Source organism: Caretta caretta, chromosome 1 (genome assembly GCF_965140235.1).
Source record: "Caretta caretta isolate rCarCar2 chromosome 1, rCarCar1.hap1, whole genome shotgun sequence".
In the NCBI taxonomy this organism is placed as follows: domain Eukaryota; kingdom Metazoa; phylum Chordata; order Testudines; family Cheloniidae; genus Caretta; species Caretta caretta.
In genome coordinates, this window is record NC_134206.1 from 269,809,584 (window position 1) to 270,097,941 (window position 288,358).

Genomic DNA, 288,358 nt, shown 5'->3' on the forward strand with positions numbered 1-288,358 from the left:
ACAACTACAAATAGTTTCCCTTGTCTACATTTGGGCATGAGTGCAAATATACCAGTGGTTAATCATCAGTTGCTGAAGTCTGGGCAAATTACTAGTGGAGATAAGACCCCTGTCATGACTGGGTCTTAGGCAATCAGAGTTGCTGATCAGAGGAGTGGTGCCAGAGGTCAGAGCCAGAGTCAGCTGTCAAGCCAAGGGTCAGAAATCAGGGGCAGGGATCAGGAGCAAAGTAGGAAGGCAAGAACCAGAAAAGCAGGAGTCAGGTAAGAAGGCAGAATCCAATAAAGCAGCCACCCAAAAATTCACCTTGCTGCACAATTTCCTGTGCCTCCTTCTGGCTTAAAGAGCCCAGCCAGACCAATAGACCTGGGTGCTCCTCCAGTCAGGACTCCTATAAGCCGTGCCTCTGATGGAGCTAAGGTAGCATTAGCCATTCAGCCCACCAGTTACTAACCAGCTACTAGATCACGGGTGGGCAAACTTTTTGGCTCAAGGGCCACATCTGGGTGGGGAAATTGTATGCAGGGCCATAAATGTAGGGCTGGGGCAGAGGGTTGGGGTGCAGGAGGGAGTGCGGGGTGTGGGAGGGAGTGTGGTGTGCAGGAAGGAGCTCAGGCAAGGATTGGGGTGCAGGAGGGGTGTGGAGTGCGGGAGGGGTGCAGCAGGGGGCTCAAGGGAGGGGGCTAAGGGGCTCCGGGCAGGGGCGCGGGGTGCAGGAGGGGTTCGGGATGCAGGCTCCAGCCCAGTGCCGCTTACCTCCCTGCCTGCCCTGGCTCCGCGCTGCTCCGGGAAGTGGCCAGCATGTCCAGCAGTGGCTCCTGGGGGTGGGGTGGGGTGGGGCAGGCAGGTCCACCATGCGCTGCCCTCGCCTGTGGGTACCACCTCCAAAGCTCCCATTGGCCGCGGTTCCCCATTTCCGGCCAATGGGAGCTGCGGGGGGGGGGGGTGCCTGCAGCGAGGGCAGTGCATGGAGCCCTCTGCCCTCCCCTCCTCTCCAGGGGCCACAGGGACATGGTGCTGGCCACTTCTGGGAGTAGTGTGGGGTCAGGGCAGCGGAGCCTGCCTTAGCTCCGCTGCGCCATGGACTGACAATCCTGCGGGCCAGATTGAAAGCCCTGATGGGCTGGATCCTGTGGGCGGTAGTTTGCCTTCCACTGTACTAGATGGTGGCTAGGATGTGAAGACTCCGTGGGGAACTCTAAACTAAAATTCAAGATCTGTGGAGTCACTTGTAGAATCTACCAGAGAGAAAAAAAACATTTAGCTTGTTTCTTAAAAGGACAATCTTCCTCATATTGCTATTTCCTGCTATCATTCATTCAAAGATGAAGGTGGTCCTAGTTTCTCAATGAGGTAAAAGAATCCTTTTTACACATGAGGTCTGCAAATCAAACTTTGAATTGAGCCCAAGAAACCTAAAAAAAAATACTTTATGTGAATAAAGGCATGCAATGAGAAAGTAAGACATTAACTACATTTGAGTATTTTAAATTGATTACATTTTTTGCATAGGTGGAAGATTATCCTAATAGAAAAGTGTATTCTACAGAACAGTACATAAATAGCTCTTACTGAGAGCAGAACAATAGCTGTTTTTTCTATCACAAAGCAGAAAAACAATTAGTTAGAGTATATTGCATTCTTTAAACATTTTTGGTATCCAGGAAAAAGAACACGTAATATTGTATTTAGCTATCACTTCCCTTTTACTTACCTGCCAAGACTTTCAGTTTTTCCCCTGCAATTGGGCACATCACTTACACTAAAGCGCAATGCTTTCCTACATTGTTAGATGTTTGTGAGGTCATCGGTTCCTGCTGTTGAAACACAGAATCCTGAACTTGACAGGAAAGTAACTGCTTTTCACATACTGTATATTGTTTTAAAATATATATGTATTTGTAATGTTTAAATCCACTTATATATTTATTTTACTGATTTGAGATCCATCCATGAGGTCTGTTATTTTTATTGACAAACACTAATAATATCCTACTGCTGTATAAATGCTGAGGAAAAGCCAAGACATTTATATTCAAAGCAGGAAACATTGGTCCCATGACTGCTCTTGTCCTATTCCTGTATGTATATTATACCTAATGGCTGATGTAGATTTCATCATTTTTTCCAGAGGCAGTAGTTCATTCTACCAGCATCTATGTACTGCATTCTGTTTGTTTTAGAGAACAGACCAATTGTGTGCATCAAACACTCAGAGAACACTGTGTCTGTAAAACTAGTGTTTTTTTTAAATTAATGGTCAACTGTACAGAAATATGATTGATGGTCACATATTCCATTTAACTGAATAATAAAGCAAATCAACTAATATAGTTACACTAAAAAGAAAACAAGTCTCCTGACATGAATTAATCAAAATCTGATCCTGACTTCTTTCCTTTTTTCAGTGTCTTGCTTTCTTTCCTCTGTCTTTTGCATAGGTGTCAAATGCTTAATAATAACTACTCAGGAATTTTGTCAAGAGGCATTTCTGATTATCTCCTATACTCACAACAGACCAGGGTGCTGGAACAATTTGTATAATGGAGGTCCTGAGAGCCATTGAACCAAATTGTAAACCCCACATATGATGGAAACCACCTCAAGCCAAGGGGTGTGGCAGCACCCCTAGTTCCAGCACATATGCAAGAGACCATAAAAAACAATTCACAGGAATAATAAGTTTAAATGATTATTCAGAAGCTGTTAAAGTCCTGTTAAAATCACAGCCTTAATTCAATGTGAGGAAAGGTTGGAGTTTCAAAGTTAAGGCTGCACAATTAGAAACGGTATCTGCTTTAATTATACATATCTTGCCTTTTGACAGTTTGTGTTGCAATCTTGTAATTATTTTTATTTGTCTTGCTGATTTCAGATAAACTTACATTTTAATTTAAGAAAGCAAGTGTCCCAGGGTAGCTGGTCCCTGTAACTGAAGTGGGTCCAGCTCTCCTATGCCAGGACAGGTGTGCCCATTTGGCCAATTAAGAGAGCCAGGCAGCACTTCGGGGGTAAAACACAAGTGAGTTCTAAGAAGACTGACAAAAAGTCTTCAGACAATTGAGAGGAGAAATTGTCCTTCTTCCATGGGACTTCTGTGGTACCAAAGAAGAAGTTACTCACCTTGTGCAGTAACAATGGTTCTTTGAGATGTGTGTCCCTATGGGTGCTCTACTATAGGTATGTCTGTGCCCTTGCACTGCTGATTGAAGAACTTTGGTAGCAGTGTCCGTTGGGCCTGCACATGTGCTGTCTCTCCTTGTTCTGTGCCACGAGGCTAGCCAGCGCATGTGGGCTAACCATCTTCAGTTCCTTCTCTACCACAGAGTCATAAGTGAGAACTCCAAAGTAGAGGGAGGAGGGCGGATAGTGAAGCATCCATAGGCACACACATCTCGAAAAACCATAGTTACTGCAGAAGGTAACTTCTTCTTTGACTAGTGCCCCATGGATGCTCTGCTGTAGGTGACTTCCAAGCAGTACTCCTTGGGACTTCGGAGTTAGGTTAGTTACAGGTGATAGTACTGTGGCGCCAAAAATGGCATCAAAGACAGAGTCACATAATGTTCTGCGAAGGTGTTGATGCCCATGTCACCGCTCTTCAGATTTCTTAAAGAAGGCGGCAGATGAGAAGGTCGATCTCATGAAATATATACTGACCGAATCTGGAGGGGTCATGTTTCGAATTTGGTAGCACTGTCTGATGCAAGTCAAGACCCACTTGGAGAGTCTTTGGTCTGATATCACTGAGCCCTTAGACCTTTTTGCCATAGAGAGGAATAGCCTAGGGAACTTCCTGAAGGCTTTTGTCCTATCGAGCTAGAATGCAAGGACTTTTCTAACGTCTAAGGTATGTAGTATGGTCTCCCTATTGTCTTGGTGAGGCTTTGGGGTAGAAGGCGGGAAGAGGTATAGACTGATTCATGTAAAATGAGTAGGTCACTTTAGGGATGGACCTTGGATGCAGTCTGAAAGTAATCTTATCTGGGAAGAACTGCTATTTTTCGTATTCTTCGAGCCGAGGTAATTGCTATCAGAAAAACTGTTTCCATCTACAGGTATGCTAGTGAACATGTGGCCATAGGGTCAAAGGAGGGCCTGGTCAGCCCCTTCAGCACTAGGGGGTAGGAAGCCGAGGTTGAGGGAAGAGGTTTGTTATTCCCTTAAGGAACTTTTTAGTGATTGGGTGCAAGAGTACTAAGTACCCCTCTACAGGTTAGTGAAATGCCATGATAGCTGCTAGGTGGGCCCTGAGAGAGCTCAGGGATAATCCCGATTTTTTTAAGGGTTAGAGCATATTCCAGAGTATGTGGAAGAGTTGCTGACACTGGAGAGATTTGTGGGACATGCACCAAATCTGGAACCTGGACCATTTCTGCAGGTAAGTGTGTTGTGTGGAGGACTTTCTACTGTGCAGTAGAACCTCCTGTGCTTCCTTTGAGCAGGAGCTCTCTAGGTGCTGGAACCACGTAAGATCCATGCTTTGAGGCGGAGGATCCCCAGGTTGGGATGCATGGTACACTCTTTGTCCTGAGAGAGACGGTGTGGAGTGGCTGGAATGGAGATCCGTGGGCACGTCGTGAGCTGCATCAGGTAAGTGTACCAGGTCTGTCTTGGCCACGTGGGAGCAATCAAAATTACATAAGCTCCATCCCTCTTTATCTTTAGTAGGACCTTCAGCAGAAGAAGAAACGGAGGGAAGGCATAAAGAAGGCCCTTGTCCCATGGGAGGAGGAAAGCATTGCCCAGATAGTGCTGTCTGATCCACACCCTGGGACAGTATCATGGACACTTTTTGTTCTGGTAAGTGGTGAACAGATCTGTGGACAATGTTCCCCACTGTGTGAACAAGTTGTGAAGTACTGATGGGTGCATCTCCCACTCATGATTGTGTGGGAATGTGTGACTGAGCTTGTCCGCAATCAAGTTTTGCATGCCCAGGGGGTAAGCTGCAGGCAAGGTGAGGTTGTGAGAGATGCACCAATTCCATAGTCTCATCACTTGCATGTATAGGGAGGGCGATCTGGCCCTTCCGTTGACAGCTGATATAATACATGCAGGCTATGTTGTCTGTTAGGATTTTGGTATGTGATCCTGTTATCAGAGGGAGGAAATGGGTGCAGGCATTCCTGACTGCTCTGAATTCGAGGAGACTGATGTGCAGGGATATCTCTTCAGTTGACTATTTGCCTTGCATTATGAGACTAAATGCACACCCCATCCTATGAGGGATGCGTCGGTGGTAAGGAGTGACAAAGATGACTCCTGTGAAAGGGGGATCCCTTTGCATGCATTGGTTGGGTTCTTCCACCAGTCCAGGGAGTTCTTGATCCTGGTGGGTAGTGTCAGGAGTTTGCACAGACTGTCTCTGTTCAGTCTGTAAACTGAACTGAACCACATCTGTAGGCATCGTATGTGGAGTCTGGCATGCGGAATCACCACTGTGCTTACTGCCATATGTCCCAGGAGTTGGAGGCAGTTTCCAGCTGGCACTTGAGGGATGCATTGAGCTGTGTCTATAAGAGAGACCAGGGATAGAAACCTGTCTTGAGGTAGGAAGGCTTTGGCCTGTAGCGCATCTAGGTCAGCCCGTATGAATTCCAGACATTGCCCTGGTGTGAGGGTTGACTTCTGGGAATAGATCTGTAGGCCACGTTCCGTGAACAAGCATATCGTCGCCTTGGTGGCTCGACGAGCCTCTTGAAGCAATTGGAGTCTGAGGAAACAATCATCCAGGTAAGTGTAGATCATTATCCCTTATGATCGTAGATGAGTGGTCACCACTGAGAGAACTTTGGAAAATACTCTCAAGGTCACTGAAAGTCTGAAGAGGGGGACTCTGTAGTGGTCGTGCCCCAGAGTGATCCTGAGAAAATGTCTGAGAGTCGGTAGTATTGAAATGTGAAAGTAGGCGTCTTGTAGGTCAAGGGCCAAAAACCTGTCTCCGTATTCCAATGATGGAATGATCGTTGATAAGGTGACCATATTGAACTTCTGAGTTTTGATGAACTCGTTGAGAGCTCTGAGGTCCAGAATGGGTCTCCAACCTCCCTTTCTTTTGGGTGTTAGGAAGTAACAAGAGTAAAATCCCTCACCTTGTAGATGTTGAGGAATTGGTTCTAGTGTTCCTAACTTCAGGAGTCGATCTATCTCCTGGCATAGTAGACTCTCGTGAGACGGGTCTCTGAAGAGGGATGGGGAAAGGTGTTGTGGAGGGGATAAGGAGGTCAAGTGGATGGAGTAACCGGATCTGACAATTTCTAGGACCCATCTGTCCAACATTATATGCTCCCAGGCATTGTAGCATGCTGCCAAACGGTGGCCAAATGGGTGCATGGGCACAGGTAGTAGTGGGGAGAGGACTCGTGGCACCTTGACCTGCCCACCAAAAGTGGTGCTTAGGAGCAGGTGATTGGGTCGATGATTGGGAGACGGAAGACTTCCATTGTCCTTTTTTCTTTGGGACTCATAGTGTTGTCATTACAGGAATTGGGACACATAAGGCCATTGCTTGTATTGAGGGCTAAAACATCTCTTTTGCTTTGGTGTGGTGCAGGGTGGCCTTGAGGGTGGCCTTGAAATCCTTCAAGAAGGCACCTTCTCAACAAAGAGCTTTACACCTTCAAAGGGAAGGTCCTCCACTATGGTCTGCATGTTCTTTGGGAATCCCAAGCCATGAAGCCTGTCTCATCACCACAGCCATGGAGATGGTCCTGGCAGTCCTGTTGGCAGTGTTGAGGGCCGACTGCAGTGATATTTTTGCCACCAGTTGCCCCTTCTGGATGATGGCCTTGAAGGAGTCCCAGGAGCTCTCTGGCAGTTTATCAATAAAGTCATTTACATTATTATAATTTGTGTAGTTCTATTTAGCCATGAGCACCTCGTAGTTGGCAATATGAAACTGTAAGGTGACTGAAGAGTACACTTTTCTACCAAAGAGATCAAGGTGCTTCCAGTCTCTGTCATAGGGTGTTGCTCTGGAGAGATGTTGTTGGCCATGAGAGTTCAGAGCATCCACCACGATAGAACTGGGTGGCAGGTGGGTGAATAGGAATTCTGATTGCCTCATGGGGACATAATATTTTTTTGTCTGCCCGCTTGCACATCAGGGCCACTGAAGCCGGGTGTGCCACACCATCTTAGCTGGGTGTAGGATAGCCTCATTGATTGGGAGGGTGATTTTTGAAGTGGATGAAACATGAAGGACGTCAATGAGCTGGTGGCATGGGTCTTTAAACTTTGTCCAGTGAAGAGGTGGATGTGGCCTAAGGTGTTATCTCCTCTTCTGTGTCCCCTTCCTGTTCCTCCATTTCTTGAGGTTCTGAGGCCCTCGATGTTGTGGCCAAGAGCATGCCTGGAGGGATCTCGGGCAATGATTGGTGCCCTGGAGACAGGCTGTTGCTGCGCCGCACTGGGGTCCCAGTATGGCCACTCTGGTGGCATAAGGCCTGGTGGGGGTGCCCATGGGTGGCCGTACCAAGATGGTGGGGGTGCCATTTGGTGGCACATTCCTGGACCTTGTTGGTAGTGGGTTCCCTATGGGAGGAGTACTGTGAAACGCCCTCTGTCTCACTATCGTATCCCTTGCTTGACAGTGGAGGGGCATGGCATGATTGTTGGGAGATATCCCATGATCTCGATACCAAGGGGCAGAGAGTTGGATGCCTCCAATATGCCTAGGTCACCAGTTTGATGGAATTCCGCCAGTACTGAGCATTCTGGCATCAGTGGTGGTATCGGGGGAGATGGAGACCTTGCTTGTACTTGTCTCTCCTGTGTCAGGTGGGCCAATATCACTGCCAGTACCGATGTTGACTCGTGTATCGGGAGCACTTTAGGGTGTTTGCCCTTCTCTGTACCGAAAATTCAGTGCCTGTGCCCAAAGGGTGTGTGGGCTTAGCAAAGGTGCCAGATACCGATGGTTGCCATGAAGCATGGGTGCCGAATGATCTTGGTGCCAAGGACACAGAGCAAAATGGTGATTTGCTTTCCTGGGTTCGCTAAGGAGACTTCTTGCTCTCTTTTTTCAATTAATGAGAGGAGTCTTTTGACCCACTATCCTTCAAAGTCAAAGGTTGAGGGGAAGACTTATACTCACTAGAGGGCTAGAGTTGGAGAGCTGCATCCATAAAGATGATTTTCTGGCAGAACTCTCTGTCCTTGCGGGATCTTGGTCAGAGCTGCTGGCAGAGGGAACACTTGTGTTGGATGTGGCCTTCAGTGAGGCAATGGATGCACTGTGGGTACTTGTCCATGACTGGATCACTTCACTGCAAGTGAGACACTTCTTGAAGCCAGGAGAGCCAGGCATACCCTTGTCCGGGCGGGGAGGAAGGGGCCTTTTTTTTTTCTTTCTTTCTTTTTAGGCATGGCCAAATAGAAAGTCAGAAGAAAGCAAAAAGGTTTTCAAAGAAGCTAAAATTTAACAAACGAAAGAGTTAACAATCCGCTAACAGACAGCTAAAGGCTCTGTCTCTAGGGGTGGTAGAGAAAGCACCTAGGACGGTTAGCCTGCATGCACTGGCTAGCCTCGTGGCGCAGCACAAGGCGAGACAGCGCATGTGTGGGCCCCACGGCCACTGCTACCGAAGTTCTCTGGTCAGCTGCGCAGGGGCGCAGACACACCTACAGTCCATAGGGACGCTAATCAAAGAAAAATCTTGTCTTCAGTTCCTGACAGGTAATATAAGTACTTCAGCAGGTGATATAAGTACTTCAGCTGCTAAAAGTCTATCATGGTGAAATCTTAGCCCCACTAAAGTCAAAGGCAAAACTACCATTGACTTCAATGGAGTCACAATTTCACACTCTGGCTCTAGCACCTGGTGGTTCCCAGGCCCCTTCTGCCCAGCTGTCTTCAAATGCCCTACTCCTCTCAGGCTCCCAGACGCCCAGGCTCTGTAACCCACCCCTCCCAACTGCCTTAATTGCCACAGAATTTCTCCTCCTGGCCACCTATCACTCTCCAAGGCAGGAGGGAAATAGCACCAGGAAATTCACTTCACTGGCCTCCGCTGACCCATCACACTTGCTCATTTTTCAGCTTCTTTTCTCTCTCTTATACCATAATTTCCCTACTTTTCCCATCACAATATACTTCAAGGGTTGACAAAAATGTGTATAAAACAGAACAGGACCCTCCTCCCTCAGAATGTTTTAAAATATTTGCAGCCTTTAAATAAATAGCACAGCTCTCTGCTCACACACACCCCTTTGTGAAACACCGTTTAGTTTAATACTATTTATTCAATCTGTTTATAGTTGGGTAGTCCAACAGAAAAGATTTCTTATAAAACATTTATACAGCGCTGTACACTTACATGATAATTTACAACCATAACATTCCCTGCCCAGAAGAGTTTACAAATTGAACAAGATAAAGTAAACACTGGTCACCGTGCTACTATTCAGAGTTTAGGAGATCCAGTAAGAACAGTTTCAGGACACTTCCGGTGGTTCCTGACCCTTGAAAGAGTCTGATGAAAGAAGTGCCAAGAAGTGTCAAAGCTTCACTGTCTGCTCTCTGAGTTATTAAAAATCCCACTAGTTTTGTAACAGTAAAAGTGTTATCCTGGTGTCTTGGATAAATATCAAATTGGCAGTCACATTTTGCCTCCATCAATTCCCTCTGCCCTTCCAAATTGGATGGTATTCTTCTTTGTGCCCTAAGCTACTGGGCATTCCACCTCAGATTACGGTACTGCATTAATGAGCAAAGTGAATCCTATGTGTCCTGTAAGAGCTGGTTCAACTCCTGCACTCCTTATTTAGGCAAATGCAACTTATTTCCCTTTGTTGGGGTCCAGATTCTCTACTCTGTTCTGGCTCCTTTGTGGTGCCTAAAAGGTGCGAAGAGAATGGAAAGCAGCCAGGTCTGGACACCTGAGAATTTCCCTGGAGTAGGGGAGCTCTCAGTTGGCACACAGCCTTGGTACTCAGCTTCTATGCTACCCCACCATTCACTTGGCCCTTTTGGGTAGAGGGACTGTCCAGAGCTGCATTCTGTGGCTCTTCTCAGCTGTCATATGGTCCCTCAGGAACTGCAGCCAGCTAGTGTAAGTTAGAACAAATCCTAGCCTACTCCAATCTCTACCAGGGCACAGAGTAGCACAGATCCATCATAAGAATCAAGGAACCATAAACAGTTTCCCTGCTTTTTCTCCATCTACACCTACACTGAGCTGAAGCTCAATGAAGCAAAGAATCTGGGCCTATGTTTTGCCTCAGTAAGGAGTATAGGATTTGGCCTAGTACAATCATTTACTAAAGTTTGTAAAATGCAAGTGGATCCATTTTGATGAAAGGTGCTGTTATTTGCACTGAACTTTGGCCAATTAATAAGGGAAAACACACAAACGGACAACAAAAATCAATACTCCTCCCCCTTCCCCCCCCCCCCCCCAAAAAAAAAAAAAAAAAGGCAATGAGCCCTGAGTTACATCAGTGCAGTGGGTACATTTCCTGGTACTTGCATTTCAAATACTTTTTTATTTGTACTTCACTGACATTTTCAGACCATCAAGAAATCACTAAAATGAAGTGAGATCTGGTCTTTTCATGATACTTCACTTCCTGTATATTAGAAATGTAAAAAATATGAATCAGTGGGGAAGAATACAGAGCCTGCAGTGCTACTTCCTGGCCCTTACTAACCTCCAGGGGGTAGGAGCAGAAGGGTTACAAAGAAATTCAGGGACACAATGGACTGACTGCGAGAAGTAGGGAACTGGAAACAGCCACTGAAAAGAAGAAATGGAGAAGAAATTGTGAGTGAGAGAAAGGGAAAAGAAGCATTGCAGGTACAAATATGGGAAGGATGGTTTTGTGACAAATGCACAAGACAAGGGCTCATGATTCATTGTATAATGCTGCAAAAGTCACAGCACTTCCATGTGCCTCAGTTTACCAACCTGCCAAATGGGTGGAATTTCCACCACCACACAGGCAGGTGAAGGGACCTTACCATCTTCAGATAAAAGTTTTTCCAGTAGCAAACATTAATTATTATTAGATGCTGGTAAACAGGCTGAATTAGAAAATGCTCACACTGTTCACACACTTACATGCTGTTAAAATGTCACTTAAGGAACTACTTAGACCTTCAGGACTTGTGTATTACTCAGCATGGTGGCCAGTGTAAACTGCACATCACCTGTGCAGTGTATCTGGAGGTAGAACCATGTGGCTGGGAAAACCTCGGTAGCCTGATGCAGCTCTATCTCCTGAGTATAATCTGTGTTTGGGGGGAAGCTCCTTCTTCTACGAAGGACGTGTGGAGGGACCTTTTGGAGAGGGGGATGCTCCCTTTTGCAGGAAGGGTGTATCTCCTTGGGGGGAAGCTCTCTCAGGTGGCATGTGTGTAAAGGGGATGTTCTGAAGGGGGAGGTCAGCATCCTAACCTGGTTGTGTGTGAGTGAGAAATATTTTGGAAAAACGGTGGAGACCACTCTTCCATGTTTTTGGAGGGAGCAGCACTTCTCCTGGGTAGGATGGGATAGGGGAAGGGTTGCTTTTTGGGGGACAGCCCTCTCCACATCGGATGGGATGTGTGTAGGGGAAATATTTTGGGGGAGCAGTTCTTTACCTGCTGAAAGATGTGTATGCTTTTGGAAGCAGGGGCAGACCCTCTCTCCTCTGTGTGTGTGTGTGTGGGGAGGGTGTTTAGGAGTGGTGTGGGGGGGGAAGCACTTTTCCAGGGGGTGGGGGGATGTTTGGAGGGGAAACCCCGTTCCAGTAGGGGTGTGCGTGTAGGGAAGCCCCTATCTGTGGGGGATGCGTGCGTGGGGGGATGATGTGAGGGGAGGAAGCCCCTTTCTAGGGTGTGTATGTTGGGGGGGAGCCCCTTTCCGGGGACGGGTGTGGGGAGAAGCCCTGGGCGGGTTACACTTGCTGGCTTACAGCAATAGCTGGAGCTGGCTGCCTGGCGCTCCCTGGGCCGGACGGGCTCTGCAGTGGCCGCCGCAGACACTAGGTGTCGCCCTGGCCCCGCTCTCCCACTGCCCCTCCTGGGCTCCGGCTGCGCCGTCCCCGAGCGAGCCGCTGGAAGAGGCAGAAGCGCCGCCGCCGAGTCCCTGGCCGCCAGCCTCGCCCCGCAGCCGCGCGCCCCCGCTCGCGGCTCCCATCGGCGGCGAGCGACTCCCTGCCGAGGGCCGGGCTCCGGGGGTGCTCGGGGGGCGGCGGCCGGAGCGGGGTCGGGAGCCGCGGAGGCGGCTCGGGAAGCAGCCATGTTGGCGGGGGGAGTAAAGTGACTCTCGGCGGGGAGGGGGAAGCGGCCGGGGCGCCGCAGCGCCTGGGCGGAGGAAGCGGCTCTCGGGGCGGCGGAGCGAGCGGGGCTCGGCGCCCGGAGGCGGCTGCGTCCGGCTGCGGCTGCCGCGCTTAGGAGGGGGAGGAACCGCCCCCTCCCCCACTCCGGACCAGCGGAGACCCGGCGCGGCTGGTGAGTCGGGGCTGCCCGTTGTCTCCTCTCCCCGGGGTGGGGGTCCCGCTCCCGGGGCTGAGCCGGGCCCGGCCCGAGGAAGGGGGCAGCCTTGGCCCTGGGAGGGGTAAAACTAGGCCCAGAGGGAGGGCAGGGGGCTGGGCCCGGGGCTGTCAGAGCAGCGCGGGGGTGACCGGGTGCCTACGTGGCTCTGCCCCCCGGCAGTGACCCCGTGGGGCGGGGGGCGCTGTCCGGGCCGCTCCGGGGGCTGGGACGGGACCGGGTCGGGGTTACCGCCGCGGAGCCCCCGGCCCCTCCTGCGTTTCCGGGATGTGACTGCAGCAGGCAGGCGGCAGCCCGCAGGGTAACACAAATAGGTCCCGGGGGCGGCCCCGCGGCTCCCTGAGGGCGATGCGGAGACACTGACTAGCGCAGGAAGGACGCGGCGGGATCCTACCCTGTTGTGTGCGGGGGCTGGGGAGGGCAGGGTGCGTGCTGGTGCTGCTGTTGACCATTTTGAAAAATTTGAAGGCACAAGTAAGTTAGGCCTGAAGGAAAAGTTGATTGTCGCCGTGAATGCCTCGTTCCGTGTCTCTGATCTGAATGTTATGTATAAGCTCTCTCTCCTTCCCCCCCATGAAAGATGTTTCTCTCCCTGACAGCTCCTCTCCTCCAGCCCCCACATGTATGACACATGTACTTACATTGCAGGGTTTTTTCTTCTTCTCATTTTTTCCTTGACTAAACAGTGTTTTTGCCCTAAGCTTTGGGAAATGATTTCCAAATGATAGGATATATGAACACTTATTGACTCTGAACGGCTGTGAACGCCCGCTCTCCCTCCCCTTCCTCTCTGGGGTTTGTAATATCCTAGATGCAGCCTGAGCAAAATAGATCTTCTCCCACAAGAAAGGGGGAAACTACTTGGCATGAATCACATTATATTTTGTGGAAAGTCATCACACTTTTTATAATAGAATTCATAGAAATGGATTAGCTACTTCTCAGACAGTATTTTGCTGGCCTTGATTCCTTTTATCTCTCTTCTCTGCAACAATTTTGGTTGCTGGAGAGAATTTAAAAGTTGCTCTGAATTTGGTACTGTCCTTGGCACCTTGTTTATGACAGTTAACAATATTGCCAGTGTTGTGAGGAAAATCAGGCAGAGGCATATCATAGCCCAGGCCAAAGAATTCCTTTCAGAAACTCTGCATGCTTTCCTCTCCCCCACCCCCCCCATACTTTATTCAAGGGTACAAAGTAAAACAACAAACACCCCTGCCCCAGACACTTACCTTGTAGTCACTCAGATTTGGATGTGTGTTGGGATGATAAATGTTCATGTAGCTTTTTAAATGTATTTATTTTTACTTGCATTCATTTGAGTTGGAGAGCTACTTGCCCTGAAATGTGAGGTTAAGAGCTTGGATGCTTTTGGCCAGATTAAAGCATTTATGGAAACTGGGACTTGGTACTAAATTTGGGTTTATTTTTAAATAAATATAATTCAGAAAGTAAAGTAGATGATCTGGCATTGTATGCATTTAAGATATTAGATAAAATGAGATGTGCTTTATTGAAATCCCATGTTCTGATTTTGTGACACATCTGCATACTTTTGTTAATGACTGGAGACAAACTGTGTTTTGCCTAATTAACATTAAAATACCAAGTATAACTAGATATTGAACTAAGTCTCTAAAAATAGTTTTGTATTTTTACTTGAAAGGACAATGTAATATATAGAAATAGTTATCACATTAAGCTGGTAAAAGGTCATTAAACTTTCAGATCCCAAAACATACTTTTTATTTTGGTGTAACTATTTAAATAACAATTGTCTTTGCAGTACAGACTGTGGATTATGAGAGCTTCAATAAGGAGAACATGATAGTTAGGTCCCTGTCCTGTAAGCTGTTTTCCACACATGAGTCAGTGGGGCTCTACTTGGGTACAGAGGCACCTCCACATGGAGCAGCTTGCAGAACGGGACAAAATCATGAAGAAAGTGGAGGGTTGTTTCATCTCTTCTATGGGTTGAGGACGTAGTGTCTTCACTGACCTTTTATTATGTAAAACACTAGAGAGAGTCTCTTTGCTAGTAATAAGCAAATATCTTCAAAATATTCTGGATAATTCCATTTATAGCTCATAATCTAGTTGGGATTGATAACAGCTGAGAACAAAATTGATCTGTTTTCTCAACCATCCTTGCTTTAATTTTGCCATAAATCTTATGAGTCTGAAAAAACATGATTACTGGTTAGTCTGAATATTAAGAGTTAATATTCTGTGTGATTATATTGATGAACGGTGTTACTTTTAGAGTAGAATTGTGCAGAATTTTTTAAAACTTATTATCAAAATTTAAATCCTGCTCATTTCTTAAATTACTGTCTGCTGCTGAAAGGAAAAACTAGGCTTTTAGTGTAGTTTTTTAATTTATTCACATCTGTTTCAACTAGTCTTAATAAAACTAGCTTCTGTATAGTGTATTTAAACAGTCCAATCTGAAAAGTGCACCTTTCTTTTCAAGATGGAAAAAATAAAATATTTATTCAGAGAAGGGTAACCTGGAGAAGAATTCAATGAATTCACTATATTAATCTCTGTTATACAAATACTTTTTTTTTCTTGTTTTCCCTTTTTGGGGGGAACATCGGAAACCATGGGAATGTCACATACTTTTCAGCTTTTACTCAAGAATGGCTAAACAACTCTTTTAAAAAGCACTTAGCTAATACCTTCGGCACTGAATTTTTAGTTCGAATGCATTTTTGAAATGCACAATATAAATGTCCAAACCCCAGGATTTATCATGGAAATACTGTTCCTAGCTTAAATGTTGAGTTGCTGAATCATGGTAAACATTGTGTTTGTACTATAAATCATTAAAAATGTTTACTTTCATTTGTCCTAACTATAATTCTCTGTCCTCTTCTCCGCATCAGATAACTTTCTTGACATGTGTTAATGGAGGGTGAGATGCCCTTAATATAGAATCTTAAGTGCTTGGTTGTATGCCTTTTACGCACACACCAACCAAACTCTTCATATGTAATTACGAACAATTGGGCATCACTGTATTCCGTGACACTTAAGTGTTTCTGTTAAAAGCCCTAGGATTTATAAATATATTGTAAAAACATTGGTCTACTTAAAAACATGGTATAAAATGCATTTGGCCAAGAAGTTCCAGGAACTTAATGAAATATGTCTGTGCTTCCTAGCTGCTGCTTGCCTGTGGGGTGAGCTTTGATACCCCATTGGCCAAAACTTCACATTTACACTTGAAACTAAATAATCCTCTGTACTTAAATCAATACACATCTGTTGTCATGGCTAAACTGCCTGAATAATAGCTCTAGCAGATGTTAGTTTCCTCCTCTCTTGTTAAGGGAGGTGTTAACTTCAAAGCTGAGTTGAAACCACTTAAAAGACAAAAATTCTAAACAACAATTTAAGCCCAAAATATTCTTGGGTTGTGATATTTAACGATTGATGTTGACTCTTGCAATGTTCGGGAAAAAGGCCATAATTAGACTCAGCCTGTCGATTCAGTGCACAAGAATCCAAAAAAATAAAAATAAGAACTTCAGCTTCTTTTTAATCTGGTTGTAACAGGAATGTGTATTTAATCAAAGTACAGTATAGTCAGCTTGCCTCAAAATAACCTCGATTAGTGGTTCAATTTGTAGTTTTTGAAAAGTGTAGTTTCCTTGGCAGATTCCAAGTGACTGCTGGAAGAACTGATAAATATTAAAAAGAAAAGGAGTACTTGTGGCACCTTAGAGACTAACCAATTTATTTGAGCATGAGCTTTCGTGAGCTACAGCTCACTTCATCAGATGTATACCGTGGAAACTGCAGCAGACTTTATATACACACAGAGAATATGAAACAATACCTCCTCCCACCCCACTGTCCTGCTGGTAATAGCTTATCTAAAGTGATCAACAGGTGGGCCATTTCCAGCACAAATCCAGGTTTTCTCACCCTCCACCCCCCCCACACAAATTCACTCTCCTGCTGGTGCTAGCCCATCCAAAGTGACAACTCTTTACATAATCAAGTCGGGCTATTTCCTGCATAGATCCAGGTTTTCTCACATCCCCCCCACCCCCATACACACACAAACTCACTCTCCTGCTGGTAATAGCTCATCTAAACTGACCACTCTCCAAGTTTAAATCCAAGTTAAACCAGAACATCTTGGGGGGGGGGGTAGGAAAAAACAAGAGGAAACAGGCTACCTTGCATGCCTGGTATTGTTTCATATTCTCTGTGTGTATATAAAGTCTGCTGCAGTTTCCACGGTATACATCTGATGAAGTGAGCTGTAGCTCACGAAAGCTCATGCTCAGATAAATTGGTTAGTCTCTAAGGTGCCACAAGTACTCCTTTTCTTTTTGCGAATACAGACTAACACGGCTGTTCCTCTGAAACCTGATAAATATTAGTTGCTGAATGGAAGTGGCCTTTTAATAAAGTAGGAGCAGAACTGTATTTGGTAGACTTGGGTTGGAAATGTGGGGCAGGCTGAAGAAAGGAGATGCCTTATGAAGGTGATTTTGAATACAGATTGCCCTGCACTTGCCTTTTTTCCCCCTGTATATCTGTACTTCCACTTAACTTTATTGGAAAACGTTGCTATTATTGGAGCAAAGTGTGAAGTCATACAAGAATACAGTTGCATTTTTAGAATTAGGACCAGACCCAGAGTAATAGATATTTATAGAGTTTAAGGCCAGAAGAGTCCACTAGATCATCTGTTCTGACCTGCTGTATGTCACAGGCCATCAATGCCACCCGGCGTCTGCACGCTAAATCCAACAACCAACATTAGACCAAAGTATTACAGCTCACAGGAGACTAAGCTGTTATGTGCCACAGGCAGCGAATAGGTGCACTGACGCTCTTAGTCAGTCTGGAAGCATATCTATGTTGTTTATCTGGAATTATGGAAACTAGAGATGGAAAAGACCAATTAAGTCATTTAATCATCCACCTACCAATGTAGGATTCTTTTCCTTGGAGATGATTTAGTACTTAGATCTTGTCAGTATTGGAGAACGAACCATACCAACACAAAGTTCTCTGCCACATTTAGAGGTTTGAGTTCTAACACAATTTTTTTTAATTGATTTGAAAACTTGGTTCAGTATGGAATAGTGTATTAACATAGATCTTGACAAATGACAAAGAAGCTTGGAGGAACTGATCTGAGGAAAGTTTAGAAACTCTGTGGATGGCTTGGTCAGGTGACACCTGGGCATGAGGCAGGGAAAGAAAAGGAGAGATGATTGTCTACCTACCATAATTTGAAAAGTAAAAATACCAATTATGAATGGGAGTATAATTAGGCATAATGGAAAGAAATTTTGCAAGAGAAAACTTGATGAACATTAGGAAAGTTTCTAAACAAAAATATTTTGGGGGTTTTCTAAAAAACATAACTATGCCTCAGCATGGGTCTTTGAGTTTTCTTTTCTGCCAGTGTGGATTAAAAAAATCATTGTACTATAATCACGTTTGGGGAACAGGCTGGTCTTGAAGAAGGTCTTAATCTGTTCTTTTTTAGAAAGATGTTTGGTGTTATCAGTTAGGAAACCATTTTTTGGTTTTGTTTTACAAGAGATATACAAAAGCTAATGCAATGAACAGAACAGTTAAATACAATTATGTTGATGATAAAGAAATGCTAGCATACAAGCCCTACTGCTTTATGCTTTTAGTTTTTCCTTTTTCTACTGTAAAGAGGCCTTAATGGATGTTGCAGTTAGGAATTTTTCTTATGTTCTCCCTTTCTTTGTTTCACTTTTAGTCCACTGCTTGCAATTATACTCCTGCGCACACTCCCTGTTGGTGTTTTCAAATATTGGTAGAACAGTTACCATCTCTCATCACCTTCCCCTCACACAGCTGACGTATGGTTGTTATAACCACGTGTAGGCCCTGATCCTGGATTTACATATGTTCTTAAAGTCAATGAGAATACTTATATGCTTAAAGTTAAGTATGTGCATAACTGTTTGCAAGATCATGACCATTGCTTCTCTGAAGTATTATAGATTAGGGAAATTTTCAGTGTGTCATTACACTGAAGTCGTTACAACACTGCACATTTCCATAATCTAAACAGTGTTTCTTCAGAAAGTAATTTCTCCAAGCATTTTGTTGCTCTTCTCTGAATTCTGTTTGATTTTTCTGATATTGGGGTACCCTCATCTCTTTATGTATTTTATTTAGCTTTAAACCCCAAACATGTCTATACAATAATCTTTAGGAACCTTAACAACTAATCATAGAATCACACTGGAAGGGACTTCGAGAGGTCCAGTCCCCTGCACTCAAGGCAGGACTAAGTATTATCTAGACCATCCCTGACAGGTGTTTGTCCAACCTGCTCTTAAAAATCCCCAATGATGGAGATTCCACAACCTCCCTAGGCAATTTATTCCAGTGCTTAACCACCATGACAGTTAGGAAGTTTTTCCTAATGTCCAACCTAAACCACCCTTGCTGCAATTTAAGCCCATTGCTTCTTGTCCTATCCTCAGAGGTTAAGAACAATTTTTCTCTCTCCTCCTTGTAACAACCTTGTATGTACTTGAAAACTGTTATCATGTCCCCTCTCAGTCCTCTCTTCTCCAGACTAAACAAACCCAGTTTTTTTCAATCTTCTCTCATAGGTCATGTTTTCTAGACCTTTAATCATTTTTATTTCTCTTTTCTGGACTTTCTCCAATTTGTTCACATCTTTCCTAAAATGTGGTGCCCAGAAATGGACACAATGCTCCAGTTGAGGCCTAATCAGCGCAGAGTAGAGCGGAAGAATTTCTTCTCGTGTCTTGTTTATAATACTCCTGCTAATACATTTCTCCAGTTTGTCCAGATGATTTTAAATTTTAATCCTATCCTCCAAAGCACTTGCGACCCCTCCCAGCTTGGTATCACCTGCAAACTTTATAAGTGTACTCTCTATGCCATTATCTAAATCACTGATGAAGATATTGAACAGAACAGAACCCAGAACCGATCCCTGTGGGACCCCACTCGTTATGCCCTTCCAGCATGACTGTGAACCACTGAAACTACTTTTTGGGAATGATTTTCCAACCAGTTATGCACCCACCTTATAGTAGCTCCATCTAGGTTGTATTTCTATAGTTTGTTAATGAGAAGGTCATGGGAGACAGTATCAAAAGCCTTACCAAAGTCAAGCTATACCACATCTACCACTTCCCCCCATCCACAAGACTTGTTAACCTGGTAGCTTTCTTTGACAGGATGTTTGACATGATTTGGTCTTGACAAATCTATGCTGACTGTTATTTATCACCGTATTATCTTCTAGGTGTTAGCAAATTGATTGCTTAATTATTTGCTCCATTATCTTTCCGGGTACAGAGGTTAAGCTGACTGGTCTGTAATTCCCCGGGTTGTCCTTATTTCCCTTTTTATAGGTGGGCACTATGTTTGTCCTTTTCCAGTCTTCTGGAATGTCTCCTGTCTTCCATGACTTTTCAAAGATAATTGCTGATGGCTCAGAAATCTCCTCAGTCAGCTCCTTGAGTATTCTAGGATGCATTTCATCAGGCCCTGGTGATTTGGAGACATCTGACTTGTCTAAGTAATTTTTGACTTGTTTTTTCCTTATTTTAGACTCTGATCCTACCTCATTTTCACGGGCATTCACTATGTTAGATGTCCAGTCTCCACCAACCTTCTTAGTGAAAACTGAAACAAAGAAGTCATTAAACAACTCTGCCATTTCCACATTTTCTGTTATTGTCTTTTCCCCCTCATTGAGCAATGGGCCTACTCTGTCCTGAAGTATGCTGTAATGAAATGTATGATAATGGGTTGCCAGGTTGGTGTCTGCTACAGACTACCAAATCACGCTAAGGAACAGGATGACCATCTCTATGTGTAATGTGGGGGGGTGGAAGTTGGCATATCATGGGGGATTTCAATCTGAATGACATATGTTGAAGGTCTCCTCATATTGCCAGTACTAAATCATCCTTGGAATTTCTAAAAGGTATAGATGACAATTTTGCAACTTAAAAAATGTTGTATCCAACACAGTGGAATTGTATGTTAGACCTAATTCAGACTGTTAAAGAAGAATTGATCGCAGAGCTAAAGGTCAGTGGTTGCTTAGGTGCAAGTGATCATGATTTGATTACTTTTGTTATATATAACCACAATCAAGTCCAAACCAGTATATATACTTAGTGCTTTAAAGATTCTAATATCACAAAGCTGAAAACAACTATGAATCAAATCAAGTGGGAGAAAGAACTTAAACAGAAAAATGTGAATGATAATTGGGCACTGTTTAAGAACATTTTACCAGAGGCCCAAAAAGCCACAATTGAGAGAGAAGGCTACACTAGTTAAAAAAACAGCCTGGCTTAGAGGAGAAATGAAGGCAGCTGTACAAAAGCAAATATAAATAAAGGAACATTGATAGCAGTGAATATTAATTAGGGGATAGGAACTGAAGAAAATTTATTAGGGAAGCAAAAATACACAAGGACCTGGAAGAAAATAAAACCTCATTACTGACTAAATTTGCAGATAACACAGAGATTGGGGAAGTTGTAAATAATGAAGAGGACATGTCACCAATACTAAATGATCCAGATTGCTTTGTAATCTGGGCACAAACAAACTATGTTTTTCATTATGGCCAAAATGTAAAGTAATACATCTAGATCCAGAAATTGGAGGACATACTTGAAGGATGTGATCCTTGGATATATACACAGGAATACTGTTTAATAGTACAGAGGTTAAATTACATATGTATTTGGCAGTGATATGACTGCTACTGGAATTCTGTAGCTGGTTCTGGAGTCCACAATTCAAAAAGACCATTGAAAACTTGTAGATGCTTCAGAGAAAAGCCAAGAGAATGATTAAAGGATTGGAAAAATGCCTGATAATGAAAGATCTAATGAGCTCAGGCTATTTATTTTATCAAAAAGAAGGTTAAGGCGTAACTTATCTCTGTAAGTACCAAAATGGGAAATAGTAATTTGGATCTTCAGTTTAGCAGAAAAAGATATGACATGTCTGGAAATGGAAGCTAGACAAATTTAAATTAAAAATAAGGTGCAACTTTTTAACAGTGAGGGTAATTAACCATTGGAACAGTTTACTAAGGGTTATGGGTAGATTCTCAATCACTGGAAATTTTTTAATGAAGATTGGATTTTTTTTTAAAGATATGGTCTAGTTCAAACAGCAATTAAACGAGGGAAATCCTATGGCCTATGTTATGCAGAAGGTCAGATTAGATTTTGGTCCCTTCTGATCTTCATAATCTATGGAAAAATAACATAACTACCAAGAAGCATAAAATACTTGTATTCTGGCCTCACATCAACTCAGCAGCCAGTAAATCAAAGCAACAGTAAAACCCCTTTCACCCTCACCTTTGGCAACATACCTTCATCCTCCCCTCCCCCAGCCTGTTCCCTCCCCTCAACCCTCACCCCAAACCCTGTTATATGGCTTTTACAGCATGCCTGGAAAGTTAACACATTTGTGTTATTTTGGATGAAAGGAGAGAATAAGTTCTAGGGTGGGCTCTTACAAAGAATACCCACCTATCTTAACTGCTGTTTTGCTATGCCTTAGAGAGGCCTATTCTCTCTCTGGTCTGTGATGGGATATTGCTTCTGCTGTCAAAATTGTATTGGCTTTTTTTGTATGACATCACATTGCAAGATCACATCTAAATTGCTGTCCACTGTTACTATAATTAATTTCCAATTAATTCCCTTTCATGATTCTTTTTTCCACTCTTATATGTTAAATAGCACTTTTTCATGTTGAGTTTTATTTTATTTCCTTTTCAAATTTCTAACCTCTGGAAGTCCTTTTACATACTTTTTGTGTCCACACTTGTGTTCAACAACTCTTAATTCATTGTTATGTTAATTTACATCAACGTTTTTGTAAGCAGGAGGGATTCCAGCCCAGCTTCAAAACAAATCCATATAAGCTAAATAGAGTCAGAATTTACCCGCTAAGGAATAACCTCTAACCTTAGTGGGAGAGTGCAGAAAATGACCTCCCCCCTTCCTAAGACAGGCACATGATATGGGCTGGGGACAAAGAACCCTTCTCCCCAAAAAGGTGCCTGCACTGCTGTTGGGTAAGAATGGAGGAAAGTTAGTGAAGTGGGGACAGAAGGGGACTTCTGCAGCCTGTAGAATCCAAGGGGTAGAATCCTTGGTATAAATTTGTCATGGTTTCTTTAAAGTCAGTTGAAGATTGCCACAGTTCAGCACAACTGCATCTGTATTTCCCTTCAGTGGTTTAGCAAGGGCACCCAATCTCATCTTCCAGCTTTCTAGCCATTGCCTTTCTGAGTGGAGACCTGTGTGTGTCTCCCTTCAGACTGTGGTATTTCCAGGCCGCGCAGTTCTTTCACTGTTTAATCCCCAGCACAGTCAGATTGCTCAAGAACTTCTGATTGTTTTCTCTTCAGAGATGACAGGTTTCAGAGTAACAGCCGTGTTAGTCTGTATTCGCAAAAAGAAAAGGAGTACTTGTGGCACCTTAGAGACTAACCAATTTATTTGAGCATGAGCTTTCGTGAGCTACAGCTCACTTCATCAGATGCATACCGTGGTTAACAGGTGTAATTGCTACAGTTATAAGGTACTGTACACCACTTTCTGCTCAAGCCTACTTAATCATTGCAGATAAAACATATTAAAAATAACCTACACACATGCTAATAAGTTTACCAGAATTAACCCCAACCCTTACATGAGTTGTGTCAGGAGCAGTCTTTCAACTCCCCACCCAAGAGAATTCCTTTGTGGTCATAAGTTCATCATTGCTTTAACTCAGAACAAGCACTCAGTCCTTCCAGCCCGACGCTAAGGATTGGGGGCCCTTAGTGGACCAGGGATCCTGTTAGTTTGCTGGATCAGGAAAAAGGCCATGAGCCAGTTTAAAACCAGACTATTTAGCCAAAAACACTTTCTTTGTCTTTTGATCTCTGGAGAATTCAGTTTGATCTACTATATGCATACCTCTCCGTGTGTGTGTGTGTGTGTGTGTGACTTCGACTTCAAAGGATTGATAATTTAGGGAGTATGTTAGCATCCCCACTCCCTACTAGAGAAGGAACATAAAAGGCCACAACTCATACACAATTACATTTTTAATACAATGTAACCCAAAGGTGTTAACCCTAGGTCAGTAAGGTTTGACTTAATTCAGTAAAGTTCATTCAGGATATTGCAGGAAATTGTAAGTCTGTGACAATTTACACCAGCTGAAGGCTGGCCCCCAACTGTTCGTGCTGATGATGTTTCTCTGTCGCACAGCTGCTTCTCTCTTCAGCGGTTGTCCTTTCTGCTCCTGCTTTTTACAGGAGTACTATATATGCTATGATGTTTGGGAGGGAGTCTTCAGAGGCTCCCTCATAGCAGCTGCAGGACTCCTGTTAATGCAATATATCCTGCCTCCAAAGTTTTCGAAACATATAATTGAGACTTATTCACTTAAAAAAACAAAGTATGAGACATAGCAATCTTTCAAGGCTCAGGATATCTTTAGTAGGTTTTGAACTTAGATAACTGCACTAAAACATAACTGCGTGAGTGTCTGTGCATTTCCTGTGGTTGTATGTGAATGGGGTTTACAAAATGAGTTTGGGAAAAACAGTAGGATGAAAATACCTTGTAAGGCCAGTTATTAAAATAAAAGGACAATTTCCTGAATAGTTGTTGATGTAAAATTTAATATGCAACTCTAAAGAGTTGAAGGTATTTTAATAATCTAAAATATTATATTAGTACAGTTACAGGGGCATCATGATATAATGTAATTAAAACATTCAAAATATCCAGGAACTAAAAAGTACTTGTTTGTTTGTTCTCAGTTTCATTTAGTAAAGCTCTGGAGTAGAACTCATGTCTAACGTACAACACAAATCTTTTAACAAATATTTTGATCTGCTTTGGTTGTGCAGTCTGGCTATGCCTAGTGTGACATTACCTAGGCTACAGTTTGGACCGTTGAACAGCTGTGTCCCCTCAATTCTTCAACCTCAGGTGTCTTTTATACTATTTGGGCTATGAGAGCTACCACTCTTGGTCTGCTCACACACAGCTTCCAGCATGTATGTTACTCCGTTATATTGTACAGTAGAACCGCAGCGTTAACGAACACCAGAGTTACGAATGGACCAGTCAATCACACACCTCATTGGAACCGAATGTAAGCAGTCTGGCAGCAGAGACACCCCCCCCCCACCTGCCCCCGCCCCTCCCCCCCAATGGGGCAAGCGAATACTGGAGAGTACAATATTGTGTTAAACATAAACCATTAAAAAATAAAGGGAAAATTTAATAAAAGATTTGATAGGTAAGGGAACTGTTTCTGTGCTTGTTTCATTTCAATTAAGATGGTTAAAAGCAGCTTTTGTCTTCTGCATAGGAAAGTTTTAAAGCTGCATTAAGTCAATATTCAGTTGTAAACTTTTGAAAGAACAACCACAACGTTTTGTTCAGGGTTACGAATGTTTCAGAGTTACGAACAACCTCCATTCCCAAGGTGTTTGTAACTCTGAGGTTCTACTGTGTGAGTGCTATAGCCAGCCACTCTTGAATTATACTGCAGAGCAATGCCAGCAGATTCCCACTCCCGAACTTCCCCAGAAATGTTCATCTTGTACCGCCCAGCTCTCTCCTGGACAATACAAGGTCATACAAAATCCGTCATTATATTAATAGAAAATGATATGCACAAGTCCTTTTATCCCAGATACTTCAATCGAAACACAGTGATTTAAATTAAAACAAATGTATTAACTACAGAAAGATAGATTTTAAGTAGCTACGAGTAATGAGGCATAAAAGTCAAAATTGGTTACAAGAAAATAAAAGTAAAATGCAATTAAGGCCTAACTTAACAAGCTAAATGGAGTCAATGCAAAGGTCTCTCTCACTGCATGTTTCAGCAGTCTTACTGGCTAAATTTCTTTCAGTCAGCATTCCTCCCCCAGTCCAGTACTTCTTCTTTTGTTCTTCAGGTGTTGGGGAAGTCATGGGTAGAGGGAAAGGGAGAAGGCATCTGCTTTCCCTTCTGATAATTCTTTTCTTTGAGAATCATCTCCAGCTGAGATTCAGGAGACAGAAAGTCTGTGTAGATGGGAACTATGGGCTTTGTCAAGATATAGATTTTTCGCTCACACTCTCTTTCTGCCGAAGAATGGCCACTTAACCAGGTGATGATCCATTTGATTTTATTGACGCCTGGCTGAGGTGTCAGCCTTTTGTCTCTGGGGAACTGGTATGTGACTGCTCTTTAGACTGTGAACATGTCTTAGTAATATCATACAGTAGAATCTTATAACTTTACATACAATGTTGCCACACACATTTTACCAGGTCAATAATGCTCAGCAAATTATGAGTTTTCAAATGATACCTCACAAGGCATACTTTGTACATAATTTATCATAGTCCTATAAAAGGGATAAAGATAGGGGTACAGACTGTTACAGTCTACTCAGCCCATGGCAGTGAACCTCCCATCCCAGATCAATAGTCTGGGGTTTGTGGGGCTCATGCTACTGCTCTAAAAATAGCTGTGTGGACAGTGCTTTGAAGCTGCATCTCAGGCTCTGAAGCCAGCCCCTCCTCCATAGGCTTGAGAGCTCAAGCTCCAGGCCGCATCGTGATTTCAAAGCACTGTCTACTCACCTATTTTTAGAGCACTAGCGTGAGCCCTGCAAACCCAAATCTGTCGACCCAGGCTGGGAGGTTGCGAGCTGCACAGATGTATCTTATGACATAACTTTTAGTAGTTAATAGAGCTTTCATTGGTTAGTAGTTCCTTGCATATAATTGTGTGTATATCTATATATGTATAGTGTGTATAAATATATGGGAGGTAAATACATTTTGAAATTATAAAGTCCACTTGATTGTTAATGTATCATTATCAGACTCTGAAATTTAATTTTCTTATATACCAAAGTGAAGCTGAATCCTTAATTTAAAATTCAGAAATAAAAATAATAAACATGCTGCCTTACAGTAAAGGTGGTGGTCATACATCTTAAACTGGAAGAAAAAAGTAATCGACCAAATCCTCCTCTGTCCATAAGTTTATGGCATTGTAAGAATAAATTGGTCATGGCTTCCATCCGTATCAGGCTCTAGTTGCAGCAAACAGTAATGGAATTTAACTAATTGAATGGGAGGGAAGTCTCTTTCTCAAATACTATACACAAATTAAAGATTAATATAATTATTTAAGGATTTATGATCAAACTGTGAAATAATTTATTTTTAATAAAGTTTTAGTGTTTTCAGAGTAAATGCACAACGGATTAGCTGGTATTATGTTGTCCTCCCTCCCCCTCCATCTTACTCCAGGAGGTGGGAACCCAAGCACAGGCCTATAGTGCCTATCCCCTATTCCATCCCTGATAAAGTTTCAGTTCTGTACCTGTGTGGATGGGCCCAAACTATATTATAACTGGGTTTTTAAACAATTAGACGTTTACTCATCTTTGTTTAAACAACCATTCTTAGAAAGTGTTTTAAGTGTGGTTCCATTGCTTGAGTAGAAGCCCAGTGTAGATAGTACTCCAGTCACAGGATTTGGCTCTGGGTTCTGAAGTGAGCCAAGCTAGAAACAAGGTTTTAAGGTACCTGAATTACTCTGACAAACAAGAATTTCCATTCTTGAAATAAATTTTGTATAAATTTATGTTGCACTTTTAAAAATATTTTTATTGGGTTTTGCTATATTTGTAAATAGACAAATTCCAGTCAATCTTTCTCTAGTAAAATCAGTGGCAGAGTAAACAACCCACAGTTACATTTGTTTAATTATAAATCTCATGGAAAGATGGAAGGGGAAGTAGACTATGTAGTTGTATTAATTATGAAGAACAAAGGTGTTCACTGTGTGCTAAATATATTCAAAATACCTTTGCTGTTTTAAAGTCTATTAAAGATGACCAGTAATATGGCAGTTTAGGTTCTTGTTTTGATCCCAAGTGAGAGAGAATATAGAAAGTACTTGTTGATAATTTGAATTATGATAAGTAAATTGATCCATGTATAACTTTCTTTTTTAACTTAAATCAGTTTACATGAAGTGAACTGAGATTTAAAAATTGTTGGCAAACGGCATCATGTAATTATTTAAGTGCGTTAATATAGAACTTATGAAAAAATATTAGAGTGAAATTCTTTGTCTAAAAACAGGTGCCGTATGTACATACACAATAGTAGAGCTAGGCTCCTTTCCCCCATATGTTGTCTATCAAATGTGACTTAACCCAGTCCTTCTGCAGCCATCTTCTGGTGGTAGTAGTAGTTAATGTTCAGCTTGATTCTTTGGTGTCCTTGTTGATATTTCCAGTTGTGATGATTCTTCTGAGGTCAACAGATTCTTTACCAGCTATGAACTAAAATGAAACTATTAGTTTATTTTCACATAGGCCTCTTAGCAGTTGTCAGATGGCAACAGTTTTGGCCATGCGCCTGAAATATTAGCCTCTTATAATAGTTTGTTTCCATATTTTAAAAGTAAATCTAGTGTTGTGAAAGCTTAACTTTTTAAATATACTGCACATTATTTTGTGGTTTATTTGGAGGATTTAGTTACTTTGGCTTTATTGCTGAAACTAATAAATGTAAACATTAAGACCTTGGTATGTAATGGCAGATACTAGTTTTGTCATGTCATCAGTCCTTAATCACTCTTCTGCCATGAAATCCTGCAAAAGATTTAGCCAGAATAATTTAGTTATTTAAGAAAGGTGGAGAAATAAATGATAAAATGATTCTGGATAGAAGATAAACCTGTATTACATATGTGTAGATTAAAATGAGAATATTATAGATGCATTTTTTCTTGTTGCACCTTTTTTTACTAAAATGCTTTCTGTCTCATTTAAACCTGATCATATAAAAAATTGCTATAAAAAGCCATAAGTATCATGCATGTACACATGCATGTGCATACAGAGAAAACTCATTAGCTAAGAAACCAGTTTGGCAGGTTAGGCAGCTTTCAAGAAACTGAATAACTTAAAATGTAGGTCTTGAGATTTGTATCTGGAAGCTTTATTTTTATTTGAGCCTTCTAATTTTTACCAATTTTCTGGTAAGTTAATTATAGATATTGTGATGGTGTGGAGGTTTTGGCCCATAGTTATTAGGAAAGAGGAGATTAAGGCCCCAATTCTGCTAGGATTTATGCACATGCTTAATTTTAAGCACATAGATAAATATTTGTAGTACTGGAGCATAAGAAGGAATATTATTGAGGTGTGTAAAACTCTGTAGATGACTAAGGAAGCTGAATGTCACAAAGCTGTCTTTGAAAATTAATAATATCTAAAAGCTACAGCACATGAGCTGAAACTGAGAAGACCAGGTAGAAAGAGGTCAAAAGAAATTTCTTGATGCAAAACCTTAATAGAATACAATAGAAAGTAAACAACCTTAATTTCCACTGTGACCATACACCAAAGGAGTACCATGGACAGCTTATACTATGTAATATTCCTTTCTTCTAAATAAAAGATCAGAACTAAAGGAGGATGTAGGAAATTTTTCAGTGTTGGATTCATCCAAAGCTCAGATGAGACATAAATTATAATGCTTTCAGTTATCCAGTTTCTGAAAATTATTTCCTCTTAGGTCTATGGTACAATAAACATAATGTGCAGTTAAAAGTAAAAGTTCAGTGACACAGTACTAAAAGTTTAGGATTCTTCATGGTATTTTGTTACCTTTGTCTACCAGCTGGATTTACTATGGCTGTGAAGCCAAATATTTAAAAGCTTATGCTATTTACCTTCAAGATTAAACAAGATAAACAGCTTATCAGGTGCTCCCATTTGCACTACTCTCAGTATTTTTGAAACTGCAGCTTGTAATGCTGGATTGTTTATCAGGGAATGCAGTTAGTCCTTTTAAGAAAGGGGCTAAATTAAATGCTGTTTATTTATAGAAAACTTAACACATTGTCTAAAATCTCATCTGAAAGAAAAATGTCTGATCCATAAGCCAAAAAAAAAAAAAAAAAGGATCTAGGTACTGAGAAAGGGCATTGAGTGTGAAACCTTATTTTTCTTCTTTGTGCTAAGCAGGGGCAAAGCAGCATAATTATAGATTTTTTTTTTTTTTTTTTGCCCATTAAGATTATGCCTTCCTTTTTAAATTATGGAGTTAGAATTGCAACAGCAAGTAGATTATAGTTTTTATTACACTTTAATCACCACATTTTAATCCTTTGAACAGTGTGGTATATTTATTTTTAGAGTGATTGTCTTAAGACCTCTTAAAATTTATGTTCTGCTTCGGCTGATATCAATGGGAGTTTTGCAGTGTGCTTAAATAATAACAAATTTGGGCCCTCAGTCTATAGGAATATTTTGGTTAATCCAGAAGGTGAATTCACTAGTAAAACTATTTGTAGTCATAATTTACAGTCATAGATGGTTAAAAGTTCTTATTTTTGGACCTTTTACACCTTTTGAAATTATTAAATTATTCTTAAATTTGACAGGGACCACATATTTATTACTTTTTTTCAGCTGTAGCAACAAATACTGAAGGGCTCTATTTTGTTATCATTCAAAAATGTGAAATGCCACTCACCTTTAAAAATCCATATTTAATGAGGTAAAACAATAACAAAATATGCATTTTGTTTATTGAAGCAGCTAATTAAAAATGATCATTTTAGGCCTGCTCCTGCAAGTGCTTTCCACCATTAATAATCCCCTTGATTTTAATAGGACTAATCTTGTCAGTAAGCCCTACTATATCTCGTAAATATTTGTAGGGTTGGATCCTTAATAAGTAGGCAGTAGGGCTTCCCTCTTTCTTCTTCATTCCAGTTTACTGGTTTTGCTGGGAGTGAAAGTTCCAATCAATAGAGTAATATTGTATCAATTTTAATGTAAAACTTTTATTAGTTGAGCAGTTCGTTGTCAGTCCATTTTCTAATCTGCAGTTTTTAATGAGTTTTATTGTTGCACAGTAATTTCAAATTAAGTTTGCAGAATGCAACACAAATTATCCATTTGTTTTTAGGAAACCAGGTCTTACATCTTGACTTACTCTCCCTGGTTAGAAACTTTAGAAAATATGGGCCCTATTCCTATGAAAACTTAAGTGCGTGCTTAATTTTAGGTTGATATTTATCACTAACATTTAATTGGACTATTCAGTATGCATAGAGTTAAATATGTACATGACTCTTTGCAGCATTGGGGGCCATAGTGTTGACAGCTCGACAGTTCTTTCAAATGTCATGCCCCTTTTTTTGTAATCTAAATGCAAATAGTGATTATCTTTTATTTTATTTGGTTGGGTGGTGGAAAGGGACTTGAGAGTTAATTTGCCTTACATGGTCCATATAACTTCTTACTTTAATTACTTCAGTAGTTTTCTTCTTATTATTATTTTGGGACACAACAAAGTTCCTTCTTTTTATTCATCAGTCAGTTTTCATGTTTAACAATTTTGTTTAAGATATTCAGAAGTAACTAGTAATTTTGTGTGCCTCAGTTTTTGTTTGCCCAACTTCAAAATCCTTGAGGGTATTTGATTTTAAGGGGTTGTTGAGTGCTGAGCACTTTCTGAAAATTGGGCCTCTTTACATGATGTTACCTTTCGAACAACTAGAAAAGAAGATAATAATCAGTAATTGCTTTTGATAGTCTTGCTGTAAGAGGGTTAAAAAAGTCAGTTGTACTCTGAGAAATGATTGGAAATATCATGGTATTCCATGTTTGTGTCATAATGTCTCTGGATCAAATATGTACAAGTAAAAAGATGTTTTTTCTAAATGCCAGTTCTGGAAGCTGACTGACTCTGGAAGCCCATCTGAGTTCTTATTGCGCATCATCGTCAGTAAAAGAAATTGTGCAATCCAGATTTGGCCCTTAGGTTTTGTCTACCCTAGAAGGTTTTATAGTTAAAGCGGTACTACCTCCCTAAGGTAGATGCAGATACTTATTCCTGTAGGGATGGGGAATAACTGTATTGATATGTCACCTTTATACTGACATAACTGTCCGTGCTAAGGCTTTTACTGCTGTAACTACTTTAGTTTAAAATAAAAATCACACCTTAGCCAAAATAGTTATACTGGTAACACTTTGAAGTGTAGACCAGGCCTAAGTGATACCTGTGCAACCTTAATGTCATCAAAATGGTTGCACAGATGTAACTGGCCCTACTTCAAAAAACTTTGAAAAATAAACAGAATAATTAGTTCTGTTGATAAAGAATGGAATCAAATGTATTCTCTCTGTGCTATGTTGGCTTTGCAGGGCTGCGGGATACAGGGTTAGAAACCTTTGTCACTAACAAAGCACATATGACTGTAACTAGGCACAGGAAGGAAAACTGTTAACTAAGAAAATTCCATTGTTACATAGTCACATTTGTGAGTAGAACCACACTTTAAGGTAGTGTATGTAGTATAAATTTTTTTTCTTCAAAGATTTGAAGTGAATACAAGATTGTGGAATTTTTTAAAGTGTCCTTGAAGTTAATTTATTACGATTGCCAGGTTATCTGCCTTATCAGTTTATTAGGGTTTTTTAAAGTAAGTTTCTCATATTTTAATTTTCTCTCCTTTCCTCTTTCCAGTATAGAGGGCTTTTTAATATTTTTGCCAGGAAACTATATAAGTGAGTGTTTCATTTTGTTTCTGAAGGTGGTGCGGTTTGTGATCATTCTGATATCATCTTAGTCCTGGTCTACACTACAGGGTTAGGTTGAACTTAGCTGAGTTAGGTCAATTTTATAATGAATGTGTCTATGCAAGCAACCCCATTCCTAAAGGGCTCTTAAACTCAACTTCTGTACTCCTCCCCAGTGACGGAATAGCACTAAAATCGACCTTCCTGGGTCAAATTTGGGGTAGTGCGGACGCAAATCAACTTAATTGGCCTCCGGGAGCTATCCCAGAGTGCGCCAATGTGACTGCTCTGGACAGCACTTTCAACTCCAATTCACTAGCCAGGTACACAGGAAAAGCCCCGGGAACTTTTAAATTTCATTTCCTGTTTGGTCAGCGTGGTGAGCTCAGCAGCACAGGTGACGATGCAGTCCCCCCAGAATCGCAAATGAGTTCCAGCATGGAGCGAATGGGAGACACTGGATCTGATTGCTGTATGGGGAGAAGAATCTGTGCAGGCAGAACTCCTCTGATCAAAAAGAAGAAATGCTAATATATATGCCAAAATCGCACTGGGCATGATGGACAACAGGGACATACAGCAGTCCTGCATGAAAGTCAAGGAGTTGAGGCAAGCCTACCAAAAGACAAAGGAGACAAAAGTTTGCTTTGGTTCAGAGCCCCATACATGCCACTTCTATGATCAGCTGCATGGCATTCTAGGGGGGGCCCCCACCACTACCCCACCACTGTCCGTGGACACCTGCAAGGGAGGAGTCTCACACAACAGGGAGGAGGATTTTGTGGATGAGGAAGAGGAGGAGGAGGAGAATGCGCAGCAGGCAAGCAGTGAATCCGTGCTCCCCAGCATCCAGGACCTTTTCATCACCCTGGAGCCAAGGCGGGATCCCCCACCGTGAAGCTGGAGAAGGCACCTCTGGTGAGTGCACATTTGTAACTACTGTAGGGTTTAAAAGCAATAGTGTTTAATGTTTGATTTGCCCTGAAGAATTGGGATGCATTCGCAGCCAGTACGGCTACTGGAAAAGTCTGTTAATGTGTCTGGGGATGGAACGGGAATCCTCCAGGGACATCTCCATGAAGCTCTCCTGGAGGTACTCTGAAAGCCTTTGTAGAAGGTTTCTGGGGAGGGCTGCCTTATTTCATCCTCCACGGTAGGACACTTTACCACGCCAAGCCAGTAGCAAGTAGTCTGGAATCATTGCAGCACAAAGTATGGCAGTGAATCGTCCTGGGTTTTGGTCACATTCAAGCAACGTTCAGTCTTTATCTTTCTGTGTTAGCCTCAGGAGAGCGATATCATTCATGGTCACCTGGTTGAAATACGGGAATTTTTGTAAGGGAACAGTAAAAGGATCCCGTACATGCCGGGCTGTTTGCGCTTAGCCACGCAGCGGTGGGAGGGGTGAAGGGATCATCCTAAATAGCCATGCAGAGGGGTAGGGAGAGGTGTGTGCTGCACATCCACTCAAAAACTGCAGCCCCTCCTTTTAAATGGCAAACCCAACTGGCATTGCTTGCTATGGGAAAGGAGAGTGCTGCAGTTTGAAAACATTCCCACATGTTATAAAGGCGTTAGAAGCCAAACCTGCGTATTCTTTGGCTTACCGTGGCTGCCTGGAAACCGAATTCTGTTGCTCAGCTGTGTGTGATGTGTCACCATACAGGCAAGTGCTCCATATAAAAGGCAAAATGCGACCTTGTACCTAAAGCACATGTGCTGTCTGCTGTGAATTGCTTGGTTAGCTGTGAATTGCTTGATTCACTGTGAAAGAGTCTCTCTTTTGTTCTGAGAAATGTATCATCTTAAATTTTACTCTCCCTTTTTATCCCCCTGCAGGTGCAAATGTTTCTATGTTCCCCCTATCATCTCCGTCCCTGAGGTTATCGCAGATTAGAAGGCAAAAAATATGCACTTGCGATGACATGTTTTCTAGCTCATGTAGTCCTTCCGCACTGATAGGGCACAGCTGAATGCATGGAGGCATTCAGTGGCAGAGTCCAGGAAAGCATTAAGTGAGTGCGATGAGAAGAGGCAGGATGCAATGCTGAGGCTAATCCGGGAGCAAATGGACGTGCTCAGGTGTCTGGAGGAGCTGCAGGAAAGCCAACAAGAGCACAGACTGCTGTTGCATCAACTGTACAACCGCCTGCCCTCCTCCCCAACTTCCATATTCTCCTCACCCAGACGCCCAAGAAATGCGGGGCGGGAGGCACTGACCACCCAGCCACTCCACTCCAGAGGATGGCGCAAGCAACAGAAGGCTGTCATTCAAACGATCGGATTTGTAGTGTGGCTACAATAAGTAATGTGACCTTGTCCTTTCCTCCTCCCGCACCCCACCCGGGCTACCTTATCGGTTATCTCCCTTTTTTTTTAATTAATAAAGAAGGAATGCATGGTTTCAAAACAATAGTGACTTTATTTCCTTTGCCAGCTGTGATCAAAGGGGGGAGAGTGGTTGGCTTACAGGGAATTAAAATCAACAAAGGGGGCAGGTTTGCAGCAAGGAGAAACACACACCACTGTCACACTGTAGCCGGGTTTTCAAAGCCTCTCTGATGCCCAGTGCACCTACCTGTGCTCTTCTAATCGCCCTGATGTCTGGCTGTTCAAAATTGGGAGCCAGGCGATTTGCCTCAACCTTCCACCCTGCCATAAACATCTCCCCCTTACTCTCACAGATATTGTGGAGCACACAGCAAGCAGTAATAACAGTGGGAATACTACTACTAATACTAATACTAATACCCTACTCTACTTGCGCTATATTGATGACATCTTCATCATCTGGACCCATGGAAAAGAAGCCCTTGAGGAATTCCACCATGATTTCAACAATTTCCATCCCACCACCAACCTCAGCCTGGTCCAGTCCACACAAGAGATCCACTTCCTGGACACTACAGTGCTAATACACAATGGTCACATAAACACCACCCTATACCGGAAACCTACTGACCGCTATTCCTACCTGCATGCCTCCAGCTTTCACCCTGACCACACCACACGATCCATCGTCTACAGCCAAGCTCTGTGATGCAACCGCATTTGCTCCAACCCCTCAGACAGAGACAAACACCTACAAGATCTCTGTCAAGCTTTCTTACAACTACAATACCCACCTGCAGAAGTAAAGAAACAGATTGATAGAGCCAGAAGAGTTCCCAGAAGTTACGTACTACAGGACAGGCCTAACAAAGAAAATAACAGAATGCCACTAGCGGTCACCTTCAGCCCCCAACTAAAACCCCTCCAACGCATTATTAAGGATCTACAACCTATCCTAAAGGATGACCCAACACTCTCACAAGTCTTGGGAGACAGGCCAGTCCTTGCCTACAGACAGCCCCGCAACCTGAAGCAAATACTCACCAACAACCACATACCACACAACAGAACCACTAACCCAGGAACTTATCCTTGCAACAAAGCCCGTTGCCAATTGTGCCCACATATCTATTCAGGGGACACCATCACAGGGCCTAATAACATCAGCCACACTATCAGAGGCTCGTTCACCTGCACATCCACCAATGTGATATATGCCATCATGTGCCAGCAATGCCCCTCTGCCATGTACATTGGTCAAACTGGACAGTCTCTACGTAAAAGAATAAATGGACACAAATCAGATGTCAAGAATTATAACATTCATAAACCAGTCGGAGAACACTTCAATCTCTCTGGTCACGTGATTACAGACATGAAAGTTGCGATATTACAACAAAAAAACTTCAAAACCAGACTCCAGCGAGAGACTGTTGAATTGGAATTCATTTGCAAATTGGATACAATTAACTTAGGCTTGAATAGAGACTGGGAGTGGCTAAGTCATTATGCAAGGTAGCCTGTTTCCTCTTGTTTTTTTCCTACCCCCCCCCCCCCCAGATGTTCTGGTTTAACTTGGATTTAAACTTGGAGAGTGGTCAGTTTGGATGAGCTATTACCAGCAGGAGAGTGAGTTTGTGTGTGTATGGGGGTGGGGGGAGATGTGAGAAAACCTGGATTTGTGCAGGAAATAGCCCGACTTGATTATGTAAAGAGTTGTCACTTTGGATGGGCTAGCACCAGCAGGAGAGTGAATTTGTGTGGGGGGGTGGAGGGTGAGAAAACCTGGATTTGTGCTGGAAATGGCCCACCTGATGATCACTTTAGATAAGCTATTACCAGCAGGACAGTGGGGTGGGAGGAGGTATTGTTTCATATTCTCTGTGTATATATAAAGTCTGCTGCAGTTTCCATGGTATGCATCCGATGAAGTGAGCTGTAGCTCACGAAAGCTCATGCTCAAATAAATTGGTTAGTCTCTAAGGTGCCACAAGTACTCCTTTTCTTTTTGCGAATACAGACTAACACGGCTGTTACTCTGAAACCAGTGGGAATACTGGTTGCGCTGAGGTCTAACCTAATCAGCAAAAAGCGCCAGCGAGCTTTTAAATGTCCAAAGGCACATTCTATCACCATTCTGCAGTTGCTCAGCCTATAGTTGAACTGCTTCTTACTACTTTCCAGACTGCCTGTATATGGCTTCATGAGCCATGGGAGCAAGGGGTAGGCTGGGTCTCCAAGGATAACTATTGGCATTTCAACATCCCCTACAGTAATTTTCTGGTCTGGGAAGTAAGTCCCTTCTTCCAGCTGCTCAAACAGCCTGGAGTTCCTAAAGATGCGAGTGTCATGCACCTTTCCCAGCCATCCCACGTTGATGTCAGTGAAATGTCCCTTGTGATCCACCAGTGCTTGCAGCACCATTGAGAAGTACCCCTTGTGGTTTATGTATTGGTTGGCAAGGTGGTCCGGTGCCAAGATAGGGATATGCGTTCCATTTATCGCCCCACCACAGTTAGGGAAACCCATTGCAGCAAAGCCATCCACTATGACCTGCATGTTTCCCAGAGTCACTACCCTTGATAGCAGTAGCTCAGTAATTGCATTGGTTACTTGCATCACAGCAGCCCCCACAGTAGATTTGCCCACCCCAAATTGATTCCCGACTGACCGGTAGCAGTCAGGCCTTGCAGGCTACTACAGGGCTATCGCCACTTGCTTCTCAACTGTCAGGGCAACTCTCATCTTGGTATTCCTGCGCTTCAGGGCAGGGGAAAGCAACTCACAGGAGTTCCAGGAAAGTGGCCTTACGCATTCGAAAGTTTCGCAGCCACTGGGAATCATCCCATTCCCGCAAGACTATGCGGTCCCACCAGTCTTTGCTTGTTTGATACCGAATCGGCTTCCATTGTATCAGCCAGCCTCACTACCGCCATGATGTCCCAATTGCCACATCCTGTGGTTTCAGGAACATCTGTCCATGTCTTCCTCACAATCGTTCTCGTGCTGGTGTCTCTTAGCCAGTTCTGCACATACTGCAGTATAATGCGTTAGGTGTTTACAATGCTCACAACAGCAGCAGTGAGCTGAGCGGGCTCCATGCTTGCTGTGCTATGGTGTCTGCACGGGTAACCCAGGAAAAAAAAAAAGATTGTCTGCAGTTGCTTTCATGGAGGGAGGGGAGACTGATGACGTGTACCCAAAACCACCCGCGACAATGTTTTTGCCCCATCAGTAATTGGGAGCTTAACCCAGAATCCCGCGGAGATTGCGGGAACTGTGGGATAGCTCCCCACAGTGCACCACTCCGTGAGTCGATGCTAGCCACGGTAGTGAGGACGCACTCCGCCGACTTAATGCGCTTAGTGGGGACATACACAATCGACTGTATAAAATGGATTTCTAAAAACTGGCTTCCATAAAATCAACCTAATTTCGTAGTGTAGACCTACTCTTAGCTTCCTAGCTGTTCCCTGTATGTACAAGTCTCACTTCTTGTGGTTGATGCTTGTATTGAGTGGAACATAGCTGTCATAGATATTCATGACAACTTAGGCGGAGGTGGTTCCTCAATTAACCCATCCAAATACATAGAGAGGTTTTATTACTGGGAACAAAAACTTGAATTTGCGTAGTATTTTCTGGGGAGTTGATACAGAGAGAAGAGCGTACCGGTGAAGTGTTTTTTGGCAGCTTGTTACTGAATAGGTGTGCTGCTGCATTCTGAACCAACTGGGTCTTTTTGGCATCTTGGCAGCTTCATTCCCATGTATTATGAATTGAAGTAATCAAATTTAGATTTCATAAATATATGCATTACTATGACCTAATCACAGTCTGTTAGGGTAGATAGAACGTGGCATTTTGGCCAGCTGTATATGTAGCATGGCACGTTTTAGAAGCTGTATCTTACTTAAGCTCCCAAGTGTGGGATGCAGTAGAACGATTATATAGAGCCCAGTCCAGTTCCTGTTGAAGTTGGTGGTGTCCTTTACTATGTTAAGTGAATTTAGGAATGGGCCTGCAGCTCACATAGGTCCTGATTCTGCAGTTGATTGTGTGTGGGAGCACCCTTGTGCTTTTGCAATCAGTTGCAAGACTGGGGCCAATGTGATTTTCTTATGGTTCTGGTACATATTTTGTATCACTGATTAGGAGTTTGAATATCTAATCAGTCTTCCTGACAGTAATGCAAAATCTGTTTCCTTGAAACTGGGATTTCCCCTCCTCTATTTCAACAAATGCTGTGAAGAGGGTTCCCCACCATGCAAAAATTAAATGAAACCTCTGATATTTGTTATAATATTGTGTTTAAATCGTGTGTGTGTAATTTGGACTTTTATGTTGGGATATTACTCATTGTGAAATGCATTATTGTTTAATTTTTTTTAGAAGATATCAATCCAACTTTTGCTAGAAGGAATCAAGAATTTGAAATATAGTCAGTAAAAAAATGAGTTTAAAATAATTTTAGGTAGTGTACTTGGCCCTTCAATCTATCTGCCATTTTAAAAATGGTTTTATTATCACATTTTCCTATTTAAAAAAAATTTATCTCCGTTCATGCTGTGTCATAGTTTGCCGTTTTGCACTGCAAAGAATTTGGTGGTATTGACGTCCAAAGCAGGTACATCTAGGGGGAACATACAGTAGAAAAAAACCACAAGAATGTCTGTCATTTTTTTTAAACTGATTTTTATAATCTTGGATTTACAACATCAAAATCCACGTTATAAAACACTTAATGAAACAAACTCTTTGAAATCATCAAATAAAATAAAGGAATTAGGAGAGTTTTTATTTTAAATACACCTTTTATTTTCTATCGTATCAGTAAAAGTAGAAATACTTGTTTTAGTGTGGGTGTAAACAAAAATTGAAACAAAAACCAACAAGTGATGGTATTATGTAGGTGATTCTGTTTCAATAAATTCTCTTAGCACAGTGATACTCAGACTGAGACTCACGAGCTGCAAGTGCTTCTTGAATGTCTCTCTTGTGGCTCTTTGCAGCACATGATATTAAAATACTGTGTGATTGAATGTTGATTGCTTATTTGGCTCCTGAACCACTGAGGTCTGCTCTAGCACTACATTGTGCTGAACCACATAAAACGTTTTTTTCCTAAGTAAAAAGAAATAGATTTAACAGGATGTTTGTTGCCTGTTATACTCTGAAGGGACTACATAGCACACTTTCTTGCATTGCAACTACATATTTGTATACCAGAATTATGAGACAGTTGACAATATTTAATTAAATAATCTTATAGAAAAGTGATTTCCTTTGTTTTATTCCATTGTATATGACATTTGTAATAATGGAAGGAGATAACCAAAAGTATTATAGACAAGTTTCATGAGCATAAAGTAAATTAACAGCTATATCAAGTAATATGACAAAAATGGTATTTAATATAGAGAACCTCAGAAAAAGAAAACGAGAGAATATTGTGTGTAAATCCTTTGACGTTTTCTGATTGAACTGTACGTATTATGGTTCTTCATATCTTTAATACTTAGTGTTATAACCTTTGACATGTCAAGTCTACGAAAATTAAATTCAGTTGAGAGCCAAGTTAATTGTCCTGCTTTTTTGTTTCATCAGTGGCTTTTCATAATCAAGCATTTATTCATAGTATGTGGCCATAATGCATTTCACAAAGAGTGCACAATGTACTTCAGTTCAGTGGACAAAAGTGATTATTTCAGTGATACACATAATAAATGAATTGAAGTTGTGCAATACTATAGGATTCTAAAGATTTAATAAGGTTAGAAACATTTGATACCAGGTGCTGCTATTCAACTTTCTCATACCAAATTTTGTATCCTCAGAAATAATGTAATTATGGAAACTGAATTGAAGCTAAACTGTCGGTTTGTCAAATGCCATAAACCACTGTGCTGTAGTGTTGTTTTCAAAAGTTGTTGGCTTATTTACTGTTATACATTTATATTTTTTCTCCTGTTCTGACTTGAGCTAGTTTGCTAAAAATTGCAGAGAGAACATGGTGGCATGGTGACAGTGCAGGCTGGACAAGAGAGTGCATACTGAAATGATTCCGGTGTTCTCGTGCAGCCCACCCTGAAGCCCACACCATCGCGTACTCACTGCAATTTTTAGTGAGCTAGCTAGAGTACAGCTAGCATGGGTATGTCTGCACAAACTGCAAATCGCTGGCTGCAGTTTACATTTACACTCTGGCTGCAGTATAGATGTACCCTAAGATCCAACCTTTACAGCTCATACTGTATTGTGTACAGAACACAAGTAGAAGAAGTCTTCAGAATTGGTAATTTATCTGTTTGGGGTTACTTTAGATACATATAAACTTAAATACTATATTTAAATGTATTTAAATGTATATTTTAATGTATCTAACATCCATAAGATGTCATCCTTTTCTAGAGTACAACTTAAGGTATAACAATAAGTCTGTCAAGGTTCCTCCCCCACTCTGAACTCTAGGGTGCAGATGTGGGGACCTGCATGAAAACCTCCTAAGCTTACTTTTACCAGCTTAGGTTAAAACTTCCCCAAGGTACAAACTATTTTACCCTTTGCCCTTAGACTTCCACTGCCACTATCAAACGTTTACCTGGGTTTATTTTTATTAGGAAAGCGTTGTTTGGAAACGTCTTTCCCCCCAAAATTCTCCCAACCCTTGCACCCCACTTCCTGGGGAAGTTTTGGTAAAAATCCTCACCAATTTGCATAGGTGACCACAGACCCAAACCCTTGGATCTTAAGAACAATGAAAAAGCATTCAGTTTCTGAAAAGAAGGATTTTAATAGAAGTAAAAAGTAAAAAAGAATCACCTCTGTAAAATCAGGATGGTAAATACCTTACATGGTAATTAGATTCAAAACATAGAGAATCCCTCTAGGCAAAACCTTAAGTTACAAAAAGACACAAAAACAGGAATATACATTCTATTCAGCACAGCTTAATTTCTCAGCCATTTAAAGAAGTCAGAATCTAATGCATATCTAGCTAAATTACTTACTAAGTTCTAAGACTCCATTCCTGTTCTGTCCCCGGCAAAAGCCTCACACAGACAGACACAGACCTTTTGTTTTTCTCCCTCCTCCTAGCTTTTGAAAGTATCTTGTCTCCTCATTGGTCATTTTGGTCAGGTGCCAGCGAGGTTATCTTAGCTTCTTAACCCTTTACAGGTGAAAGGATTTTTCCTCTGGCCAGGAGGGATTTTAAAGGTGTTTACCCTTCCCTTTATATTTATGACAGTCTGTTTTCTCTTTTTGGTGGTGACGCTTGGAATTCCACCTATGTGTGTTTTTAACAGCATTGAAAAATAAGCAATTTAAAAAGGAAACATTTGTCATTTGAACCACATTTTTTAAAATAAAACAGGAAGGTGAACTTTTTAAACATTTCCTTCATCTACATCATTTTTCTTGTCAGCCAGGGAGGTATTTTTGAAAATGTAGGAAACTCGCCCTCAGAGAATAACTAATTAAATGTCTGCCAGACATACATTTCAGAAAGAACTTGTCATTGGGACAACAAACACATTTTTAACCTTTGTTACAATTGTTTATTAGCCAGTCTAACCCTAAATTAGACCAAAAATATGAGACTGATCTATATTTAATAGAATGCATTTAGTATTAAATAGAAAGACAATTAAGGGCCTTTAAAATACTTAAAATGAATGAATGGATGGATAGATGGTGTTTGACTTTAGGGGAAAATTGGAGGTATTTAGAAAGCATGTTATTTATCAATATAATCCCATGTTTAGACTTTTTAATTTCAGTTTTTTTAAACAGCTAAACATAAATACATAAACATTACTTTTAATAAATGTGCAGTCTTTTTTCAATTTTTGACTAACCTTCTGTGTTGAAATAAAGTTTCAGAGTGTGATTTACTCTGAAGATGTATAAAAACTTTCAGATGCTTATTTCCTTAGAGTAATATTCAGATATATTGAAAGAAGAAGATTATAATAGCAATTTTATAGCACAGCAAAGCTTATATACAACAAATAAAAGCTAAAGAAATGTAATTTTTCATTTTTTTCCACATGCAAGAGCTCATTCTCTAAGCTATTTCTGCAATTATTTTCATGGCACGCTTCTTCGTCCTTAGTTAATGCACAGTGGGCATGTTATGAGTGCATGTCCAGAATATCAGCATGTGATTTATGCTGTGTAAATCATAAATACTTTATTCAGTATTTTCACTGCTCATTACACAGAATCTTCTGGCAGCACTTGAGAGGAGAAGTCAATCCCCTAAAGACCTAACTGCTGTCGTCAGCAGTGTCTCCTCATTAATGCTGTCTGAACCAAAGGCTGCATTTGGACTGCTTGTCTTTTGAAATAATAAATCTGCTGTGTGAATAAAGAATCTTCTGATTTTAGTAATTTCCAATCCAAAGGTTTTGTTAGAATTAAACCAGAAGCGTAATATAAATATTTAAATTGGTGTAGTATTACTTGTGTAATCCAGATATTTAAAATGTATGTAACAAATCTAGCCATTTTCTCTCAAAATATTCACAGTGTTAATATTGTAGTAGAATTTTTTTAAATGACTGTCTTGCACAATATTTGAAATTGTGTTTTAATTTATGCAGAGAGGAAAATATATTTGTGCTTTTATTCGAATATCAAATTTGCACATTTAAAATTCATCAGGTCTAGTCTGTAACATGTTGCAGTGTTTTGATGCAGTAAGCTTCTAATATCTGGGATGGGTTAGTGAAATAACAAAATAGCTTGGGGATATTGAAAGTACTTTCATATATGTAAGTAAATCAGTGTAGGCAGCATGTCTGGATTTAAAAACATCTGTTGGGTTTTCAGAAACAACCTTTATTTTTTGTTAAAAATCTGCAAGTGAGGAGTCATCAGACTAAGAGTATAGTGTTGTTGTTGCTTATATTAAATATTTCTATATAGTCTATTTTCCTTTTTTGGTTTTGTTTGATGCTACTTGAGATGTGCTTCTAAATCTAGAAAGTCTGCAAAGTGTTCTTTAGAAGTGATTATTGTGCTGTTGAAGTGCATTATTGTCCAATTTCCCCAATAGTATGGATTAGCCTCTCTTTTTAGTAAAAGACAAACTTCCTAGGACTTGGGAGATCTGAGTTAACACCTATGTGAGGAAGTTCCCCTAGCCAAGTCACTTAATTTATGCCTCAGTTTCTTTTCCCCATCTGTAAAATGAATATAAAACTTCCATATTTCACAAGAGTTGCTATGAGAATAAATTCATTAATGGTAGTGAGGTGCTCAGATGCTATGAGGGTGAGTGCCAAAGATTACTTTGGAAGCGGAATACACAGGACTTCTTGGTTAACTTTGATTAATTTATTTTATGTTCATTATTTTCTGTTGGGTTTATGGCTTGACTGTGGCCTGGAAAATGCTGCATTAACCGAGTGGAAACTTGTGCTTAGGAAAAAAATAAGCCAATTTGGCCCCTTCTCCTCCTCCCCCCCTCCCCAAGTGTGTGCTTGAAAATGGAAAGTGTGGGATCTGAGTTACACCTCCAATTTCTTGTACCTCTAATCTGGTCACAGTACACTTCAGTTGTGTAGAAGTAGGAAAAATCACACAGTATGTTTTCATTGTTCCACATCACAATACACTAAGGGTATGTCTACACTGCAGTTAACCACCCTCAGCTGCCCGTGCCGGTTAACTCACGCTTGCAGGGCTCCGAGAGAATGGGCTCTAGCTTGAGCCCGATCATCTACACTGTAATTAAACAGACCATTAGCCTGAGCCCAACTCAGCAGGCACAGGCCAGCTGCGAGTTTTTAATTGCAGTGGAGACATACCCTTAGAGTCTAAAATAGAATGACGTTTTATGGGGACCTGGGAGGAGAAGGGAAGAAACTGAATGAAAGGTAGCAAGTTATTTAGAAGTTAAAAGTCCTTTAAGTATTTCAGAAGTTGTAGGGTGGAATGGACATGGAGATGCAGCTACCTCTCATTTCTATGGGTGCTGATTGGGGTGTGCTGGGAGGGTGTTCAGGGCAAGTTTATATTTCTGTTGTCTGTTCTGTATCTGTTTTGTGGATAAAGGTCTCTCAATTTAAGAACGTAAGAATAGACCATTGGTCTGACCAGTGCAGCAGTCTAGTCTAGTATGCTGTCTTCTCACAGTGACAGGTGCCAGATGCTTCAGAAGGAATGAACAGAACAGGGCAATTGTTGAGTGATCCATCCCCTGTTGTCCAGTCCCATCTACTGGCAGTCAGATGTATAGGGACAACTGGAGCATGGGATTGTGCCCCTGACCATCTTGACTTAATAGCCATTGATAGACCCATCCTCCATGAACTTATCTAATTCTTTTTTAACCCAATTATATTTTTGGCCTTCACAAAATCCCCAGGCAATGCGTTTCACAGGTTGTTGTGTTGTGTGAAGAAGTATTTCCTTTTGTTTGTTTTAAACTTGCTGCCTATTAATTTCATTGAGTGACCCCAGTTCTTGTGTTATGTGCAGGGGTAAATAGCACTTCTCTGTTTTCAAACCATTTGTGATTTTTGTAGACCTTTATCATATCCCTTCTTAATTCTGACTTTTCTAATATGAACAGTCTCACTCTTTTTTTAATGTCTCCTCATATTGAAGCTGTTCCATAACCCTAATAATTTTTGCTGCCCTTCTCCATACTTTTTTCAATTTGAATATATCTTTTTTAAGATGGGGTGATCAAAACTATACTCAGTATTCAAGGTGTGGATGTATAATGACATTATGATATTTACTGTCTTGTTATCTATCTGTTTCCTAATGGTTCCTAACATTAGGTTAGCTTTTTTGACTGCCGCTGCACACTGAGCAGATATTGTCAGAGAACTATCCATGATTATTTCACGATCTTTCTTGAGTGATAACAGCTAATTTACACCCCATTATTTTGTAGTTGTAGTTGCGATTATGTTTTCAGATGTGCATACTTTGCACTTATCAGCGTTGAATTTCATCTGACATTTTGTTGCCCATTTGCCCAGTTTAGTGAGGTCCCTTTTGTAACTTTTGTAGTCAGCTTTGGACTTAACTATCTCAAGTAATCATCTGCAAACTCTGTATCATCCGCAAACTTTGCCACCTCACTGTTTACCCCTTTTTTCAGATCATTTATGAATATGCTCATCAGCACTGGTCCCAGTACAGACCCTCTGGGGATCTCACTATTTCCCTCTCTCCATTCTGAAAACTGACCACTTAATCCCTTTGTTTCTTGTCTTTTAAGTACTTACTGATCCGTGACAGGACTTCCCTCTTGTCCCATGACTGCTTAGTTTGCTTAAGAGCCTTTGGTGAGGGACCTTGTCAGAGGTTTTCTGAAAGTCCAAGGATACTATTTCCACTGGATCATCTTTGTCAACATGCTAGTTGACCCTCTCAAAGAATTCTAATAGATTGGTGAGGCATGATTTCCATTTTCAAAAGCTGTGTTGACTCTTCCCCAACATATAATATTAATCTATGGTCTCATAATTCGGTTCTTTACTGTTGTTTCAACCAGTTTGTCTAATACTGTGTACGTACCACAGTTAGTAGTTTTGCAATTTCATATTTGAGTTCCTTCAGGACTCTTGGGTGAATACCTTGGTACTTGTGACTTATTGCTGTTTAATTGATCAGTTTGTTCCAAACCACCTATAGTGACACCTCAGTCTGGGACAGTTCCTCAAATTTGTTGCCAAAAAGAATGGCTCAGGTGTGGGAATCTCCCTCACATCCTCTGCAGTGAAGACCAATGCAAAGAATTCATTTAGCTACTTCCCCAGGGCCTTGTCGTCTTTAAGTGCACCTTTAGCTCCTCCATTGTCCAGTGGCCCCACACTGATTGTTTGGCAGGCTTCCTGCTTCTGATGTACTTTAAAAAAAAATTGCGGTTAGTTTTTCTGTCTTTTGATTGTTGCTTTTCAAATTCCTTTTTGGCCTGGGTAATTATACTTTCATACTTGACTTGCCAGAGTTTATGCTCCTTTCTATTTTCCTCAGTAGTATTTTGGCTTCCAATTTTTAAAGGATTTTTTTTTGTCTCTAACTGCCTCTTTTACTCTGTTTAGCCATGGTGGCATTTTTGGGTCCTTATTATTTATTATTATTATTATTTGGGGTGTATATATATGGTTTTACAGTGTTTTTTAAAAAAGTTTCCATGCAGCTTACGGGTATTTCATTCTCGTGACTATTCCTTTTTATTTTCATTTAGCTAGTTTCCTCATTTTTGTGTAGTTTCATAAAGATATTTTTTAAGTGTTAAGAGTTTAGATGAGTATTTCAGTGATGATAGTACTGTTGCCTCAGAAAACAAAGCCTTATACATAACTGCTGTATTGCAACCCATATTTCACATGCTGTATTTACAGTTGCGATCTGTTGAACTCTTATTTCAAAACAGGAGGAAGCTTATACTGTTTTAATGTCGTAGTGGTTTCAGACTGTAGTTTAAACATTTTTAGTAGATTAACTGATTCTTTGTTTTTATGGTTTAACTGATGAATTAGGGCCTGTTGTCAAAGGTTTAGAAACTGATAGTATGAAACTTCTGGAAACTGTCATTATGAAAAAATATTGTATGTTAACAAAATGAGCAGAATAGTGGAAAGAGTAAACAAATATTAAGTGAATATTCCGCACAATAATCAGTAAACTATCCAAGAAAAGGACTATAAAGTGGAGTAGGTAAAAAAGTAAGAACTGATTTTTTTAATTTTGCTAACGTAATATGTTGTGCGTCCATTTTTCATTAACTTCTTTATCTGTGATGCATTTAATTCTGCCAATAACTTAATCCAAAAAATGTTAGAAACTCAAAAATATACTCTTATAATTTTTTCTTTAGTTATAGAGCATAATTTGATTATTTTTGTTTCATGTGCAAAAATATTTGAGAAATAACTGACCTTCTACATAACAATAGGGGTATAAAATACCTTTTTAGGGTATGAGATAAATATTTCCTTAATTAAATGTAGATGTCTGCTATTGAAATGAGGTTTAGAAATTTAAATATTCTCTCACTGACTTTGTACATATGAAGGCACAGAGAGAGACGGTGCATGAAGAAAATTAATTTGCTGTGGTATGGTAGCTTTTGGCCTCACTTTAGACATTAAAGATGTCTAGCGTGTCCATCTGTGAAATTAAAATAATCACATCTGATCACTTTAGTAAATGAGATTGAAATAATTCCTTGTTTCTTTAAAAAATCAGTGTTCTTATACTGGACTGCACAGGCTGAAGACCCATAACAATGTGTCCCCTTTATATACATTGTTTATATATATACATACTTTATATACATTGTTCTGTAGATGATAGTTTTAATCCAGCAGAGTGTAATATTTTTCAGTTCACTGCTTAGTATGCAATATGATTTGCATCATGATTACTGAAAATTGAAAGGGTTGATTTAACTTGTTTAGTCAAGGCTCTGTCTTTTAGAGCAAGTCTGCTAAACAGCGTTCTTGGACTGAAGATTTGTGCCTGGCAGTGTGGTTCCCCTCCCTCCCCGCTCCTTTCCTTTTTCTACAAGTCAATGGGAAAACTCATTTATAAGCCAGCCCTGGTGGCCCTGGCAAATCTTTTTTGTACCAAGTCAGAATAGATTTGTGTTTCTCAGTCCCACACTGATTTTGGAGCTGAATCAACTTCAGAAACTATTAGTTTTTTTGAAGTAAGGAGTACCCAATTTGAACATTTCTTGGCTCTATTGGCAAGAAAATTATATTGGCTATAGCAAAAGGAATGCATTTTGCTCTGTTTTGCCATCCAGGAAAAACTGTCTGAAAGTGCCATTGTACATGAAATTTACAATAAATAAAAAGAAAGGTGCAGAGAAGTAAATTAGCAAGTGGCCATATTGTGACGTTCCCCTGGTGTTATCCGGACCAGTGATCTGCTAGGTCGCTCCAATCCTTGATTCTGGGAGCCAGCCTTACCCTGCTCTGCTGTGAGAACTCCCACTCCTGGGCTGTTCATGCACAGCCTCTGGCATGTAAGCAGCTCCTTGGATTGTGCAACCGAATGAGACTAGCCAATAACTGCGGTCCCAGACACAACCCTAGGAACCTCTGTCTTGCAGTGTACAGTTATGCCTGCTGGACGTTGCAAGCTTATATTAGTTAGTCAATTTAACAAAGAAATTGATATGTATCAGGCTTGTTATCCCAAGGGGAGTCTGTGACAGCTTCAAACCAAATGCACTGCTTCAGGTAGAATAAACAAAGAAATTTGTTAACTATGAAAGATAGATTTTAAGTAATTATAAGTCAAAGCACAATAAGTTGGATGTGGTCAAATGAAATAAAAGTAAAACGCATTCTAAGCTGATCTTAACACTTCCAGTGCCCTCACAAACTTAGATGCTTCTCACCATAGGCTGGTTGGTTGCTCTTGAGCCAGGCTCTCTCCTTTGATCAGCACTTCAGTTGCTTGGTGGTGATGTCTGTAGATGGAGGTGGAAGAGAGAGGAAGAGCATGGCAAATGTCTCTCTCTTTTATCATGTTATTTCTTCCCTTTTGGCTTTGCCCCCTTCCCCTTGCAGAGTTAGGTGAGCATTACCTCATTGCAGTCCCAAACTGACCAAAGGAAGGGGGGTTGACTCACTCGAGAGTCCAACAGATCCTTGTTGTTGACTAGGCCTGTGTCCTTTGTTCCTGTGAGGCTGGCCTGGGTTTGTCCCATACATGCCCTGATGAGGTGTGAACTGCCCTTCTGCTCTTGGAGAGTTTTTGCCTGGGCTTGCTTTAAGCAATGAGGACACATTCTCAGCCTCATAACTATATACATGAAATTACAACCTGTAACATTACTATAACATCGATTACTATAACAACAATGCTCAGTGCATCATGACCCTTCCAAAGACACCCAACATGACTAACTTAGCATTGGATACCACACAATCGTATTATAAGGATGAACATGGGGGTGCAGAGTGTTCCCCTGAGGTACAGAATGTCACACATAAATAATGCTGTTTTCCACCCCTCATTCCCCAAAACACTGGTCATAAGAATAGAGTGGAGAAAGAGTTGTTCCAGGGAGCACCTACCTCATTAAAAGGGATTCATGCTGTAGAACTGCAACATGAGGGTAAAATTCCCCTCCCCTTTCTTAGAGTACTTGTCCCCTTCCCAGTTGTAGCTTGTGCAGTGTAATTATTTCAGCACTATGGCTTAGGTAATGTTCATGATAGCAGTACATGGAAGGCCGAACACTTTTTTTTTTTTTATAAGTTGTCTGGTGGTCTCCTCCCCACTGTTACCTCTACAGGTCTCTACCATAGGCAGCTGACTGACATCCCTCTTAATAGGTTGCCCTGCTATTCATAGAACATATGTGCTCCAGAAGGCACACATTTTCAGCTGGACAGATCCCTTAAGTGAAGTGCTCTCAGCAATATTTTGCAAAATCTGTGCTGTATTTAGATGGGAGGGACAGCTCTTATTTTACTTGATGATTAAAATTAGATTATTCACATAAAATAATTTTCCACATGTGGTGAAATAATTTTCCTGGAGACAAATGATATTAATATAATATATTAAATTATCAGGTAAAACTGTTTTGCCAAGAGTCTAATTTATAACAGTCTTTATCTTAAATTTTGTCCTTTAGTACCATGATTTGGACTTAGTGAGAATTAGGGCAGTGCAGCATTAAAACATCTTGACTTTTGAAATGACTACTCTAATAATCAAATCATAAAATGAACATCTTATTCTATAAAAGTTGTGGAACAAATAGTATTGCTGAATATTAGGAAATACTGGACTGTTTTTTAGTAATGCTGACAAATCATAGTCTGCTTTTTAAAAAATAAATTTCAGTTATATTAAAGTTTCATAAATATTGAACTGTTTAGTGTAATTATATAAATACATTATTTAGTTCTTTATTCCTTGTGGGGAACATTGGATCACAGGAATTTACAATTGGGTGACCAGGTGTCCGGTTTTTGACCGGAACACCCTGTCAAAAAGGAATCCTGGCGGCTCCAGTCAGCACCGCTGACCAGGTAGTTGACTATCCAGTTGGCGGTGTCGTGCAGGGGGGCTGGCAGGCTCCTTGCTAGCATCCATGCTGTGTGGCTCCCAAGAAGCAGCTGGCATCTCCTCCCTCTGGCTCCTGCATGTAGCAGCAGGCAGGGGGCTCCGCACGCTGCCCCTGCCCCAAGCGCCGCCCCCATAGCTCCCACTGGCCAGGAACCCTGCGGACAGGGTAGCGCACAGGGCTGCCTGGCCCCGCCTCCACGTAGGAGCTGGAGGCGGGACATTCCGGGTCTTTTGGGAGCTGCTTGAAGTAAGCACTGCCCAGAGCCTGCACCTCTGAACTCCCCCCTGCGCCCCAACCCCCTGCCCCAGCTCTGATCCCCCTCCTGCACCCCAAACCCCTCATCCCCAGCCCCACCCCAGAGCCCACACCCCCAGCCAGAGCCCTCACCCCCTCTCGTATTCCAACCCACTGCCTCAGCCTGGAGCCCCCTCCCGCACTCTGAACTCCTCCTTTCTGGCCCCACCACAGAGCTGGCACCCCCAGCTGGAGCCATCACCCCCTTCTGCACCCCAGCCCTCTGAGCCAGCCCGGTGAAAATGAGTAAGTGAGTGAGGGTGGGGAAAGCGAGCAATGTGGGGCGGGAGGATGGAGTGAGCGGGGTCTTGGAGGAGGGGTGGGGCGGGGCAGGGCAGGGCAGGGAGCGGGGCAAGGGTGTTTGGTTTTGTGCAAGTAGAAAGTTGGCAACCCTAATTTACAATCTCATTTGCTGACACTTTCACTGATGATGAAACTAGACAAGAAAAACTTAAACCTCTCTCAAGAGGAGAGCAACATAATATTTTAAATGTGGACCCCTTTCTTCCTTGAGACAGAAAAATTCGTAAGTCTTGGTGATGTGAAACCCAGGATTTCTCTTCCACACTTATTTTTAGTTCTCATAATTTTCTATTTGCTCTCTGCTGCAGTGAAAATGTTTAACCTTATATATCTTGACTATGTAAATCCAAGAAGAGGCAGTATTGTCAATCCCAGCTGTTCAGAACCCATGAATCAGACTTTTACAAATAAATTTTGGGTGGTTATTATTTGTCTTCTGGTTTTTGAGCCTTTGGGACTCAAACCTAAGTAAACCATAATTAAAGGCTTCAAGAACTGGGGCTTTAAGAAAAGCTCCAAATATTTAAAGATTGATAATAAAATTGAGGGAGTTGACAATATTATAACCCCCACCCCTCCCTTGTCAAATTGTAGAGTTACAGAACCTGTCCAATTATCCTGTGTCCCACAATATAAAAAATCTAACCAATAAAAGGGAGAGATGGGGCTGCTAACTTGGGAAGGTGTTGCTCCTCCTTGTTGGTTGTTCTCTTGATTGGGTTACAGGGATGTGGATGCGTTCCTTGCCTTCTTGCTGTTGCCCTGCTTATGTTTATCTTGTTGAAGGGGAGAATGGAAGTGGTGATACTCAAAGAGCAAATTTGTTTCCTATAACTTCCAGATTATTTTAAGTTGCTGCTTTTGGAAGCAAGGGCCTGTTTTACACTCTCATCACTAATTGCTGCCTTCTGCTACCTCTTCTGTCAGCAGGGAATGGGATTTCCTCCTCCATCTAGGAAGAAAAGAAGTGAATTAGATGGTAGCCCAAAACAAATAAAAATAATATATGCCAGGGTTGGTCTCTACTCAACAGGACCCTCACTTGTTTTTCCAAAATAGAGTCTGATACCAACAATCTTCAGAGCCATTCTCCAAAGATAGTATCTTAAGGTGGCTGGATGATAGAGATGACTGGTGATATGGACATATTCCTGCCTGTAGGATATTTGCATGAATTTGGACCAAGTTGACAATGACCAGTAGTTTTTTTTTTCCATTTGATAGCCTACGTGAAATAAAGCAGTTATAAGTAGGCAAGTGTCTACATTTCAGAAACCACAGCGTCAGTTGCCACCTTTGTTCGCAGTCTTATTAGAGAGGTGAAGGATTGATCAAACTTGGAATATAAATTAACCTCTAAAAGTTAAGAGAGTTCTTCCTGCTCTTTGCAAAGACACATTACTGGGGCAGTGTTGGGAAATCTTCAATGTGGCTACCCATGTCTTATCTGTCTTGGATAACAAGTCAATTACACTTGAATGCAATGTCTTCTTACATACCTTAGTCACCTTCTCTACTTTCTTCGTCATGTTTGCTTGGCGTGACGGTTCTTCACCTACCCGGACTTGTCATCTCACTACCCCTTGCCACCAATGTGTCAGGGAGTCCTCCTTGTGCTTAGCTGAGTGTCAGCTTCCTCATACCACCAGCCTGTTTAGATACTTAAGCACTCTCCTCTGGGTTATGCCAGCCCTTACTTTGACTTGTAGGTTAGCAATAGATGCAGTTCAGTCCCTGAGTCCCTTTGAAGTGTTCTCCTGTGATATCCGGCTCTTGACACTGACTACTCACAGAAATGCTGGTGTGCTGTCCACAGAGGAACAGTATACATACCAGTTTGTAACATTCAGCTCAGGACCAGCACTTCACTTAATACCACAGCACTGAGATATATTTATAGTGAAATCAAGAATAAGTTTATTATCAAAGTCTTAGAGATTTAGGAGATAATGAGTAAGAATACTAGAAAAAATGGTTATATGTAAACAAAATCATAACATACCTTCTAGAGACTAAATTTAACTATCAGGTTAAGTATCTTTAACCTCCTGTCTAAAGAAGTTTCTCATTCAGTCTTTTGCAGTGTTTTCAACTGAGCTTATCTGAGATCCCATTTTCATTAATGTAAATATATTGTCCATTTCCTTCCTAGGTGCAGGACATACCTCCTACATACGCCCCTAAGATCATTGTCTGTACTCAGAGACAGGATAACTACCCCGGGTTGTTTTTCCAGTGTACTGCTTCCCTGTTGACTTCACATCTCTTTGTTAACATTTGACTTTGTGTATGAATGGGCATTCACTGAGTTACTTTGAAATGCTTAATTTGCATGCCCACAGAGAGAGACATTTCTTATTGCCAGTCTGGAGGAAAACCTGCTTTTCTTGTCTGTTGGTGACTAATGCCTTGACACATTCTTTATTTTCTGTATATACACAGGAGGTTTAGCTCAGTGGTTTGAGCATTGGCCTGTTAAACCCAGGGTTGTGAGTTCAATCCTTGAGGGGGCCATTTAGGGGTCTGGGGCAAAAATTGGGGATTGGTCCTGCTTTGAGCAAGGAGTTGGACTAGATGACCTCCTGAGGTCCCTTCCAACCCTGATATTCTATGATTCTATTCTATAACTCCTTACATAGTATCTGTACATACATTTCACAATGATATTGATGACGCCAGCTTTCATTTAAGACCTCACATGACATTCTTTGGTGAGCCCCAAATATACATACCACTATCGAGATATTCCTGTATCCCTCTTGTTAGTAGGTATTAAAAGGTTCCTAAGTAACATTTGTTAACACAAATATTCAGTTTGCACTGCTTGTTGGAGTTAGTCACAGGTATATTACAAAGTATATATGAAGTTTTATGGAAAAAAGAAAGTCCTGCAAAACACAGCTTATTTATTTGATGACATATTCAAAATAACTATCATCCTTACTATTCAAGGGTTACAGTAAATGTCTTGGTCAGGTTAATTACAGGAGTTTTATAATCTTGTAGCTTTTTTTTTTTTTTTAATAAAAGACTACAAAGAGTATTCCACATATAATACTAAGCTCCTCACAGACAGGCTGCTACCTTAATTATATTAAGTAGAAACACTACACTTGCCACTGTAGTTCAGACTCTTGGCTGGTATGTAGTTTCTTCATGCCACTTTGCTGAGGTCATTTATATTTAAACCATTTGTTCTAGGTATATGTGATATTTGGTTTTGCAGAACAGTTTTCTTTTATCACAATGATATGTTAGGCTTAAGAATTAACATAGACTTCTTTTTTTTTTTTTAATAGTTACAAAGGAAATACATAAACTGTTCTCGTTTTTTCTGTTAACCTAGAATATTTGATTGGGAAGAATGTAATGTTTGAAGACCTTTTTGTTCTTCCCCATTTCCTACAGCATATTATACTAATAGCTTTATTCCTCATGTGGGTAGAAGGCCTGTATCTTCCCTGTGAGCTAAGAGAAGAATGTAAACCTATATGGTCAGAATCTCATCAGGGGACTTTTGTCATAAAACAGCCAGCGTGGCATCACTGACAGATGGTATATACAACTGAACAATCAAATAGTTAAAAACTTTCTTACCTGTAACCTGAGGTAGCTTTCTCTTTATGAGGGATTTACAGGTTTCTAACAAGTCATTTGAGCTTAAATGTTGTTACCTCACTTCTGTTCAATGGCTGTGTGTAATAAATTGATGCTTTCTGTCCTTTTGCTAGAGAAATGGGTGTCCACATCACCAAAAAAGGCTGTTATAGTTGACACTCATTGACCCTCTGTTTGCAGTCTCAGTGGCAAGACAAAGGATTAAATGGTCGTGAAGCTGAAAATTAATATTACCCTTCAAGTTGATGCTTCCATGTTCGGGGTCTAATGGGGTGCGAGACAATATGGGGAAATTTGTTCTCCCCATGTCTGTACTGTAATTGAGTAGATAAATAGAAAGTATCCAAATGGAAAACTTTAACCACAAGAAGAATTGTGAGAACACCTTTCAGAAGCATTAAATTCACTGGGGAGAAGCAGGGTAATACACAGCGGTATGGACGATAGTTTGTGCAGTCTGATCCTAAATTAACCAATATTTTTAGATACAAGTTTAACTCAGCTTCACAGATATTTGTATTTGACTGCATAAACTGAATTAGTTCTGTTGTGACTTCAGGGTGTGTGGTTGGGGGGTGGGGGTAGGACTAGGGTTGAGCATACCCATTAATAAATTGAGGATTGTTACAATAGTTCAGATTATTTTTTTGATACTCAAGTAACACAAATTATCAGGAAACTCCAAAGAAAATGAGAACTTTACTTTTAAAGGATTTGATTGTAAATATTTTTACTTTGATCCTTATGCATCCCTTCAGTTTTGCTTCAAACTGTTTGACTTGACTTAAGCCTGGGAACTTCATAAAATTAACAGCTTTCTTATGCACTTCACAATGCAGCAGTCGAAGTTAAAAATAGACTTTCATAAAGATCAGTCCCTTTTTTGTCAGTTTTCGCCTCTTATTATAAACTGTTCTTTTTGAATGTTGGTTTAGTTTCTAAATAAATCCAAAGCTGATGTTTCAACAAACCTTTAGTATAGTTTACAACGAGATTTGAATCATAGCTAGAAGTGGAGAAAATCAAAAATATGTTTGGACTCCTAAAATTGTACAGCAAATAACTTTTCATATGCTTTTTAGCGGGATTCTCAATAAATTACTGTGTTTTAGATTTAATTTTTAAATGTTTATTGTCATCCTGCTCACTGTCTTCATAGTTAGACATTGTATATTTTTTACTCCTATCCTGAGTGAAGGTAACATGCTTTTACCTTTTACCTTACCGTAGGTACCTACTACGGTGACCAGACAGCAAGTGTGAAAAATCAGGACAGGGGATGGGTGCAATAGGAGCCTATATAAGAAAAAGACCCAAAAATTACATCTGTCCCTATAAAATCGGGACATCTGATCACTGTAGTGCAGGGGTGGTCAAACTTTTTGGCTTGAGGGCCACATCGGACTGCAAAACTGTATGGAGGGTTGGGTAGGGAAGGCTGTGCCCCCCAAACAGCCTGGCCCCTGCACCCTCCCATTTCCTGCCCCCTGACTGTCCCACTCGGAAGCCCCGACCCATCCAAATCCCCCTGCTCCCTGTCCCCTCCTGGGACCCCCCGCCCCAAACCGCCCCGCCCGGGATCTCACCCCCTATCCAACCCCCCTGCTCCCTGTCCCCTGACTGCCCCGACCTGTCCACACCCCCACCCCCTGACAGATCTCCTGGGACTCCCATGCCCTATCCAACCTCTCCCACCCCTTCCCCGACCGCTGACCACCCCAGAATCTCCGCCCCATCCAACTGCCTCCTGTCCCCTCACTGCCCCCTTGGATCCCCTGCCCCTAACTGCCCCCTGGGACCCTCTATCTAATCCGCTGCACCGCTGCCTATGTGCATGCCGCCACAGCCACTGCCCCCTTACCATGCTGCTCAGAGCGGCAGGAGCTCGCAGCCCTGCTGCCCGTGTGGCAGCATGGCTGCATGGGAGAGGGAACAGCGGGGGAGGGGCCAGGGCGAGCCTCCCGGGCCAGGAGCTCAGGGGCTGGGCGGGATGGTCCCGTGGGCTGTAGTTTGCCCACCTCTGCCCTAGTGCCTGCACACTTTTCACTTGGGATATGTTAGTAAAAGTATTTATTTAAATACAATGTGATGTATGTGTATGATAACTGTATTAAGTTCTGTGCTGGATTATGACTGCTTGATTTGATCTGAAAATTAGCAAGTTTATAGTAGCTTAGACTTTTTGATATGAAGATTGTTTTTTCTAAGAATTTGTATCTTGTTGGAAGAAGCAGATGAATTCTAGTTTATAATTTTGTAAAAAAAAAATCTGGAAAACATCAAATATGTAACACTTGACTTGCGGAAAATAGATTCTTTCTTTCTGAGAATCTTTTCTGTGTATGGTACCTTTCCATGGTAGTATAATATCATTAAATAATCTCTTCATAAACCATGTGCCCTCAAACCTAAGTGATATGCAATACATAAGGACACTTTTATGGTGCTGTGGACCCAAGCTATTTATCGTGCTACATAGAATGGCTGTCATACTGATCTCGCCATGCAGTGGTGGATTAGCTGCTGGGCCAATGGAGCTCTTGCCCGTGGCCCTGGCCAATTGGAGGCCCCCCAAAAAATGGGCGCCCCTGCATCCCGACCCACTCTGCCAGGTGCTCATGCCGGGGAGCAGAGATTGGGCAAAGCCCCCACACCCTGAACCCGCTCCCCGGCAGGAGCAGTGGGCAGAACGGGGCAAGCCCTCTTGTTCCTACCCACTCCCCGACAGGAGCACTGGGCGGGTGGAGCAGGGCCCGGCCCCGCTCTCCAGCAGCACACTGGGTGGGGTGAAAGGGAGAGACTGCAGGCAGAAGGGATGGGGAGGGGCCCCCACTTGCTCTGGCCCAGAGCCCCCCAAAAGTGTAATCCTCCTCTGTTGCCATGTGCCTGAGAAACTCAACTCTTTCTCAAAAAGAAAAGGAGTACTTGTGGCACCTTAGAGACTAACCAATTTATTTGAGCATGAGCTTTCGTGAGCTACAGCATCCGATGAAGTGAGCTGTAGCTCACGAAAGCTCATGCTCAAATAAATTGGTTAGTCTCTAAGGTGCCACAAGTACTCCTTTTCTTTTTGCAAATACAGACTAACACGGCTGTTACTCTGAAATCAACTCTTTCTGTGATCTCTTAAATAAATAAATAAAATAAAGATAGATTAAATGAGTCTATTGGAGCCACTAATAGGTTACTATTTTATTTTTAAGCATTTTGGACTTTTTTATGTTTCTTTATGGAACCAAGATTCAAATAGTTTGCAGCTTGATGAGAGAATTTGCAGATTGTCACTGCCTATACTGCGTTGGGCTACTCTAATTCTTTGTATAGAGAGGTGTGGCTTTTTATGGCAGGCTCCAGACCCTGATTCAGCAATTCACTTAAGTACCTGCTTAAATCAATCTCTGTTCAGCAAAACACTTAAATGCATGCTTCTCTGCCTCAGGGTTCTTAATCCATTGAAGTCAATTGAAAGATTCCCATTGACTTGAAGTGGGCTTTGGATCAGGCCACATGTTAATGACTTTTAAAGTGCTTTTCGTCATTTGTCATAATAGCAAGATGTAAACCACCTGGGCATTAGTTTAATCTTTAAAAATCTTCTGTTAACTTCTAAAATTGTTAGAAAAATAAATCATAATAGATTTGATGATGGGAATGGGGCAAGAAAAGGGATGTTGGAAGCACTTCTCTCTCTTGATACCAGTGTTTTTGCTGAAATTAGAGCCAGACAAACTATATAGAGCAAATGATTTATTCAGTTAATACATTTCTCTATTCTTGAATTATTGACACACTCAGATTTAATTTATTCATTATTTGAAATTATTTGCCAAATAGTTTGTGAACAGATTTCATGTTTCGATTGTGTGAAAAGTCTTCATCCCAACTATTATTCCTAATGTGTGTGCTGTGTGATTGGTCACCTACACCAAATTAGTCATTTTGTTCCGTGATTGGATGGCTTCTAAATTTATAAAGCTTGCAAGATAATCATGCAAATAGGGGAAGTGGTAGACATGGTATATCTTGACTTTTAGTACAACTTTTAATACTGTTTCGCATGACCTTCTCATGGGTCAAACTAGGTAATGCAACTGAGATGGAGCTACTATAAGGTGGATGCAAAATTGGTTGGAAAACTGTTCCCAGAGAGTAGTTATCAGTGGTTCACAGTCATGCTGGAAGGGCATAACGAGTGGGGTCCCTCAGGTATTAGTTCTGGGTGCAGTTCTGTACATTATCTTCATCAATGATTTAGATAATGGCATAGAGAGTACACTTACAAAGTTTGTGGACGATACCAAGCTGGGAGGAGTCGCAAGTGCTTTGGAGGATTGGATTAAAATTCAAAATGATCTGGACAAACTAGAGAAATGGTCTGAAGTAAATAGGATGAACTTCAATAAGGACAAATGCAAAGTACTCCACTTATGAAGGAACAGTCAGTTGCACACACATAAAATGGTAAATGACAGCCTAGGAAGGAGTACTGTGGAAAGGGATCTGGGGGATCATAGTGGACCACAGGCTAAATATGAGTCAACAGTATAACAGTGTTGCAAAAAAAGTGAACATCATTCTGGGATGTATTAGCAGGAGTGTTGTAAGCAAGCCACGAGAAGTAATTATTCCACTCTACTCCACGGTGATTAGGCTGAGGAGTATTGTGTCCAGTTCTGGGTGCCACATTTTAGGGAAGATGTGGACAAATTGGAGAAAGTCCAGAGGAGAGCTTCCCCGCCATAGCTACTGCTTCCCATGGAGGTGGTTTTATTATGCTGATGGGAGAGGTCTCTCTAGTCGGCATTGAGTGTCTTCACCAGACGCGTTAGAGTGGCACAGCTGCACCAATGTAGCACTTCCAGTGGAGACTAGCCCTGAGATCGCTTTAAAATTTTTAAAAAGTATAACTGGATTAAAAAAAGAATTAGATAAATTCATGGAGGATAGTTCCATCCGTGGCTATAAGCCAAGATGGTCAGGGATGCAACCCCATGCTTTGGGTGTCCCTAAGGCTATGACTGCCAGATGCTGGGACTGGATGACAGGGGATAGTTCATTCAGTAATTGCCTTATTCTGTTCATTCCCTCTGAAGCATCTGGCATTGGCTGCTTTCAGAGGACAGTATGCTGAGCTAGAAGGACCATTGGTTTCACCCAGTATGGCTGTTCTTATGTTCTTATCATGGGTTAAACATTGAGAAAATGACCCAAAGATAAACTGTATACCTTTTAACTGCAAATCACAATGTATACATAACAAACAAAAAAATCCTTCCTGTTTCCTAAAATTCTACCACCAGTTCTTAAAAGGTTAAGTACCAATATTGTGCAACTGTTACCATATTTCTCTTCTAAACTTTTCTGAAGCCTGATAATACTAACATTGTAACAGATTTTTATTAATTTTTTAAAATGTATTTGAACTGTTAGATGTGATTGCTTTGTAAACAAAAATGAGTGTGCGTGATCAGTGCTCTGAATGATGGAAGTCTGACATTTTAACATATCTTATAAGCCTGCCTGAGTCATTTTGTTTTGCTCAACTTTTTTCCCCACAAAACTATTCTTTACTTAAAGAAACTGTTAGGCAGAATACAAAATAATTGGAAATAACACCAGGCCTGTCTATTTTAGCTTGAATAATATAAGCTGTATGAATTTTAAATTGGCCATTTCAGACTAAGGGGCTGAAAATAGATGACAGATAATGGCTACCAAATAGCTTAAGGGACCACCCACATGTTGTGGATGAGGGAAACAAATAATTTAAAAATATATAGTCTGATACATGATTCAGATTTCCCTTAAGTTTTCCTAAGCAGGCAGAACTGAATTGCTAATTTAAAAAGCATTTGACTTGTCTTTGAGGGTAATTTCAGCTGATAAAATACAGATTGATCAAGTAAAGGAGTATTTTTTCAGTGAAGTGCAGACCCAAGTTTGGAAATGGTACAATCACATTACATCAGTAAACAGCATGCATGGAATTGACATTCATTCTGTGCAAGTGTTTTTCATTTGTTTTGTGATAACCACGCGCACATGAATCATTGCATTTGGCTTTCTTACAGCTGCTGAAAACTGTAGAAATGAAGTTGATGACTTGCCCACTGGGAATGAGCAAATCAGTTAGTTCAAGAGCTGCACTAAACTTGAGCTCATCACTGAGTTAAACCAGATTTTATTTTCAGGTTCAGATGGTTCTAGAAAAACCTCTCCCCATCCCCTAGTTCCTTACCATCTGGTCCCAGTGCCTGCCCTGTCCACCTTCTACCTTCTTGAAGATTGGGTAACTGTGAGCACATCAGTGTTCTGAGATGGAGAGCTGGTGGGCCAGGCATGTGTCTGGGAGGAAGCAAATCAGCCTTAGTGCCTTCGATGGGCACTGTTCCTCTGGACAAATGTCTGGGTGTCAAGGCACACTCTTTGCTGTGTTCTGTGGAATCCTTTTCAGACCACAAGTTATGCCGATTTTTGGCTTCATTGTAAGTGGTTCACCAAAAGACAACACCAATCTCTGAGCCATCAAAGTTTTGTGCCTTCTGGGGGCTAGCATTCCAGGGCTTGCTAATTGGGGAGCCAAAGAGCAATGCCATATTTAATGATAGAGCAGAGAAGGTACAAAATCTCATGATTCAATTAGTTGCTGTTGCCTGGGTTGAAAAGGAGTGGGGGAATTAGGAGGCTCTCATCTCCCTCTGAAGACACTTACTGTGGTTGTATGTCTTCCCCATGAAGATCTTCTTCTCATTACGTGCATGAGAAAGTTGTAGGGAACAAGTGAGCTCTAGGCCTTCCGCTGGAAGAAGTTCCTGTCTCAGAGAGAGGAGAGTGGGACTCCTACTGATGAAGATCTTTGTGGGAAGAGTAGTGGAAGACCTTTATAACTACAAACTAGATCAGTTAGTGCTGTTTCCTTTACTGTCACATGCTCATCTCCTTAGGGATCTTTTCAAGAAGAATGCTCTCGTTTGAAGACTGGACACTTTGCAGATATCTCTAATATTGTCAGAGACAAGACTTAGTTAAGAAAGAACATAGTACAGAATGTTGACATTGAAGTGAAAGGAGAGAATGGGATCTTAGGTTTTTGGTGACAGGAGGGACAAAGTTGTAACTCAAAAATGGTCCAAGTGGGTAAAAGGTGCTATAAAAATACCTTTTGTGGTTGGTGACCTGGAAAGTTTAGGGCTTGGATACTGGAAAATACCTCTTAATTGTTTTGCTGCGGAGCTTCTTGAGTTTGGGCTACAGTCTAGTAAACTTCACTAGAAAAGAAAGGAAATAAAACATGGTCTTATAGCTGAAACCACAAGCTTCAGAGTCACAACAACTAGATTCTGTTCCCAGTCCAGCCACAAACTTTTGGGTAACTTTGGAAAAGTGATTTTCACCTCTTTGTATATTAGTTTCCTCATTTGTAAACGTGGGGTTATAATACTTTATCTTTGCAAGGTTAAGGTGATTCTGTAACATAGTAGGACAAAAAAAAACAAAAAACATTTGCATGGATAACGAGCATTGAGTTACATTAGATAGAATTTAAAAAAATTAGAAGAGATACAAAACCTAATGTTTCAAAGCATAAGCCAATTCCTAAATTATAGCGGTCAGGAAGAAACTTGCCATGTGGGCATGATTGTCCACTTATAAGGGTCTTACATTTTTCCATAAACCGTCTAGTATTGGCCACTGTTGGATACTTGAAACCAGTTTAGATGGACCACTGGTCTAAACTGGTATGTTGGGTCCGATGATTGTTTGTAATGTTATTTGAGATTCTCAGATGGGATGTGTGATAGAAGTGTAAAACATTTTTTATTATTTTTGTGGCAGTGATCTAATAAAAACATCTATTGCCAAATCACCCTTTCATAGGGAGTCATCAAAGTCAACATTTCAAAGTAAAAATATTCCCTGGTTATATGTTTATAATCTGATTAATAATAACAATTTGTTTCTTTCACCATAGTTTAAATATAAAGTATACAGCAGTTTACCTTGCCAGATTAGAGTTGGCATGGCCAAACTTTCCTCTGGTTTTTAATTCATCATTATGATGCTGGCTCAGAAGCTCAGTAACAAAGCAACATTTCACATTATGTGGATTTATAAATGGGCTGTTTGGCAAGGAGGATACTAAACTAGGATTTTCATAGCTCTGGATGCTGTAATGCATGGGTTGTATTTTCCTATGTAATGAAGCAGTTTTTATTAATATAACACTGTTGTACCTTTTGGTTCATAATGAAGTCTTTTTCCTGTCTAGGGATATAAGATTTCCCATTTCCCACTTTTTGTGTGGATAACTTCTTAAATTTAAATGGAATCTTAACTGCAGAGCTTTTCTCTTTTGTTTAATTTGCTCAGAACTACACCACATGTGCTTTATAGAAATACCATATTTTAATTGACTCTAACTTCACCTAAATCACTGTGTACGAAGCAGCAGAAATTCTATCAAAAACATATTTTGCATGTTCAGTGTTAAATCTGGAGCCTGAAAGGAAGAGAGAGAAGCATAGAAAGATTTTCAAATAGTGCTACTTGTATTAACATAACTTGGCTAATTAATTTAATATTAAAAACATTAAAGTTTCTATACCATTTTTCTCAGACAATTCATAAGATAAATCATTTAAAGCAACAATTCAAGTATATACAGATGTATAATTTGTTTTGATCATGCAGTATTTTAATTTATGTATTTAATTTAATTTAGTTTTAATTTGGTAAATGAAGAGTCGCAATGGTGGGATTTTCAAAAGCTCCTAATGTTGGCCAAACTCTGCTCTCATTGAAGTCAATGGGAGTTTCATTGGTGACTTCAAGGAGATGATAGATCAACACTAGGTGCTTTTGAAAATTGCACCTTAAAATATATTTTTTAATTTTTTTAATTACTAAATTTAGAAATGGGGAAAGGGACTTCTCTGAACACATTTTTTTAAGAAAATGTATTTACCTGTAATTCTGCTTCTTTGAAGATATTCTTTCATTCTTGGGTATTGTGTGTAAGGTTTTTGGGAACTGCAGCTTTTAGGCTTTGGCTAGGAGAATGGCAGTTGAGCACCAGCTAGTCCTGACCCTCTCCCATTCCAACTGCCTACAGTACCTCAATCTCTATTGGGACACCCACTCCCCCCATCAATTCCTTTCTGCTTTTCCTTATAGGTAGTTGTGCTGTGATACTCATTTTTCTTGACATGGTTTGGATTTCTAAATAGCTATTTCTAATAGAAGCAGGTTCTCATATATTGCTTCTAAAATATAGTCATGTTAACTGCTATAATTATAAACGACTGTGTTTTTATAGGGACTGAAATATTAACATACAGATTATTTAATAGCTAATACAGTATGTTTTTCTCTAGTTCATTATTACACCAGAACTGTGCTGATTTGAAATTCCCTAGTACTTCTGTGTAAGGCTACGTTTTAGTAAAAGTCACTTACAGTAAACAAAATTCACGGCCTGTGACCTGTCTATGGGGGGGGAGGGGGTTGAGGGAGGACAGCCCGGGTGCTGGCGGGGAGGGGGAGGGTAGCGGTTCACATCCTAGGACCCCCACTGGTGCTGGGGTGGGGCCAGCAGGCTCCCTGCCTGGTTCCGCATCTTTCCCTCACAGTAGCAGCGGAGTTTGGGGTTGGGGCATGTGATGGGGTGAGGCGGGCTCTGGACAGCGCTTACCTGGAGGGCTCCCAGGAGGCAGTGACATCCCCCCTCGCCAATGGGAGCTACGAAGCCAATGCTCTGGGCAGAGGCAGTGTGCAGACCTGCGTGGCCACCCTGCCGCCTAGCAGCTGAGCGAAGGGGATGTTGCCGCTTACGGGGAGCCCCCTAGGTAAGTACCACTCAGAGCACCTCTCACCCCGTCCCGTGCCCCAACCTCCTGCCCCCTCCCGCAGCCAAACCCTGCTGCTGCTGGGGTGGGGGGGGTGTGGTGGCTCGAGACTGCCCCAGCTGCGGCTGATGACTTCTGTGACCTCTGTGACAAACCCACAGCCTTACTTATGCGTTATGAGCTGCATAATTTATCGGTCTCTCAAATACAATAAAACTTGGAGATTTATTGCATGAATTATGACATATATGGATCAATGAGTGCAGATTAGGACAGTTTCTAACTAGTTAAACTGACCTGTAATTGTCAGAATAAAATTGACAGTGTACATTTTGCTTATGAATAATCTGTGTAGTTTTGTTCACTTGAAAACTGCAAGCAACCATTAATTTGCATTGGAATTCCCTAATGTAAATTATCAAGTCTCTTTTATACTTGGTAAGGCTTCAATAACAACTGATCAGGGTACTTTGTGTTGTGACTGGCTCTCTCTGTGGAGATTAAAATGGGTTTAATAATTGCCTAACTGATTAATTTAGAGAATTCATTTATAGTTTGTTATAGTTTATGCTGGAGATATTTTGAGATGTTATAGTGAAAATAACACATTTTTACTCTAATTTTAGTTGGAGAGAAGACACTTTATGCTTATCAGATGCACTAACAGTCATTGAATTTTCACATGCTTATATACTTAAGAAAATGGATGAACCAATAAGAGAGATCTTTTCCTGTTCAAACAATGTTTTGCATCTCATCCTAGTGAACCCCCTAGTTTTACTTCCTGTTCATTAGTTGCACTGATTCATCACCCTTGTTTTCTGGGTCCTGACTCCACCAGTTCAGGATAGATGAACTACTTCTCTTCCAAATGTAGATTAGGCAGGATAGTCCCCAGTGAGAAGCTCTCATATTGGTGCTCTTCAATTCTCTGAGCACTGTTACCATGCACTGCCTTTCCTAAGTCTTTCATATGCCTTCCTGGGAGGAAGCATTCTACTCTTTATTTTGAGTAGTGATCTCCTATGTATGTATGTATGTGTGTGTGTGTATTTCTACTGGCCTTGCATTGTGGTGTTGTCCGTTGGTTTGGGGGTATTTTTTTGGCCAGAGCTCTCACTTTCAGCATATCTTCAGAGAAAAAAAAATAAAGGAAGGGCAGAAAGTGAGCTGTTTGTGGTAACATTATTTAATCCCCATGGGCAGGCCTCTATTTCTCTTCTTGCAATGTAGCCTTAGGTCCATTACTTAGGCAGTTCCTGGTAGCATAGTCTGCCAAGTAACTGTCTTTGGAGAGGAAAGTCAGCTTTATGAGTGACTAACTTCTAATAGGCTCCTCCTCTGTAGATAAGGAATACCACCCCAAGACCTAAAGGTGGGCTCCAGTCCCTCATTGCTGCTATACACGTAGCCTTGGGGTAAATAGTCCTAGTCCCATGGCATGACTGCTTAGTTGAACAAGGCCTTGTACAGATCACAGGCTCAATTTGAGGAGACATCTTTCGTCTCCTTTCCAGGAAGCCCTCTGACATGAAACCCTAAGAATGGACTCTCTTGCACTGCTTGCCTTCCAAAAGATTGCTCATTTTCTCTGAGCAGGTGTGATGTTGCACTCCATATGTATTATGAAAATATGCTTATGAATGTGAATATAATGTAACTAGAATATGCTTTATGCAAAAGGTCTCTTTCAAGGTATCATTACAAAGCTTAGAATCTACTGAGTGTGTTCATGTATCATTATTGTATCTGAAGCCAGAAATATGAAGTATAAATTTGAGGTCCTATTGTAATTATGCAAAATGTGGGCCATAATGGTGGTTTAGAATCTTGATGGCTCCCATTGACTGGGACGATTGTTTGTAAATGGTTTATTTACCTGCAAGCCTTACTGTGTACATGAGGGCGAGCCCGTGGGTAATGAAGAACAAGGTCTTACAGTAACATGTGACCATATCACCTGGTAATGAAAACCATCTTAAATCTGGTACTATTCCATTTAGAAGGAGGAATAGGGACCCAGAGAGACAAAAGATTCCCGACTTGTACCAAAGCTATAGAAAGGGGCGTAGCAGAACAAAGGGGGCAAGTCATGAGAAAGCTCCTGTTTTCCACCTAAGATGTCTGCTGGAACCAACAAGGACTGTACCAGGGGAAAGGATTGGGCCCAGACTAGGAAGGCGTCTAGTCTGTGAACGAAGCTTATTGGAACATCTCTGAGGGTGAGATATTACCTGTAATCAGTTTCTTAATGTATTAGGCTTAGACTTGCTTGTTTTTGCTTTATTTTGCTTGGTGACTTACTTTGTTCTGTCTGTTAGAACTTAAACCACTTAAATCCTACTTTTTATACTTAATAAAATCACTTTTGTTTATTAATAAACCCAGAGTAAGTGATTAATATCTGGGGGAGCAAACAGCTATGCATATCTCTTTCTCAGTGTTATAGAGGGTGGACAATTTATGAATTTACCCTGTATAAGCTTTATACAGAGTAAAATGGATTTATTTGGAGTTTGGATCCCATTCGGAAGTGGGTGTTAGGGTGCTGAGACAGGTAACCTGCTGAACTGTGTTCAGTTAAGTCTGCCACTTTGGGGTGTGGAACAGACCCTGAGTCTGTGTTGCATCAGGCTAGCATGTCTGGCTTAACAAGACACGGTTCTGGAAGTCCCAAGCTGGCAGGGAAAATGGGCTCAGAGGTAATTTCAGCACATCAGGTGACAGTCCCAAGGGAGTCTCTGTGACCGAACCTGTCACACTCGCACTATATGAAGTACTGCATTCTCTTGGACTGAGAGAGGTAACATTACAATAGGGAAATTGTTCGGGGCTGCTATATGACACTTCCTGCACAGGTTGACCAGATGTTAGAGTGAAGATTTTTTTGAAGCAGTCTTTCTTTCTGTGCAGTCATTAGCTTGATCTTCCCTAATCCAGCAATCCTCAATTTGGTTATCTGTTTGGAACTCCAGCAGTTTCTCATGATTTGTTAGTTTCCTGTTCAATTTTGATGGGGAAAGTGTTTGCTTTAGGCTACTGGATGATAGCTAAGGCAACTCTTGTCTTCCTTGATCTGAGGAATGCTAAATAGATTTCATCTATTCTTTGTTGGTGGAATTGGGACCGAAAAAGGAATATTTCTTTAGAGCTACTGCCCTTTAGTGGCCAAGTTTTCAGTGATAGATCCCACTCTGTTGGCTGTTATTTTTCATAGTTGTGCAGGGGCCTTTAGGTTTCTTTTTTATATTGGTTAATTATCAAAGCAAAATTTTTCAACTTGGGAAGTACTCTGAGTATATTTTCACTGCCAAAAAATGGTGGGTCTTTACATCAATATAATTAGTGCACATTAGCTATCTCACTGTAAAATCCTAGTGGAGCTGAGGCACTTTAGTTTTTACTGTGATGATGTAGCTAGGCGACGTCTACATCTTGTTTTCACTAGGGTTTTGCAGTGAGATAACTAAGGCATGTTAGTTACCTCACTGTAAACAAACAAACAAAAAAGGCTCCAACCTTTTTTGGCAGTGAAGACGTAATCTGACTGAGGAAAGAGCAGTGAAAGTGAGTGGTGCTTAGGTACATGAGGGTCACCAAAATAAGAATTTCTAATCCTGCTTAATCTATGTAGGAAGAACAGCTCATCTGGTCTATGCTCATAGAAAACTGGGAGGGACCCACAAAGGAATTAACCTTTGGTTCCTATAATTCTGTTCTGGAATCAGTCTTTCAGGATGAAGTTGTATGTTGTAAGAGCTAGGTTAGCAGGGCATAAGAATTCAAAATTAGTATGTGAGTTTATCAGCACTACCTGTCATATAGCAGCTCTTTTGAAAGGGAATGTTCTTTGAGCTTCTTTGTTACTACCTGGAGCTTTGTTTCTTTGCTTCCTATTTCTGAAAATCTTGCTCTGGTATGTTGAATTTCAACCTTGGAGATAAAGAAAAGAGTTACAAAGGCAAATAGATGCTATCTGTAATTTTAGAGGGTAAAGGGTCAGGGCTTGACTAAGACGCACTAAGTGGGCATTTTTCTTAGGAGCGCTAGGATATACTGTTTGTTTTTCAACACAGCTGTTGTTTCAGTTACTTTTCAAATACTTTTGGCTGTTCCAAAAATCACTAATTCAACATGTAAATGGTGAAAATATTCTGGAAAAGTCATACCCCGCCACCAGGATATTTTAAAGCAAGGTGGATCAGTGGCCTAATGAAGGCCACACCTGGCTTTTTGCCTTCTATGAAGCAGTTGGTTTTGTGTATGATATGCTTTAAAAACTTTCTAAAATGATACACTCCCTTGTATAGTAATTTATATTTATATAGACACTTCATAACAAAAGGTTTCAGAGTAGCAGCCGTGGTAGTCTGTATTCGCAAAAAGAAAAGGAGTCCTTGTGGCACCTTAGGGACTGACCAATTTATAAGCTTTCGTGAGCTACAGCTGACTTCATTGAATGCACCTGATGAAGTGAGCTGTAGCTCACGAAAGCTCATGCTCAAATCAATTGGTTAGTCTCTAAGGTGCCACAAGTACTCCTTTTCTTTTTTCATAACGAAAGGATTACATCATATTTCACAGTTGACTTAAATGTATCCCGCCATTGAAACGTAACCAAAAGACGCTGCCAGTAGTGCAGAGCTGCTTGTGCAACACACATGCAATAGCACCCGTGACTCAAGGATCTAAGGCCACGCCTACACTACCCGCTGGATCGGCGGGTAGTGATAGATCAGGGATCGATTTATCATGTCTAGTGTAGACACGATAAATCGATCCCGAATCGCTCTGCTGTTGACTCTGGAACTCCACCAGGGCAAGAGGCAGAAGCAGAGCTGACGGGGGAGCGGCGGCCGTCGATCCCACGCCGCGAGGACGCAAAGTAAGTGATTTTAAGTCAATCTAAGATACGTCTACTTCAGCTCGTAGCTGAAGTTGCGTTTCTTAGATCGATCCCTCCCCCCAGTGTAGACCAGGCCTTAAAGTATTCTGTCTTTCCTTGAATCCAAGATGGAATTCAGTTTTCCCACTGAAATGTAGTACACTTGAAACATGTTTGAATAAGATGGACAATTGAGTGAAGGAATTAGAATGCAAATTAAAGCAACTGCAGGCTATTGTTCATTTCACATTTCATTTTGTTTTGTCCTCAAACGAAAAGGGAAATGTGATGACAGAATTGATTACTAATCTCCATCTGGAGCACCTGGAGAACTGCGCTCAGACTTTTTGGGGAAATGCCACTGGATGATGGAAAATCATTCCCTCCTTTGGTACCGAGGACCCACAAGCCTGACATTAAACACCAAAAGTAACTTAGATGGAGCAGTTTTCCCATCAGGGATCATATTATACCTTACATCTTTAAGCATTACTTCCCATTGAAATCAGTGTGAATTTCTGCTTAATAATAGATATTTTATTACTCAGGAAAACTTTGTAAGCCACAAGATGGTTATTACAATCAACATCTCTTTGGCAATTAATCAGGACAGACTCCTCAGGCATTATAGTTAACACTGTTGTAATTTACTCATGAGCAGTTAGGAGACATTTTATGTGCAGCGTTTAATAACTGGATCCAGCTGGATGAAGTAGTCTAATGTGCTGGTTTTCGTCTGAATGCTGTGTTTTACTGTTTTTAAAAGCTATCGTTATGGAGTAACTTAGTATTTAAAATTGGAATTCTCAAATTTTTTCTTACAGGGTTCCCCCATTTCTTCAGTCTATGAAAACATTAGAATAAACACAAATCTTCTACATTCTTGCTGTCAAGACAACTTCACTAACCTTTTTCCTTCAGGAACAATCCTAATAAGCATATTGCCTATATTTAATGATCTTGAGAACAGTGAAACATCTCTGCCTGTTTCTTAATTTGAAACTGCTTAATGGTTGCATGGTAAACCAGCATGGGAGTGGCTTCAGCTATGAAACTACAAGACTATTAAATACACAAGCAAGTAGTTTACATTCACAATTAGATTTCTTTATATTTCTGTGTACAATGAGGACATACCAGTACTATTTGCTACTGATTAACTTGCCATAGTTTTAACAAAGAGCTGCTTATTGTGAAAGGAGTCCCTAGGGTGACCAGACGTCTCGATAAAATCAGGACTGTCATGATATTTAGTTGTTTGTCCTGTGTCCTGACCGATGTAGGGTCGGGAGGCCATTTGTCCTAATATTTTGCTTTGGCGCCACTCCGGCTTTTTTTTTTTTTTTTTTTTGCTTGGGGTGGCAAAAAACCTAGAGCTGGCCCTGGTGGAGGGGTGAACCTGTGGCTGCCCCCCCATGTGTCCCGATATTTTGTTCTTGTCATCTGGTCACCCGAGGAGACCCCTAACAAACTAATGTAAAGGTTGGTTATTTCTACCTTATGTTTCTTTCTTGTAATAGGGTGGTCTGGCCCCTTTAAGGAGTAGTGGGGCTCAAAGCCTGCCAGCCCTGTTCCATGACATGGCCACATTAAGGACATAGGTGTTTAAGGGAGTAGCAGACTAGCTGGGGAATGGGGGTCAGGTGTTAATCTGGTATCAAAAGGAATCTCTTCCCCTCAGGGAAGCATTGCACAGGTCCATGAAGCAGTGCTAAGGAATCCCTTAATCAGGAAAGGGGTTTGGGCTCGAAGCCAAAGTCGAGTGTATTTTTATAGACTTAATAAATTGGATCCCAGGAAAGGGAATATTACTATAAATACTTCAGGCTGCAAACATGTTATTTAGGAGAAGCAAGAAGAACTGAGGTCATTGTGCCTGGTGGACCACAGAGGGGTGTGCCACCGGGCTGTGTGCTTCAGGATGGAGCTGTTCAGTGTTCTCACTCCTGTCTTTATGGTTTGAAGTCATGTTGGAGAAAAGCTTCTCTACTGCAATTCAGTTACTGTCTTGACTGGTAGTATTTTCTAATTTGGACTGGTGCATTGTTGTGTCTCAGGTGGGGATCGTTACAACTGCAGATATAAGTAGCAGCTCTCTGGCATAGTAGGTCAATCCCTAAAACAACAGCATTGCATCCTGCATCAAGCTTAGTCTGTGGGCCATGCTACAGTCATATCCTTTGCTTAATAAATTACGAATGTTGAGAGGAAATGGGAGCCTACATTTCCAGCTTCTTTGATCTGTAAAACTCTCAAATGGAGAAGCTTCTCATTAAGGGAATACTTCTGTCAGAAATCAGTTAATGGGACTAAACTATTACTCTGGTGATGGTGATGTATAGCAGCATCTTAAAAAGGTTAGAGCTATCTCAGGCTTGGAAATACTGGCTTTTTCTGCATTTTCCAAGTGTTGGAGGCAAGCAAGAAGTTCCTCTTAATTTTTTTTCTTCCTTCCTTTCAGACCAATGTACAAGTCTGCACCGTCTACACATGTGTTAGGTGAACTGCATCAATGTTACTTCACAGTCTTCTGCCTCTGTGTTCTGATACGGATTTAATGTAGTGCTCTCTGAGGACTCCTTTTCCAATAATTTTTTGCTATCTTCTACCTCTCCTTCCTGCTTGGTCTCTGTCTGATAGGGAGCAGGGCTTCGGGGAAGCACTTTGAAGAAGGCTGGGACTCCCCTTGCCCTTCCAGTAGATCTCAGCAGTCCAGCAGGGTCCAGCTGACAACATTAAAATGCTCCCTTACCTGTATTCAGCTCTGTGTGCTAGCAACCCACACCCCTCAGCCTCCACGACATCATTTTAGGGGCTTCTTCTCAGTAGCTATCCAATTGTCATTTTCCTGTGTTTAGGTCTTGCTGAGTTTGTTCCTTCTACTCCAGCAGTGGTTTTCAACCTTTTTTCATTTGCAGATCCCTAAAAAATTTCAAATGGAGGTATGGACCCTTTTGGAAATCTTAGACATAGCCTGTAGACCCCCAGAGATCCGCAGCCCACAGTTTGCAAACCACTGCACTATGCTGATCAGGGAGCCGTAGATTAGTCAATGGAGGCTGAAATGTGGTTGTGTGGGACCTCTCTCGCCCCCCACTCCCTTCCCCACAGATAGCTCCTATTGCACACAGTGTCCCGTGGAAGGCCTAGCATCAATGCCTTTTCACTGCCTCGCTCCTCTGCAGTTTGAGCTCTGCTCTGTCCAAGAAAAATTATGTAAAGACTTCTCCAGGATTGTTCAACCTTAGAATAGTTCCCCTCCAGCATTCAAGCCACAAGTGAGCTACTATTTCAACAGCTTGTTTACATCTGAGGAAGTGTTACAAGTACTTCTGTAATGAAATATAGTAGTGCTTGAGACAATCCCGTTAAAACCTTCCTTTCCACTTTTGTGAGTGTTTTCCTATTGGAATGTATTTCTCTAGTAAAACGAGGAGAGGGAGACACTGTGAATTTGATTCAAGCTTAAGTTTTGAGATGAGACACAAGGGAGACGACACAGGTTTTTAGCCATGGAATGTAGTAGGAAACCATTGTCCTCTGATTTATTAACATACCCTTCCACTCAAAATTTCAAGGTCTTCCAATCCATACTATTAGGCTTACCAGATGATATTATTTTTTCCTGCCATTTATGGTCTTACAAAATTTCAATTCCAATTTTTTTTTTAAAAGTCAACTGTGGCTACCAGTGCCTGGGTTGGACCACTCTGAGAGTGTCACGCTCAGGGCAGACTGCAAGAAATTGGTCAGACAATCCCCCAAAACTGGTGGCTTATTCTATAATTAGATTCACCAAGTCAGTAACAAAAAGAGCCTCTGCAGTACCACACTGATTAACCAGAAGCCAAACACAGTCACTCTTAGGCATCCCAGTCTTTGGTTCCCATCCAGACAAACAGGTCTAATATAGTGATAGGTTACTGAAAACCCAATTCACCATATGTGAGGTTCTTACTAATCCCAAAGGATCAGACATTTACCCCCAGATCAATATGCATCTCATAGCTTACTCAAATATCAGACCGTCAGCCAATCATTAGTAAACTAACTGAAGATGTATTAATAAAAGGAAAGAAGAGAGTTATAAATGGTTAATAGATCATATATACACAAATGATTGCAAAGTCTTTATATCAAGTTTGTAGCAGTGATGGAATAGACTGCTGGCTTGCAAAAGCATCTCTGGTAGCTTCCAAAAGATTGGAAGGTCCTCAGTTCATAGGTTCACGATACTCCTTTTAGTTGTAAATCCACAGTCCAGAGAATTTGGAGCAGGAAAGAAGCAAAAAGGAGTTGTCACAAGTGTCTTTTATATCCTTTTCCATATGCGTGAAAATTTACTGTCCTAAACAAAGCCCACAGCCCAGGTGCATGGCAAGTTACTGGCCAAAAATGAAGTCCAGGATCACATGTCCTTATCACATGTCTTTACATGCTTTGCTGACTCACAGGGGCAGCCATTGCCCATATTCTTTCTGAGATGTCTACAGGAAAGGCTTACTGGGTGGGATGTATTTTTTCAGTGGTCCATTGTGAGAGCTGCGTGTCCTTAATGGGACATCAACTCATAGCAGTCTAACCCTAAACTAAATTTATCAGGAGGAGGGGGGTATTTCACCCAGGAATACAACACATGTTTAATATACAAGTACATAGCCAATATTCATAACTTCAGATACAAAGATGGTACATGTATATAAACAGGATAATAATATTTAGCAATTCATAACTTTTCTAATGCTACCTTATGACATACTTTGTACAAGATTTATGCAAATTGTGTAACCGTGGTAACAACAGATATATAAATGGTCACTTTTCTTATGCACTACACAACCCCATTGTTTTAGTTTAAATGTATAGTAAAAATTGAATTTACTTCTGAAGTTAGGAACAATCAGCCTGAAAAGTAACTTGAATTAAAATGTACGAGTCATCTAAAAATAGATTTTAAGACTGGAAACTTTACCTCTTTCTTAACTGTAGTGATGCTTTAATGCAATAACAATAGATTGCTACCCTGTGTGGATTGCACTTGTTTGCTTTGAGTGAGCAGTTAATATTTGTAGAATTGTTTGAAAAATGAAGTGTTCTATTAATTCGTAACTTATTTTTAATTACAGAAGCAACCAAAGTTCTTAATCAGGATTACGGTCTTACTGTGCTAGGTATTCCTTTCATGCACAGAAGGAATGGTCCCTGACTAGATAACTTTGCAGTCTAAGGCCTTGATTCTTCAGTGTACAGTGTTCAAGTGAAAAATGGGGCTCCATGTGGACCCAGCCGTCCAGCCACCTGGATTAGCATGCAGGATTCGGGCCTAAGAAGCAAACTGATTAAGGGTGGGAGAAAGGGATGTGCAACACAAGTTATCGGAGTAATGGTTGACAAATTTCATGTTAGATACACTTTGCATAAAACAAAAACAAAACTGACCTCACAATGTTGAAAGTTGTCAGACACATAGAAGAACATAAATTGTTGCACAAAAGTCAGCATGGTTTCTGTAAATGAAAATCATGTCTTACTAATCTATTAGACTTAATTGAAGGGGTAAACAAACATGTGGACAAGGGGGATCCAGTGGACATAGTGTACTTAGATTTCCAGAAACCCTTTGACAAGGTCCCTCACCAAAGGCTCTTATGTAAATTAAATTGTCATGGGATAAGAGGGAAGATCCTTTCATGGACTGAGAACTGGTTAAAAGACAGGGAACAAAGGGTGGGAATAAATGGTAAATTTTCTGAATGGAGAGGGGTAACTAGTGGTGTTTCCCAAGGGTCAGTCCTGGGACCAATCTTATGCAACTTATTCATAAATGATCTGGAGAAAGGGTAAACAGTGAGGTGGCAAAGTTTGTAGATGATATTAAACTGCTCAAGATAGTTAAGACCAAAGCAGACTGTGAAGAACTTCAAAAAGATCTCACAAAACTAAGTGATTGGGCAACAAAATGGCAAATGAAATTTAATGTAGATAAATGTAAAGTAATGCACATTGGAAAAAATAACCGCAACTACACATACAATATGATGGGGGCTAATTGAGCTACAACTAATCGGGAATGAGATCTTGGAGTCATCTTGGATAGTTCTCTAAAGACGTCCACGCAGTGTGCAGCAGTCAAAAAATCAAACAGGATGTTAGGAATCATTAAAAAAGGGATAGGGAGTAAGACGGAGAGTATCTTATTGCTCTTATATAAATCCATGGTATGCCCACATCTTGAATACTGTGTACAGATATGGTCTCCTCATCTCAAAAAAGATATACTGGCATTAGAAAAGGTTCAGAGAAGGGCAGCTAAAATGATTAGGGGTTTGGAACGAGTCCCATATGAGGAGAGATTAAAGAGGCTAGGACTTTTCAGCTTGGAAAAGAGGAGACTAAGGGGGGGGGATATGATAGAGGTGTATAAAATCATGAGTGGTATGGAGAAAGTGAATAAGGAAAAGTTATTTACTTGTTCCCATTATATAAGAACGAGGGGCCACCAAATGAAATTAATGGGCAGCAGGTTTAAAACAAATAAAAGGAAGTTCTTCTTCACTCAGCTCACAGTCAACCTCTGTGGAACTCCTTGCCTGAGGAGGTTGTGAAGGCTAGGACTGTAACAGGGTTTGAAAGAGAACTAGATAAATTCATGGAGGTTAAGTCCGTTAATGGCTATTAGCCAGGATGGGTAAGGAATGGTGTCCCTAGCCTCCATTTGTGAGAGGGTGGAGATGGATGGCAGGAGAAAGATCACTTGATCATTATCTGTTAGGTTCACTTCCTCTGGGGCACCTTGCATTGGCCACTGTTGACAGTATAATCAGAATAAATAATATTGTGATAGAGCAAATTAATTTTTCCCCTTAGATTAGGGAAAGGATTAAGTAAACTCCTTGAAATATTACACACTATTAAAACTGTCTTTGTAGGTCTATGATTTCTCAATATTTTTTATCAGACCATCTCCCTGACTATGTCTAAATCTTTCCTGAGGTCTTGTGAGATTCTAATGGCTGTTGTTTCAAAGCTACAGGTCACAGTTCAGAAAGACTAATCACTCTAAAATTGTTAATTTTCACATTTTCAGAATGGTCTAATTTCTCAGTAGTAACACATGGGACATAACCACAAAATTTATAAGAATAACTTTGTCCTAAATCTCAGTTGCTTTTGGGAAGTATTTTCCCATTCTTGATCTATGGAAAGAATCCATTTTCAATTTGCTCTCAATTTTTCCCTTAGTAGTAATGTCCAGTATTTCTTATAATTATATCACTTCTTAGTAGGAGGGCGCAGGGGGAGGATGATGTGAAATTCAAAGCTTATATAGGGTTTTCCATAGCAGATACATTTATATGCGTTTCTGCATTTGAAGAAAGTGTATTCCTGTTTCATAGTTCTAGATGTATTTTTGGTATTTTAAAAATACCTTTCTCCTCCTTTCATAGGTGCTGGAACTAGGGGGTTGGGAGAGAGGGGGGCTGAAGCACCCCCTGACTGAAGGTGGTTTCCATTATACATAGGGTTTACAGTTAAGTTTAATAGCTCTCAGAACCCCCACTATACAAATTGTTCCAGTATCCCTGCCTCCTTTTGTTTAAAGAACAGTAACAGAATAACTTCACTACAGCCAACTACTGACGATAATTTTAGCAGGAGAAGAAGCCAACAATAAAAACAGATACAGAACTCTTGTGTTCCTCCTAACTGAAAAATATGCCTGCTTCCTGTTAATTGAGAACTCAGATTCCACCAGTCATGGCTACACATTTTAATTGTTTTGTTTTACGCAAGGGTATATGCCACTTATTGATGTGACCATCATTGATTTTGAATGCTATCATTACTTTACAGTTTTTCAGGATTAAATATTTAAATCCATAATAATGTTTTACATTATTGTAACACTCAAATTGAAGGATCTTGAGAGATTTAGTAAGGTAGGTTGTAGTATTGCTCTGTATGCAGATGCAGCAGATAAGGCATCAAGATTTTAAGTGACTTGCTCATAACCTTGCAGGGAATTAGTAGGAGAGTTGGAGATTGTCTCTTCATTGGAATCAACCACAAAATGCCCATTGACTTCTTCATTAGCACCAGAATTTCACCCCAACACTTCAACGTGGTCCAAAATACTTGCTTCTTTTCTGATAACACTAAACAGGGTTATGGAGTCAAATATTTGCAAGGTGTATTGATATGAAAGAATATTTGCTTTTTAGATTTTGAAAGATATTTGCATAATCCATTCAGTATTTGCAATATACCTCACCTCGTTCAGACAAATGTAATCCAGCAAAGTTCATTTCAATAAATCAAAATGTTAATTAGTGAATGAAATATAGTTGGTCACAATTCATGAGAACAAATATTTGTTATAATTTAAAATAATAGTTAACCAAAAAATGATAAATGCACACACAAAGCTCTGAGACTTAAGATTTTTTTAAATGAAACTGTAACTTACTTTTAAAAGTTAAATAGTTGTATTTAGTTTCTTGGAAATACAGTAATAAAGATCATTCCCAATTTGTTGCGTGTAGTTAGAAATTAGAGAAAGAGAAGTGCAATAATCACTGATTTATTGTTCTCCATTACTTTAAAAGAAATCTATCCAGTGTCTTTCAGATAATATGGGTAGGGTTTGTCTGCTAGATTGCTGTAGACCAGGGTTCGGCAACCTATGGCACGCGTGCCAATTTTTAATGGCACACTGCTGTCTGCCAGACCCAGGCAGACAGCAGCGTGCCACTAAAAATCCTGCCCGGCCCACTATTTTCCGCCCACCGCAGGGCAGGCAACCTCCCCTCTCCCGCCGCCGTGCTGGGTTCCTGCCCCTCCTTCTCTCCCTCCCTGTGGCTGATCAGCTGACAGCCCTTGCTACGGAGGGGGAGTGGTAAAAGCGGAGCCGCAGCATGCTCTCTGCTCCGGGGACCTTGAGGAAGGGGGTGGAATCAGGGCATATCTCCTTCAGCCCCTTGCCGTGAGCCGCTCAGGGCAAGGGGGTGGAATCAGGGCATATCTCCTCCAGCCCCTTGCCGTGAGCCGCTCAGGGCAGGGGGCTGGGAGCACCCCCACAACCCCAGCCCACACTCCCAGCCCCGTGCCCTGACCCCTGCACCCCCCCACAACCTCAGCCCGGACTCCGGCACCCCCCCTCCACCTACCCAGCACCCCCCCCACACCCCATGCCCTGACTCTTGCACCCCCCACATTCCCACTCCCGCCCCTCGCACCAAATGGGAGCTCCTGCACTCCTCGCACCAAATGGGAGCTGCCCAGGTAAGCGCTCCACACCCAAACCTCCTGCCCCAACCCTGAGCCCCCTCCCTCATTCTAGCTCCTGGCCAGACCCTGCACCCCAACCCCCAGCCTGCTCCTTCGCCTCCAGCCCTATTCTCAGCCCACTCCCACCCTCATCTCAGTGCAGAGAGAGGAAGAGAATGGCTAGAATCAGGGAGAAGGTAGGTACCTACTCTCTGTGGACAGGGCCGGGACTCCAGACCGGCAGTGGGCTGAGCGGTGCTGGCAGCCGGGACCCTGGCTGGCAGGAGCCGGCGGACGGAACCCCAGACCGACAACGGGCTGAGTGGCAGCGGGCTGAGCCGCTCAGCCCACTGCCAGTTTGGGGTCCCAGCCACCGGCCCCGCTCAGCCCACTGCCGGTCTGGGGTCCTGGCTGCCAACCCCTTGCCAGCCGGGGTCCCGGCCGCAGGCCCCACTCAGCCCGCTGCCGGCCTAGGTGAACGGAACCCCAGGCTGGCAACAGGCTGAGCAGGCTGGCGGCATAAGATCAGCATTTTAATTTAATTTTAAATGAAGCTTCTTAAACATTTTGAAAACCTGTTTACATATGACAATAGTTTAATTATATAATATATACACTTAGAGAGAGACCTTCTAAAAAACGTTAAAATGTATTATTGGCACGTGAAACTTTAAATTAAAGTGAATAAATGAAGTCTCGGCAAACCACTTCTAAAAGGTTGCCGACCCCTTTGTTTCCTCTCCAGAGTGATTTAACTGACATGCTAAACACTTATTTTTTTATAATGTGAAAAAGAAAATTCAAAGTGATATCCTTGTAAAATCTTAGCAAGCCAGGTCTTAGTTTGGTACTAGTATCTAGGTCACTGACAACAGCAGCAAACATCAAACTCTGAAATAAATTATGATTCAGAAAGGTAATTACTTTGTAGTGGAAGATATTGCGCTCCCTGCTTGCTCTTGGCAGAATGAGATGGTATAAAGAACAAGTTCTAGTAATATAAGAAAGAGAGCATTATTAATTCAAAAGAAGTAACTTTGGAGACCACAAGGAAATAGAATTTCATTTCTTGACTCTGCTGGGGAAATGGGAGAACACTAGCCCTGCCCGCATTGAACCAGTTGTCAGCTGCTTGGGGACACTGCTCCCCAATGACTACACACCATGTGAGCCCAACACTGCTGCCTCATCTCCCTTCCAGAAGTGGCGGATAAAAATACCTAGATACCCCAGAAGAGCCGTTGTTTGCCACCAGGGAAACCGTTCTAGGCTTGCCTCCCTTAGAGCAATTTAGGGACATTAGGTCCAAGCAGTCTTCTCCATATCCCACTGTACAGTCCCAGAATGGCTCGCGTCCTTTGGCCTTTGGCAGTGGCCTGTAAAAAGGATCCCAGAAGAATCATCACTCTCCTTTGTAACTGCTTTGTGTTCAGAAGTTCTGGAGCCTATCTACATCATCACTAATCTCTGCCTACTGTTAGGCACCATAATCTTATCTGTGTCCTATTACTGGTTTTAAGTATTCCTACTAATAAATTTTAGAGACATTTATTGCCTTTCAGTTACTATTTACTAACTACTGATGCCCTGGTTTATTGCCACTGATTGACACTAATTGCCATTATTTTACTGTTTTTGCAATCTACCCATTCTACGTTATTGATCTGACTGACATTTATTTACTGACCAGTATTTTTCCACTGCTGCCATTTATTTTCTCTATTGATTTTAGCTGACATTTTGTCACTGTTTGAATTCTGTATGCTATCCTCCACTGCCCTTATCATGTTCAGGGTGTGAAAACCTTACAAGAAACGTTTGGCTATGTAAACCTATGAGCAGAAGGTAAATATGAAACATAATTGGTGTACTGTGACATGCTTCACTACCTGCCCCATCTCCGAAGACTCCACCTCTTGCAAGACTGCTTAGCCGGGTTCTCCCAAGAATCGTATGACTGAGGGCTTGTTCTGAGCTGAAGCTGTGATGTACTTGTAACCACAGGACATCACCCTTGGGCGGGGGTTTAAAAAGCTGCTCCTCCCAGAATTACAGGTTACGTGGGGTTAACTCTGGTAAGCTGACTAGCATGCATGTACGTTCTTTTATTGTTTTTAATATTTTCTCTATAATGATTTTTACATTAAGCATAAAGTAGGCTTGGATAGGAAGTGCTTGTGGTACTGTGAAACTGTAGCAATTACACTGTCTCTGAAGAGAAAGCAGTCAGCTGTCTTTGGGTAGCCTGTGTTGGAATAACACAGTGAAGGCAGGGAACTGTGCAGCCTGGAAATACACCTGTCAGAAGGGAGTGAGACATAGGTCATAACCTAAAAAAGATAATGGCTGTGGACCTGGATGCCTGAGACCTCTGTGGGGAAATGCAGGTGTAGTTGCCTTGAACTAACAGATGGTGCTTAGGATTTGTGTATGTTAGTTTTTGGTACTAACAACACTTTTTAAAACCCTTCGTTAACTTTGTAAAGAAAAATGGAAGTGAATATCCTCATGTCCAATCTTAATATTAACATTTCTTGGAAACTTTTATTTGTTTGAAAATTATAAGATATGAACCCAAGTCATGCCTCAGATAACAAGAGCAGTGTTGAAGGGTGGTTGTTAGATTAATATCTGAGAGCAAATTTATTACACTCGCTAATATATGATGCAAGAAGGATTATCACGTCTCTTTTTGATCAATGCCCTGTGTTTTCCAATAGTATTGTTGCTGATTTTGTTGACCTCCCCCCCCCCCCCCCAATTTCAACCCAACAGTCTCAGTATTGCTTCAAGCCTTGTCTATATGAACATTTAGTTTGAGGCAAGATTGGGTGTGACTCTACCCCACAGTGCACTAACTATTTTTTAGTATGCTTTGATCTACACCACTTGGAAATGGTGGGAAGTAGAGGGTAGATCAGAGTGCACTAAGGAAGTGTTAATGCACATCAGCAGGGTCCATCCAGACAATTAGTGCACAGCAGGCTAGTGTGGGGTAGACTCACGTGCTATTTTGGTGCAAACTAAATGTTCATGTAGAAAACGCCTCATAACATGTCCCCCTCATGGGGTGGGATCTGAAGTTACTTTGCCATTGAATTCCAACTCCAGTCTTGTTTGACCTGAGATAAAATGTTGTTTTCAGTGTTTGTTGTAGCCATGTTGGTCCCAGGATATTAAAGAGACAAGGTGGATGAGGTAATATCTTGTATTGGACCAACTGCTGTTGGTGAGAGAGACAAGATTTCAAGCTTACACAGAGCACTTCTTCAGGTCTGAGAAAGGTACTCAAGCTTGGTCTACGCTACCCACATATGCCAGTATAACTACGTTGCTCAGGGGCGTGGAAAATGCACACCTCTGAGTAACGTAGTTATACCAACCTAACCCCCAGTGTAGACAGCAGTATGTTGATGTGAGGGCTTCTTCCATCAACATAGCTACTGCCTCTCGGGGAGGTGGAATACCTACGCTGACGGGAGACTCTCTCCTATTACAGTAGGTAGTGTTTTCACTACTGGTGCAGCTGCAGAGCTGTAAGCACAGAAAAGCCTTCACAGTGTCAGAGCTCAATACAATTGTGGAACAGATAAGGAGTTAACACGTTACAAGAGACTATTCAAGATGAAGTAGGCAGTTAATACATTTACAGTCATAGGACAAAGGTCAGTTAGTGCGTTGCAGATTGTTGTAATGAGCCATAAATCCAGTGTCATCGGTTGTGTCTATACTACGCACCTAGAACATAAGAATGGCCATACTGGGTCAGACCAAATGTCCATCCAGCTCAGTATCCTGTCTACCGACAGTGGCCAATGCCAGGTGCCCCAGTGGGAGTGAACCTAACAGGTAATGATCAGTGATCTCTCTCCTGCCATCCGTCTCCACCCTCTGACAAACAGAGGCTAGGGACACCATTCCTTACCCATCCTGGCTAATAGCCATTAATGGACTTAACCTCCATGAATTTATCCAGTTCTCTTTTAAACCCTGTTATAGTCCTAGCCTTCAGAACCTCCTCAGGCAAGGTGTTCCACAGGTTGACTGTGCACTGAGTGAAGAAGAACTTCCTTTTATTTGTTTTAAACCTGCTGTCCATTAATTTCATTTGGTGGCCCCTCGTTCTTATATAATGGGAACAAGTAAATAACTTTCTCCACACCACTCATGATTTTATATACCTCTATCATATCCCCCCCCCTTAGTCTCCTCTTTTCCAAGCTGAAAAGTCCTAGCCTCTTTAATCTCTCCTCATATGGGACTCGTTCCAAACCCCTAATCATTTTAGCTGCCCTTCTCTGAACCTTTTCTAATGCCAGTATATCTTTTTTGAGATGAGGAGACCATATCTGTACACAGTATTCAAGATGTGGGCATACCATGGATTTATATAAGAGCAATAAGATACTCTCCGTCTTACTCCCTATCCCTTTTTTAATGATTCCTAACATCCTGTTTGATTTTTTGACTGCTGCACACTGCGTGGACGTCTTTAGAGAACTATCCAAGATGACTCCAAGATCTCATTCCCGATTAGTTGTAGCTCAATTAGCCCCCATCATATTGTATGTGTAGTTGCGGTTATTTTTTCCAATGTGCATTACTTTACATTTATCTACATTAAATTTCATTTGCCATTTTGTTGCCCAATCACTTAGTTTTGTGAGATCTTTTTGAAGTTCTTCACAGTCTGCTTTGGTCTTAACTATCTTGAGCAGTTTAATATCATCTACAAACTTTGCCACCTCACTGTTTACCCTTTCTCCAGATCATTTATGAATAAGTTGCATAAGATTGGTCCCAGGACTGACCCTTGGGAAACACCACTAGTTACCCCTCTCCATTCAGAAAATTTACCATTTATTCCTACCCTTTGTTCCCTGTCTTTTAACCAGTTCTCAGTCCATGAAAGGATCTTCCCTTTTATCCCATGAGAACTTAATTTCCGTAAGAGCCTTTGGTGAGGGACCTTGTCAAAGGCTTTCTCGATATCTAAGTACACTATGTCCACTGGATCCCCCATGTCCGCTGCAACTGCACTGCTGTAAGGTCTCCTATGCTGTAAGACCTCTCCTGCTGGCATAATTAACCCCACCCTCCCATCCGCCGTCATGAGCAACAGTAGCGATGTTGGCAGGAGAGTGTCTTCTTCTGACATAGTGCTGTCTGCACCGGCGCTTTTGTTGGTGAAACTTATGTGTCAGAGAGGTGTTTTTTTCACACCCTTGGCCGACAGAAGTTTTGCCAACAAAAGTGCTAGTGTAGACAAAGGCTCTATAAAGTCCATGCTTTTTGATATCTAGCAGAGTTATGAATTTTAGTTGCCAAGCTTGTCTTTTAAAGGTGTTGTGCAGATTTGTTTGAATTCACATGGCCTGTCTAAAACATTTAGGTTGCGTTGGAAGCAAGTCAGACATAGTTGTTATTTTTAAATGAAAGGTTATCTTCAGTAATCATGCAAGTATCCTGTAGCTTTTTAAAAGCTTCTAAAATGCACCCTATTGTGATATATAAATATCACAATGTTTAAGTTAAGTTCACCCAGAATACATCAGATAATAGTTGTATGTACTTTTAGAATAAATTAATTTAAACTTTTGCTAATAGTAAGAACAGTTCAGGTTTCCTGTCCCGATTCCCCCGTATAGCTTGATCAGTATGTTTTTAATATAGTATAGGTTATCTATCTGTATTAAAGTCATTCAAAGCACTGTCTGCTTGCAATTTTACAGTATGTGAGTGTTTTGCTAGTGAAGGGAATGATAGTTTGTGTAGGGGGAAAGCAGCCAATTTTGCATTAATATGTGACTGAGCATTCTAAGCTGTAGTGGTATTTTTTCCTTTGGGAAAAATGAATGACACATGTTTACAGCTATATAGAAATGTAGCTAAATAAATTTTAGTCAGCAGTTGACAATTTACATTTGAATGTATTTTACAGAGAAATTCCATAATGAACGTGTGCAGTTAATTTTCGGAAAAAAAAAATTCTACTATAACCTCATTCACTCTATAATATAATTTTAAATGGCTTCCTGTGTAGCTTTTGATTCTTATGTTACGCTACCAAAAAGCAAGCAAACAAAAAAGGCCTCTAAATATTACCTATTACAACAAGTATGACACTGGAGATAATGGGCTAGTTATCTTGTTCATTTTGAATCATTGCAGCTATTGGAATAAATAAAATCAGTATAAAGGATGTTCATTAATTCAACCAGACATTCAGAATATTGAATTAAAAGGAATCTTTAGTTGCCACTAATGTCTGCAGTCTTATTGAGAATTCTTTTAAGAAATACCTTTGGAACATACATAAAAGAAGATCCCCTAAACAAGTATCTTGTAATCAGACAAAACTTTTCACTCAGTAGTAGCTTTGCTCATCAAGTGGTGGAGTATTTTAGCTGTATTAGTTCAGTTAATTTCTGTAGCACTTTATAATTGTCCTATTTCCCTAGAAAACACCTAGCAAATGATTAGTCTGTTTAAATATATATCTTAATTATCTGTATTTTGGAGAAATCTCTAGTGGGGTTTAGCATATTGTTTTTCTTAAATGTCTGGTCTTACCACATTTCAACATGTGTTTTGTAGAATAGCGTTTGTTTGTTTAAATCAGTGTCTCATAGCCGGATCATAGTTATGTTCTGGCATGTAGTCTTATTGGTAGCAAACATGTAGTTTGGGCTGTCTTCTGTTGTATGTCCACAGGTAGAATTTAACCTTGATTTAATCTACTCTCTCTTTTTTTTTTAAAACGCCCCTGTCAGTTGCTTTAACTTGATATAGTGTGCTTCCATCTTCTTTCAAATACCTTCTCTAAACACAGTCAGAATTATTGTTGAAGAGATTTGTTCTAGTTATAATTACCTTTTGATGTGTGTGTCTTCTGTGTGCCTAATAAAGATATATAGGACTAAACATTTCTACTATGCAGCCTGTTTTAATCCACCCCTTAGTTTTTAGTATTACTCAGGTATATTATTTAAATAATTATAATATATGTGGAAGTGTTTGGTCTCTCTCTCTCTCTCTCTCTCTAGGTTGTAAGTTCAGTGTAAGGACCTGTTCTCTTTTATATTCTGTTACATCTGTGCTCTGCAGAACATGCAGCAAATGCTCAAGAATAATAAATAATGATTACTGTGAACTACAGGCAGAACTAACATGTCTGTAAGAAAAGGATATATACATTATAAATTACTCTTACTATGTTATGTGACCAATGAAAACCCATCTGCAGTCTCTGACCTTCTTTATCTTGGCTTTGTCTCTCACTCCAATATTTTCAGAGTTACTTACCTGGAATGAATGCTGTCTCTTTAGCTCTTGATTGACTATGGAAAATACTTCATTAATATGGTGAGGTGAAAGGCAGGCCCTACTAAAGCTTCCCCAACAGCTCTTCCAGTGCACCTGAATTCTGACCTAAACAACATCCTTGGTACTCCAGTTTCATGCTTCTCCGTTCTAATCAAAATGAGACCAAATTGTGTGCCGTTACATTTGTGATGCAACCAAATTAGGGGAACCATAGTTATTGTATTTTAATTTTTTTAATTAATACATGGTACCTGTCACAGTGTCCCTTAAAGCCTAATCCAAAACCTATTGAAGTCAGGATGTAGCTTTCCATTGTAAAGCATCAGCTCAATGTTTTGAGAAGATATTTGAAAAAGAAGGTGTAAGCACCCTACATCAGCAGGTGTGACTACATCAGACATGTCCAATCCCTGTTTGACATACTACAGATGCAGACAAAAGAGAAGCTGTCTCTACCTATGAGCCAGGTTGAGACAGCCAGAGTGAAGGTTATCTGTTGTTCTTCCTTTTCATTCTCACCTGTATGCAAGAGAACAGAGACAATGTTATCCTGTGCCAGTTGAGGGACATCAGTCTTTACTACAACATCCTGTGGTAAATTCTTTGGTGCTGTCTGCAGCACAGGAGGGGGTGAGGGGATGGGAAGTCACCTTCTTCTGCCAGGAGAGAAGAATGTAAGCTGTGTGCTTTTGGCAGGGGAGCCTATTCCTATGGCTCACTAGGCCTTCCGGTGGCTGACTATCAAGTCATTGTGTTCTGCTACAGTTACGCTCTGTGGGATGCCATGAGCCCTATGCTGGACTCCTTTCCTGAGGAAGAGAAGGAAGTGGTTAAGACTCTGGTCACTGAGGATTGTACACTCATGCAGCGCTATGAGCAGCACACAATGACTTAGATGTCAATGCAAGAACAGTGACCACAGGAGCGGCTCTTAGGAGGTACTCCTGGCTGAGATCCTTTTGGTCTTACAGCTGGATCCCGAGGAAAATAGAAAACCTCCCTTTTTGAGAGTACGGGCCTTTTTAGTGATGAAATCAGTGAAGCCCTGGAAAAGGTTATGGCTGCTGCACCTTTCCTGGGACTAACAGAGTCCTCTTCCTAAGCACAGAAGAGGTTTTACTACCTAACATTCCACTTCCAAAAGACAGGCTTCTTCACAATACCAAGGGATACACTTCCAGAGGTGAAACTAGCCACTCCTTTAACCTACTAATGGAAAACAACCTCAGCATTATTGAAGCAGGATTCCTAATCTCATGCCTCACAGCCCTCAACATCAGCCTCCAAAAAACAGTTTTGAAGATGCAGTCAAGCGCTATGCACTGACTTGCACCAGTTCTCCATGCCTTCTTCCCATCCCAGGGTGGATTTGATTTAAATCAAATTGATTTAAATCACTAGTCAGGAAGACTCTATTTAATCATGGATTTCTACATAAAAGTGCATTCTTGTTGGTTGTTATAACCTTAATAAATACTCTTCACAATTCAGAGATAGATGTAGGTTTCATTTTTAGAAGGTACCCACTATACATTTTTAAAGTGATTTATTTTGAAAACTTTTCAGATTAGTTTTACATCTATATCAGAAAATGAATGATTGGTTATTTCATTTACCAAAGGTAATTGAAGCAGATATTTATAAGTTATTGGAGGTAAACTGTCTCCAATTCAACAGGTTAATCATTAATATTTGGAGGATTTTCTTGCCATGCTGTATTAGGATGAGAACATCACCAAACAGACATTTTAATTGTTTTATTTAACTAAAACAGCAATGTTATGTATTCTGGATTTTTTTCTTCAACAGCAAACACATAATATTTTAACAAAACAAGCATATGAATTTTTAAATTTAGTTAAACATTTGCATTTTTTAAAATCGGGTTTGTTTTTGTTAAAATTGTTAACTAAAATAGTTAAATGGATAAAAAAAAATTAAATAGACTATGTCAGCCAGGTCAGCATGAGAAACGTAAAATATTGGCTTCTGCAGCTAACTCAGTCGTCTCTTCACCTTCATTTTCCTGTTTGTTCATAATTTGGAAAAGAAAAACAAGCTTTCGTGCTTTTTTCAGCTCCCAAACGATTTCTCAATTTGGAATGAATTAGTCCACAGGAAGAAGATATTCTTTCTACTCTGACAGAAGAAGCTACTGCTGTTAAAAGTGAGATTATCACTTCAACAGTCTCTAAATCCAAGTGCTTAAGTGACTTCCACCAGTTCACTGGTGTGACTTTCTTTAAGACATCATCAGCAAAAATATATTTCTTGAATGGTTCTTATTCCCAAACTGGGTCTCTTTTACAGCCTGCTGCCATTTTAGGTTTTCCCTTCTAGTGAGAATGGTATGTTAGATCTCAAATCAATGAAGGCTACACTCAGAAAGACCTCAAGACTTCTGGAATATGCTGCTCAAACAGTTTCACTTTTGTTTCTACTGCCTGTCCCTCCCTTCTCACATTCATCTCCAGACTTCTTCTCCTTGTCCAGATCTATTCCTCCCCCAACAATCTTCTATTCACTGAACTTTTTGAAACTTTGCACTTTTAGAGAGAGGTAAGGGATTGACTCTGTGTACACAAATTTGCAGAGAGACAATAGGGTTGAGGTCTGTTATTTCTCACCTCTATATATTATTTATTTATTTATTTAAAACATTTTTGCTGTTAACAAGCATGTTATCTCTGGAGACACAAATCCACAGTTTGAGAACTGCAAAACTAAGCATCTCTGATGGTATCTTCTAGACTGAGCACTGAGTCCCATTGGGAAGATAGAAAGATTAACTTAAATAATCTATAGAGAAGCCCCTGGAACTCCATAAAATTGGGTCCCTAATCCATGAACTTTTGGAACTCATTTACAAAATGTATCTTAAACATGACATGAATATATTGTTTCATACTATAGAATTAGAATTTATAATCCCTATTGCATGATGAGATATCTTTGAACTATAATGTATCTTAATTAAAACTATCTTTAGATAGGTTTTTTTCCTCAAAAAGCATTTTATAAAAAAAAAATCCGATTTAAATAAAAAATATCTGATTTTTTAAATTATTTTTTTTTAAATAATTAATTTTTATCCAACCTGTCCCATCCCCACTCTTTGGACCTTGTTTCTCTTCCTCTTACAGAGCTTGATGCACAATTATCTCTGATCACTTATTGCTGGACACAGCCTGTGACATATTCCATCTGGTTCTGCACCAGACTACATCACTATCCTGTCTCCTTCCGTCTTCAAGGACCCATCTCTTGAGAACATCTTGTTGGAAGAAGTGGATTCCCTTTTCTGGAAGGGAGCTTGTGGTGAGGCGGTGCCCAACCCCCAGGCAAGATTGGGCTGAACCAGACCTGAGAGGCTGCGCAGACCTGCAGCCAATCAGAGCAGGGAAAGAGTCAGCCAATCAGGGCCAGGCTAGGCCCTATATAAAGGCTGCCCAGGAGAGAAGCAGACAGTCTCTCCAAGACCTTCAAAGGAGAAGTTTGAGCGAGGAGACCAGCACCTGGGACAGCACAGCGCAGTGCAGTGCTGGGCAGGGTCAGGGTCAGGGGAGCAGAGGGGAACTCCAGCCCAGTACCTTCCGGGCTGCAGGCTACAAGGTGTGAAGGGGCCAAAGGGGAAGCGGCCCAGGGAGGAGAGGCAGACAAGGGGAGTGAAGGAGGGCAGGGAGGCTGCCGCCAGAGAGTCTCTGGGCCGGAGCTCAGAGTAGAGGGCAGGCCTGGGTCGCCCCCTTCCCCATTGTATTACACCTGGCCGTTAGAAGTGGCCATAGCGGACTGCACCCGACCCCTGACAGAAGGGGTAAGACTTTGGGGTGTGGTTGGCCATGGCGGCTGGGGCGAAGCGGAAAGACTGCTGTTATACACACACACACACCCCCGGAAGGGAGTGAGCGTGGACTAGGAGGCAGCGTCCTGAAGAGGACGCCGCGAGAAGGGAGCAACACAGGTCCAGACACCAACCAAGGGCGAGAGACGGACAGGACACCACCAGCGGAGGGCGCTCCACATGGACTGAGCTAATTCCTGGAGGTACCAACAGGAGGCGCTGCGGTGGTGAGTCCCAACCCTATCACAGAGCTATAAAGTTGGTTCTAGGAGAACACTGAGAAAAAAGTTTTTGTTCCTGCTATTCCTGATGTCAAGCAGAGGAAAGATCTGAGACTCATTCGGGACCTCAGAAATCTCAACGGGTGCATAAGAATATTGAAGCTCAAGATGCTTGCTCTAGAGGACATTGTCCCTTCCTTGTTCTGGGGAGTTTGGTATTCGATTCTTTACTTAAGCATGTCTACTTTCATTTGGCAACCAAACATACATTGAGTACTTGAAGTTCAATATGGGTACAAGACACCTACCAATTTAGAATCTTTCATTTTGGCTTGTCCGCAGCACTGTGCGTCTTCATCAAGTGTCGCATGGTGGTTGCTGTTCACTTCAGATGCTAAGGAATATCTGGACTGCTGGCTTGAGGGCAAGCTCTCAACAGCATCTCTCTTCAGCAGACTTGTTACAAATTTTGGGTCTGGTACTAATCAATATTTTCATTAATGGCGTGGATAATGGAGTGGAGAGTATGCTTATAACATTTGTGAATGACACCACGCTGAAAGGGGTTTGGAGGATGGGATTAGAATTCAAAAGGACCTTGATAAATTGGAGAATTGATCTGAAATAAACAAGATTCAATTCAATAAAGAAAAGTACAAAATACTGTAGTTAGGAAGGAAAAATCAAATGCACGACAACAAATTGGGGAATAACTGGGTAGGGGCTAGTGCTGCTGAAAAGGATCTGGTGGTTGTAATGGATCATAATTTGAAAGTGAGCCAACAGTGTGATGCTGTTGTGAAAAAGGCCAGTAGCCTTTTAGTACGCCCTATGGGGTGTATTAAAAGGAGGGTCATATGTAAGACACAGGAAGTAATTGTCCCACTGTATTCCGCACTGGTGAGGCCTGGGGTGGAGTATTGTGTCCAGTTCAGGGTGTCACACTTTAGGAAGGGTGCGGACAAACTGGAGAGATTCTAGAAGACAGCAACAAAAATGATAAAAGCTTTAGAAAACCTGACTCTTGAGGGGAAAACTGAGCATGTTTAGTCATGAGAAAAGCTGACTGAGAAGGGATCTGATAAGTCTTCAACTACATTAAGGGCTGTTATAAAGAGGACAGTGTTTAATTGTTCTCCATGTCTATGGAAGGTAGTACAAGAAGTAATGGGCTTAATCTGCAGCAAGGGAGATTTAGGTTAGATATTAGGAAAAACTTTCTAATTAATCACAGGAACAGGTTACCTAAGGAGGTTGTGGAATCCCTGTCCTTGGATGTTTTTAAGAATATATTAAACAAACATCTGTCATGGATGGTCTAGGTGGTCCTGCCTCAGCTCAGGGAATAGACTGGGTGACCATGTGTCCGTTTTAGCCCTACATTTCTATGATTCTATGTGTAGCCTCCTCCGATAACCGGGACTGTTGATTACCTGGGAGAAATTCTTTGTGCAGATTGAAGTGAGGATCACTTTTTTGGAGCAATCCTGGACTCCACTCAGGGCCTTTCTTCCAGAAAAGAGATTTTTCAAGATTTGGGACTCTAACTACTTCAGGGAACAGCCAGTACAAGACTGTCACAATTTAGGGCAACTATACTGTGTTCTCCCTCTGTGGTTCAGCAAGGGCACCTTTTCTTAGGTTTTGGCTCCCCAGACATTGTCTCTTGGATGTAGACACTCGCTCTCTCCTTCCTGACCACGGTATTTCCAGGCTGCAGAGCACCCTGTCTACACTATGAATTCCCCAGCAAAGTCAAACTGTCTAAGCAGGCCTGCTTTACTTTTTTCTTCAGAGATGGTAAACCGTGTAATTGCCACAGTTAAGTTACCACACAGCTCTTTCTGAAGAGGGACATTTATTCTTAAGGTAAAAGCATTACAGAGAAAATATTTAAAACAATAAAAGAACCTCCAAGCATCCTAACAAGCTTACCAGAGATCACCCCTTGACTGCCACAAGGGCCCTGGCCTGTGAAAAGTCCTTTGAACCCCACCAAAGGGTTTTCCTGTGGTTACAATTCATAATCCCTTTTGCTCAGCGCAAGAACACAGACTGTGCCAAGTCCTTCCAACCCACCCCAAGAAGGACTGGGATCATGCTTGGACAGACAATTCCGTCCATTTGTTGGGTCAGAAAGAAGGCCCTATGTCAGTTTTAACTCAGGCCATTGAACCCAGAATCCTTTCATTGTCGGTTGCACAGGCGCCAGCTTCTAATTTTCCCTTGGGGTGCTCAGCGCCAGGCCCCACCCCAACTCCACCCTTCCCCCACCTCCGCCCTGCCTCTTCCCACCCCCACTCCACCCCTTCCCCCCAAGGGCCTGCCCCGTCTCTTCCCGCTCCTGCCCCACCTCTTCCCCACCTCTTTCCACCCCATCCCCCGAGCACGCCTGTCTGTGATCCTCCCTCTCCCTGTTGTTCCATGGCATGCAGGAGATGCTGGGAGGGAGCAGGAGGAGTTGATTGATGGGGGCCCCAGGTGGGTACACCTGGGGGTCCATACTCCATATGAACATATAAAAGCTCAGAGTATTGAGCTGGGCCCTCGAGACCTTTCACTTGTCTGTGTAGCACAGGTGCTTACAGACAGCACCATAGCTATGTACTGCATCAACAAGCAGGGAAGTGTGCATTCCCAGCTCTTGTCTGGGAGACAAGGAATCTATGGCTGTGTTACATCCAAACCATATCCATCGCAGTCACCCTTCACCTAGCAGGAGAGGAGAGCGTGGAGGAAGTCTCAGTCAGCAGGTCATCTCGGGATCAACTTGAGTGATCCTTGGAACCCGCGGTCCTCAGAGCCCTGTTTCACAAGTTCAGTAACAGACCTCTATAATACAATAAGACTTACCAATTTGATCCAACATTTGCATGTTTGTGAAGCATCCTGGTGTATTCTAAAATCATCTAGCACGGTGACGGGCAACCTGCAGCCCATCAAGGTAATCTGATTGCGGGCCAAGAGATATTTTGCTGATGTTGACCACCTGCAGACACAGCCCCCCACAGCTGTCAGTGGCCGCGGTTCGCCGTTCCTGCCAATGGGAGCTGTGGGAAGCTGCAGCCAGCAAGTCCCTGTGGCCTGCTCTTCATGCCATTAGTTGGGAACAAATAATTTATCCAAATTACCAGTTCCATCAGTGTAAAGAAATTGGGTTATACATTTTTTTAGTGTGGCTGGAAAGGTTTGCAAAATTAAGTTGCTTAATATTAGGTAAATTAAGATTATCAGAAGACGAACCATTCAGATGACATCAGAAAAATAACAGATAAAGTGAAATTAGGTCAGGAATTTTCAAACTCTGTTAACTGTGGACCAGAATTTAAGAGATTATCTCATGACCATTGCCTTTTCTGTTCCTAGTTGTGTGGGCCACTTCCCTTGGTATTTGCAAGCAAATGACATCCCACTGGCTTCCCACCTGATATCAAATTTAAGCTTCTAGACACTACCTTCAAAGCTGTATACAACTGTGCCCCCAGGTTCTCATCCTAGAGTCACAATGTCTCGGTGTGCTTCAGACATGACCACCCTGCCCTTTTTGATATTGCTAAATGGGAGGGTAGCTTCAGCTGTATGGGAATGGAGAACCTGAAACGGGGAGAGTTTGGTGTTACCAGTCTGGGTCATATAGATATGTTCAAATTTTAAGTGAAATAAAGTACAGTTTGTTTTCAGTGTTATGCTCTAGAGATTAAGGCTAAACAATATTGGGGATAAGGGGAAGGGCCGTTACTAGATCTGTTGAAATCCTAATTTTATATGTCTACCTTTAACTCTTATGAATTAATGGTGACGATGATGGAAAGTACATTTTTGTGTATAGAAAAATATTTATAGTCTTACAGCCATTGTGTATTTAAAGCTAAGGTTCAGCAATGTGAGTTGGGGTTTCTCAGGAAACGATAGTGTTTTATTTCTGAGCAAAATATCAAAGGAGTCTTATACAACAGCAAATTGCACATATTCATAAAAAGCAGCAATCTCTTTAATTTAGTGTTGCTTGATTCAGTTCACATTGGCGTATGGATGGAACAAATATGTCTCTGTCAGTTTTGCTGTATCTTATCAGATAAAAGCGGCAAAGAGTCCTGTGGCACCTTATAGACTAACAGACGTATTGGAGCATAAGCTTTCATGGGTGAATACCCACTTCGGCATCTGACGAAGTGGGTATTCACCCACGAAAGCTTATGCTCCAATACGTCTGTTAGTCTATAAGGTGCCACAGGACTCTCTGCCACTTTTACAGATACAGACTAACACGGCTACCCCCTGATACTTATCAGATCGTTTGTGTCCTCATTCTGTCTATCTCCAAAAACTAGGATTGCCATTAGTTACATTCAAGTGTGTGTTTTTAATATCTGACATTCCACTGTAGAATAGTTAGGTTGAAGACCATTTGTTCAGTATAGATTTAATATATTCCTTGCATTTTAAAAAATGGAACAGTCATGAATATTATGCTCTATGTTTTAAAGCTCAAAAAATAAAATGACAGTGCAGATTCTTTTTACAGTTGGTAAGGGCTTCAGGGAAAAGAATCAGCAGTCTTGTTGCATTGAGTCAAAACTATTCATTCCAAATAGGTAACTGTAAAGTAACTTAGATTTAAATTTTCGATTTAAATCAGATCTTCTTTGTTTCCTGAAGAAAGAAGTGCTTACCTTTTTTAATTAGGGGAAATTAGAAATGTCATTTAGCAGCCAAAATTTCCCCATTAATTTTTTTGTTTGTTTTAGACTGAGTGTATCTATTCTCTTGACTACTCCTCAAATTATTGCAGACTTTGAGACCCATGTTGTGTATAGTGGTTGTGTTGGATCATATTTTTGGATTTTTCTCTGAACCCTCATTTTCTCCTGCCCAGGACTAATAGATGTCTTCTAATCAGGTAGGCTGCAGTGAGGAATCAACTAAAGAATGTTGGCATCTCTGGCTCTTAGCTGGTGGTCACTCCCTCCCACCCCGTCTCCTTCATTGATTGCCAGCAATGCAGATTGTCTAAGAAAATGTCTTTGACCACAATAGTAGCGGCAGGTTTTTTATTTTAGAAGTTGAATTCCCATGGAAGGAAGAAGTGACTGAAGAACAGTTCCCCTTACTTCTCCCCCATATTAATGTCTGTTTGTTTAAATTGTTCTGGTACAACTGGTGAAGCCTACTCATCTGCAATATTACTTCTTAACTTGTGGTCTTACGAATAGCATTCCAGGGTAATTACAAGGTCATGATTGTGGTTCCTGTATTCTAGAGCAAGAAGAGGGGACGATATCCTGACTAAATGATTGGCTAGTCTGACCTCTATCCTTTCAAATGCCCCAATATTTTGTGAAAAGGGTCCTTTTAAAATGCCCAGTTCCATGAAGCTTGTAGCAGCCATGATAAAACTCCTTGTAATATTTCACAACTGTATTCATCTAGGAATTTTTTTTCCACTGCGGGTCACAGTAGTGTTGCAATCCCAGAATGAGTACAGAAAATTCTTCTTTCAGTGGGCACCCTATTGAAGGCTCGTTCCTTCCTACTCCCTGATTCAGATGCTACACTTTCTGAGACTCTCAGTATTATGTGTAAAGGTGATATTCCCTTGACTGCATCTACCCTTCAAAATGTTATAAAGATTTATTCTAAAAAAGCTCACCCCACAGATGAATAACACAATTATTCTTATACTCATAGATGATAGAGATTAGAAAAACCTTTTAGATAATCTAGCTCAATGGTTCTCAAACTGTGGGTTAGGACTCCAAGGTGGGTTGGGGTCACCAGAGCTGGCGTTAGATTTGCTGGGTCCCGTGGCTGAAACTGATGCCCGAGCCCTACTGCCCAGGTGGTGGGGCTCAGGTTACAGTCCCCCACCCGCACCCAGGCGGCAGGGCTCCGGTTTTGGCTTTGCCTCTCCCCCCGGGGCAGTGGGGCTTCGCCGGGCTCAGGCTTCAGTCCCCCCTTCTGGGGTCATGTAGTAATTTTTGTTGTCAGAAGGGGGTTGCAGTGCAATGAAGTTTGAGAACTGCTGATCTAGCCCATGTGTCTGCCAGTACAAGAATGATCTATGTAGTATTTATTTATTTATTTGTTTGTTTTTACTTTTCTGCTTCATCAGTAGGACCACTCATTTGGGTAAAATTGTATATATTCTTAAATCTGTGTAGGATCAGGGTCCCATGTAAAGGCATCTTTTATCCTCAGTTTTTGCCCATATGGAAAATCAGAGAGAACTTGTCTGTCTGTCGGACTGCCTTAGGTAGAGTTGTACCTAGATAGGCTGTTCTTTAGATCCACTCACAGGCTTTTTGTGCTTTTTGAGAAGAGCACAGTTTGGGACATACAGGCTTCAAAGAAGACATTAGGATAGTGAACTAAAATCACACACATCTAGTCTGTCCTTTCCCATGAGGGAAAAATTTAGGTCCATAATTTTGGAAAAGAAAAAATAAACACAGAAACATAATTCCAGACCTCTTTTTATGCAATAAGCAAGTCCTGAACAGGAAATATAAATGCTCTCAATGGAATATTCTTAAAATTCATTTTCTTAAAATGAGAATTTCCTGTCCTTGAATGCAAGGTATTAACATCAGTTGAAACAGCAAGTCACTATCCAAGTTTTCCCATACTGCTCTAATGAAGTTCCTTAGTCCCAGCCTGCAAAGCTCCTGCTTTTCTAGACATGGGTCCTCTTGAGCAGAAATTGTGAAGTGGTCAGACCAGTGGTGTGGTTTTGCTGCGTGTACAAATTTAGACTAGGGTAAGAGGAAAAATACTTCAAAAAACTTCTGACATAACTGGGTTTGTACAGTGGTCCAGTATCCTCTTCCCCTCCAACATCCTCCATTGCTGGACTCCTGGCTCTTTCTACCTGTACTGTTGTCATTCCTGGACAGGATCATCTTTCCTTCCTCTGCTCTCTCCTACATTGTACCTGGACATGATCGGTTTGTCACTGACTCTCTGCTGCATCTGGCTTTCTCAGACTTCTGGTTTCAAGTCCCAAAGATCCTGACTTCGTCCATGTCTGAATGTACTTACCACAGCGTGTCATCTAGTCTTTCTGTGTTCACTTAAGAACATATGTATGGTTTCCTTTTGTGAATGTGTACTCTCACCAGCACACGCCTTCATCTGATTCTACCCTTTTGTTTAGAATGCTCCATATCAATAGGCAAGAAGGCGAGTGAGTCAACTTAAAGGGATACCATCCGTTTAAAAGTAATGGTGTAAATAATGTTACTAAAAATGTTATAGATCATGACAGTGACATGATTTTTAAAATCCTGTTTTACTTTACTTGTTGCATATCCCTCAGTTTAGACAATGAGTATCAATTAAATGTTTTGCCTTTTCACTGGGTTTTCCTGTTTTATGTTTTCTCCTCTATTGCTGGGTGAAAGAGCCATACAAGTGAGGATAAATATATGTACAACAAGGGGAGTAAGGGCTTATTGTGCACATATCTGTAAGCAGCTACAGCTAAATGATTGTCCTAGTCATAACTGCTGCTGTTGTCTCTCTTGCTGCCTCTTTCTGCACAGGAGTTCCCTCCTTCCTTGTTCTCATCTTATCCCCCACCCCTAGCAAGTGAGCCCCCCTCCCCCAAATCCAACTTCAAGCCAGACCATCAGAACAGAGAGACAAAATGCCAAAGAGGCTTAGCAGTCCAGCACCCCTGGAAGTTGGTGCTCAGGGGCACCCCTAGAACCAGCCCTCAATATAAGTATCTATCCATCCCACACACCTTCACTTGTCCCTTCTCCCTGGCACTGTCTCCTGCTGTTCAGTTCTGTGGAGGGGATTGAGTTTGGGGAGTTCTGCACATGTTACTCTCCCATCCTTGTTCCTTTCTTGTTTCTGTGAAAGGGACAAGGGATAGAGAAACTTGCTGCCTTTTGTCCTAGATCCTATATTAAAGGCTTGATGGGTAGGGTTTCTCCAGGCCCCTGTTGTCCATGCTTCTCAGTCTTAAGGCTTATGTGGAAGAGGCTAGGGCTTACTTCTGCTCCCATGGGGAGAACTGGAGGCAGGATCAGGAGGTTGGGAAATGTTTCTCCAGCATTTACTTCACAGACTGATCTCTGTTTCTTGCTGCCGTTTGCTTTGGCAGAGGTGGATGGTTCCATTCCTCTTCTGACATCAACATTAGTGATTGTGGAAGTTTACTACTTCCTGCTTTGTTCTGGACTGTTCCAAATTTTTCTTTGGTCTTATGCGTGGGGGTGGGGGAGGGAGCCTTCTCCTTACCTTCCTTGCTGGGTGTCTTCTGCCTTTTCTCCCAGTCCTGCTGGGGGGCTGTCTGTTGGATGCCTTCTGTCTTATTGCTTCTGAAAGACCAAAGGACTAGGCTGCCTCAAATACTGCAAGGTGCTCTGGGCCTCTGCAAAGGTCTTGGGAAGATAAAACGGACTTCCACATACCACTCACTCTGCCCAGCTCCCAGCACTCCCCAGGACTGTGCAGACACTAAATGTAGAAGAATAGCGGTAGCTCTACTGTAGTGTCACTGTTAGGATGAGAAAGCACATGAGCTTTCCCCAGAGTGGGAACCGTGTGTCGTACTCGTGCTTGAGATAGGTGAGTGGCAGACACCACTGATTTGGCCGACGGAATTTACCCTCTCTACTTACATGCACATCATACATCATTTGAAAGCTTATGGCTACTTTGAGATGACATATGATGTGGAGCTGTCAGGTGGTACTGTTACCATAGAAATAGGGATAAACGATGACACCATCAACATGTTAAAATGACCACTTTGTAATGTTTGCATTTTTCTTTTAGTTCAATGATTCTGCGTATTATTTCAAGACATAAAATTGTATTTCTTTTTGACCTCAAAGCATCACAACAACAATCTAAATGGTAAAACAAAATCTAATAATTTTGTACCAGTGTCACTGGAATGTAATAGTACTGGTGACATTTCTAGTCAACATGATAATCATCATCTTGTTCATCATTATAATCTCTGTCAAGAGGGTGTGGATTAACACAGTTTTCATTGCCTTGACATGTACACAGTTTTCTGCAGGGAAGATTGTTCTGACTGCAGACACATTTGACTATGCAGCGACCCTTTTGGTACAAGGCAGATAAGATCTTGTAGAAGTTCAGATGCCACAGGGCCTTTGAATACAAGAAGTATTTCATCCACATTTTTCTATCCATGTTGCAATGGTGATCCAGTATATGGTTTATCTGTGTGCAAAGACATCGAAATCTTTGTTTGCCAAGATGCTCTTTTCACATACTCTTCCAAACTCTCCTCACATGGTGGGAGTTTGGCCAATGACTTGTCCTTTTTGATGGCTGGATTGAGGTGCAAGCAATTCTGGTTTCTCTGGATATATCTACACTGCAGTTAGACACCCCCAGCTGGCTCATGCCAGCTGACTCAGGCAAAGGGGATGTTCGAATGCAGTATCAATGTTTGGGCTCGAGCTGACCCTCCCACCTCTCAGGATCCTAGAGCTTGGGCTCCAGATGGAGCGTGAATGTCTACAGTGCAATTAAACAGCCTCTTAGCCTGAGTCAGCTGGCATGGGCCAGCTGCAAGTGTCTAATTGAAAAGTAGACATACCCTTTGGGTCTTCTTTTCTTTCTCACTCTGGTCATACAACTTTGCTATCAGTTTCTTTGCTGCAGAAATTTTGGCTTGTCTGTTACTCTCTCCCAATTTGGCAAGATCTCTGAAGTGGTAAATTCCCTTTGTTTTGACAACATTAAACTCAGATTTTTTTCCCCAGTACCAAATATGAATGACACAGAGTTGCATTCCGTTTACACGTTCACATCAGTAAGTATGTTACAGAAGTCCGGAGTGAGTGCATCTCAAATTGCATGCACAGGTATGAAGCACCACTTCTCAGTTGTGCTGGTAACGGTGCCTGTTTTGATCCACATGTTATCTGTGTGTTCCATTTTTGGAAAGTAGTGAACAGCAACGACCAAAATATCTGTATTGGATGACCTAATTCCTGTGATTACTTTGATACCAAGAGACCCAAATACCATATTAGTACATACAGCATGCACAGACATCCTTGGGTCTGCTTCTCTTGAGTACCGTATAAGTCTTTGATTCTTCAGCATCTCTGCTGGTGATAGACTTTGTCACTTCACCATTGAAAACACCTGCAGCAAGAAAGTGTGTTTGTGTTGGGTCTGCTCCTGCACTCTCGGATGCATTTTGAACCATATACTCACAAGGAGTTTTACAAGTTTCTGCTTGTTGGATGTCACATTTAGAAACTTTTTCCTTGGAGAGACAGTGTGTCCACCAAACATCTCATATTTCTTGGATCCAACCTTAGATCCTATCTGATGCTGTCTTTCTGTACTTTTCACAGAGTTACTGTTGTCATATCTGTCAAGACTTCAGTTACAGAATTAGCTTTATCATATCCTTTTAGGACCTGCCTCAAGTGTTCATCAGCCAGTTCATTGAATGTATGGAATTTGTCTTCAGCCATCATTTCTGATGTACACTATGTTTTCTTTTTTGCATGCTCTTGATTCCTGGATTCTTTCATCTTGAGATTCCAGCTGTTGCCCTAATTCAGCTTTGTCTGTTTTTCTCATTATTCCACCAGCATGGAAGAGGGAATTAGGAATGGGACCTATTGAGTGACTGAGAACAATTGCCGCTGACACATCCTCTCTGCACCCGACCCACAGATCCAAGTCTGAATCACGTCCCCCACAAGCTGCAGGCTTAACTGAAAACCGCTTAAGAACCCTTATTTTGCTTACTTTTCTGTCCCTATTTCCCTTACCCGAAATAAGCAAACGGAAAATAACAGACCAGTAACCACTTTGTCTGTTCTCCAGCCACCACACTTAAAACTCACTTAAAATCACTACAAGTGTCTCAAAGCAATCAGCTGTGCACAGATCCTGCTTGACTACACCACAGTGACAGACTGGGTCACAGAAACCCCCTTGGGACTGCCACCCGATGTGCTGAGAACTACCTCTAAGCCCATTTTCGCTGGCAGCTTGGGACTTCAGTTCCCTGCCTTGTTGTGTCAGACATGCTAGCCTGCTACAAACACAGATCCAAGTCTGAACCACATCCCCACAAGCTGCAGGCTTAACTGAAAACGGCTTAAGGAATTGCTCCTGATCCAGGACTCAGATACCCAGCTTCCAATGGGGTCCAAATACCAAATAAATCCGTTTTACCCTGTATAAAGCTTATACAGGGTAAACGCTATAACACTGATAGAGAGCTATGCACAGCTGTTTGCTCCCCCAGGAATTAATTACTTGCTCTGGGTTAATTAATAAGTAAAAAGTGATTTTTGTTAAATATAAAAAGTAGGATTTAAGTGATTCCAAGTAATAACAGACAGAACGAAGTAAGTTACCAAGCAAAATAAAATAAAACATGCAAGTCTAAGCCTAATATAGTAGGAAACTAAATGCAGGTAAATCTCACCCTCAGAGATGTTCCAATAAGCTTCTTTGACAGACTAGACTTCCACCTAGTCTGGGTCGAACAATCACTCTCACCCCCGTAATTACTGTCCTTTGTTCCTGTTTCTTTCAGGCATCTCTTTGGGGTGGAGAGGCTATCTCTTGAGCCAACTGAAGACAAAATTGAGGGGTTTCCAGGGGCTTATATAGTCTTTCTCTTGTGGGTGGAAATCCCTCTGTTCTCCTTTGTAAAATCCCCTCAACAAGATGGAGTTTTGCAGTCACCTGGGCAAGTCACGTCTATGAATGATTCCCCTTTTTGCAGGCCAGTGTCATTGTTTGCATGTTAGTTTGAATATTCAAAGGGAAAGCTAAGATGTGGATTGGTGTCTCCCGTAGTTCATTGTTAGTTAAGTACTCTCAATTACTTGAATAACCCCTTCACACTATGACAGGTTTCAGAGGAACAGCCGTGTTAGTCTGTATTCGCAAAAAGAAAAGGAGGACTTGTGGCACCTTAGAGACTAACCAATTTATTTGAGCATGAGCTTTCGTGAGCTACAGCTCACTATGTTGACCAAATCTGCCTTATGTGCTTGCTACAGCAAACGCTTTAAACTCAAGCATAGAGCCAACGCTCATAACTTCAGATATAAAAATGGTACATGCATACAAATAGGATGAATACATTCAGTAGAACATAACCTTTGCAAAGATATGTTACGTGGCATATCTAGCATAAAACATGTTCTAGTTATGTCACATTTACACTCATAAGTATACCCCCATAAAGCATTACAGGGTGCCACGTCACATAGGTAATTACAATTTAAAACTTTCTACCGTGCAGACTACATGCTACATTATATGTACAACAACTTACAGATGGAGAGGCATTACATTAGGAATTACCATACATTTATAGTGTTGTAAGCGACACGAGAAGTAATTCTTCTGCTCTACTCTGTGCTGATTAGGCCTCAACTGGAGTATTGTGTCCAATTCTGGGCACCACATTTCCGGAAAGATGTGGACAAATAGGAGAGAGTCCAGAGAAGAGCCACAAAAATGATTAAAGGTCTAGAAAGCATGACGTGTGAGGGAAGATTGAAAAAATCAGGTTTGTTTAATCTGGAAAAGAGAAGACTGAGAGGAGACAACACTTTTCAAGTATGTAAAAGGATGTTACAAGGAGAAGGGAGAATTCCCCCCCCCCCCCCCAAGGTCTGAGGATAGGATGAGAAGCAATGGGCTCAAATTGCAGCGAGGGAGGTTTAGTTTGGACATTAGGAAAAACTTCCTGTCGGGGTGGTTAAGCACTGGAATAAATTGCCTAGGGAGGTGGTGGAATCTCTATCATTGGAGATTTTTAAGAGCAGGTTAGACAAACACCTGTCAGAGATGGTCTAGATAATACTCAGTCCTGTCATGAGTGCAGGAGACTGAACGAGGTGACCTCTCAAGGTCCCTTCCAATCCTGTGATTCTATGATAGCTATCAGTTCTTCAGTACAAATTATGCCAGGTAATCTACTGCCACTTGTGCACAGTCTTCGGTATGAGAAAGATCTGGTCAGCAAATTTTAGTTGAAAATATAGAAAACTATTATCAGGAGGAGATACTATGACAATTATGAACATGCAATGTGAAAACATTTTGTGTTAGTATATTGCAAATTGTTGATATTCACCATTTTTGCTAAACAGCTCATCATTTCTGGAAGTAAATACTAGCCCATGCAACACCAGATTTTTTAATACATTGTCGTTTGCTATCTTTGACCGGAAAACAGAACATTAAGATGTTGAAATTAACTTAAAGTGTAAACTGTAGTCAGTCATGTTGAAGTGTTTCTGCACCAAAAATGACACTTTCTCATTTTGGGTACCATTGTGTCTCCTCAGCTGTTGGCTTACCACACCACTTGATAGTCTCACATCATACCTCATCAAAATGTACATAAAATAAGCTTTCAGATGATATATGATGTGGGTGTGTGTAGGATGGGTACACTAAACTCCAAAAATATTGCCCTTTCTGGAGAATTGTTGCACCTCCGAGATAGGAAGTGCTAAACTGACCTTCAACAGAACAGTGATTCTGACTATGTACAGGTTTCAGAGGAACAGCCGTGTTAGTCTGTATTCGCAAAAAGAAAAGGAGTACTTGTAGCACCTTAGAGACTAACCAATTTATTTGAGCATGAGCTTTCGTGAGCTACAGCTCACTTCATCAGATGTATACCGTGGAAACTGCAGCAGACTTTATATATACACAGAGAATATGAAACAATACCTCCTCCCACCCCACTGTCCTGCTGGTAATAGCTTATCTAAAGTGATCATCAGGTGGGCCATTTCCAGCACAAATCCAGGTTTTCTCACCCTCCACCCCCCCCACACAAATTCACTCTCCTGCTGGTGCTAGCCCATCCAAAGTGACAACTCTTTACATAATCAAGTCGGGCTATTTCCTGCATAAATCCAGGTTTTCTCACATCCCCCCCACCCCCATACACACACAAACTCACTCTCCTGCTGGTAATAGCTCATCTAAACTGACCACTCTCCAAGTTTAAATCCAAGTTAAACCAGAACATCTGGGGGGGGGGTGTTAGGAAAAAACAAGAGGAAACAGGCTACCTTGCATAATGACTAAGTCAGTCCCAGTCTCTATTTAAGCCTAAATTAATAGTATCCAATTTGCAAATGAATTCCAATTCAGCAGTTTCTCGCTGGAGTCTGGATTTGAAGTTTTTTTGTTTTAAGATAGCGACCTTCATGTCTGTGATTGCGTGACCAGAGAGATTGAAGTGTTCTCCGACTGGTTTATGAATGTTAGAATTCTTGACATCTGATTTGTGTCCATTTATTCTTTTACGTAGAGACTGTCCAGTTTGACCAATGTACATGGCAGAGGGGCATTGCTGGCACATGATGGCATATATCACATTGGTGGATGTGCAGGTGAACGAGCCTCTGATAGTGTGGCTGATGTTATTAGGCCCTGTGATGGTGTCCCCTGAATAGATATGTGGGCACAATTGGCAACGGGCTTTGTTGCAAGGATAAGTTCCTGGGTTAGTGGTTCTGTTGTGTGGTATGTGGTTGTTGGTGAGTATTTGCTTCAGGTTGCGGGGCTGTCTGTAGGCAAGGACTGGCCTGTCTCCCAAGACTTGTGAGAGTGTTGGGTCATCCTTTAGGATAGGTTGTAGATCCTTAATAATGCGTTGGAGGGGTTTTAGTTGGGGGCTGAAGGTGACCGCTAGTGGCGTTCTGTTATTTTCTTTGTTAGGCCTGTCCTGTAGTAGGTAACTTCTGGGAACTCTTTTGGCTCTATCAATCTGTTTCTTTACTTCTGCAGGTGGGTATTGTAGTTGTAAGAAAGCTTGACAGAGATCTTGTAGGTGTTTGTCTCTGTCTGAGGGGTTGGAGCAAATGCGGTTGTATCGCAGAGCTTGGCTGTAGACGATGGATCGTGTGGTGTGGTCAGGGTGAAAGCTGGAGGCATGTAGGTAGGAATAGCGGTCAGTAGGTTTCCGGTATAGGGTGGTGTTTATGTGGCCATTGTTTATTAGCACTGTAGTGTCCAGGAAGTGGATCTCTTGTGTGGACTGGACCAGGCTGAGGTTGGTGGTGGGATGGAAATTGTTGAAATCGTGGTGGAATTCCTCAAGGGCTTCTTTTCCATGGGTCCAGATGATGAAGATGTCATCAATATAGCGCAAGTAGAGTAGGGGCTTTAGGGGACGAGAGCTGAGGAAGCGTTGTTCTAAATCAGCCATAAAAATGTTGGCATACTGTGGGGCCATGCGGGTACCCATAGCAGTGCCGCTGATCTGAAGGTATACATTGTCCCCAAATGTGAAATAGTTATGGGTAAGGACAAAGTCACAAAGTTCAGCCACCAGGTTAGCCGTGACATTATCGGGGATAGTGTTCTTGACGGCTTGTAGTCCACCTGCACATCCACCAATGTGATATATGCCATCATGTGCCAGCAATGCCCCTCTGCCATGTACATTGGTCAAACTGGACAGTCTCAACGTAAAAGAATAAATGGACACAAATCAGATGTCAAGAATTCTAACATTCATAAACCAGTCGGAGAACACTTCAATCTCTCTGGTCACGCAATCACAGACATGAAGGTCGCTATCTTAAAACAAAAAAACTTCAAATCCAGACTCCAGCGAGAAACTGCTGAATTGGAATTCATTTGCAAATTGGATACTATTAATTTAGGCTTAAATAGAGACTGGGAGTGGCTAAGTCATTATGCAAGGTAGCCTGTTTCCTCTTGTTTTTTCCTAACACCCCCCCCCCCCCCAGATGTTCTGGTTTAACTTGGATTTAAACTTGGAGAGTGGTCAGTTTAGATGAGCTATTACCAGCAGGAGAGTGAGTTTGTGTGTGTATGGGGGTGGGGGGGATGTGAGAAAACCTGGATTTATGCAGGAAATAGCCCGACTTGATTATGTAAAGAGTTGTCACTTTGGATGGGCTAGCACCAGCAGGAGAGTGAATTTGTGTGGGGGGGGTGGAGGGTGAGAAAACCTGGATTTGTGCTGGAAATGGCCCACCTGATGATCACTTTAGATAAGCTATTACCAGCAGGACAGTGGGGTGGGAGGAGGTATTGTTTCATATTCTCTGTGTGTATATAAAGTCTGCTGCAGTTTCCACGGTATACATCTGATGAAGTGAGCTGTAGCTCACGAAAGCTCATGCTCAAATAAATTGGTTAGTCTCTAAGGTGCTATAAGTACTCCTTTTCTTTTGACTATGTACAGCGTGTTTCCAAATACACAAAGGAAACATACTGAAAAAGAGAAAATAATATTTTCTCTAATTTTTTATAATATTTGTAGCTACTTGTGTCATTTGTAAATCTAAAAAAAAATTCATATGGAAATGTGATTAAATTGACATTTTTAAAAATTTCTCATTGGAATTTTAAAAAACAAAATTGTGGCAACATATTAATTTATTTTGTGGAAACTTGTTTTTAAACTTGTGCCAGGTTTAAGGAGTGTTCTTATAATAAATATAAATCCAGTGTTTATTCTCCAACTTGTTTTAATTTTTAACAGTAAATTATAGGCCCTGATCTTATCTCAGGATCTGCAAATGCAGAGTCAATGAAGTCAATTTAAAATCTGCCCAAAATTAAAAATAAATAAATAAATAGTTTTAATAAAATCAAAGACTAAAAGAGAGGTCTTCATTAATAATAAAAATGCAAATATTTTTTAAAAGGAGACCTCAAATTAAAAATCACATTTCCACAATAGTAGTAACCCACACAACTATTAAAGTGAAAGAAATTAGAGAAAAAATATTATTTTCTCCGATTTTAGCTTTTTCAGTTCTTCATTTGTTTTCACTGGGTCTCTGCATGGACACAGGATCTGTACTGGTGGATCCCGATGCAGGATCAGAACCCTAGTAAGATACTGGTATAAACACAAATCCAGTGTAGTGTGCAAATTACATGGAAACTAATATGGGATGTTTTAAAGGTACAAACTATTTATGTAAAAATCACCTACCTTGTAAAACTATAATCTGCAGCTCTCTTCATCAGTTATTTATTTGGGCACATATAGCTTGCTATATCTATTTAGAAATTGTTTTCAGTATTAATTTGGTGCTTTATATTGTAAAATAAACAGTGCCTTAACTTGTAAAATTACTCGCTAACAATTTTAGTAGTCATTCTCTGAACATATTTCTAATTCACAAATTCTTAAAATGGTGTACAAATTACTTGATACAATTTTTTGTATATAGGCTATGTAGTAGAAATGGTTAAGTGCTGACATGAGTATTTGTCTTAATTTCAAAACCTAAAATGTGATTTTTTGTATTTTAAATTCCAGTAAAAAAGACATAATAAGCCAAAAGATCATGTGTATACAAGTAAACCATCTGCAATATTTCCCGCATTTGATATTTCATTTATTTATTTATTTTGCAACTCAAGTTTTTATTTGTTTTTTGGATTGTAGCAGTGTGCTCAGTAACTCAGTTCTACTAATATCCTATATTTTTTATATAATAATGGAATTCCACTCCCTCCTTTTTTTGTACAGGCTTCCTTAAGCCAGACTGATCATTGATAGAATGAAAAAGTTTAAGAGGAGACTTTCCCTAACCTTGCGTGGAAGCCAGACTATTGATGAGTCACTGTCTGAGCTGGCAGAACAAATGACAATTGAAGAAAACAGTAGCAAAGATAACGGTGAGTATGTTTCTCTCCTCTTCTTTTTAATTAAAAGGATTCTGTCAAACACGATAGTATTTTTTTAAAATAACATATTCCATTGTTTATAATATTTTAGAAGCTTGTTAGATTTTCTTTCCTTTCCATTTTGGCCGACATTAGGACTTTTTGTCCTTTTCGGTTTGCACATTGTATAACTTGCTTAATATTAAAGGTGAACTGAAATATTTTCTCAAAAATTACAATATTTTTAATGTACTTAATGTCCCAAATAGCAAGTGGTACAGAGACAATTTTCAGTACATATCTAATTTTAAACCATTTAAATATAATTATTTTTGGTCTCCAGCATTTTTTCAAACTGCTTTAAATCACTCTGGCTTCTCAGAGTGATTATTCAATGATTTGCAGTGTTGTTGTAGCCATGTTGGTCCCAGAAGATTAGAGGTGCAAGGTGAATGAGGTAATATCTTTTACTGGACCAACCTCTGATGGTGAGAGAGACAAGCTTTTGAGTTCCACAGAGCTCTTCCTCAGGTCTGGGAAAGGTACCGAGAGTGTCACAGCTAAATGCAAGGTGGAACAGATTGTTAACATCAGTGGTAAACACATTCTAAGGGAACATTCAAGGTGAAGTGGCCCATTAACACCCCTGGGGTCATGGGTAGGGCTATGTTTTAGTCACAGGTATTTTTAGTAAAAGTCATGGACCGCTCATGGGCAGTAAACAATAATTCACAGCGCATGACCTGTCCATGACTTGTACTATATATCCCTGACTAAATCTTGGGTGCTCTGGGGGTGTGGGGGCAGATGGGGGTTCTGAGGGTGCTCGGGGGGAGGTGGCCCGGAGATGCCGAGGGTGCGCGGCAGCATGCGACCCAGGACCCACGCTGGTGCTGGCGGTGGGGGCTGGGGGAAAAGGTTTGGCAGGGCTGGTAGGCTCCAGGCTGGCGGCCAGGGGGCTCTGTGTGCTGCCTCTGCCCTGAGCGCCAGCCCCGCAGCTCCCGTTGGCTGGGAACCGAGACTCGCCAGCCGCTGCAAAAGTCCCGCTGCAAAAGAATCTGTGACCTCCATGAGGGACTCGCAGCTTTAGTCATAGGACAAGAAAGGGGGCTTAGTGCATTACAGATTGTTGTAATAAGTCATCAGTCAAGTATCTTTATTAAGACCATGATTTTTAGTGTCTAGCAAAGTTATGAATTTAAGCTCTCAGGCTCTTCTAGTGAAGGTGTGCAGGACGAGGACTGAGAGTTCAGATATAGAGTGATTGTTATGTGAAAAAGGTTTATTCAGGGATGTCACAGATACCAGAATTCAAGTGGTGCAATTAAAACTGCTGAGTACCATATCTAATCCTCCGTGGGACTACTCCATTGTGCCGGATAACTTAGTTATCTGTATATCTCTGAACAATGCATTCAGGCGCTAGCCATGTGCTTGTGAGTGAATGTGACTGAAGCATATGTGCACACCGCTAGGAAGGGAGAAGAATAATTCTGTGATCCTACAAGCATCTTGGCCACTGTGAGGTCTTCATCACTGTAGCCTTTCTTCTGCTCTTAGCTGCTTGCAGTAGTGACTGGAAGAGAATCTTCTGCTTTACTCTGTTATCCCAACCTCTGTGGTTCAAGTCCTTCTCTCCAGTTTTCTCAGGCAGCAGCAGAGTAATTTAGTATGATTTTTGTTGGTTTCATGGTCATTCCAAGTTTCTGAATAGTAATTGTGAAAACTTACAAAATTGTGAAATCTTAATAGCAGCAGAGGCTATGCAGACTTTTAGGTCCCATGCACATTACAAAGAGCTCCTCTTTAGGAAAAATAAACTATTTCTCACTCTCCATTTAACCTTGCATTGTGAGCCACTATTCTGCCTCCTCCCCAAAGCAGTTCATACCCAACACTTTGAAAAATTCAGCTTTAACGGGTTGAGTTTAATGGGTTGAGTTTTTATCTGTGTCTACACAGCAGCTTTTTTTCTAGCACAGTTATTTTTGTGTCCAACTTAGCACTGCCTAACCTTTTAAGGGAGTGCATTCTGGGAAATACTGGGCAGTTTTCCCACAGTATCTCACCTGCGGCTGTCTCTGTTAATGGCTGTGTTTTCTCAGAGCTTTGTATACTTGTGAAATACTCCGTATTGTATACAAGAACTTTAAAGGAATACTTTCAAGTTTGTTCGGCAGATGCTTGTCTTACCTTTATGTAATTTTTTAATTTCAGTGTTGTAACTTTGTTCTAATGAAAATGAATGGTTGCATACCTGAAAACTCGTATGAAAATACGTCTCTGTGTATGAGCTTCATTTACCTGCTGAACCTGTGTGCTCTGCTTCTGTATGAAGGCATTTGTAGAATCGATTAAAACAGGACTCCTGCTCACTGAAGCACGTTTTCAGGAGCAGAATTCTCATGTTAATTTCACTTTACAAGCACTTCCAAACGTGAGTCAAGCCAGCATGTCTTGGGAAGTAGAAACAAATTGAAACAGAAGGGAAGAAAGAACACTGTATATGGTAGACAGTGTGTGGGAAGGAGAAACCATATAGAAAATTTTTTAAAAAAATTAAGTAAGCAATAGCACAGGAGGGATATGTTAGACTATAATAAAACCATCTTGAATATGTTGTAAAGCACAAGGCATGAAATACAGAATATTTAGCCCTGACAAACATCAATATTCAAGGTAGCCTACATTCTAGAGTATGTTGTGTTGATTTTGGGGAAATCATATTTTAGTTTTATGTTTTTAGGCTTATACTGACATTTTATTTTACATGTGGCCAACCATATTAAGACCACAATAAACGGTGTATAAAGAAGATATCTTAAAATGAAATAAGACTTTGAAATGTTCATATACCCCTGTATAGGTTCTCCTTGCATATAGAGGGAATCAAAAATAGCAGCTCGGAATTCCCTCTTATACTTAAAATAATTGGAAATGAAAACAAACTTCTTACAACTTCAAAGGCAACTGTAGGGATTCTTCTTAGAAGTTAGAAGGGGTAATCTGAGTGTGATAGATGCATATAAACACCCATTATTAGCTTCCTCTTATCAGAGTAGTTATTAGTCATCAAGACCCTGCCTCTGCAAACACTTCTGCATGTTCTTAATTTTACTACTGTGAGTAGTAACTGGAGCATTCGGGGGAGTAAAGTTAAACAAGTGCATAAATATGTGCAGGATCCTGGCCTAAGGTCGCACTATTTATTGAAAGCAGATATAACAGTTAAATATGTCAAGCCGCTTCCATTAAAAACTTGCTTGTTTTTGTTTAGCATAGGAAATTTTCTTTTATGAAATGACATTCCTCATGAATTGTTACCAACATATGAGTATTAAGAGATTTGTTGATGTGTTTGTAAGCATGCACTGTGTAGCTGTCCTTAAGAATAAAATAAAATAGCCATCTTTGGAGCTTCTGGGATAAAATGTTGGCTACAAAATCCTCTTTCTCTCTCTCATTAAAGAGCAGATTCTTATACGCTTTAAAAATGTTTGCATTAGTTTTCAAGTTTTAATAATTTTGTGTGTGTTTGACTTTCAAGTTTTTGCCATTTGCATGCCAAGTTAATAGGACTGTAAATATGTATACTTTTGGTTGTTCCTTTCACTAACTAAATTTTCTTTTTTGTGTCATTGGCAAGGAAAGAAATTTCAGCAACAAATGATTATCATATAGCAATAATATATGACGTGTTGTAATAGTCTGAATAAAGATACTTGAAATGGAGTACAGAATTAAAAAATCATTCTAAAGCTGATTTTTGACTGAGTTTGTATCGGGGTAGAATTAGGAAAACAAAACAATCAAATGGCTCCATTCTCTGAAGAGTTAAAGAACAGCAAAAAATTTGCATTAAAAAAAAAATACTCGGGACCATGCACTTGAAACAATGTAAAATAATAACCAGAAATAAGCCTGGACCTCGAGTAACTACATGGTCTCTAATTTAAGCAGTTTCAACCCTTTTAGATCAGTGTAGTATATTGAGCATATTATCGATCACTTTATTGTTATGGCTTAATTTGTGATATTTCCAGACCTCAGGCAAATTAGGGCCAGCCTTATCTTTAATCATAATCTAGCTGGTAATATTTATAGGGCACATTTCATTGTATTTAGATTCCTGGGCAATATTTGTGGAAAGATCTTTAAGAAATGCCAGGGTGTGGCAGAAACTGGCAGCATCATTGGCATTTGGCTTTTCCATAGTGAGTGAAAGAAGTCTTGCTTCAGAACAGTGTGCCTTGATCCTTGTCAGTTTCACCCTGTTAATGCTGGGCAGGTGTTGTGTGCAAGAACAGCACTGGCCTAATGCTATGAAAGAAGAAGGGCACTGGTCCCTTGAATCTTAGGTCAGCCAGGGTCTGATTACTGTTGATGTAGTGCCAAAACCAGTAGGACCCCAGAAGTACATGACTGGAGCAAGATTGCTAACTTGAACGAGCTGTATATCTAGTTATCAACGGGAAGATTGTACAACGTGGAACCCTGGGGATGGTGGGGTCAAAAGGAAAAAATGGAGAGGGAACATGAAGACCTCTAGGGGAGCTGAAAGGGGAAGTGGGGGAAAAAAGGAGAGGAGGAATAAAAATGGTTAGGCATAGGAGGAGCTCTTCTCGCTTCTTCTGGAATGAAGATAGGCTAGTTTACTAGTGCAAGCTAATTAAACTAAATTCTCAGTAGAGGTGGAGGGAGGGCATAGAGAATAGTAGATATATGCTTTCTAGGTAACATAGAAGTAAATAAAAGCCAGTTTGGGACTGTATATGCAAATACACAACGTCACAGTGCTGGTGAGACCACATCTATAGTACTGTATGGCATTCTAGGCACTGATATATCACAAATAAGGTAGTACTTACCAACTAGTTGAACCATGCATTGAAAACAATAGAGCTCCCACTTTTGAGGGAGCAAAAGGAACACATGCAGCAGGTAATGAGTGTGCCCCAACTGGATGAAAAGACAGAAAATGAGATGGTGGGTGAATCACCAGGAAAAACTAGATTACTGCAGTGGGAGGAGGATTTCTGAAACAGCTGCACCAAAACTTAAATTCCATGATTGTGGACTCTAGTACTCCTCAGGGCCTTTGGCTTAATCAGTGTAATTATAGACTGAAAAGGAAGTATTTTTAGTGAGATTTTAGTAATTGAGATCTCTAACATGTGCAAACACTTGCAAGCCCTGATCTTGTAACATGACTTTATTAACATTCTATTTAAGAAAAAAAAGTCCTGCTAGTTTTACAGCATTAACAAGATTGTTATCATTCAGACTTCACAAGTATTCTGACAAGAATATTCCCACTGGAGATTGTTACACCCAGGACAGCTTTAGATCATAGTTTTGGCAGGGATGGAGGAAAGCCCATGACAGTACAGAAGTTTCGTGTCTAAATAAAACCAGGCAAAATAGAAAGATCTTAAGTATAACCATCCATGCAGCCGTAAAGGGATTAATTCATGTGGAAACAATTCTGAATTTTCTTCTGAAATTTGATTTCAAGTATTTTTACATTGAAGGGGGCAAAATTTGCAATGAAAAAATCTAATTGTGTGTGTGTCCCTTGTTCAAGTTTTACATCCTCCTCCTGGTGAGATAGATGCAGAAGTTGAAAACTTAGTAGTTTTCTTAGCACAGAAGCCTATGTTACCACAGTGATCAAGAGTCACTTTTACCCTCTCCAGTTTATTTTTGAAACCTGCTTGTAGTTCTCAGACATGGATCTCACTATGGTTATGCTTTTTATCACATCAGATTACTGTAATGTGCTCCTAATTAGGTTTGCTCAGGAAGCTGATCCAAAACTGCAAATATAGAACACTGCTACCCCCTTGCTTTGCTTCTAATTATACCAGTCCTTGAGATCTGTAGTGTTATGCCAAAAGATATATTTCAAAGTATAGTATATCAAATAATTCATAAAATAGGCCTTAAGTGATTGCCTCCTGCTCAGCATTTATGATGAGCCCAGTGGTTGCTTGCACTTTGTTTCTTGCTTGCACTTTGTTTCTAGATTCATACGGGACCAGGTCAGTGGCAGATCTTTGAGTTAAATGTCCTCCTGTAGAACTCCCTTTTAGATGAGGTCCGCTTGAATACTTTCCGAAGCTCTCTGAGGGAAAATTCACTGCGAAATGGGGAGCTCTCACTAATTCTTCAAGTAATGTCTCTATGGGTGCTGTACTTTGATCTAAGGTGAATGTGCATCTGGAGACTTTTGGTAGCAGTGCTCGTTCAGTCGCATATTTGCCTACGCTATCCTCCTGCCCCATACTGAAAGTATGTAGAGCAGTGTTGGACAAACGGCACTCAGTTCCTTCTCAGCCACCTCAGCTTGAGATGGAATGTCTTGCAACGCCTGCTTCATACTAGCTTTTTCTTTAGGGAATAGTTTATAGATTTTCTTATTTTAGATTTCAGTTAGCCCCCTTTTAGTTATTTTTACTAGTTACTATGGTTTTAGGATTTTTTTTATTTTTATTGAGTAGGCTTCTTTGGGACTCCTTGTTCCTCTCCCACCCTCTGGGAGTCTTTGCTTCATCGAAGAATTTTTTCCCCTCACGGCATGGCTAAGTCCCTTGGATCTAAATGTTGCCTTATTTACCAGGGTTCTATCCCAGTTAGTGATGGTCACTCTTACTGTATCTACTGCTTAGGGGACACCCACGTCTCATCAAAGTGTAAAATTTGTTTGGGATTTAAGAATAGGTCTTGAAAGAACAGGAAGATAAAGCTTAGGCTTCTCATGATGGAGTGCTTCCTTTGACCTGCCTCAGACCCAGTCCCTGATACCCTTCCAAGTACAGTGATCTTCCAATGAGCACAGTGCTCTGTCATCCTGTGCAGCCTGCTCATCCACTGACTAGATTTTCACAGAGAACAAGAAGATGGTACCAAGACTTCCAGAAAGAGGACGTCAAGATCCCCTCAAAGTAAGTTGGTGCCAAGAAGAGTAGGTCACCACAGAGACCTTGTATCCCAGGAAAGGTACTGCTGGGGCTCCAAGCTCTCCTGGTACCAAGAGCCCTGCAGCTAAGGCTTCAGGCACTTCTAAGTCCCTAGGTACCCAGCACCACTCTTTATGAAACCAGCCTTGGTGCCACTTAAGTGTGATCATGGAGCTAGGGATCCTAAGGACTCTGCATCAAAGACAGCGGTACCAACCACAGGGCCTGCTTCCATGTTGCCTGTGGTACCCAATTCTGTGTCACAAATTGCTTAATGCTGTCAAACCCAATGTCACCCTCAGAACCACCTTTCCCTGCAGGGTCCCACCAAGTTTCTGTGCAGATTCACCCCGTACTGCAGGAGTTTAGATTCTCCTGTTTGTCTGGGATGAACCGGAGACACCTCTAGTAATGGATAAGGAAATACTCTTGCTACTGGAGCCTTGTCTGTCACTGGTACCGCCCCATTCTCTGGCACTGCCTGGCTCCTCGTTACTTGCTAAAAGAGACAAGCAACCTCCTTCAATACCACCCCTGTCTGCTTCTCCCGTGGACTATGAGGAAAATAGTTCTTCAGACTCTCAGATTTCCATTAGATTACCAGCCGAGAGCTACCTCTTCTGATATCTTTTCTGAGAGAGAAACTCCAAGACACAGGCAGCTTCATCACTCCTCATTCTGTCTAATATGATCAGTCCTGGGTACCCCCTCCTTTTCATTATGGCTCCCCTCAAAGGCCATATGGGGACCTGTAAGCTGCTTATTGACAACTGTTTTCTGGAGCACCTAGCTGTACCCATGGGGAGCACCCCAGCAATCCTTTGCTCTTCCCATCCCTCTGCATCAGCCTCTACTTCAGAAAGAATCTTTCTAGGAACAAGGTAAAAGGGCTGATGAGGAAGGTACACCACAAAGTAGCATCTGCTCCTTCTCCTCACCCAATGAAGCACCAGTGTTGTCTCTTCCACCCCCCCCACCAGTGCAGATTGTTTTAAACAGTTCCAGGAGCTTATGTAAAGGATTGTTGACTCCCTTCACATCCCCTTCATGAGACCTAACAAACTTCTTGACATTCTCCAACTGCCACCTTGTATTAGGTAGCCTTGCTGCTAAGCCAGGATTTACTTGAATCTGTCAAAACCATTTGGCAAATCCCAGCCATCTGACTTCCAACATGTGAAAGAGCAGATAAAAAGTATTATTTTCCTGCTGAGGATTCTGAATTTCTGTTCACACACTCAATACCTAATTCTTTGGTCATCAGTGTTGTGAACAAGTGTAGCAGGCAACACCATTCTAAAGTAACCCTGCATGATAAAGGCCCCAAATGCCTGGTTCTCTCTGGTCTTAAGAGCTACTCCTCTGCATCATTATAGTTCAGAATCAGCAATTATCAGGGCCTCATCACAAAGTATAATCACACAAACTATGGCACATATAACTCTCATTGAACTTCTGCCTCCTAAACATCAAGAGGAATTTGAGCATTGCAGAGGTCAGTTATTAGTGAGGGACTTTGTTACAGGCCTCGTTAGATGTGGCCAATATGGCAGGTTGCTCTATTTCTGCAGTGGCTGTCATCTGTCGTGCCTTATGGTTGCAATCCTCAGGAATCCCAAGGGAGGTCCAGAACACCATTGAGGACCTTCCTTTTGATTGCTTCAAGCTCTTCAGCAAGTCCACTGATGAATCCTTGCACTCTCTCAAGGATTTGAGTGCTACTGCCACTCCTTTGTGCAAACAAAAGGAGATTTAGCAGGTCACAGATGGACCAGAGATCCTACCCAGCGCAATTCCCTCCCTCCACAGACCCCTGAAATTGTTTTAAGAACAGCCCCAGGTTTCAGAAAAGAGAACCACCTACCACCACCACCACTATTACTCAGCCATGATTATCATCTAAGCATTAATGTTTTGGTTGAGGGTCCAGAACCACCTCCCCTTCAGAATCTAAAGCTCCATTAGTCTGCCACCTGCTCCTTCCGCCACACCTTTTGGGGATTATCTCTCTCACTTCTGAATTGCATGGGATCAGATTATTTCCAACAGGTGGGTTTTGGAGATTGTAATGTAGGGCTGTTCTATCCATTTCACCTCCATTACCCCACCTAACCTGCCTTTCCCATCCCTTTTTAGGGACCCGCGTCACAAACATCTGCTGACACAAGAAGTCCTATCCCTTCTCAGCATAGGAGCTGTAGAACAAATACCTGCCCAACACAGAGGGAAGAGTTTCTATTCTAAGTACTTCTGTTTCCCAAAAAGAAGGGCAGATGGAGACCAGTCTTAGATCTCAGATTGTTGAACACTTTCATCAATAAACAGACGTTCAGGATGGTGACACAGCTATAGTACCATCTCTAGATCCAGGGGATTGTATTTTCATATTGTGATGCATCCACCTCACAAGAGGATTCTACATTTCGTAGTCAGCCAGGGGCACTTCCAATATCGAGTGCTCCCCTTCGGACTCTCTACTGCCCCCAGAGTATAAAGATTCTGGAGGTGGTAGGTATTCCACTATGTCAGTTGGGAATAATCTTTTTTCCTTATCTCCATGATTGGCTCATCAAAGTCTCCACAACAAAGTTATTTCTGCAGTGAGAAAAGCTATGGCCCTATTCAACAAGCTAAGATGTCAACAGAGAAAGACCACTTTGACACTACTTCATTGAACAGAGTTTTTAGGAGCCACTTTAGATGCCACAAAATCCAGTGCTGTGCTACCTCCAACAGACAGATTTAGAACACTGATTAACCTGATCTCGCAGGTTCAAAGGAACCCATAGATGTCAGCCAGAACTTGTCTGCAGCTCCTAGGTCACGTGGCAGCCTGCACCTTTGTCACACTTCATGCCAGGTTGCATTTACACTGCTTCTAAGGATGATTGAGAACTGTTTACATGCTCAGCAAATACAGTCTGAACAAATTAGTGTCCATCATTCACCAGGTTCTAGAGTTGCTCAATTGGTGGAAAGACCCAGAAGGCAAGGTCTGTGCTGGATTCCCCATCCTTTGCCTCCCGCCCCCCACCACTGCCACATATCTCTCATAGGGTGGGAAGCTCATCTTTGAACACATACTATTCAAGGCAAATGAACTGCTCAAGAATCTATTATTCATATCAACCTCTTCTGGAGCTCAGAATGGTGCAAACCAATTTGCCTGCAAGCTCTTCTTTCTCATGAACAAGGGTCAGTGTGTCAAGATCATGACAGACAACAGAACCAGTATGTATTATGTAAATCATCAAGGAGGAGCAAGACCCCTTTACTTTTGTGCAGAAGCAGAACAGCTATGGAACAAGTGTATAGCCCATCAGATTTTCATCTTCGTCTCATACCTATTCGATCTTCAGAACACCATAGCTGATGGCTTGAGCAGACATTTGTGCCAGGATCACAAGTGGGAAGTCAACAACCTGATTCACCATTGTGTTTCTCATATAGGGTTTTCCAGAAATAGACCTCAGTCCTGTCATCAAAAAGGTGTAGAAGGTTCTATTTGAGAGAGGGTCTTAGACCTTCAATCTCTGGAAGACTCGTTCCTCATCGCCTGGTCGAGGAATCTCTTCTATGCCTGTCTTCTGACACTTCTGTTCCTCAGAGTCCTAAACAAAATCAAGCAGGACAAAGCCAAGGTCATTGTAATTACACCAACTTGTCCAAGGCAAATTTGGTTCCTGACCTGGTTCACCTCAAGTCTCGTCTTCCTCTACAGTTACTGATCATTCTCAACCTGATAACTCAGAATTCAGGGCATGTTCTTCACCCCAGCTTGAACACTCTGTGGTTCAAAACTTGGTTTCTAGATGGTTCTGGTATAGTGGTCTCCTGTTTTTGAGAGCGGTATAAGAGATTTTTTGAATAGCAGAAACACATCAACTAAAAAATGAGAGATTTCACCATTAGTGTACCCAACAGCACTTGTCCCCTGTCTGTTCTTCCCTTCTGGATGTCTTAGATTACTTGTTGGACTTGAAGAATTTCAGTCTCTCTTGAGTTCCATTAAAATTTGTTTGGTTGCTATCACAGCTTTCCATTCCCATATTAGGGAGTTTTTGGTGTTAGCTCACCTTACCACTTCCAGATTTATCAAAGTATTAGTTAACCTTTTCCTATATGTAAGGAACCCACTTCTGGGTGGGACTTAAATTTGGTCCTCAGCTTTCTGATGAAGCCATCCTTCGAGCCACTAGCTAAGTGTTCCTTTCTGTGATTGTGTATAAAGTCTGTATTTTTAATAGCTTTCATCTCTGCTAGGAAAATCGGCAAGTCTAGCTGCCAGTTTTTCACCCCAAAGCCTCATCTGATTAGGTAAGAAACCCCCTGCGCACCTTGGATATGAGGAGGTATTGGCCTTTTATTTGCACAGGGACTAGCCTCTTTAGGGCCTCTCCTAGACTCTCTCTTTCATGGACAGAATTAAAGGGGCTTCTCTTTCACCCAAAGACTGTCCAAGCAGGTTTCTGGTTGTATCCTTTCCTGCTACGTGATTGCTAATGTCCAGCCTTTTCTAGACTTACAGACGTTCCACCAGACACCGGCCTATTTCCATTGCGCTGATGAAGAATACACTCATTGCAGTAATAGGCAAAGTAGTCACATGGGCCTTGGTTCACATCTTCTCAAAACATTATGCCTTAGTACATGCCTCTGGGGTGAATGCTGCCTTTGGGACTGCAGGTCTGCATGCAGTCTTAAACCAGGCTCCAAAGCACCAAAATGTGGTGCACTGCTCAAGAGCCACCTGAAATGGAGCACCCATAGGGATACTGTTCAAAGAAGACTGAGAGGTTACTTGTCTTGAACAGTAACTGGGGTTCTTTGAGATGTTTGTCCTTATGGGTGTTCCACTATTCACCCTTCTTTCCCCCTGCTTTGGAGTCTTGTCTTGATGGGACATTGCAGTAGAGAAGGAACTGAGGGTGGTTCATCCAACACTACTGTATACACCCTACGTGCAAGGCACAAGGGTAGCTAAGAGTGCCTATGAAGACTGAATGGGCACTGCTACCAAAAGTCTCTGCTCAAAGGTGTGTGGGGTACTTGCAGACCTGAAGTGGAGCACGCATAGGGACAAGTATCTCGAAGAACTCCTGTCACTGTACAGTGGAAGTAACTTCTCCTTCCCTGATCCTTTTCCCAGAAATCATCGCTGCCCAGCCTATGAGTCCTCAGGTCTCTCTGGGAATTGCTCCTTTCCACGATTTCTTCATTCTAACCTAAACCAAGATCAGTGCCATATCTGTACTATAGCCTTCTTGAAAGGGCAGGCGTGTCCTGTTACTATGAGCAATTTCCCAACACTGCTTCTGTAAGCGCTCAGAAAGGAAAGAACAAATCTATGAAGAACCACCTTGTTCACAGCAGCAAGATCCCAGAAGAGATTAAATAAATTGTATAGGTTATCATTATTACAGAAAGTAATCAGTTAAAGAAAAGCATGACAAATGGCACTACTTTACATTTGTATAGCACCTTTCATCCTGAGAAATGTCATAAGCGCTTCATAAGCTATATGTGTGCTTTTTCTATTACAGTGCTAATTACTCTTATATGGAGGTTGCTAGCATGCTGGCACACAGCATGTTCTACAACAGTAGATCCGAAAAAAGTATGCCCAAGAACAATGGGACAAAATACTTTACTTTTATTTTTTTAACACATTTTCCAAAAGAACATACTACAGTATGTAACCAATCCTTCTAGATAGCTATTCTATTCCATATAGGTTCTTAAACACCCCTCACCACTGTAATATCTGAATGCCGTCCAGCAGTGCATTAAGTGACTGGACTAATACCTGCCATATGCTGTTTGCTCTCATCCTCTCCCCAGGGGAAGAAGTGTGTATGGTGGAGTGTCTTGTTTTGAGAGGATTGAGTTTTTTCTTTTGTTTTTCCTTTGTGGGAAAGGAGAGGCTATATGCCTGTTCCTGTGTATTTGTTAGAAAAGGCCAAGTCAAAGAAATGTTCCTTGCACTTGGAGCAGAAGGTGGCAAGGTTTATGATGGTCCTAAGTTCTGGGCATGAGCGGCAGGTGTCAGAGCCCAGGGGAGGCTAAGCATCCCCAAACAGGCCAACCCACCGCCTTTGGAGTGTCTCCTGTGCTCTGCCCAGAAGCCGCCGGTCCTGCTCTTCCCCAGGCCCTGTCGCCAGGCGGACGGGGGAAGGGAGCTCTTGGGATGGGACCTTGGGGGAGTAAGGATGGAATGTGGGTAGGGCCTCGGGGAGAGGAGGCTGAGTTGGGGTGGAGCAGTGGTCAGGACCACAGTCCCCCACACCCAGCCTCTCCATATGCTGGAGGCACATGCAGCTCCTGACTCTGGGGGGTGGGGCGGCTGGAGTGAGGGGGGGGAAGAGTTCATTCCGTTATGGCAGAGTGACCCCCAAGAAAGTTCTGTCTCCCACACAGATAAAAGCTTTACACTTCCTGTAGAGAGTTCCATTGTGCCAAAGGAAGAGTTGTTGTTGACCACAGTCTTTCTTCTGCACTTTGATGTACTTCCCATTTCACAGGGTAGATCAGAACGTGCTAGGGAACTCTGTGCACAGCAGCAGGATCCAAACGAACAGTTAGTACATGGCAGACTTGTGTGGGGTAGATTTACATCCCAACTTGCCATGGACTAATTGTGTAGAAAGTTTTATCTTTTTGAAATAATTATTGTTTCTTGCCATTGGAATGAGAATGCACAAAGCAAATGAAACTCGCTTAAATACTCTCTAAATTTGGAATGTAGCCGTTATCAGCTAGTGCAAAATTTTACTAGCTGAAAATGGAGAGTATTTTCAGGTTATACTATGTAATAATTGGACAAAAAAAGTAATAGGAAGCAGGCCCTTTGATACAAATTATTGCCGATCTCTCTCTCTATTGTTGTAACCTGACATTATCTGCAAACAATAACCAACTTCTTAACAAATGCTGGAATAACTTTTACTTTTGGAGAGTATATTCTGAGAAACTGTATCCCTTCTAGTCCTGTACTTTCATTCTGTATAGTTAGTGTGTATGTATTTATAAAAATTGAATTTGAATTAGGTAATATCTTTCTTAAATAAATACAAATATTTTCTTGATTTAAACTTTATTAACTTTACTAAATTAAAGCATGCTTCAGATTTAAACTTGATTTAAATCTGAAGCATGCTTTGTGGGAGTTTGGTATTGGGGTTATTGAAGGTGCCTTTTGTTTGAGATTGGCTAAGTCAAATAGATGATTGAGGTAATTCTCAGATAATTGGGGCAAGATGCACATCATCCCCACAGATGCACATCATATATTGCAGTGTTTCTTGGGGTTACTGGTAGATTTTAAAGGGGAAAAATAGTAATTTGGCCATGTGGACTGCATATGTAAGGAGAGAATAATAAGGTCTCTTGTGTTTGAGCGTGTACTGTTAGAAAAAATAGTATCAACTTGATAATTGTGGTTTGTAAACAGTATTTTATTACTTAGATGTTTCGACAGATTTTCTGCTTGGAATGAATATTTTCCGTGTACTTGAGGTCTGCTTTGCTATCCCAATAAGTAAATGTGTTCTGACTACAGGGTGAAAATCCCTTGAAACTAGAAACCCACTTTCCACGAGTGCTGAATTCGACTTAAAAGTGTCTTTGAAATTTGTTAGACTCCCTAATTTAAAAAAAAAAAACCTCTGAACTATGGTTCTGTTTTGTCCCTACATGGAAGAGATCTCTTGTTTTTGGAGTATAATCAGACATCTGAAAAAAATCTTATCTTCCCTATCTCCCAAAATTTGTTTTTTAAACCTTTTTTGTGGTGCTGCTATAAGAGTCACAGTAAACATCATTATAGTGCCATTTTAATCCTTGAGGTACAGGAAGTCATCTGCATCCCCGGCAGAACCCTGTGGAGGATTCAATTTCCACATTCCCACAAACTCCGAAGGCCCTATGTTTCTGTGTACTGGGAACTGGATAGAATTTTTTTCTGGACATTACTATTTAATAAACACCAAAAGGATTGTTAAACAATGAGAGGTATTCCCCCAAACTCCTGCTTAGTTACTTTAACGTTGTTGTTCTCAATAGCTTGGACACTTAATCTTCAGTATTAAATGACTAAGAAAAGTTGTAAATGCTTTAAAACCATAGCTGTAGCTGCAAGAGCAATTTACCGCTTTTCTATATGTCATGTTATATTATTTCATACAGTGGTGTCAATGCAGAACTCCCTGTAAAAGATAGTGGCTAAATTACAGTGTTTTATGTAGTGTTCACCTCAGATCTCCATGACTATAATAAGTTGGCAACTGTATGTCTCTTCTGGTTGTTCTTAGTCTTAAAAATATATATATACAAATTAAAATATATTTTTGAAATATTTCTGCTATAGGGATAAACACCTGGAATAAACAACTGGCTTTTGTAAGGTGAAAGAGTCTTGGAACATAAATCAGCGTCATACAAGCAATATAATGCAAGACACTCAGTCTAAAATAGTCGAAAGAAATATTCAGCTATCGTAATCTTAGATTTTTGCACTCGTAAGGCTTCCGAAGATAAGAAATTAAAGGTTTCATAACATCAGGCTCTGCATTTTCCTATTTCAGTATTACAGGCAGATTATTCCAAATGTTTGGGGTTATAACTCCAAAAGCCATAGTCTGTATTAGGTGCAGGTAAATAAAAATTAATAGACTGGGTCGAGCAAAGGGCATGTTTGGAGATTGTGTTTGATAAGTGAGCATAAGCTCTTGTTGCTAAGTTATGAATAGATTTTATACAATGTGCCTTTGCTTGGAGAGACTTTGCCAATTAAGTCAATTGTCGTGTCATATTGTTCACATATTGTAGGGTCCCAAGTTCACATGTAAATAGAGGCCTGCAGAGTTTTATGTAATATTTCTAGCCTCTGTGGTACTACTGTATGTATGCTGATACAACAGCATACCAGAATGGATAATAGGTACTGTAGAACAATCTGCTTCCTTGCAGGCTCATTTAGCTCAATCATAGATGGTTGAAAACAACAATTAATAAAGTTTTATCTCATATGATAGAAGATTCCAATTTTTTGCTTGCACTGGTTGAAGCCAATACTCCAAAATCCATGTAGTAAAATCTGAAAGCCATCTAGTTCTTTTTCATCAGTTGAGCTGCTTGGTGGTTGAGGTTGGGTTCTGAAGCTTTTATAAGTTAGGTTAGCAGTGCACCATTCAATATTAATAAATATAATGGAAATATTAAAATTTTCTTCTTCCTCTAATCCACCAGCTGAATTGACATATGTGACAGAGTGTTAGTTGCTAAGGCCCTGCATAAAAATGCCAGGCAATTTCTGCAGACTCACTGGCAACCAGATTAGGAGAGTTTTGTTATCACCAACCCAGAAGAATAAAAGGACTTGGTGTGCTTTACTAAGGGTTTGTCTACACTTGTAATGCTACAGCAGCACAGCTGTAGCGCTTCATTCTAGATGCTACCTACACCAATGGGAGGGATTCTCTAATTAGCCTAGGTAATCAGCCCCCCCAAGAGGTGGAAGCTAGATCAATGGAAGAAGTCTTCCGTCGACCTGGCTCTGTTTACATGGCGACTTAGGTTGGCTTATCTATGCCGCTTAGGGATATGGATTTTTCACACCCCAGAGCAACATAGTTAAGGTGACCTAATTTTCTAGTCTATACCAGGTCTAAGGCAGAGGAACTAGGGAAAATAGGGGCAGGAAAGGGTTCTTCAGGGAGCAACTCTAGAAATTGCCAAGGTCAAGAGCAAGCTTTGAAGATTGAAGATTGCTGCTACTTAAGCTAACAATAAAGGAAAAACAAGGGAGGGGGTAAGTTTGGACCTGTTCAGATTGGGCGTGTACGAACTGTATTAGGAGCAGGGTAGGAATATCACATACTTACTGTTGGTTATTTGCTCTCTGAGTCAGAAAAACACATCCAGATGGAAAATAAAACGTTGATCCCATTGTAAACCTCAACTATACCCTCTCCAAAGTTTTCAGTGCTCAGTTCAGTGCAACAACAAGGATGTTGTGGTTTCAGCAACGGCATCTGGAAAAAAAATAATCCAAGTAACTTTTAAGGCTATGTATTTCATTTTCAAGTGATGCATTTTTGGACGGGGTCAAAAGTAGATAAGAACCTGAGTGGGGGAAGCAGTATTAACATGTAGCTCTTGCCCCTCCCTCTTCAGTGTGGCTTTATAAAAAGTTTGACTAGTAATTTGAGGTTATAACCTTCAGAGGTTAGGTCCTTTTCAGGTTCTAGAAAGCAGTCCTTTCCATTTGTAGATTTTAAAATAATCTTTATACTTAAGCTTTTAAAATATAGTATACTTGTACCATATGAAACACACAGAACAATGAGTAAGAATAACAATCTGCTCTACTGATTTTGAAGGCGTATTACACCAGAGTTTAGGGAAAGCCAACTAGTGGAAAAATTGTACTAAGAGGACTAGAAACTTGGACGTGTTACACCACCAAGGTTATGATTCTCTAAATAAATGGTATCAAGAAACTGGTAATCAATTGTAAGCTCTTCAAGTTTTTAACTTATCTACCTTGGTGTTTGTAAAGCACCTAGCACAACAGAGCCCCAACTCTGATTGGAGTTTTGGGGCACTCTTGTGATATAAGTAATAGGTTTTGCATTCTTTTTTCAACAGGTTCAATATCAGAGACAAACTCTGTAGATTATCATCTTTCTGAAGCAGTTATAGTCAGTCTTTTTCTAGCCTATGACGTCATAGAATATTTAAATAGAACTTAATTTTTAACAAGCTGTTTGGTAATTTATTTACCAGAATAACTAAGTCTAATCCTACTACTCTTTCCAAACCCTCTTCAATGCAAAAGCACTGAACCTTTGGTCCTTACTAGAGTGTGAAATGTGTTTAGTATGGAATGTGCTTACTATTTAAAGTCTCTAACTAAATCCTCAAACTATTACTTCTAAAATATTTGCTTTATCTGTTAATTTGCCAACAGATTGGCAGGGCTTCAGCCCTCAGTATTCTTATAGAGCCTGATCCAAAGCTTATTGAAGTCAATGGATGTCCTTTGAATCAGGCCCATGACTTATGCATGTGTTCTTTGAGGCAGATTCCTGGATCCTCACTGTTGTCCTTTTCTCTCTACCTTTCCTCACTGTCTTTAGTGTTCAATCTCCAAGCCAAAAAAGAAAGAAGTCTATTATTTCTTTAATATTTTATTGGAAAAAATTGTGTTAGAATAATCAGAGTACAAGAGCAATGAAATTCTAACAAATGTAAAACTAAGCACAGCGTCTTGAGTGAGAAATAAATGTTTCTGGTGAAAATCAGTTTCAAAAAGCAATGATTGCATACGAGCTATTGCATTCTTTTTTTATTAGAGAGGTAATTAAAGGTCTGTTTGCTTTTTTTAAACTCTTGTTGAGGTTAAGCCACAAATGCCAAATTCTGACTCGTGATTTTTCTGTTGTCAAAAACCGTTGTGCCTTTTGCAATCATACCAAGCTTCATGGTTGTAAGGGGTGGTTAGCAACATAGTTTAATGTCTGAGAATTGTTTTCCAATGAGATAAGCAATGTCAGGTTTTCTTCCCAATATTTAGGGTTTTAGTAAGGTTTCACTCTTCTGATATCTCTTAGGGTACAAGTAGGGCCCTACCAAATTCACGGCCATGAAACACGTGTCATGGACTGTGAAATATGGTCTTTTGTGTACTTTTGCCCTATACTATACAGATTTCATGGGGGAGACCAGCATTTCTCAAACACGGGTTCCCAATTCAAAAGAAGGTCATGGGGGGTGGAGGGTCACAAGGTTATTGTATGGGCGTCATGGTATTGCCACTCTTTCTTCTGCACTGCCTTCAGAGCTGGGTGGCCAGAGCTCGGCAGCTGCTGGCCAGGCACCCAGTTCCGAAGGCAGTCCCCCACCAGCAGCAGCAGCACAGAAGTAAAGGTGGCAATACTAAACCATGATATCCTTTCTTCTGTGCTACTGCTGGTGGTGGCGCTGCCTTCAGAGCTGGGCTCCCAGCCAGCAGCTGCCGCTCCCTGGCCACCCATCTCTGAAGGCTGCACTGCCACCAGTAGTAAGGGTGGCAATACTGTGGTTCTCTTACAGTAACCTTGGGACTCTCTCACAACTCCCATGTGGGTTAGGACCCCTACAGTTACAACACTGTGAAATTTCAGATTTAAATATCTGAAATCCTGAAATTTACAATTTTTGAAATCTCGTGACCGTGAAATTGACCAAAATGGGCCATGAATTTGGTAGGGCTCTAGGTATAAAATAAGAATATCAAAAAGAAAAGCTAGAAGGATGGGGAGCTACCAAAGGGTATGTCTGCTGTAGCTAGGACTAGGCACATGCTTTGCAGCATGAGTAGACAGACGTGCTAGCTCTGCTGGAGCTAGCATGCTAAAAATAGCAGGATAGCCAGGGAAGCACAGGTGGCGGCTGAGTACATACCCAAGGTCTCTAGGTAGGGCTGTACTCAGCCAGATAGTCCATCTATGCTACACACAGGCTATGCTGATATTTTTAGCCTTCTAGCGTGAGAAGAATTAGTGCATGTCTGTCTTCCTGCTCTCAGAAGCACGCTTCGAGCTGTGGTATAGACATATCCATAGACAGCATTCTCCCATACGGATATATTGTAGTTGTTAATTCTCTCTCATGGGGATCCTCTTTTTCCATCAGGCTTAGAACTGGCTGGGATTTTCAGCATTTTTCAAGTGTCAAAGACAGATAATAGTTCTCCTCCCCCAGTACAGTGTTTGTCTGTGGCCTCGAAAGGTATGCAGAGTGAACTGCACTGACATTATGCCCCTGTCTGCTTCCATGCTTGAAGGCAGAGGTTTGCTCAGCAGCTCTCCAAGTTTTTTGAGGACTTTTTTGACATTGTTTCCTTCCCCCTCTCCCTTTAGCTTTGTCCCTAAACTATGGGACAAGCTATGCCTCTTTGGAATGAAGACAGGGACTCAACCTAGTATAAGATTCTGAGCTGCTTACGCAGCTAAGCAGGGCCCAGCTGGCAACATCAAAGTGTTCCTGTTCCCACATTTGCTGTCATATGCTCTCATTTTCCCCAGCCTAGTTCATTCTTTCTCTACTTCTGCAGCCAGCAAGCCTCAGGTCGGTCAGCAAAGAACTAAATTTGTGCTATGTGGCATCCCCACAAAGTGCCATGGTGTCTAGCTCCTATTGCTAAGAATATTCCAGGGAGGGCCTTAGCACTAGTGCCTTTCACCCTCTTTCTGGACTCACTCTTTTGTATCAACTCTAAGTAGTTTATTGACCCCCAAATGGTTAAAAACCAAATTAATTTTTTGCTGTATTATAGTGTAACTGCTTCACTTACACTATGGAGCTTTACTATCTTTTTTGAAGCATCTTGTACTGGCTACTATTTGAGACAAGCTTTTGGACTAGACAGGCTGTTGGTCCATTTTAATATGGCAGTTGTTATATTTGTATGAGACAACTAAATCAATTAATTATGTACTTCAAGTGGAAATCCTATTAAGAAAGAATTTTTGTTATTGAATCCACAGTTGCTGTTATGCATCAGCAGCTCAATAGTGATGTTAATAGTATACCAACAATTCAGTTTTTAGTTTGATAGGTATAGACTGGCAGAATTCATAGTTTCCTAAGTTGCCAGTGTATGTTTTAAAATTCCATTGGATTTCGATAATATTGCTTGTAAATTTGATGCTCCCAGTTGATAATTTCCTTAAATATAGACATACGGGTAAAGCTGAGACTGTGGATTAATCATGATTTTTAAACAATATACAGAGTAGCTCATATACAATAGTTTGGCATAGGCAGCATGACACATTTATGGAGAAAATGGTGTGTTAAAGCTGTGGTTCTCAGTCAGGAGTCTGGGAGGTCCCTGGGGGGCCGTGAGCAGGTTTCAGGGGGTCTGCCAAAATAAACCAGAGAGCAGAGCTGACATTAGACTCACTGAAGCCCAGGGCAGAAAGCTGAAGCTTAAGCCCCGCTACCCGGGGCTGAAAGCCAAAGCCCGAGCAGTTTAGCTTTGCAGGTCCTCCTGTGGTATGCGGCCCCGGGCAGTTGCCTTGCTTGCTTGCTACCCCCCTAATGCAGGCCTTGGCTTTTAATCTACTGGATATGCAGAAAAACAGTTGTTGTGGCACAGGTGGGCCATGGAATTTTTATAGCATGTTGGAGGGGCCTCAGAAAGAAGAAGGTTGAGAATCCCTGTGTTAATGGATGTGTAATTACATTGAAAGATATATATGTTTTGAAGTGGATCAACAATATGCTTTAGTGGTTATTTATTCAAGGAACATTTAGTAAAAAACGTCACCTTTTTCTGAAAGAACCACCAGTGTGTTCATTAGCTGTAAATATTCAATACTATGTACATTATACAGATTCTGTTTCATACTATGTCCATAATAGTTGACATTAGTGAGAATGCAGGAGTATGAGAACCTCAACAAGTTAATCCAAGTAAGCTGGGATGGCAGCTATATATTTATATCCAAGTTAAGGTTCAAGGTGATTGAATCCTATACTGCTGATGGCACCTTAGAGACTAACAAATTTATTTGAGCATAAGCTTTCATGAGCTACAGCTCACTTCATCAGATGCATGCAGTGGAAAATACAGTAGGGGGACTTTATATACACAGAGAACATGAAACAATGGGTGTTACCATACACACTGTAACGAGAGTGATCAGGTAAGGTGAACTATTACCAGCAGGAGAGAAAAAAAACCTTTTGTAGTGATAATCAAGGTGGGCCATTTCCAGCAATTGACAAGAATGTGTGAGGAACAGTGCGGGGGGGAATAAACATGGGGAAATAATTTTACTTTGTGTAATGACACATCCACTCCCAGTCCTTATTCAAGCCTAATTTAATGGAAAGGAAATGATGCGCAAAACATTAATTTCTGCAAAATTCTGCATTGCACAGTAGCGTAGAATTCCCCCAGGAGTAACATATTAAGTTGATATTTTGAAGATCCCCAGAGGAAGGTAATAAAAATTGTTTGAGAGAGTAGAATTTGTGTGGGTGAAATTTTATAGACTGGAATTATTAATTTGAACAGGAGACAAATGAAGGAGATTTGATGAAGCTTTTGACACGGTCTCCCACAGTATTCTTGTCAGCAAGTTAAGGAAGTATGGGCTGGATGAATGCACTATAAGGTGGGTAGAAAGCTGGCTAGATTGTCGGGCTCAACGGGTAGTGATCAATGGCTCCATGTCTAGTTGGCAGCCGGTATCAAGTGGAGTGCCCCAAGGGTCGGTCCTGGGGCCGGTTTTGTTCAATATCTTCATAAATGATCTGGAGGATGGTGTGGATTGCACTCTCAGCAAATTTGCGGATGATACTAAACTGGGAGGAGTGGTAGATACGCTGGAGGGGAGGGATAGGATACAGAAGGACCTAGACAAATCAGAGGATTGGGCCAAAAGAAATCTGATGAGGTTCAATAAGGATAAGTGCAGGGTCTTGCACTTAGGACGGAAGAACCCAATGCACAGCTACAGACTAGGGACCGAATGGCTAGGCAGCAGTTCTGCGGAAAAGGACCTGGGGTGACAGTGGACGAGAAGCTGGATATGAGTCAGCAGTGTGTCCTTGTTGCCAAGAAGGCCAATGGCATTTTGGGATGTATAAGTAGGGGCATAGCGAGCAGATCGAGGGACGTGATCGTTCCCCTCTATTCGACATTGGTGAGGCCTCATCTGGAGTACTGTGTCCAGTTTTGGGCCCCACACTTCAAGAAGGATGTGGATAAATTGGAGAGAGTCCAGCGAAGGGCAACAAAAATGATTAGGGGTCTGGAACACATGACTTATGAGGAGAGGCTGAGGGAGCTGGGATTGTTTAGCCTGCAGAAGAGAAGAATGGGGGGGGATTTGATAGCTGCTTTCAACTACCTGAAAGGCGGTTCCAAAGAGGATGGCTCTAGACTGTTCTCAATGGTAGCAGATGACAGAACAAGGAGTAATGGTCTCAAGCTGCAGTGGGGGAGGTTTAGATTGGATATTAGGAAAAACTTTTTCACTAAGAGGGTGGTGAAACACTGGAATGCGTTACCTAGGGAGGTGGTAGAATCTCCTTCCTTAGAGGTTTTTAAGGTCAGGCTTGACAAAGCCCTGGCTGGGATGATTTAACTGGGATTTGGTCCTGCTTCGAGCAGGGGGTTGGACTAGATGACCTTCTGGGGTCCCTTCCAACCCTGATATTCTATGATTCTATGATTCTAAGTATCCAAAGTACCAGAAAAAAATGAAAACTGACCAGCTGCAACTAGGAGAGACGCATTGGGTTCCTCTTGGGGTAATGTCCCAAAATGTATTGTTAAATTTTGGGAGAGTTTATACAAATTGAAATCATTGATAGGTCCCATCACAAGAGTAATCCCATTAACGTAATTGGGACTAATCAGTTATTTAAAATTAAGTACATGTGTAAGTGCTTTGCTGAATTGGAGCCAAAAATGTGACAAATAGCTAGTGGGAGCAATGATCATCCCTCATTATGGAAGTTTTTTTGTTTCTACTGTAAGCTTCCCAGCATGGTGCTCTTTAGTGTGTCTCTAAGATAAACAGGTTTCAGAGTAACAGCCGTGTTAGTCTGTATTCGCAAAAAGAAAAGGAGTACTTGTGGCACCTTAGAGACTAACCAATTTATTTGAGCATGAGCTTTCGTGAGCTACAGCTCACTTCATCGGATGCATACTGTGGAAACTGCACAAGACATTATATACACAGAGACCATGAAACTATACCTCCTCCCACCCCACTGTCCTGCTGGTAATAGCTTATCTAAAGTGATCATCAAGTTGGGCCATTTCCAGCACAAATCCAGATTTTCTCACCCTCCGCCCCCCCCCCCCCCCCACACACACACAAACTCACTCTCCTGCTGGTAATAGCTTATCTAAAGTGACCACTCTCTTTAAAATGTGTATGATAATCAAGGTGGGCCATTTCCAGCACAAATCCAGGTTTTCTCACCCACCCCCCACCCCCCTCCAAAAACCACACACACAAACTCGCTCTCCTGCTGGTAATAGCTCATCCAAAGTGACCACTCTCCCTACAATGTGCATGATAATCAAGGTGGGCCATTATGGCCATCTACCAGTGTGATATATATGTCATCATATGTGTCATAAATATAAAGGGAAGGGTAAACCCCTTTGAAATCCCTCCTGGCCAGGGGAAAGCTCCTCTCACCTGTAAAGGGTTAAGAAGCTAAAGGTAACCTCGCTGGCACCTGACCAAAATGACCAATGAGGAGACAAGATATTTTCAAAAGCTGGGAGGAGGGAGAGAAACAAAGGGTCTGTGTCTGTCTGTATGCTGGGTCTTTGCCGGGGATAGACCAGGAATGGAATCTTAGAACTTTTAGTAAGTAATCTAGCTAGGTATGTGTTAGATTATGATTTCTTTAAATGGCTGAGAAAAGAATTGTGCTGAATAGAATAACTATTTCTGTCTATGTATCTTTTTTGTAACTTAAGGTTTTGCCTAGAGGGGTTCTCTATGTTTTTGAATCTAATTACCCTGTAAGATATCTACCATCCTGATTTTACAGGGGGGATTTCTTCATTTCTATTTACTTCTATTTTTTATTAAAAGTCTTCTTGTAAAAAACCGAATGCTTTTTCATTGTTCTCAGATCCAAGGGTTCGGGTCTGTGGTCACCTATGCAAATTGGTGAGGCTTTTTGTCCAACATTTCCCAGGAAAGGGGGGGGTGCAAGTGTTGGGAGGATTGTTCATTGTTCTTAAGATCCAAGGGTCTGGGTCTGTAGTCACCTAGGCAAATTGGTGAAGCTTTTTACCAAACCTTGTCCAGGAAGTGGGGTGCAAGGTTTTGGGAAGTATTTTGGGGGGAAGGACGCGTCCAAACAGCTCTTCCCCAGTAACCAGTATTAGTTTGGTGGTGGTAGCGGCCAGTCCAAGGACAACGGGTGGAATATTTTGTACCTTGGGGAAGTTTTGACCTAAGCTGGTAAAGATAAGCTTAGGAGGTTTTTCATGCAGGTCCCCACATCTGTACCCTAGAGTTCAGAGTGGGGGAGGAACCTTGACAATATGCCAGCAATGCCCCTCTGCCATGTAAATTGGCCAAACCGGACAGTCTCCACGCAAAAGAATAAATGGACACAAATCTGACATCAGGAATCATAACATTCAAAAACCAGTCTTGCAATCTTAATTTCACTAGCTATGAGCACTTAGGCTAATGCACTTCTGCATGATAAAAATTACTCTTATTGAATTGTAGAATGGATCAAACAATCTAAGGTAGTACTCATAACAGTATGCGTCTAACATTTTTGGTGAATTTACTTTTTTATTTATCCAAGCTGCTTCTTGACCATTAATCTGTACTGAACTGATTTTTGTCTTTAGATTTTAAGTTATTTTTGTCTTTAGATTTAAGTTATTTGGCTTTTGTTCTTTTATTTTTTATTATTTTATGTATTTTTTCAGTGATATAATATCATGTAAATCTATCCAAAGGACAATCAGAAATTCTGAAATAACCTTATTCATCCATCATAGAAGTTCATCCCATTAATGACTATAAAAACACTCGTTCATTTTCTTTCTCGTTCATTTCTCATTCATTTTCATAGTCTTCTTTCTGGTCTTCTTTATGCAATACGTGGTCCACAAAAAAAAAAAATGAACTTCAGCAGTTTATGATAAGACAAATACATATAGAAGGAAATGGTTTTCAGCTGTTCACAAAAATTATTAATTTAGATCTGTTAAAAGTACCTTTTAAAACTATGCACCTGTACAAATATAATTCAAACAAAAATATTATATCTTTAATATGAAGAACTTCACAGATCTAACAGTATTTAACATTTAAAAACTCACCATAAATAAAACTCATAACCAGTCAGTGTCAGTCTAAATCTCTCAGATCATCCCACGCAGCAAACTATTATTAAGCTACCATTTGGATTTTCATAGTTAGCATTATTATTTGTTAAGCAGTGACACTGAGATCAGAATTATACAAGACCCAGATGTCTGGTTCCAGTCTTAGGATCTTACCGTCTGAAAGATGGACAAAGATCAAATAAGAACTTAATGGGAGACTTGGAGGGTGAAGATAACTTAGATCATTTTTTAAATAAATTAAGGAAGTGTTGGCATTATAATCATGTGGGTCAACATTTCTAGGCCTTGGAAAATAAGTAGATTTTCAGTATGAATTTGAATGAAAAGCTGGATTGAATGCCTGTTGCAGGTCATTCTAGGCATAAGGAATAACAATGGCAGAAGGTACAAAGATATGAATGAGGGAGTTTTGAGCTTAGTGAGGCTGGCATCACTTGTGGATCCAAAGGTCTAATGTAGCATATAATTAGAAACAAGAATAAAGATTTGGTTGGGACAGAAATGTGCAGAACCTTGAAGATGAGGACACAGGTTACGTCACAAACACATGTACAGCATATTTGCTTCATTCTCTGACAAGTATCTATTTATGAAAGATGCTAATGGAGGAAAACAGCAGGAAGGTTTGCAGCAGTGCAGGCCTGTCTTTTCACTTTCTGTTCACTGTCTAAATTATTTATTTGGATAGTTTTTCTGGAAAGCAACTGACAGGAAGTGATTTTGTGCTTCTATACTATTCCTGTGGAAAGTCAACTATTTCTTAATTTCATTTTGTTTTAATTTATAAGCACATCCTTGTGCAGTTATGTCCATGTGCTTCTTTCTCTCTCCCATTAAACGTACCATAATCAGATAGCCAAAAGTTTTTACCTCCAAGACACTGATTGAATTTAGTTGCTGGATTTTTGCTATATTATTATTTTGGTTTGCCTTTGAAACTCTGCTCTCCGTAAAATACATACTCATGGCTAAATCCCTTCAGAGAGAGAGTGTGTCTGTGTTTCCCAACAACGAAGTTCTCAGTTCCCTCCAGAATCAGTTTCTGGCATAATGGAATAGCATCGCAGATTGTGCCCTATCCCAGGAGACGTGTAAACCTTTGTGATGGACATATCTGCCATAGGTGCATGGAAGAAAGATTTCACAAATTGTACTCAAGCTTCAGTTTCCTATTTGGCAGCACAGTTATCTAATTCCTGAGTGACTATGCTGTGCTAGTGTTCTTTGATCTAATTTGTTCCTGTTAGTAACATACATGTAAATGCAAGAAGAGAACCAGTTAGGGGAAAAGAAAATTGATAGAATCTATAAAGAGACCAACAGTGTACTTAACTCGACTGTATAGGTTCTATTTATCTCTCCAACATGTAAGTATGCATCTTGTACAAATATGTTATGAAGAAGCAGCTAATTTTATAAACCTTAGGGTATTTTATATTAGAGGGCAGGAGTGAGCCCTGTGTAGTAAAGATTATATCCATGTATGTTTGTTCCACGATCAATGCATTTCTCTATTACTGGGGAAAATTGTTTAAATTGACAATATTTCTCCATTAACTTGGTAAATTAATTGAGTTGTCGGGTGTTGTTATAATCTGTTGTATGATGATATTGTGAATGACTGACTATTATAAGACATGTACAAGGGAATAGACTTGAGGTTGCTGAGGGAACTGTTACTCCTCCCTGACTTTTGTGTGATTGCAATATCAAATATAACATTGTTGAAATAATTTTGTACACTTCTTTTCCTTGTATTTTTTAGATAAAATTAAGGTTGAAAGTATGTGTAAATAATTTAAGGGTAGCAATACTTACAAGAACAGTCCTTTTACTGTGAGTAAATGCTGTGTTCAGTTCTGATCTTCCCATTTGAAAAGCCAAAACAAGTATGACATGCTATTCTTGTGTCACAATGTAAGTGGTTAATAGACTTAATTGTAGCATTGCTACTGTGGTCTGAGAGTGGTTTGGTAGACTTTCAGCAAAGGCTTACAGAAAATCCCCAATTGCAAGGCTACTAAGAGGAGAGGGGCTGACAAACCTCTGAAGGCTCGCTGATGAATTTACCCCTCATTCAGACTAGAAATTGCAAGGTTGATATAAACATGATGGTGAAGATGAAGCCATTGCTAAGTAAACTTAAAGGAAATAAATATCTATGCAAACTTTAAATGGGTATCTTCTGGTCTGTAGTCTGCTTTTGATACTTGGGATTTTTGGTTTTATGGTTTTTGTGGTGAGTCTTTTTGTGGAAAACCTACAGTTGTTAAGGAATTGCCTCAATTTCAGATGTTGTGGATCTTCATGCAAGCTCTGGAGTGTTTAACATTTTTTTGTTTGTAATAGTTTTCCAGTAAGGGAATTCCAATAATATTGTGTTCTCCGACTATCTTCAGTACTGAAAAAGTAAAACATCCAGTGAGTGGAGATTATCTGCATAGTAACAATTTTCTCTTCTTTTTCTTCTGACATGTTCCTGAATCTCTCACTTATTCATCGGGATGAACATTTGGGCCTTGGGAATTATAGAGCCTATTGTGAAGAATGGCAGGCCTCCGACGTCTCACAGTATGCACTCATTTCTTCACCAATACACGGGATCTTTCAAGAAACCCCCTTTACGGAGACCACATAGCGTTATAGGAGGCAGCCTTGGCTCTTTCATGGCAATGCCTAGGAATGGAAGCAGATTAGGTAATTTACTATTTTGATCATTTATATATTAAGATAATATCCATATTGGTTCTTCACAGCAGATACAGTTCTTATACTTTAGTTCTAAAGCTGTTCTGGGAATGCAAAAGTGTTGCTAAGTTTGTCATAGAAACAAGACTTTAAATTGTTGAATGTCTCATTTAAGATTTTAAAGAAGACAATTGAAAAAAGAGCATACAGAGTGTTATTTCATGGAAATCGCCCAAGTATCCCTTTAATGACATGTAACAGTTACAAAACATTATCTATTTTAGTGACATCTAAGGCACCTATGATCACAGTATTTAAAAACTCACAGAAGGTACATTAATTGAACATGCCAGAAATTAAGGGCTCTTTGGCTATTTGAGTTGGAAAAAAAATGTGGAATGTGTTTTAACTTTTAAGAAATCTAAGTAAAGAACCATCAGTTAATTCTTTTAATCATAATCACAGCTTGTGTAAATCTTTTTGTTTTGATCTCAGCAGTTGTTGTGATCTTACTCTTTGTGGCAAATAATGATTTTTTTAAAATTTATTCAGTAGTTTGTTATATTGCTGGCCCTAGGCCACCATTAATTTTGTACACTGGCAAATAAAGCCAATTGCTATGAGCACTTTGTAATAATTTAAATTATTTTTATTGAGTTCTTAGTTGGTACTAGGGCTGTCGATTAATCTCAGTTAACTCATGCGATTAACTAAAAAAACTGTTAATATAATAGAATACCAATTGAAATGTACAGTATTAAATATTTTGGATGTTTTTCTACATTTTCAAATATATTGATTTGTATTACAACACAATACAAAGTGTACAGTGCTCACTTTATATTATTATTATTTTTATTACAAATATTTGCACTGTAAAAATGATAAACAAGAAATAGTGTTTTTCAGTTCACCTCATACAAGTACTGTAGTGCAATCTCTTTATCGTGAAAGTACAACTTACAAATGTAAATTTTTTTGTTACATAACTGCACTCAAAAATAAAACAATGCAAAACTTTAGAGCCTTCCAGTCCACTCAGTCCTACTACTTGTTCAGCCAATTGCGAAGACAAACAATTTTGTTTACATTTATGGGAGATACTGCTGCCTGCTTATCTGGCACGTAAATACCTTGCGACACTGGCTACAACAGTGCCATGCAAACGCCTGTTCACACTGTCAGGTTACATTGTAAATAAGAAGTGGGCAGCATTATCTCTAGCAGGTTGTAACCAAACTTGTTTTATCTGAGCGATTGACTGACCAAGAAATAGGACTGAGTGAGCTTGTAGGCTCTAAAGTTTTGCATTGTTTTATTTTTGAATGCAGTTAGTTTTTGTACATATATCTACATTTGTAAATTCAACGTTCATGATAGAGATTGCACTACAGTACTTGTATTAGGTGAATTGAAATATACTATTTCTTTTTGTTTTTTACAGTGCAAATATTTGTAATCAAAAATAAATATAAAGTAAGCACTGAACACTTTTTGTATTCTGTGTTGTAATTGAAATCAATACATTTGAAAATGTAGAAAACATCCAAAAATATTTAAATAAATGGTATTCTATTATTGTTTAATGGCACAATTAATTGCAATTAATTGTTTTAATTGCTTGACAGCCCTAGTTGGTACTAGGAAAAAAAGGATCAATTGAGAATTAATGCGAATTGTATTAATTTTTTGCTTTTCTCCCTTCCCTTCTGAACGTAGTGCCAAATGAAAGTAGTAGGTTTCTCCAAGGCTAGAACTGTGTATCTTTGAAACTAGAATGGAACCAACTACATTTTACTGTGTTCTGTAATATTAACTGTTCCCTTTCAGCCTTACTGTTCTGCTCTCTGCCTCTCCCTCCTAACAACACAGTCCAGAGTGTTTCTGCCTCTAACTGTGGAACTGTGCAGCTGGTGCCATCATAGGAGAGAGTAGGATTTCCCTCCTCTGCACAGTCTGCAGGGACCACCTCTTGATGTAGTCTGAGGGCACAAAATGCCCATACTTTTTGCATAGCTAGGGTTTGCTTGAGCTGAATGAAGAGCAGCCCCATGCATCTCATGGGAAGGCAAAGTATAAATATTTAATTCTACGCAGGTAATTAATTTGTGTGGATAGATGCAAAGAAGTCAACTGGTTTGTCATATGTAACGTTAAATTCTGCACAATAATAGGATTAATGTACATTTTTGTATATTGTATTTTTTTATGAAAAAAGAATACTTATTTCTAAAATTATAGGTTTTCTCTGTATATGAGTTGTGAGGAAATACCTTATTCTTCTTCAGACTTTCACTAAAAATGTTTAATTAAATCATTAGTTGCATAACAGAAAATACTTCATGAACATTTATCTTAGAATAGCTAGTTTCAACCTGAAAAGTTGTTATAGTATTGTATTTAGTATTATTGTGGGGGAATGTATGTCATTGACTTTATTTTTGAGGTGGCTGTTAACTTTTCTATATTAAAATGGAATTCAAAATCTGAGTATCTTAAACTCTGGGCATCATATTTTTTGCATTGTGTTAGAGTAAAACTTATCTGTATTTCCATAGCTACAGCATGGTGGATATGGCAAGTAGGAGCTAAAAGAAGCTGCTGGGTACCAACATGTTCCTCCAAAATAAGAGCTCTTTAGACCTGACCAGCAGCTACATAATTATCTTCTTGAAGTAATACACGAAAGACAATTTTCAGAGCAGTTATTGCTTCTTTACACATATAGTGATGCTGCTAATACGTCAGTTAACATGTTAATCTTGCATTCTGTAATTAGCACTTCGCAGACTTTCAGATAACTTATTTTCAGTTATCTCTTCTCTCTCCTACAGTTTGCTCTCTTTCCTTTTATCTTTGTCTCTCCATCCCTGGGTTCTTTGGAAGTTTTTTTTTTTCCCAGCACAAAACAGTAGTCTTTAAAAAAAAGTTGACTTGATTAAAAATAATAATAATAATAATGTACTGGAATTGTACATCCACAGGTTGCTTGCGCGGTCATCAGAGATTTTTGCCTTAGCGGTATTCGTAGGGCCGGCTGTGGCGCCCCCTTGAGTGCCGTGCTCATGCATCGCTATGTCAGGCCTCCCACACCCTCTCAGTTCCTTCTTACCTCCCATGGTGGTTAGTCAGAGCACCTTTCCTTGCATAGCAAGGGCTAGCGTTTTCTTCCCTTCTGACTTAGTGAGTTAGTGTTAAGTAGTTAGATAGAAGTTAGAGTCCCAGTGGGGACTTCTCCCCAGGTGGGGCGTGTCCCGATCTCTGGGGTTTACACTCCATGCAGGGCTTAACAGGACTATGCCTGTAAGTGATCTCCACAGCAGCTGCTTCAAGTGCTTGGGGGGAATTGCATGTGAAGGACAAGTGTCCTATTTGTAAATATTTTCAACCCAGGACTCAGAAAGAGCAGGATATTTGTTTGAGGGCTCTCCTCATGGAGACTGCCCTCCGACAGGCTTCTGAGCCAGCCCACCAAGACTTGACTCCTAGTACCTCAGCTTCAGTGCGCAGCGCACCCCTGTCACCGGTGCCCAGAAAGAAAACGAAGAAGCACGGCTCCCCAGCACTGGGCAAGAAAAGCCAAGGGGCATCGGGCAAAGGACCCAGTTCGGGCCACCCTACCACTCCAGAGCCACGTGGATGTGCCACCCTTGTCGGGGCCCTCAGCCCCGTAAAGGATCCACCACCAACTCCCGGGAGCAGTAGGGGACCCAAACTTGTGGCGACATTGACGCCTTCCCAAGCTCTCCCGGTGCTGAGAGAGCAGAGGCCTCCGCCTATGCCACCAGCACCATGCATGCCACAGGAAGTGGCAAAAGCTCCCTATGAGGGCAAGACAGCTGTTAAGATCTCCCCCTCAGGGAGCAGTGGAGTGCTGCCAATCCCCCGAGTGAAGGCAGTTCTCTCCATCTCCATGTCGCAGATCTACGTCGTTGCAGCCCAGATCCTCTGGGGCTCGCCCCCATACTACCAGCACTGTTCACCCTACCACCAGTTGTCCTCTCGGCGCAGATCTCCATCGCCTGCCCATGGGAGCGCTCCCCCTCAGGATTCCAGTCCCCCCAGCACCAGTCCCCTCAATACCGGCACTGATCCTCCCACTCCCAACACCGGTCTCTGGCAGCGATGGGCAGCAGGCAGACACAGGTGTCGATGGCCCCACCATGGTCACCAGAAGAAGATTCCTCCAGCAGAGGAGGACAGTTTAGCCCCTTGCCGAGACTCCACCAGTGCGATTGTGCACGTGAGGCCATGTTGACATGTACGGTGCTCCCTTGGCAGCACAGCCAGTGGCCTTATTGGAGTGCGTGGGGTACCACTCATCTGCTGCCACCTTGGAGCAACAGTTGATAGCACCGGCGGTCAGGGTAAAGGAGACAGCGCCCATCCTAAAAACCCCTTCTCCCACCGTGGATGATGTCCCAGGGCCTCCCCCAGCAGTACAGTTGTCATTCTCTTCCCTGGACGAGGCACTCGCGGGATCCTGGAGCGCCAGCCCACTGGACAGTTTTAAAGAACACCAGGACTTGCTTCAATGGGTGACCGAGAACTTGGGCCTAGAGGCAGAGGAGATGGCCAAGCAGGCAGACACCTTGTTCATTGTGCTCTTATCCTCTACCCCTGCCCGTGTTGCACTAGCAGTGCATGACAGGGCCCTAAAAATTGCCAAGAACATCTGGCAAACCCCGTCATCCATCCCTCCCAACTGAAGTACTTTGTTCCAGCCAAAGGGTTCAAGTGCCTTTATACCCACCCACCTCCAGGCTTGCTGGTCATCTCTGCAGCCATTGAGAAGGACAAGCAGGGGCACACCAGTTCAACTCCCAAAAATAAAGAGGCCAATAAAGACTGGACCTTTTTGGGAGAAAAATTTATTCAACAGCCAACTTGCAATTCTGGGTGATGAACCACCAGGCCCTCTTAGGCACGTACAATTTTAACTTATGGGACTCCCTCCGTAAGTTAAAGGAGTCCCTCCCTCAAGGTTTGGCCCAGGAATTCGGCACCCTGGTGGAGGAGGGTACCGTGGCAGTGAGGTGCTCTCTCCAAATGGCGTGGGACGCGGCTGCATGAGGGGTCGCTTCAGCGGTGGTCATGAGGCATAGCTCCTGGCTTCAGACTGCTGGCCTGTCCCAAGAGATGCAGACCTTAATCTAGGACCTCGCATTCAGTGGGAATGGACTCTTTGCGGAACAGACAGATGCAAAGCTGCATGTGTTAAAGGACACTTGGGCCACTATTTGCTTGCTGGGTATGCGTATGCCGCAGTCTCCAAGGAAGCAGTTCTGGCTGCCCCTGCCGCCAAGGCCTTGGCAGCCTTGGCATGGGTCTGCAAGGAGAAGGGATAGACACAAGCTTTAGTCATTGCTGCCCTTCCTCCTCCCGCTCACCCATTCAGCCCGGCCCAGCAAAGCATCCTGGGGGCCAGATGCGCTCATTTTGAAGGTGCGCTCAAGAGTGATGCCCCAGTCAACTCCCTGGATCCACCTTCTTCTTTCCTTGACTGTCTTCATCCCTACCATTTGACCTGGTCACCAATCATCTCGGACCGCTGGGTGCTGGGCATAGTATCTTAGGGGTGTACTCTGCAACTCCTCGTTCAAAAGGTCAAGAACCTCCTGCATGTGGGGGTGGTGGAGGAGGTCCCTCGGTACATGAAAGGAAAGGGGTTCTATTCCTGCTACTTCCTAATCTTGAAAGCAAAAGGGGGCCTCAGAGCCATTCTGGACCTGCGTTGCCTCAACAAGTTTCTCAGAAAGTTTAAGTTTTGCATGGTTTCCCTGGCCTCCATCATCCCCTCCCTGGATCCGAGAGACTAGTATGCCACCCTCAATTTGAAGGACGCTTATTTCCATATTCCAAGGTCACAGGTGTTTCCTCCGTTTCATAGTGGGCGGATGCCATTTTCAATTCATGGCGCTGCACTTTGTGCAGAGGAACCTCAATCTCATGTGTTCCACCTGTCGTGATCTGGACCTGTTAATAAACGAGAAAAAATCCACCTTAATGCTGGTCCAGCAAATAGAGTTCATTGGGACAGTTCTCAACTCTACGCGAGCCGGAGCCTTCTTTCCGGAAGTGCATTTTTGGACCTGATCTCCCATGTGGAAAAACCACCTGCTCACCACGGCTCACACCTGCCTGTGGTTGTTGGGCCATATGGCCTCATGTACATACATGGTCAGTCATCCCCGGCTCCACCTCCGGCCTCTGCAAGCATGACTGGCGTCGGTGTACATTCCCAACAGGCACGACCTAGTCCGGGTAGTCAGGGTGCCGGATCACATCCGGTCATCCTTGGATTGGTGGTTGGACCCCAGGAAGGTGTTGGATGGAGTTTCCGCCCTGGCCCCATCGCTGACCCTGGTCTCCAGTCTTCAGACCTGGGCTCACCTGAGCAAGCTGAGCACCCAGGGCTGCTGGTTGCGGGACAATCTGGCCCTCCATATCAAGGTTAGGGAGCTCAGAGTGGTTCACCTGGCCTGCCAAGCTTTCTCGACCCACCTGAAGGGCAAGGTGGTTAATGGACAATATCTCCACGATGTATTACATCAACAGACAGGGCGGAGCCAGGTCGGCAGCCCTTTGCCAAACAGCTCTCCGCCTGTGGGATTTTTGTGTGCGGCATGCCATTCATCTGATAACCGCACACCTCAGCAGGACCTTCTCATCTGGCCACAAATGGTCGTTCCATCCAGAGGTGGTCAGCATAATCTTCTAGAGGTGGGGGACTCCCTAGGTGGACCTGTTCATGTCCAGGCAGAACAGGAAATGCCACGTGTTCTGTTTGATCTGGGGAATGGACAAAGGCTCGCTATCGGACATGTTTCTCATCCTGTGGTTGGGGGCTCTGATGTATGCCTTCCCACCAATGCTGTTGATTCACAGGGTCCTTGTGAAGATCAAGCAGGAGAGGGCAAAGATTATCCTAATAGCCCCGTATGGCCTCGCCAGCACTGGTTCGGCATGCTGTTGGACCTTTCGGTAGCCGCCCCACTACAGCTACCCCTCTGGCCGGATCTGCTGTCCCAGAACCACAGCAGCCTTCTGCACCCGAACCTGGCACTGCACTTGACAGCATGGCTACTGCATGGCTGAGCGCGGACGAATGGGTGTGCTTGGCCTGTGTTCAGCAGGTCTTGCTGGGTAGCAGGAAACCCTCCAACAGAGCGACTTACCTGGCCAAATGGAAAAGGTTTGCATGGGCCTCAGAACGGCATATCCAGGCCAAGCAGGCCTCCCTGCAGGAGATCGTGGACTATCTGTTGTACCTCAAACTCCAAGAATTGTCCCTGTTATTGAACAAGGTCCACCTGGCCGCTATCTCAGCTTTCCACCATTCCAAGGCAGGTCAATCTTCGCTCACAACATGACGGCACAGCTTTTGAAAGGTCTGGAGCGTATCTACCCGTGCGTCCAGGATTTCATCCCTCCCTCGGACCTGAATCTCATGCTGTTGAGCTCATGGGGCCTCCCAGCGATTCTGGCTTGCTGCTCTCTCCTACTTCTCTCCTGGAAGGTTTCATTCCTGGTTGCGATAACATCGGCTCACAGGGTGTCCGAAATCAGGGCACTTACTTCAGAACTGCCCTATACGGTCTTCTACAAGGATAAGGTCCAGCTGCGACTGCACGCAGCATTTCTGCCCAAGGTCTTTTCCCAGTTTTATACTGGCCAGGACATACACTTACCCGTCTTCTTTCCAAAACCGTATATACGTCGGATGAGGAGCACATCTGGACATGAGGAGGGCACTGGCCTTCTACATAGATAGAACAAACCTGGTCCGTAAGTTAATGCAGTTGTTAGTTGTGGTGGCAGACAGAATGAAAGATCGCCCAGTGTCTGCTCAGAGGATTTCGTCCTGGATCATGGCCTGCATCCGCTACTGCTATGAGCTGGCAAAAGTGCCTCTGCTGGCAATCATGACGGCACACTCAACTAGGGCACAAGCGTTGTCAGCAGCCTTCCCAGCACAGGTACCAGTCCAATAGATCTGTACGGCCGCTACCTGGTCGTCTGTCCACACGCTTGCTTTGAGCAGGGGGTTGGACGAGATGACCCCCTGAGGTCCCTTCTAACCCTGATATTCTATGATGCTATGATTCATTATGTGCTTACCTAGCAAGCTCAAGATGACGCTGGCTTTGGCAGAGCAGTGCTGCAAGCTGCAAGACCCTGAACACTGAGCCCACCTCCATGGATACTGCTTGTGAGTCATCCAGAATGGAATCAACATGAGCAAGCACTCGAAGAAGAAAAAACGATTACCGACCTTTTCGTAACTGTCGTTTTTCAAAGTATGTTGCTCATGTCCATTCCATTACCCATCCTCCTGCCCCTCTGTTGGAGTTGCCAGCAAGAAGGAACTGAGAGGGCGTAGGGCTGGCGGCGCCTGATATACCGACGCATGAATGCAGCACTCAAGGAGGCGCCACAGCCGACCCTGCAGATACCGCTACGGCAAAAATTTCCAACGATCGCGCACATTGGCCCGTGCACACCTAGAATGGAATGGACATGAGCAACAAATATCAAAGAACAACAGTTACAAAAAGGTAGGTAACTTTTTTATGTATTGTGGTAGTGTCTAAAGGCCAGCCAAGAATGGGTTCCCATTTTGTCGTGGCACCATGCAAACACAGAATAGTAGATGTAAGCTCTTTGAGTCAGGGACCAATCTAAATAGACAAAGGATGGGGCAAGGAGTATAAAACAAAAGCAGAGTGAACAATGTGAGGTAGCAAATGCTCTGTTAGTTCCATGGTGTATATGTGTATGGAGGTTTTTTTGGTGGTGGGGGGAGCTGTGTTAGTTAGGAAAGGATCAGCTAAATGGAAAGAAATGGGGGCAAGAGTGGCAGATATGGAGTGAAGCGATGTGGGGAAAGGTTGGAGCAAATAGGCAATCGGCACAGGGCAGAGAAAGTCCATAGAAAGTTTTTTTTGAATATCCCAAGGACCAAAGGTCCCTGCCTTGGCTGCTTCTGCTCCTGGCAGCAGGAGTCTCTGGCTGGCTCCATTCTGCAATTTCCTCTTCGATTCACAAGGGGGAGGCACCTTTGGGTCCTAGTGCCCCCAGTGCATTTAGGTGGTATCTCCTCCAGAGTTCTGAGTCCAAGAGGATGCTGAGGGGATAGGTGGCACTGGCCCAGTCCCATTTCACTCCTCCCCCCTGTGCAGCAGTCCATGCTTTGGTTTCTTCTGTCTCTACCAGCTGGAGTCTCTGGCTGGCTGCTGGCTGAACTTTTGAGGTTTCATGGTTTCCTTGTGCTGTCCTTATTACTGTAGCAGCAGAGAAGTACTGTACATCATGGTAATCAAATAGCAGTTACTTTTGTGACCTTTAATTGTCGCAGTGCTGTCACAGGAGAAGCACCCTACAGATGTTGCTCATCATCTGCATGGGACCCCAGTGGGTGCATACACAAGTTTGTCAGTCCTTTGTTTGAGTGAGAGTTTCCTCACCATACAGTAGAGTTTAATTAATATGAACGAGGTTTCCATTCCATTTCAGAGAGAGGAATCTATTAGTTTTGAAACTTTACTTATGGAAAGCACTGCTCACCACTCTTACCAAGTTACCATCTCAATGTGTCATATCCTTGTTATTGTTTAAAAAAATAAACAACTAATAGAAAGGTAAGTTGGTTGGTTAGTGTACTTGGAAGGAATCAAATGTGGAAGTCACAGTGACTTTCAGCAGCAGAATGGAGGATGTAATAATGGAAGCTTGAAAGAGGGTATCGTGACTTACTATTGACTGATAATGGATATTAATTTAGCTCAGGTGGTAGAACTTTCCCAGTTCAAATTTCTTCTGGGATGGATTGCTTGCAGATTAAATGAGGGTAATCCTTCCTTTTAATTGCACTTCCTCAATTCCCATCCTGTATCCTAATTACTAGTTTTTCATGCCCAGATTTGCTTATCAGTTTAGCTGTTTTAATATTTCATTTGGTTATTTACAATTGGGTATGTACAAAAAATTAACATGAACAGCTAAATAGAGAGTTGCTGCAGATGTCAGTGAGCCCAATCCAATAAAAAAAATTACATTTGTACCAGAGAAGTCCTTGAAGTCCATAATGCTGGTTTTGGGACACACCAACCTATTCAGAGCAAAGGTTAGCCCAAATAGGTTATAGAGGCCAATGTTATTTGATCACCTTATGAAACTTGTCAAATGCATGCACACAAAGTGATAGTTAAGGTTGTCAGGTAGATGCTATTCATTCCTGGCCTTTCTCGTTTTAAAACCTCAAATGTAAGATTACAGTAATTTTTTAATTGAACACACAAAAAAATCTTAATATAAGGGTTTTATTGACAAAAGTACACTTTTATACCATAATATAACAAAGCCAAAGTTTTCAAAAATAGGAGTCTAAAATGTCTATATTTAGGCAACTACTATTTTTATTAATGACATGGAAGAAAACACAAAGTCATTAGCGGTAGTTTGCAGATGTCACAAAATTTGGGGGAGTGGTAAATTATGAAGAGGGTAGGTTACGGATACAGAGTGCTCTGGATCACTTGGTAACCTAAGCACAAGCAAACAATGTGCCTTCTAACACGGATGAATGTAAATATATACATCTAAGATCAAAGAATGTAGTAGGTTATACTTACACGATGGGGGACTCTATCCAGGGAAGCAGCAACTTTGAAAGAGATTTGGGATCATGGTGAATAATCAGCTGAGCACGAGCTCCCAGTGTGATGCTGTGGCTAAAAGGGCTCATGCAATTCTTGGATGTCTAAACCGGAGTAGGAGGAGAGAGGCTGTCTCAACTCTGTATTGGGCACTGGTCCATCAGCTGCTGGAATATTGTGTCCATTTCTGTTTTCCACAATTCAAGAAGGATGTTGTTAAATTAGAGTGAGTTCAGAGAAGAGACATAAGAATGATTAGAGGATTAGAAAACATGTCTTACCGTGATAAACTCTAGGAGCTCAATCTATTTAGCTTAACAAAGAGATGTTTAAGGGATGACTTGATTACAGTCTATAAGTACCAGTGTGGGTAATCAGTATTTAATAATGGGGCTCTTCAGTGTAGCAGAGAAAGGTATAACATAATCCAATGGCTGGAAGTTAAAGCTAGATAAATTCAGACTGGAAATAAGGTGTAAAATTTTAACAGTGAAAGTAATTAACCACTGGAACAATTTATCAAAGGTTGTGGTGGATTCTTCATCACTGACCATCTTTATATCAAGATTGGATGTTTTTCTGAAAGATCTGCACTAGGAATTATTTTGGAGAAGTTCTATGGCCTGTGTTATTCAGGAAGTTAGTCTAGATGATCACAGTGGTCCCTTCTGGCCTAAGAATCTATTGATAGTTATGAAAGTTCTGAGACCAACAGTTATGCTGCAGATAATATTTTCAATAATGGCTTCACATCCACCAGCAATAATTTTTCACATAACTCATTATGGTCTATTTTAAACAAAAGAGCTACCAACTCACCACAAGGAGTGGTATATAGAGCCCTACAAATCTGTTGATAACCGCTTTACATCCACCGATATCCGCGGACCCTTTTTACGGATCGGATGTGGATACAAATTTTGTATCCATGCAGGGCTCTAGTGCTATATTTTCTAAGGGTATGTCTACACTGCAGTTAGGCCACTGTGGCTGGCCCATGCCAGCTGACTTGGACTAAGGGGCTGTTTAATTACAGTGTAGACCTTCAGGCTTGGGCAGCCAGAGCTCTGGGACCCTCCCACCTTGCAGAGTCATGGAGCTGGGGCTCCAGCTCAAGCCCAAATGCCTACACTATAATTAAACAAACCCTTAGACTGAGCTTCGCAAGTCCGAGTCAGCTGGCACAGGCCAGCCATAGGTTTTTAATTGTAGTGTAGACATACCTTCACAGACTTATGAAAGGGGATTAACGTGGACTTGAGATGCTTGCTGACCACTTTGGAAAATCTAACTGCTGATTTAGTTGCCTGATTATGTAATTAAGATTCTAACTTTTAGGCATCCATTTCTGAAAGTCTTGTTTTGTATCTTTAGCTCACAACAAGGTGCCTCTAGGTTTTGAACCTGAGGTAAATATTTGTCAGATGTTTCCTGCATGCTGCTTCATTATGCTCAGAAGAGCAGCTCCTTTACTTTCATCCAGTCCAAATCATGAAGGTGAAATACTGTGAACATACCATAGTAGCTTGGATTTTATTAGAATCCAACTTATTCATGCATTTCCATATCATTGCTAAATTCTTCCCCAGGAGACAGTTCATCTTCATGTCAGTATCATGTTTTTTGTGAATCTGTGTGTTTCACTGAAGCACTTTAAGCCTAAATCCACATTCTGTTTTGTGTGTGAATCAGCTACTCTTTTTATACCAATTTTCTATCCTGTAAAAGGAGCTATAGAATCTCCTGGTCTGAAGAAGAATTTGGTCTTTTGAAAACGTCAGTCTTGGCAGGTTCTGGTCTCTCACTCACAAATTCTTTTCTAGGATATGTTCTGGGATACCTTAGGTATGTTTTTTATGATAAGCTTTACTTCTCCCAGAGAAAGGCCAACTTTCCAGCACACTGATAGATGGAGCATTCTTCCATCCTTTGTCTTCTATATTGTTTTAATAATTTAGATTGAAGATTAACAATATCTTCAAATATTTTGGGGTGAGATTGAACAGGGTTTGCCTGGCTTTTTGAGATAGCAGAATTTTACCTCTAAAATGAAACAATTTCCGGGGCTCCTCCAATTCTCTTTTGTACTCTGATGGGGGAAAATGTGTTCTCAGGTTATCGTTTTGTTCCTAAATTCAAAGAGGATGCCTCTCTGTCTTTTGAGCCACATCCTTTATTGGATTGTTTGTTCCTTGGGATTCATTTGAGCATAGGCATTTTTTACTATAGGTCTTGGCAGGCAGTGGTGAGCTACTGGATCCTTTTTCAGGTTCGGTGTGCTGTTGGCCTTCAGAAGGAAGCTGCTGCTCTTCTTCATCCCTTATTCCTCCCTCTTCTCTCTGTCAGTAAAGGCATCTTGAACTTCTTAGTTCTTTGCCCCATTTCCCTGCTGGAGCTGAGCATTTTTGGCCTGGGAGAAGGAACCATTGGTTCCATGTCTGGTTTTTTAGTGATTTTTCTGTAGGGGCTAGGTCAAAAGCTTGAGAGACAAATATTTTATGCAGTTTACATAAAAATTGCACACATTATTAAAATAGGCAGTCCGTTACATAAATCTCCCCCAAGTGAATCAATTTCAGTTTCCCCCTCACCCCCCAAGAAATACGTAATTACATCAAGTTCTCTACAAAGTCCATTTATTCATCCTAAATATAGATTTAGGCACCTGAACAGAACTGGCCTGATCTTTTCAGAGGTTCTGAGCACCTGAAGTTCCCATGCTTGGCACTTCTGAAAATGAGGCCACCTGTTTTTGTTTTTCTCTCTCTAAATATGGATTTACATGCCTAATGTTAGGCACACAAATTTGAATATTTGTGCCTTAGGCATCACATTTTCTAATTAATGAGGTCTCAGATTTTTCTCTCAACTCTCACGATTTCCCTAGAAAATGGAATTTTCCTGTTCCAAGAACAGCACAAAAAAGGAGAAGAAGTGAAACAAGCTCAAGAATTTGAGGATTGAGAGGCATAGGGTGGGACTGGAACTATGTCTATCTTTGTGTTTGGAACATGGATAGCACATGGTGGGTGCTATCACAGCCTAAATGAGAATAATAATGGAAAATTAATACACATTTCTGCACGCATGCATGGTATATTGGGAAAGTATTTTTAAGACTTTATCTTTTTATGCTATTTCTGAGCCATAAAAAGAGAATATCAAGAAAAGTATTGTGATAGTGAACCTCTAGATCTGACAGAAAGCAGTACATAATAAAGGTTACAATACTTCTTCACATATAAGATTTGTTTAGAAGAATAATGATTGACTTTCTTTCATTTAGATATAGTACATGAAAATCTGAAAATGGGATCAGATGGTGAAAGTGACCAAGCTTCTGGAACATCCTCTGATGAAGTTCAGTCTCCTACAGGTGTTTGCCTCAGGAACCGGATACACAGACGGATCTCTATGGAGGTAATCAGTTTTCCCATAAGGATCCAGTAAATTAACAAGTGACTTGGGAATTGTTTAAATTACTTTATATAACTGCTTGTTTTCCTGCCAGTTCACTTTAAAGCAGATGTTTGTGTTCAACATATGAGTTTTTATGATAACAGTAGTCATGACATACATTTTTCTTCCTATTTGTCAGTCTTGGAACCTGAGTAGATATCACTGACAATGTTTATAATCTGTCCAGTACAAAAAATTAAATATTGTTTTTTTAAAAGTATTTGATTTTTAAAAACAAGCAGAGAATCCATTAGCATGCTCTCTTAGATACTAAATGCTAGACATTTAGTGTAGGACTGGTCTTTAAAGTGCTGGGAGATCACATGAGAAAGGCTTTGCAATAAGTACAGGCATTCTAGAAGGAATTGAGGTGTTGGGAAACAAATGAAGAAAATGTGACCATTAGATTCTGCGACGTTCTGTGTATATGTTCAAGTAGACTACTTCATATATCGCTACTCAGGCTCTTTTATATAATGCTGCTTTCTAATCCATGTGAAACTTCAGAAAGTAAACACACTAGGGATGTTCCTGACTGCGTCAGCCTTTTTCATTCTTCCTGTTTTTTAGTGTACGGAACCTTACAGGACAGTAAACAAAAGGAGGAAAAAGTACTTCATGAATAACTGTGCACATAATTTCCTTTATTTATGAGACTCATTATGAATACTAACCACCCTTGCACTTGCTTTGTTGCCCTTTCCCCAGGCAAAAGATAAACAGAACTTTTCACTTTTTTTTTTTAAATAAGTGTAACAGCTTTGATTATAATAATACCATTTTGGCTGGAATATGTAAAGTTCTTTGATTGGTTTCATTATAAAAATCTATTCTTAGGGGTTTTAAATCCCCATAATTTTTTTTAAAGCATGATATAGAATGCAGGAGTTTGGAAAATATTTTTGGATTATCTAACACTGAGTTTGTATGTCAAAAATAAGTACAGCAAGGCATTTTGTTGTGTTTGTATTATTCAAAAATTGCACTGATTAGTCCATTAATCATTACACACCCTTTGTGGAGGAAGTTATTTTGTCTTAAAAATCCTTAATGTATTTGTTGTTGTTAGTGTTGTAAATTTATGAGCCAAGATTAGGCCCGATCCAAAGCCCACTGAAGTGAAACCATTAACTTAGGCCTGGTCTGTACTAAAAAATTAAGTTGGCTTAAGTACTTCGCTCATAGGTGTGAACCCCCCCCCTTGAATGGCGTAGTTTAACCAATCTGACTCCCAGTGTAAACAGCGCTAGGGTGATGGAAGAATTCTTCCGTCGACCTAATTAACACCTCTTGGAGAGATGGATTATCTGTGCTGACTGGTGAACCCCTCCCGTTGACATAGGTAGTGTCTACACTGAAGCGCTTCAGAGGCACTACTACATTGGTGCATCTATGCTACTGTAGCATTTCAAGTGTGGACAAACCTTCAGAGGGCTTTGGATCATATCCATTGTGCTTTGAGTCAAGCAGAACACAAAATAAAAGCAGTAGTATAAGAATTTACATGTAGAAGACATTAGAGAGACAAGGTGGGTGAGGTAATATCTTTTATTGGACCAATTTTGATCAGAGAGACAAGCTTTGCTGACTGTTTCCCAGACCTGAAGAAGAGTTCTATGTAAGCTCGCAAGTTTGTCTCTCTCACCAACAGAAGTCAGTCCAATAAAAGATAATGCCTCACCCACCTTGTCTCTCTCATATCCTGGGACTGACACAGCTACAACTGCACTCATGTAAAGACATGATGTACTGGGGAAATCTGGAGGAGGAGGAGATTACTATTATTCATTATTTTATTTCCTGTTTTCTCCAAAATATTTTTAAATAGGAATTTCCCATATGTAGAGCTGCACTTCTGCTGAGTTCTCACAGCATTCTTTTTGGGTTTAACCTCCACCCGCCGCTGCAAACCTTTTAACCAAATAATCAATAGTGTAATAGCTCTTTTTAGCTTCTACAACAACTGTAATATTACACTGTCTTAGAAGCTTTGAAAATATTTTTTTCCTTTTAGATTCAGTTCCATCTGACAAGCATTAATTTCCTAATTTTTCTCCCAATTCCAAATACTTGTTTCTAATGCAGCTGAAATTAACGTGATGTGGTTTATTTCTTTGTTGACTGGCACAATCAGAGAGGTCAGGGTAGTTCAGGCAACTGTTCCTATGCATCCTGTGAACCAGGCTTTCCTCCTAAATTGTTACAGTAATGACATGGTGGTTTTTAAAGATAAGTTTTTTTAGAGTGACCTTTTGTCTGGTAGAGAACAGCTGCTGAATTTTAACAATGATTTTAGCTCTGAATTTCCTTGATTTTTGTGAGTTGATGTCAGAAACTTATGTTTTTAGTTTACTTGTTAAGTAGTATTTGTAAGAGGGGAATTTTTTTTACTCCATGTTTATGCAGTGCCTAGCAGAAGGGGAACACTCTGGGCTACTATAACAATTGTGGTACAAATTGAAATAAACACTCCCATACAGGGAAACTTTCTGTAAAAATTCCAGTGATGAGCTTTTTTTGTTTTGTTTTGTTTTGTTGTCGTTGCTATATGACCTCTGACAGGCTTGTAATAAAGATTTGTAATTACAATAACAAATCTTGCTTGCCTTACTTGTGTGAGCATTTCCAGTGAAGGGATCCTTCGTGTCCATAAGCTGAACAGGATTTGACCTCTGGAGTTTACTAAAATCAGTAGTATTAATTTGATTCAGTGCCAGGAGAAAGGAAAGAAAAGCTCCAGTCTTTGTTAGCAGTTATATTCATGTAGGTTGACCTGCATCTCTTTACTATGCCTGTAGGTAATAGCAAATTAAATGTTATACATAGTTGATAGACTAGAACAAACAGACTATCAGAGACATTTAGCATAATTGAGATCTATTGCAAATTATATTCATATGGTCACACTATTGTTTATGGGAATATATTTAATAAAATATAAGCTGATGTTTCTCTCCCCTCCACTCTTTCTAATGAAATTTGAGCTTGGTATTGTCAAACTGAGCACACCTTTCTGTTCTGTGTGGTTGATACACTGTGTAGTTGTAATATGGTACATAGTCTTTCATAAACATAACCTTGTTTGTTTCTGTTTATCAAACAGGCAAAAGCAGTTTTAGTTTCTTAAAGTAACTGATCATTTAAGGCTGAGAATTTGGACTGACAGGCAGGCTGGCCCTTTTTATTTTTTGTTAAGGCTAGAATGTCAGCTCTTGTATTTCAGACTTGCCCTTGAATTTCCTCTAGGGTTTTGTTGTTGCACTATATATTTATATGCAAATTAGCAATCCATCATGAAAACAAAAGATATGTTCTATGCATGTTTACTGGAAAACATGTGCAGTCAAATACTTAGCTATGTTCACTGTTAATATGCAGTAGCATTTGAGATGTTTTCCAGTTCAGATTATAAATGTTCGCATAAAATATATGTTAACAAATGTAACATTGCAGATTGCTGGAGATGGCATTGGCTGTACAGTTAAGCAAGCGGACCACCCCACCACTGTAAGAGATAATTAACTGAATACAGTAAGTTTTCCTGTAATCATAATAGGATCAGTATAAATATGCTGTGAATATGACAGCAATTAAAATTCAGTAACAAAAATTCACATCTCCCCCTTCATATTAGAGTAGTCATTGATCTTGGGTTGAGTCATCACAGCTTGGAATCAGGTGATAAAATTGTTGCTCTAATTTAATTTAATTTAATTAAAACTAAAACTGTCAATGAGGTTTTGACACATTGGGAGAACAAGAGGGGCATGCAGATTCTCTTGCTCAGGGTAGTTGAAACACTGAGTTCAGATGTGCAAGGTTTACTTTTATTTTTATTGATTTCCATATGCAAAGATCAGCCTAGAAAGATACAAAAGGGAAGACTATACAGTGCAAACATAATCTGCAAATCCAAATCCATGTAGAATATTTTCTTTTATTCAGCACCTTAAATCAGATATGTTTATCTTGAAACTTGAAAAAAATTTATGACAACTCTTTGTTGAAAATGATAAAGCAATATAAAGTAGAGAGAGAGATGTGAAGGAAAGGAATGCATGTTGTTATATTACTATCTTAGATCTCAGAGACCAGAATCTGGTCAAATAAAAGTTCACAGTGGCCACCATCAAAATTAATATGTCTCCTTCCTCTAAAAGGGACTGGCCATGTGCTAGTAGGTTACCAAGGGAGGTTGTAGAATCCCCATCTCTGGAGGTTTTTAAAAACAGATTAGATAAACACCTGTCAGGGGATGGTGTAGGTTTACTTGGTCCTGCCTCAGTGGGGTGGACTAGATGACCTCTCAAGGTCCCTTCCAGCCATATATTTCTGTGATTCCCTTGAAAGCAAGCAACAAAGGGATTACTGTATTGCATCCAGATAATAGATGACCTTAGGCATTTTTGATCCTGTGGCAGTCGAAGGACATTCTTCAATTAAGAATGACTTACTAACACTTCCCATTCAAATGAAATGCCTGCTAGCTGCATGGAAACTTTTAAAAAATACCATAACAGAGGCTCAAATTAAATGTATACCCCAAATATAAAAAAAACAGAGGTCCAAAAAAAATGCCACTATGGCTTAAACAATAGAGTAAGTGAGTTGGTTAGAAACAAGAAGGCATCCTTTAAAAATTGGAAGTCAGGTGCGACTGAGGAAGATAAAAAGGAGCATGAACCCCGGTAAGTCAAATGTAAAAGCATAATTAGGCAGGCCAAAAAAAGAATTTGAAGAGCAATTACCAAAAGACACAAAAATTAACAGCAATATTTTTTAAAAGTACATCAGAAGCAGGAACCCTGCCAAACAATCAGTGGAGCCACTGGATGATTGAGGTGCTAAAGGAGCACTCAAGGAAGATGAGACTGTTGTAGAGAACCTGCAAGAATTCTTTGCATTGGTCTTCACTGCAGAGGATGTGAGGGAGAGTCCCACTCCTGAGCCATTCTTTTTAGCTGACATCTGAGAAACTGTCTCAGTTTGAGGTGTCAACAGAATATGGGTTGGAACAAATTGATAAATTAAACAGCAATAGGTCACCAGGACCAGATGGTATTCCGCCAAGAGTTCTGAAGGAACTCAAATATGAAATTGCAGAACTACTAACTCTGGTATGTAACCTATCATTTAAATCAGCCTCTGTATCAGATGACTGGAGGATAACTAATGTAATGCCTTTTTTAACAAAAGCTCCCGAGGCTATCATGGTAGTTACAGGATGGTAATCCTAACTTCAGTACCAGGCAAATAGGTTGAAATGATAGTAAAGAACAGAATTATCAGACACAAAGATCAACACGATTTGTTGGGAAAGAATCAACCTGGCTCACCAATCTATTAAAATGTTTTGAGGAGATCAGTAAACAAGTGGACAAGTGTGTTCCAGTGCATATAGTGAACTTGACTTTCAGAAAGCCTTTGACAAGGTCCCTCACCAAAGACTCTTAAGCTAAGTAAACAGTCATGGGATAAGAGGGAAGGTCCTCTCATAGATCAGTAACTGGTTAAAAGACAGGAAACAAAAGGTAGACGTAAGTGGTCAATTTTCGGGGTCCCCACAGGATCTATACTGGGACCAGTGCAGTTCAGCATATTCATAAATGAGCTGGAAAAAGGGATAAACAGGGAATTGGCAAAGTTTGCAAATGGTACAAAATTACTCAAAATAGTGAAGTCCACAGCTGACCGTAAACAGTTACAAAGGAATCTCACAAAACTGGATGAGTGGACAACAAAATGGCAGATGAAATTCAACACTGATTAAGTAATTCACAGTGGAAAGCGTAATCCCATCTATATGTACAAAATGATGGGGGTCTAAATTAGCTGTTACCACTCAAGAAAGAGATCTTGGAGTCATTGTGGATAGTTCTCTGAAAACATTAGCTCAGTATGCAGCAGCAATCAAAAAAGCTAACAGAATGTTAGGAGTCATTAGGAAAGGGAATAGATAGTAAGTCCGTAAATATAATGCCACTATATAAATCCATGGTATACCCACATCTTGGCTACTGTGTGCAGTTCTAGTTGCAACAACTCAAAAAAGATATATTAGAATTGGAAAAGGTACAGAGAGAAGGGCAACAAAAATGATTAGGCGTATGGAACAGCTTCCATTTGGGGAAAGGTTAAGAAAACTGGGATTATTCACCTTGGAAAAGAGATGACTAGGGGATATGTGATAGAGTTCTGTAAAATCATGAATGGTGTGGCAAAAGTGAATAAGGAAGTGTTATTTACCCCTTCACATAACACAAGAACATAGGGGTCACTCAATGAAATCAATAGGCTGCAGGTGTAAAACAAACAAAAAAGAAAATACTTCTTCACACAATGCACAATCAACCTGTGGAACTCATTGCCAGTTGATGATGTGAAGGCTAGAAGTATAACTGGGTTCAAAAAAGAAATAGATTAATAGAGGCTAGGTCCATCGGTGGCAATTAGCCAAGATGGTCAGGGATGCAACCCCGTGCTGTGGGTATCCTAATCATCTGACTGCCATACGCTAACATACAAATGTTTTGAAGATGATGGCAGTCCTTCGGGGACCTGGTATCCCAAAAGTTAATATGGTTCAAAATGAAATGCAGGGCACTGTGGTTTGCACAAAGAAGCAAGGAAGTACTGTGCTCTGCCTCCTCTGTTGAGATATCCTGCAGGTGTCGGAATGGACTCTGTCTCACAAGGCATTCGAAGTTATCATGTATGTGGTAGGGAGAGAGAATACAATCACTGACAGACTGAATTAATCCTTAATAGAGCCTCACGGGTATTCTCGGAGTCTGAGAACTGGTGGATCAGACCTTTTTCCAGTGGGAGACAGCACAGGTGGATTTCTCTGCCACATATGAAAAAAATGCTATTGGTCTTTTGCTCATGGCACTAAAAAATACCTTATTGGCAAGGGAAGGAAACTTCTGTATGCCTTTCTGCTATTTCCTCCATGTAGCAGAGGTACTTGCAGTGCTCACTAGGAGCATATGTTTTATGAGCCTGTTAGCCCCACAGTGGACTAGACAGATATGACTCTCAATGTATTGCTGACTACTAAAGTCTATCCCATTGGATAGAATTCAGCTTCATATTGTCTGTTAAGACCAGGGCACCTCAATCTGTTCCAACTTGTGAGTCTGCTTCCAACAGGATAGAAAATCCATAGGTATAGTATATTTGATCAGGTGGCTCTCAAAAGCCATCTACCAGAAGAATCTGTGATTCCAAATGGATAAACTTTGCAGTGTAGTGCAATCAAGCCTACTTTGAGACCCCTTTATCTGATTCTCAGAATCTGCTGATCTACTTGTTTCACCTGGCTGCGTCTAATTTAAGCACTCACTCCATCCAGCTGTATTTGGCAGCTTCTTCAGCCTTCATGAGCTAGTTGAAGGTAGACCAATATTTATGCAGCCTTCTGCCATCAGGTTCAAGGAGGACTTGACACTTTTGAAACCATTAATTAAAAGCTCCCTGTGTCATAAGATATTAATGTGGCCCTGACAAAGTTGATGGAAACTCCTTTTCAACTGTTTGTCTTATGAGCTTAAGTTCCTTAGGCAAAACATCTTTTTCCTGGTGGCAATGACTTCAGCATGCAAAGTGAGCAAATCCTAGTGACCCATCTTTTACTAGATTTTTGCAAGGATAAGTGTAATCTCATCCAAGATTCCTCTCCAAGATGATGTTGGAAATCCAATTTAAGGAGTCTATCATCCTTTCAACATTTGTCACACCGGCATTTCCATCACAGAGAGGTCCTTCTCCATATACTCAATGCCAAAAGGTCCTTGTGTTTCTGTTTGATGACTAGAGCCCATAGGAAGACCACCAGTTTGTTTGTTTGTTTCATTTGATGCCGACACTGTAGGCAGAATCATTACTATAAGGATCATTGTCTAAATGGGATGTCTTAAAAGCCTGTCACTTTGCTGTGACATTACTGACCTGAGTCAAGGAACCTATATGTAAGGCTCATTTGATTCAGGACAAAGTTGCAACCTCAGCCTTCCCTTTCAAACACAGATGTCTGCAAAGAAGCTCCATGATTATCTGTCTACACAACATACAAAATTAATATTTGGATGCATCCTGCAGGAGGGGATACTATTGTAGACTTGGTGTTCCAGAACTCAGAAGTTCATTGCAGTCAGACTCTCCCATCCCCAGAAATTTTCTTCTATTTTGAGAAGTTCCATGTATTCAGTCAGCCAATTTTTGCACAAGATTTTCCCCCTGTTTCTGCCATCTTGAATGTTGTGTTTGATATTGTATGCAGTGTTGTAGCCATGTTGGTTCCAGGATACTAGAAAGACTAGGTGGGTGAGGTAATATCTTTTATTGGACCAACTTCTGTTGGTGAGAGAGCTTACACAGAACTCGAAGAAGAGCTCTGTGTTTAATATTGGACTAATAAACATTAGCATTATAAAGGCATTTATAGACAGAGTTAGAAAGAGATATTTATATCTATATGTAAAAATTTCACACTGTTGGAATTGGCCTTGTTATTGCTTCGTGTTGCAGTTTACTCTAATTTTTCTTTTGGGACGTCCGTTGAGCTTCTTGCTCACCAGGAGTGAGAATCTTGCCTAGAAGAGAAGAAAGAAGTATTTACCTTCTAATTCTTTCAGGATTTTCACTAACCCACCCACCTCTCTTCAGTGTTTGGACCTTGCCTTTTTTGTGGTGTTTTATTTCTCTAAAATCTTGTTTTACTTTTTTTCTCTGAAGCATGTTTTTCTCTTGTACTGATCATCTTGCATTGTCTTTTCTTTTCGGGAACTTTGTCTCCCACATAATCACAGGAACCGATTAGAATATTCAGAGATCCGCGCTTAAAAGCAGCAGGGGATGGCACATGGTGCCTGGATTGTTTTTTACCCTGCTGCAACTGCCCTCTTAGAGTCAAAAACCTTAAGAATTTAGGAAGTTCATCCTGATTCGTGATAAGGAGCTAATACCTGAATTTGAGAGAATCCTGCAAGATGATGTAGTCAGAGAAACAGAACTGCAGAGAAACAGAAGTTTTTGTTTTCATTTTCTTTTCTTTGCATTCATTTGCATGGAGACTGAGCTCCATGAACTTACTAAACAACAAAATAATAAAAACCACAGCATCCATCAAAAACTACTCTGGGCACAATTTATAGCAAAGGTTTAATGTAATTATGCATTTTTTAACCTTAAACTGGCACTTTTAATTGGGCTTTATTGCATATATTTGATCAGAGTTCTGGTGTTTTCAAAATTATTTTTATATAGTGTACTATATAACTTTTTCTCTGATTACAGGCTAGATCATTGAATTAATTGAGGGAGCTTGTACTTGTGGAATGCAGCTTCTGAATGATTGATTATTGTAAGCAGTTCCAGTCATCGTAATACCAGTTTGTTACACAGTATAGCATGTGAATCTGTGAATTAAAAAGAAAGGAAACAATCTCTTCCCTGCAGAAAGAATATGAAAGCAGAGTTGGTATTGGGTGGTCAGGCTGTACATAATTGGACTTAAAAATCTTATTAAACACATTGCTAAGACGAAATCATTAAAAATACATATTTTTTGCCATTCATGTGAAATTTGTTCACAGACTTAATGGAGAATAGTTTTAATTTTGAGATTTTTAAATATTATATATAACTATTATTTGAGGGATATTGGAGTAGTTTTGCTTCAAGGTTTTTCCCATGTCCAAACAAGTAAAACCAAAAGTGTGTGTTTGAATTCTTAGTTTTTGTTTGATTATACTACTTAAGTGGCCACAGTTACTTGAGATGTTGAAGGAAATACCTCCTTAAATTCTTTGTGGTGAGGCCTTTGCTTTATTGATTGTTGCTAGTAAATACTGTAACAGGAAAATCTGATTCTGGTGTTAAAATAGAAATTAAAACTTTTGGTTCTTAATACTACAGTAGAACCTCAGAGTTACAAACACCTGGGGAATGGAGGTTGTTCCTAATTCTGAAATGTTCATAACTCTGAACAAAATGTTATGGTTGTTCTTTCAAAAGCTTACAGCTAAACATTGACTTAATACAGCTTTTAAACTTTACTATGCAGAAGAAAAATGCTGCTTTTAACCATCTTCATTTAAATGAAACAAGCACAGTAACAATTTCCTTACCTTGTCAAATCTTTTTTTAAACTTTCCTTTTTTTAAGTAGTTTATGTTTAACACAAAACTGTACTGTATTTGCTTTTTTTTTTTTTTGGTCTCTGCTGCTGCCTGATTGCATACTTCCAGTTCCAAAATGAAATGTGTGGTTGACCAGTCAGTTCGTAACTCTGTTGTTTGTAACTCTGAGGTTCTGCTGTATCAGTACTTCCTGGGAATAGTTTGACTGTCTTCTCCTCACATCCTGAAGCCAACAAAAAACCCAACCCAGTATATATTGATTTATATATTTGCAGGGGAGCAACAGTTTTTATGTTCAGTGTATCGTTTTTAATCAATTAAATTTTCTACTAAGGAATAGTGTGTGAACCGTGAGGCTGGGTGACAAAAGGTCTGAAAAATTGGCTCACTAAACATATGCGAAAATTGGAAGTCATAATTTAAATAATTAAAGCATTCAACATCTCTGAGTCTTTAGGATCTAATTCACAAAAGCATCCTTATTCAGGAAGGGCACCTCAGCATGTGATTAAAGTTACTACTTTCTTGAATTGGGGTCATAATTGGTTAGGCTGGTTGGAGAATCATCCATACGGACCTGAATTGATTTGCCTGGTGAATATGATCATCTGTAGATGTTGTTTTAAATTTTCTAGTGAGATTTAATTCAGAAATTACAGTACAATCTAAGAAAATAACCCAAATATGTGAGTTCCATGACCACATATTTGAATTATTTAATAATTACTTTGTTAAAAAAGAAGAGGGCTTCAGAATATAACTTTCATGTATTTTATTTCATTTAACAGAACATTCAGTAGTTGCATTTAATTTAGCTAGTGCTATCAGCTAAGTGAAGTCATATATGAGATGTAAAACAATCAGTTGTAAATCATCCTGTGTAGGAGAAAAATTCATTTCCTATATGATGGAAGTGTTAGTCACTACCTTTAGTTGGGAGTGTGCCTGACCTGGGAGGATATTACAGTGAACCAATGTAGTGTGATTCATGTTTCACCATTTCCTGAAGCCTATGGTTAGATAAGCATTGTATAGTTGCTCATTAGATACTTTCATTTATTTGGCTTTTTCAAAAATTAGAAAATACTACTCTCTTGTGGATTTATTCATCATTCTGGTGGTGAAGTATTATCTAGATGTTAGCCAGTGTCAGATCACTCTTAATGAGTATAGACTGGTGATACTTTCATTGCCTTCCTCTATCCCAGTGACAGATATTTGTTGTGCTTTGAAATTATTATTATTTGTATTACAGTAGTGCATAGAAGCCAGGGGCGAATTGTGCTAGGAACTGTATAATGTAATAGAGACTGGATGGATGGATTTTAAAAAAAAGAAAAAAATCTTGCAAGTTGGTCACAGTAAAAAAATTGGGCATTACCAAAATATAAACATACACCAATAAGATAACAATTTACATAGACAACCCTCCCAAGATATTAAACCAATTGACTAAAATTTGACAAGGTTTTTTTAATTAAAAAATAAAAAAACACACAAACAAAAAAACTCTGAAGATTGCACATTGTCTGGAATGAATGGTTTTTGTGTATGTGTAGATTTTGGTTTCTCATTTCAAGGCTGCAAAATTTACTAAGTCTAGAGCACTAAAACTAAAAAATTAAAAAATATCTGTAAATCTGTTCTCTGTGTTAGTCTTTTCTGCTAACTTTTGCCTCTAGCAAATTTATTATATGTCAGGTTTCTTTAGATAATCCATTTGACTATAAGTGTGCCAACTCTGTCATGTTACAAAAATGCAGTGAAATTTGATAAGGCAGCCTTCAAAAACAACTCAATACTGTATAGGATCATAGCAAAGACTAGAAATATATGTGTGTATAAGTATGATATAGGCTTCTACATTAGTGTCTCGTCTCTCATTTGTACAAATAAATATTTTTCATTTCTTATTTTGCTTCCAGTCTGCATAACATTAAATAGCATATACTATATTATGTCTGTTTTTGTTTGTAAATTGTTCTGGGTGTATGTAAATGTATATAACAGAAATAACCAGGCTTTTAGGGTCAGCTTGTTATGAATTTGAACTGTGTAGCGTAGACAAATTATTATGTGGTTTGTTTGATCTCATTAAGTGTTCTTCAGTGAACAAAAGCACTATTACTTATTACAGAGCAGAGCAGCTTGTGGCTGCAGCTGACATGTTGTCTTGCTGATATTAGCTAAAACTAGTGAGATGGCTGATTCAGGCTGATACTTAGCCCACAAGAGAACAAATCATTTTCGTTTGACCTATTGTTGATTACTTGGGCAATCATACTAACATCTATGGACTTGAAAGTACAGTTCTTTTTCTTGGTGGTCACAGCAAGAAACTTCCGTGATCAAATCCCGTTCATCCTGAAATGTGAACATGGCATTTCATCTATTTGCTTGGTCTGTGCAAACGTGCACTACTGAGAAGGGTAATAATGGTCTGGAAAATAAGTGCCTTATCTGTCTGATGTCTGAATGCAGCCTAAAACCCCAAACAGTAAGAATGGGGACTCTAAATATTACCAGTCAAAGCCAACATAAATCTCTTTGTTTGATGTCTGAGACCAGATAGTTTTGGATGTTAGGCATTTTCTTCAATTCACTTTTACCCTATAACTTGGTTCTGCTGTGCTCCTTTTATTTTCACCTCCTGTTACCTCAATGACAGAAAGAATCTTGAGCATTGTTACTTTAAAACTCCAGTTTTGAGCACACCCATGGGAGGCACAAATGAAAGGAACGGTTCTGAAGAAATACTGTCATTCTAGTAATTGAGAAATTGAGAGCGTTTGCAGCCCAGTGTCTCTCGGAGAAGATTATTCATTGTTGCCTTCTGCTGCCAGTCTAAGAGCAAGCAAAAATATGCAAGCTGGCACATTAGTGGAAGACAAAAATGAAAGTAGGCTGGCTTTTTGTTTCTCCCCCTTCCTACTTGAGATGCAGCATGTGACATAGAGGAAGTTGGAGTCAGGAATTCTGCAACAAATCTTTCCATGTGGCTCTGTGGTTTCTTTTGTCATTTTGTTAATAATATATAATATTTCTGATCATCGATAATGTCTTCTGCATTGTATAAAACAGAGAAAAACACTGTCCCAATTCTAAAACAAAGTACACAGGGTGATCAGAAGATACTTTAACATAACAAAAAGAAAAGGAGTACTTGTGGCACCTTAGAGACTAACAAATTTATTTGAGCATAAGCTTTTGTGAGCTACAGCTCACTTCATCAGATGCATTCAGTGGAAAATACAGTGGGGAGATTTATATACACAGAGAACATGAAACAATGGGTGTTATCATACACACTGTAAGGAGAGTGATCACTTAAGATGAGCTAATACCAGCAGGAGAGCTGGGGGGGATGGACGACCTTTTGTAGTGATAATCAAGGTGGGCCATTTCCAGCAGTTGACAAGAACGTCTGAGGAACAGTGATCACTCTCCTTACAGTGTGTATGATAACACCCATTGTTTCATGTTCTCTGTGTATATAAATCTCCCCACTGTATTTTCCACTGAATGCATCTGATGAAGTGAGCTGTAGCTCACAAAAGCTTATGCTCAAATAAATTTGTTAGTCTCTAAGGTGCCACAAGTACTCCTTTTCTTTTTGTGAATACAGACTAACACGGCTGCTACTCTGAAACATTTAACATAACAGTGCATCTTTTAAAAATTAAATATTTTACACTTATAGCACATACTAATCTATAGATTTTAAAGCAGTCCAAGTAGCTCTGTAAGATTTATTATTCCTGTTTTACAGATGAGATAACTGAAGCCCATGACAAATCTTCCTTAAGGCTACATGGTAAATTGGCATAAGTCAGAAATATAACCCAACTTTTCTAACTGCCAACCCCATGCTTAAAAACCAGTTTAGCACTGCAGCTTTGGTAGATTAAAATTGATAGACTTTATGAAAGTGTACATTTGTGGCAGGATTTCAATGATGGGGAGGAAGCCTGATCCAGTAGGTGAAAGGGGGAGATTTCCCAGCATATAGTGTAACATAGAAGAAGGCTCACAGATCTAATTAGGAGGATAGTTGGGAAATTTGTGCTGAGCCGGGACAGGGGAAATGGAGATGAGAGAAGCAGTGAGGAAAGGAGCCTAATTGTATAGAGCTGAATGTGAGAAGTAAAGTTTGAGTTTGAGAAGGAAGGCAAGAGGGTGCCACTGGTGCCGAGAGTACCGAGAACGGAGTGTCCTGATTGAATTGCCTATGAGGAAGTTGTATGCGGTGTTTTTGTAGCTGTGTTTGTCCCAGGATATTAGAGAGAAAAGGTGGGAGGCAATATCTTTTTATTGGACCAGTTTCTGTAGGTTACAGAGCCAAGTGTTCAAGCTTACACAGAGCTCTTCGAAGCTCCAAAAAGGCCTTTGAAGTTCCTAATACCTTCCAGCGATTGCATTAGTCAGTTTCCTAGAGAAGGTACATATCTACAATTCCATAATAACATGTACACAATTGCATTTTTAATACAATACATGCCAAAGATGTTAAAATTCATTCAATAAAGTTTAACGTAGTTCAGTAAAGTTCATTCCAAGTATTGCAGGATATTGTCAGTCTGTCACAGTCTACACTTAATTATTGTTAAGATTCTATTCCATTGTTATAGCATGATTGAGAATACACACAATGCATGAGGAGAGGAGAAAAGCAAGATAAGCAGAGGGAAGGGGGGGAAGTGCTCCTTCGTATTGTGTACCTTTAGTGAAACAACTGGCATGTAGCATGTTCTGGAGATAAATTCAAAGAAGGATGCATAAAGCAGAATACTCTGTTGCTCATGGGTGCATAAATACATGCTCTGGTTGGCCAGTATTTTACCATCTAGCAAACTTAAGTGACACATCTTTTGAGAATCACTCAGATTTTTTTTTAAAAGTACAATCAATCTGCAGTGAACACATTTTCTTCTCTTTTTATCCATGATCAGCCAATGCTTCTGAATTTATTATTTGGAATGATAGCCCCATAATCTAAGATGTTCCTCAGCCTGATCATTTAAAACAAAATTAGACTAAGCGCTACTTGTCTGTAATAATACCATCAGGGGGGCCTCATCTTGACACCAGACCAGGCTACATAGATTTGTTTGAATGCTGCAAGAAAATAGAATTAAACTGAATTTACAAAAAGATCAAAAAGTAATTTAACTTTTTAACTTGAGCTGTTAAGGTATACAGAGCTGGAAACTGAGAAGAACTGCTGAAACACCGCAACAAGAACATAATTCAGTATTTCTTTATATAAAAAAAAAATTGACAAATATAGCAGATCAATTCTTAACAATTGACCTGTTTCAAAACCAGGCTTACTTGCCAGTATGACTTGTTCAGGGATAAAATATCCCGAAGGATAGTTATGGAAGAATCATAATGGAAAAACTATCATCTTCAAGCAACAATAGCTGGCATAGAAATTGAAGTTAGATAAAGGTGACGTGCAAGGAAAATGCAATTATATTAACCTTCTAAGGTGAAGATTTTTCATTTTATATACAGCATTCATAATCTACATCAGTGGTTCTCAAACTTTTGTACTGGTGACCCCTTTCAAATAGCAAGCCTCTGAGTGTGACCCCCCCTTATAAATTAAAAACACCTTTTAATAAATTTAACACCATTATAAATGCTGGATGCAAAGCGGGGTTTGGGGTGGAGGCTGACAGCTTGTGACCCCCCCATGTAATAACCTCATGACCCCCTGAGGGGTCCCAACTGCCAGTTTGAGAACCCCTGATCTATATCTTGTCTGTGAAGTCTAAAATTTTGAATACTGGTGTCTGGGAATTAGGAATTAATTGAGAATATTTCTGTGCTCGCTGTGTAAATGGAGTCATCTACTATCATCTTTTAAAATACTCTAAGATCAGATGAATCTTGCTTTAAAAATAAATAACTACATAAATTAATTTATCCATCCTGGAATAGGATGTCAAATACTGGTTGCCTTACCTTCAAAATTATAGCAAAAGTTCAAAAGCTGAAGAGAGAGGATGTGAAATAGGTTACAGGGAGAGTGGAACTTGTATGATGGGAGTTGACTAAAACTTTTTTAATATTGTGTAATGGAGATCAGTTTAAGGAACATAGTTAAGGTCCTCAGAATTATAAAGAATGTAGGGGAAATAATCAGTCTCCCCATCGTTAATAAAAGAAAGGGGCAGTTAACATTTAAAAAGTAGAGCAAATATTAAGGAAGTGATTATTTAGCATCCAGTAGGTAGCTATTGACCTTTCCAAACATTATTTAAAACCTGCTACAGCAATTCCATCATCACAAAAGAAAGAGAAATATGATTTTTTATTTTTATTTTTTTGCTTTTGGAAGTTTAACATATTGAGTAGGAATTTACTTTTATTTACTATCTGACAACATCAGATATAAACATCAAAATAATGTATTCTTAACAGATAATTGTGATTTAAAAACAGAAGAAAATAAAAGTATTTTCATTCTCCTGCACATTAGAATTGTTTGCTTACGTATTGGATACATATTTCATTATACAAAATCCATGTACAGATAAAAAGCCACAGTCCAAAATTTTTTAAAAAGCATATTTTTGGTCACTTTTGTGTTTTCCTTTAGAAAAATTTGCTGTTTAGGGACTTATGTGTATAAGGGAGGTGGATTTTTTGTTTGTATTAGTATTTTTCTCTCTGATTCCATCGTTAGCCTTCACGAGTGCTTACTTACAAACCCACACTACCTGTATTATGAATTGTCGGCACACTGTACACCAATTTAAAGTTCACAGTTCAGTAAAGTTCATTGAGACTAAGAGTCTCGTAGCTCCTGGTTTAAAAAAAAGGGGGGGGGGTAGGAGAGCAATTTTTAAAAAGTTCTCTGTAGGTGTGTTCTTGTAACTACTGTACTGACATATTTTGTTTTGAGTTCTTACTATAGCCTCCAGAAGTAGTTGTTAACCTTTTTAGGTCCTCTGACCCAAAATTTAGTCAAATAATCATCCCACAATCCTTGACAGCTGCAAAATATACTGTAAGATTTGTGCCCTAGTAAAAAAACTATCCATTTTTAGTGGGTGCTGGGGCTTGTGATGTGAGTGGGGTGAAGTTTTTTGGACAAATAATTAATTTGCTGAAAAATGCAATTTCAGTGAACCTGAAACTATTCATAAATTTGACATAAATTCACTGAATAGTTTCAGTGCAAAAAACAAGCAAACAAAAAACCTCCTTTCAGTCTAGATCACAAGCAGACTTTGGTGGCATTCACAAACTGGGATGGTGGTGGCATCCCTCTTGTGACTTTAGCCCAGTGGCTGGACAGTTGCCCAGGATATGGGAGAGGTCTCTGGGGAAAGTGCCTCTCCTGTCTCCCTTAGAACTTTTAGCAGTTGAAGCAGGTCTGCTTTTTATGATATACTTAATACTCATTGAGCCAGAGAAAGAATGACTCAGTGGGCAGGTGGTTAGGGTGTTCTCCTGGTAATGTGGAGACCATGTTCAGCTCCCTTCTCCGTCAGGTGTGTGTATGTGGGGTAATTGAATCCTGGTCTTCCCCATCCTGGCTAAATGCCCTAAACCACTAGGCTAAAAGTTAAGTACTCTAGGGGGGCATTCTGCACCACTGTGTGCGCACAGAATTCATGTCCCCCCCAGATTTTTTTGCTTCCCCGCAGAAAAATGACTTTCTGAAGGGGAAGCAAAGCGATGCCGCAAGACTGGTCACGTGTCCCTCCCCAGCAATTTGGATGTGTCACTTCAAGTGACCAGAGCAGCTGGTGAAGAGGTAAATCACTTGAGGGGGGAGGGAAGAGGCTGGGGATGCCCTTACGAGTGGCTTCTACCCAGCACCAGGCTCAGCTGCTAGCTTCCTCTTCCCCTGCACCCACTGAGCCCCAACCACCTTCACCTCAACCGCCCTGCAGAGTCCCATTCCCCATGTACCCCCCAGCAAGCCCGTACGCATTCAGATCTCCCACGCACACCCAGACCCCCACTGAGCCACCCGCACCCAGGTTGCCCCACACAGAACCCTTTCACCCTGCACCTGAATCCCCACACACTAAACCCCTCCACACTTGGATCCTGCCGGGCTGAGCCTGTTTGCCCACACCCAGATCGGTTGTGCATGACTGTCCCTCTCACTTGCTAGCTTGGTGTGCCTGATGTGGAGGGGCAGGTCCCTGGGGTGTTTCTCGGGCAGGCCTTGCCCTTGCGCTGTGTCAGGATCTGGTGCAGCTTTATTGCCGAGTTCGTGTCCTGGGGTAGGGGCTGTAGGGTGATCTCCAACCTCTGCAGCCAGTGGCCTGTGTTCCCCACTGCTATGCTGGAGCCTCAACTTTTGTTTATTGACAAATAAAATATGCAGAATTTTCAAATATTGTGTGCGGGGGGCAGGCGGGTTGGTGCAGAATTCCTTCAGGAGTAAAGTTATAAGGAAAGACACCACTACCATCTCATTGTTTTGTGAATCAAGCCCTTTAAAAATATCTGAAAACAAAATATTTTTTGGTCAAATGAAATGAGCACACTTTATTGATTTACCAAAAATTCTGAAAAATTTCAGATTTGGTTTGAACAGAACTGAATTGGGGAGGGGGTTGGAACTGCCAGTGAACTAAAACATTAATTATTCACCCAGCTCTACATGTGAATGCTGATGGGACAATTTCTGGGGATTGGGAGGTATTGTGAGAGATACTGGAGGTGGGCTATATGGTGGGATGTCTGCTCCCCCTTTCCCACACAATTCTTAGCTCTGTGGATTTGGCAATGCTGCTTCAAAGCTGCATAACTAGCTGTGAAGCACCAGTTTCTGTGCTCTGAAGAAGAGTGCTCTGTAGGAAGAGGAGGAGGGGTAGAGAGAGGGTGAAAACTTCTCTGTGTCAGGTGGCAGTAGAGCAGCAATAGCGGGCATGAGAGAGCTTCCCTCCCCGGCATAAACTCCTGCTTGGATTTAAGGACTGCAGCAATATTTCTGCTTTTCTTCCCCTCTCAACTGGTAGAATGTAACTAGCTGAGAATGCCTTCCCAGCATGAGCTGCTGAGTTGTGGCCCACCACTTGAGATGCCCTGGTCTACAGTTTATTAAGATATTTGGTGTCCAACCAGCAACAATCATAAAAGGGAACCAATCGTAAAAGAACACTGACTACAGTAATACTCAGCCTTACTTTCATAAAGTCTGATAATTCAAAATAATCTGACAACCTGCCTCTGTTCACTAGTATGAGATACTATCTATGGAATGATTACCTGACTTTCTGAAAAACCTAAATTCACTGAATATAATGCTTGTGGAAAATGACATTTTGAAAGCATGGGAAAATTAAATTCATGAAAATATTCTGCTTCTCTAGGTAAAATCATGGGTAAATCTTGGCTTGTTTAGAATCCAGTGCCAAGAAGGCATTATGTGAAGCTGAATGCCTCACCTTTCACCCCAAGTTATACACCAACCCATCTGTACAGTGCTATATAGAAAAACAGAAAAACTTTATTGACCCTTATCACCAGAAACTAACAGGAGATTTTATCATTTTCAAGATTTCAGCTTATACCAATACAAATGTAGATTAGTAATAAAATTATCCAGCATTTTAAAACCTAGTCGTAATATTTAATTTAATGATTCACCAGAGTAGTTCATTACATGGGCTGATCTACACGTCATGTAAAGCTTATTTTTTCTAAGTGTAATTATATACAAAAAGCTGTAAAGAAATATATTTAAATTGTAATGTTATGCATCATCAGCATGGATTGATCTCTGCACATACAGCATGGACAATTTGCAGATGACGCTAAACTGGGAGGAGAGGTAGATACGCTGGAGGGTAGGGATAGGATACAAAGGGCCCTAGACAAATTAGAGGATTGGGCCAAAAGAAATCTGATGAAGTTCAACAAGGACAAGTGCAGAGTCCTGCACTTAGGACGGAAGAATCCCATGCACCGCTTCAGACTAGGGACCAAATGGCTCAGCAGCAGTTCTGCAGAAAAGGACCTAGGGAGTACAGTGGACGAGAAGCTGGATATGAGTCAACAACAGTGTGCCCTTGTTGCCAAGAAGGCCAATGGCATTTTGGGATGTATATGTAGGGGCATTGCCAGCAGATCGAGGGACGTGATCATTCCCCTCTATTCGACATTGGTGAGGCCTCATCTGGAATACTGTGTCCAGTTTTGGGCCCCACACTACAAGAAGGATGTGGAAAAATTGGAAAGAGTCCAGCGGAGGGCAACAAAAATGGTTAGGGGACTGGCACACATGATTTATGAGGAGAGGCTGAGGGAACTGGGATTGTTTAGTCTGCGGAAGAGAAGAATGAGGGGGATTTGATAGCTGCTTTCAACTACCTGAAAGGGGGTTCCAAAAAGGATGGATCTAGACTGTTCTCAGTGGTAGCTGATGACAGAACAAGGAGTAATGGTCTCAAGTTGCAGTGGGGGAAGTTTAGGTTGGATATTAGGAAAAACTTTTTCACTAGGAGGGTGGTGAAATACTGGAATGGGTTACCTAGGGAGGTGGTGGAATCTTCTTCCTTAGATATTTTTAAGGTCAGGCTTGACAAAGCCCTGGCTGGGATGATTTAGTTGGGGATTGGTCCTGCTTTGAGGAGGGGGTTGGACTAGATGACCTCCTGAGGTCCGTTCCAACCCTGATATTCTATGATTCTATGACATCTACCACTTAAACTAGTGGATTATGTTAGCTGGCAGCAGGAGGAGGCTGTTTCCCAGAGCAGGAAATGGTGGACCATTAATTCTATGTGCTGGGTCCAGGAGGTGGTTGGGGAACACAGCTGAGCTCTCTTCTCCCTTCTATCCTTGAAGCTGGGGAATATTTGCCTGTGTTATGCTCCTGGAGAAGACAGGGAAGGGAGAATGAAATGCTTGGCCCATGTGCTGGATCCTGGATCTCTTGGTCTAATCCAGTGGTTCTCAACCAGGAGTACACAGAAGTCTTCTGGGGGTACATCAACTCATGTAGATATTTACTTAGTTTTACAACAGGCTACATAAAAAGCACTTGCGAAGACAGTACAAACCAGAATTTCATACAGACAGTGACTTGTTTATAGTGTTCTATATAATACACACTGAAATGTAAGTACAATATTTATGATTTATTTTATAATTATGTGCTAAAAATGAGAGTCAGCCATTTTTCAGTAATAGCGTATTGTATTTTTAAGTCTGATTTTGTAAGAAAGTAGTTTTTAAATTAGATGAAATTTGGGGGTATACAAGACAAACCACCCTCTTGAAAGGGGTACAGTAGTCTGGAAAGGTTGAGAACCATTGGTCTAGTCCTCCCAAAAAAACGACAGTGTTTAAATTGCCAATGATTAAGATTATTGAATATCAAAGCTGAAAATTATTAAAGAACTGCGAAGCCACCATCTTGCTATTTTGTAGAACTGGAGCTTGAAATGCTGGTGGACATTTCAGTCATCTCCCTTATTCAGATGCTCAACAACACTTCCTTTATTACAAACTGTGTGCCTAATTTCATGCTTCTGTTCAAAATATCAAACACATTTATTTTGAGTTTTCAAACTGTGTCATGAAGTGGCTGTTGGGCAAAATCCTCACTCGCTACAAAAGTCTAGATAAAGCACATAGCATTATATGGGGAGTGAAAAAGAAAGAGGCCTCCTGGATGTGAGCCAAGTGCCAGAAATTCAGGCCTCAGTGGCATCTCACCAAAAATGTGCAAATCCATTGGCCATAATATGTAGCACATGCACAAATGTGAGTCAGTCTCACGCATCCATTGTGGAAATGCCATGAACTGCCGAATTTCATGCAGCTTTCTTATATATTTATTCTAGGTACGTAATGCAAATATTGTATAAACATTAAATGCTTCCCAAGCCAACTAGTCCATGAAAACTTCAGCTGTTAGGCAATGTGAGCATATAGGTAGGCTTTGCAGCATGTCCTGTTGGTCAACAGAACTTCCCTTTGTTAAACCAAGGGGAGGAGCAAATTCCCGAGTCAAGAATTCTTCACTAAAAACATCCTGCTGTCTCATTCTTGTTTAAACATGGAGGCTGTTAGCTTTAGTGCCTCATCTTATCTCCACTGCTGTGGAAACACATGATGAGGGAGGGAGTCTCTGAGGTACCAAGTTAAAAGCATTCAAGGTTTTTTCTCTGCACAGCCCAGAGCACTGGCTCCTCAGCTGGGTGTATATAGGTAAATGTGCAGCTAGATACTGAACATGGAGTTGTTTACCCTGGGTAAACCTACTTTTTTGACAACAATGACTTTATTTTAGGAGATACTCATCTGCCCTCGTTGTGCATCTCAGTATCTCCTTCAAATACATCTCTGTCGTGGCAATTAAGCACCTAAAAAGAATATTTGATGTCTCATTTTCTGATATATTTAAGATCAAAACCAAACTGAAAACACCTGTGAAAATCTATATCTCAGAAATATCATGAATTTCTGTTTCAAATTTTGCTCGATATAAAAGAGTTTTGACCCATACTAGCATTGGCTGGTAATAGATATTTTAAGATCTATTGAGCAAAATTTCATAAAAAATATGATTAAAAGGAAAACCCATTTTATTCAGTTCAGCTTTCTAAAAGTTCACAAAGTAAGGAGCGCTTAACACAGTAAACTGGTAAATATATTTTTGATACTTTAAATTGTAATTGTCACATGATTCAAATGAGGGAGGTGGCCATTTTGCTGAAGTGGTTCTGTTTGCCACACTGGCAAGGTAGAAGTGGAACAGATGAGATTGAAAACCAATTTCTAAGTTACTTTAATATTTAACAGAATAAAAACAGAAGAGCAAGCTCTGAAGTATGAGTTCTCTTCAGTCTATATAAGGGACACTTTTGGTTTCATTGTTTTTATGAAAAGAGATTTCCTTACTAGTCTTGGGTCTACCTATTTTCTACATCATAAATTATTGAAACTGAAAATCTTTTAAAAATCTAAATTACTTCTAACCATTTGTATTTGTTTACTACTTACATTTCATTCAGCTTTTTCTATGACAGTAAATTAGTCAGTTTCTGGATCAGTTTCTGAATTTTCTGGATCTCCTTTCTCAGCCACTTGCTGAAGTGTTTGGGTTATAAATATGATGGGAGAATGTAATTTCTTTAAATTAGTAAACTGTTTCCCTTGATTCTTTTTTTAATTGTAGAAATACTTCAATTGATAATCTTTGTAAAGACTTGTTTTAACAAAACCTAATTTTGAGCCCTGAATTGACCTGTGTCCTTTTGACAATATTTACTTATTTCTTCAGGATCTGAACAAGCGCTTGTCACTGCCTGCAGACATCAGGATACCTGATGGATATCTAGAAAAGCTGCAGATAAACAGTCCACCATTTGATCAACCGATGAGTCGACGTTCTCGTAGAGCATCACTAGTAAGTTTCTGTTATCTCTGCTTCCCAAACAAACCTGTTCTATTTGAAAATTGTCAGTTCCATTCATATCTCTATTTTTTCACGTATTTTCATGTTATATATTGTTTAACTCTATTTGAGACTACAAGGTGCTGAGTGCAGCCAAGAGATGCCGACCACCCTTTACTCCGTATTAAAATTCATGGGAAAGCTCAGTAACTTACAGGATGAAACTCTAATTTTTTCTCTTCCAGTTTTCTTTATTTCCGTTTTGCAGACTTCTCTCACCATCATTCCTCACTAAGGGCCAGAGCCAGCATTCACTGAAGTCAGTGGTAAAATTCCCACTGACTTCAGTGGTGCATATTTTACCACTTAGGGCATGGCTACATTTGCAAGTTAGTGCGCATTAAAGCAGCCCTGGGCGCCCTAATTCATGACACATCCACACTGGCAAGGCACATAGAGCGCCCGGACTCCACGGCTGGAGCGCTTCTGGTAATCCACCTCGACAAGAAGCATAACGCTTGATGTGCCCCCCAGGCTGGAGTGCCGTGGCGCCGGCGTGGACGCCCTGGTCTATTAATGCGCTCTGATCAGCCTCCAGAATGCCTGTTCTAGCCACTCTGGTCATCACTTCGAGCTCTACTGCCCTGCCCTCACGTGACCAATCGTCAGACCCGCCCTTTATAGTCTCTGGGAATTTTGAAAATCTCCTTCCTGTTTGGTCAGCAAGGCCTGGAGTGCTCTCAGCCAATCTTTCCAGGTGAATGCCTCCACGTGCCAGGCAATCCCCAGTATGGAGCAATGGCAAGGTGCTGGACCTCATCAGTGTTTGCGGGGAGGAAGCTGTCCAGTCCCAGCTGCGCTCCAACTGTAGGAATTACAATATCTTTGGACAGATATCAAGGGACATGATGGAAAGGGGCCATGACTGGAGCGCACTGCAGTGCAGGGTTAAAGTGAAGGAGCTGCGGAATGCCTACCACAAAGCCCGCAAGACAAACCGCCACTCAGGTGCTGCCCCCGTGACGTACCATTTCTACAAAGATCTGGATGCAATACTTGGGGGCGACCCTGCCTCCACTCCGAAGACCACCATGGACACTTCAGAGCCCAGTTCAACAAGGCAGGGAGGAGGAGGAGAGCGGGAGCAAGGGTGCTGAGGAGGAGGGGGACAGCCCGGCATCCCTAGATGCATGGAGCCAGGAGCTGTTCTCAAGCCAGGAGGAAGGTAGCCAGTCGCAGCGGCCAGTGCTTGGGAAAGAACAAACACCAGAGGAGGTGCCCGGTAAGCGGCTTTTATTTTGGGAAGGAAGTTGCTTGGTGCAGGAACTTGGGGCGAGGAGGGTTAGGGTTGCATGCATGCCTAGATGTGGAATAGGGTGTTGATGTGTGCTTTCACATCGCAGTATTCAGCCTCAGTGATCTCTTCAAAGGTCTCATGCAGAAGCTGGGCAATCTGCTTGCGCAGGTTCCTTAGCAGAGCTACTGTGCTCCTTTTCCCAGTAAGGCTACCGTGTCCGCGCGCCACTGTGCCATGGGGGGTGGGGAGACCATTGCTGCACACAGGCAAGCTGCATATGGGCCAGGGCAGAAGCCACATTGTAATAGAAGACCCTCCCTTGCTTCCCAGGTCACCCTCAACAGCGAACTCCTGTGGAAAATGTGGGGACAGTGTTCAGTATAGGGGCCCCCTGCAGCTGTTGGCTCTCCCCAAGGCATAGAACCCCAGAGAACAGTACGGCCGTGAAACAATCAGTCCCCCTTACCCCTATGCTTAATCACCATTTTGGGGCTCCTGTCGGTTATGTGCGCTCGCTTTTGGGATGGGCAGTTTCTGCTATTGTGTAGACTGTGCTTCTCTACTTTTAAGTACGGCCGAATCATTGCTGTGTCTGGTGTGAACAATGCTGCCTCTGTTAAGTGTTGCATTTTGGCTTTACAGATGCAACCTTGAGGTCTCACCCATCCTTGTTATCAACGTCTAAAAGACTCCAAAGAATTATGAAGCAGCCATGTAGAAGCAAAGAGGACATGCTGCACGAAGTAAAGTAGCAGTCCCTTAATGAAAATCAAAAAGCGCATGAGTGGCAGGAGAGCGAAAGGAGGGTCTACCAGCAGAACGCGGCTTGCCGGCACCAAAGCATGGAGTGGCTGCTAAGCGTTACGGAGCGCCAAGTGAACTCGATAGAGACGCTTGTAGCAATGCAGGCGGAGCACTTCCTCCCCCCACTAGTCCCCCCTGCAGCCCTTGTCTGAAAACTTTCCCTTGTGCCCCCATGTCACCTCCAACCCACTTTCCCCAGCATCCAGGTTCTTATCACCACCAGCTGCCTCCAGCACCTGTAGATTCACCACCCAGCCCTGCAAACTACGACCCTTACCCACTGCGCTCAACCCCCATCACCATGCATTTTAGCCAGCCAAAAGTGCAGCACTCATTGTACAGCACTCCACACAGGAAGGCTGAGTATGATAACAGGACATACACAAATCTGTGATTGTACTGTTCCCCAGCGCACCCTGTTGCCCTTTGTTTCCCAAGCAGTTGTGTTTCTTTTCAATAAATGGATTTTTTGGCTTTGAAAACATTCTTTGTTATTGCATTAAGTAAAAGATATCTTAACCTAGGAAAGCAACAGGCACTGCAAGTCAGTATAGTGCAAACCGATTCCTACTAACATTGGAACCACTGCACTTCACTCCCGTGCAGGGCACCAAACATTACTGGTGGCTTTCAGCCTCAAATTGCTTCCTCAAGGCACCCCTAATCCTTTCAGCCCTGCACTGGGCCCCTCTAATAGTCCGGCTCTCTGTTTGTTCAGATTCAGCCTCCAGGTGTTGAACCTCCGAGGTCCATGCCTGAGTGAATCTTTCACCCTTCTCTTCACAAATGTTATGGCGGGTACAGCATATGGATATAACCGTGGGGATGTTGTCATTGACTAGGTCCAGCTTCCCATCCAGACAGCACCAGCAGCCCTTTAAACGGCCAAAAGCACACTCCACAGTCATTCTGCACCGACCCTCAGGCTATTGTTGAACTGCTCCTTGCTGCTGTCAAGGCTCCCTGTGTAGGGTTTCATGAGCCATGGCATTAAAGGGTAAGCGTGGTCTCCAAGGATCACAATGGGCATTTCAACTTCCCGTACAGTGATCTTCTGGTCTGGGAAGAAAGTCCCAGCTTGCAGCTTCCTGAACAGGCCAGTATTCTGAAAGATGTGTGCGTCATGCACCTTTCCAGACCAGTTTGCATTAATGTCAATGAAACACCGACGGTGATCCAGAAGCACCTGGAGAACCATAGAGAAATACCCCTTCCAATGAACGTACTCAGAGGCTAGGTGGGCTGCTACCAGAATTGGAATATGTATCCCATCTATCGCCCCTCCGCAGTTAGGGAAACCCATTTGTGCAAACCCAGCCACAATGTCACGCACATTGCCCAGAGTCATGGTTCTTCTGAGCAAGATGAGATTAATGGCCCTGCAAATTTCCATCAATATGATTCCAACGGTCGATTTTCCCATTCCAAACTGGTTAGTGACCGATCAGTAGCTGTCTGGAGTTGCCAGCTTCCAGATTGCAATAGCCACCCACTTCTCCACCAGCTGGGCAGCTCTCAATCTCCTGTCCTTTTGCCAAAGGGTGGGGGCGAGCTCATCACACAGTCCCATGAAAGTGGCTTTTCTCATCTGAAAGTTCTGCAGCCACTCTTCGTCATCCCAGATTTGCATGACTGTGTGATCCCACCACTCAGTGCTTGTTTCCCAAGCCCAAAAGCGGCGTTCCACTGTGGTGAGTATGTCCGTGAATGCCACAAGCAATCTCATGTCATATGCATTATGCGAGTCAACATCATAGTCTGACTCCTCACTGTCAGTTTGTAGCTTAAGGTGTAACTCGACTGCCATTCGTGACGTGCTGGCGAGACCCATCAGCATATTCCTTAGCACTCTGGGCTCCATTCCCGCAGACCGAAAGGGAAGACAGAGCGTGCAGTACGTAGAAAGATGGCACCAAATCAGAAGCACAGGGATTGCTGGGTTGCGAAGTGATGCATCACGGGGTGTTAGGACAGGACCCAGAATGCCCCGCCCCCCCCGCCCGCTTCCCACAAGCCATAGTGCCAGAAAGGGAAGAGGGGTTCTGTGGGATAGCTGCCCATAATGCTCCGTTCCCAATGCCACTGCAAGTGCCACAAATGTGGCCACGCCAGTGCGCTTCTAGCTGACAGTGTTAACACACTGCAGCGCTTTCCCTACTGCGCTCTCTGAGGGCTGGTTTAACTCACAGGGCTCTACATCTGCAAGTGTAGCCATGCCCTAAGTTAGCACAGCCTAAGGAGAGAACATACTCACATTTTTTAATCATAGTTTGGGAAGAGCAAAACTCCACTAGGAAGTCCTCTATGAACAGATGCTATGAAGATCTGTGTTACCTGTTCAATAATTAGGTACTAATGACTGCTATACAAATACACACACACACACGTACGTTCTTTTGGAGTTCGGTAAATATGATAACAAAATGTTCTTCTTTTCCCACTGTTATGTTGACATGGTGTTCTAGGTTTTTGTTTTATTTAAAAAAATAGATTCAAGTTTAGTTAACAAATCAATTCAAATCATGCAAGATTATATTTAGGTAACTGCTTTTTAAAATAAATGTGTTCTTTTTGGGGGGAGAGCTATGTGTTTATAATTGTGGTATAATTATTATAGGTCTTATCATTTGAATTGGACTTAAGAGTTATAGTTCTGTCTCCTAGGAAATGGACTATTACTTAATTTAACATAGGCCATCAAGTAGCCATCTGAAAAGTAATAACTTTTGTTATTACTAATAACAATCTAGGTTGGATTCTGACTGTTGACCCAGATATGAAAGACTTTCTATCCCATTGCAAACCAGGCCATTATCAGGAGCATTTTTAAGCATAAAAAATAAAGAAATTGAACAGCTTTATAAATTCTATTTGCTGATTTTATTAATTTGCTTGCAAGAATATCTTCTTTATTAAAGTATAAAATGTGAAAATATCTAAATGTCTCTGCTGAGTTGATTCAATTAGCTATGTAATACCTTTGTTTTAGCTTTTAACACAGTCTTTCCAAATTAATAATATATATTACAAAGCCATGAGTGTTTTGTGATCTATTTTTCCCAGAAAAGTAAAATTCAATATGTGGACTAAAACTCTGTTGTGGTACATTATATACATCAACAATATTAAAACAAAAAGAATAAATGAGTCAAAGTGTTGATAAATATTGAAAGCTCTGATAATGCACTGAGTTTAAATAAATAATTGTTTCAATACTTTGTAGATCATTAACTATTTAAGTATTTTGGAGTTACTGTTGTTACATCTGTGAGCAATACCGTCCCCTGGTAACTTTCTCTTTTCTGAGGTAACAGTGTACTGCAGTAAACTTTGGAGGCCTGGATTATAATATTTAGTGTTATTTTTTTCTCTGCATCTAAAATTCATACTTACTATATATTAGCTCTAAAGCAGTCTGGTCTAGAATGCCCTCTGCATTCTAGAGTGAAAGAAAGAAAAACAGTGCCCTCTAATGAATATAATGTGCATTTGAGATGGTACATCTGTCACAAGTTGTTGTGGGGGTGGATTGTGGAGGGTTTTTTGTCTGATTTCTTTTTTTAGTTGAGGTTTTTTTTCTGTATTTTGAAGATATTGTCAGGGCTTCTAAGTCTAAAATGAAACCTGCCATCTGCATTTTGGTTTGTGGGCATGCACGAGCTGCTTTGTCCTTCCTCTCCGTCAGTCTGCACTGCTCTCTTGAAATGAAACGAAACCCAGTTCTCTGGACTTGTGAGTGAAAGGTTGCCTGCAGAGTAGTAATTACAGTTTACATGTGTTGCATCCTTTGTTTTGAAAGCCCATATATGTTCAAGGATTAGTAGAAATTTTAAAAAATATATGATTGGTTGAATTTTGGAACTGACTGTGCCTCTTTCAAATTGTAACACTGACATCATTGCAAAATAGTTGTGTAATAGTTCATTTACTATACTAATGTGTATTGACAAATACAGTACTGTGAATGCAATAATATAATGTCCTGATACCTTCAGTGCATCTTCTATTAAAATAAGAGGTTATAAATAGAATTTTGAAACCTGCATATATAAGTCCTGATTTGTAGACTTGTATTACAGCAAAACTAATTTACAATTAGTAAATAGCCTAGGCACCCTCTGAAGGAAAAATGGAAACTTACTATGTTTAAATACTTTTTCACTGTAGTTTTTACCTTTAGTGTTGTTCCGCTAACATATACCACAACTGGTGCCAAACGATCTAGGCAAGCATTGTTGAATATCTGTCTTGACATATCTACATTACCCACCCTCTCCTCTAGCCAAGTGGTAGATTTTAATTAATGCTAGAGAACATTTGTCTTACTCTGATAGAATGCTGTATAGCATTTGATCTTTATACACAGTAGCCTAAAGTAAAACAACTTTCAAAAAAGAGTTTAATGCAACATACATTAAATTGGGTAAGTAATGACATTACGTTAACATGTTTCCACAACTGTTAGAACATCCACACTATCTAGTTAGAGTACTAGTTCATATATGCTTTATAGGGAATGTAATAATAGAACAAGGTAAATACCATTCCATGATCCCTGACACTGCTTACACTGATCTGCATTGTAGCATCATGAATATTGTAATACAAATGAGAAGGAGGCAGATTAGGTATCCCTGCCTCTGATTAATACACTTGTATTGTATTATATTGTTGGCTGCTCTAGATTCTATTCTTAATTAAATAATTGGAGAAAAAGATAGAGTAAACTAAAATCTGCCAAAATGTACCCAAACTCCTTATGTGAATTAGTCTTGTAGCCTCCAAACACTCAGATTATTTCGTGAATTATCCCTTGAAAGTGTTTTTAAATGCTAGAAACTGTCCATGGACCGTAAAACCAGCAACTGGGCTTCATTTGTTCTGCAGTACAGAAAGTGGTGATCTGAAGTTACTCCTCCTTTTTATTTCCTGGAAAACTATATTTCTTATACAGAGTTATGAGAGGAATGAACATAAGGTTTATAATGGAAGCCTGGAAGCCTTGTGATGGAGTGGACAAAAAGCACATGCTGGTCTGTTTGGGAAATAGGGGATGAAGCTAGCTCCACCTCACAGCACCTGCTACAAATACCAAAACTGTGGGGAAAGTCCCTCAGTGAAAAAGGAGACTTCAGAGCAGCACTTCCCTGTTAGAGGAATCTTGAGTCTGAGACATAGAGCTGCCCTGAATTAGAAAGTGAAGAAGCAGCCAAACCTAGGAAGTAGGCTTGGATCGGACTTTACTACCTGTGGCGGGATCAAGATTCACCACTGCTGACGCCTCCCACTGGTCGCTCCGGGAATTAGCTCTTGCTTGCTGCGGGGCATCCTTGACACATGGTAGCTCGCCTGTTGTTTCCGCTCCGCTGTCCTGGGACCCGTGTTGCTCCCTGCTCGGCATTGTCCTCTGCAGGACACTCTGCATCCACTTCAGGACACTGCCCACCACTCTGGTCTAGGGGGTTTTGTTAACTGCAGTTCTTCCATTTATTCCTGCCTTAGTGGCCAACCACAACCCTAGAGTCTAGCCCCTTGTCTCAGGGGCAGGTCGCAGTCTGTCTCGGCCTGTCTCCTCAATGGCCAGGGACAGTGCAAGAGGGGAAGGGGAGGACCCAGGCCCACCCGCTACTCTGGGTCCCAACTCAGGGATCCTCTAATGGCAGCCTCCTTCTGCCCTCCTTCCTCTCCCCTCTTGCCTGCCTATTTCCCTGGGCCACTTCCCCTTTGACCCTATGCACCTTCTCGACCCGTCTTAGCAAGGGCCGCAGCCTGGCAGGTATCTGGGCCAGAGTCCTGCTCTGCTTCCCCAAGCCTGCCCAGCACTGCTCTGTCCAAGGTGCTGCTCCTTAGCTCAGGAGCCAGTCCTTCTACCTTGCTAGTCAGGGAGTGACTACCTTCTCCTCTGCTAGACAGCCTTTATATAGGACCTAGCCCAGCCCTGTTTGGCTGCCTCTTTCCCTGCTCTGATTGGCTCTCCCCAGGCCTTCTCTAATTGGCTGCTGGTCTGCACCACCTCTCAGGCCTGATTCAGCCCTTTTTCTCAGGGGGTGGGGCACTGCCCCACCACACTACCCTATTGATCATTAGTTTATGAATGAAGTCAAACCCCAGGAAGAGCTGAATTTTGACACTGCACAGGCTATGGGCCCATTTTAAATGTCTGCATTCTGGCCCTTTCGGGCCAGAGCAGTGTAAAGTGGTTTTATTGTAAATAGGAATTACCCTACAGTGACTTCATTGTAGTTACTTGTAGGCATCAAGTAGATGAGTAGAGAAAGGATTTGAAAGAGGAGAAGTTAGTGGGCTTTCAGTCCAACTCATGGGGGGGCATTTGTTGGAAATGCGTCAAGACTAGCATCATTGGCAAAAAGGAAGGGTCAGGGCTGCCAACATGCAAAGAGACAAATGCCGATAAGTAGGGCCAAGTAGAATTATGCAGGTCCTAGAAGGCAAAGACAAGAAGTGGGAACTAGACATGGGGGGATTCAAAGATACGGGGTAACACAGCCAGAATGAAATGTGAGGATCTTACTGGAAGTGTTTTGTACAGACTGAAGGGGGACAAGGTAGGTGTCAGGGAGGTCAGAGAGGACACGATGGCAGTAAGCAAACCAAGTGATGGGGGCCTGAACAAGTGTTTTAGCTATAGGGATAGCAGGAAAAGACTTGATCTTAAAAATATTTTTGAGGGAGAAGCACGAGGATTTGGATGTGCTGAGCAAGGGAGGTGGTAGAGCAGTCTAAGATGACCCCCATGTTACAGGCCCCACTGATGCTGTCAGCAGTGACAAAATGGGGAGAGTAAAGAGAGTTTGGGAGGGAAGGTAGGGTGTTCAGTTTGTACCTTCTTAAATTTAAGTTACTAGCTGATTAGAGGTGATGTTAGGAAGGCAGGCTGAACTTCAGGATTGGTTCTTTGGAGACAAGTCCTTGTAATATGATGTGCTAAAATAATTCTTAAAATCTAACAATTTTGTAAAGATTGCTTCACCACTTTAGGATATTTTATGAAACGTTTTTAGTTTGTTGAATAAGTGATATATACAGTGAAATACTGCCCCTGATTAATTTTTATGTTTATACTAAATGTACCATCTTTTTGCTTGCATTACAGTCAGAAATTGGATTTGGAAAAATGGAAACTTACATCAAATTGGAAAAGCTTGGAGAGGTTTGTATAATTTTCTTCAGTAGTGATGATCATTTTGACAATAATATATGCTTTCTTTCTTGGAACTTAATTATACGTTGCCGTTGGTGTTAAAGTTGAACTATGTTGTATCTACATATTTGATAGAGCTTTTTCAGCAAACTAAACATATATGTTAATACACAAAGCAATGTCACTGTCACTCAGCTTGTCAATATACATATGTATATATGCATACTGTTACCAAAATGAAACAACAACAAAACACCACCACCAAGCCAAACAGGGCTTCATAGAGCTTGGGAAAAGCAAAACTCCATTAGGAAATCCTGTATGAACAGTTTCTGTGAAGGCCTGTGTTACCTGTTTAGCAGTTAGAGTCTCATGACTGCTATACAAACACACATGCAAAAGCACACACATGTTGTATACTATGTTACTCGACTTTGCAGTTATGAATCTTCTGTTTTTGAGATGCAATGTTTCAGCCCTCTCCAAATGCCTATCATTTAATTCAGCTCCTTTTTATATTGGATGGCTCTATAACCTGATGTAATGTTCCATATCTTTGTGAAAATGTTAATAAATATATAGGGTGATCATCTGCATAGATATAGATGTACTGTATTTCACTTTAATTACTCTATAGTATAATGAACAATACAGGATATGTAACTTTACCTGAGATGATACTGTCCCTTATTTTTGATATTTAATATAAACTGATTGTAGCAATCTGCTGAAAAGGAATATCTTCTCCAGTACCCCATATAATTATGTAACATACATTTATGGGGAGTGTTTTGAAGCTTGTATTGGACTAATGAAGCAAATACCAAAGATTAATAATTCACTGTCCATTATGTCAGCAAAAATGAAAAATTGCGTTTGTTTCACCTGTCCCATTCCTATTCTCCTGTGAAATTAAATGTATAGTGAGCATATTTTTATTCTTTTTGATAGCTTCTTTTGTGTTTCCTTGGCATAGTCTTAAAAGCTTTGGGCCTGACTTTCAGAAGGTTCTAAACTTGAAGCTCCCATTGACTTCATCTAGGGTTGAGAGTGCTCAGACCCTCTGAAAATCGGGGCCTGTGTCTGAAACTCAGTGATGAGTTATGCTCATGTCAAAAAAAAGAGGAAAAAATAAATTGAGTCATTTCCAGAAGCTGCTGCCACCAAAATGAAACAACTTGTAGGACCTGTCATGAATCTTATTTGTGTGTGTGTGTGTTGCGCTTTCTAGAAAAGAAAAGTTTTAAATGTGTTCCTTTCCCCTTACCACACAGGGTACTTATGCAACAGTATATAAAGGAAGAAGTAAATTGACAGAGAACCTGGTAGCTCTAAAAGAAATCCGACTGGAACATGAAGAGGGGGCACCATGCACAGCCATAAGAGAGGGTGAGGAAAATGTTGTTTCTCTTTATTTAAAATATATTGTTAACTGAAATTATACAGTTAGGCCAAAGAATTGATGCTATTCTCAAGTAAACTGGATATTACAATAACTAACACTATTTATGATATGGGGAACTGCAATCAAGTTAAATTAATTGAGTTGCAATTTTGAGACTCAAATTTCAAATGCATTTATTTCATGGACTGTAATTGTGTTCTCAAATAAATGGAGCTTTCTAAGTGTTAGAAATTATTGAGGCTTTTATAATTGACTGTTAATTACAATAGAAGCAAACAACTTTCTGGAGTTTAGAGTACATAGCATGACATGACTAACTTGTGCGTGGAATACTATCTGTCCATATTGTATATGAATTAATTATAACTCTGCAGTTCAGTAGTACGTGGTCTTGTCTTCTTCACAGTGTGCCCTGGACAAACTTGTGTTGTTTTCAGAAATTTTCCTAAGTGAATGAGTGGGTTAACTTAATGTTTTATGAAATATTAAATTTTGAAAACTAAGTTATTTAAATTACCATAGAAATTAAACAAATAACTCATAAATTTGGATTAATTAGTAATTCATTTACTCCTTAGTTTTCCCCTCAAGTCCTATCCTTAAGCTTTAATTTTATTTTTTTCTCTTTTGCAGTGTCATTATTAAAAGACCTAAAGCATGCAAATATTGTTACTTTACATGATATTGTTCACACAGACAAATCTTTGACTCTCGTCTTTGAGTACCTGGTAAGCATTAAAACAATAATGAAGCTTTATATTGAATGGATCTGTTCAGAAAGTCTTGTTTATTTTTCTACCTAGAGAAACACACACACGATTAACTCAGTGGTGCATTTTAATAAATAAATAAATAAATGACTTGATATTATTCTGTCATCATGCTATTTTCCGACATATAATCCAGTGGAACATGGAAGCAAATAACCTGAAAGCTAGTTATGTTGTCAGACATAAAATTCACTGTCAAATGGTCATAAATTGCTTGGTATAGGTCTGGTTTATAGGTAATTATTAAGAACATGAGACTGGACATACTGGGTCAGACCAAAGGTCCATTTAGCCCAGTATCCTGTCTTCCAACAGTGTCCAATGCCAGGTGCCCCGGAGGGAATGAACAGAACAGGTGATCATAAAGTGATCCATTCTTTGTCGCCCATTCCCAGCTTCTGGCAAACAGAGGCTAGGGACACCATCCCTGCCCATCCTGGCTAATAGCCATTGATGGACCTGTCCTCCATGAATTTATCTACTTCTTTTTTGAACCCTGTTATAGTCTTAGCCTTCGCAACATCCTCTAGCAAGGAGTTCCACAGGTTGACTGTGCATTGTGTGGAAAAAATACTTCCTTTTGTTTGGCTTAAACCTGCTGCCGATTAATTTTTTTTTGTGAGCCCTAGGTCTTGTGTTATGAGAAGGAGTAAATAACACTTCCTTATTTACTTTCTTCACACCAGTCATGACTTTATAGACCTCTATCATATCCCCACTTAGTCGTCTTTTTTCCAAGCTAAAAGTCCCAGTCTAATTATTCTCTCCTCATATGGCAGCCGTTCCATGACCTCAATCATTTTTGTTGCCCTTTTCTGAACCTTTTCCAATACCAATATATCTTTTTTGAGATGTGGTAACCATATCGGCACGCAGTATTCAAGATGTGGGCATACCATGGATTTATATAGAGGCAATATGATATTTTCTGTCTTATTATCTATCCCTTTCTTAATGATGCCCAACCTTCTGTTTCCTTTTTTGACTGCCGCTGCACACTGAGTGGATGTTTTCAGAGAACTATCCGCCATGACTCCAAGATCTCTTTCTTGAGTGGTATCAGCTAATTTAGACCCCATCATTTTATATGTATTGTTGGGATTATGTTTTCCAATATGCATTACTTTGCATTTATCAACACTGAATTTCATCTGCCATTTTATTGCCTATTCACTCAGTATTGAGAGATCCTTTTGTAGCTCTGCACAGTCTGCCTGGGACTTAACTATCTTGAGTAGTTTTGTATTATCTGCAAATTTTGCCACCTCAATTATTATACTTCTGGGCCAAAATGCTCACTTAAACCAAGATTATGGATTGTAGAAGAAAGTGGACAGAGAATAAAATAATTGCAATATTATGTTGAATGATATTGCTACTGTGAGGCATCTAGCATACTTGCAGGTGCTGTAAAACAATAATAGTATAGAAATAACTATTTTACATTCCTTTTGAAACAGAGCTGTTAAATATTATGTCTTACACTTTCAAACTTGAGTACCTACAGTTAGACAGCTAAGTCACTTTCCTGCATGATACAAATTGATAAATCATGTTTTGTTTTAGCTTTTTTTCACTCCATATTACATATATATTTACTGAAGTTATTCTAACCATATCTATGCAAGCTGTGATGGAGCATCTAAAGGTGTAGTGCACAGGATTCATGAAAAATTAATTTTTTTCCAAATAAAGGAATGAGTAATAAATAAAATTTAACATAACATATAGTCTTTGGGGGAGAAAAAATTTAGTATAATAAGTAGAACTGATCTGAAAATGTTGGGAGTTTCTTCATGGAACGCTTTCACTTTCCTTTCTCTCTTTGGGTTTTTGATTTTTTTTATTTAATGAAAACTCAAAATTCTCCACAGCAGACAGATACTTTTTGTGAAAAAGTCCATTGAATCAAAAGCTCAATTTTCTGTCAAAAAACTGTTTTATATTAAACAGTGGTGATGGTTTTTTGACAGGACAAGGACCTAAAACAGTACATGGATGACTGTGGTAACATCATGAGTATGCACAATGTAAAGGTGAGTGAATGTTTTTTAATGATTGATTTCAAACATTTTTTGTTCTGATTTTAAAACCACAGGGAATTTACAACTTAGTTGCTCACAGCTGCTCTTTCTGATAATAGATACAGCCCTATTGAAGAGTTTAATGACACAAATCATGGCTTTAGTAAACGTTGGGTTCTTTTTTTAATATTTTTCTATTGGGAAATAAGATTTTTAACAGAACGGTGTGTCCCCTTTAAGGACAGTTATGTCCTGTTCCAATACCTAGGCCATGTCTACACTACAAAATTTTGTTGACCTAATTTATGCCAGCATACAGTCACCACAGTTATTAAATCGCTTGTGTCTGTGCACACTTAGCTCATTATTTTGGCGGTGCCTATTCTCACTGAGAGCACTTGTATTGATTGTATTGTCGGTGTAGGGCATTGTGGGATGGCTCCTGAAAGCCAGTCCCAGTCGATGTAAGCAACACAGTGTCTACACTGGCACTGCATTGATCTAATTACATCGACCGTGATTCTACGTCATTCATGGAGGTAGTGGTACTAAATCGGCATACAGAGAACGTTTGCCAGCTTCTTCACTTCCACAAAATAATCAACAATCAAAAGCTAGATCAACACAAAGCAGCTTACATCAACCTAACTGTGTAGTGTAGATCAGGCATTCTGAGACTTATACTTTCTCTGGCATGATTGCATGACCAACATGGGGATAAGTCCTTCTGTGCAATGGGAGGAGCCAACTGACATTCACATGGTGGGACTATAAGATTAAAAAACAAGCCTGTAGCTCATTCAAGGGAGAGATCTTCAGGGAGCAATAGAGTCATGATGGTGGTAGGCCAAGATTCAGGGAAAGCCCTGGGAAGGAAAGCTGTGGAGAACCTTGTACCAAAAGGAGGAGGACTGCAGTTCCTAGAAGGAGGGCTGCAGAGGGCAAAAGACTGCTATCAGAAAGGCTGTGGATGGAGCCCAGATTGGGGCTCGAGGTACTCTGTTGAGCTCAGAAAAGAGCCAAGTAATAGTAGGAGGAGGGAAGGAACCTTATTCTGTTGAACCCAATACTGTGAAACAGAAAAGAACTGTGTGTTTAAAGGGGCTTGGGAAGGAACCACTTGTGCTTGGGAGGGCCAAAGGAACTGTTCATATTATTTTGCACAATAGCTTAGTAAACCAGGCCCCAAGAAGCCAGAACACTATTTTCAATCAGCTAAATTATTTAACAATATGTAATTTGTGTAGAGGGTGTTAACTGTTCACAGAAGGTATTTGGGGAATATTTCTATTCCTGTTGACATTGAACTTAAGTGTACTTAAAAAAACAATGAGGAGTTTGGTGGCACCTTAAAGACTAACAGATTTATTTGGGCATAAGCTTTCGTGGGTAAAAAAACTACTTCTTCAGATGCAAGAAGTGTACTGTGTTGCTTAGCAAGTGGTTGTCCTAAAAAACGAAAACAAAACCATGCATGCACACACATGCAGGGAAAATTGGTTTGATATTTGTACAATAGTTAATAGTGGATGATGACATAATGTACAAGAATAACATTTGTTTACATGTGTTTCATGCACATTCCAGCAGAATTGTTGTCCTTGTTTTTGCCTTTACATTATATTATATTGTATTATATTACATTATATTGTAAAGTCCTTTCTTTGTTGAAGTACTGTGGGTTTCGATTTGCATATTGGTTACTGTTTGTCATTTTGTTTCTTTCTGTTTCCAAGTTAGCTTTAATGTCTTTTGGAGGAGAAATCAATCGTCAACCTGCTTTGTTGTCTTTTTTGTGAGAGAGTGAGGGGAAAAATTATTTTATTGTAAATTCCCATACCTACTTTAAAGAGAGATAGAAAAAGATGAAGAGGACATGTTAAAAAAATCTTAAATGAACATGAAATGAAAGCTCTTGCAGCATGTTTTTATACTTTGAAGATAACTTCTTTATAAACTATCTGAGAGTGCCTTAATGGCCATTTATAGCCCTCCAACAATATAGGCATAAATAGGTGAGGCAGGACTTAGTGGCCCACAGCCTGCATTTTTAACATCCATGGTCCCAATTTTTCTACCCCTAATAGAGATAATCCCATCGTGATATAAGCAAACCGAGGTTAGACAAATATAACCTGGAGCTTGTCTGTTTGTATGAGTTTGTGGAAGACTTGGGGGTGTCATCTGCTACAAAAATAACCCGTGTTGGAAAATTCTGTTACATAAAAACTTTCTGGTGTTTCCCCTCAAAGGGACTAATGCATGATGAATCTGTCATGCCAGTTGACCTCCTGCTCTGCATAAGTGTACTCTCTAGATTTCCTAATCAGTAATCCTCTGTCTGCTCACGCACCTTCACCAGACTAAGGATTGTTGTGGGACAACTGGTGCTAGAAGCAGCTACCTAGAAGCACCATGCTCACACACAGGCACTCTACACGTGAAGTAATTGCAAAGCAGTATTTATTTATGAATGCCACAGGAAACTGATGAGGCTGCTTAATCCTAGACTTTTTTTTTTTTTTTTTGCTATGTAGTTGCTCTGTGCACTAATGTCCTTGAATGTGGCGCTACTGTTGCTGGCTTGCCAGCCCAAAGGAATAGGAAGAAGCATAGAGGGTGACAGACTATATGAAGATGCAAACACAGCAAAGGGAAAAAATCAGACACGACTGGTGGAGCATAATTTCCCCAATTATATTTCTTTGATTCTTTAATGTTTAGAGGTGTTGTACCTAATTGCTTCTTCCGATAGTCACTTTCCCTACCGTACAATAAATTAATTTACTTCACATGGTGGAGTACAGGAGTAGAGTTGCATTTGTAAGAGAGAGATCTGTAGCAGAAGGGAATATCAGTATGGTAATTGAGAGTGTTACATGGAAAGACGTTTAGAGTGCAGTAGTAAATGCTTATAAAGTTAATAGCCACTTGATTCTCTTCTATTATATAGAGCAAATCACTCTCAAAATCTTTGATGTGCTAAGTGTTTCATAATAATTATGTAGCTGGATGGCATAAATAGGTCTTAAATCTTTAAACAGTAGTTATGATATTCAGAATACATTAGCATGGGAAAGTGACTTGCTTGTGTAAGAAGGTTTTTGTCTTGCTTGCAATATAGCCATGTAATTGCTGCTCTGATGGCCCAAAACCCGCTGTTATGGGAAGAGTAACATGCTGCTTTGCACATTTGCCCATGAATATTTTTGAAAGTCTAATTTGTTTTTCTTTTAGCTATTTTTATACCAGATTCTGCGTGGCTTGGCCTATTGTCATAGGAGGAAGGTGCTACATCGAGACCTGAAACCACAAAATCTACTCATTAATGAGAAAGGAGAACTAAAGCTAGCAGACTTTGGTATGGACTGAAAAAAAATATTTATTATTTTATTTGAGCAGTGTTTTCTTTACTGAGTTACAGTTTTAAGAAAATCTTTGAAATAAACCAAGGTTTGTAAACCTTGTTGAACCTAGAAATCATGTGTGGGTAGGAGTGTTCATGTACCCAAACCGTTTGTAAGCATCAGGGAAATTAATCACTGAAAATACACATTCACACCATTTCTGTGTATACCTTTATTCATTCCAAAGGCTACTGAAGCCAATATTGTGTAACTCTGACTAGCTTTATATAGCTGATGAGATCCTGTCTTCATTTTTTTTGCTATTGCTTGTGTTCCCATAAAGGGAAAACGATAAAATTATTTAATTGAGATCATTAGACCAGCTCCATGCTGCCAGAGGGTTTCTATGGCAGCTGGATACCTCCAATGTGGTGCATACTAGGCTGTCACTTTTAGCATGAACTGGCCTGAAAAAATAGATTTTTAAGTCCATTGTGTGCTGGATACCTGTATTGGTCAGCTCAGTGGGGGAAGTCAGCCCACATGGTTTGAAGCTGCTGGAATTTCAGGTTTGCAGCTCATGTCTGACTTTTTGAAAGTCATCCAGATAATTATTTTTGTTTGTTAATCTGTTTTGGGTAAGAGTTTGATTGTTTGACTTCAGCGTTTCTGGTTTGTTGTTGGTTTGTTTGTTTTTTAATTTGTTTCAGCATCCAACCTGAACTATGCCTCATCTTACGGCTCTTTCTGTGCCTCATATATGGGATACGGTGATAAGTGTCATAGTTCTTTGTATATTCTGTCTGCCAGCCACTCCAGTTTTAAGCATCATCTGTTAGTAGTTTTGTTACCACTCACTTTTATCTAGGAAGGACCCTTATACCTGCATTATACTCTTTTATTTGATATTTTAAATTAAGTTAAATAATTTTTTCTCTCCAATATGCAACACCACATGTGTTCACGCCTCATTGGTTTGTTTTATTTATTTATCCCACAGGAATTGTACCATGTTTTCAGAATAAAATACTTTATATTCAGTTACAGCTCAATCCCCCTGCCCCCGACACACTTTCTCTGGCCATGACAGCAGACCTGTATAAGGCTTTGTCTATGCCACGCAGCTTTTAGCAACACAGCTGTGCTGCTGCAGCCGTGCCACTAAAAGCTGCACAGTGTAGCTGCTGTTTGTTTTGTTGGCAGGAAAAGACAAAAACTTTCACCCCCCACAAGCAGCAGCAGCTTTGTCAGCAGGAGAACGCTCCTGCTGACAAAGTGCTGTTTACACCAGCACTTTTAGTCAGTAAAACTTTTGTCGGTCAGTGGAGGTGGAGGGTGTTTAACACCCCTGAACGACAAAAGTTTTGCCGATGAAGTTCCAGTGTAGACAAAGCCTAATTGAACTGTAATTAATCTTTTATAGGACTAGCTTTCAACTTGGTAGTTAGGACCCCAACCCTATCTTTGTTCCCTTTCTCTGGTTTTCTGATTAAGTCAATTTTCTTAGTCATTTGTGATTTCATCCTTGGACACCAGGAAATATCCCTGCGTATCAATTCCTGTGGTGCTTTTTTTTTGAATGAGTGGGAACCAACAGAAAGGATTTCTAGTGATTACAGGCCAAATCATCACCACAGGGCCAAAGAAACTCCGTGAACTTTATCTTGCAGAATTTTCTTACAAATAATTTTGTTAAGATGATGGGGAGGAGCGTTCCCCACCTGGTGAATTGCCTGGTGAATTGCCTGGCCCTTCTAACTCATGGATGTTCTAAGATACTTTGGGAAGTCCGGTGAGCATCTACAGTGGATTGGGGCATTCACATGGATTATATTGCTATTAGCCATTATTCTCCATGTCAGTAAGGCTCCACTAGTGGCCATGTTACCATTGGTTCCTCACCCACACCTGGACGAAAATGCCCCCGAAGGGAGCAGTTGCCAGTAGAGAACAGAATGTTGCCTAAGACAGTGCTGACATGGTCTGGCATTATTACTCTGGGAAGTCCCTTTGGACGTGGAGGGAGAGAGCAGTTTTCCTGTGGCTCCACCACTTCACTGCCCAACCACCCCCCTCACTCCCAATATCACAGAGTTCCAGATGAGATAGAGCTTAGGGGATTCCATAGACTGAGGTGCAAGATGATGTCACATTGACTCAGTGGGCCCTTCCGCTGATGAAATGTGGGTGATCTCAGCATGTTTTGCTCCTTTTTCCTGCGTCAGTGCTTGAAAGAACAGTGGGCATGATCCAGTCCTATATATTTAAAGGTGAATCACAGTTTTATTGGAAAAATATTGAGCCCTATAAATATATAATTAATTATCCAAATTGGGAGGATAAGAAGTATATTTATCAAGTACGTTATGCTAAACTTGCCTTTTAATAATTCTTCAATTCTATTTAAAAAATTTCTTAAGCAGTTCAGTACTTAACACTGCCACTACCCTATGCCCTTATTCTACAGGAGTTTCTGATAGCTGTGATAGCCTAAAATTTTAATCTGACTTTATTTTTTTTGAGGATGACTCCCCCTCACCACCCCATCACTATAAGAAGGGAAGGGGGCAGCCTTTGGAGTGATACTGTAGATCTGTGATTTCTCCCTGGTTGAGGTCCTTAACTGAGCCATTACCCAGGGAGAAATGCTTTGGGACAGCCAGCCATTTTAAAATTCTTAATTTACATGCTGATTTGATGTGGTTCTGCCAGATTGGGGTGTCAGTCATTCTCAAGGGCTAGATTGCTCTCAGTTGATTTATATCCCCAAACAGACAAAAATATATTTACATTGATGATAATTGAAATGTATAAAAGCAAGAAAAATGCTGCTTGAAAAGTTATTAGGGTTTGATTTAAGGATATTTACTTTGTATTTTTTGTTATATGATATTGACAGTTTGTGTTTTTTAACAGTTATAAAGCTTTAACTTTTTGAATCTCAGTGTCTGGTGTCATTAAATAATTGTCTAACCCCTCCAATGGGTGAGTCCCTTCATTTCCTGCAACAGTGAAAAGTTAAATCCATAAAAACAAAAATAAAAAAGCATAAAAATAAACATCAATATTGTCCATCAAAATGATAACAAAAAATTAAAATGAAATTTTGCCCAGCCTAATTATAACAATATTTTACATTTATTTCAAAAGTGAAACACTTTTAAAAAAATGTTTGGTTGCTGAGTAATAATATCCGGATCTATCACATCACTTACAAAACAGAAGCACTTAAAAGTAAGGAAATGAATAATTAAGACCATTGTAAATCTTGCATTGCCCACGTGATAAGCAAGTTATTCTCAAGTATACAGTAATGCATATTTCACAACAACACAAAACTTTCACTCTGAAAAAATGGTATTCCTTTTGGATAAGAACGAACTTATGGTGTCGTGAATGGTCAGTATGATTTCATTCATTTTTAAGATGCTTGCAATAAGGTCACTGCTTTGCACCATTTAGCCCGGCTTCAGACTAAAAATGAGGAAGCCAAGAAAGCAGAAGCACAAACAAAAGCAAATAGATGTACACAATATTTTAACTGAGGGAAATGGTAGATACCATTCCAGAAAAAACACATTATATTTTTATTTTTATGAAGGTTTGGCTAGAGCGAAGTCTGTTCCTACAAAGACCTACTCCAATGAAGTTGTCACATTATGGTACAGGCCACCTGATGTTCTCCTTGGATCTTCCGAATATTCAACTCAAATTGACATGTGGTATGTTTGTTTTGGTCAGATTTTAATTTTTGTTCATACTCAAGTTGATGTGTTATAATTGTCCATTAATTCTTGTAACTGAGTATAACAGCTCCCTCAAAATTTCAGACAACTTCTATAGGGTTACGTTTAAGATATGATAAATAAAATTGCTGATAAAGAAAGTTGCTAACAATGCATCAATTGTGCTATTCAATATTTAAATCCAGTTTGACATGATGGCATTATTATATTATATTGATTAAATATTTATTTTATATGTCTAGTTTATCAGTTGTTCCCTTTGCTTTGTGCGTGTGTGTGTTTAGGAAGGAAAAGATATTATCTATGTACTGCAGAGGTTTTGTTCAGCACTTGTGAACTCTTTGGCTGTTTTGTTTTTTTTTCTTCATTTACATCAGTATTTCCAATAGAGGTACATAGTTAATGGCAAATTGATATAGCAATTTTTTTAACCTGATAAATCACAAAGATATTGAGCAGCTGAATGTTTTAAAGGGTAAGTTTTTTGTTTATTTTTTACTTACTTATTCATCTTTCCTTTTCTTTGCCTTTATAAAGGGGTGTTGGATGCATATTTTTCGAAATGGCATCTGGAAGACCTCTCTTTCCTGGTTCAACTGTTGAAGATGAACTGCACTTAATTTTCAGACTTTTGGGTAAATTGAGTATTGTTACCAATAATATTACACTTATAGATTTACTTCACCATTCTAAGAGAGGGTTTCTGAAAAATAATTTGTAACTATAAGGTACAGAGCAGATCCTTCTTCTATAAAGAGGGAATGAATTTTGAAGTTGCATTTAGATGAAGATGAATAAATACAATGTTACTCATTTTGTACAAGTTTGAGTCTGTACATTTTAAACAAAATGACTGAAGTTGTAAAACATTCCTTCCTTTTCCATTGTGGCATGTTACAGGGCCCCAATGCTTAAAATTTATTTCTAAGTCTTGCCTATAATTAATATAACTTGTATAGATTTAATTTCTTTTGATTTAAACACAGGAACTCCTTCTCAAGAAACATGGCCAGGCATTTCTTCCAATGACGAATTTAGGAACTACAACTTTCCCAAATACAAACCACAGCCTCTAATCAACCATGCACCAAGGTATTTTATGTTTCATTACTAGAATTTCTACTTGTACAGTGGCTGCTATATTTGTGTCCACACACCTATTTTTACACAAGAACCAGTTTCCGTGTGTACTGTGCTGTTACATGTTAACTATATGTCCCTTAAAAGATCACATGTCAAACTGTTTTACTGTAGGCTGAAGTTAATGGTATCTAGCAGAGTTCATTAATTTGAGATTTAGCACTACTGAGTTCCTGATTACTTGGAGCACTGTAAATCCAAACACTGAGACTCAATAGTGGCATATATAACTATAAGTGTTATTTATTATGTCTACATAGTAGGACTATTCACACTGCAGCTACTAAATTCCCAAAATCCCATCCCATCATGTAGTAGGATTATTGTAAAATCTGAGAAGAATTCTTTGATGCAGTCCTTCTGTGGCGATTCTAAAGCCCTGGTTAGGAATTTGAAGGGTCTGTATCTAGTACATTTCAAGTATCATTGCCATAACTGAACTTTTCAGCAAAGCCAAACACATGATGAAGCATGTTCCTTTTGATTGTAAAGAAACATAGTTTAGCACTCTTACCCTCCTATCCAATCAGTGAGTTTCGGTTTTAAAAGCTATTGGGAAACCATAAAATTGCTCACATCAGATGACCTTGTCATCCTATTGAGTCACAGTCCAAGGGTCAGGGTCCTTCTCTATCTCCCCACTGATTTATCATCAGTAAATTCTACAACTCGTGTTTACAGTCAGTCTTTTGAGATGTCGGGATATCTTTATGTATGTACATATGTATAAACACAAACACACAGAAGATGTTCAGGTGTAAGTATTGCTTTAATTTTTAATTAAATTACATTTTGTTTTGAAGTGGGATATCATCTTATGAAATCCACTCCATTCTAACTTTGCACTTGTGAATATTGCTCACTAAACTATTTGGTGTTTTTTGTTATTTCTAGGCTAGACTCCGAAGGAATTGAATTGATAGCAAAGTTCCTTCAGGTAAGATGCTTTCCATGTTTTATCTTTTGTAAAATGTATTTTTAGATTCCTTTTTAAAGGCTCAAATCCACAAAATCAGTTACATCATATATGCAATTGAAGTTTGAGTAGGGCATTAAGTACAGTTGATAACAGGTTCACTGTGTGATGGCTAAGGCTAAGATTTTTTCAAGGTTACTTTTTGGAAAAGTCACGAACAGGTCACAGGCAATAAACAAAAATTCACAGAGCCCGTGACCTGTCAGTTACTTTACTAAAAATAACCGGTGGTAGGGCTAGGAACGGGGGAGGAATGGAGTCCTATGCGGGGGGGGGGGGGGGGGGGGAAGACGGGAGACGGGAGACTGACAGGCTGAGCCCCCCCCCACCATGGCAGACGGTACAGCCCCGACTCCAGTGGCTGCGGGGGGGGGCACAGCCATGGGGGAGACACAGCCCTTGCTCCAGAAATTGCCCAGCTGCGGGGAACGGGTGCGTAGCCCGACTGCGGCCCCAGCCAAGTCCTGGCTGCAGCAGCAGGAGCACACGGTCCTGGGAAGCTGCAGCCTCCGGGGCTGGGGCGCACAGCCCCGGCTGCAGCCCCCGCCAAACCCGGGAAGCTGCAGGGCTGGGGCGTGCAGCCCCCGCCAAACCCGGGAAGCTGCAGGGCTGGGGCGCGCTGCTCCCGCCAAGCTGGGATTCCATGGGGCTGGGGCGCACGGCTCCAGCTGCAGCCCCTGGAGTAATCTACATCGCTGGGGCTGCAGGGTCCTTGTTCCAGCCAGCACCTGTTGCAGGGAAGGAATACACAGTCCCGCGTCCTCCTCCTGAATCCCTAGAGGTCACGGAGGTCCAGCAAAGTCATGGAATCTGTGACTGCCGTGACCTCTGTGACTAAATCATAGCCTTAGTGATGGCTAACTGAGTGGGTTGAAGTCCACTTACCCCCTAGGAATTCAGGGATTGTTCTCTAATTTTAGATGGCCACATTTTTGTTTTCCTGGCTTTTTATAAAATAAAATGTAATCCATAGCTGAATTCTCACTACATTTGTTAATAATTAAAGCTGAATTCAGCAAACCTAGGCTTGAAGCACATAGTGAACAGCAAAATGAGCCAAGGAGAGAAGAAGGTTAAGATACCCAAGAATCAGACTAAAGTCTTAAAAAATAGAATGTAAAAAGAGAGCATTTAGGTACAGTAATTTTATTATAGGTATGAATTTAATAAGTATGGTTCTGGCTATAAGTGCTCTTTACGGTTAGGCTTTGCCTTTCTGTGTTCAGGCAGGAAATTGGGCTGTATGTGTTTCCTTTCCACATTGGAAGTCATTTTAGAAGTAAGCTGAGTCCTAGGGATTATTAGGCTGAGGAATCTGCCCCAAATTATTGGTTGTATGGTGGGAGCCCTGTAACCCAAATATGGACCCAGTTAAATGCGTGGTATGTGAGATGAGTTGAGCATATTCTGCCTCTACTTAGTATAAAATTCAGAAAGTTGCAGCCTGCTGCTTAAAAGCCACCCCAGTATCTGTCTTTTATTCAGCTGTGTACCCTGAGCAAACATTGCCTGAAGCTCGTGCCTGAAGTTTGTTCTTGCATGCTCAACACGTTTTATTAGTGAAATAAACTCATCATTATCTTTGGGGTCCAAAAATGCAAACGCAAAACCAGTTGAGTACACTGTTATGGATCAGGAGATTGTGTGAAATCCTCTTTAATAGAAAGTGCCACAGCGTAATGCATAGTGTTGTGAAATCTTTTTTTAAAATCTAAGAGTGCAAGAGAGACCTCATTTCATTTCAGCTCAATATGAGCATATACAAATAGCCCAATTTCAATCTTTTCATTAATTGTCACTAGAAAAACTGTAGGGAAAGCAAAATTATATTTTTGATTCAATCTTTTGTGTTAACAGTATGAATCTAAGAAAAGAGTTTCGGCAGAAGAGGCCATGAAACACGCATACTTCAGAAGTCTAGGAACAAGGGTACATGCTTTGCCTGAAAGTAAGAGAAATAAAAAAGTAGTAATGTGCCATTGACCTTGGTTGATAATATCTTTATTTTATTAATAGTAGCACGACGTATTATCTGTGATTAAACTCTAAAAATACCAAAGATCTTTTGAAATGGTGCATAGGTATTTAAACAGATAAAAGTATGTTACATCACAAGATGGGTAACTTTTTTAGGCAAAACTCTCAAAGACAAATCAACAGCATAAATTCAAAATATAATGGATTTTCTATTTACATGAGTTGTTAAAGATATTTTTGATTGTTTGCATAGAAGAGAAATATCTTTTATAATGAGTAGATTTGTGAGTTAGACTTTTGTGTGTCTTGTTTTTACTTGCAGGGTGCCCACTTCATAAAGAAAACTCATGAGATACCAAGGCACATTAGTGGGTTCAAGATATTTATCAGCATTTTAGGGAAGGTAGTTTATCTACTCCAGATGAGGATGCGCTTTTTCCAGATTTATACTGGTGTAACTGAGAATAGAATTTCGTCAATAAAATTTAATCACATTTGAGTGCAACCTTCATTTTCTTTTATTGTTACAGGTGTCTCAATATTCAGTCTGAAAGAGATTCAGTTGCAGAAAGACCCTGGCTTTCGAAATTCCTCGTACCCCGAGACAGGTATGGAAACATTCATCATGGTATTTCTCATGTTTTCAATCTAGAGTGCTGTGTTAGATGTACTATAAACTGAAAATAATGTGTAAAAAATTATTTTTGTGAATATATGGAAATTATTTATTCAGATTCATAAAATACATATACAGTTAAACATACAAAAACAAATGAGTTTTACTTGAGATGGGAGGGGACAAGTAGAGGGGACAAGTAGCATGAAACCAGCACTTAAAAACAGTCACTTTTTGACTGCTGAATAACTTATCTGATACACAATGGAAGGAGCACCAAATATATCGCGTCAAAGGACAGAGAATACACTGGACTGCATTAGCAAGAGATTTAATATAGGATCAGATATTACAGCAAAGGACACTTATAGAAACACATCTCAGGAGAGTGCCGTAACAGTGTGTGTTGTAAGAATGCTTCAGTTTCTTAACAGAATTCATGTTATGTTTTAGCACATGGGAAGAACAGAAGGCAGAGCATGCTTTTCTAAGGTGGTAATGCAGTTTCAAGCCCAAGAGTATCTCATCAATCAAGGACTCAGAACTGAAGTTTCTTTCGGTGGACTTGGAATCTCAGTTTGTCTACACTGTCCTCTTCGCAGTGGAGTCTTTTATTTCCAACATGCAGATTATGTTTTTATATTTGTTGTCACAGTGTGACAATTTTTTGTACAGTTGGTTTTAAGGTCTCCTCTGCCATTAGAGCCAGTAGGTTACAGCTGTTGATGTAACTGTAGCTGCAATTTTTGTGCAGAACTGAGAAACACAGTGCATTATTTATTGCGGAATCATTGCTGCTAAACAACTACTGTCTGTATAGTTAACACAACAGTTGAATGCCTAAAAAATTTGCAATGGCTTTAGAATATGTGAATGCATCTGTTTCTCTTCATAAACTGTTTTACTGCTGCAGTTTTGTATTTTTTAAACTGCAGTGTTTCCTGGAATGTAAACATAGCTTTGCTTGACTATAGGTGAATCATCTTTAACGCTCTAAGTTCATAGCACTTAATTCCTTATTTAACATTGGCAATACAGTAGATGAAATATTATAAAGCACATTCGTTTCTTATTAAGAGAGTTGATTCAAACAAGTGAATGGTTATCTATTATTTGCTCTCAGATCTTATATCAGTTACAGGTAAAGGAGATGGGATGATACATTTTGTCAGGATTTACTCTGATTGAAGATATTTGCACATTATTGTGCATATGGCTCCTCCTGATGCAATGACTTTTTTACCTGGTTTTTAACCTAGTTAGAAATATAAATAGTAAAAAGATCATTCATGTACATTATGCCCTGTTTTTCTTTTGAAACTATCTTTGTCTTTACAAGAGAACAGGATGACTAATTACAAGAGCATGGGAATAATGTCCCATTTCCACCCCCCTCTTGTTGCTCCCTCTTTATGATATTATTCACTTGAAATCAACTGGAAAGATGCAAGTACATACTTGATAAGAACTCACTATATACTGGAGACATTTGAAAACATGGGAACTTAGAGGGTTTTTAAGATCTTAGATGTTATCTGTTTACCAGAGATAGTAAACATGTTACTACTATGCTTATGCATCTCAGTGAGTATCATAAGTACACCCTTGGTAATAGTAACAGTATTTTTAAGCATTTGTGTTCACCTTTATGAACCTATTTGTTTAGTGCATCTTAAAGAGACTGTAAATCTTTATTGGTATATTTTGAAATGGTCATGTAAATCTTTGGCTGGTATATCATGAATATAGTCATAGATAACTTAATTTTTTCCTGACATTCACTGTAAAACATTCAGGGGTCCTACCATTTCGGTTCAGGAAATCTTGTAGTTTATTGTTATTTAACAGTATTAAGTGAATTTTTGTATATTTCATTTTAACTTTATTTGTGAATAGTGATTGTGGCATGTTTGGGAGCATTTTATTAATATTTCTTGATGCTGGTAAATTTAATTGGGATTTTTTTTTTTATTTTCTGGAAGAGACAAACTCACGTGTAATGGTGAATATTGGACCACTACTGCTTTTCAGCATTTGTAAACTGGTTTTATGTTAAAGAAATCCTGTAGGCCTAACAAACTGCTGTTGTTTCTAACTGACAGACCTGTATTAATATTGTACTTTTGAAAGTATAAATATTATATGGAATTCCTTGGTTTTGTTTTGAAGTTTATAATTACAAAGGCTCTGTGTTGTTAAAATATGGATTTGGTGAACTGCAGTTTTTTGGGGGAGGAGTTAGTACATTTTTAGCCAGCTCCATACCGAGCAGGACTGATTGATTCTAAACTTAGCTTATCACTAACTCTCATAACATTGAAGCAGTAGCAGTGGCATCAGCCGGACTCTTCAATCCTAGAAGGGATTTTACAAGGCAAAATGACCTCATTGTAATTACCGAGTGCCCAATTCTTCAGTTAAAACAAACGTCCCACAGATGTCAGGTAGGCGTTTTGCCTAAGACTCAGGGTCCAGTGCATATATGTGCCTTCCATTGATATCAGTGGGTGAGCTCTACGTACGTCCAAGGGCAGAATTTGCCTGTGAGGAAGAACTGAAAAGATTGTCCCTAGGTAACTTATATTTTTGTACATTCAGTATTGAAATCTGATATAGACTGCAATGTATTAGAAACTTTGCAGGAAAAAAGACAAGTATCATATATCTCCTAAGATAGATATCAGAAGAAACCGTCTAGTTTTGTACATACAAATTAAACAAGATTTGGAATAAAATGCTCAGTGGAGATAGTAAGAATTAACATTAATAAGACTCTAACGTTTTAATTATGCATAGATTACAATCATAAGACTAGTAAGTCAAAATTTGGCATTCTTTAAATGATGCAAGGGTAAGAACTTTTTATCAGTAAAATGTTTATATAACTAAGTTTGGAAGCTTCTTGTGGAGTCACAGCTGGCACCTCCATAATTAAGGATGAGTCGTTTTCCACTCAAAGCAGGAATTCAATCTCTTGCTTACGTATGAAAAATACTGTGTGTCCTCCATAAAATCACTGCAGTTACTTGGAGTATAGAACAATTTTTCTGAGAATTTACAAGTGAATCCATTAAATATTTTAGGAGTAAAAAATAGGTTCTCTAAGAAATTTAGTATTTGGTGTCAGGCTTTTTTTATTTTTTGGCCCAAATGATGTTAATAACAAAATGATTCAGATTCTTTAAATTGTCCATATAGTTTAAACTCACTGACATATGATGCATAGGCTAGATTTGAAGGGTTTTATTTAGAGTTAATAGGTATTTTTTCCTGTTCTTCATTATTAAAATTTCTGCTTAAGCAGGAGCTGAAGAATGTTGTGGTACAGGGAATTCCATGGAAGAACTGCCTGTTTTTCAGAATGGCTGCCATCTCCAATTGTGTTTGATGGGATTGAAGCCAGAGGCTCCCTCAGGTGGCCATTTTGAAAAGGGCATTTCTTTTTCATTGTTCTCAATGGGACTTTTGTTCCTCTTTGCCCGCTGGCAGCCTCGGGCACCACCATCTTCTTAAGAGCATCTTGGCTTCATGCTCTTTAAGAACAATGGGAGAAGGAGGCCATTTTGAAAGAGGGCAGTTTTTCATGAGTTTCTCTGAAGATTTTATGCACCAGCCTCTGCTGCAAGATGAATTTTCAGTTATGAAAAAATGGCCATTAATTATAAATATTTATTTTCAAAAGCAACCTGTTGCAACAGGTCTGCTCAACAGAGAAGATGTGCATGTTTTGGGGCACATGCAGGGAAAGGTGAGATTTATGACATAGGGGAAAATGTACGTGTGTGTGTACGCGCAGATGTGAGAATGTAGAGAGACCTGGAGAGTGCAGGGGATAAGAGGGGGAGGAGAATTTGGGATGTATGAGTTGGGAAACACAGGAAGGTGCAGAAAGGGAATTTGCAAGACAGGAAGGGTACAGTTCAGCTACTTTGCACTGCTCTAGTGAAACAATGCATTTGTAAATCCAATTTAACTGGCCAGTATACTTTGGCTGTTTTGTTCTGCACTACAGTGGCATAAAGCAGCCAGGGTTTCTTTTTGAATTGGCCTATAGAAGTTAAAATTTAAAAAGGTATTTAAAGTATTGACATACTTCACAACTACAGATCATTAGACACATGATAGCATCCTTTTTGAGTTTCTTATTTAGAATTTATGTATGAAAGTTGTAATTAAAAAAAAACAAAACAGGAAATTCCCAAACAAAAAAAATGTTAAGATAGAGTTAAGAGTGAGTACATTATCAGTAATTTAGGGCAAAGTGTATTACAGGTATGTTGTAATCATTCCAAAATCAAGTATTATAAATCCAGAAAATTCAGAGTTAGGCTTAAAAGAAATCCAAACCAGTTCAGGTATGGAAATACTGAAAGGGCATGCAAACTACCTTAAGTTTTCTCTGTAGTGATACCATGGGGGAGAAGAAAAATCTAATGTGTCTGTAAAAAAAAAACAATTTAGCCTAATCTGAGACCACAAAGTAAAATAGTTTAATCATATGGTTATTGAATGGTGTCATTACATAGCAGAGTTAAGGTTGTTTGGGTACCCTGTCTCTTTATTTCAGTACCATAGTTCTTTAAGTTTAACTCTGAATTTCCTGGATTTATAATACTTGATTTCGGAATGATTACAACATCCTTGTAACATGTATTACCTTAAATTAGTGATATGTGTTCTCATCCTTAATTCAATGTTTACATAATTTTTGCCTGGAAAAAATGTATATTTTTCAGTGCAGTGACTGACTCTGTTTTATGTTTAATACTAACATCTGGCACATATAATTTTTTACTTTCTTCAAAGCATTGTACCTTTAACTGATGGAGCCTCACAGCACAGATATGTGATGATGGGGGAGATTTTCAAAATGGTACTTAGGAATCTGTGCCTTTTGAAAATCTCACCCAACAGCTTTCTTATCTCATGAGTTAGAGAGAACAAGCCATTTGTCCAAAGCCACAGAGGGAGCTGGTGTCGGAAGAACCAGGATTAGAGTGTGGCTGTTGTAGGTTCATAATCCATTGTTCTGTCACTAGAACACACTGCCTCTCTAATGCCTTAATTGGCAGGTATAAAAGAGTTTCTTGGGTGTGGAAAATGCATAATTTAAGATTTTCTACACATTGTGATATATTCTCTAGAATCCCAGGTCCACAGTATATGACTACAGTCCCCTTCAGGGTTCTTAAACTTAGCTAGCCTGTTTTCTGTCTTTCAACAGCTCTCTCAGGGGCACACCACTGTAGAGCAATAAATGTCCAAGACTTTTCTCCATCCTCTAGAATCTAAGCTTTCATTTATGAAATAAACATCTAATCCTCCTCATGTCGATAGCATTCACAGTGCAACTAATCAAATGTTGGCCTTGTTCAGTCTGCCTGCCACATACTGAAACGAATTATCCGCAAGAGAGCTGTGAACTCTCTTTATTTATTGTAACGGGGTGTTACTGCTGAATATTAAATACCAAAACTGTTAACTGGAAGAGTTCTCTTCTTACTGCTTTTCCCTCCATTGCCTTGCAGACCAAAGCGGCGCCAGCTTGCTTCTCTGTCTTCTGGCTGAAAACAAACCAATGACGTGAATATGTCTATCCTACTGCATGTTTTAATGGCATTAGTTTGTTTTCAGAGGGAGTTGCTCTTCGTTTCGGTTTATTCTCTTCCTCTTTCCTGTGCCTCTCCTTAGTCTGCAGGTAAAGAGGAAGCTGTCCCAGACACCTTTTTAGGGGTAGTTGAGGGTGTGTTTTATCTATGTATAATTCTTATGGAATGGGCATGAGACAATCTGAAGGCAGCTACTGGGAAAGAGCACTAATATTCCTGGGAGTTGGGAGCCCTTTCCTATAAGAAGCCGTTTCTCAGAGCCCTCCCAAAGTACTGACTGCTCCAGAACGCACAGCCGAGGTTTGTTCTCCTTTTCATTTTAAGCAATAAATTGTCCTTCACTGTGCTCCAAACCTTTTACCCCAAAGCAGTGGGCCTGCACCCCCATCACAGTGGTTAGAGCTCTCAAGGACTACGTAGCCAGGAGAGCATTGTTCAGTAAGTCACTTTGTTTGGGACTTAGCATTTTAATGAGAGAGCAGAACATATTTAAAGCTGCAATCTCCAGATGGATTAAAGATAGGTGTCATGATACATTTAGAATGTCCTGTCTCATGGATTCATGTTCATTCCACAAGACACACAGCAACCTATCCATAAAATACTACCTGCGCCTTGTTTGTTCTTCTGCTAAGCATTATGGGGTGTAGACCTGGTGGCTTCCTCAAATGCTTTCATTTCACAAGGTCCTGCAGTTTTAAGTTCTTCTAAAAAAATATGTATAACTTCATACACGACTACTTTTCCTCTTATATTCTCCCTCTTATTTTACTGTTTGACAATATGGAGACAACTACTGAGAAGTAGCACATGTTCCCAGCATGAGAATAGAACAATTTTGTTTTACTTCTTAATTGGTCTCCTCAAGCAGACATCTGCCAATCTGAAACATCTAGCCCTTTGTTGGTCTGTGTAATTGTTCAATATTGTTTTCCACCTTTGGAAGTTTTCTGTATAACTAAAGGCACCTACTTGTCTCTTAAGGGATGGGAGCCAGGAGGGAAAAAATACATAATTATGCCTCCAGGATGTGGGCAGAGATACTGAGTAGTTGCCACACTAGTGAAAATTCACTCCAATGGAATATTAGCTAACAGAACAAAAGTTTCCTAATTCCAGACCATAATAGTCTATATAAAGTAAATAAAAGCACCTCTAAAACAAAACTCTGTTTGCTCCCACAATAAGTTTGAATACAGGTGTAAACCTACCTAAAAAATCATGCTCTAAGCCCACTGACTTACCTAATCAAAACAAGGGGAGAATAAGTCCAACCTGTTTCTGTTTTGATGAGAACATGGCTGCCTCCACCAAGTAATCTCAGAGCCATCTACTGTCATGGAAATGTTGACTCTTCCACGCATATTTATTTACTAAAATTTCTCTGTGATTTGTATCTATACTTTAAGAGATACTCGTGAATTAAATTCAGTAGAAAAGCATCAGCATTTTTCTTGAACCTTAGCATACCAAAAGAAGGCTAGTCTATTTAGTAAGCATAAAAAGTCCATCTTCTGGTTTGGGAAGGTGGACAATAAATCCATGTGAAAAAATGGCAATATGATTCCGTATTATCCTTCAAGTGCATCTTTCTGATATAACACAAACAGTAATCAGATTTCTTGTTCGGTCGACATTTTGACCAATTTGCAGGCCAGACGGTACGGCACACTTTCATTCTGCTAACCTATTTTTGGTCAAATTTAAACTAAATCTGCTAAGCAATAACAAATGTGCTGTACCATTATTACTGTGTTTACTTGTTACTCTTTGCCACTAAGATATAGGAGAAAACATAAGCACCTTATGCCTCCAGGCCTCTCCTCTTCAAAGTTGCCTACATCATGTTTCACTTGGATCTTTCACAATAATTTCTTTGCTGAGTTTTTGTCCAAATATAGGTATTTCCTGGCATCAAAAAAACCCTACAGTTTGGAAAGTGTACAAGACTTCACAATTTCTTTCAAAAATGGTTGGTTACTTTCCAAGATATCAGATCCAGTAACAAGGAAAGACATACAAACTAATGAGAATCTGGATTTTCCTTTTGTAGGAGTCTGTTCTGGTCTTTGACATCAGAGAGTCAATAAAAATACACTCCCTCCCACAATTTTACTCTCAATTTTGGTAGAGTGGAGTTTGACAGCATTTTTAATATATATTGCATTTTCACTGATTGAGTCCTAATACTTCAATAGATATCTTTATTTTGTGAGCTAACGAAGATGTGCATCCTCATCTTCTTTGACATCTGAATCTTCCCTCAGCTATCCCAGTGTAAATCAGTAGTAACTCCATTGAAGTAGTTACAGTGGTGCACAATGAAAAGAGAATAGGTTCCAGGATTCCCAGCACGTGGATATTGTACATATAAGACTTAGTTACTGAAATGTTCCAAGCACCTGAGAGGCCATATATATTAAAAAAGAAAGGGTTTGATACAACAATTTAATCTGTAAACTCTTGTAGTTTAATCTCTGCTGCCTCCACTTGATTTTTCATGTGTTTGATCCAACCATTCAGATTGGTTCATTTGTGGCCACCTTTGTTTTCAGTCTGTTTTCACTTTAGCTAGCCTAAAACTTGCAGGATATTTTGTGTAAGAGTCTCATTGCTGTGGTCTGTCATTGGAGTCCTTCCTTTCTCGATGTACATGATGGTGCTTAGTGGGGTTCCCAAATGCTGAAATGCATGATGACAAGATTTTTTTTGTCCCTTGGGAATATATTATTGCTTTGTTTATAGTCACTGGTACTTTACTTAGATATGGCAATTTCTATTTCATTTCATTAAGATTGGTCTAAGCTACATAGTTGGGTTGTTTTAACTACATCATTCAGGGCTGTGAAAAATATCATGCCCTGTGCAATGTAGTTAAGCTGACCTAAGCCTTGGCACAGACACTGCTAGGTCATTGTATCAGCCTAGCTACTGCCTCTTAGAGAGAGGTGTATTTACTACAGGAATGGAAAAAACCCCTAGGTCGCTGTAGAAAGTGTCTATGCTATAGCAGGGCAGTTGTGCCACTGTAGTGTTTTTAGTGTAGATGTACCCTTAGACTACATGATATGCAGGAGAGACAAAGGTGGGTGAGGTAATTTTTTTTTTTTATTGGACCAACTTCTGTTGATGCAAGAGACAAGCTTTCGAGCCACACAGAACTCTTCAGGTCAATATAATGCAGGAGTAATTTTGGGTTGCAAGACCATGGACCCTCAGGAAGAAGCTTTCTCTCATCACACTCCCTCGCCCCCAAAAATGGCCTTTAAATATCAGAACTTTACTAATAAAATGTTTATTTAGCACCTTTCATCTTGAAGGATCGCAAACCACTTTACAACTAAACACATGCATCACCACTGAAATGCATCCAGGGAGACAACTGGCACACAGCTCACTTCATAAAATTCAAGAAACAGGAGTTTTGACCAGTTACAAGGGCAAAACCCACTATTCACACACAAAGGGCAGTGGGAACTTTATTGACTAGCTATGACAGAGAGGATCCTCGTTTGGTGGTTTGTTTTGTTGTGTTTTAAAGATCTCATCTGAGAGATTGTAGAAGCAGGATTTATAATTGTACGATAAGAATAGAGGTACTAATGTATGTCTTGATTTCATTTTACCAGCTTTCAAATAGCAGAAAGGAATGACCCTCTGGGACATTGGTAGGAATGCATCTGACAGACCGCCAGTGTCTGTACTGATGTTAAGGCAGGGACAGACCAGAACAATCCTTATGACTGATTATGGTCACCCTTTTGTTTTAGAATAGGTTATTATGTCTACTATGGTTTCCTATATGTATTACAAATTAGGCACTCTAGTTAAATATACATTTCTTTGTTTTAAGGTTTAGTAAGTAAAAGACAGGATCTTGTATTGTGCCTATGTTAAGGAGTTTCAAAATAAACTGACACTGTTTGTATTCTCAAAGGTCTCTGTAAAAAGACTGTTTGTGTGAATGAGGAATGTATGCATCAGGAAAAGATAAGGTGTGAACGCCATTTTTATAGCCAGATGGTCAAGGAAAAAGGAGTAAAGAGACTTAACGACACCAGAAAATCATCAACGCGCATCCATAATGAAGGAAGGGCAAATTGACGACCCTGAGGTGAAGGCTGGCACCCCTCAAGACAGGACAATTGATTAAATCGGAACCAGGACAGGATAACCCCCTCGGAGGTGTATCGGAATGTTTACATCAAAAGACACGCCAATTAAGAAATAACCGGTCACAAACTGACACAGCAAAATCCATAGACTTCAATAGAGAAAAAAGACTATCAGCACAGGGTGCTTGGCCATGGGACTTTGGGTTCGTCTTGCCACACTCCAGGAGCATCAGATCGCGACCAACAGAGCCCTATTCCCCTCTGCGACCAGTCTGGCTGGCCACTAGATTGATCGAAACTCTGGACTGGTAACTATAAACATCAACTGGCAGGACTCTCTCTCTCTCACTCTCTCTCTCTCTCTCTGTCTCTGTGTGTGTGTGTGTGTGAGAGAGAGAGAGTGTGTGAGAGAGAGATTGAAAAGCATATCCTAACTATTGTATTCTCAATAAATGTGGCATGCTGCCTTCTTCCCTATAAAGATCTGTGTGCTTCTTATAACATTTTTGGTGGAGAATTGTGAAAGGGGGGAAGAGTATATGCGCTGTAATTATTGACAATACTGCTAAGTGATTGATCATTCAGGTGTGCACACCGCCGGTCACAAAGATACCGGGCAGTACAAAGGGAACCAGGTGTGGTTAATATTGTATTCACTGTTGGTATTTTATGAATTGAGAATTTGTATAATTAAGAGGTATACACACCCTTGGTCGTAGAAGGGCTGAGAGACAGGAGAGAGGTTTAGCATCTTTTGCTCCACCCCGGACTGCTGGGGGGAAATAATTGGAGGTGGGTGTACCCCTGGTCCTAGAAGTGCCGAGCAATAGGGGGAGGATTAGAGTCCTCACTCCGACCTGTCTGTTGGAGAAAAACTAGAAAAACGATAGGTGCATACACCCTCCGCCGTAGCATGATTGAGCATAAAAGGAGAACTTAGGGTTTCTCACTGTGCCCGTGGGAGGACTTTTTATATTTGGTGTATGAACCCTCGGTGGTAGAAGGCTGAGCAATACACAGGGGGACTTAGTGTTTCTCCGTCTGGCCCAGAGTGGGTTAAAATCGTAAGTCCTGGCACTGGCATGGGCAATAGGGTGAAGAAAGGAACTTGTAAGCCCTGGCCCGGGCAAACATAAGATCTTAATTTTACACAGATCTTGCTCTGTTAAATCAAACTCTGAAAGATACAGATGTTTGGGCAGTGTAGTATATTTTGAGAGTGATATGGTGGTGATTTCACAATTTTGAAAGAAATGTTTAAGAAAGGGGACCAGGAGTGGTGGGGGCTAGTTGAGAAGCCCACCCTCCTTGCTAAATTGGTAATGGAACAAAGCGTGTGCCCATGGAAAGGGATGGTTCAACGAGAAAAAAAAAAAAAAAAAAACGAAAATCAGTAAGTGTAGACATGAAAAATTCAAATCCCTGAAATAGTACTTAGAATGGCAAAATCTAAGTTAATTAAGATGTCACTTTGAAAAATAAGTAATTTAAGAAGAAAAGAGTAAAAAGTTAACTCTGTAAATGCTGGAGGGAATTAAGCAGTTAAACTTTGTGAAAATGTTAAAAAGGAAAAGTGTTTTCTGAAGGGAAAATGGGCCCTTTTCCAAAGGAATGTCTGTAAATAATCCAGGCAAAGAAAGAATCTGATTAAAATGATTTGACTATGGACAATTTAGTCAAATTTCCTAAAAGAACATAAGGGGTTTCTATTGGAACTTAGCTGCTCTCAAATGTATAAAGGAAATGTAATCTATGTACAGCTATGTAAAAATTGAGCAGTGTAGAAGGGATGTTAAGGAAAAGAAAATGTGTATGTATCTATGTGTGTGTATAAATAGGTAAGGTTCTAAGGACCAGTTGGTTTTCTTCTGTTTTTAATAATGCCACTAAAAATCCATTTGACTCTTTAATTCAAAGTTGCAAAACTGACAGACCTTTTTGCCAGACACAGGTGATTAGTGTTGTTTGGCTTTGGGATTTGGCATTCAACACTTAAGAGGTAACTTAATGCTTTACAAAATTTAAAATGTTTTAAAATAAAGACCAAAGTCGAGGCTGCAGCAGAACAGTCAAAATCAGGAGATCAGGGAAAGATTCTGGATTCTTTTTGTTTGTTTGTAACAAAATAGCAGATGAGAGCTGTAGTAAAAGAATAAGAAATTTAAAAAGACAGTGCCCCCCTGAAGCAACAGCAAGGGTGAGGTGCACAAAACAAAAAGAAGCAAAGTTAGAAACACTGAGCCTTAAGATGGCTCTGAGTAATCAAACTGTCACTTTAATAAAGGTACTTGAAAACTCTGTAAACACAAAAGAAATAGTTACACCTTATGTAAAAATTAATATGAATAATGTTATAGAAGTTAAACTATGAAAGGAATGTGCATTTGCCCCAAAACATGCAGTGTATATTGTAGAAGGGGTAAAAGAAATGCAAACATACCATACTACTTAATTAAAATGCTATTAGGGCTCCAAAGGGAGCCACAATAGGTTGGATTTTCTTTTTCAGATTGCTGTGTGTTTTGAAAGCAGGAGTTAAAAGTAATCAGAACTGGTGAAAGTTGATTGTGTCTCTTTTAAAACAGTCTCTCTGAGCTGCTGATGGCTTTGGATCCAAAAGCAAGCCAGAAAGCGTCTGTGTTAATGCAAATTACCTAACTGATAAAGAAAGCAGCACAAAGGAGATGCAGATAAAGGACATACCTGGTCAGCAAACAAATTGTCTAAATAGCAGGCATGGTATAACAAGATACCTTTAATAGATTTAATGTTAATAAGTACCCCTGTAACAAAGTATAGTGTGTATGATTTTCTTTAAATCCTTTACGGTCATATGGTAACGATGCTTCTCAACTATTACCTGTAAATAAACTTAAAGCTTAACACAGCAGGAAAAACATTATACACTTGGTCTGCTGTATAAGAAGGGAAACTGAGGTACCCCACCTCATGGATTTAATGACTAAACAGTGGGATAATTTCCCCATAACCCTTAAAAGGTAGAAGCCATTGAAACCTGGCCTGCCTATAGAACAAAACACAGGAAAGTATGGGTGTAATTCCTCTGTTTTGCCTGCAATCAGCAAGAATATTTGTAAAAGAAAGGGATATTTTAAGCAATAATCTGCCACCCCAAAAGGGGTAGAAACATGTTCTTTTTGTCTTTCAGAAAATCACAAAAAGCTGATACCACCTGAAGAGCAATCCAGAATACCATGAATCTACGGTCACAATAGAAATTGTGGTTTGTGTTCTATGTTTTGTCTTACAGGACAACCTAATACAGAAACAAATGGAAGTGAAAACCATACTGCTATAGCTATGGGATGTACTGAAATGCAGATACTTGCTTTGTCCACCTTGGAACACAAAAATGTTTTGGGTAATATCAGGAAACACTAAGGTTTGGATACACTTGCTAAAGCAAAGAAAAAAATCACTGTTTGATACTTATCAGTACAAATGAATGCAGTATGTTTCTAGCATAGTAAGGCCAGACCTTTTAATTGGGGAAATTGTTGTTAAAATCACACACCAACTGGCTCTGGAAGCAAAGATATGGAAAGTTAGCCCACTCCCCATATTGCACATGGGATCCTTCTGATTACCCCGGACCTTGAGCCAGTGGGCTGGGGAGGGAGGGAAGCTATTAAACACCAGAGGTTGTACCAAAGTGAACTCCTCAAAAGTGGGTGTACTTGTCCTTGCCTGTTGCTCCCCCGTAGTAAAAGACATTTCACTAGGATTGTGTATGTGGAATAAATTAAATAACGAGACCAAAGTACTGTATAATGGGCTATGTGTACGTGTTAATTATTGGAAAGAGGTGTTTTGGGAGGATACAAGTGTTAGCAACCCACCAGTAAACGAATGTATATGTAATGTAAGTACTGTGTTTACCAATAATCACATTGACTATTTGCCACAACCAAAGAAGTCTCTGCTTACTGTGAGCACTGATTTAGCTAAGTTCTCTATCAATCTTGGTGATTGGTAGCTTTCAGCCATTCAGTGCCAAGATTCACATGGATATGATTCTAGGAATCTTGGCATTGAATGGCAGAAGTGAGCTGTAGCTCACAAAAGCTCATGCTCAAATAAACTGGTTAGTCTCTAAAGTGCCAAAAGTCCTCCTTTTCTTTTTGCGAATACAGACTAACACGGCTGTTACTCTGAAACCAGAAAGTTACCAATCACCTGTTAAAAGGTAAAGAAGTAACACTGTTCCTAGAACAAACAAAAGGCAATGTGGGAATTCGAACCATTCATATTATACATGCAAACGGGTGTAACCCCCAAGGAGATTACCTAGATTCCTGGGACCCTGTCTGCTGGTAGCTCAGGGAGAGGCCCACTGTCCCTGGGAGGGAGGGGAAGCCAAGGCACACTCAGAGTCTGCCCGGCAACCAATAAGGAGTAAGAGGCCCTCCCAGGGAGTTGAGAAAAGGGGAGAAGCCATTTTGGAGCCAGTCTGGAGCCAGCCAGGAAAAGGGCAGGACTGGCTGTGTTGGGAGCTGGTGAGTCCTGGGCCTGCATGCAGGGTTCCCCCTGAGAACAGGCCTCTAGGGACCTGACAGCAGATTCCTCCGCTGGGTTTTTCCTTCCCCACTGATGATTCCCAATTTGTAGAGTTTGCTGGGAAACTTCCCCAGCCAGGCTGAGTTCGCCCTCCAGCTCCTTGGGTGAGACCAGTCACCGCATGGTCAGCTCTGCTCTGGCTGCTAGGCCAGGGAAGCTGCCTGGTGAGTGTGTGTCTGGAGGCTGGGCTAGGAGGCTACAGTTTGGATGTTAGTGTAGTTGTGTAACCTACACCTTGAGCCCTGCACCCCTTTGTGGTGAGGGGAAAGCCTGGGACCGATGCAGCCTGATCCCTGCCAGCAGAGAGCAGCCCCTCTGCAGTGACTGAGGAGTCCAGAGTCATCTTTGAACCTGAGGATCATACATGGAGTTTGTGAGTGCACCATCTTTTAGTTAGTTAGTCAGGGAATTTGTTTTGGGGACCCCCTACTCCCTGAACTGTGTCCTCAAGCCAGGGAGGAAGGGTTTGAGGATTTTACAACCTGCCGCGTATTACACCTGTGGAGGGATTTACCACCTTCTCCCACTTGTGAGTCCTTTGGGCTGTAGTGAACCCAGTCAGCCAGGCTGCTAAATCACTGCAAAGAAGAATTTTGTGGTTATAGGTCATCAAGGGCCCCAGCAAAGTACACGTACCAACGGGACACTAATGTTACATTTGCTGCATCAAATCACAGGTATTTGCAGTGTGGGCACCAGTGACCCTAAAAATAGTGTTTTACCCTGTTATGTTATATTGGTCTCCTGTTTAATATAATTATTGTGTTGAATATATTGTGTTTGTGTTATTTCTTGGAAGTTTCCAACTACCTGGCAAGTAAGTGGGGATTACCCTGTAGTTAGAATTTTCCGCCCAAGCTGCCCAGGGGACCCTGCCCGGAAGGAGCAAGGGGGGGTGGATGCACCGCCCAATAATTTCATAGGGAAAAAAAAGAAGATACACCCCTCTGAGTGGGTGGCGGGATCCAAAAGAACCCAGACCTGTAAGTGGATTGGCATTAAAGGAGGTAATCAGGTGGAGAGGGGGCGCTACACGGGGACATGTTAACAATTGCCACTGCAGAAGACAAATAGCTTACCATTGGTATGACACATTTTCTGGATGGTCTCCCACAACTACTGACATACTATCTGCAATGTTACACCCCCTAATTGTTTTTGTTTTAAATTGGATTTGTTTAATTGGGATGTTTGGAATCTGCTGTTGGATAAAACAAATGTATGCAAAGCTAGAACCCACAAGCTCAAATTGCCTCTCAATATGTGGCTATGAAACAATTATATAAGATATGACCCACTCAAGAATTGTTCTTGAAGGGTCAAAAGAGGGCTATGTAGGAGCAGGATTTTATAATTGTACTCTAAGAATAGAGGTACTAATGTATGTCTTGATTTCATTTTACCAGCCACCTTTTTGTTTTAGGATAAGTTTTCATGTCTACTATGGTTTCCTATATGTATTACAAATTAGGCACTCTAGTTAAATATACATTTCTTTGTTTGAAGGTTTAGTAAGTAAAAGACAGGATCTTGTATTGTGTCTGTGTTAAGGAGATTCAAAGTAAACTGACACTGTTTGTATTCTCAAAGGTCTCTGTAAAAAGACTGTTTGTGTGAATGAGGAATGTATGCATCAGGAAAAGATAAGGTGTGAACGCCATTGTTATAGCCAGATGGTCAAGGAAAAAGGAGTAAAGAGACTTTTCAACGCGCATCCATAATGAAGGAAGGGCAAATTGACAACCTTGAGGTGAAGGCTGGCACCTCTCAAGACAGGACAATTGATTAAATCAGAACCAGGACAGGATAACCCTCTCGGAGGTGTATTGGAATGTTTACTCCCCTCTGTGACCAGTCTGGCTGGCCACTAGATTGATCCAGACTCTGGACTGGTAACTATAAACACCAACTGGCAGGAGTGTGTGTGTGTGCGAGATTGAAAAGCATATTCTAACTGTTGTAGTCTCAATAAATGTATCCTGCTGCCTTCTTCCCTATGAAGATCCTGTGTGCTTCTTACAAGTATAATAAGATCCACACAGGATACCGCACTCAACGCAATTTATCTATCTTAAAAGACAGAAGGTTTGTGTCAACCCTGCCAAGATTGGAATCTGTGGTGCCACGCAGTCTAGGTATTTCTAACCTGACACTTTGAGATGACTAAGCCACCACCTCAAGCTAGAGTGCGTGCTTAATACATGAATCGTTAGGTTGTATACAGATAGTGATGCAGTATCACTTCTGAATCCACAGTTCTCAAATACTTGATGTTTCCACGTATACAATCCCATGAATACGGTAGGTCTCTTTACAAGCACAAGGTGTTAATTTAAAGTTCTACAAATTCTGCAGCTTTGGAGAAAGCCTCATATTCTGATAGCTAAGTAGCTGAAATATTCTTCCAAGGGAAGCAGTGAAAGGCATTTGTAACAACTGGACAAAGCAGTTGGAAAACCAATAGAGGGAACAATGCTGCATCAGCCAGGAGGATGGAGAGTACATGATGGATCTTTTCAGCTGTTATTCCAACAATTCATTAGCAATTTATGAAAATAATAGGTATTGAGTGAGTCCTCTTTCTCTGCAGACATGTTTACAAAATGCCATTAAAACATTTTATGAATGTTTAGGACCCAATCCCTCCCTGGTGTAACACTGTTAAAGTCAATGGAGTTACACCAGAGAGGAAAGTGGGCATCAGCATCTGTCTAGCTATGGCTTAGTTATTCTTAAATGCATTTCCTGGACATAACATTTATTATGTTCCTTCAATTCAGCAAAGAAAAATCATACAGCTATTTTTTATACAATTTGGAAGCACTTAATACAAAGTTACATGAATACACTGCATCATTATGGCCTATCTGTGGAAAAAATACTGAAATACTACCATAGGGCTGTTCAATACTAGTTATGTCTTTCAACCTTTATCTTAATACTAGAAAATATATAAATCATTTGCATAACATTATGCAAAAGAAGGCACAGCCGGTTATACTTTACACAAGCACAATGCATAATATGCAGAAAAAAGGGATAAAAAAAGCTTCACATCCTTATTAGATACATTGTTGAAATCCATTAAGAAAAGTACTTCATCAACAACAGTGTTCAACACTTGAGAGCTATGATAAACAAAATTATAATTCACTTAATGCAAAACAGATTTTTATATATATAAAAACACAGTTTAAAAATGCTAACATAAAAGTAGATCCATGTAATGAAAAGTGCAAACCAAAGAAATGGAGGGTTTCACAATGTCCTTCTCATGACACAGGAAAAACTAACCCATGGGAATGAATGTATTAAAATCAGTTAATGAGTCCTTAACGTGATAAGACATCATCAGGATTTCTGAGCATTTGGAGAAAGCAGTACAGGAGAAGAGGCCCCATCCAAACTGGGGATTGGTACTGGTATGTGACCATTGAGCAGAGTTGGAAACTGCAAGAGGACAAAAGGTAAAATTCATTCATTATCTCAAAAGATTACTGCATATGCACTCAGCCCCAGCAACTGAACCCAGATGATTTTCCTTTCAAAGGCTGTAGTTCCTAAATGACAAGCTTTGATTCAAATAATAATGAGTAAAATGTATTAATGAAAGGATATTCTTTTTCTTAAATGTACAAGAAAATATAGCTAGCTAATGCTACAAGACAACTGTCATCAGCTCACAAAATTGAGCAGTATGATGAAAGATTTGTTGATTGTTATGCATAAAGGAAGAATGTTCTGTAATCTTACAAGACATTAATTAACACCTTTGTGTTTTTAAGGTGTCTGAAAGAGATACGGAATGAAGATTCTTGCAAAAATGAAACTAAACTCAGGATACAGTTTCGTGTGTGTGTCTGGGGGGGAATATATAAGCCTTCAAAATTATGTTGAAAAAGTGTATGTGTATTCAGTAGAATCTGTCAGCTCTCTACAAGGGACCCTTTGTCATGTGGCTAAGGGATATAAGTATTAAGCACGTCACATTTTCAAAGTGCTGTGCAAAGAATATTAACTAAGCTAATACCCCAGTATACTGGTTGTACACCCTTGCACCCTGATTGCAGCTTATTTGCACTTAATGTGTATTGACTGGTATTTAAGATCTAAGACTAGCGAGGGAGCTAGGTAGGAAAGTAAGAAAAGCCTGTTACATTATAAGCTCAGAATTAGTTTTTTAAAATGTGCTAAGGATTATATTAGACTATTTTATCGCCAGACTTAGTCCTGATTCTATGAGGCGTTACTTAAATGGGAGTGCTGAGCACCCTCAACACGCATTGATTTCAACAGGCGTTGAGGTTGCTGCACCTTAAAGGATTGGGCCCAAAATACTGAATGACCCAGTCCAAAACTGCCACTTTGTTAAAACTGAACAGCTACACCAAAATGGGGTGGGTGTGTAAATAATATATACTCTAATATCCTTACAGGACAGAGAGAGCAATCCTCATTGCCACTGTGTTCTTATGCTAGCTCCAGGTTTTAGCTAAAGATTTTACTTTTTATCACTCAGTTTGAAATTTGAAAAGCACCACTCCATGTGACCAGCCTTGGGCAGTAAGGGTCAGTGCACCATGCTGAAGGCTGTATCAAGTGTCAGTACTGGTTTGTTTCCTGCAGGCTTTCTTTATATCCGCCAGCCACCAGAATCACCATCAGGCCCCTGGAAAATCTTTTACCTGTTTGATTTCAACTGATTACAGGAAAGAACCCTCCAGTTTCTTGTTTTTATACTGTATGCTCTTCAAGAGGGATATGTAACCTAAAATGTCCTTCGTGTGGTTTCTAAGACTAACAAAAGAGAGATGGTTTGTATCATAATTGGCAGACTCACTAGGCAGGTGAGGTGCTGAGACTACTGATTATTATGGGAAAAGTGCTGTTTTTACTGTAACCTCATCCCCCTACCCTTTTGTCCAATTCTTCCACCTGTTGTGTTTTATGGATGAGATGGAGACTTAGATGGAGAGCTCTCTGGGGCAAAGACTGTTTTTTTTTCCACTTGTTTGTACAGTGCCTCGCACAATGGGGCCCTGATCCTTGATTGAGTTCTCAGTGCTACTGTAGTACAGATAATAAATAATCAAAGCCAAGAGAATACAATAGTTTAACTGGGATCACTGAGCAGCTGAGATTTCAATGAAGTTTGGTTGCATTCCCTTGGGGCTTTATTTTAGGATAAAACCCAGTTATGTACAAGTCTCTCGTTGCCCCAGTTATGCAGTAACTTTCAAACTAATGATGAAAATCTAAAGTGAGTTTAATTACATTCTAGTATTATTTCCACAGGAAGATCTTCCAATTAAGCCAAATTATGGAGGTAAACTGAATGAGGCAAAATTAACTGCAGATTTCAGTGGCTCTTTTCATTTTCTCCAAGGCTGAATGGGCACAATTCTCTCCCCACACACTGGGATGTGGGAGTTGTTTTAGCTGTGTATGTATTCCAGTGTTGTTCTAGTGAGGCACTTAATGGCCGCTTAGTTTCAGAACAAAATATAAAGAGCACTTCATCCAGGAAGAGGCGTGTGCTGATCGCTCTCGCTCAACATGGAGTGCCACTCTCTGCCTCGTTATCCAACAGCCTTCTGCTAGGATGACTGTCCTGTCCCAAAGCCACGGTACGTTAACACTGGAAGAAGCAGGGGTCTAACAAGAATGCTAAGATCCTCCTCTTTTCTCCCTTTTCACCCAACACGGTGTAGTCAGCACTCCATCCTGTTACCACCTAATCCAGTCCAGCTCTTAAGGGGTATGTCTACACAGCCTACGGCAGCAAGCCTCCCAACCTGGGTCTGTAGAAGCCCTTTGAAGTCCACTCTCCCGCCTCAGCTTCAGAGCTCAAGCTCCAGCCCAAGCCACACTTTCAAAACACTCTCTACACAGCTGTTTTTAGGATGCTAGTGAAAGCCCCACAAGCCCAAGTTTGTCAACCCAGGCAGGGAGGCTAGCTGCTGCGGGCGTGGTAGACATACCCAAGGAGGGCCTGTGAGGTGACCCAGTATGGGCTGTTAGTCAGCGAGAACTACCAGATCTGTCTGTGTACAGTAGCCTCAGTAACAAAAAATCCCCTTAGCTCTTTAGGGCAGAGACTGTTCTTTCTTGTGTGTTTGTACAACACACAGTACAACTGGGACCCATCCTGATTGAGGCCTCTGGGCGCTGTGGCAATATTAATATTAATTAATTATAGCCAAGTCCTGCCTGTTCTCTACTATGGAAGATGCTACGCACCTGGAAAAAAGAAACTGGGGTCTAGTCCTGCTTCTATTAAAGTCAAGGGCCCAGAAAAGGAAAGAGAGAGTCAATTAGCTTTAGGATGTATTACCCTCAGCCCCCACTGCTTTCAGGGTTTCCGCTTCGTGTTTCAGCAAGCAACGAATGTTCAGTTAACCCTCAATGGGAACAGAAACGTGTCCGCATGAGACCACCTTTTCCTTCGGGCATGCAGCCAGCTCTTTTTTTCTTGACTCCTAGATTTGTTCGCTAGAATTCTGAAGGGTGGGTTTGCCCTTGCAGGGATACATGTAGCATCCCTAGTCCGGGGAGAGTTTTACATGTGCAGGTGCGTGAGACAGGAGATCCCCAAGTGACCCTGTCTTGGCTAAGTCTGTTTTTGTAGGGAAGAAAACTCCAACTCGGTGGGTTAGTTCCATTTCAGCTGCTGTTGCCACTTCCTATTTGGTTTGTAAAATAAAACTTTATGCACTACAGATTTGTCACCTTGGCCTTTTTTCTGAACCATGTATTATTCAGATAAGGCCTTTTGGGTCCATCAGATGTGACAGAGCCAAATCCACTTTCACTTCCAGTTGTCACTGTAGGTTGTTCGATGCACGTGCAGTCTCATTACAGGGCAAGTCTTGGAGGCATCCATCTCAAATGTCTGGATGTTTCCAATCGTGTGCAAAATAATAGCACAATATGAATAAATGAGTTTATATGAGGTGAAACAAAGAGCCCTAGAACTGTTGTACGTAAAGTCACATTATAACTGAAAGGAGTGCAGTGGGGGGGGAGGAGGTATTGGTTCATATTCTCTGTGTGTATATAAAGTCTGCTGCAGTTTCCACGGTATGCATCCGATGAAGTGAGCTGTAGCTCACGAAAGCTCATGCTCAAATAAATTGGTTAGTCTCTAAGGTGCCACAAGTCCTCCTTTACTTTTTGCGAATACAGACTAACACGGCTGTTACTCTGAAACCTGTAACCCCAGTGTGGAGCTGGAGTATTTGTGATCACATCACTCCCAGCCCTTGTGACTCTGCTGTATAAAATGGCCGCCTTTCCGCCAGCATCTGAGTTCAGGGGCTGGGGTGTCTTTGTTCCCCAACTTCCACACACTGTGTCAGTGCTGGTCTGCCCCGGCACTTGTGGGATTTCATTCCAGGGCTTTTCCTTGCGTTCTTTAGCTGCTCTATGACTCACCAGCTTTCTTCCTGCCAATTAGCTGATACGTATTTTTTTTCCTGTGCCCTATTGAATCAGCTGATTGGCAACAGCTCCAGTTGGCCGGCGTGTGGAGGAGCTGATAGCCCCATCCTCTTTCCAGTTTCTGGATGGACACTGGGGCTTTGGATGGCTTATATTCCACAGTGATTTATTCATGTCTTTACTGGGTTTTGTGTGGTGCTCTTCACTATGCAATCCAATTTGCTCTCGAAAATTTATTCTCACAACACCCTATGCTGCAGAGAAGTGCTGTTATCCCCATTTCACAGATGAGAAACTCTGGCAAAGAGGGATTAAGTGACTTGTCCAAGGACACACATGAAATCTGTAGCAGAGCTGGGAACTGAGCCCAGATCTTCTGAGTAAAAGGCCCATGCATTACCCACAACTCCTCAGTGACAGGCGCCTTCACATAATAGAAGGATCAATTACTACCTTCTGTACAAGGCTAGGCCTTGGTTTCCATGATTTTTTCCAAAGCCTTTTCCATTGCTTTCCCTCCCACCTTCAACAGCTGCAAGGCAGTCTCTTTACTCTGCAGTCTCCTTCGGTGGCTTTTTTTGGTGCACGTACTGAAAAGACAGCAGGGTAACATCAGTACGTGCATCAAAGAAAGCCACCTTTAGAAATGAAATGTGTCCACAAGAAAAACCTACCTGGAACAAGGTGTTTGGCCCTTGCAGCCTGGCAGGACTCAAAGGAGCTACAGGACTAAGGCTGCTCCAGAAGTGAATGCTAGACAGCAGTGGACTTGGGGTCAACAGTAATCCATTTGGGGTCTGGAAGACAAAAATACCAAATGTGTGCCTTGAGGCAGAAGACAATATAGGCTGGACTGTTACAGCTCCATCAACATTTTGCAACAGTTCTCAGGTCCCCTCCTCCCCCCCAGTCTACTGACCCTTTCAGAACAGTAATTTAATATCCCATGCTATAAAATGATCTCCTTTTCAAAGTGATTTTATTGCCATTCAGGTTTGTTTAAGAAGATTCAAATCAGAACCACATGATTTGATGCATATCAGTATCACAGTGTTACAATACCATGCATATCTCATTTTAGACACTGCCTATAAATGTAAAACTCTAAGCTCTGTCAGAATAATGTTTGTTTTTTTGTAGACTAACAGTTACTCGCCCTGGCTAGATCTTTTGGACTATTAACCCAATAGCGTTTGGAGTCAAATGATCCACAGCTAGGCTTTGAAGCTCACTCCCCTAACTGGCGCTTCTCTTTCACTCTGTTTGAAAGAAGGCTTAACAAAGTGGCATTGTATTGGTTTCTGCAGTGAAGGGTGGGTTTACAACCAGAGTGACAGCTAAGGCTCCAGAGAATGCAACTAATTCTATGCTAAGAATCTAAATCCATAGAACTAAGAATCTGTGGATTTTCTGTGCTCACAGATTGCTATTTGCAGGGTCATGACTCGGGTACAGAGCTGTGAGTTTTCTCATAGTGTTTTCAAAGTGGAATTGCAGGCTGGACACAATAAAAAAGCATCTGGCAAGCAAATTTCTGTGTTTAAAGAAAAAGAGTCTAAAATCACACGCGCCATTCTGTATCCAAAATAACTTCTAGAATTCCGAATAAGAAAGTGACACAAGTGCTGTGATAAGCTTTGAACACAAGGGTTTGAAATACCTGAGCTAATCTTTCTCAAACCCCAGGGCCCATATTAGCAAATCACCCCTTTTCAGGAACAGATTTAAGCACGTGCTTAATCTCATTGACTTTAATGGAACATGAGCACATGCTTAAAATTGAGCCTGCACTTTGCTGAACAGGAAAATGTTTTGCTGAATGGGGGGCTGGCTGTATTTAAAACCTTTGGGGGAAGGAGAAGAATCTCATGACTCCTTGGGGGGAATTAATGTCCCCCCCAGTCAGTCAACTCACATAATCCTACGTGTCTCATACTGTTGTGGCTGAGCTCCTGCTCTCTATTCGCCTCCCCTATGGCCAAGGGTATACACTTTGCCCCCATAAAGGGTCTCATTTGAGTTTGTTCAAACTGTTTACTGTCACATCTGTCTTTGCATGTGCACGAGCACACATTATGTTGCTCAGACACCACAGCTAATGGCACAGTAAAGACTAGACAGAGAGAGACCAGAAGTTAAGGAATTCTAAAATCCAAATGATGATCTATTCGTATTGTGAAGATACCTAAGGGGCCTGTGAGGATTAGAGCTCCATTGAGCCAGGTGCTGTACAAATCCACAGGAAGACTCACACCTGCCCTGACATACCTGCAATCGAAGTCGAAACAAGAGGTTCGTTTAGCAAACAGAAGCTGGGAAGGGTAGAGTGGGGCAGGAGATCACACCGTGACCTAGGCTAGCAATGCACACAACCTGAGAGCCACACCCTATTGCAAAGGTGGGTCTTTAAAAAACGAAAAAGTCTAATTTCTATTCAGTGGCTGATTTCTCACGTGAAGTGGAGCTTGTGGAAAGACTTTGAAGGAGCAGGTGCTTCATGCATAAGGGTTAGCACGGAGGAAAGCACAGAGATGTTTGTGGGAGAAACGGACAAATGGAAGTTGAAGGCCAGCCTCATTGGCAGAGCAAGGGGGCTACATAAGAGAGAAAAGCAGATGAGATGGGAGTGGCGAACTTGTGAAGGGCTTGAAAGGAGATGGATGGCAAGACGCCTGACTTTGGATGCAATGTAAAACTGGGAATCAAAACCGAGGTGATCTTAGCAGCTGTGTGTGTCCGAATTGGAGAGGGGTGTTGGGAGGGCCAAAGTGGGAGGAGAGTATAGTGCTTGTGTTGTGAAGTAAAGGGAGGGGCAGGGGTAAGAACTGTAACAGTGTGAACAAAGGAGAGGTCAGGTTTTGGAAATGTTATGGAGGAAGCAGCAGCAGGATTTGGACACAGCTTGGACGGGTCAGGCCAGGAAATGGAAAGAGTCAAAGATGACCCCCAATTATGGTGCCTGCACGCCAGTGAGAATCTCAGTAGTGATGTCAAGAAGGACAAAGCAGATGAGGGAGTGGGAAGGCGATGAGGGGTGGAGACAGAAGTTCAGTTTTGGCCATGTCAAGTTTAAGCTTATGTCAAGACATCTAGGATGAGATGTCGGAGAGAGAGGCTCATGTGCAGGATTGGTGGGAGGGAGGCAGACAGGTCGGTAAGGAGTTGGAAGGTAGAGTTACCAGTCATTGTAGATGTAAAAATGGTAGCTTATGCTGTGCGAGCAGATGAGACCACCCAAGGGAAAGGCTGTAAATCAAGACGAGATGGGGCAAAGGATGGAACCCTGCAGAACCCATAAACAGTGGGTGTAGGGAGGACAATGACCCACTAAAAGAGATGATAAAGGAATGGCCAGAAATGCAGGCGGAGAACCATGCGAGAGCTTCATGATGAAAACAAGGGTGGGCAAGATTTAGAGGAGAGTCTGATCGATGGCTTCCAACGCAGCAGGGAAGTCAAGGAGCAGGAATACACAGTGGAGAGAGGGAGATCTGGCCCTGGGAAGAGTAGTTGCAGCAGAGCAAAGCAGAGGAATTTGGAGGACAGGATTGCAGGTGACATGCATCCGATGAAGTGAGCTGTAGCTCACGAAAGCTTATGCTCAAATAAATTGGTTAGTCTCTAAGATGCCACAAGTACTCCTTTTCTTTTTGCGAATACATTTAGGGGTGAAGGTAAGAAGGGAGTTGAGGGTTGCCACTGGATAGACAAGTGGGGACAATGGTTTTTTTTGAAGACCGGGATACCAGAGCAATCGAGTCCTGTGAGGAAGGAAAGCAGGTGAGAGTGAAATATTGAGAACAGTGAGGAAGAGGAAGAGAAAAAGGATGGAGTGATTGGATGGAAAGGTGCTAGAGGAAAAGAGCAGGCAAGAAACCCCAGGGTTGGTAACAGGAGAGCAGGTTAAAGAAATGGAGTAAGCCACACCGGATCTTACTAATAGCAGGTTGCTAGGTGCTGTTGCTACTAGCATGGATCCAACAGTGTTGACAAGGCCAAAATGTATATGGACGCGCCCTCTCTCAAGGATGCAGTAGCCTCCAAAGCCACTATGCTCTCCCTCACAGCCACATATTTGCCAACTCCCTCCCCTCCCCCATGCTGATTTCCTCCCCTCATCCCAAGTAACATGCGGAAAGCCCTTGTGGAGTAGGCTGTGCAGAATGTAAGAGGTCCAGGCTCACCAAGCATGCCCCCCAAATCCTGCACTCCCATCTCCCCATGCAACACCACGCCAGCCTCACTGTGCCCGCGGCCCTTATGTCTATGGGGAAGGGGGCAGCAGGGTTTGCCCCTTAAAAGTAACTCTGTCCACTCTCAAACTAAACATTTCTATCTTTTTAAGAACAGCTAATAATCATGTACATGTTGGGTTGTTTCAGATGCCAGCGTGAGTGGTGCTGTTCCCAGGCTGTGTTACTATCTGATAGCCACCCTCCTGGAGTGTATCCATGGGAATTCAGGAGATATGGCAAACGATGTAATTGAACTAGATCAGGATAAACGGTTGGAGATCTATGTAAGTTAAAGGCCATTGTCTTGAAACCAACCATCTCTGCAGCCAGAACCAACACAGTTCAGCAAAGCACACAGTATTACGCAGGCTGAGCTAGCTGTGAGGTCTTGGGACACTGTTCTGAATAAACCCCACATCTGCTTTTACTTCTTCCCAGAGAACCGTCTTAAAAAAGTATATTAGCAGCTCTCATGATCCAGATGACTATGAATACCCAATGACCCAACAGCTTTTTAAGAAGGTTCTTTGGGAAGAAATAAAGAGCAAAAGGCAGGAGGAGGGGCTTATTCAGAATTGTGTCCCGAGGTCTGATCCCTAATCATGGATGCAGAGAGACCTATTTCTCTGAAGTACCCCTAAAGAAGAGCTAGTACTTAAAGAGAGATTTGAAACTGAGTTGTAAACCAGTCAGGTCAATCAATACCTTAAGGTGCCTGACAGTAGTACTAAGGTAAAGCCCACACCCTCCGAACAGCGCACTAGAGTTGTCACTTTCAGCTGGAGCCAGTAGCTAGCCACAGTAAGGCTTGAATTTGGTTAATATTTAACTCAAGAGGTGCAGGCTGCATTCCAGTCTTCATATCACGGAGGCCATCAGACAGCAGTGAAACCACAGGAGGAATTTAGGGTGTAAACAACAGAACAGAGTCACCTGTCCTTAAATTACATGTGGAAACTGATGTATCATCTCATGTTATGCCCCCACTGACAATATAATCAGTATTGTATTTTAATCCTGCTGGGATGCTATTATCCCAAAGCCAGCAATAACCACACTAGCCCAGATGGATTAGATTTCTCTCAGTCGCAGGAGCACTGCTTTAAAAAAATATTTCATAAAAACGTTATTTATTGCACAAACAGCACTACAGTGAGGAAGAGCAGAGCTCCCACCTTCGCCCCAAAAAGAAGCAAAGTTAGTGTAACCGTTACTTGCACAGTGCATGTCGCATCACGATAGCTGACCCCTACAGAAATTACCCCTTTAGCTCACGTGCTGTAAGGTTTGTAACCATGTTGCTAAAGGTTCCAGCCCTGCAGATGACGTATGCGAAGGGAGGGGCTGTTGTGTACACACTCATTTAATACGTTAAGAATCAGTATATTGTAGAAGTTACAAACTCTGAAGCGGATGCCTCAAGAAAACAGACATAAATCAGCTTTCCCCATTTTCCAGAGAAAGGCAACAGTGCTAGCAAAAACTAAAAGATAAATAATCTGCAGAACAAGCGATGGAACTGGACAAAATACTCAAATTTTGTTGTTATTTAAGCATTCCTGTTTTCAAATTCATTAAATGAAAATCCAAAAAAACTCTACCAAAAAATTGTACCAATTCCTTTTTGCCCTTAAGAGCAAAATTTCCTAATATCTCCACGTCGCTTTTTTTTCTTTTCGAAGTTGAGTTGGTCCTGTTTGGTTACAAAAGTTGTAAGGTCTTCGTTATGGTTCTCTGATTGGCTGAGCGTTTTATTTATGTGCTCAAGAATAGTTGTTGGAAGCCATTTTGAATCATTTTCTCAGAGGGAGTGGCTGCATTTTGTGAGCTCTTGCTGAACCATTCAAATGCCCTGCCTGACTTCTAAAGTTGGGAACAGAGGGCATATGTCCTTGACTGTGTCTGGTCCCTAGGTGTCTCTGAGATCAGAATCTGGTATATAAAATGTAGTCGGATGTATAGCACTTGCCGTTCCCAAGTAAAATGAGATGAACTGCACTGTGCCAACCTAAACTCTAGATCTCATTACTTTCTGTTATAACTTTACTGTTACCTAAATATGGTTGATGTATTTTGTATTTTATTATGTGCTCAATTATGTCAAACTTCTTAAAGATGTAGGATGTTTTTTAAACAAGCCTAAAACCAATTGTTAATTCACAGGAAACAGCTACTGTGCTCCAGTGATGCTGCCAAATATCTGGAGAGCAAATGGCCCCAAAGAGCACACCATGTCTCTCACAGATGCATTCAGTCTCTTACATGATAGGACATGCTGTTAAGGAAGATTTGCTGAACGGTGGAATAAACAGATGGAGACTGAATCACTGATATGTTTGGTAATGGACTACAGTTAGTATCAGTCAAGAAGAGGCCCACAGTCAACTACAAAACAAACCAGGCTCTTTCTAATTTTTCCTTTTTGAAAATCTTGGGCGTTATACACTATTTTATAGATAACAGGGAAGTGAAGTATCCAAAGAAATGGTGAATGAATGGACCAACAAGGAAACAAATCAAAATGGCTGCACTGATTCTGGGTGTGGTATTAGATTAAAGTAGACTTGCAACAGACCTTGCTTTCAATCTGTCCCATTCTGGACCTGGTATGATTTATTTGTCCCTTTTTGTGCCCTGAAAGTAAAACACTTACCATGGTTATCATCACAGCTAGATACTCTGCATGCTAGTCATTGCATCTCAGTTCGGGCTTGCCACACTCCAGTTCTTCCTGCTAACTGTACTTTACACTTGGAGTTTTTATGATGTGCACAAATGACAGGTAGAGACAAACAAGCTAATATTCATTTGAGACCCAACCTTAAATCGTTCCCTTGTGCCCAAGTACTGCGGGGCTCTAATAAAAGGAAGGCATAATATCTGGTGAATTCAGGATAAGGCTTAAATCATAACCCTAGATTTCCTTGCTTTTGTGAGTGAGTTAGCCACCCTGCCATTTGTTGTTTTATTTTTTGTTATATATTCAATAAATTTCACTTAATATTGATTGCATGAACTTTTATTCCTATAGTCTCCCTTTGTGCATATTTTTACAAATCAATTTCCTCTCTAATTTTACTGTGGTGCAGTCAGACACAAATTACTTAGCATGATGCAAGCACTAAATCATCTGCTTCTTGCTGACTTTCCTCTTGTCCTTTGAATTACTAGGTTTGTCCAATGACATTATTTTTAGTGAACTCCACCTTCAGGACAACTATTGTTCAACACTGAGACTCCTACGATTATGTAATTAGTTAACATCCACTTTACAGTGAACAGAAACAAATGGGTATTTCTTAGGCTCATGCAGAAAGGAGACTGCAGCAAATGCTTTATGAACCTGTAAGGCCTTTTGAAATTGAAATTGGCTTAAGAACCCTTTCTTAGAAACCAATTAATTTGATCTGCTTTGAAAGCTAATGAAAATGTCACACTTTATGAATGGGTGCAGCAAGTGGTACTAAAAAGCAGCCAAGCATCCCATGACATACACATCCACATTTTGACCGAGTAGCTACATGTATTTGTTTGTTGGCCTTTTCCTCCTTGTTCTGCATACCTGGAAACTGGTTTTAAACGATAGCTGATCGATGTTAACAGCTGCCCCAAGTGAATGTCTCATTATCCTTCCACCCACTCTGTGAACTGTAATTACTTTTCTCCACATTACTAAGAGAGCGCTGGGAGTGTGTGCAAGAAAGGACTGTACTTTCCACATTTTATATAGGCATCTCCGACACGCTTTTTCCACATGGACTCTTTTCAGTGTGAAAGACATATGCACATAAAACTGACCCTTCCTTTAGTCTTGACCAAATTAGAACCTATTTGTCCTAAACAAGAGTATATTAGATAGACATTTCTTACCTGTGCAGTAAAGAAAGCTGGAGTCAGGGATCCCGAAGGAAGTGCTGGGCTGTTGAGGGCGATGGAACCAATATCAGTGCTGGAAAGAACCATGGGCGGTGCTGAGATTTCCAAGCCTTTGGGTTTTTTAGCCTTTGGGGGAAGAGATGGAAATTTTGTCTTGGAACCTGAAGAGAGGTTCAGAGGCTCAAGAGAATCTGAGTCATGGCAACTGGACTCAAGAAAGAGGTTCCTGTGATCTGAAGGGAGCGGTGAGTGAGGAGACAGAGATGGGGACCGTGATGAAGACGGAGAAGTAGTAGATGAAATGCTGGCTGTGGTAGGCAACATTAAAGAAGATATTTTAGCTGACACTGAAGAGGCGAGAAAAGCAGAGCCAGCTGCTGCTTCGGACGTCGATGGCAATGACACAATGGGCCTCATCGCTTGCTTGTCTGTTTTGTTTGTCACAAATCTTATAACAGTCCTGACTTCTTCCACTGGTATGTTTCCCTCTGACTTCTCCTCCAGTTTTTCTGTTTTAATTGGCTTGTGAGTGTCTGGCTGGTTCTGCAGGGAGTTGATGGTGAAAGAAGAGTACAGACCAGAATGGATATATTCATTACGGCTTGTGCTTTTCAGAGCTGACACATTGTGCTTGTGCTGGTCTCTGCCTTCGGAAAGCATCTTACACTCACTGTCCTGCAGCAAGAGGCTCTCTCTGCTGATTTCCACGGCATGAGGATCCATTTTCAAAATCTCAGGAAAGGAGACAAACTTATACACAAACTTCTGTCCAATCACTTTCTTGATGATGTTCTGTGAATACAAAACCACATGCTAACCAGGTTAGTGATCTGGACACACTGAGTGTATTATTATTGTTTTCTATTTGTATTATAATGCCTATGGGCTGTAGTTATGAACCAGGATCCCACTGTGCTAGTGTAACGCCAACAGACCCATGTTGTGGGCGGGCGAGATTGAACCAACAACTGGCTGTTAGCTGAGACTGTAGAGCAGACTCATAATCTCTCTCTAAGTGGTCTCGGTGCCACTAGATGGGACAGAACAGCACACCCAGGAGGTGTGTGGGTTACACTAGGCGCTGTACAAGCACAGAACAAAACACAGTCCCTCCCCACATTGCTTACTGTCTCAGTATAAGACGAGACAACAGATAGATCTAGACATATGGAGTACAAATAAATAATGAAACAATATTGGTCAGCATGGCAGGCAGTGGTCGCTTACATGGTTTCACATATATAGGCTGACATTGCTCTTTGCTCGTAGTCAGACAGGCATTTCAGTGAGTTTTCAAACTCTTCCTCTCCTTGGGCCTGACTCCATCCACCTACCTAAACATTTATGTTACATGCCTCCTCATCACATCTAACCAAATTGCCATCTCTACAATATACAGGCCGCAACATGAATTAATCACCTCTCTCTTCCCCTGAAGCAGCTCAGGAATATTTTCTTTCCAATGGAAAAAGAGCATTCTTAGCACCTTGGAGGTCTGAACTCCTTCGCCTTTAGATGGGCTATCACACTGCAGGAAACTCAGCTATAGCTCTTGCAAACCCTAGATCCATTATCCTTAAGGGTTAAGCTTTCCTTTCCAATGTTTGCAAATTATAAAACAAATGTAAGCAGAGTCTGAATGAGCTCTCCCCTGACATCTAGTGGTGAGCTGTGGAAAAAGACTTCAGAAGCTGATGTCGTTTGCATGGACACACCCACCCTGCCTAGGTGCTCAGCATGATGGGATTGCTTGCCCAAATGATCACTTGTGGCTGGTGTTGGATCCCCTGTCTCCTTGTTATTGGGGCAGGAATAATAAAGCGTTGTTATCCTTGTTGTGTGAACCAAGGGCAGCAGAACTGTACCTGGCATACGCCAATGGAGGGACTCACCCTCAACTAAATGGCACTCGCTAGGCAGGGAACATGGGTTCCAAAGCCCAATGAGTTGAGAGGGGTGTGGGTTCTGTTTAAGGGTCTTTGATACCATTTGATCCTTCCCCTTGCCTTTTAGACTCAACTGAGAGTCTTGTTATACGCTACAGAGCTGATTGCTGATAACTAGGTTTAAGTATTAGACCTACTTTGGGACAGTGTCTCTATTACCAGAGACTGCCCAATGTGTACCAGCAGTGAGGTTCCCCCGCTAACAGCTGAAATCACTGAGAGCTGTGTTAAGTCAAGGGGGCCCTGAAGATATCTTGGTGATGGCCAGCCGGGCAGCTGACGGACAGGCATGGCCAGCAGAGAGGCTGGTGGAGAGGGCCAGAGCAGAGTCCTGCAGAGGCATGGCAATCGGCCATTGGGGTGACGAGCAGGTGCCCAAGCAGTGGAGCATGTAAGGTGCCTCCTTACCCTCCCCCCTTCACACAGAGTGGGAGGTGAACTCTGCAGATGAACCTCTAAACTCTGGGGTTGCACTGGCCAAGGACAGCAACTGTGAGTGGGGTACAGAGAAGGGATGGGCACATTAAAGGAGCTTTTGGGTTGCTGGACTTAAGACCCTGAGGAGAAAAGGACACTGCCCAACTTACTTGGTGGTGGGTCTATTACTCATGGTTTGTGTTTATGAACCTTAATTGCAGTGTTTTCCCAAATTAATGCTAAATTACTTCCCTCCTTTTATTAAAAGTTTTTGCTACACTCAGATTCTGTGCTTGCGACAGGGGAAGTATTGCCTCTTAGAGGTGCCCGGGGGTGGTGTGTAATTATCCCGGGTCAACAGGTCGGGGGCTCCAGCCGGTTTTGTGTTGTATTGTTGAAAAGGAACCCCTAGATACTGAACCCAGCCCTTGTTGCTGCTAGCTCCACCTGGCAGAAGGGTTACACAAAAACCCATGTTCAAATTAGAGGTAGCTCACTAAACCTCTATGCCTGCATACAGGTGCTAGTACGCAGGCTTAGCCTCTACAGTCTTGTGCTACCACTTGACAATGATCACATGCCCTTCAGCAGTCATGAGCTAAATTTGTGACAAATGCAAATGTTTGCACAGTCTTTGATGTCACAAATAAGGAATTACCACCTCAGCTCAGGGGTGAGTACAGGGAAATCTTTTACTCAGACACAAAAAATAAAAGAAACAGAAAAAAATCCCAGCTATGTAAATTGTTGTTAGTACAACTGTTTGCTTTTCTTCATATTTGCCCTAATGAAAGAATTTACTGGCCCAATCACTTTAATGTCTCTGGGGGTTTGACTTTAATGGGATTTGGATCGAGCCCTAGATCCCAGAGCACTGATGTGCTTTATATCAGAGGGGTAGCCGTATTAGTCTGTGCATCTGAAGAAGTGGGTTTTTTACCCATGAAAGCTTATGCCTAAATAAATCGGTTAGTCTTTAAGGTGCCACCAAACTCCTTGTTGGTTTTGATGTGCTTTTGCCCCTCTTATACAACATTTTAGACCTACCAGGTCCTTGTATGAGCTCATATGCAATTACATTATGGTACCAGATAACTTGAGCCCATGAAAACGAAGAGAGCAGTGTGTGTGTGTGTGTGGGGGGGCAAATAAACCTAACCGGCTTCAAAACTAAGTGTGGTACATTTCTGGAGGGGATGAGGAGACTGCCTACAATGGCATGCAGCCAATCTGCGACTGCTAGTAGCAAATATCTCCAGCGGCTGGTGATGGGACACTAGATGGGAAGGACTCTAAGTTACTACAGAGAATTTTTTCCCAGGTGTCTGGCTGGTGGGCCTTGCCCACATGCTCAGGGTCTAACTGATCACTATATTTGGGGATCAGGATGGCATTTTCCCCCAGGTTAGCTTGGCAGAGACACTGGGGGTTTTTCACCTTTTTCTAACACAGGAGTGGGTGGGTGCAGGGCATACACAGCTGCGTAGGGCACCGTGAAATTTGGGGCACCAAATTGCCCCAAGTTTCATGGTGCCTTAGGCAGCTGCGTGCAGCATACAGGGCAGCACCAGCCCCAGCGACCAGCTCTATCCCTTGGCCAGCCCTGCTGTGGGTTGCGCCCACTGCAAGGGGCAGGGCTGTTCCTAGGGGGGTGTGGGGCCCCAGACAACTCCTTCTGTCCCACCTCTTACCCTTCCCCCCCTGTTCTGCCCCTGGCCCGCCCCATTCCACCTCTTCCCCCAGTGACCCGCACTCACTGGCAGCAGTGGGAAGCGGAACAACCTGGCCCCAGCCCGCTCCACTCCACCAGCTCCCAGCTGCGTCACTCCGCTTCCCGCCGCAGGTGAGTGCGGGGAGGTTGGGGAAATGATCGCCCCCCTGCACTCACCGGCAGTGGGAAACAGAGTGATACGGCTCCAGCCCGCTCCACTTCCGTTGCCCCAGCCTGAGCCATGTTGCTTGGATTGGGGAAAGGACGCCCCCTGCTCTCACCAGCGGTGGGAAGTGGAGCACCGCGGCTAGGAGCTGGCGGAGTAGAGCTGGCTGGGGCCAGGCTGCTCCGCTTCCCGCCACTGCCGGTGAGTGCGGGGGGGAATCCCTTCCCCCAAGACCCTCCCCCAAGCAACACGGCTGGGGCTGGGGAAGTGGAGTGGGCTGCTCCTGGCCCCCTGCTAATCCCCTGGGCCACTCTGGGCCTGTGGGGCCCAAAAAAGTGCCCCCCCACAGCTCCTGCCTCCCAGACCCTGCGGGGGGAGGCCTGGAGCCCCACACAGGCCCCCAACCCCCCATGGGGGGCCTGCATAGGGCACCCAAATGGCTAGGGACAACCCTGGGTGGATGAGGTTCTGTGGCCTGCAATGTGCAGGTAGTTAGACTAGATGATCATGATGGTTCCTTCTAGCCTTAAAGTTGATGAGTCTATGAGACCTCCATATCAAGGAAGAAGAGGGGGCTGAGGCAGTTTTTCAGACATTTCAGAAGTGAGTTTTTGTTTTCTTGAGGTCCATGGGTCTGTGACGAAGGATTCTCCCCTTTAAAAACCTTTCTGAGGAATACCCCTCTCTCTGGTGCACAGCTGTTTCTTATAAGGTAAAACTCTGCTCTGTGGTAAGTAAGGTTGAATATGAACTTACATTATTCCTGTAAACTTAATTTCTTTTTCAGTCAACCATAAATAGCTATTCGAAGACTTGGCAAACAAAGTCTAAGATCACTGTTCTCTTTCATTAACTATTTGTTTTATTGGTTTAAAAAAGAAATTCAGCCTTAATTCCTATGTATGTATCTAGATTCTTACATGGCTTCTATCACTGTCTGCTCTGACAGCCACACATACGTTAGTGGATTTATCCTCACCAAATCCCTGTGAAGTAGGGAACTGTTGTTATCCCTGCTTTACAAATGGGGAGAAACACACAGAGCAAAAGTGACTTGGCCAAGTTCACAGAAGGAATCTCCAGAGCTGGAAATTAAATCCAAATCTCCTAATGTACTCCTTTAACTGCAAGCCCATGCTTCCTCCCATCTGAGTTGTATGTGTATTTGTCTACATAGATGGAAAATGATTACACAACGACTATTTTTATAGTTCAGAAGATATTTAGAATCTAAATGCATGTGTGTGTTGATTCTCCTGGCTTCATTTTAGGACTTGGTTTATGGTTTTGTCTGCTCTGGTGTAGTTGAAACATTGTTCTCTGTTTTACTTTACCCTGACTCAGTTTTACACCTCATACTAAATTTTTGAATTACTTAAAAAAATATAAAACTCAAGACTATTCCTAGAATAGAACTACTGGTTTTTTCCCCAACATTTTAATTTAAAAACATCTACTTTTGGCTCCTGAGGGTTTGCTGGATCTAGTATTGGCAATGGTTGTTGTGCTTGGAAATTGACTCCTAGCAGTAAAAGATTAAATAAAGTTAAGAGAGGCATTTTACAGTGGAGCAAGCTTGAAACAGGGAAACACTTCTCTAAAAAGCCACTGAATTGGCTGGTGATTTTATGCTTCTTTTGCTATTATTCAAGATAGAATTGTTTTCATACAGGGCCCTCTCAGTGCAGCTTTCTCATCTGTATGACCCTGCAGTGAATTCCTAATAATTAATGATGGGCAGAGCTTAAAAGGTTGAGTTCACGTACTCCTCAAACATTTTGGATGCTGCTCTGAAATGCTGACCCTAAAAACCCACCATCATAATGTCAGGGAAAATAAGAATGCAAATTAATTAGCCATTTCTGAAACACCATTGTCATATCTGTAGCCAGAAATGCGCAGATTAACCTTAGCTTTCCTTCACCTTCAGGTTCCCTTGTTTGTTGGTCACTGGCTGCATCCCTTCCAGAAATATGAAAGGTATATCAAACCAGACTCTGAAAGATGGGCAGCAAGGAGAGTATCAGCCTTGGCTACAAGTGCTCGCCAAATGGTTTTCTTTCAATATCAGATGGCTAAGAATGTCTTTGTGCTAATGTCTGCTTCTGCTGAGTTAGGTAACTGTTCACCATAACAGAAGAGCAGTCGTGCACTTGCCCCGCCTTCTGTTTAAATTTCTGATAAATTACCTCAGAGAGAACTCTTGCTTTTATTCACATCTGCTGAACTATCCAGCGGGGTGGGTTAGCGCTCGAGAGGGTGAAGTATGGATAGGAGTAACTGTTGTGTTAGTGCAGTTGGAGCAGCAGAAAACTGGTCCAATGACAGCTTCAGTGCCTCCATCTCCTCAATTTATGAACTGTCTATTGGCCTTATCAGGAGACAGCAATCTCTCTAGTGTTCAGAGCATGGTCTGGGAGCTCAGACACCAGAGTTCTAGTGGCAGGTCTGCAACTGGCTTATTGAGTGGCTTTCATCACATCACTCGGCCTCTTGGTGCTCCTCTTCCCTCAGCTGCAAATTAGGGATTATATAACACCCAGTTTTGCAAAGTGCGTTGAGATTTTTGGATGACTAGAGCTAAGAGGATCTGTGTCTGTCCATGCCTTTGTGCTAGAATTCCAACCATGTTAGGGAACTCTATTAAAAACATGGCTGCACCTTCACTATGTTATAACATGGCTTAAGTTTTCCTGTGCATACCAGACCAAATCATATAATAACCAAGGGAAGGGAACCTCGTTAGCATATTTCTTTTAATGTGGTCACAATTTGATTTGGTTTAGTCTATGCAGGCAAAACTAAACCATGTTATGATATGGTTAGGACACAACCATGTTGTGGGTTCTCTAATGTATCTGGGATTCTACTGTAGAAAGGCCTAGAGTAATTGATGGGAGCTGTCTGTCTACCCTGATAGCTGCTATTCTCTGGAGTTTTTCCCCTATAGATAGCAGGGTTTTTTCCCCGGGAGCAAATGTACAAACAGTTTTGATGTGAATATTGGTTTGGTTGACATTTGGATTTTTCCCTCATTTTGTTTGTTTTCATTCTAACAGATGGATGAGTAAAGAGAATTGTTCAGAAGTAACTTCTTATCATTTAAGGTTTCAAATTACAGAAGTGTTCCAGCACCATTCTTTGATCAGAATGAAGACCACTGCTATTGTAAATTATGATTCACTGCGTACTGCCTTCTGCGCCAGAATAGTTTTAGGGTGTGCCTATGCTAGGTGTGCAGCTAAATGCTGGTAAATAAAAAAAGCACTGTGTGTGAATATGTTTGTCACATTGTATTTCATTACTTTTTTTTAAATTGTTTAATTCTGTAGCAGATCAAATTCGTTCTTATTGTATGTTTGGAATGAGCTGACGAAGTGGAAGATTTTTACTTAACTGGATTTAGACAAGACTTGGAAGCAAATGTGCGTAACACTGACCTCACTCAACTTTTCACTGTCAAGAAATGTTGCATGAATAATTTTAAGACAATGATTGCAGTCATGAAGTGAGTGAGACTGGAATCTGGAGTATTTGTTATATTTCTGCTAATACCTCCAGCTAACGAGCCACCCTGTGCGGCAATCCAAACATTCAGCAGCTATTCAATTTGATGATGAAGATACTTAACTGAGTTCCCACAAAATGAGCTGCTTGCTGCATGGGCATTTTTTGTCCAGTATGATTCTAGCACTGTCCCGACTTAGCATTAGCAGCAGAAGTTCCCGTACCAGCACCAGAAATAGTAGTAGTAACAAGGTACCTCCCCACGACATTCTTTGCACAACACTAACCTTCCTCTCTGTGCCCTCCCCTCCGAACTACGGACTATCTGAGGAAGATACATAACTGTGCAGTTGATTGTCCTAAAATCAATGGTAAAATGTATTACGTTACACAAGGCCTGTCTGTACACATGTAGTAGTGATCATTAGTTGTTTTAAATATGAGGTAAAGCAATGCTGGGAAAGAATTTTCTGCTTTGGAAAGATATCCTGGTTCCAGTTATTTACTTTTCCACGTAGTGTTATCACGGGACCTAGGACCCCCCTGCCTGCACACAGAACAAAAACACAGCCCCTACCCCAAAGAGCTCACCATCCTAGTATAAAGCAATCGATTGCAGATGGCTATCGGCACATTAGGTATGCGTATCAGTATCTATATGTATATTTAATCCTGCCTAAGCAGGGTGGGGGAGGGACTAGATGATCTCTTGAGCTGCCTCCTCCCATATATTTCTGTGATTCTATCATCCTGCTTCCTTCCTCCTCCCCTTCTCTTGCTTTCTCTGAAAGACCCACTCCAGTTTTTTTTTTAAAAAAAAAAAATCACAGCCATCCACAGCCTCTTCCTATCTCGCTCCCTCCAGCTCCTTGCTCTCGCAGAGACCTGGATCCCTTCATCTGACACTGCCTCTACAGCTGCCCTCTTAGGGAGGCCTCTCCTCTCTTACTCCCACCCTGGATCAGACCATGGGGAGGGTGTTGGGCTTCTCCTCTCCCATTCCTGCCACTTTCTATCCCTCCCACCTTTCCCTTCCCAGTCTCTCTCTTCTTCTGAACAGCACTGCACCTGACTCTTCTTTCCTTTCCCCCTCCATGCTGCTATGAGCTACTGTCCACCGAACTCCTCCTATCAGCCTTCCTCTCTGATCTCAACTCCTCGATCTCTCTCCCTGCCTCTCTTCACAATCTCCCACACTCATTCCTGGTGACGTCAAATCCCATCTGAACCCTTGCTGCATGTTTTCTTCCTCATCACCTCTTCATTCCACCTGCAGCCCAAGTTCAACACTCCCACGCACCACCAGAGCCGTTTGCTTGACTTGTTCTTCACCCAGCACCGTTCTTTTTCTGAGCTCTCTCCTGCTGAGTTCCCCCTCTTTGACCATCATCTGGCCTCTTTCTGCATACCCCATGAGCCCCTGCTCTCGCACCTTGTGACTTGCCCTTTCCGTGACTTGCAGTCCATCAACGTCTATGACATCCTGTCTGCTCTCAGCTCAGACCTCTCTTCCATTGATATGGTTGTTGATTCTCTCCATACTTCCCTCTCCTAGACTCTTTCTTTCTGCTCTCCCATAGTGAGATATGCCCTGCCAACCTCCAGCCCTGGCTCCCCACCCCAAACATCCGCTTCCTCCACTTGTGCTCTCAGGCTGCTGTGCAACTCTGGTGGAAATCCTGTGACCTGGCTCACTTCCTCCACGACAAATTTGTCCTCTCCTCCTTCAGTTCTAGCATCTTCCTAGCTGACCAATTCTAATTCTACAACTTAATTGACTCCCACATCCACAGTCAGTCCCTTTTTCTCACTCCTCAAACCCTCCCCTTCTGCCTCCACTGCTTTCTTTGCACAGGTTCTTGCTAATTTCTTCCAAGAGAAAGTCCAAGTGACCTTTCCCTCCTACAACTCTCTTCCTCCCCTGTCACAGATGCAGAAGTTTCTCACCTGCTTTCCTCCCCTAACTCCTCCACTCGCCCCAATGGCTCCATCCCATCTCCTGAGCTCCCTTGTGCCCCCTCTCATCCCCTACTTTACTCTTCTTCCTAATCTCTCGCTCTCCTCTGGCTCTTTCCCCTCACAATACAAGCTTGCTTTAGTCTCTCCAATTTTTTAAAAATGCCATTCTTGAGCCCATTGGCCTTTCCAACTACTGCCTCTCTCCTGTATCCCTCTAAGCTCACTGAACACAATCCCTGTCAGGCATTTCCCTCCTTCAATTCAATCCTCTTTGGGGCAGGACTGTCTTTTTGTTCTGTTTGCACAGCCTCTAACAGAATAGGGCCCTGGTCCATGAAGGGAGCTCCTAGGCGATATGGTAATACAAATCATCATCATCTTAGACCCATTCCAATTCTGCTTCCACCCCTTGCACTCCAATGAAATCAAACTTTCTCATGACTTCTTCCTAGCCAAAACTCCATCCTCATCCTTCTTGACCTGTCAGCTGCCTTCAATACAATCAACCATTCTCCTTCTCTTGAAATCCTTGTCCTCCCTTGGCTTCAATAAAACTCTGTCCTCTCCTGGTTCTCCTCCTACTTCTCCTACCTCACTCCTTCATAGTATCCTTCAAAGGATCCTCCTCATCCACACCTCTTCAGTTTTCTGTAGGGATTTGTCAAGGACCTGCTCCTAACACAGCACCCTTTGCGGGTGTTGCTGGGGCTGTGCACTCTCTCAGGTCCAGTTACTGCAGTGGGGTGCTCCTAGCACTCTGGTGGTGATGGGTTCTCAGGCCGCAGGCTGAGCCCTTCTGGATACTTCTCCCCATTTCGGAGTTCTGGGGAACACACAAACAGCTCAGTAGCCGCAAAAGAAAATAAAGGAAAAGAAACAAACAGGCTGTCCCAGCCAGGACACTGGCCTCTCTTCCTTCAGTGGGGCCCCAAGTGGGCCACAGTCCAACTCAAAGTCCACTGGTTTTCCAGCAAAAATGACAGGAGATAGCCTCCCCTCTTCAGCCACATTCCTTTTAGTCCAGGGTGTGGGCTCTGCTTGCTACCAGGCCTCTTCCTAAGAGTTAGGAAGCTCAGCAATCAGCTCCTCACCCACAGCTGCTCTTACTGAGCTGACTGAGTGTCATGCTTTTAAACCCCTCCTCCATTCCTGGCATGACTTGCAGGTGCAACAGGTTGGGGCTACTCCAGCCCAGAGCAGATCCTTAACCCCTTCTAGACTGGTACAGGGATTATATACTCCCTTGTTGAGTCCCCTTATCTTCTCCATCTCCATTTTATCTGAGGGTAATCTCGCCTGCAAACAGAAATTCAGCTACTATATCTATTCCGACTCACAGATCTACCTCTCTTCTCCAGACCTGTCTCCTTCTGTCCAAGCTAAAATCTGAGTCTGTCTCTGACATCTCCTCATGGATGTCTAGTTGTTAGGTCAAGCTCAACATGGCTAAAACAGAGCTCTTAATATTCTCCCCCAACCCTCCCTGCTACATTCTTTCTCAATCACTGTGGACAAAACCACCATCCTGTCTGTGACTCAGGCCCATAACCACGGTGTCATCTTCAACTCCGACCGCTCTCTAGGTCGGGGTCTCAAACTCAAATGACCGCGAGGGCCACATGAGGACTAGTCCATTGGCCCAAGGGCTGCATCACTGACCGCCCCCCAGGCTGCCGTGGCCCCGCCCCCACTCCACTCCTTCCATGAGGCCCTGCCCCTGCCCCTTTCCAACCCCTTCCCTGAAATCCCTACCCCAGCTCTGCCCCCTCCCTGCCCCCGAGGCATGCAGGGTGCAGCAGGGGGCTCAGGTCAGGGTGCAGGAGGGGTGTGGGGTACAGCAGGGGGCTCAGGGCAGGGGGTCGGGGTGCAGGAGGAGTGCGGGGTGCAGCAGGGGTTTCGGCTACAAGAGGGGTTTGTGGGGCGGGCTCTGGCCTGGCGCGCACCAGGGGCAGGGCAGTGAACTGGAAGACTTTGAAAGACTTTGGTATCCCAAAAGGGGGAACACTGAGTGACCTAGCTGGAGGGCTAAGTCACAAAGGAGATGCTGTGGGTCCTGGAACGAGAGAGGAGCTGTAGAACAGAGAGAGTCGGAGCAACAGCGTGCAAACTGCAGAAGGGGGCGTCGGTCTCAAGAGCTAATCCCCAGAATGACCAGGAGGAGGCGCCAGCGCGGCGGTGAGTGGTGCACCCTATGACACCTTGCCTTGGCCTCGGAAACAGCCTACCCATTTAGGCTGAATTTTCAAAAAACAAAAACAAAAAAAAACAATTCAGCCTGAGGCAGACGAGTGACATGAAAATTTTCAGCTCAAATGGTTAAAATACGACAAAGTTATAAGTAGCTGTAAACAGGGTCTTATAATGGGTAGTGTGGGGCAACTTTAATAAAAAGCAGCACTATCATCCCTGCCTATGATGTATATTATTTTTAAAATGCCAAAGGGAAAACTATTTAAATGTGCCAATACATGGAGGTTTTCACATGTGTAAAACCAGGAACATCCTGTCAGATCTGCATGAAGGGTGAGTACATGATGCCCTTCTTGTAGCAGTTCCTTTTCTGGTGTTTTGTTTGGATGATATGAGACAGACTTTAATTTGAAACTCCAAATTTTAAAAAGAAAATCCAGTGAACCTGCTCCCACAAGTTCTAAAGAGGAAACAGGAAGTCGATAGATTATCAACGCATATTTAGCAACTATAACTGTGAAATCAAATGACAAACAATACAATCCACAACACACTTCTCCTGCACTGTTCTGTATGTGGATTTTATACAATTCCAGCTGCAGTCCTTAACAGCACATCATGGTTACTCTCATAGACTATCAGAGTTGGAAGGGACCTCAGGAGATCATCTAGTCCAACCCCCTGCTCAAAGCAGGCACAATCCCTAATTTTTTTTGCCCCAGATCCCTAAATGGCCCCCTCAAGGACTGAACTCACAACCCTAGGTTTAGCAGGCCAATGCTCAAACCACTGAGCTATCATGGCTGATGAAATTGCTGGTTTTTTGTATTTTTTTCCCTCAAATACTGAATTTTTCTCAACTTTTTTTTCCTCAAATACTGGACTTAATTCACATTTAATCTTAGATGAATCATTTGATGAATTTTAAGATACCAGTGTTACCCGCCCCTCCCCCAAGTAAAATGGCTGAGCCAATAAAACTCCCTTCATCCAGTGAGTGGTCTTCACTTCCCTGTGACGACCAATTTTAAAAATACACCATGTACCACTAGCTTAGCTAATGCTGCTCACATTAGCTGTGTAGGGGTGGAAGCTGCCCAAAGACAGAAAAATCCATCGTTACGTGCTAGCCTCCTGTCTAAATGGCTGGTGGCCTTTGTCACAAGTTGTGGAGCACTTATGTTCTCACCCCACCCTAGTTTGCAAGACCAGCAGGGTTGAGAGTGGACAGATACTGAAAAGCCCCTCCAAATAAAGGGATGCTGGTCTCAAGCCCTGCAGATTATGCCCAGCAGCTCCCACTCTGAACCCTCCTGCAGCCATTCCGCAGCCATGGCAACACAGCAGATCCAGTGCTCAAGCTAGCATTGGGTACCAGTACAGAGCAGAGTCACAGAGCACACAGCAGTCGTTAATGCACTAACAAAAGGCACTAACTTCCGCCAATTTATCCAACAAATCAGCCACAGTCTGGGGGAGAAGTGCAAACTGCTTAGTGTGGCTCCTCCCCAGCTCTGGCCCTGCCCACTAGGTTGCCAATTTTGGTTGGACTGGATGTACTGCTGGAGGTTTCATCACATGACTTAATCTTTAATTCTTGGAGACTCCAGGACAATCCTGGAAGGTTGGCAACAGTACTGCCCATCGTGTTTTGCAGAACTCAGCAAAGCATCCCATGTAGCCACGTTTTCCCTCCACATGGCCCCACAGGGGCTCTTACCATATATTTTCCCCTTCTGTGCTATGCAGCATGGGAGAAGGAAACATGGGCCAGAGTAAGTATGGGGAGAAAAGGTGTTTGGTACTTGCCCCTCCTCTGGTTCGTTAACATTTAATCCATTCCTGATTGACCTTTCATTTTCCCCTGAAAAACTGAAATTGCATATCCAGAATTACTAGTTCTTCAAACTCTGCAGCAGGCTACCCTGCCTCTTCTGCTTCCTGCCAGCAGTCTACCTTTCCCCACTGCTTTTGAATGAGCATAACAAAACACAGTACATATCACCTGCTAACCTCTGGCTAGCCCACACAGAGAAGTCTCTCTGTTGCTACCAGCTAACAGAGTTACTCCTTTAATTCAAATAGCAGTAGCCCATGGTTTTGGTCCAGGGTTCAAACCCTGCTGATGACATTATATCAGCATCCTGAAAGAGGCACATAGGAGGTACACACAGTCCTCCTGGAAGTGCTGAGTTAAAGCATTTGGAAAGAGAAAATACATAGCAGACAGCAAGCAACAAAGGGAGGATGGACTGACTGAAAAGATGACAAGCTGCAAATGCCATGAAGAAAGACACACAAGAGGGGAAGGGATGCAAGTGAAGGGGCACTGTCACATAAAGAGGCATTATATTTCACTTACTTGGAGAAAAAAGGATTTGGAGAGAGAGCATTAGCAAGGAGAAATGATTTCTCTTATTTTCAAACAGCATAAATTCAGCCACTTACTGTATTAAACCATTGGCTTTATTCAGCAGAAGACAGACACAAATGGTTCACTCACCAGCAGGTACTCTGTGTGCATTGATCCTAGTCAAGTTTATAAACCGAGAGGTTGGAGTCCGATAATGATGTGAATTTCCCACGCTGAGCAGGAGCCTTTTAGTACTTAGTGAGAGAGAACTCACCATGCTGAGTGGTTAGAAAATCATATCCTTCTACAATAGAATATCCTTCTGTTCATCCTTTTGTGCTTTCCAAGCCGCCTTCAAAAGGTCTTAAGAAGAGAAAACTTAAATGGGCCTGACTTCATCTCACTGAAATCCTAACATCTTTTTATCGTAGTAGTTATGGCTTTAAAATCCTACAGTGAAGATGTTTCATAGCCTGTTAGATGGATAACTCCTTCAAATCATAGAATCCTAGAATATCAGGGTTGGAAGGGACCTCAGGAGGTCATCTAGTCCAACCCCCTCCTCAAAGCAGGACCAATCCCCAAATAAATCATCCCAGCCAGGGCTTTGTCAAGCCTGACCTTAAAACTTCTGAGGAAGGAGATTCCACCACCTCCCTAGGTAACGCATTCCAGAGTTTCACCACCCTCCTAGTGAAAAAGTTTTTCCTAATATCCAATCTAAACCTCCCCACTGCAACTTGAGACCATTACTCCTTGTTCTGTCATCTGCTACCACTGAGAACAGTCTAGATCCATCTTCTTTGGAACCCCCTTTCAGGTAGTTGAAAGCAGCTATCAAATCCCCCCTCATTCTTCTCTTCTGCAGACTAAACAATCCCAGTTCCCTCAGCATCTCCTCATAAGTCATGTGTTCCAGCCCCCTAATCATTTTTGTTGCCCTCCACTGGACGTTTTCCAATTTTTCCACATCCTTCTTGTAGTGTGGGGCCCAAAACTGGACACAGTACTCCAGATGAGGCCTCACCAATGTCGAATAGAGGGGAACGATCACATCCCTCGATCTGCTGGCAATGCCCCTACTTATACATCCCAAAATGCCATTGGCCTTCTTGGCAACAACGGCACACTGTTGACTCATATCCAACTTCTCGTCCACTGTAACCCCTAGGTCCTTTTCTGCAGAACTGCTGCCTAGCCATTCGGTCCCTACTCTGTAGCGGTGCATGGGATTCTTCCGTCTCAAGTGTAGGACTCTGCACTTGTCCTTGTTGGACCTCATCAGATTTCTTTTGGCCCAATCCTCTGATTTGTCTAGGTCCCTCTGTATCCTATCCCTACCCTCCAGCGTATCTACCGCTCCTCCCAGTTTAGTGTTGTCTGCAAACTTTCTGAGGGTGCAGTCCACACCATCCTCCAGATCATTAATGAAGATATTGAACAAAACCAGCCTGAGGACCAACCCTTGGGGCACTCCACTTGATACTGGCTGCCAACTAGACATGGAGCCATTGATCACTACCCGTTGAGCCCGACAATTAGCCAGCTTTCTATCCACCTTATAGCCCATTCATCCAGCCCATACTTCCTTAACTTGCTGGCAAGAATACTGTGGGAGACCGTGTCAAAAGCTTTGCTAAAGTCAAGGAACAACACGTCCACTGCTTTCCCCTCATCCACAGAGCCAGTTATCTCATCATAGAAGGCAATTAGTAAGGCATGACTTGCCCTTGGTGAATCCATGCTGACTGTTCCTGATCACTTTCCTCTCCTCTAAGTGCTTCAGAATTGATTCCTTGAGGACCTACTCCGTGATTTTTCCAGGGACTGAGGTGAGGCTGACTGGCCTGTAGTTCCCAGGATCCTCCTTCTTCCCTTTTTTAAAGATGGGCACTACATTAGCCTTTTTCCAGTCTTCCGGGACCTCTCCCGATTGCCATGAGTTTTCAAAGTTCTTGTTTAGGCAACAACAAAAATATCAATCTACCAAATCCTGTTCAATACATAGAAAAGAATTTGATTTCATGTGCAGTGACTGGATTTTTGGATGTTATGTTAACTCTGCTTGCACAGCACCTAACACAAGGGGGACTCCCTAGGGGTTAGTGTAACACAAATAATAAAGGACAACTATACTTTGAGCTCAATTCGGCAATAAATTAGTCTAATTTATCCTGCCATGTGTAGCATGCAAACCTACCATAATCATGCTAAATTTTAGTGTTAGTCACTGCAGGGTATAATCTCATCTCATTTAGCTCCTGGAAAATCAAGATGAGAACAGACCAATAAGCATAACTATACTTTTAAAAAAAAAACAAATTAAAATTAGCATTAACCCTGTTTTTGCAAAGATTGTACAAAACAGTAAGAATAATAAATATGAGCCCACTGTAAAAATCAATAATTTAGTCATATAAAGAACAATGATCCTGAAATAATACAATTAATAGTAATCCAAGAGTAGCTGGAAAAACAGTAGTCTAACATCCAGATAGGGGAATTGTACTAGATATTTTAATGCCTCCAGTGTTGTGCTGTGCAATAAGTCCTCCTGTAATTTATCTTTCTAGTATCTCGTCACATATGAGAGTTCCCCTCAAGCATTCATCCCTGTGCTATACTCAGTTTATCAAATACAAATTCGGTGTTACCCTCTGTATTCTTTATCTCCACATACTTTAGTCTACTGCTGCCACATCTTACTTAACCCAAGAAAGTGGATGACTAGACTGGACACCAACCGAAAGGCCAATAAAGTACTTTCTGTGGCACCATTTACCCCTAATGTTGACCTTATGACCTTCCCAATATACTCAAGTGGCATGGTTTTCAGAGGTACTGAACATCTTTAGCTCCCATTGATCTTACCTGAGTCGGTGAGTGCTCAGAACTCCTTAAAAAGAGGCTAAAACTGTGCCTGTCTGATCTTAAAAGCTCTAAATAACTCCAAGTAACAATAACCAAGATGTTTCTATTTAGGATTTCATTTTGACAGAGTGGTTGAAAAACATCCGTAGATGAAGCTACCCAGCAGATATTTTGGCACATTATCAGCAGTGAGAACACCGGGCCAAATCTATGCCTACATTCTCTGTGTGAAGCTGACCTCTGGGGATGTTGACATACACTACAGAATAGCATAAATACATACCAGCTGTCAACCGGAACGTATTATACTCAATAAGGTCACTGAATTTCCAGCACAGATACAAAGCGCAAAATCTAAGTCGTATGTAAGTGGATGCCACATCCATAGAAATCTTTGGATCAAATCCAGTAGGAAGGTAAATGATGTAAGTTGGTAAGTAAGCACATATGAGCAAGTGCATGGAGTAAACGTCATAAGTGCATAATTTCATATGTGATGGGGGACTAGCAGGAAAAGCATGATTGGTAAAGCCGGGAAAGCTGTAGTCATACTAGAATGAAAGGTTCTGGGATTCTGCAAATGGATGCAAAGCTCTTCTGTTCACAGGCTCCACCCCGGGCCCTGCCACCGTTCTGCCCCCGCCCTCACTCTGCCCCCTCCCCTCTCCAGCGCCTCCTGCCCGCCACTGAACAACTGATCCACCGCAGGCTGGAGATGCTGGGAGGGAGAGGGAAGAGCTCATCGGCAGGGCCACCAGTGCGTGCAGAGCATCCACTATTTTTTTCCCGTGGGTGCTCAAGCCCCAGAGCACCCAGGGAGTTGGCGCCTACACTTCTGTTAACCCACCCTCTTATCAAAAGTTAGAGCCTTGCATAAAGCTTCAATGTAAATTCTGCTGACTCATCTTACATAGTTAATTCTACCAGAATATAGAAGAGGAGGATGTGACTCTCTGTTCAGAGCGAACGAGAGGCAGAGATAGAGAGAATGTGCAAGAAACCCTAGGAACAGCTAGACTTTGAGCAGGAAGCTTGGACTGAGGTTTATGCTCTGTCATTGTGATGTGGGAGATCACTAAAGATAACATTGGGAATGGGAGTAAGTTTCACAGTCTGCAGCTTGTTCAGGCTTTACCTGGAATGGGGTGAGAACACCACCTGCTCATACATGTTTTATCTTACAAAGCTCTGTCTTTTTGTTCTGTTATTGTAGAGTGCATAGCACAATGGGCTATGACTGGGGCTCGCAGGTGTTACATAATACTAATAACAACAACAACAACAATGCACCTTGCTGTTAGTTGCTTTTCTTGTTGTAAATTACACTTGTTCTGCACATCCATAAAAATGTCAGATTGGTGCATGCTGCAGTACTTTACCACTTATGTCTGTTTTATAACCAAATTACAACCAACATGTAATCTAGCTTATTACTTAAATCAACACAGAGTTTCACAAGATGATTTTACATAAAATGTAAATACTACTTAAGAAAAAGTGGGCATTCATTAGTGGACAATTACAATGAAACTCCTGTGCAGTACAATAGCATAGCCACAGGCATTCTAAAAGTGTTTCAAGAGATTAATGTTCACTGCATTGCAAACCAAAAGAATTAGGGCCCAATCTATTAAGTGAATTGAAAGACACCCTCCCGTCATTGATTTCAGTGGTCATTATATCATGCCCTTTATGACTTGCCATTTACTGCACACTGTCACTGGCAGTTCTTAAACTCAAAACATTTTGTAGAAATGATAGGGTGAGACTATCAAATTATTGCCCAAAAACCTCATGTGTGTCTCAACCATGTGTGTCCCTCAGTTGGCTTTGAAAATCTTAACCTCAATGTTTAAAGTGAGAGAGAGAGAGAGAGAGAGAGTGTGTGTGTGTGTGTGTGTGTTCACCATTTTTAAAGTTAGCCTGGCAGTGAAGCCACTATTATAACTGTTATAATTACAGCATTGCTACGCTCCATCACTGATCTTCATTGGAGAAAGTCCTAAATATGCTGTGATCACCAGTCTCTCTTTATAATAAACAGCCATTTCATTGTTGTCAACAGTTACAGAGGGTGTTGGCCAAAATTTCTCCTCCTCCCTCACTCTAGTATTGTGCAGTGGTTTACTGAGTGCCGATTAGTTGTCACTCCACCCAGAGGTGGCTGCCTTCAATGGTGCTCTATTTATAAATTTTGTTTTGGGATCTTTAAGAATGAAAGCATCTACATAAAGGTAAAATATTATTTGCATCTCTCAATTAGTCCATTCGGTTTTGCTTCTGTTTTCTTAATCTGCTTCAGATTAACCATGTTTACCTTGTCATAATAGTATCGGAGTGCTCTGCTCAGCTTGTCATAATTCATATTAGTTTTGTTTTTTCTGAGCCCCCACAGCTTGGCCACCTCTTCTGCTTTGAGTAGCTTGAATTCCCCATCGTTGGATGTCCAACAGATCAGGTGCTCATGTTTCTGATCCAGCAGCAATTGCAATAGGAACTGCCACAGTGTGATTGCACTCTCCATACCTACAATGGACAAAAGACAACACTGTGTGAAAGGCATTCAGTAGCACAGATTTAAGCTCTAGGTTCATCTCAGCCCTAATCTTCATGTAGGATTCATTCTACAAGGCTAAAAAACAGTTTGGCAAAGGAAGGTGAAAGGCACTAAAAAATAATTCTAAGCACAAAAATACAGAAGACCGGCACTCCCACGTCACAAATCTAGTTGTAGCATTCTTTTTCCCCCCGTTAATTTTTGCTAAAACATACACACCGGAGTGAAGGGAAAGTAAAACACTGTACATGTGGTTCATATAAACCCCGTGTCATTTCCAGGCCCTTAGCACTTCCCATTTCAATTCCTGCATCAACCACCTCTCTCTGGCTTTCTTGTTCCAACATTGCTCCTTTACAATCCATACAAAACATGGCCTCTAAAAAATAGTCTTCTTGCCCATCAATCTGACTGGTCACTTGCCTTTTTGAACTCCTCTACTGTCTCCCCCATATCCACTGCATCATGTTTAAATTTAGCCTCATTTACAATGCCCTCCATAACTCTGCCTCTGCCTACATAATCTCACTGCATCTTTGTCACCTTTCCCCCACTAATGACGCCAGTCTTGATACTTCATCAGCCTGCTTTTCCATCTCTATGCTGGTTCCTGCTCTCAGAATTCACTCCCAGGGTACTACCCTCTCTTCAGGAAAACCTCCTGATATTGCAAGGACCACAAGAAGGGAGACAGGAATTAAATTCATTTTTCTATTCATTTAACTAAACATACATGCTGCTGTGAGGTGACCTGCCTTACCATAGTGACTGCATAATCGTATTGCTGTAATCCCTCTCCTTCCTCACCAATCCTCTTTCTCTGCTGCTTTGTCACCTCCTTTGTTGCATCATGTCTGCACTTGGACTGTCAGCTCTTTGGAGCAGGGACCATTTTATCTGCAATGTAAGGAGCCTAGCACACTTGGGAAGTGTAAAATAATTCCCCCAAAGTGATTCACCTTAAACATTCCATCAGTTATGTAAGAAGTATCTTGCCCTTCAGTATCTCAGGTGGAGCTGGCAGCTAGGAGAAAAATTTCAGAAGGGCCCTAAGTCAGTTGGAAGAGTACATCCCATTTTAAAAAGTGATTTAGGAAAATAATCCAAATTAACTAAAAATGTGAATTTGAAGTGGATTAATTAAACCACATCAAACTTCTGTCTGAACACCCTCATTCATAGAATCATAGGACTGGAAGGGACTTCGAAAGGTCATCTAGTCCAGGCCCCGGCACTCATGGTAGGACTAAGTATTATCTAGACCAGTGGTTCTCAACCAGGGTATCCGTCAAGCATGGCTGGCATTAGACTCACAGCCTGTGGCTGCAAGCCCCAACACCTGGGGCTGAAGACAAAGCCTGAGCAATGTAGCTTTACGGTTTCCCCTGTGGCGTAGGGCCCCAGGAAATTGCCCTGCTTCCTGCCCCTTAATGCTCGCCCTGGCTTTTACATGGAGAAAAACAGTTGTTGTGGCACAGGTGGGCTGTGGAGTTTTTATAGCATGTTGTGGGAGGGATGGGTGCGGTCTCAGAAAGAAAAAGCTTGAAAACCCCTGATTTAGACCATTCCTGACAGGTGTTTGTCTAACCTGCTCTTAAAAATCTCCAATGATGGAGATTCCACAACCTCCCTAGGCAATTTATTCCAGTGCTTAACCACCATGACAGTTAGGAAGTTTTTCCTAATGTCCAACCTAAACCTCCCTTGCTGTAATTTAAGCCCATTGCTTCTTGTCCTATCCTCAGAGGTTAAGAACAATTCTTCTCCCTCCTCCTCGTAACAACCTTGTATGTACTTGAAAACAGTTATCATGTCCCCTCTCAGTCTTCTCTTTTCCAGACTAAACAAACTCAATTTTTTCAATCTTCCCTCATAGGTCATGTGTTTCTAGACCTTTAATCATTTTTGTTGCTCTTCTTGACTTTCTCCAAGTTGTCCACATTTTTCCTGAAATGTGGCGCCCAGAACTGGACACAATACTCCACCTGAGGCCTAACCAGCACGGAGTAGATTGGAAAAATTACATCTCGTGTCTTGCTTACAACACTCCTGCTAATACATCCCAGAATTAAAGTGGCCTTAATTCAGTTTACTTTAACTCACTCTGAAAGTGATTCAAGGCCACTTTAATTCTGAATAAAAGCATCATGCAGGGATTAAATACAGTTTAACTAATCCACTTCAAATTCACACCTTCAATTACTGCATATTAATTTTTGTGGGTGTCACAGTGTAGACAGCCACTTCCTTTTATAAAACCCTCTCTTCTATTGCTTATATAGTAACAGAAGAACTAGGACATTTCAGAGAGCCAATATTCTGATTTGCCATATGTGCGCACACACAAATCACGATTCAGGATTGTTAACATTGAAGGTCAGGCTATTTTTACAATCAAAATTTCATTTTCAATTGACCTTTAAACTAGAAAATAAATAAGCAGGGTTTTTCTCATTTTCAGTAATTCTGAAATGTCTCAGCATGTAAATATTAACTCTAACCATTGGTATAAGTATCAGGCCTAGTCATTCAGGCTTTTGTGACTGTTGCTCTAGGTATCCAAATAGATAATTAGTTGCTATCCCTAAATCAGGGGGGGAAAGGAGTGGAAAAGCCACTAATGCCATATTATTTTCTTTTTAGCACTTGCTTAATTGCTTGTTTAATTCTGACCTTGTTTCACATATCTGATACAGATATAAGAATTCCAGTATTATCAAGTTTCAGAGTAGCAGCCGTGTTAGTCTGTATTCGCAAAAAGAAAAGGAGTACGAGTGGCACCTTAGAGACTAACCAATTTATTTGAGCATAAGCTTTCATGAGCTACAGCTCACTTCATCGGATGCATATCAAGTTTACTGGATTTTTAGGAGTATCCATTGTCTACATCTAAGTCCAGCAAACGAAATTATCTCCAAAACAAAATTAGTAGGGTCTAAATCACTAAGGTTCTAATATTATTCTACGGTGCAGCCAGTGTGTTTATCGGGCTTACAGCTCTACAGTTCTGTTTGGTGTGACTGCCACAAGGTGGCACAAGGCTTCTAGCTATTCAACCATGTGAGACTGTATGTACCTGTATAAGCAGTTCACTGAACTTTAGGTTTTCCTCTTCACTCATATACATCAGGGTGCTAATTAATGTTTGTTGCTTTTCACTCACTAGAAAAACAATCCACTACGTCCTATGATAAACAAAATGAAACTGCATGTAGAATATTTAATGACAAAAATAAATAATTTATTCTTCACCAAAGTTAATTTACTGAGTCAGCTAAAGATACTGGAGAATTTAGTGAATATTTTTAGGGGGGAGGCAAAATAAAATTGGGAATTTGCTTTGGTCTAAATCATTTCAAAGCACACACACCAAAAGGGGTTTTCCAAATTTGTCCTTTTTCTTATGACTGCAAAGGCCTCATTTATCCATTACATTTGGAAATTCAATTTGAACACAAAAGGCAGGAATACATAGCCGACGACTCCCAGATGTGCAATGTAACAATAATAAAGTCTACGACAGAGGGCAGAGGTCCATGTTGTCATGGGGAGCCATCCCAGTCTTTTCAACAAACCAGTTGTTAAGTTAAATATAAAACATATATTTAGAATTAAAGGCACAGCATCTATTCGGTTACATATATTTTTATGCAAATTTTATGTATTTTTATACAAATCCTTTTTTACCCAGTGCAGGGTAAGAAAAAGGGTATAAACACATATAAAAATACAGATATTTAAAGTTACATCACGTGCCTTTAAAACAGATACAGTCTACTGGCAGAGGTGAAAGTAAGCCAGTCCGGTCTGGACCGGTCTGGCGTACTGGCAAGAGCCAATACGCCGTGCTGGACTGGACCGGCTTCCCCCGGCTAGCGCTTTAAAGGGCCTGGGGCTCCCCGCAGAGGCTGGAACCCCTGGCCCTTTAAAGAGCCACCAGAGCCCTACTGCCAGAGCCCCGGGGGTAGTGGCAGCAGGGCTCCGGCGGCGCTTTAAAGGCCAGGGGCTCCGGCTGCTGCGGGGAGCCCCAGGCCCTTTAAAGCACTCCCAGCTGCTGGAGCCCAGGGTTGCGGCAGCAGGGCTCCGGCGGTGATTTAAAGGGCCCGGAGCTCCACTGTGGTAGCGGCAGCTGGAGCCCTTTAAATCGCCTCTGAGTCCTGGGGCTCCCAGCTGCTTCTGCAGCTGGTAGCTCTGGGGGCGATTTAAAGGGCTCGGCCCCGCCTTTTCCAGCTGAGGCCACGCCTCTTCCAGTTGAGGCCACGCCCCCTCTCAGGACTCCAGAGTACCGGTAAGTCCTTTAAATTACTTTCACCCTTGTCTATTGGATAAATAAGTATTTAGCCCTCCATGGTGGATTTATCCAAGACATTCTGCTTAATCATGTAGCTCTATTCATCTGACTCTCACATATATACACTAGCCCAAGGAGTTAAAAAATCTGTTTATTTTATTACACAGGGAGCAGGCTCATAACCATATTGTTAAAAATACATTTTTATTTGAAGAAAAGGAGTACTTGTGGCACCTTAGAGACTAACCAATTTATTTGAGCATATAAATGCATCCGATGAAGTGAGTTGTAGCTCACGAAAGCTTATGCTCAAATAAATTGGTTAGTCTCTAACGTGCCACAAGTACTCCTTTTCTTTTTGTGAATACAGACTAACACGGCTGCTACTCTGAAACCTGACATTTTTATTTGAGTTTCTCCCCTATAATTAATAATATACAATATAAAGAAATATCCTGCACAATTTCAGTTTACATCTGGTGCCTCTTTGAAATGATAAAAAGCATCTGAAATCATCAACTTCTTTCACTCTGGGAAATTAAAAATATATTAAACTGTTTTAGACTTTTGTAAAACAAATCTCCTGGGCTAAAATCTTGAAGACAAAATTTCAATTGAAGAAATTAAGAAGGGTAAGGGGTTATGAAAACACCAACACAACCTTCACAATCATGATGACATAAACCATATTACTAGAACAGTTAAGACCCACAATGTGCCTTTCTTTGCTTTTAGAGCTGGACTACATCCTCTTCTCTATATCAGTGGAAAGTTTAATTGGACCTTAACTGGTTTAGAAGTGTGTTTGCTGCAGCAGATTCCTGACCCTTCAGTCCTGACCAAGAGCATGTATTATAGGTGGTACAGGTAGTGACAACTATAGCTAAGGTTGCCCAACAGTTTCCATTATAAAACCGTGTTTCCAGTTGCTTGTAACTTCCACAAACTTAAACTGTACAGGCTGAAATTTTCCATGCCGGCCATCTGCCTCGGGCTGATTTTATTATTTTTTTTTTTAAAGTTTTAAATAAAATGGGTCAACTGTTTCCAAGGACGTGGTTAAGGAAGAATATATGGAGCTGTGGAAGAGGCGGAAAGGAGCAGGGGGATAGCAGCAGGGGAGGGGATAGGGCAGGGAAAGGCTGGGGGTGACAGAGTCCAAAGGGTCTGTAATCCCCATAGAACACTCCCCCGCAGAACCTGGAATAGTCTAATCATTCCTTTGCTGTCTAGCAAATAGCTGTGAAATCTACTGGCAAAGCATAGGTGTCCATCCCCTCTAGTCAATTTTGGCTTCTGTCTCTGTCCCTCAGTGGCCATGTGTAAAATGAGCATAATAGCATTTCATCTCTCAGGCGCTGCAAAGATGATTTCATTAATGTTTGTAAAGAATTAAGATACAGTACAGTAGATTCCAAATACTAGCAACCCCTCGGTGGAGAGTCAAAAGTTGCTATTAATCGACGGTTGCCAATAAGCAAAAAGGCGCCTTGTGGGGCTGCAGCCAAGGAACATACCTTCCCTAGCTGCAGCCCCGCAAACCTCCCTGCAGTCAGTGCTCAGCAAATCCCAGTGCTTCGTTCCAGCGCTGTGGCTCTGGAAGGAAGCGCTGGGACATGCAGAGCACCAACCGCAGACAGGTTTGCGGGGCTGCAGCCAGGGAAGGAAGCATTACAACTGCACAACACCTCTCCCTGCACTCTCCGGGCTGCATTCTGCCCTGGCACTGAAGGCCCAAGCTTGGTACGTCCATGCACTTCCTTCCCTGACTGCAATCCCACTAGCGTGCCTGTGGACAGGGCTCTCTATAGGGAGCAGGGGTACTAGAATGTGCTGAGCCTGGACCCACAGCGCCAGGGCGGAACCCAGCACAAGGAGAGCACTGGGAGAGGTACAATGCAGCCCCATGGCCACCAGCACCCTGCTTCCTGTGGAAAGCCACCCCATCCAGCCTCCCGGCTCCCCTGCCTGCAACCTGCCTGAGTTCCACATGTACCAGAGCTTCCTCCCCTGGCTGCAGCCCTGTAAACCTCTGGGTGGCCTGGGCTTTCCACAAAGGAGTTGTCAATAGTTGGCATGCCTGTCGCCAATATCCTGACCAATTAACATTCTAGTCAACTGGACCGAATCGGTTCCAGACAGAATGTTGTTATTAACAGGTTTACTATTAAGCAGAATCTATTTTGCTACAATAAGAGCCCCACAGAAAAGCCAGAGGAAATTAGTAGAGCTGGTTGGGAATCTCTGTCAGAATGATTTTCCAACAGAAAATGCAGTTTCTGCAAAATCAAAATTTTTGCTGAAAATTTTCAATTTTCTGTCAGGAAAATCTAAATGAAATATTTCATTTTGGGTGGGTTTGACCCAAATTGGAATATTTTGGTTTTTGAACTAAGCCGAAACATGTTGTTTCAAATCATTTCAAATCATTATTTGGGACCCCCATTCTCTCCTATGGGCTGGACTCCCCGGAGAACTACATCTTCCCATAATGCAATGTGGATTTCCCCCTAATCGACCAACATGGTGCATCATGGTCAGATGGCTCTGCATGCATTACGGAAGATGCCATCAAGCCAGGAAGCCTAGCCCAGATAGGGAAATGGTGGCATCGAGCTCCCAAATTATAGTTCCTAGGAAGCAATGAGCCACTGTGGGACAATGTAGATTAATATTGAACTAACTTGAAAAAAAGCATTTTGATACATTTTGACTTTGGCAATGTCAATGTTTACTTTCAATTCAATATGTCAAAACATTTTTATTTTGACATTTCTGAATCAAAATTTTGAAAATTTCCATTCCACAAAAAAAAAAAAATCCACTTTTTGTCCCAATTTGGGAAAAAAACAAATGCTGAAATGTCAGAATTTCCCATGGGAATTCTTAATTTTGCTCAGCAAACCCAGAAATTAATAATTTTTTACTCAGTGCAAGGTTTGAATAGTGTATAATAAATAATGCCTGCGGCCACACATTGAATGATGAGTATAAAAAGAAATACTGACATGTAACTATTCAATGAACAACATCTATGCTGTGCACTGAATGAGTCAGGGGCTCTGTGGAAAATATTGTATGTGATCAAATAATTAAAGAATGTATAATAATGCATATGCACAAGGGGGCTGAATTAAGGTTGTACTGGCAACCTTAATTCTGGCATTCCTAACTTTTCAGTGGTTTCAGAGTAGCAGCCGTGTTAGTCTGTATTCTCAAAAAGAAAAGGAGTATTTGTGGCACCTTAGAGACTAACCAATTTGTTTGAGTATAAGCTTTCGTGAGCTACAGCTCACTTCATCGGATGCAAGTGAGCTGTAGCTCACGAAAGCTTATGCTCAAATAAATTGATTCGTCTCTAAGGTGCCACAAGTTACTCCTTTTCTTTTAACTTTTGAGTGTTTGACTTTGCAACCTTAATGTTCTTTACATTTAGGGGTTTCTGATGTAGTACAGTTGTGGAAGGGACAAAATCACCCAGTGATGTTAGAAGTATTAGGTTGAGCTGAATAGTCTAATAAATTTTCCCCCAATGAACACAATCTCCATTGATAAAAATAATTATTGGTATAACAACTGGCTGCCAAAAAATTATACTTGGAAATAGAATATTTTATGGCAAAGGAATAATCTGTATAAAACAGGGATCCACAAACTTCTCATGCAACTATCACAGTTTACCAGACTGAATGAGAAATGAATAGGTGCACAGCGCTGAGGCCCGAACTTGAGGTTCACCACTAAGATAGGAAAGAGGAGCCTAGAATACCAATGCTGACACTATGTGCCAGTGATTGGGAACCCACTTTAGAGTACACAGACAGGACTTTGATAAATATTATGAAAGATGCCTATCAAACTGCCTATTCTCAGAAATGCTCAGGAGATACAACAGCACTTATTATATATTTAAACACATACACACATCCCCATTGTCCTGTATTAACATTGCTCATTCCAGACAATTTATATTAGTTTCCAGACAAAAATGTAAACAAATTGGAGTTAAGACTGAGAGTACATATCAGTAATTTGAGGGTAAAAAAATGAAACAAGAACAAAGCCCCCACCTTACAAGAATGTTGTTGTTGTCAAAAAACAACCATTAGAAACACAGGAAATTCAGAGTTAAGATTAAATTGAGCAGTCACCTTATCTTTGTTTAAATGTTAATGACATGAACTGGGCGGCAGACAGTAGGATATTTTGTGGCAATATTAAGATCTGTGGGACCCTGGGATAGGGGGAGATAGAAACTCCACAGAGTAATTAGGAGACAGAAAGCAGGAAACCCTGTGGTGTTCAGGAGCTCTCCATACTCCTTGGCTTTGCAGCTGATTTTTTCTTCCACTCCTAGGTTTGCCTCTCTGTGGACTTTCTACGGCAGTAGGAGCTACAGATCTTAGTAAGTCCCTAGGAATTCGTGTAAATTTTAAAGTCCATGGACATGATTCTGCATATCCACTAAGGTCAAAAGCAGCTGCTACTGACTTTAGAAAGTCCACTGCGGTCTGGGACTGAAAGCAAAAATCAAGGTATGGAACCTGGGTGAACAGATTAGTCAGGGAGGTTGAATGGAAAACCACAGAGGCTGCACAGTCTATCAGAGGCCAGTTAAGTCTGCAAAGCTTGGAATGGCTAACAGTGGTCAAATATGTACATGAAAAAGATTAAAACACAGGCCTAGCCAGAGCAGGGCAATTAATTTCACTAAATACATTAAGAAATTACCAAATCCTTTTGCAACCAGAGCAGCTGCAAAACATACAACTACTACACACACTCACCCAGCCACCTCTCATCCTCCCATGCACACACGCGTATTTATGTCTCATACAGGAAAGTACTTGTTTTGCAGGCACACGCATTTCTCTTTAAACAGATGTCTTTCTTCTTTTCAACTGGTCTGGAAAAAGAGGGTATATTTGTTGTGTGTTTATTGCCTTTGTATCCTAATTCTGGCTAAGAGCACGTTTCTCTTAGCGGAGTGACGCTGTGCATTGTTAGGTCTCTCATTCACGTTAGCTTTCAGCTTCCTCTATTTCTGCAGGTTACAGGCAGGAAACTGGAAAATGGGCCACAGGAAACCTGGCCTCCTACATCTGTCCCAGTTTGTAATCGCAGCTCTGGTTTTATTTTGCTAAGTGTCTCAGGTTTGTTTTAACCCTTGAGAAGATGACTGCATTAGCTTGCAAAAGAACATGGCTATTTTGCTGTTAAATTACATTATTTTGATAAGGTTCTTTTGTTTTTTGATGTAGTTACTGGATACAAGAAATGATGAGAGAGTTGAGTAAATTTTTTAAACAAGACAATGTCTAGCAGGGGAAAAAAATCATTATGCAAGTTTAAAAAGAATTAATTTTTCACTGAAATGACCAAAATCTTTCAATTTATTGTAACTAACACTCAGCGCTTAAAATAAATGAATATTTTTAGAGAAAAATACAGACAAATGTAATTTCTAGCGCATTTATCTTATCTATATATTTTCAATTTATAAACCTAGTGCAATGGTGAACATCTATATCGAAAGTTAACAACTTTCAGATGCTTTGCTTATGCCAATTTTTTTTAATTTAATTGCAAACATAAGAAACATGCTGGTTGTGAAAGGGAAAATAAATATTGTTCTTGATAATATTAAAATTAGTCAGGTATATTTGTTTTACACACGACTCCAGATGCAAATTTGAGCTGATGTTGATTTTGAGACAGGTTGTGTTTCTGGAATAATTAGCAAAATCATTACATTTTTCCCTTGATATTGGTTTGTGTAACAATCAATAGATCATGAGAGGTTAAAGAAAGTGGCGAGTACTATCCAAACGGCTACACAGGAACATTGTAAAAGAAAAAGGCAAAAGTCTGAGTCAATCTTCAAATTATATTTCTCAACAGTTATGTTTCAAGGATGTCAAATAGGATGTGGTCAGGGAAAAGTTAGTATTTCTGCCAAAATGAAGAAAAAACAAATATCAGTTTGTTTACGTAGAAATTTTGTCAAATATTCAGCAAAGGAGATCTTACTACTAATTTAACTGACCTTGAAAAAATAAGCTAGCAAGTAAACGTGTAAATATACGTGTATTAACTTGATGAAGAACTTTCTCTGGTAAATGGCAATAGAACTAACTTATGCTGCAGTACACACCCACAGCACTTTAGGGAACTCTTTGTACACAATATAGTGAGTGTGTTGGTAATTTTTCCATATCCCGCAACTGGAAGGTTTCCTGCTAGAGCATCCTCAGAATTTTTCTATTGTGTTGAAACTGCAAAAACTTTCTAAATCAGGACTTCCTTCTATTATATTTTAGAGGTGTCTTTCTGGGAAATAAAGATTCAAGTCAAAAGGTGGGAATTCCTGCAGCACCACCCAGTGGAAACATTAGAAAAAGTTAAAGATTGACCCAACACAGAAGTTCTGAGATGGCTTCAGAAGAGCAGTAATACTGCCACACAATTAAGGTGTTTTAAGGGTGTGTCAAAAGACACAAGGCTTTGTTGCCTGCAGTGCTCAGAAGTGTTACATGAGATAAGCGTGCTTCACCACTCATGTATAAGCAACTAAATAGTTTTTCCTTAACTTTTATTTTTGTAGGATCTTGTAATAAGAATTTAATTTAATAATTTACAGAGCATCTTCCTCCCCCCCCCCCCAAAAAAAATCACCACCAGTCACTTGGGCTCTCTACAGTTTATCAGACAAAAACAATTAAAACAGCACAAAATAGACAACAGCCACTCCAAATACATTATTAAATAACAAATCTACATAATTAAAAAGGAAGGTACATACATGAGGACTAGCAGTTGCAGAAGAAAAACACTTCTGATAAAGCAACATCTTCAATAGATTTTTAAAAGTAGAGAGGGATGGACTGAGGCAGATGTCTGAGTTCCACAGGCTTGGTCCCTTGCCACACTGAGGTGTGATGACAGAACCCCTATGATGTGACTGTCTTCAGAGTAGAGACACCCAAAAGGGTAAGCCTCAAAAAGCAGCCTTAACAAGAATGGAATATAAAGCCCTTAACATGAAGGAATGTGGCCTTTTCCTCCCTGTTAAGGGCTTTAATAAACAATGTGTTTAACTATTTCTAAGGCTTACCCATAAACAGAAGTGCATAAATCTATAATGGTTCCAAACATTCACCTTGGGATAAATGTAAAATTAATACAAACTCCTTATATTTCCTTCAGCTGCTCATATGGTGTACATCTGTTGCATGTTGGCAATACACTAGGTTGCAATCCAAGGGACTTCCAGATTCAAAGGCAGCCCTGTATCTTTATTCTCCCCATATGAATTTCTTTGTTACATTTTTGCCTGTGTCAGTGGCGCTCAGTTATAATTATTTTGTTCCGTTATATAAAATCTTTGAAAGTCTCCATTTTAAATGTTGAAAAAAATATACATGCAGTGGGAAAACAGCTAGATAAAGGCAGTGTTACTGCCACTTATTTAGATATTTGTTTGCAGGTGCAGATGCTACTTCTGAGGAGTTTACTCAACATATCCAATGACGCTTACTCCTAAAAGTAAATATGACTTCTTTACCGGTGAGCCTGTACTTTAACTAGTGTTTAAAAGCTTCCAATTTTGTGACAAGGTACAGAAAAAGAAGCTTTTATAATTGATATTGATGACTACAATGAGGAAATGCATTTTTAATAAGTTTATCAATACTGTAAATGTTCCCTGTATATTTACTGCTATTTTTATATAATATTTTTATTTTTAAACCAATCCTCCACTCTTAACTGACTTGTCTTTTACTAAAAACTCAGGAAAACGAACAGGTCTCTTAATACTTTGTCTAGAAAAGGATATGGTCAAAAGGAAAGGGAATGCAATTCTAGTAATTTAGTTTTGGCTTAGTTTGAAGATGAGACTGACACTTGAAACATAGTGAGCTGATGGCAACATATGTTGGCAGATTTAGCTACCCCTCTTCCGTAAATTGGTTTTTCAGAATGTGTTGGCTTAAGAAAGATGAATCATAAAATTATAAAATAGCACAAGCAGGTTACCTGTGTACTTACTCGTTGCACTGGGATTTAGTTGATTGATTATACTAAAAATTGCATGGTCTGATTTAGTAAAAGGCAATTTGTATACATATATAAACATTTGCATACACAGAGTCTCCTAAAAAAATAGCTGATGTTCCTTTGATAGCTATTATAGACTAATCCAAAATCATGAATCCCTTATTCACATTGGTGAGCAGTTACTCACAGGAGTAGTCAAGACCCACAGTTGCTGGTTTCCATAGGATTAGTCCTGTGAATAACTGTTCACCAGAATGAGTAATGGGTTAAAAATCTAGCCCTAAATTAAGAATCACTGGTATGTACTCCCATGTGTCTCAAATTCCAAGAATATTAGTTTCCTTCTCCCTTTCTCAGATACAAAATTGATCCACAAAAGTTCTGTTATGCCAAAAGCTATCCAAGTTCTGGTTTGCTCTAGTGCTAATGCTGAAGCCTAATGAAATAACTAACTTATCTCTTAGTCTGTACCATTTTTCACATACCTAGCACGCTGATAAGACCTACAGGTATCTACAGTTATCACCCAGCATCTTGTCTCTCACTTCATACATTAATATAAACACTAACATAGCTAGTGGGCTATAAATTACAGTTTAAGGTGTACGTTATTTAAACAAAAAAAAAAAAAATCTGATCATTGTCTTCCAGGATTCATAATATCCTGTGTACTTAAATCAATTCCCATGGTTGCTGCAAACTATGAAGAAGAGAGGGAAGGAGCATCACTTAAATTTTTGCCACAAACATCACTATAGAAAAAGTGCCTAAATCACAAAGCTTTAGAACAGGTTTCAGAGTAGCAGTCGTATTAGTCTGTATTCGCAAAAAGAAAAGGAGTACTTGTGGCACCTTAGAGACTAACCAATTTATTTGAGCATGAGCTTTCGTGAGCCGGCCGCATCTTGAGCTACAGCTCACTTCATCGGATGCATTCAGCGGAATATACAGTGAGGAGATTTATATACACACAGAACATGAAAAAATGGGTGTTTATCATACACACTGTAAGGAGAGTGATCACTTAAGATGAGCTATTACCAGCAGGAGAGCGGGGGAGGGGTGGGGGCTGGGAAAGAAAACCTTTTGTAGTGATGATCAAGGTGGGCCATTTTCAGCAGTTAACAAGAACGTCTGGGGGGGGGGAGAAGGGGAATAATCATGGGGAAATACTTTTACTTTGTGTAATGACTCATCCACTCCCAGTCTCTATTCAAGCCTAAGTTAACTGTATCCAGTTTGCAAATTACTTCCAATTCAGCAGTCTCTCGTTGGAATCTGTTTTTGAAGTCTTTTTGTTGTAATATTGCGACTTTTAGGTCAGAGATCGAGTGACCAGAGAAATTGAAGTGTTTTCTTTCCCCGTCCCCGTCTCCCCCCCCGCTGGTAAGAGCTCATCTTAAGTGATCACTCTCCTTACAATGTGTATGATAACACCCATTTTTTCATGTTCTGTGTGTATATAAATCTCACTGTATTTTCCACTGAATGCATCCGATGAAGTGAGCTGTAGCTCACGAAAGCTTATGCTCAAATAAATTGGTTAGTCTCCAAGGTGCCACAAGTACTCCTTTTCTTTTTGCGAAAGCTTTAGAAATTACATTTGTTCACCAACTAATCTGTTAACATCTCTGCAGCTTTCCAGGACACACAGCAAGGATATTATTATTATTATTATATTATATTATATATAATATTATTATTATTTCGTGCAACTGTATATTGCATCGTGGATGAGGTATTCGGTCACTCTCGTCAAATAAGATCTAAAGACTATAGCCACTATCCTCAGGCCTTGCCATGCTGCATAGCAAAAGGGGATGTATGCAACCTTTGTACTCCCCCAATCTTGGAGCTGACTGGGGATCAGTTCAGCCACTGTTGTACATTAGAGTAGCCTGGGGCTGCTCTAATTTGCAAACAGCTTTAACCTCCATGGCGCCTGTAGCAAACAGAGATCACTGGAATGAGGCAGTGGTGTAATTAGGCTCCCTATGCCAGCCCTACTCCACTGAAGGATTTTCCTCAACTGACCATTTAGACAAGCTTTAAGTCTACTCTGAGTCACCAGAGTAGGATAAAGCAGTCTTCATAGACGCCAAGATCTGACCCCTATATCTAGAAGGTAAACCCAGATTCTGATCTCAGTTAAACTAGTGTAATCTGAAACTACTCCTCTGAAGTCAGTGGAGTTTTTCCAGACTCCACTAATGTAACTAAGATCAGAATTTGTCTCTCCCTTCTATATAACTTCTAATATTATTCATTCTTCTATGGCATTACTGTATTGTTTTGCTCAGAAAAGCTGACTGAAGTAGATTGTAAACTTTTGGAATCTGTTTGTACTAGCACAAAGGGGGCCGCTGAACACCATTTCAATATAAATTGTTTAATAGTTGGAATACATACCAGGACCTTTCTCAGAAAGCTCAGGCTGAAAGATACTCAATTAACTCTATTTGTACAGAACAGACTGATGATAAAGGGATATGAGGAGATATTACAGTGAAATGCTGCCACTAGAGACATGTATGTTGTAATAGATCTCTGTTCTGCAGATGTATTAGCACGTCAGTTGTTTCACAAAACTAGCAGGGTGAAACTTTTACAAGACCATATTTAAATAATTTTAACAAATATCCTAAGTAGATGATTGTACAAATGTAAAAATACTAGGTTTTAAACAAACTCCTATTTATGGTTTGGTTTTGCCAGTATTTTCAAGAAAAACTTCATCTTGCAAGATGGCATTTTACACAGAGCTAATACTTAGCCCATCTTCTATGTTAACACTGAGAGAGCCCTTTATACATTTTACAAAATTTTTTAAAGATTGAAAAACATGTGCCTAGGGAGATTGTGACAATGATTCATTACGTGACTTAAACAGCATTTCTGTTAGCAGCTAACACTGTAGTATGTTTAAATATAAATGCAGGCAACATTTTAAAGGGCCATGCATACTGGTATAGAACATTGTGAAGGGTGAGAGAGACAGGATTTTCTCTGTTATTACCCTTGCAGTTAGGATGTTAATAAACCTGAGGTATGACATTAAGATAGTACACATTTCAAAAACCCCAGAAAATGAGTCAGTGTTGCTGCTCTGTATTTGGAACCCTCTGATATGGAATAATAAATTGGCATAGACAGCCCAAGACAAGGTTGAAATGGTTCTGTTCCATGAAACAGGATTTAGGGAGCTCATACAGGGACCAGCATCCTCTGCATGCCACGAAGTTGCTCTGCATATCCTGACACAAGCTTTTGAAACAGGGCTATGACACACCAGGAAGACCTTTGGCCCCTGTAGGGGCAGGCATAGGAGTGTCAGGATCTACTACAGTCCCACTAAGGGCTACACTAGCAAACACTTTATCATGTGCTTAACTTAAAGCATGCAAGTAGTCCCATGACATTAATAGGAGTAGTCATATACTCAGAGTTAAGTATGTGTTCAAATGCAGTTGCAAAACGGCTTGTGGCCTGCAGAAGGATTCCTTATCCCTCATCTCAAGAAGGGAGTTAGCCAACTGATACGTATCTCTGGGGCACCTCTAACTTACTGCTATTGATTAAATTTGGGGAGCAAAAGAGGCACTTTCTCTGCTGGGAGTTTGCCATTGAGTTTGATAGGACTCTGAGCTGGTTGCTGTGTTTTGAAATCTAGACTTGGTTGCTGACTGTCCTGGTTATGTTGCCCTGCAGTTAGGTAAATTAGTGCCCCCTTTCTAGCAGGGGCTCTTAGAAGTGAGAGCAGTGCAGTTTTTAACTGGATAGAGCAGTGATAAGAGGTGACTGAGAGAGAAGGGTTGAGTCACCCAGTGGCTGGTGAGATGAAGGCAGCTTCAAGACTAAGGCTTGTTCATCAGTGAAGGAACGCAGGGCAGCAGGGTTGGTTTTTTTTCCCCTTTACTTAACTTGCAGGTACTATACAACAGTGGTTCTCAACCGGGGGTATGTGTACCTCTGTGGGTACACAGAGGTCTTCCAGGGGATACATCAACTCATCTGGATCTTTGCCTAGTTTTACAACAGGCTACATAAAAAGCACTAGCGAAGTCAGCACAACCTAAAATTTCATACAGACAAAATGAGAAAGTAAGCAATTTTTCAGTAATAAGAAAAGGAGTACTTGTGGCACCTTAGAGACTAACCAATTTATTTGAGCATAAGCTTTCATGAGCTAAAGCTCACTTCACCTTAGAGGCTAACAAATTTATTTGAGCATAAGCTTTCATGAGCTACAGCTCACTTCACCTTAGAGGCTAACGAATTTATTTGAGCATAAGCTTTCGTGAGCTACAGCTCACTTCATCCGATGAAGTGAGCTGTAGCTCACGAAAGCTTGTGCTCAAATAAATTGGTTAGTCTCTAAGGTGCCACAAGTCCTCCTTTTCTTTTTGCGGATACAGACTAACACAGCTGCTACTCTGAAACTTTTCAGTAATAGTGTGCTGTGACACATCTGTATTTTTATATCTGATTTTGTAAGCACATAGTTTTTAAGTGAAATGAAACTTGAGGTGTGCAGGACAAATCAGATTCCTGAAAGAGGTACAGTAGTCTGGAAAGGTTGAGAACTACTGCTCTACAAGGAAGAACCTGCCATGGGAGGAAAATGGCATGTCACCAACACCACCACTTGCTCTTTCTCTCTCCTTGCATCTGTGGGGTCCCGCATCAGACAGGCATTCTGATCCTGGAGGCTTCCATCCAAGCCCTGGCTTTGACTTACTGGGACTGAGGCCTGCATGTCCCTGTTGACGAAAGACTGACAGGGCAATGACCCGGTGCGAGAGGTGTCTGTTGGTGGAGTCCCTCGGGAAACAGGTAAGAAGAGCTGCAGGAAGAGGTACCTCATCAGTGTAGCATCCAGGAGTGTGAGGACTTCATCAACAGGACACAATTGGAAACATCTCGGATGGAGGATGTTAGCCAACTACAGATGACTACACCAGCACCAGAGGAAGAAGGAAAACTGGATGCTGTACAGGGAGGAGACTGGCTACTGGCCACCTTGGGCAATAGACAGTGCTTCACCCCCACCCAGGTCCACTGAGGTGAATGAACTGTACATCGTACTGGCAACAGGACACAAGGAGAAGAGCTCAATGGCTGAGGAGGAAGAGCCACCTGCTCCCAAAGCTGGGAGGCTCACAGTCACTGCACTTAGGAAGAGTAGGTGTAGGGTGCTGGTGGTTGGGGACTCCTTTCTGAAGGAGACGGAGGCATCCATCTGCTGACCTGACGTGATTTCTGCAAAGGTGTGCTGCCTGCCTGCAGCCCACATCTGAGATGTTACGGAAAGGTTGCTGAGGCTCATCCATCCCTCTGACCACTACCCAGTGTTACTCGTCCATGTGAGCACTAATGATACTGCTAAGTATGACCCTGAGCACAGGACTCCAGAAGCAAGAGTGAAGGCATGCAGATTGTGTTCTGATCCATCCTCCCGATGGAGCGTAAGGGCCCAGGCAGGAACACGTGCATTCTACAGATGAATGCACGGCTATGCAGATAGTGTTGATAAGAGGGCTTTGGCTTCCTCGACCATGGGATGCTGCTCTGGGAAGAGGGTCTCCTGACCAAGAAGGGGAAGAGCACCTTCGTGCACAGACTCACCAACCTAGAGAGGAGGTTTTAAACCAGGTTCAAAGGGGGCAGGGGACAAAAGCCCACAGGTAAACATAAAAAAAGGCAACCTTAACGGAGGGTTAGATGTTGGGGGAAGAGGGGAGCATGGAAAATTACAATAGGGTCACAGGAGAAAAAAGAGGGACATCAGCAGAGGAATTTCCTCAATATCTTAGATGTACAAATGCAAAGAGAATAAACAGGAAGAACTGGAAATATTAGTATATAAGCTAAATTAAGTCTTCATTGGTGTCACGGAGACTTGGTGGGATAAGTTCCATGACTGGAATATTGTTATAAAAGGGTATAGCTTGTTCAGGAAGGACGGGCAGGATAAAAAGAGAGGAGGTGTTGCCTTATACATCAAAAATATGAACTTGTTCAGAGATCCAGAAGGAGGTCAGAGCAGACCAATTGATGTCTCTGCGTAAAGATGAAAGAGGTAAAAAGTAGGGGTGACATCATCGTAGAGAGTCTACTAAAGACCACCAAATAACAGAAATATCCCAAACACAAGATCCGGTAGTAATGGGGGACTTTAACTACCCGTAATATGGCAAAACACAGAATTTACAATCAGTTCTTGAAATATACTGGGGACAACTCTTTGTTTCAGAAAGTGGAAGTAGTAACCAGGGGGTCAGCCATTTTATACATGATTCTGATCAACAGGAAGGAATTGGTAGCAATTTGGAGTGAAAGTGCCCATGAAATAATAGATTTCATGATTATAAGAAAAAGAAGGAGTAAGAGCAGTAGAATAAGGACAACAGATTTTAAAAAAAAGCAGACTTTAACAGACTCCAAGAACTGGTAGATAAGGTCCCATGAAAAGAAAATCTAAGGGAAAACAGAGTTGAGGAGAGCTGGCAGTTGCTCACTGAGATAATATAAAAGGCACAACCGCAAACTATCCTGATGCAAAGGAAAGATAGGAAGAATTGTAAGAGGCCAACATGGCTGTAACACAGGGGAGGGCAAACTTTTTGGCCCGAGGTTGTGAAACTGTATGGAGGGCAGGGTAGGGAAGGCTGTGCCTCCCCAAACAGCCTGGCCCCCCTCCCCCTCCCACTTCCCGCCCTCTGACTGCCCCCCTCAGAACCCCTGACCCATCCAAACCCCCTGCTCCATGTCCCCCTGACCGCCCCCTCCCAGGACCCTAACCGCCCCCTGGGACCCCACACCCTATCCAACCCCCCCGTTCCCTGTCCCCTGACTGCCCCAACCCCCTATCCACACCCCTACCCCCTCCAGGACTCCCACGCCTATTCAACCCCACCCCCCTCCTCCGTCCCCTGACCGCCCCCCTCCCCCGAACCTCTGCCCCATCCAACCCCCCCGCTCCCTGTCCCCTGACTACCCCCTCCCGGGACCCCCAGCCCCTAACTGCCCCCCCTGGGCCCCATCCAACCACCCCCTGCTCCCTGACTGCTCCCTGTCCCCTAGCTGCCCCCCGGGACTCCCTGCCCCTTATCCAACCTCCTCCCCCCCCCTCTCCCTGCCCCCTTACCAGGCTGCTCAGAGCCGCAGGACTGGAAGACACAATGCCCAGCTGGAGCCAGCCCTGCGGTGGAGGGGGGACAGCAGGGGAGGGGCCAGGAGCTCAAGGGCCGGGCAGGACAGTCCCGTGTGCCGGATGCGGCCCATGGGCCGTAGTTTGCCCACCTCTACTGTAACAGGAGCTCTTTAATGACCTAAAAATCAAAAAGGAATCCTACAAAAAGTGAAACATGGACGAATGGCTAAGGGGGAGTGTAAAAAAAAAAATAGCACAAGCACATAGAGACAAAATCAGAAAGGCTAAGGCACAAAATGAGTTACATTTAGCAAGGAACAAAAAAGGCAATAAGAAGAGGTTCTTTAAATACATTAGGAGCAAGAGAAAGACAAAGAAAGTGTAGGTCCTGTACTTAGCACGAAAGAGAGCTCATAACTGATGACATCAAGATGGCTGAGGTGTTTAATGCCAATTTTGTTTCAGTCTTCACTAACAAGGTTAATGGTGACCAGATACACAACACAATTAATATTAAAAACAAGGGGAAAGGAATGCAAGCCAAAATAGGGAAAGAATAGGTTAAAGAATATTTAGATAAATTAGATGTATTCAAGTCATCAAAGCCTGATTAAATTCATCCTAGGCTACTTAAGGAACTAACTGAAGCAATCTTGAAACCATTAGCAATTATCTTTGAGAACTCATGAAGGACGGGTGAGGTCCCAGAGGACTGGAGAAGGGTAAACATAAAAAGGGAGAACAAAGAGGTCAGAAAGGAATTAGGTCAGTCTGACTTCAATACCTGGAAAGATACTGGAACAAATTATTAAACAGTCAATTTGTAAGCAAGAGTGGCTACTCAGGCTTAGCATGGGGCACAGAATCTAGTCCCTAGTTAACTTTTTTCACACAGTTTATGGATATACCTCCTTGAAGAATGTAAGTATCAGTCTATGATAAAGTAGACTGCAAAAGCATCAGTAATGCTAGTGGGTCAAAATCAGATGTGGTATTAACAGGTGTAACTCCACTGGAGTTGATAAAGATGACTTCAGTGGCATTCTACCTGCTTACACCAGGGCTACACTTGGGCCATTTTGTTCTTAAGTACATCATTTAAGTTAAAGCTGCTACTGAAGCATGTAGTTTTAAAATAGACAGGGAGATACTGGCCATCTCTAATACAGAAACTGAACAGACCAACAATTTCAGGATAGATTTCTGGATTGCATGTCCCACTATAATAATTTTAAAAATCAGAACTTCACTAGAAGAACACATAGGGTCCATATACTGGCATTATATGATACTGAATTAATCAGTAGTTAGTGGGTCAGTGATGTTATTGAATGTAGTGCTTGTTACAGGAATTTTTTTTGTTATATTATGTTGTTTAGAAAACCAACAAAAGTATTTTCCAAAAATGGATCCAAGCTAAAGTCTATTTTTAAAGATAAACCATTTAAAAACTTTAATTCTGGAGAAGCTACCATTAGACATAAAAATGTAAACATAACCATTTAAGTAAATGCTGAACAAAGACAAATATGCATATTGTTTTAGGAAAGTACACACACAAGGTATACTTTATGTCTCATCTGGTTTGTTTCCATACGTTTACCATTTTATTTTTGTGTGTAGTGAGCTGGACTTTCTGTTCCTACTTCCCAACATTCTGCTGCAAATCGTGACTAATTCTTAAATCATACATAATTCAACAAAATACTTCAACATGAGAACAGATATGTTCAGTCTTTCAAGAACTCTCAACAGTCTCAAAAATATTAGCTGATTCATTACACAAGCTACAGACCAAGTAAACATCTGCCTAATGATTCCGGGTTATATGATTCCTTATTGTGGAAAACAGTGAGGAAAAACTCCATAGAAAATTACGACTACAAATCAGTAGTGGGATCCACAGAATAGTGTTTTCAAAAGCACATTAGCAACAGCCTGTTGTAATTGCCATTGGGTGTGGTCACAAAAGACATGTAGCAGTTGAAAACCAGCAGAAATCTTGTTGGAACTGGCACATAATAGACCCATGTCCTGGAATCAATTTGGTGGCTCTAACAGAAATTCAGAAGTCAATATTCACACGCAATCTAGATTGGAATAAAATCACCATAAGAAGGCTATGTGGATTGATAATCAGTCCAGATTTCAAACACATCCAATCAGTCATGCCTTTATGTGATGGACTGGTTGATCAAACAAGTTTTTTCCATCTCTAGTTTATCTTATTCTGTGACACAGGACTCTTTGGCCCACAGAGGACCACAAATGGGTATACAAACTTCTTAATGATTTGTCACTAACATGTACTGCCAACTAAGACAGGCTTAGCTTACGGTCCCTTTTTCCTAGAAAATTACTCTTTCTACAGATAACATGCATCATAAATAACTGTGTACTAGGCTTCCTCCTCTGTTAGCAAACACCACAATCCCCTTTTTCATCCATAGCCAAATCTTATGTTACTTGAAAGTCTATTGCTTTTCAGTCTCCTGAAACTGGCATGACATCATATAACTGCATTTCCCACACCTAAGACTCTGCACCCATATTTTTCATGCATCTTTGTTACTTAGCTTCCCTATGTATGATGCATTGTATGAGAGCATATCACCCTCAATCACTGCATGGGGCTCAATGCATCTGTGTGAACCAACAAATTAATACAACATTTTCATTGTATAATAATTCTCTCATAACAAAAAACATTTAAATTCTGTCGTACCTCAATATCAGGTTTATAAAATCACCTGATTGCTACTACTCTCCTATAACATTCCCCCATCCTACACACACACCCTGAGTTGGCATCCATTCCAAAAATGGGATTACAAGGTGAGTGTACAGCTGACACAATCAAATTTACTGTATAAAGAAAGACAAAACTTCAGCCTCTGGAGTAAAATACTTACTTTGTAATCATGACTTAAGTTAAATGAAATACCATCACCTGAATGGAGTAAGACGCACTATGAATCAGCGAGTAGTAAGTCTCTCTAATGATTGAAAGTAAAACTGATTGTATCTCTAGAAGTAAAGGATAGGTACGTGTGTAGTGTTTTGTAAACTTATTTGTAAGGAGGATTATTTATTTTATTTATTTGAGATTGTGCTATTTGTCTTGGTCTACTACATGTAAGTGGTAATGTGACATAAAAAGGGTACATGGATTCCCAGTGTGTAAAAAAAATTTCTTTACAAGGTACAGCTCTTGGAAATGTTTCAGTTTATAAATATTCTGAGAAAAAACAAATGTATGCAACTCTGATAGTAGAAATATTAGGTAAATATAAAATGAATAATCACTGTAGGTAATGATATATACTTTTTTCTTAATCACTTTTTTATTTTACAAACAAAATATTTAAGGAATGAGATAATATAATAAATACATATAGAAAGCATTTTTATAATTTAAGGGGAATTGCATTATTCATGAGTGGAAGAAAATAAAATTTAGACTTTTTCTCCCCACACTTGAGTCAATGTATTTTATTTATAAAACACTTGTGGATTGTGCTTTACTATTTATTTCAAATATGTAGTACATACAACTGATATATTACCATTTTCATGTACATCATTATGAAGGCATCAAGATGTTTTCACTTATTCTGAATTAAATGAAATTCATATAATTAACATATATTCTAAATATGTGTAGTCTATATAGATGCAACAGATGGGATTTTGAAATTCCAACAATATTTACATAACCCTGCTAATTAAACTAAAGTGTAGATTTAACAGAGTTCATGTTTAATGTTACAGACAGTCTAATAGGGCTTTTGGTGTCACAGAATATTCACTGGATTATAACTTGTACTGTTTGGTTCCTACCCAACAGACTTTGAAATATTAAATGTTCCCAGTAATATGGTTATCTCTTGAAAACTCAGATTTTCACAGAAAGATGAACTCTCTGAAAAGAGAAATAACACTTACTGTCTGAAGATTATTTTTGATAGCTGACCAGGGATTAGGCATTTTCTATGTTTAATATATATCATCTCTAAAGTTCTAGTGTGACCACGTATGAAATGAATGTGTCTCTCACTCTGGCTGTAGTGGGCAGTAATCCACCAATGAAATTGCCTTACAGTGTGGCATTGGTCAAAAATCTCTTCTATACAGAAAAACTTAGCACAGGATGAACACAGAAAGTAAAGGAAATGCTGAGGATCATCTCAGGTAAAGACGTGTTATTAATTCTTCATTCAATCATCATATTTTTGCACAGTATTTCGTAGCTAAAAGGTGTCAAATGCAGTGTTCATGGCATTACCACGTTTATCATATATATTTTTCTTTTACATACTTTTTGGATATTTCTTATGTCAGAAAACACTTACAACTAACACTTCATTTTCTTTGTTATATTCTTTGTTTGCTCCATGCTCCCTTTGTACAACTTCTTACTTTAAATTAAGTAAGTATTTTTGGGGGCAGGGAGAATATCTTTGTGTGCAATAAGGCACCAATTTTGAATAGAGCCTTTGTGCCCTACTGCAGAAGACATAAATAATAATAAAGCCACTTTACAAACCACATAAATTGAAAGGCATAAGCATGAATTAGATGCCAATTTAAAATTAACCAAATAAAGTGACAATGCAACAAGATTCTGTCCTTTTGTCCACTCACCACAGTTCTAATGTACCCATCACCATAGTGGCCTAGCACCTACCAGCAAGAGTGTAGTTTTTATCTGAAAAAAATCTATGCAAATCCATAAGATCATCAGAGAGGTCTGGAACATGTTTAGCTAAGTACAACCTCCTAAATATCCCCCTTTTCATACAAACCCTCCCACAACTATCGAATATTTGTAAAGTACATTTATGCTTAAAGTTCTGAAACTAACCAAGATTTTGCAAAAGCAAAATATTAGATGAGTATTAGATGCCTTTTTGTTAGAAATTAAAATGACACCACTGACTTTTTTTTTTTTTGAAGTTGAAGACCCCCATGCCTGAAAAGATGCTGCACTGAATAAACTGGTCTGAGTCCTATACCCCTAAGTAAATAAACATGTAACTTGTCTTCCTTTCAACTGCAATGGTAGAAAGGCTGACAGGGCTTCACAAAACCCTCCTGTGTTAGGGAACGGAAACTCCTAATGAGATTAGTTGGTGTGTGTGTGCAGACATTACTTAGCCATGACTAAATGGGCTCTCTTCCTGCAGCCAGTGGAAAATTCATGGAACTTTTTCCCCCTGCAGCATTAGAGTCCCTCTAACCTTCAGCAAAGCCAGATCCAAAAACAACTCTCCACTTTCTCTCCCCCCCCCCCCCCGCGAAATGTATCAAAATGGGCCAGAAGGGCTTTTGGGGAGGGGGGACCTAAGAGAGAGGGGGAGGGCAAGAGAGGAACTCTGAAGACGACAAAGGAAACTGTAAAAAGACCAAATACATAAACCTGAGAAGGAGAAAACCACAGAGTTTCTTTGTGAGCTGCAGTGACTCATTTTCAAGATGTTGTCTGCTGCCAGTTTCAAACCGGAAGCGCATGGCAATTAGTCTTGCTGTTTCCAGACAAGCCTGAAACTCTCCCGACACTTTTTTTTTTAAATCCCCCCTTTCCAGTTTCTGCAAGAACTCTCCTCCCCACACAGCCCCCTTCGCCCCTTGCAGAGGCTGCGGGGATCGGCACACACTGCCCCAGCGCCTGGGCGTGTTGACAAACACCCAGACCCCTCCCCCAGTCACTACTGTGATTATTTTAATTTTAAAAATGGCCCACGTGGCCCAGCAGCTGGGACGCCCTAGGCAGCGAGTGAATGCAAAGCGCACCCCAAAGGGCTTCCTGGGCAGTCAGTTATTGCTATCTCTGATTTATGCTCCCTCCCCAGAGAGCCCTGGCAGACAGTGGCCCCCGGCCTCTCGTCCCAGGCAGACCCTGACCCCTTTCTGCCCCCCAAACACAGACACTTCTCTCTCCCCTCGTCTTCTTCCCCTTTTAGCCAGGCAACTATTCCTCGTCTCCTCTCTCCCTTCCCCAGCCAGGCCAGGCAGTGACCCCCTGAACCCCAGTCAGCCCGGGCCTCCTCTGTCCCCAGACAAGGCAGAGACCCCCTTGCTCCCCTCAGGCAAGGCAGAGACCCCCTTGCTCCCCTCAGGCAAAGCAGAGACCTCCGTTCCCTCCCGTCAGGCAAGGCAGAGACCTCCCCCCTTTGCTCCCCTCAGGCAAGGCAGAGACCTCCGTTCCCTCCCCTCAGGCAAGGCAGAGACACACACCCCCTTTGCTCCCCTCAGGCAAGGCAGAGACCCCCCCTTTGCTCCCCTCAGGCAAGGCAGAGACCTCCGTTCCCTCCCCTCAGGCAAGGCAGAGACACCCCCCCCCTTTGCTCCCCTCAGACAAGGCAGAGACCTCCGTTCCCTCCCCTCAGGCAAGGCAGAGACCCCCCCTTTGCTCCCCCCAGACAAGGAAGAGACACCCCCCCCCTTGCTCTTCTCAGGCAAGCCCCCGCCGTGCTGCCAGGTATCCCTCGCGGGGCTCCGGGCCCTGTCCCCCGAGTTACCACCAGGCATTTCTGCCTTAGAGTCAAGAGTTTGCTCTGGGTTCCCTTGCACGGACTGCCCGAGAAGCTGATGTCCCCGCACCCAGCCCGGGCCCCTTCCAGCCACATTGTCCTTTATCAGCAGATTAAAAGCCAGAAGGGAAACACTCTGTGTGGTGCCTGTGGGAAGAGCAGCCCCTTGGGCCCCGCAGCGCGGCTGCATCCACTCTCCTATTTGCCCGTCTCTTCCAGCTCGTCTGGCTCCCCTTTGCTCTCATTCCCCGCCACCTCCCCAAGTCCCCAAAACTTTGCACTACTTAGCCCAAGCTCAGAAGCACTTTTACATACCCAGAGCCTGGTGGACTTTTCCAATCTCTCCTTGTAGTTTAAAGGAAGCTGGGTAAAATCCCCTGGTTTTCCATGCTGACAGTCTTCTGCAAGCGCTCTGTTGCTCTTGTAATGAGATCCTGGTTTTTTTCTTTCTTTTTTTTTTTTTTTTTTTTCTTTCTTGGTTGGTGTGTATGTGTGTGTGAGAGCAGGAAGTTGGAGCAGTCAGACAGAGAGCCGGCTCACTTCCTTTCCTGCATTATTCCCCAGGCGGTTTGCAGTCTGTGTAAACAGGCTTTTCCTCCCCTCTCCCCTCTCTCTGGCCGCTGATGTGCAGCATTGCTGTAATATAAGACACACACATAGTAAAATGGTAACGGTAACTACACACACACACACACACACACAAGGAGCTCCAGCAGCTCCCTCTGACCTCCACCTCTTCCTGTTCTACACCCCAGGGGAGGAGCTTCAAACAAGCTCAACAAACTGGCCCATGAACAGCCTCTACTAAGAGCATAAAGTGGCTTTGCAAAATAATCAGCTTTTCCAAAGACAGTGGCTCAGAGCTGTTAAAGATGAACACGACCATGTTAATATTATTTATTAGTAATTATTACTTCTTGTTAAGCATTAACAGTGCATTGAGCACTCTACAAGACTGCGAGAAGACACGGCGTTTGTCCCAAGGAATGTGTAATCTCCAGATTTGATCTGCAAAGCACTGAGCACCCTCAACTTCTATTGATTTCAGTGGCAGCATCACAGTATTCAGCACCTTGGAAGAGGTTGACCACTTCTCAGAACTGAACCTTAAATAGACAGACACCTCAAAATACATAAACAACACCAAACATATCTAGTGTTAAAAACAAACTGGAAAAAGACAATCAAACCATATTTAAATAATCCAAGTGTGCTCAAAATCTGGATTGAAAATCCCAAATCGGATTCTATGGTTTTTGGTTTGGCTCATTATAAAGACAGGCCATTTGTGAAATTCAGATCTGGGTTCAGATTTTGAACCCATTTGAGGATGTTCAGAACAAGGATTTTGGTTCAGACTCATCTCTATTAAAAATAATAAGCATACACCATTTGGAGTTTAAATCATCTTTCCATGTATTGCATGTGTCTTTCCTGTCCTGTCTTTTTCTGATGCTGATCGTAAACTTCTTCAGTCAGGTCCCACACCTGTAGGGTGCCAAGAACACATCAATGATACTCAGTAATTAATAATTATATATAAATTAAATAAGTACTGCCTTGTAACATCTTTTAAATAGTTAAAAGATTAAGCATTCAACCAGGGTAATTAGAGTTCAAAAATGTTCTTGACATAACATTATTTGGATGTTACATTATTTTTGCTTGCTATTTTTGGGTTATGGCTGCTATATTAATGGTTGGTAATTGGAGTCAAAGAAGCTAACAGGGAATTGTCACAGTTGCCACTGAAAATTAGTCATTAGCATCTTGACATTTAGCAATAGGCATATTGTAGATTTTTCAAGGAAAGTAGGTAAGACTCCAAATTCTGATCCCTTAATGTCCCACATACAAGAGCTTCGGGTAAGGTGAAATGTCTTTGTGCATGCACATGTAAAGGTGTCAATTGTTGAGAAATGCCTTCTGAGAACATACGGAAGTTTAGAGTATGAGCTTGGGGGTCCACTGAAATCTCATGAAGTTGATGGGGTGGAAATGATGAAATGTTGGTACAACTTTAAATAAATTACCACTTCTGGAAAAAATATGCATTGGGCATAACCTTTACTTGTTTTAAGCACTACTGTAAATTTTTAGAACATAGTAGTCAAACTTCATTTGAGAAGCATACATGAAAACATTTATGCAGGTAGATAATCAATATTAGAGTTGGGTGTGCAAGAGAGGAGTTATCATAGCACCAGCATCAGGAAGATGATTTGCTGAAGTTTGGGGGTGCCAGAATTCCTCTTCTTGAAGTTATGATATGTTTCATTCATTTCTTCTAAGATCTGGGACATGGACTTTCCAATGCTGTCCTGAATTGTTTCTTTTCCATGCTGAAGCAACAGGAGGGAACAAATTGTTTCAAAAAAGGAATTAGGTCTCTAAACAAGCAAGTGATTTATTTTCCCTTTCAAAATATTGTTCTGCCATTTAAAATATTGGTTTAAAAATTAAAGTCCTTTGTTCACCCAAATAACAGTCTAGGACAGGGCTTCTCAAACTGGGGATTGGGACCCCTCAGGGGATCACGCGGTTATTACATGGCGGGTCGCAAACTGTCAGCCTCCACCTCAAACCCCACTTCGCCTGCAGCATTTATAATGTGTTTCTAAATATATTTAAAAGTGTTTTTAATGTATAAGGGGGCGGGGTCGCACTCAGAAGCTTGCTGTGTGAAAGGGGTCAGAATTACAAAAGTCTGAGAATCCCTGGTCTAGGAAGTCTAGATAAAGACTCCAGGCTGAGAGAAAGATGTCATTGGACACTATGTGGCATCTTGAAGCTAACCTGTGAAATGTGGAGACAAAAGTGTGGGACTTTTTTATTTATTGAAAAAAAGTGATCATGATTTGTTTGAAGCACAGAGATTTGAGGAAGTTCTGTGGGCAGTGGAAAAACTCTGAGGTTTTAGACAGTGTCATTGACACATATAATACAGATAGATATTTGTTGGAGAAAAATCTTTTTTGAAAAGATTTGTATGTGCTCCCTACAAACATTGTGCTGTAAAGGACTTTGATTAGAAGGAAACTTTTTATCTTGTGTGGATGATAGCAAAATTAATCTATCCCCCTGATTACCCTGAAACAGTGGTGGGCAAACTACAGCCCACAGGCTAGATCCAGCCCACCAGCCATTCTAAGCCAGCCCTTGACCTCCCACTGGGGAGCAGGGTTTGGGGCTTGCCCTGCTCCAGCACTCCAGCCAGGAAGCAGGGTCGGGGGCCATTCCACGCAGCTCCTGGAAACAGTGGTATGGCCCCCCTCTGGCTCCTACACGCTCCAATGGCCCTGCTCCAATGGCCCCACTCCAATGGCCCCTCCGGCACTCCAATGGGAGCTTTAGGGGCGATGCTTGCGGATGAGGCAGCATGCAGAGCCACCTGGTCGCACCTCCGCATAGGAGCCGGAGAAGGGACATGCCACAGCTTCCGGGAGCCACTTGAGGTAAGCACCGCCCAGAGCCTGCACCCCTGAGCCTCTCCCCACACCCCAACCCTCTGTCTCAGCCCTGATCCCTCTCCCACCCTTTGAATCCTCGATCCCAGCCCGGAGGCCCATCCTGCACCCCAAACCCCTCATCCCCAGCCCCACCCCAGAGCCTGTACCCCTTCCCGCACCCCAACCCCCTGCCCCAGCCCTGATCCCCCTCCCACACACCGAACCCCTTGGTCCCAGCTCAGAGCACCCTCCTACACCTTGAACTCCTCATTCCCAGCCTCACTCCAGAGCCCAAACCCCCAGCCCAGAGCCCCCTCCTACACCCCACTCCCCTGCCCTAGCCCAGAGCCCCGTCCCGCACCCTGAACTCCTCATTTCTGGCCCCATCCCATCCCAGAGCCCGCACCCCCAACCAGAGCCCTCACGCCCTCCCTCACCCAACCCCAATTTTGTGAACATTCATGGCTCGCCGTACAATTTCTGTTCCCAGATATGGCCCTCAGGCCTAAAAGTTTGCCCACCCCTGCTCTAAAACATTGATTCACAAGTAAAATATGGTGAATGAGGGAAGACGTTTATTATGCTATAGAAGGCTTGGTCTGGTATAAAAGTAGTTGCCTAGAGAAAGGGGTCCTGATGGTGCAGGTTTAAAAATACTAGCGATGGACTAGTGCAACCCACTGTCAGTGTGTGTTGCGTGTCTCCATTTGTACCTGATCCACAGGAGCTGTGTCTTCACCGCTAACAACAAAACCTCGCTCTTTACTTCAAGCTGTAGAGATTCATTCTTTCCTCTCTGGAGTTCCTGGTTCAGGGTTCAGTGTTGACCTAGATGGCAGCTGTCACACTAGCAAGGGAGTAGACTGTAACTAGTGACTAGCTCCATTGCAACTGAGTGAGACATAATACTGCTATATGCTATTGGTGATCTGCCAGCTGGAATGCCCAACCTGATGGGGTGGAGTGAACCCAGGCAAAGTATATGCACCCCAGATGTCTCTTAAGTCCCTTTTGTCTAAAGACAATCAAACTTGTGCAAGAAGCCAACTGTGTAAAGCAGCCCTCCCCCCCCCCCCCGGCCCTGTAGTAAGAGTTTTCCCTAATGCAGCCCCAAATGTACAATGTATAATTCTTCCTCTTTTTTATTAGACATCTTAATTAAGCAACCAATTTGTGTCTGTCCCTTAAGACAGATTTTACTGTGTTTTTAAAGTTGACTATAAATCTTGTGCATTCCTGTAAGCACCCAATCCCTTATTTATATACTAAAGTTCAGGCCAGTTTTACTGTGATTCTGTTCTCCATTTAAACTCTTCAAGGATCGTGTCTAGTTCTGTGTTGGTACAGGACCTAGCACAATTTTGCTCTGATCTCTGGACACTATAAGCGTGTTTTTTTCTTAAATCTATCATGATGACTATAAAAATAGCTAATTAATAAGGGCTAGGTTGCAGGCAGATGAGGATAGTTGTCAATTTATTTATAATAGTTTTATAAATGCAAATATATATAAAAAATCATATATATATATATATTGTATCCCTTACCCTTCCCCATATTTTGCGTTCAGTTGTCTTCTTAGATTGCAATTTTTGTGGTGCAGGGTCAGTTATTTTGTACTTGCTTGTGTAGCACCTAGGCCAATGGTTCTACAGTAATATAAATATTAAATAATAATACATCTTTTTATGTAATTCTAACTTGAACAAGTACCTTCCTGGTTACTGGGGTATCCTGGTTACTGGGGTATCCAAGAGGTTTTGGACTATAGGCAAGTAGAATGTAATTACCCAAGTTGGAATGATGATCTAATTTATCTTGGGTTTTGTGCCACACCTGTCATTGTAATATCTGAATGCCTGACAAGTTGCATCAATAGTAATGAATGGTCCACCAACAGACCTGGGTTTTCTCTTCTCTCCCTCTTTCCTGTAGCTGGACATATCTGAGCTCCAAAGCCAGCAACATTGGTCTTGCCAAAAAATCCCATGAGGTCTTTATTGCTCACAAGTGTCCAGGACCTCAGTTTTATACATCGTTTTAAAGCAATGAAAGTACCACCTACAGTACCTCAAAGGTAAAGCATTGGTTCTATATACATGTTGTTTCAAAAGGACTGATTATATGCTGTTCCCATTGGAGTGTTATTTCTGTCTGGGCATTCTGCTGAGCTGTAGAGGATCTTGCAGAGCAGACTTAAGTAGAACTGCAACTCCTCGACTAACAACTAGTTGTCTTAATTAAAATAAAGTTAAACTGCTGGACCACATTCTCAGGGACAGGAAAACCCTGCAAGTTTCAGCTCACAGAGTTTCCTTTTAATCATTCTGACAGAGAATAAAGAAGGGGTAATTGCATCCCCATTCCATGAAACAAATAAGTGGAACACCAAAGAGAACTAGGGCCTTTGCACTGTTTCCTGGGTTTCCTCTTCCCCTATAGTAGCACCTTCAACAGTAACTGTACAGCAATGCGTTCTCTGTGGGTGGAGTTTGCAGGCCCAGAAGGAGAGTTACTGCTGGGTTTCCATTATAAATTTGCCTGCACCCTTAAGGGAGGATTCTCCAGAGAGTGACTGCTCCCCAGCTTTTTCCCTGCCTCATACCCATCCCCCAAGTTCTGTAGTAGTCCTATCACATGGACTTGTAAACATGGGGACTCTGCAGTATTGTAGTCAATGGGGATTATGCAGTGGAGGCCACTGCTGTCCCACTCTCTTCTTCCTCTGGCACATTTTGTTTTCCTCTGTATTGTGTAGCAGAAAGGAGCATGTGACGCCATGTATTTAGGTTAAAGTTGACACTCATATATGTGATTCATTTAGGTTAGCCTGCCTAACTATGTATTTGTAATGGGTTGCCTGTTGCGTAAGATGTGATTGTCTTGTTCGTTATCATTTCAAGAATATTATATGGTGCTGTGTATTGAACGACCATGAAGCACCTAACTGGATTTTCTCACTATGCTTAATTGCTATTTAAACATAGAGAGAAGACTCCAAGAAGCTTAGAGGACCATGGAGTCTAATGAGACCACACCGAGTATCTATTTTAGAATCCAGCAAGCTTCTTACTACGGGCGCTCAGTATGCTTTTCTGCTCGGTTTCATCTCCAGGCTAATCAACTAAAACGCAGGTTCAGGCTAGAACATTAGTTGCATCTCTCTGTTCTCTCTTACCCATCTGTCTAATTCTAACCTAATCTCTTAATCTAACCTAATTTAACCAAGGTATTTCTAGCACACCCATCACTCTGGTTTCTAGGTATAATTAATCTCCTTTTATGTTTGCAATGTTGTAGCTGTGTTGATTCCAGGATGTTAAAGCAACAAGGTGAGTGGTGACTCAATAAAGACAAAGGATTTATGGTTCATTATAACAATCTGTAACCCACTACTGGGCCCCCTTACCCCCTCCCCGCCTTTTGTCCTACGACTGCAGAGGTCTTAACTGCCCACTTCACCTTGAATGGTCTCTTGCAACGTGTGTTAACGCCTAATGCTAAACAATCTGTTCTGCCTTGTGCTTATCTGTACAGGAGCATGCACCACGGTGGACAAGCAGGGGCACAGGGCACCCCAATAATTGGCGGGGGCCGCAGAACTCCTCTCCCCTGGGGCTGTGGCAGGGAGAGCACTCTGCCCGCTGCCGCCGCGGGGCTGGAGAAGTTTCACTCTCCCCAAACAACCCTGGGGGAGAGGAGCTCTTTCGCTCTCCACACCGCAGCCCAGGAGCAGGAGGAGTTCTGTGCCCTTCGCTGGGACTCCAGGGCTGGAGGATTTCTGCATCCCCCACGGACCCCCTGTGCGGGAGGAGCTCAGTCTCTTCACTGGAGCCCTGGGATGGGAGGAGTTCAGGGCCCTGGGTCTGGAAGAGCGCTCTGCCCCTCCCCCACTTTTCTACTATGATATTTCCTCCTAACATGTGGTGGGCAAACTCAGTGAGGTCATACACGTATCCCCATAATGTGAGGTTATGGATGAACGTGTGCCTACTTGCTCATGTTTGCACATGTTCCCCCCAGAAGGTTAAGGAGCCTGTATCCAAGGTGGATTAAAGGTACAGTTTGTTGAAATGGTGACTATATTGCTGTTTATTTTTTGTATATGATGTATGTGTGTGTGTTGATATGGTTTAATGTGTAGAATATGTGTGTGTTCAATATGCCCCATCCCTAACGTGGTAAAATTTAAATTCTTGCACATGCCCCTGTATCTGTGACTCTATCTTTTCCAGAGCTGAAGAACTCTGTGTAAGATCAAAAGTTTGTCTCTTTCACCAGCAGAAGTCGGTCCAGTAAAAGTATTACCTCACCCACCTTGTATAAGGGTATGTCTACACTTAAAAGGCTACAGTGGTGCAGTAGCCACTACCTATGCTGACAGGAGGGCTTCTCCCATCGACAGGGTAATCAACTTCCCCAAGAGGCAGTAGCGAGGTCAGTGGAAGAATTCTTCCATCAAGCTAGTACTGTCTACACCATGGGTTAGGTCAGTATAGCTATGTCTCTCAGGGGTATGGACCAGGCCGAAGACTGAGGGCATGTCTACACTACAATCTTAAGTCTTAGGTTAGGTTGACTTACAGCCATCACAGTAATTACTGTGGTGGCTGATGTTCACACTACCCTCCTTCTGTCCGTGGTGCACGTCCTCACCATGAGCGCTTCCACAGACTGAAGAGGGGCTGTGTGGGGGCTGAGAGCCTGGGTTCTCAGCTTCACGCAGCTCCCCGCCAGGAGGCCAGCTGCCCCCCAGGCTTCTTGCCTCCCCAATCTCGGGAGCAGGGGGGAAGCTGCCTGGGGCTTTTCGCCTCTAACAGGGATCCATGCCCAGACTCTGGTCAGCTGCTGTGCTCCCAGCATGGAATGGAGAGCCCGAGGGGCGGGGGAAACAGCGGGATCTGAGCCGGGAGCTTTGGTGCAGCCGGGCTCCCTGATGGGAGTGGGGAGTTGGGACCCCACAGGGCAGCCGGGCTTCCAGCGGTGAATGAGGAGCCAGGACCCTGGGGGAGAAGGGGCAGGGCAGCACAGCTCTCAGTGGGGAGCTGGGAGCCTGGGTGGCAGCCCGGCTTAGAGTGGAGACCTGGTAGCAGCCCAGCTGTGGAACAGGGAGCCGGGGTTTCTTATCAATTTCATGGCTCCAGCCTGAAATCGCCAAGACAGCCAACAGCCAGTAAGGCAGTGTCTACATTGACACTGCGTTGCCCTAACTGCACCGACATAAGCCCTAAGCCTCTTGTGAAGGTGGAGTTATTATGTTGGTGTAGTCGGGCACTTACACTGGTGGAAGCAAGGCTGTAATGTGTACACTGACATAGTTAGGTCAATATAAGCTGTTTTATGTCGACCTAACTGTGTAGTGTAGACCAGGGCTGAAAACTTGTCTCTTTCAGAACAGAAGTTGGTATGGTAAAAGTTATTACCTCACCTACCTTGTCACTCTAATCTCCTTTTGCTGTTTTCAGATGTCTAGCTAAATGGAACACAACCTCTCCATTTCAACGAAGCATAGATTCCAAGATGTTCTGTAGTTGGATTAAACTGTGCAAACGTATGCTAACATGTGTAATTAGATATTTATGTTTTCTAGCCTGAAAGACTTTTCATTTTGACAGCCATTTTTTCCCTAACACTTTGCAATTGCCTCTGAGTGATTGTACGTCTTTCTTTTCTAATGTATTTAATTTATTAATTTATTTTATTTATATTGATAAAAGTGCCCATCCATGCTCTTGGTAATGTATAAGCTTTAGGAAATATAGCATTTAAATAATAAACCTTTTTTTTTAAAAGTCCATCAACACAACAAAACAAGGTATTACCCATTCTCATTCTCCAGAACCATAATAACACAAATCCCATACAGAAGACACTTGAGAAAACAAATTTTCGGAGTGTTCTGAAGGTCACCAAATCTGGGCTCTGGTTGATTCAGGTGAGAAGAATGATGATGAAGTGAGCTGTAGCTCACGAAAGCTCATGCTCAAATAAATTGGTTAGTCTCTAAGGTGCCACAAGTACTCCTTTTCTTTTTGCGAATACAGACTAACACGGCTGTTCCTCTGAAACCTGTCAGGTGAGAAGGACATTCCAGAATCAAGGACCCCTCTTTGCCACATGTTTAAACCATGGAATTGCTAACTAAAGTACATCAGCTGATCTTATCTGCTAGAGCTCGGTAGTTAAGATCCAAACTACTTAGGCTTTATAAGTCAAAACCAACACTTAAAAGTTTTCAGATAAATCAGTTGTTAGTCAGTATAGATTACTGATCAAATGCCTCTTGTGCTCCTTATGGGGAATGATGGAGAAAGCATAATATGTCATAGCTGCTCTTAGTACACTAAAAAAATCAGTTCTTTAGGGAGGTGTTTTGTTTTGTTTTTTATTAAGAGAGGTAAATAGTTGGATCTACATCAATCTTTTGGCATTATACACACATTTCTCTAACTTGGTGCAATGTACTTTCTTCATGGTTCGAAGGGGTGCCTGTTATGCCTCCTATTCTGCCTTTAAATGTAACTAAAATGTGTTATTCCTCTTAGGCCATCTGGGAGGGAAGTTTAACTCATAGATTATTTTGCTGTCTATTTAAAAATAAATATGAGAACATCATCCATTTTTCCTACTTATAGTACAGATGCACCTACATCTGAATCATTTAAACATGATGTTATTTTGATCCTTCTAAATATTCAACAGATATTGGGCTGCGTCCTGAACCTGATCGTATTCCGAAAGAGAGTACAAATCAGCATCATTGTGTATACTATCTCAAGACACCTTCCCTACATGTACCATAAATGTATATAAAGTGAAAACCTGATAAATATGTTCTGGGTTTTTTTGTACTTTCTTCATACCCTGGATACAGTCATGATCGTAAGAGATAACTGATGTACATCCAGAATTATGGCTACATAAATATTATCTTGACATTTAGGTCCTGAGCGTGAACCAGGGATGCTCAAGAAATGCCACATTTCAATTATAGTTAACAAAGTATTACATAAGAAGCTTTCTTAATAATGTGTATGCTAATTCAGGACCTAATTCATCAAATCAGATAAGCATGATCTTAGTACTTCCCTGTTCATCAAAGCACTTAAGAATATACTTTAAAGTTAAGTATGTACTTAGCTGCTTTGCTGAAGAGGGGTGGACTTAAGCACACGCTTAAATACTTTGCTGAATCAAGGCCTTAGTACTTTATAAAAAGCCTACTGAAGTTAATGGAAAGATTCCTGTTTTCTTCAATGGGTTTTGGATCAGGTCTCTAAGCAGTTATGGTGGAAATGTTCAAAGGGCATAATTTTGTTTTAGTGTCATGTGGAAATGTAGCCATTTCCTCTAATATACTGTATATAATAGCATCTATTTAGTGTATAATCTACATATCTGTTGTTTTGACCCTTGGTTATTTCATTAAAATGAGAATATTATGCAAAAAGATAAGTGCTTTAATTGTAAATGACTGTATTTAACATAACCTGTATAATTTATTTTTAAAATTATGTTGTGTATATAACAGAACAGAGATTACAGAGTTGTATCAACACAAATCATGTATTACATGACATTGCAGTTTAAGGGTACTAAAACATTTAAAGAGAAAAAGGAAATCTAATAAACTGTTGGTAAATTTTTTTGGATGCTGTTTATGTTTGAACTTTTCTCCGTTTTCCTGTAGAAACTTCCGTATCCTGTTCCTGTGTCCCTACAAAGGTTTGTACAATGCAGTACAAGAAATGCTACATGGGCTGTACTCCACCTTTCTCCTTCCTGCAGGGATATCCTTTCCATGAAGAAATGTGAAAAATATAATGTTCATGTTAAAATGTTCTATTATTCTTTATCTCAGTCATTTTCTGCAATAGATGAAACTGACTGCATTTGCAGTGACCCATTGATCTGGTAACTAAGGCACCAATTCTGCATTTTTGTAACGTACTACTTTCTCAGCCAAAGGTGGCTAAAACCTATTAAAAAGTTGCTTGTTCACCAGCGTCTTATCAAGAGTTCATGTCTAAGCCAAACAAGACAAGGATGGGGTGGGTTTTTCTCTTCATTGTTTTAACTGAATTAACAGGAAGGGGGGAGTCCTTTACCTGTCTAACACCAGAGCAATATTCATTAACTCCCACTTTTCACTTGTCAGTCAAACCAGACTCTGTCTACATCCTTGTTGCAATTACACAAGATAAGTTTTTTGACTTCAGTAATAAATAAAAAAGTTAGAAAAGAACTTTGATCTGAGATCCAGTGCCTTAAATTATTTTAAAAAGTCAATATTTATCATTAAAAAAACGCAAGAAACTTTTAGGATCCTAGTCAATATTCTATACACATGTTCCTAAAAAGTCAGTGCATGTTTTTACCATTTTCTGTACCGCTATCTGTCGAAAAACTTTATTTTATAGCCCTGCTGAGATCTCTATATGTTTCCCATTTAGATCACTTAGCAGAATTTGCCTTGCAATAGCAATAAGCACAAACATAATCCATGCTGAAGAGTATTCATTTGTTGCCAGCGGGGTTTGAAACCAAAAGGCAAACTGATAATTCATTTAAAAAGAAGTTTATATGTGCAAAATAATAGAAGATCTACAGAGCTGTCAAGCTGAAATCATTTACAAGAGGGCAACTTAAAAAATATGAGTGAGATTTTAAATGATTCACTGACACCTATAGCAAAAATCTTTCTTAGTAAGATGTTTTGAAAACTATCTTTAAATTAGTATGGGTCAAAGGAGCATCCCTCTAAATGTGTGAATGTTATTGAGTTAAAATTTACTCTTTGCATCTGTAAAGATCATCAATCTTTGATTTTCCCCTTCACTTTTTTGGTTAATATATGCATTTTATGTATATATTTATTTTCTTTTATACATTATTATATTTTATACATTTTTCTTTTATACATTAACAAATAAAATAAATATATTCATAAGGAATTAAATAACATGAAACAATAATGTAACCAACAGAAATCACTATATAAAACTTTATAACATGATTTGTCTGATTAATAAACATATTGCAGTTTTATGTTTATTATATTCACATCCACCTTGTCACTTGACTTTTCTTCTCATGACAAATGAGTCTCTTAATGCCTGAGCTGTAGAAAGAGAATATTACTAAGATTTAGTAAGACGATAAAGTTTCAAAGACTAGTGCTTGAAAAAAAATCCAGTTGCGAAGAAAGCTTTATACGGTGAAATTGTAAAATTGGTTAGGATGTTGTTTTGCAAAGTTAATCACAAGATCATAACTACTGAATAAAGAACTGGATTTTTGAACATGAGATAGACATTTATAATCGTATCAGAGAGTTCTGTGATTGTGGCTAATGGGCTTGAGACCAAATTCTGTTCTGCCTTCCACTGGTGTAAAACTGCACTGAAGGTATCGGAATTATTCTGGATTTACACAAGGCTGGGTAATTAAGGACAGGATCAGACCCTTTATCTATAAAAGCTACAAGAAAAATTCTGTGGTAACAGTAAAATATTGTCTCACTATTCCTAACAGAAGAGACACAAAGTACTTTATTCTGCGGGTTTCCACAGAGACAGATCCCGTCTCCTCTCTTGTTTGATATATATGCACTTGGCTACTAGAAGAGATAGTGAAATGCTATGGGCTCCAATCTCATCATTTAATATAACATAGAATACAATAACCGTATGCAACCCACACCTCCCTCCCAGTACTATCTCTTCTGCTGTGTCCAAAGAGCTCCCTCCAGGGCAGCTACCCCCACTACCAACTTTCTTCAGTTACTGTGCCTATTACACACAATAAGGCTTGGGCTTCCAGTTCCCCCTAGGCTATGGACTATTGAGGACACAAAGCCCTTTTAATGTTTATTAGTAGCCATCTCTCAAAGGTTTACCAGCCCAGCTCAGAGACCACATTTTCACAGACCAAGTTGTCTGGCTGCATCTAGTTTTGATTGAGCTTTTTGTTAAAAGCTTCAAGCAATTATTTCTTTTTTCCAAAAAATATAAATTAACAAACAGCTTGATCAGATTAGTTTTTTTTTAAATTGTGTGTGTGTGTGTGTGTTTAGTGTGTCTGTGTATGTGAAGACTTTATTGAGGGAAAG

At 41.2% G+C, this 288,358-nt stretch overlaps 2 protein-coding genes across 4 annotated transcripts; one reads left to right on the forward strand and one right to left on the reverse strand.

Moving 5' to 3' along the window:
• The first annotated feature begins 12,271 nt into the window (after positions 1-12,271).
• CDK17 (cyclin dependent kinase 17) lies at positions 12,272-201,381 on the forward strand. Of its 2 annotated transcripts, none has more exons than XM_048835534.2 (17): positions 12,272-12,436; positions 107,651-107,799; positions 136,177-136,341; positions 150,277-150,410; positions 173,856-173,981; positions 183,185-183,241; positions 184,507-184,621; positions 185,271-185,365; positions 187,381-187,443; positions 190,669-190,792; positions 194,380-194,500; positions 195,062-195,159; positions 195,511-195,616; positions 196,559-196,601; positions 198,498-198,588; positions 199,148-199,225; positions 199,687-201,381. In XM_048835534.2, the coding sequence occupies exons 2-17, from the start codon at positions 107,682-107,684 to the stop codon at positions 199,722-199,724; spliced, it is 1,572 nt and encodes a 523-aa protein (XP_048691491.1). In that variant the 5' UTR covers positions 12,272-12,436; positions 107,651-107,681; the 3' UTR covers positions 199,725-201,381. The 2 variants fall into 2 exon arrangements, with proteins under 2 accessions (XP_048691491.1, XP_048691492.1); XM_048835535.2 differs by lacking the exon at positions 12,272-12,436 and adding an exon at positions 89,718-90,138.
• Positions 201,382-208,121: 6,740 nt separating this feature from the next.
• On the reverse strand, positions 208,122-275,547 carry ELK3 (ETS transcription factor ELK3). Of its 2 annotated transcripts, XM_048835538.2 has the most exons (5): positions 275,114-275,547; positions 248,524-248,732; positions 229,081-229,878; positions 221,650-221,772; positions 208,122-216,985 (listed from the first exon to the last, which is right to left on the reverse strand). In XM_048835538.2, exons 2-5 carry the CDS (start codon positions 248,728-248,730, stop codon positions 216,887-216,889), a joined length of 1,227 nt encoding a protein of 408 aa, XP_048691495.1. In that variant the 5' UTR covers positions 248,731-248,732; positions 275,114-275,547; the 3' UTR covers positions 208,122-216,886. The 2 variants fall into 2 exon arrangements, with proteins under 2 accessions (XP_048691495.1, XP_048691496.1); XM_048835539.2 differs by lacking the exons at positions 248,524-248,732; positions 275,114-275,547 and adding an exon at positions 243,486-243,662.
• Between the last annotated feature and the right edge of the window lie 12,811 nt (positions 275,548-288,358).

Coding starts and splice junctions, on each gene's coding strand:
- CDK17 (XM_048835534.2), top strand. CDS start 107,682: ATGAAAAAGTTTAAGAGGAGACTTTCCCTAACCTTGCGTGGAAGCCAG. Junction 195,160..195,510: donor CTTAATTTTCAGACTTTTGG/GTAAATTGAGTA, acceptor ATTTAAACACAG/GAACTCCTTCTCAAGAAACA. Junction 199,226..199,686: donor TTCCTCGTACCCCGAGACAG/GTATGGAAACAT, acceptor GTTATGTTTTAG/CACATGGGAAGAACAGAAGG.
- ELK3 (XM_048835538.2), bottom strand. CDS start 248,730: ATGGAGAGTGCAATCACACTGTGGCAGTTCCTATTGCAATTGCTGCTG. Junction 229,879..248,523: donor TCCGATACTATTATGACAAG/GTAAACATGGTT, acceptor TTGTATTCACAG/AACATCATCAAGAAAGTGAT. Junction 216,986..221,649: donor GGCCAAACACCTTGTTCCAG/GTAGGTTTTTCT, acceptor GTCCTCTTGCAG/TTTCCAACTCTGCTCAATGG.